The 213,885-nt window shown below is 44.8% G+C and overlaps 6 protein-coding genes and 2 long non-coding RNA genes across 20 annotated transcripts; 5 read left to right on the forward strand and 3 right to left on the reverse strand.

The window, feature by feature from the left end:
- Positions 1-13,109: 13,109 nt before the first annotated feature.
- Positions 13,110-148,573, reverse strand: SYT16 (synaptotagmin 16). 8 transcript variants are annotated; one of them, XM_090141812.1, is made up of 13 exons: positions 147,183-148,573; positions 146,424-146,550; positions 100,788-100,967; positions 68,395-69,009; positions 49,552-49,805; positions 45,370-45,813; positions 44,191-44,380; positions 19,443-32,466; positions 18,255-18,373; positions 17,904-17,999; positions 14,452-17,664; positions 13,590-13,706; positions 13,110-13,502 (listed from the first exon to the last, which is right to left on the reverse strand). In XM_090141812.1, the coding sequence occupies exons 4-8, from the start codon at positions 68,936-68,938 to the stop codon at positions 32,153-32,155; spliced, it is 1,746 nt and encodes a 581-aa protein (XP_089997938.1). In that variant the 5' UTR covers positions 68,939-69,009; positions 100,788-100,967; positions 146,424-146,550; positions 147,183-148,573; the 3' UTR covers positions 13,110-13,502; positions 13,590-13,706; positions 14,452-17,664; positions 17,904-17,999; positions 18,255-18,373; positions 19,443-32,152. The 8 variants fall into 8 exon arrangements, with proteins under 8 accessions (XP_089997938.1, XP_089997937.1, XP_089997939.1 ...); XM_090141811.1 differs by having other exon boundaries at positions 17,904-18,031; XM_090141813.1 differs by lacking the exon at positions 17,904-17,999.
- LOC116236802 (inositol 1,4,5-trisphosphate receptor-interacting protein-like 1) lies at positions 73,357-74,810 on the forward strand. The gene is made up of 2 exons (XM_090142056.1): positions 73,357-73,506; positions 73,560-74,810. The coding sequence occupies exons 1-2, from the start codon at positions 73,357-73,359 to the stop codon at positions 74,568-74,570; spliced, it is 1,161 nt and encodes a 386-aa protein (XP_089998182.1). The 3' UTR covers positions 74,571-74,810.
- Positions 83,560-85,013, forward strand: LOC149917940 (inositol 1,4,5-trisphosphate receptor-interacting protein-like 1). The gene is made up of 2 exons (XM_090142057.1): positions 83,560-83,709; positions 83,763-85,013. Exons 1-2 carry the CDS (start codon positions 83,560-83,562, stop codon positions 84,771-84,773), a joined length of 1,161 nt encoding a protein of 386 aa, XP_089998183.1. The 3' UTR covers positions 84,774-85,013.
- LOC149917941 (uncharacterized) lies at positions 86,034-86,587 on the forward strand. Its single transcript, XR_016467148.1, has 3 exons — positions 86,034-86,121; positions 86,260-86,367; positions 86,502-86,587. It is a non-coding gene; the product is annotated as an uncharacterized LOC149917941 (long non-coding RNA).
- Positions 94,287-96,585, forward strand: LOC149917942 (inositol 1,4,5-trisphosphate receptor-interacting protein-like 1). Its single transcript, XM_090142058.1, has one exon. It carries the CDS (start codon positions 94,287-94,289, stop codon positions 94,971-94,973), a length of 687 nt encoding a protein of 228 aa, XP_089998184.1. The 3' UTR covers positions 94,974-96,585.
- A 519-nt stretch (positions 148,574-149,092) lies between the features above and the next one.
- Positions 149,093-157,097, reverse strand: SNAPC1 (small nuclear RNA activating complex polypeptide 1). Its single transcript, XM_031605316.2, has 10 exons — positions 156,877-157,097; positions 156,465-156,624; positions 155,197-155,337; positions 154,627-154,731; positions 153,562-153,720; positions 153,118-153,192; positions 152,433-152,495; positions 151,660-151,783; positions 150,597-150,680; positions 149,093-149,530 (listed from the first exon to the last, which is right to left on the reverse strand). The coding sequence occupies exons 1-10, from the start codon at positions 157,002-157,004 to the stop codon at positions 149,496-149,498; spliced, it is 1,074 nt and encodes a 357-aa protein (XP_031461176.2). The 5' UTR covers positions 157,005-157,097; the 3' UTR covers positions 149,093-149,495.
- On the forward strand, positions 157,073-182,517 carry LOC149917943 (uncharacterized). 2 transcript variants are annotated; one of them, XR_016467147.1, is made up of 3 exons: positions 157,073-157,359; positions 178,096-178,175; positions 180,821-182,517. It is a non-coding gene; the product is annotated as an uncharacterized LOC149917943 (long non-coding RNA). The 2 variants fall into 2 exon arrangements; XR_016467146.1 differs by lacking the exon at positions 157,073-157,359 and adding an exon at positions 167,386-167,473.
- On the reverse strand, positions 158,958-189,650 carry HIF1A (hypoxia inducible factor 1 subunit alpha). Of its 5 annotated transcripts, none has more exons than XM_031605315.2 (15): positions 189,423-189,650; positions 176,540-176,730; positions 176,038-176,183; positions 175,857-175,941; positions 172,816-172,928; positions 171,521-171,723; positions 170,104-170,210; positions 169,768-169,915; positions 168,785-169,005; positions 168,317-168,597; positions 167,679-167,801; positions 167,063-167,457; positions 166,128-166,236; positions 163,346-163,472; positions 158,958-163,196 (listed from the first exon to the last, which is right to left on the reverse strand). In XM_031605315.2, the coding sequence occupies exons 1-15, from the start codon at positions 189,455-189,457 to the stop codon at positions 163,045-163,047; spliced, it is 2,436 nt and encodes an 811-aa protein (XP_031461175.1). In that variant the 5' UTR covers positions 189,458-189,650; the 3' UTR covers positions 158,958-163,044. The 5 variants fall into 5 exon arrangements, 4 of the variants coding, with proteins under 4 accessions (XP_031461175.1, XP_089997932.1, XP_089997934.1 ...); XM_090141806.1 differs by lacking the exon at positions 189,423-189,650 and adding an exon at positions 188,867-189,175; XM_090141808.1 differs by lacking the exon at positions 189,423-189,650 and adding an exon at positions 177,178-178,015.
- Positions 189,651-213,885: the final 24,235 nt, after the last annotated feature.

Below are 213,885 nucleotides of genomic sequence, written 5' to 3' on the forward strand. Positions count from 1 at the left end.
CAGAAATCTCTTTTTTTTTTTTTTTCTAATAAACCCTGTTGGGAGCACATACACAAAAACTGAAGAGTTCCATCTGATGGCTGAAAAGAATTTGTGAGACATTGTTTGGAAAAGCAGGAAACCAGAGGATACAGTGACTGAGTAGGAATGAAAGATTAGACCAATAAATTCTCTCATCACATGCAGCCCTACCCAGCATAAAAACATTAAAAAAAAAAAAAAGAACAAAGAAAAAGTAAGGCCTGTGGGTAGCGAATGCTGTTCTCGGTCTTTGCATTTCTTCTGTACCTCTGCCCTTTTGTTCCTGCTTTTGGGCACAGCAAGAAAAGTGTGGAAACAAATTAAGAACCAGCTGTACACAGGAGGAGCAAAATCTCAGAGAGCAGCCAACAGAAAGCAGAACATATGTTTACTGTCATCTTCCTCCCCACGTTTGAAAAGCCACCTTACTTCCAAGGGGGAGAAAAATCCTTTTGCAAGGCTTTTGGAAGAGAGGAGAGCACCTCACCAGCCGGGTGCTGGCTCAGCTCACAGCAGTGGTTCATTTCCCTTCATCTGTGCGATAATTCCCAGCTCACTGATGGAGCTCGTGATTAATTCAGCTCTTCACTCAAGTTTAATGCTGTTTCACAGTCTTTTCTCTCCAGTGGAAGAAAACAGCATAATTTGGGCCATTGTTCCAGGTGGAAGTTTTGTATTGCCACTTCTCTCTGGGATGTTCCTTCCAAGATCTGCACCTGGGTGTAGGGTAGCGGATGTGTCAGTCCCACCATACAGAAGGGCCAAGAGACCATCAGAGGGATGAAATTCCTCACCTGGGTTGGTCTCACTTCTGACACCCCTATTTAAGAACAAAGGTGTCTATTTGATGGCTTTATTCCATGATTTCACTTTCATCAGCTATTCCTCAGTTTAATCCAGGGTTGACTTCTCCCACCCAAAAGCAGATTCTGCATGTAGTTTGTTTGCATCACCAGCTCACTGGGAGACCAAAGGGTTCTTCATGCCTAGAGATGGATCCAACTATACGCATAACAGGCTTCAGGACAAGGAGGATTAAAACCATGCATGAACTACAAGCAAATGACAAATTGCAGTTGTAGGACTGTTGTGTATAACACAGCACTAGATACATAGCCCAGAGTGAGGAACACTTTTATACACATAATTCCTTCCCCAAAAAATAGTAAACAGATCCTGTGGGTTTCTGCCACCTCATTCTCTGCTTTGTTTCAATCTTCCCAAAAAGTTCACTTGGGCCCAGGCCAGTTATCTGTGGAATTCATTACCACAGTGGTTCCTCAGATTGGACAGAGCTTTGAGAAACAGAAATGGAGAGTCTTAAGTGTTCCTGAAATAGGATAGTAATAAAACAGTTAGATAGAAAAAAAAAAATCAAGCTTGTAATATTGCATATCAAGATGAGTTTCACCCTGTTGCTATCACACATTTTGGAAAGGAATTTACTCCCATGAATGAGAGAGTTCGATCTTTCCCAAATATAATCCATATGGATTTTCCTCCCTTCACTCTGGCAAGGATGAAGATTTCACTTTTCAGATGGATCGTTTTCACTTTGTGTCCTGGATCTCATTGGCTACTGGCCAGTCCCACCTACAGCCCCACAGCACAGCCCCACTGCACAACATTCTGACAAAGTTTTTTTCTACAGGCTGAGATGGAATCACAGAATGATTAATGTTGGAAAAGACCTCTAAGATCATCTGGAGTCCCACCATCTACCGCTGGGCAGGCAGGAAAAAGATTCTCAGAGAGATCAAGGCTGCAGAATTAAAAAAGTCTTGAACTGACAAATTAATGAGAATCAGACAGAAAGTGCAAAATAATACTTAATGAGTCATTAAGGACATTTTGTTTTCCAAGACAGTCATGGCTGCATGCTAACTGTGACGTTCCACAGCCAACACATTTGCTTGTTCAGAGTGTTTGGCTTCAGTTGCTCGCCAGAAAGCTGCAAGGTGCTCTCATTAGAAGAGCTATCACTAGGAAATCAAACTTGCTAATTAATAAAACTCAAGAAAGCAAAGGATGGGTTAGTAGTGATGTTTATATGTGCATTTCTGAAATGCCCTCTTTTTTCATAATTGGCATTATTTTATGATCTCTAGAAAGAAAAATCTCTATTCCATTGACCCTGTCAGAGAGGTAAAGCACAGCTGGCTTTATATTTTAAATCTGCAAACTTACAATCTTACTTTCCTCTCTAAAAGCAAGACCCACAGATCTATTTTTGGCTTCATTGCATTGTAGTCGTTGCAATTGTAGTCATTTTGTAGTCATTTGCATTTCTGGACCCTGTTCTTCAAGCCCTGGCCTCTCTTTAATTTGGACCCAGAAAAACAAGTTGGCAATGTCAGATGAATGATTTTAATCTGCCAAACATGGAAAGTCTGAGAACATATCTTTTTTTTTTTTTTGGTCAGTGAAAGGCAGAGGAGCTACTAAGAAAAAAGAGTTTTGTGAGTAATTAATAACCCAGGTCTTTCTTCTTACAATCATAGAATCCTAGGGGTTGGAAGAGGTTGGAAAAGATCATCCAGCTCAACTGCCCACCTCTCACCAGCATTGCCCACTGCCCACATCCCTCAGTGCCACATCTCCATGGTTCTTAAACACCCACCATTCCCTGGGCAGCTGTGCCACTGCATCACCACTCTTCCCTTTTCCTAATATCTGACCTGCTGCTACATTTGGTAAAAGATAAGCAGAAATATAAAGCAGCAACTAACTGGAACAGAAAGAGAACTACTGGTAATAAGAAGATATGTGATATGCTTCCTGGAACCTTCAGATGCTGTCAAGAGCAGAACTAGACATATAGCACGCACCATCATAAATCTTGCTGCACAGGGCAGTGTTTTCGTTTTGTTTCCTCTCTGCATTTCTCATTCATCCCAAGGAATGAGTCAGCCAGTAGCAAAGCCATCTGCACAAATTTACTGTGACAAGTCACCGCTACGTTAGGTTTGGTCCCAATTTGCTTCTCCATAGCCCCCAGTCATGCCCACCTCACATACCACACTGCACTGCTGGAAGTTTGCTTCGAAAGAAGGGTCCAGCAAGCTTAATGGCCACCTGAAATCATCTGAATTTTACACACAGGAGCTTTACAGCATGGGAATTTGCTATTGTAAGCATGTTCTGGACAATGTTAGAGTAAGCAGGATGTTGCAGGGAGCATATCCAGCTCTTGAAGCAGGGCTCAGGTTAGGTTTTTAGTATCAGTGTGAAGGCAGATCATCTCCTTGTCAGTTACAGCACTATAAATATTAGTCTAACCTTGATTTATCAGTCATTTATCCTGTCCTTGCTCTGCAGCAGCAGCTTCTAGCATTGACGACAGAAAGGCTCGGCGTTTCTGAAATTCATATTACAGAAGCAGGGTAAGATCTGCCAGGCTTGGGACTTCCTAATTAACACTGATCCCTAACACCTCATCTGTCTAGGAGAGCCCTGCAAAGACTGCAGTAACTGAAGCACTGGGGAGCTGCACAATGCACTGAGCTTCAGTGCTCCTGAGATGCTCAAGCAGGAGGACAGCAGCTCGAGCAATGCCCAGTGTGGGTATGTCTCCTGTCCACTTTCTTTACAGTGCTGGCCATTCTTTTATCTTTTAGTACGCAGTATTTCTCTATTCACTTGGAAAATCAGATATGTTGCCTGTGGAGAATTTCATGTCAGAGTTCAGGATAATGTTTTCTTAGAAGAGGTAAGACAATGAGAAACACTGTTATTCCCAGTGGGGAACCATTATAACCTTCTGTCTAATATCTTCTGGCCTGTAGCCATCACGCAGCTTGCAGCACACTTAGCATTAGGCTCTCCTGTGTTCAAAGCTGAACTTGCTGCCTCTGCACCCTTACCACCAGGTGTGTCTGTCTTCACCTCCTTTCTCCTGTATGAACCGAGTAGTGAGAATGGGGTTAATGTTCTGGTCTTGACTCAGAACCCTAACCCTAACCCTAACCCCCTTCCAACACACCTGTAGGGTGATACATCCAGAACCAATTTTGCATCTTAATGTCTAAAACACTGAGCCAAACTTGAAAAGGCAGGAGGTAAAGGAACTGGATAAAGGAGATTTCACTCCGTATTGGCCATGAAATCCTTAATGCTTCATGTCATGCTTTAGAAAATCACTTTAGACTAAGACTCACTCAGTGATTACAGTCCTGTTTTCAGCACCAGATGCCCAAGTGAAGCTCTGATGGAAGGTTTGGAAAATGCCTTTTAGCCACGGACAGGGAGTTCTATCTGTTTAGTCTCAAAAGGGAGAGACTGGAAGGCAACTTGATTACACTGTCTTCACGTGGGGAAGATAACAGGCACTTAAAAGGAATTCTTAATCTAGGAGAAAGGCTTAACAAAATGCTTTTGGCTAGAAGATGAGTCCAGACCAGTCCCAATTAGAAATAAGACACTTTAAAAAAGAATTTTTTTTAGAAAAGGCATCTAGCTGTTGTGATCACTGGGACAATACTCGGAAATGGCAGAGCCCCCAGGCCAAGAATCTGTGAGGTGTCCTGCCATCCTCCTTTCCTCCTTACTGGGCACAAGAGAGGGACCTGTCTGTAATTTAGCACAAATCAAACCTAGCAGCTCCTTCTGAGCTTAGCTAAACTCTCAGAATAATTGCACTAAAAAGATGAAGCATCCCTTCCTAGCAAACACACTGCAGTGCTATTTTGGTCCAAATCTACCTGGGCATTAACAGAGCTTATTCATTGAACCACCTTATCCAAGCCATACTGAAAAGGAAGGAAAGAGCCACCCAAGACAGCCAGTCCAGCCTGTTTCACCGTGTTGATACCTCACTATAGCTAGGTTGTTGTTTGCTGTCATCCTTTTCCATGTATATTTGAATGGGAACAGAAGCTGCCTCAGGTAGGAAAGCTTTCCACAATGCTCTCCTGCCCCTATCATCCCGTATGCAGAACATGCAAAAGTGGGTTGGATGGAAGCAGGTGCAACAGACAGACCTACATTTCCCCCTCACTGATGCATGTTAATTCCCAACGTCTTAAATAGAAAATACCAATAATAATAGGAAATACCTTCTTCATACCAGTGCTTGTAATTGCTTACCAACAGTTATAGGGCTATAAAAGCTCTGAATGATTCACAGGTGGTGCAACAGAAGTGAGCAGAACTGCACAGCTGCTTCTCCTGGCACAGACACACCCATCTTCTGATTGTGGAAAAGAAAATAATACCACAAGTTTCCTGAAAAATGAAGTTCCTTGCTCCTAAAGTATAAATGCCACCAAGACATGAGGCATGCAACATGATGCTTCCCTTTCTGCAAGGGTTTCAAAGGAAACACTGTGCTTGCACACTCTGTCTTTACAGCAGTGAGCATACATATATATAGGGGGAAAAAAAAATTAAAAAGCACAGTTTTCCATCTTTCCACCCCACAGAGAATCACAGAATCATTAAGGTTGGAAAGACCAGTAAGATCATCTAGTCCAGCCATCCACCCATCACCAACAATATCAGGAGAGCACCGTGGTTCTCACCCAGTCACCAACTCTGCTGTAGAGACGTAAGAGAAATAGAGGCTTCTTCCTAGAGCTGCTAAGACTAGCACTAAAGTCATATTCCCAGCAACTTGCTGCCCTCTGTAGCCCAAAGAGCTACAGAGCTCTCACTATTTATAGCAGGAACAACGCTGTTCCTCACGGGCCCTAGGAAGGATGGCACCACAAAAAGGCAGCAATGTCAGGTCCAGCTGGGCAAAGGCCATGTCACCCCACAAGTGGGTGACACCAATGGGGGAGCCCAGATTGCCCAGTGAAGCTCTGGATGGGACTTTGAGCAGCCTGGTGTAGTGGAGGTGTCCCTGCCCTTGGCTGTGGGGTTGGAAAGGGATGATCATTAAGATCCCTTCCAATCCAAACCATTCTGTGATTCTAAGTCATCCCAAGTGCTTCCTAATGCTAATGAAGCACTTCCCAGGAGTCAATTTCCAAACCTCAAGGGAACCACACTTCACTTTAAAAGGAGACAAGTGTGGCTTGGGGCAATGCCCCAAAGACCATCTTTAAAGCATCTGCAGAGATGACATTTCTTTTGTCAAGCTGGAGCTGCTTGTTTCTCTCTGCTGAATTACCCAGAGCAAAGCCCAGCCAATGGAAGCCTCTCATGTACATGGAACCAAGGGGGGCTAAGATTTGGGATCCCACCATCCAGCATAGAAATACATGTCTGGTAGGATGTTCCAGAGACTCAGCACCTCTTGGCCTCTGATACACATGGCCCCAGTATGTGGGTTATTTGTGACAGAGGGAACACAGCCCCAAACAAACTAAAGTTCCTGTTCTCCTGTTATCCTTACAATTATAAGGAATTTTCCCCTCCCTACTTGCTGCCTTTATGAAAACTAACCACAAATCTTCCAGCAGGGACAAAAGCTCTTTCACTGCAAACCGACAAAGCTCACAGCCCGGTTTTTCCCCAAAGAAAACATTTCTGCCTTCTGGCCCTGCCCAATTTCCTCCACACAACACATCCCTCAAGGCGACAGGTGCTCTGGGTTGGGTGTAACCTAACTACAGTCTGCGGGTGGATGTAGCCCCCCAGCGGTGAAAATAGACACAAACAACGAAGTGTTTTTTTCTGTTCATGCGTAGAATTGTCCTGACGGACAACTACTGCTTCTGCTGTGTGCATTTGGGGCTGCAGATGCACAGACATCCTGAAATCCAGCCCCAGCAAATAGCAGGCACACAGGATCATCCCACGGTGACCACAGCTCATGGGCTGCGGACAGGACTGACACTTTCTTGCCTCCTTGTGGCTCCAGGGTTAGGGTTAGGGTGCTTTATGTCACACGAACACTGAGGGAGAGTCTCAAAACGTACTTGGAACATGTTCTCATTCACTCTTCTACCACCAGCACATGGAAGGACAAGAGGGAATGGCCTTAAGTTGAACGAGGGAAGGTTGGGTTTTAGGAAACATTTCTTCTCAGGAAAAGTGGTGATGCAGTGGCAGGGGATGCAGATAGAGGGAGCGGTGAGGTCACCATTCCAGAACCACGGAGATGTGGCACTGAGGGATGTGGGCATGGTGGGGGTGGGCTGGGGATCTCAGAGGTCTTTTCCAACCTCAGTGATTCTGTGATTCTATGAATAAATCGGAGCAGCTCCTTGTGTTTTGTTACACGCTTGTCACAGCCCCACAGCGTTCAGCAACCCGCACACATTGTGTTTCATAGGAGAGCAAGGAGAAAGGGTTTTAATCAAAATAGCAAACCTTGGGCACTGTCTGGGTCCAAATGATGAGGAAATACTCCAGAAGAGGCTGAAAAATGGGTACAGAAGGAATCTCATTTGGGGACTGCGCGGAAGACGAGGTCCTTCGAACCCCTCCAGCACTCCTGGTCGCATCCCCGAACTGTCACAGCCGTTCCCCAGCCGTCCTTCGATCCAGCAGTGCCATCTTCAGGCAAAGCGTCCGCCCTGCACTGCATCCCGGACACATTTTGCTGTCCCTACGCCCGATGTTGCGACCCTCTCTGCCGTCACATGTCCCCAGCAGGTCAGTGCCATACACAGTTGGACACAGCTCCGGCCAAGTTTCCTAGTCCTTCAAACCCCAAGCTGCGTTTAGGATATACATAGATTTTTTATTTTATTTTATTTTATTTTTTGGCTCAGAGGGCAGTGAAGCCCTGGCACTGCTGCCCAAAACTGTGGATACCCCATCCCTGGAGGTGCCCAAGGCCATGGATGGAGTCCTGGGCAGCCTGAGCTGGGGGGGAGAAGTCAGCCCATGGCATGGGGTGGGGCTGGGGGCCTTTAGGGTCCCTTCCAACTCAACCAGCCTGCGATTCTATTTTCCTCACCTGTCTGGGCAGGAGCACATCACCATGGCCTGGTTGCAGCTGGAACATCTCCTTCAGCAGTCTCAACACTGGTGTGGACTGTCCCTCTGAGATGATGTGACTTTCCACCTGTGTGCACTGAGAATGCTGCACCTTACAGGGAGAGACAGACCTTTACCTTCCAGCCATCCTTCTTCTTCCTTGCCAGAAGGTGACACACACAGCCCTCCTTGCTGTAAAATGACAACAATTTCCATGAAGCAGTTTGCTTCAGCAGCAGTCACCTTGCCCTGGGAAGAGCTGCAGTTTGGCAGCACTCAGCCCAGCTGGGTATAATTTGCCATCAGCAGCACATCAGCCTGTGGGCAGCACAGTTTTACCCACTGAGCTCAAACAGCCAAAGGATGCTCTTGAGGATGCCTGAGCCAGGGGTGCCCAGCATCATCCAGCCTGACAAACAGCGTTGTTTATCTGAGGGTCTGAAGTAATTAAATCCTGCATGTGGCATGGGATGTAATGCTGAATTACAGCTGTTGCTGCTCTTCCCTGGCACAGCATAGAGGTGAGTGATTTGCTGCACCTGAGGCAGTTGATGGCAATGCTCAGATCTGGGACACATGTGAGCCCCCAGATGGGACCTGAGCCCTGGCTGGAGGTGGGCACTGAAGTACCTGGCCCTGGCTGCACTAAGAGGCTCTTCACAGGCTCCCATCCTGCATAAGAGGAAAGCTCACCTTTTTATAAACATTCATAGAATCATTAAGGTTGGAAAAACCTCTGAGATCGCAAGGTTCAATTGTCAACCCATCCCTACCATGCTCACTTACCCACGTCCCTCAGTGCTACATCTCCACGGTTCTTGAACACCTCCGTGGATGGTGACCCCATCACTGCCAGGGCAGCTGTGCCACTGCATCACCACTCTTTTGGAGAAGAAATTTTTCCTAATATGTGTTGGGGACAGGATAAGAGAGTGCCAGGGTTTGCATGGCACCCGAAGGAACAGCTCCAACGTATCACATGGGCCTGGATTCACCCCTGGGAAGCACTCTCTCCAGGAATAGGTGGGGTTTTCATTCTTCAGAGTGTTAATGTTGTTAGAAAACTTTCCTGAATAGCTTTGCATGTTAACTCATAAAGAAAACAGCATATATTCAACAAGACTCCATCTGATTCAATAGAAATAGACCTTTATTAATAACATGCACGTTATATGTATATTTAAAATACATATACATTTTTCTACTATTCACTTTAGAAAACAGTTTCATAAAAACCTTTCCATCAGGTCCCGAGTAGTTTTAAACATTAAAAAGCCATTTACCAACGTAGAATCAGTAGGCATGGTCCCAATGAGTTGGTGTACAGTCACCGTGTAACGCAGCGCAGGCTCATGCATTCCAGCAGAAGCGAGCGTTCCCCTTTCTGCAGAGTTACGCACGTCAAACATCGGATGAAATACTTGACGGCACCTGCAGCAGTCATTATGTGCCGTTGTGATTCCCTGCTGAGAGCACAATATGGCATTTAAAAGCTGGAGACGGCTTTTGTACAACGGTTGGAGCTCACATGAAGGCATGGCGGGTAGTGCGGAACCCGGAGATGGCAGAAACTGGAAAAAGAGAAATTCAGGGACCGACCGCGGGGAGGAAAGCAGTGTAGAAAAGAGGAGAAGAGGGAATTGCCAAAGTGTGAGGTGGGGCTGGTGCTTCCCAAGGCCCCGTGGGCACAGAGCCGGAGCTGCATGGCGTGCATGGGGCTGTCAGCTAAAGGTGGGCTGCAGGTTTGCATGTACAAAGGCTGTATGAGGATGGGACTTTAAGGCACCATAGTCCATATACTCAACACATTCATCGAAAACAATAGTTCCATTTACAGTGCAATATCAATGTATGCCAGAAGCCAAGCGGCAGCTCTGCCATCACTTCTCTCTGGTAATTCAGCAATGGAGGAGCACAATAGGGCAGGGCAGCCCCCATGCTGCACATGCTGAGCATGGAGCACATAAGGAGCCTCACACGGATGTGCACAGAGAGGCACGGGCAATAACCAAGGTGTATGGTGGAGCAGAGCCCTACAGTTTGGAGATGTCAGGTTGCAAAGCTGATTCCATGCAGAGCCTCCTGTTGCTGCTCAGTGCCACCAGCTCAAGTCCAGCATTCACAGTCAGGTGAGAGAGTGGCACAGAGGGAACTAAACTCTTTTAAACACTAATTACAGTCACATGTGCTGTTTCAAAATGACCACGCATTGTCCTAAGCCAGCCCTATTGGGAATGACCAGCTACCTGTGAGCAGGTCTGTCCGTGCCACCCAGCATCGCCTCGTGAATGCTATCTCCAAGGCAACAGAGTCAGAGGGAAGGAAGGACCTTCCTTGCATCCAGTGCAAACATAGCCAATGTGTGGGAGTTCCTACCACAGTCATAATGGAACATATATATATATATATATGTATATATATATACTTATCGCCGAAATCTGACCACCTACACATTCACACATCAGAGCCAGAAGAGCTGAATTGCAGCTATAAGCTCTAAAACAGAACAATCACTGCATGAAGCTGTATTAAAGGGCTGGTGCCCAGGAGCTTGGAAAATAAGCGATAGAAGCAGTACGTCGTTCAAAAAGTGTCAAACATTTCTGGAGCAACTTGTGATGCTACGGCACCTCTGTACTGCTCTATCACTGAAGATTATGGCTATCAAGCGCTAAGGTTGAATGGTTGAATGTTGATCCACTTTTCACTGGCAAAAATCACTGTGCGAAGCATAAGGCAGCAAAAACTTGAGCAGATTCAATGTTTAGAGTTGAGGACCTGTAACTCAATTTCAAATCAAAGCCAGCCGTAACATTCTAGAAAGAAAGAGTTGTAACATCTCCTGGAGCAAGTAGAAATTTAAGAAATAATAAAATCAGACAACATTTTTTTGTTCAAGAGGAAAAAACGTGAGTAAAGTGTTACCCTCTTTCTCAGGTACTCAAGTGGTTTTGTTGTCTGATCCCTGTTTTTGCCTGTGCTGCCTGTGAGCACACAGTGCTGCCAGAGGAGCTCACAGTAGGCAGAAATGTGCCTGCCCTGTTCAGCAGAGGAAAGAATCATCATTTGCGAGATGGTGGGATAATGCTTTTTTTCAGGTGAAATTAAAGGCCTTAATCCTACCGAGCATTCATGCCAATGCAGCAATTTTTATTTGATATAAGAATTTTCATTGTTCAGGCCAGGACCATCCTCTGAGTGTAACAGAGCAGACTGGAGGGGAAAAGCGCCCTAGCATTCAGTGTAGCTTCTGCATTGCTGTGAGTTCAGGCAAAAACAGACAAAAAGAGCAAAAAAAGTGCATCAGCCAGGTCAGTTCAGAGCAGAATCACACTGACTGAACAGCCACACCACACACTGTGCCCCCAATGCCCTCCTGGGCACAGGCACTGCCTCTCGCTCTGCCTGCAGTGCCCCATCCCCAGCCTTCCCACAATACTTGTGCTGCTCACACTCCCCACTTTGCAGGTTGTCCTTCTCTTGAAATAAACTGTTGTTTTGCACTAATAAGCTGCGCCTTGCTGCTGCTTTCTGTCCCCTAAAGCTGTACTGCTGGGGCAGGAGTTCACGTTGCTCCTTGCATCTCCTGCTCCTCTCCTTTGTCCCGTGCTGTGAACGCGTGCCCAGCAGCTGCAGTGTCACAGCTGAGATGCTCTGAGGTTCCTCCTCTAACTCTGCACTGAGCACATCCTGGTCAAGCAATGGTATTTTTTGTACTTCAGAAATAGCATCAGCCACATCTGCATGAGAAAAGACTTCCAAAACTAAAAACAAATTCTGTTCTTCAACATGAACCTGCCTCCAGGTGGGAGTGCTCTTCTATTTGCTTTGCTCTAAAGATGTAGGGCTGACAGCCTGCCAGGCAAGGCCAGACTCCCCACAATAACTCTGCAGCTCTGTAGGACAGGTTTGGACCATTGGTGTTTTAGTTCAGCAGTCCTAGGTATCAGTCACTGATACATCACAGCTCGTTCATCACATTTCCCCAGGTTATAGTGCAATCATTGCTTTTGCTGGAGCATCATCTCTTCCCTTATATTACTCTTTGGTATTTTCATGATATAGCTTTGGCAGCTATAAAACCTCCCACTCGTAGTCACCAGTTTGCTGAACAGCTCTCATGTCAATCCACAGCTCATGAGATATATATTTACATAACCTAAGGTTAATACCCAGGTCGAAATCAGACATTTTGGTTAGATGGGGCCCTGTGCAATCTGATCTAGTACTTAACCTAGCAGCTGGCAGTCCTGCCCAAGATGGGGGTTGAAACTTGATGATCGTTGAGGTCTCTTCCAACCCAAGCCATTCTATGGCTCTATGATTTCACTTCACCTGAAACACCATTACCATCACTGAGTAGCTTCATCAGGAGTACCTCTGAACTTCTACTAGCATCTGTCACATACGTTAATTCTCTATCCAGAGAAGTTACCACTGTTTTTCTGCCTTTCCACGTCAAAATCACTGTTTACCTATTGATTCCTAGCACCAGTGTGAACCCCTTGCTAAACAGCAGGTCAGCATGCAGGAAGGTATGGGGGAAACAGCCCGAATGAAGCTAAGGGAACACGGCCACGGGACAAAGAAACAATCTGTCCTGTGAGCCGTTCTGCTCTGTACTAGAATAGCAAAGTAGATACCAGCTGAGAGATAATGTAAGTAAAAAGGTGAATGCAATTATTCTAAAAATAATAGTAACAACCTTGCAAATCTCATAGTAGTTTAAGTAGCAAGCGAGTTAGTCTCTGACCGTCCTAAGCAAAGGCCATTCCTTCGGCACTGACTCCTTCACGTACAAAGCATTTCCTCAGAGAAACTTCCTACCTGTCCCTTTGCAGTCAGTAACTGGCACCTGGCCCCTCGCTGCCGGGCTGCTCTGCTACCTGGGGCTCCCCTTCTGCTAAGGGTGGCACAACTGAACGGCAAAGTGATTCCCAGCGTCTGTATCTACACACAGAGAACTGCAACCGTGGCTTTGCTTCCACACAACACATTGCACGTGGGTGAGGCCCTCAGCATCACACCTGCCCTGTGTGTGCACGGTGCTTCGTGGCCAATTGGTTAATAGTGGGGCTGCGGAGCGGTGCCCGAAGCACCCAACTCACCCCAAGCTGTTGAGTCCAAGCTCCTCTCCCACCTCACCACGGGCATCTCTGCAATCAGTGCCTCATCCTAACGCCTCAGCAAGCAGTTCAAGCATTCAGAAACAAACATCGGTGGGTCTAACAGCTACTTTAATTCATTTTATAAATAAGCAATTGAGAATTCTGCTCCAGGTGGCTGCTTGTGTAGCCCATCCCATAAACGGCATTCTCTGCAGAATAAGGCACAATGCGATACGAATGCAGCTCTTCATAATAGAGTGACTGAGAACAGCACTCGTGTACCATAAACTTCAGCCGTTTTCGTGAGTCAGAGTAAGCAGTCCTATAGCACGGAGCCTCCTTAAAGTATTCATAGCTCTCCCTCTCTGTCTCTAGGTGAATCTTCCTCAACAGATTGTTAATTAACACCGACCTACGGAGATAGGCTTCGGGATCTTCCAGGAATCGGAGTTTCTGGAGAGAAAGTTTTAGAATACAAGTCCGGTCCTCAGGGAGTATCAGGTGCTGGGGAGCAAAGAGCATCACACGGGTCTTTAGTAGGGAGGGATGGAACCGAGGGAGGATGGGAGCTGGAAGGAGAAAGCTACTCACTTTTGGACAATACTCATGGTAATCTTGATGTAGATGTTCTTCTTCTGCATATTTTCTCTTAAAGTAGGCTACTTTCGACGTCGTTAATGGATTTGGTAGGCCCCAGTCAGATCAGCTCTGTGCAAGATTAAGAGAGGATTTAAGTTAGATTTAGGTTAGACGTTAGGAGGAAGCTCCTTACTGTGTGTGCCCCATCCCTGCAGGTGCCCGAGACCACGGAGGGGCCCTGGGCAGGCTGAGCTTTTGGCTGGCAACCAGCCCTCAGCAAGGGTTGGAGCTGGGTGAGCTGTAAAGTCCCTTCCAACCCAAAGCACGCTCCGGAGCAGTGACCACCCGCACTGGAGCTGCTGCCATCAGTACCCCGGCTGGTGACAGCCCTCCGGACCAAGGTAGGCGATGACCCGAGCCCAGCTCCGAATGCTGCTGGCCAGCTTTGCGGCGAGCTCTCGCTAGGTGGTAGTGTGGTCCCATGGCAGCCCGGCTCGGTGTGCTGCTGCTGCTGCTCCCTTGGTAGCTCTGAGCGCACGCAGCCTGCTTGGTGCTCAGCCCTTCAGCGAAGGGAAGGGAGCGCAGAGCCCTGGGGGGTCCCACAGGCTGCTCCCAGCTGCTTCTCTCTAGCAGAGGTGTCACAGTGCTACATCACTGCAGTGGGACCATAACTTTCCTTCTGGTGAACGCCAGACAGAACGCAGGCTGGGTTTTAGTTTCCAGATCATTAGACAGGAGGCACGTGTGTTTGAGGTTGACATCATCATGGACAAAACTCTCTCTGTTAAAAGCAGTTTCTGAGGTTTGCTTTCAAATGTGCTATTTCTCAGAAGGTTATTAATGGTGAATTTTAAAGTTCACAGAAAGTCACCACCTGGAGCCACTCGCAGTCAGGTCTTGGAGCTCACGCTTCCTTCTCCAAACTGAGATGCCCTTACAGAGGTGTGTAAAACCTTGGCTATTGGGGTAATAAAGGTCTTGGTTCTGGAGTGCAGAATCTCTCCTATGGTAACAGAACCAAATACACCACACATCTAAGAGAGAGCTCATGGTGCTGGATGTACCCCACCATGCTCTCTGAGCTGCAGGTGGGAGTGAAAGGACATTAACACCGATCCTGCAGGGGCTGGGGGCATCTCTCCATCCCTGGTAGGAGGGAGTGATGTACTCTGCCTTCCTCCTTCCACACCAAAACCCACAGGAGGTGCCCAAAGAGGACAAATCCTCATAGAAGACTCTTCCTGCATTTTCTTGCTGAACTTCAGGTTAGTGAGGATGGAGGTTTGCCATAAAGGACATTACAAAACTGGGTGGAAATACCTTGGCTGGTGGATTAATGGCCTGCCTGGAGCCAAGTGTCCCAGCCCTGCTTTGGGACCCAGCACTGCTCTCACAAAAGAGGACTCAGAAAGGGACTGTCCCTCCTTGTAATAGGACAATGCCATGTTTCTGTCAACCTGGATGGACCACTGCACACAGCTCTCGGGAGCCAGGGCACAGCTATGGCCTTCACAGCACTGCCAGCCCTGGGCAGCTGCAAAAAGTGATCCAAATGCACAGCCTTCACTGTTGGCAGGTTTTATCCTACATTTGAATTACACTGGAGACAGGGCACCCTGGGCATTTAACTACTCTGACACTGCTTCTCCTAGGTTAAAACCTCCCTGCTGTGTTGTCTGAACATAGGCAGAAAAGCATTTATGCTCTCGAAGCTGTAGGTTAAGAGAACATCACAAGGACTCGGGGGAGACCTTGTAGCTCTCTACAATGACCTGAAAGGAGATTGTGGTGAGGTGGGGGTTGGCCTCTTCTGCGTAACTAGCAATAGAGTGAGAACCAGCCTCAAGCTGTGCTGGTGTGGGGCGGGTTCAAGTTGGATATTAGAAAAAATTTCTTCTCTGAAAGAGTGGCCAAGCACTAGAACAGGCTGTTTAGGGAGATGATAGAGTCAGCGTCCCTGGAGGTGTTCAAGAAATGTGTCAATGTGGTACTAAGGAACGTGGTTTAGTGGGGAAGTACTGGTGGTAGGTGCTTGGCTGGACTGGGTGATCTTGGAAGTCTTTTCCAACCGTAATGGTGATTACAGTTTTCCTCAGTTTTTCTCTGAAGTGGACAAAGGTATGAAAGATGAAGTGTTGTTCTCATGGCCCCATCAGGGAAGGGAATAAAGCCAAACCCAGGGGCAGGCTGAGCCAACAAGCTTCGAAGTTATAAAACTCACTCTCTGGTGATTTCCACTGAAAAGGCTGAAAGCACAGCCTGTGTACTCTGCATGCAGAACATGAGCAGAGGCAGGACAGAAACCCAGGGCATGCAGAGCATCACCTCTCAACCCTCCATCTCTTCTCCATCTCCCTTGAGATGGAGGATGACAACTGAAACATCACTGGCCCTAAGGACAAACGGTCCTGAAGAAGGACCAGCAAACTGCTTGGAATAGCCATGCCAGATGGACAGGAGGAGGCTGTGTCTGAGAACATGGAGATGTGGCAGAGGGACACGGTCAGTGGGCATAGTGCAGATGGATTGAGGTTGGACTTGGGGAGGTCTTTTTCAACTTCAGTTTTTCTGTGATTTCATGAAGCTTCCTACAGCTGGCCCCATCCCACTGCCCTGTTCCCAACATTGGGCTGCAAGGCTGATTTTAAAAGGACACATTCCCACCTGCAAGCACAAAGCTCCTCAAAGACCAAGAGCAGAGCAGACGCAAGCTGCTCGGTGCTGGCTGTCAGCAAAGCCCAGCAGTTCCAGCCCTGCAGGACTCCTGAAAGTCAGTGCGGACTGCCTGGCCGGGCTGCAGGCACGCACGGCGGTAGTAATGCGGCAGTGAATCAGACCCTTCGTGTTTTGTTTAAATATAAACATATTGAATCAGTGCTTTTTTGTGAGGAAGGCTATTCTCGCCAGCCAAGTGTTTTGACAGCTACAGCAAGGTGGTATGAGTCACTGCCTCCGCCTCAGCCAGCCTTGGAGACAGATACATCTTAATCACATTACATTTTTTCAGTGCCGCACCACAATCCCAGGCACGGGGCCAACCATCCCCCCAGGGATGGAGTGGTGGATCCTGAGTGCGAAGTTTGCCCTCCCTGCCCAGCCGAGCCCGGCTGCTCGGAATGCACACAGCAGCGCAGCGGCTCCCGCTGCCATTAGCGCTAATGGAAGTTGGGAGCATAAATCCCATGCGTGGCACTGAGGGGATGGAGGCTGCTGCCTCCCGGATCTCCCCAGAGCAGCTTCATGAGGTCTTTAACTGTACTTTCAAATACGTGCCCGTTCCTACTCCTTGCCCTGGGAATAATTACAGCGCTGCTTGGACCCACAGAGTTATTAGGCATGTTTGGGCAGAGGGTTATCTTATCTAAATTGAAATGGAAATTGATTTATAGCATGGCAACTTCATGATCAAGCTGCAAATGGCACAAGATAGTCTTCACCTGCCCCAGGGTCCCCCATCACACAGAGATAGAGCCTCCGTGCAGCATGAATTAGTGCTGCTGGTCCCAGGAGGGCTGCAGGTCATCTCACAGAGGAGGTTTAGCAAATGACTGAGCAGCTGAGAGAAAGGAAAGATTGTGCTTTTCCACTTCAGGCAAATGGAAAGGGGACTGCCAGCCCTGGGTCTGCAGGCTGTACAGAGAGCAGTTCTGGCTGCCTCTATTTTTCCCACCTTTCCTGAGGAAGAGAACCCATCCCTGCAGCGTGGTGCTGCAGTGCTGGGGCTTGAGCAGCTGCTGCTCTCAGTGCATCACTGCAGACGGCTGCAGGGGAAACTCAGGGGCTCACTGGGTGAGCCTGAGCCAACAGCACCGCACACCTGAAATGTGCTGGTGCCCCATGGGGCTTCCTATCACAGCATGAGGGGATGGAAGTGCAAGAGAGCTGGCTGAGATGGAGAGCATCTCTGAGCATCTCCTGCTTGCACAAATAGAAAACCCAATGCTTCTGAGCATGCAGAGATGGGTGTTTATTATCAGCAGGAGATGTGACTTTGACATGGCTGCAGATACTGCCTTGTCCTTGCTGCTGCCGTCAAGCTGCAGTGATGAATTCCCCTGCGATGAACCTGTGATGAACCTCAGCCACGCTGCAATTACAAAGTGCTCAGCTGAAACCCTGCTCTGATTTCATGTTAGACTGCCGCATTTCTCAGGACAAGCAGCCTCAGGTCCCGCCGAGGCATTCCCAGCTCCAAAACACAGGCAGAGAAAATGTGAATGGGGAACACTGCCAGATCATGGGTTTCATATGGAATGACAATTGCAGAGCATAGGGATGGATCTCCCACTCCCCACCCGGGCACAGAAATCCCCCTTGATTGATTACCTGAGGGAAGGTAGCAGCCTTCCTACTGGCTGGAGCTGTGGCTTTGCACTTTAAAACTGCCTTCTTTGGGGGCTTCTAGTTGCTTTACAGATCTCCCTAGTTCATCAGGCACAGGCATCAGGATAGCTCTCATGAATGTATGAAAACAGAGACATAATGATGGGATGATTGCTCCGCTTCATTCCCTGCAGCCCCACTGCCTCCATCCCTCTGACCAAGAAAACAGGTACAGCTCAGCCAAATGCAGCAAAAAAATAGAATAACACCCTACTTCCATCTCAGTCCCCCTTTAGCAGTCATTTCCCTCGCTCCAAAGCCCAGTCAGCAGTAGTTGGCAAACGTGGCAGTTACCTGAGGATGTGGAGTCAGTCTGCAAAGGGTTTCTCTGGGATGACGCCAGCAGTCCCGGTGAGATCTCCTCGCACGGGCTCAGCAAGCATTGCTGGCAGCACGGCCCCGCAGAACGTCACCTGTGGGGGGACCAAAGGGGGACATGGCTCAGGTGGCAGCAGTGGGATGAGCACAAGAGAAAACAGGAAAAACAGAGTCCTGGTGTCACATCCAACTCATAGAATCGTTAAGGTTGGAGAGCCCACTAAGACTGTCTATTCCAAACTCCCAGATTTTGTCCTCGCTTCCCGGACAGCCTTTCAGACATAAACCAGAACATGAGGAAAAACCACGTCAGCCTCTCAGTGGTACAGCTGTAATGCTCCCAGAGCAAATGCTGCACACACAGCTCCTCGGAATACCCGGAAGTTTGCTGAGCCAAAACATGACTGCAGCCTGAGCACAACCTCATGAAACCATGTACTGTTTTCCCCATCAGCTCTTGTCAGCCTCACAGGAAAGCTGAAGGAATACAACTGAAACCACAGCATCATTTGGAGCAGCAGCATCCATTTCCCACCACACAGCCCCCCTAACCGCCCCGCACCGCCTGCAAAGTAACACAGCTCTGGGGAAAGTCAGATTACGGGTTCTGTGTCACAGGATTACTGCACTGTGCGTGTTTCTATGTTTGCCTTCTCAAGGGTCCCCAGGGCGCCGTGCAGAGAAACATCAACAGATCCATGTGTGCAGACCCAGCTCTGCACTTCTATGTGCAGAGATGCTCATACTGCCTATGTCAACATGTGAAGAAAAAGCAGATCCAAACACTGAAAGATAGAGGAAAACAGAGCTTGTGTGCGTGTGTGTGTGTGTGTGTGTGTGTGTGTCTCGCAGCTAGAACACGTCTATGTTTAGGCGGCTGTCTCATCCCCGAGGATGGCACATAGCAAGCAGGCAACAAAAAGTAGCTCTGCTTACTTTGCAGAGTTTGCCCATAGGAAGACAGCAGACAGAGCAGCACCTCGGTGCACAACCCGTAGCCCTGCAGGACCAACGCTGCTCCCTGCTCGGCTCCATGCCCTCTTCCACAGCGCTGCAAAGCCGGCAGCTCACACATACAAAACTCCCTCTGTGCCAGCAGCCTCCCGCAGCCCGGCCAGTAAATGCCACACTGTCCTCAAGCACCCTCAGCCCTGCGGCACTCACCCGGCGATCCCCGGCTGTGGAGGGAGAGCTGCTCCCGTCCTTCGTCCTTCCCCGGTCGCTCCGAGCTGCTGGCTGCCGCTGGAAGTGGTGGCACTGGTGGCAGCTTCTGCGGGTCCCTGCAGCCACTGAGGAGCGCATCACAGCCCGGCTGCAGCCCGCGGAGGTGGGCGCCCAGATGTGCCCGGCACGGATTGGTCCAGCGGGAGCAGATGTTGCCCGGTTGCTAGGAGCGTTGCTAGGCGCGTTGCTAGGAGACGGTGACGCTCTCCCCATCACTGGCGCGACTCGAGGCTGCGGGGAGGGAGGGGAGGTCCCGGCAGGAGAACCCACCACCTCCGTGGTGGGATGGGAAAGGCTGGAAGGAACGGGACAGGACAAGATAGGATGGGATGGGATGGACAGGGCGGGACAGGATGGGAGAATAGGGCGGAGAGGATGGGACAGGACAAGATAGGATGGAATGGGATGAGATGGAGTGGAACAGGATGGAATGGGTTGGTGTGGGATGAGGTGGGGTGGAATGGGATGGAATGAGTTGGGATGGGGTGGAATAGGATGGGATTGGACACGATGGGATGGGGAGGATGAGACACATGCACTGTGGCTTGCTAGGCTGCAGTGTGCCACAGCTCAGAGCTGGAAAGGGGATGAGTTGCTGCCACGGGCGTTGCAGCAGGGTGAAGGATGGGGAAGTGAAATGCAGGAGCTAGAAGGGGGCAGCTCTGCTTCGTGTCTTGCAGGTGGAGAGGACAGGTTATGTCCTATATGGACAAGTTGAAGGGGGTACAGAGTGGAGCAGCATCTGCAGGGGAAAGGATGCCAGGTAGCTGCCCCAGCATGGAGAGATCGAGACTGGGATAAACCAGTGCCCAGAAGGCAGGGAGTGGTCGGTCTGACTGGGGACTGCTGGTAATGCATACTCACAGTCTGCTCTCCCACCAGGTCACATTCATCTGCCCTCTCACCCCACGCCTACGTCTGGGCACACTGACCGTTCGCTGAGCACTTTCCATGCCCTATCAGAGTGCCCTGGCCAGGACACATATAGCCCTAGTCCCAAAGAGGCATTGTACCACTCTGAAATCCCATGGGCAGAAATAGGAATTACTTCCTGAAGAGATACCACATGGAAAAACAGTCCAAACAGAAGCTCAATGAGGCATGGGGCAACTTAGGCATTTCTGCTTAGATAGGACATCAAGCTCACCAAGAGTCCAGCCAGCAAGGCCCAGGAAAAGTTTTAAAAGAGTAAGTAAAATCTTACATGCACAAGGCAGTGTGTGCATAGAAGGGCAATTCCTTTTCCAAAGACCCCAACTCTATATGCAGATAATGGCAAAGAGGAGATTACTATATACATATATATATATATACACACATACATATATATATTTGTAATAGATGTATATAAATGTATAGTTTCTCCCATCCAGCAGTATGTAGGGCTTTTCCCTGCAAGATGTGAGCCACCTCTGACATGGGAAAAGGTTTTTGGAAAGACACATCAGTATCAGTAGCTACACTGATATTAATGGAACACTGATTTTCATCAGCTCAGCAGCTTGGGCTTTGTGCAGCATCTTTCCCCAAGAGAAAACCTCCTCATACAGTACATACAGCTGCCATGGATGCCACCATTGTTCCAAGAGCTCATGCCACAGCAGCCCTGTCTGGGAGGCAGTTCCCTCCATCTCATTCTCCATCTCTACTATGGAAGGTTTGCCTGTACCAAATCAAGGCAAGATGTTATGGCAACACATCCATTCTGGCCACAAGCTGAAGATCCTGGACGACTCCCTGTCTCCGGTGATCTGGAAGATAGGGGTCCTGGGCACATGGTACCTGGGGGTGTTACTGCTGGTGGGATACATGCAGATCCCCTCCTTCTTGTTGCTCCAAGGTCTGCAGGAAGGTCCCTGTAGAGCAGAATGTAGCAGGCTTGGTCCTCCTCCCTCTTACATGATGGAAACTCTTCATTTGGCACTTACCTGATCAATACCTCATCCGAATTTTACAGCACTGGCTCTTGGTAGGCCCAAGTCCCAGTTTTCAAACATCAACACAGCAGCCTTAGACCAGTTACTCCTTGTCACAGAATCATAGAATGACAAAGGTAGAAAAGACCTCTGAGATTACCAAGCCCAACCCCAGCCCACCCTCACCATGCTCACTGCCCACATCCCTCAGTGCCTCATCTCCATCGTTCTTTAATGTTTCCCCACTCCCCAGGTAGCTGTGCCACTGCATCATGACTCTTTCTGAGGATTTTTTTCTAATACCCAACCAGAGCATCTGGCTGTACTGAGTCCTAAGCATGAACCACCATGCATGTGCCTGCACACATCTCCTCTGGTCTGTGCAGCTGAAGAAAAGACCCAGCCACGTACCTATTTCAAACTGCCTCAGAAGTTCCACTTCTTTTATTGAAAAGTCAAATGAACTCAAACTAATCTCAGATTTGAATTTTCTAGGACAATAGGAAGGCACTGGAATTTAATTGATTTTGATTACCTGCCTTATTATTATTCTGCCAGTAGCGATAGTTCAGGTTGGTGTAATTTTAAATTTACTGTGAGATGAATCTGACATTTTTCCGCTGTTGAACAGAGGACTTGGGCAATGCTTCAGCTCTTCACAAAGATGTCATAATTAATACAGTAATCTCTCTTCTGGATATGGAGATAGAAAAGGAAGATGCAGTGGCACGTACTCTGCACCTAGGAGCTGAATGAACGACGGATGCACTACTCCAGTGTTCCTCAGATTTATTGTTTTTTTTTCTAACATTCAACACAATTTCTGCTGCAAAGACACCTCTTCCCCTCTCCTGTCAGCACACAAATGGGAATTATTAGCTGGCAATAACTTACTACAGCCAAAAGGTCATCTAATCTTCCCCCAGCTGGCTACAGGAAACATTTCCATCCCCTGAGAAGCCTGGAGCAAATTCTTCCAAAATCCAAGGCTTGCTGCTTTCTTCAAGGCAGTTTGAGCCTTTCTGTCTCATTCCTTTCCCACCAGGTGTGCATACAGCCCCCCAGCTAAAGACAGGGTTTGTTTGAAGCTGGGCTATCCAAATGCTTGGGATAAGTGTTCCAGCTTGGGAGCTCCAGTCTGGGAGCCCCGTTTCGAGCCATAGGAGCTGCAGCAGGAGAAGCAGACCTGAGCAGTCACAATGATGTGCTGGGAAGCATACAGTGCAGCTAGCAGGCTCACTGCTCTGACACGGGGGCATCAAATCCCTGCATGTCAGCGTGTGCAGACCTGAATTCTGCTTTCCACAGCAGTAAGTGATCTGAACACTTGGTCATGCAAACTGAAGGAAGATGTGCAGCAGATGCTCCATCCCACCCCCAACTTATCCCACCCCACTCCATCACACTGCATCCCATTGCATTGCATTGCATTGCATCCCATCCCATCCCAGCTATTGTCATGGAGACATGAGCCATGCCCTCCCCTCCCATGGGAAGAGTTTTCCCATCTGCTAGGGATGCCTGGCTGGGAGCTGCTGCCCAGCTGAAGCACATGTTGTTTTCGTGCAATGGAAATTAAACAGAACAGTGAACTGGGACCAAAGTCTCTATTGACAGTGATATTATTTGAAAAGATAAGACTTTAAATGCATAGTGCACAAGATAAAACCTGGACAGGCAGGCAATAGAAGAGTAGGGTGTTGGGTTTTTTTGTTTTTTTCTTTTTTCTTTTAAGAATTTGGAAAGCAGGATTGCCTAGCATCGTTAGTGCTATGATAATAAACATGTATTTTAAAATGGTTGTGAGTAACTGGGAATATGAAAAAAAAAGAAAAACCCAGAACATTACCACTTACTTTAACTGCCAAGTAGAATTAGAAAAAAAATCAGTTCCTTCATCTCACAACAGTTACATCTCCTCAAGCCAATCATTAAAGACAAATGAATTAAATTAATGTGCCCTTCTGAATTGAAGCACCAAACATTCAAAAGATGTGTGCATAGGAACACCAGTGCTCCCAGGCAGCACAGACCTCCACGAGGGCTCTATTTCTCAACACAGCCAAAGGGACCCACTGACATAATGACTTCCAGGTGGGCAGAAGGCACTGTAAGGATGAGATGCACTTGAAATGCACATTTATACCTGGAACTCGGAGCAGTTGGAGATGTGAGGAGTTGTGTCCTGGACCAATTTCCATCCCTGGCCTGGCCCATTTAGCTGAGGTGTTCCCAGATACTGGCCCATCACTGCCCACCTTGGTGAGCAGCTCCCATGATGTCCTAGAACTGTTTTCCTCCTGAATCTTGCAGTGCATCATACCAGAAAACTTGTTGGTATGTGAGAACGTGTTAAGGGTTTGTTTTGTTCTGTTGACCTGTTTACACTTAAAAAGATCGATAGTGAGACTTCAGCAGGCAGCTGGGAAGCAGCATAACAAACACAGCCTGTTTTCCTATCCATTTGTGCTCTTTTTTCCAACCAAGCACCCCAACACCAACACCCAAATTCCACTGCGTCCCCAGGAGGCAGCTCACCATCGACTGGCTGACCTCGAGCTGTCAAACTCGTTCCTTTCTGCCTCTCTGCGAGTGCTCCTCTGCCAGGTAACACAATTTCTAGAAGCATAATTGTCTTTGAGCCATCTACCCTTCTTTCAAATGTGATTGAAATTGGCCAAACTGCTCAAAAACGGCGATGGTGGGGGAGAGACTGGCGAGGAGACAGATGGCAGACAGCTCAGCTCCTCCAGCCTAAATTGGGCTGATTGAGACGTGGGAATGCTTTCACCCTCTCATGAAAAATTCTATCACTCTTTCGTTGAAATTCAAAACTTAGTTTTGCGACATTCAAAATGTGACTTTTCCACCTGGCCAAAGCTGGGATGACATGAGGGATATCTTGGCAAAACAGCACTTGGTGCTTCGCCAAGGAGCAAAGCAGCTCTGAGCAAGGAATTAAAATGCAGCTGGAGGGAGAACAGAATAATGGGAATAAAACAAAGCAAAACAAGGCAAAACAAAATGTGGAGTTTGCTGAGGAACTGAGGATGGGAGATGCCAGCATGAATTTTAAATGCATTTTAGGAAAAAAATGGACAGGGAACGCAGTGAGCCCAATCACCTCACCAACATCAGTCCTCAGCAAAACAATAAAACTCCGTTTGTCTCAAAGATTTGTACCAGTGAGGTCCTGGAGAGCCAGCCTTGCAGACCCCAGAAGGGGATTCAGAAATCCTTGCTCCCCACATTTGTACATCACTGCTCTCTCAGTGCTCTGAACACTCACAGCTCAAAATCACCACTTTTGAATTATTTTGGGGGGCTTTTGTCTTTTCCTGTCTCAACGTGGGCATGGGTTACAACGGCTACCTGATGGAAGTGCACTACACACCAGCACATCACGCTCAAAGGCACACACAGGCCAAGTGGCCATCAGACAGGAACATGACCCTCACTGCTGCTGGGATGTGCTTGGCCTTGCATTAGCCCAATGTCAGCTCCCCAACCCAAGGGACCAAGCACACATTGATGACACAACACTCACTGATGAGACAGATAACCAAGAGCAGCCCTCGTGGGAGAGGCAACGTGCAGACAGAGGAGGATGGGGAGGGGGGGATAATTCCCATTCCCCCCAGTTATGCATTATGCACTGACCACCTGCATCTTTGTTCTGGACAAAACACGTCCACCTCTCCTAGATGCATATTCACTCGATTCTGCCACAATAAGAACACAAAGGAAGATACGCTGGTTTTGCATGTCTACATGAGCCATCTGCTTCTATTTTATTGATAAAAACCTGCTCACTGAAACAAAATAAGACTGTTTCTAAGGTGTGGATGGTTGTATGTGTGTGTGTGCGGGTAATTTCAGCCCAGAATTCTACAGAAGCTGGGTTTAATGCTTTTTTTCTTTTTTTCCCAGTCAGATATCATCGAGACATTAGCATTCCTAACACAGCATATAATTAGCGAGAGGCAATATATTGTATGATCATGCACGTTAACACTTAAGTAGAATAAAAATGTTTCATTGTCAAGTACATGAAAAGCTAAGAATAAACCCGTATCACTCTTCCTGTTGAATATCCAAACATCTTTTCATCGTATTTTTCATCCTTTTTTAAAATCAGTTTTGCACTTCAGCTCCTCTCTTTCAACCACACGTAGCAAGTGAAACGATGCTGATACCATTCCAGTTGCCAAACCAGTCAGTTCCAGTCCTTTATTAGCTACATAGAAGGTACAATTTTTCAGTGCAATCTTTGAACCTTTACAGAAGTGAAAAGGGAATATGAATTTGTTTTGTATCATCTTCAGAGTATGAACAATTCTTCTTCTATAGACATATTTATAACTGAACAAGAAATTCAAGCCCCACAAGCTTTGCTGTGGACATGAAGTGCTATACCATGTCCTGGGATGTGTGGGAGAATGTGCCCAGCTGGAAATGCAACAGCAAGACATAAAAACTGACCATGCCAGAAATGGTGCATTGTTCCAGAAGGGAAAGAAGCCAACGTGCACTAAAGAACAACTAATTTAGTATGGTATGCTTAAATCAACAGTCAGATATACATTGAACCGTGCTGCATGCAAAGGCCTTGGGGGCACAATACCTAATAACATTTTTATATACACATGTATAGATGCTAAGTCTACCAAGTGAATACTTCATTTACTCTTCATAAGAAACACAAGGCCAAACTCTGCTGGGAAAGTGTCACAGAAAAGAACAGAGCCCAGCAAGATAAAACCCACAGCTGTGCCGATCAGAAGGAGGTGAGACTGGTTTAATTGGAAACCCTGTGCTTGAGATGCCACACAGTGACAGCAAGACACCAGAGAACAGGTTTTGTCCTGAGCACCATGAACAGAAGATATTGCTGCCAGGCATGGCCCTGACTTGGAGCGCATCTCTGCAGATATTAATGAAAGGATAGGAGATGGTGTGAAGCATAAGCACCTGGAAAGTGTTAACAGAACAACTGGGATGAGGAAAACAGGCAGCCTTCCTCCTGCCTCACCAGCAGCAGGACTGCGGGTGGGTACGTCCCCATGGCAGGCAGGACCCAAATTCCCCTCTGGTCCCCAGATGATGATTGACACTGCGGTACCCAACTGCTGGGTATTCCCTGATTCTTCCTCCCATGTGGGAGCATAGGGGAAATAACATGACCTTCAGCCTCCTATTCTGAAGGGGGGGAAGCATGCAGCATTCCTTCTGCACCCCAATCCAGGCAGGTGGTTTGCATGGAGAAGAGAGGGATTGGAACACTAGAAAAGATGAATGGTGCCTATCAAGTTCTTTTTCCAGGCTACAGCATTGACCTATATCTGCTTCATAAAGGTGAAAAAACATGGATAGCTGTGTGGGCTGAGCAGGAACATCTTCCTGCTGCCAGCTGGCAAACAGCTTGGGGATTACAGCATGAGGATTAATAGCCTTTGTCATTTGTAAGTGCAGATGCTAACCTTACTCACATGACGGACTGATCTTCTTTGGATTCTGTGCCTGTTTGCTGTTCCAGAAAGATGACCTTGGGCTGCCGTGAGAGACAAAATATTTACACATTCATTTCTTAAGACCTACAGTGTAGGCTGCGGGAAGGCACGAGCTCACTCTGTGCTGGGGAGAAAAAAAAAAGAAAAAAAGAAAGTGCTGTATTGCCTTCAGCAGTAATGGAACTAAGGAACTGAGGTGGAAAACAAGGAAGCAAAGCCACACCTCAGCAGCACGAGCACTCAGCCTTTCCTCTCCACCCCCATCCCGACCACCACTAAGGGCTTTCACTCCTTGCACAACCACCTGCTAAATCTGCACCAGGTTCCCAATAAAAGCCCACGTTAGTTATCCTGTATTTCTTTCCAAGCTGCAAGACCTGTCAGCTTCTGGCTGCATTTATCACTGAAGAAGATCAGCTGGATGCCAGCATCACTGCCTGAGGTACAAGAACGTTCTGCTGGGTAGCTCTCGCTGTAGGGAATATCCTGCCTCCCTCAAAGAGCAAGCTCTCCTACAAATCCTGGCTGCTTTTTCTTCCCCTCAAACCACAGTTGCAAACATCACACTCAGTACATTTTAAATGGAAAGCGGATGCTCCTGCATACTAATTTCTTCAGGCTCTGCCATTCTTTTACAGAACACAAAAAAAACCCAGGAGGAACCAAACAGAAGAGGCTGTTTCTTCCACCCTTAGCTCTGTCCACCCAGGGCTGAACAGGTGTCACAGCCTTGTAAACATTAAAGCATCACAACCCAACCAGCACCATTCGCATTCCACAGGCGTGGAGGCCTTGGGGCAAGCACCTCCAGACACAGCCACGCGGCCTCACTCAGCCTTTATGCCTCCATTTTGTGTGAAAGAGAGGTAGAGAGGTGAAGTGTGGCGATGATACAGATGAAAGATGATGACAAATACAGGAGTGAGGAAAGCTCTGTGGGCACGTGAGCTCCAAGGCCAGCGCCAGCTTTAGCTGAAGGAGAAATGAGCGGCCACCAGAGGAAAGGCCTCCTCTGCCAAGCAGCCACCTCGGGCTTTGTGCTGGAGAGATGATTGATAGCAGCTGGCGGCCTTCGGTTCTGCAAGTCTAAGAACATCTGAAGACATTCATGCTTGTAGATCAATCAATTATGTAAAGCACCAAGTAACTTCACGGGCTCTGCAGCCACTAAAAATACCACATTACCTCACACAATCCCAGAACCGTAGGGGCTGGAAGGGACCTCTGGGCATCATCCAGTCCAATCCCGTGCCAAAGCAGGCACCCTACCTCCACTTATTGCCCTCCATGCCCCATGAAGCACACAGCCACATCACCCTGTGATAGAACACAGCAGGGCCTGAGTAATTAATGCCAGTGGTAGAAAGGAAACCCAAACTAACCAAATCGTGCTGCAGACAGTCCAGAGAAAGCCTTCCCAAACAGGCACGTCAGTCAGCTATCGCTGCAGCACAGTGGGCTAAAAGAGGTACTCAGTTCTGTGGGCATCAGTTGAAAGTCGGCTTTACTGCAGAGAATACAAACGCGGTGAGATCATTCTGTTCTGTTGTCAATACACATTAAAAACAAGAAATAAAATAACAGCAGAGAGCCTAGCGGGACAGGGATGTGCTGCTGGAGAGAGACCAAGAAAGGAACAGACTGCAGCTAGCTGAGCGACGCTGCTCGAGATAGAGACGGATCCAGAGCACTTTGCCCACAGCATCCTGGGCTTAAGCCAGTGCAGTGAGTTCCTTCCCACACAACGGTTTTGTGGTTTTGGATCTTTTTTCTTTCTTCCCCCTAGAGAAGAAAATTCAAATAACCTCTTCGGGGATTCCAGACAGTGGTGTCAAAAGGAGATAAATTATCTTAGAAAACATGCATTAGGAAACCTGTGTAGTCAGGCCATGCAAGCGCCCAAGCATTCCCAGAAGCAGGTCAGCTGTTCACCCCATGGCCCTATTCTCCTCCTAGAGCCCCACAGGAGCAGGGACCCAGCACAGCACACATGGGGATGGAGGCCAGAGGGGCACAAGGCCCAGCTCCAGTGGCCATCGCCTACGGAGAGCTAAGTGCGAGGCAGGATTTCCAAGGAATGGAAGCATGCCTGGAAATTCAGACTTCCCAGCTACTTCTAAAGGAAACGAGGGGTTATAGCAGTGACTGAAAGGGCAGTGGTATTTACATGAGAAAGACCAGGAGCACAAGGTCAGCCTGTATCAATGTTAGCAATAACTAATACAATCTGTCTATGAAAAGAATTACTTGAGCTCTGAAATAAAGGAGAGCTGCAGCTAAGCCTTCTTTATTTCACAGATAGTCAATACTGTAAAGAAAAACAAACCAGAAAACCAACAAAAATCCTGAAATACAGCTAGCAAACATGAGCACCCCCAACACCATTCATCCCAAGATTCATAAATGCCTCTGTGCTTCAGTAGGAATTTAATGAACTTCACAGATGTACTGCTCAAGGCACGGATGTGCCAACAGTTTTAGCAGCAGCTCCAAACAATGCTCCCCCTCACTTCACCCCTTTCTCCTTCCCTTCAATTTTTTCTTGTAAAACATCAGGCCAAAACGCCAAAATGTTATTGCAATGATGCAGGAAGCTGCTTCCATCTGAGAGCAAAGTTTTAACATGTGCTCAGATATTGACAGACTCTATGTATGCTGTTGTCTCTTGCTTTCCTCTGCACCTTAATATTCCATAGTGGAAATATACTTTAAAATTCAATTCTGTTTGTGCTGTATCTTTAGAAAAGATCTAGATATGAAAACAGCATGCAAGCCCAAAATCAGTTCACTTCATTGCTTTTTAAAACTAGCCCTTTCAATAATTCTTTTGAATCACACGATTATAAATCTGGGTTATGTCCAGTTCACTTGTGAAACATACTACCAATTTATACTTTTCCCTTAGCTAATCATTAAATTAAGCATAAGCGACACTTTACAGGTTCAAGAAGATACTAAGAGAATCTGAATAAGTTTATTATACACATCTCAGATAATAAAATTACTTATAAACACTTGAATATACATTTCATGCAGTTCAGGAAAAAATGCAGAGATTAGAAAACAAGTGAAATCAGCAAATGCACCTTTTGATTTGGTCTGTTTTACGTACTTTTTCCAGAAGAAAAACATACGGTAAAAAAAAGCCACATTCAGACTGGTTTGCTTATTATCACTCAGATGCTTGTTATCTCTCCTATTGGCAACACAGCAGAATTAACAGTGCAGTCAAAAATGCAGTTGTATTTTGGTTAGATCCTGATTTGAGATACAAAGCCCCAGTAGTACAGAGCAGATATTGTGCCAGCTTATCTAGGCAGTGGAGGACAATCCTCCTGCATAGGACAGCCATCAGTCTCACTGGAAAATGATGCCTGGGCAAGTAAGTGTTAAGAACATACAAAGCCACAGTCTGTAGGGTTTGTCTCACCCACACCAGAAATCCTTCTTCACTAAGATTATCTTGCTGGGCTGCCATGTGAGGACAGACAAAGACTGTGTGCATTACACCAAGTGATAACCTGCATCTACCACACCACTGCCCAGTGGGTGATCACTAGCCTGAGTGTGATGCAAACCAGTACTCAGGCTCAATTTTGGTTAAACAACCAGTGCTGAAACTTGCACAGCACCACTGAATGGAAAGAGACAGCTGTGGTGCAAGAGACAGAGTCTGGTGCCAGACTAGCAAATGACAAAAACAAAACATGAGGTGATTCAGAAGAGAGAAACCTTTCCAGCAAGATATTTCCTTCCTATCATCAGAAGGAATGAAGAAACGCCAATCCTCTTCTAAAGAGCTTAGGGTATTAAAATCAGGCAGCTGATGGCATGTGAATATCTTGGCACCTTTCTGTCTACATACCATCACTGCCCAAGAGAATCCACAGCCTCTGCTATGTCACATGCAGTTTTCCAGCAGCTAGTCAGAGCTCAGTGTTCAATAGTCAAACAGATGAAGACTTCTTCCCCAGCCACTGACTCTACAACTTCAACTCATGGAGATGGGAAAAATGATTAAAATGGACAATAACAAAACAGGCTGAAAAGTAACATCACTTCATCCATCGAGCCTCCTCCCTGCAAGCTGCCCCTCTAGGAGTCCCCTGTGTCCTATTTCACCTGTTCTTGTAGGAGAAACTGTCCCAAAGATGAGGTGACTTGGTCTGGCATTCTTTACTGCTCAACATGCCAAAAACAGGTCTCTTTCCAGTCCCCAAAGATACTACAGACAGCCCATTTGAACAAGAGCCCTCAGTAAACTTGAGTTGTGCTTCAGTGAACAACAGAGAAATCATGGATCAAAAGCTTTTCTGTATAACGCTCACAGAAATGCTTTTCTGAATGAAACTCACTTTTACAGAACAAAATAACACATAATCAAAACGATGCAGAAAAGACTGATTCAGGCACAAAGGTGGACGTGCAGCTTGTTCTGGTCTTTGTTTTTTGGTATTCATGATGACAGAAGCCTTGAACTTCAAGTAAGCATCCAAACATGCATTGTATAGTCACAATATAAAACTGCTATTAGTTATCCCTCATGCAATCCCTGTAGCAATACAGGCTAACAAGTGCACAGGATGCCTAATTAATAATACTGGCAGTATTAAGTCCAAATAAACACTATCAGTTAGTATCAGAAACAGTAATAATGCCTAGGCACTTTAAAGTGACAGAGAATTCAACAGTGCTTTCCCATGCTGTCTGAAAAATCCAGTCTATAGTGGTACCAAATGTTCATTTCTGGGACTTAAAAAATAAGATAATAAAAGAGAGAAAATGTGATCTGCATGCAGTTTAGCCTATCTGTGAGCTATCTGCGTGTCAAGAATATTTGCAAACTTCATTAATATAAATAAGGGAGGGATCAGAGAATTTACTCCAGAAGAAAACAGCATCAAAATCGAACTGTGATGATTAGATATACGATAAAATGAGCAAGATGAGGAGCAAAGGGAGGATCTTGTAGGTTTGCCCTTGCTTTTCCTAGGGTTACTAATTTGGATGTGGAAAACGCAGGGCAACCTGGAAAGACAAGAACTAAACTTGCTTCCCAGGTCTTGTCACTTTTAATGCCTGACAGATGATACAGAAAAGTCAGGTTAAAAAGTACATGACCTATCAGAGCACAATGCTTGCCACGGGACAGCTGCTTCCTGCTGACCGAGAACGAGGGAAGACAGCCCATCGTCCCGAGATCTACAGGCTGCCCTGGTTACCATTAAGACTCCAGCAATGTGTGCCACCTGCAGACCTGCAGCCCCTTTGACTCCTTCATCTCCTGCCAATGACTTTGCTCTTCTTCTCCGCTGCTGTTCTGCCCCATGGAGATCCAGCCGATCATCTCTTTGCGCTTCATGCTGCGTTTGTTGTATATGGAGATCATTAGTGTGACATCGGAGAGCTGGAAGAGGGCAACCTGGAAGATGAAAGTTTCCTTGTAGACAGGGTTGGGCTGCCCTCGACGGATGGAGGTCTTGCAGCGAGACATCTCCTGGCCCACGGAGTTGAGCAGGCAAAGCTTTCCATAGGTATCTAGGACAAAACACAGGAAATAAAATGTTTGGCACAGTTAAAAGATTAAATGGAAAGCCCCAAGTAGTCAAAAATCACCCAAAAAAACTCCATGCAGAGCAGCTTTGTCTGGTTGGACCTATCTACTTCATCCATGGGATGAAGAGTAGTAGATGAGAGTAACCCTTGGACTTCCTCATGTCCAGCTGGGGAGAAGAACAGAAGGAAGTAAATGCATGTTTCAGACTGTGCTCTTGGCAAAAAAAACAAACCAGGACAACTGGTTTTCAAATCCACAAAACATAAGGCTAACTGAATCTATGAGCATCACCGCGGATTCTCTGTGCCAAACAGTGTGTCTGCACCTTTCATTCCTCTCCCTCACAACAAAGCTTTGCAGCTGTCTTACCAGGGTTGCCCTTGGCTGCATTTGCCCCTTCATCACTTTCCTTTGGAAAAAAAAAAAAAAAAAAAAAAAGCCTCTCTAATTTCATATTTGAAACAGCACACAAAAATGGTCCCAAAAAAGAGGGAGTGAAATGATTTCATCTCACATGATGGTCTCAAGACCTATTCCAAATTTTCACCTTATTTTTTTTTTTTTGTTAAGGTCAATTTTATTCATTATTTGAGTGAACACGAAAAGTAAAAATGATAAGCAGATACAGGGAAGGCGTGCACTAATTCAATATTTCCATAAATTCACCCTTAAAACTCTTGCTGCCTCGTGTGCTAATGATCCCATATCTGGTACATGTTGGCTAATGCTGTGGTCCCAGGCAAAGCCCTGTGCTCCCCCTGCTCCACAGACCCAGCTCGGTGCGATCTTTCACCTTGCTCTGCAATCAGTGGTAGCAGATCGCTTGGCAAGAAAAACTCCTCTCCTAACCTCTCTGCAAATCTGTGCCCGGGCTTCTGCAAGTGATTATTATTTCAGAGTGTGCTGAAGATAGGAAATAAATAACAAGCTACGGTCTCTTGTCTACAGCATGTCTATCCTCTTGTGTTCCCATTTGATGTGCTATTTTACGCACTTATCTGCTGAGCGACACAAGGTGTGAAATTACACTTCAGGTGTGAAAACACTTCTGTGTCTCCAAAGCAAGGCTCTCCGCTCCTCAAACTGTTCCACTGAAAAAGCTGTCAGGAGACTGACAATCGAGGAGCAAATTGTGAGCATGCACAGCTGTACAGCTATCGAGTTTCTGTGGAGAAAGTTCAGTCCAATCATTAGCTAGCGGTGCCAATTTGGCTCCCAGCATAACACTGGAGATGAGTAGATCTTGCCAACAAAGACCTACTCGTTAGACAGGAAAGCAGAGCTCTGACGTGTGATAGTTTGCTGATTGTAGCTGGGAAAGAAAGAGCTGCTTCACTGAGAGGTGCTTCACTGAGAAGGGAATTAATTCCCACAGTAATATTCAATTTCGGTGACGCTGAGGGATTGAATTCTCTAACAACTTCAGATCCATCAGAAACAAAACCTGCAAGACAGAACTCTCTGCTCTAACTCAGGGTGAAACCAAGCAAGTTAACTACCAGATGCAATGTCTTGCAGCACTTGTAGAGATGTCACTTTGCTCTGCACTGACTATTAAAGATAAATGGGGGTAGAGAGCTGTTTTCTTTTTCCTCTCTATTCTATTCACCCTTATTTGTGAGGGGGGAATTTCAAAATAGCTAAAAATTCAGCCAGACTTATTTTTCAACACAAGCAAGCAGCTAACTAGGACAATTCCCTGTTTAAATTTCAAAGTGTATTTCCTTTAAAAATTGAAATCTCACACTTACATAATTTCAGTACATTTTCCAAACCAATCCAGTGTGCAGGCAGAATGCTGAAGAGGCTCATTTCTGCTGGCATGAAAGAGAGGAGAGCACTGGGACACAGGAACTCATGGAGATGAGACCCTTTCTGCTCCCTGCCCAAAGTCTCCATTTTCCTGTAGATACATCCTTGGTGTCACACCTCCTTCCCCACCACTCTCTGAGAACTGCTTTTTTGAGGGTAAGGGAATCTCAGTAAACCTTTCTATCATCCTCCCTTCTTACTGCCAGCACTGACAGCTCAGGTGGGATTCATCACACCTAACTTCAGGCACAAACATTTCAGCAGACCCCAACAGAGTCAACCAAGTTACAGCCAATCCTGCCAAAGAGACATATGGCATAGTTCAGCAGCAATGTAGCAGACAGTGTGGCTACTAGACATGATGTACGTTTCAACACAAAAGCAAGTGCCACAGCTTAAATCTCACAGGATGCTGGTCCAGAATGTCCCAGTTAATTTGCCAGGTACAGAACACATTGGTTCCTTGCAGTTGAATTCTAGGATCCACACCCTCAACTTTTGCAAGCAGGGAATAATATAACTAGTTTTAAAGACAACTGAGCACTGTACAACTGATGACTTAAACCAAGCAAAACCAAAATCAGAAAATTAGGCTTCATACACGTCAAATTCTGCTACATAATTCTTCAGAAAGATCCTCTCTGAGCAGTACTGATGCTGCTCTTCTACGCTTATCATATGGATAAGGTGAGAACATGCAAGCTGGAAGGAGAATAAGCTCTGTGCAGAGCTAATACCAGGAGCTTTATTCATTCCCATGTAAACACAAGAGCAAAACCATTGCAAGAGACAACAGCAGGCTGCTAACTCTTCTCAGATTTATTCCTCTGGGTATATTTTACCAGCTGAAAGAATTGAGCTAGCCTGAACAGAAATAAAGGAGTAGGTGTGGATAATATATTTAGCATGTGAAATTCGCTCTGCAGAGCTGGTACATCTGAAGCAGAGCTGATATTCTGCTTCACTCACTACATTTTAAGATTGTAGCCTGCTTGCCCTCACTGCGTTGTGCTCCTTTCAGCACCTTCTTAGGTGTCTCATTAGAAAACACTTCTAGCTCTCCTTGTGGTCCACTTAGGTCCTCTGAGCTAGAAAGCTTTCCCCTTAGGTTGGTTTAGCCAAAGAAAATCCATTCCTGGACACATGGTGAGATTAGTGGAACTAGAGCAAGCATGAATCTGCCAATTTGTTGAGGAATGTGTGTGTGAGAGCATCTATTCATTATGAAGGCAAGTATTTTCCATCTAATTACATGCTCAGATTCAGTAACGGCCTCATTACTGTGGTATCTCAGCACTTTACACTCTTCTGTATATTTACTTTCACATCAGCTCTGTCATGCACAAAAGGAGAAGAGGGATCAGGCTTCCTTTAAAATACCAAAGAGCTTGCTTTCTCTTTAGGCACCTATCTCTGACAGAAAGAGCCAGACCTCTTAATAGCTGGGAGTGGATGAGATTGTAACAGAACTCTGCAAAGAAGCAGGAACAAAGCTGCGTTTTGCCAAGACCAATTTTAGTACCACGTCCACCTGAGGAAGTTCTTGCTATGGATCACTTTCACTTTCAAGTCGTCTTTCATCCCTAGGATGAGTGGAGTGAACAGTGATCACGTGCTCAAAATATCAGTGCCTCTGCATTTAATACCAGAGTGAAAAGCACTAAATTAAGGAGCACTGCAAGAAGCCAGACACATTTTGGGCTGGCGCTGAGTATTACTCCAGAGGTTTGGCCAAACATCTTCTCATGCAGACTGCTCTGTCTCCGTCAACAGTGCCCCAACCATAAAACACCTCTTGAGAGCTCATCTGCAAAGGCAATCAGTTTATCCGTGATTCTTCTAATGACCCATTTCTGTCATCATCCTTCCAAGGGAACTAACCGATAATGACAACTCAGGGGAATAATCAACTATAATTTATATGCTCCTGCTTTTGGAGCACGGAGCACAGTGCAAGCTCTGCTTTCACTTATCCTAAGCTCCACCATTATTAATAACACTGACCCGGGAACAAAAACACTGCAGTATGCAAGGGTCTGACTCCTTGCTTGAATTTATATTTAGAAAGAAAACAAACAACCAAAGCCTCCTGACCTCTCAGGCTGTGGACAGCAGGGTACACCTCATGCAGAGCAGTAAGGACTCCCAGCCTCGCTCCAGGCAAGCTAACTCATTTCCAAAACCAGTATAACCATGGCAGCGTGCTGCAATCCAGACTAACATGTAGTCACAACCTCAAGCTGTCAGAGCTCAAGGAGCATTTGGACAATGCTCTCAGGCACAGGGTTTGGATTTTGCATGGCCCTCTGTGGAGCAAGGGGTTGGACTCGATCTCCCTTCCAGCTCAGAATAGTCTTTGATTCTGTGATACTCTGTGCTGAGTAGAGAAAGCTGCACAGGTATCTCCACTAGCTCCAACTGACCTGTCAGTTCAGTAGGCTCTCTCCATTAGTGCTTAGCATTACCTCCCCATGATGTCACCCTGCGGCAGAGACCACTGAGCCTGGATCACTACAGCTGTACCAAGAAAGAGCATGGAGGAGAGTCAGACTCCAGCTTTTTTCCCCAGCCCCACACTGTGAACATCTACATTAGGCCAGAGGCAGCTTGTGGCCTACTCTATTTACTATACAAGCACTGAGATCTGCCTACTACGTTGCCGAGGAGCCAGATTTCTTTCCCCATTCCCACTGAGTCTCTGCCACTCAGGTCTGCTCTGCCGTGGCTGGCAGCTCTCCCGCACGAGGCTGGGATCTGGCAGCCTTCCTTGCAATGCGTGAGTCACTAGGGAACCAGCAACACCTTTCATGTAAAAGGCAGCAGAAAGGAGAACACTGCTCCCTGGAAGGAAATTGCCAGCATAAATGGCTTGTTTGGAGTGAGGGGAGGGGCTGCAGAAGGGCAGGAGGTAGGGCTCCCTGCAAGCAAGGTCCCTCAGGAAAGAAAGCTGCTTCCAAACAGCCTCTGAGCTCAGATCCTTGGTGATCCAAAGTGCTGACACAACCCTTGTGGCCCAGCAAAGGGGGTTCCACAGAGCCAGCCCTAAGCTAGGAAACATGTTGTCTGTGGAGCCAGCAGCCACCTCCCTGACCCTGAGAAGATGCAGCTTCTGTGCTTGTGCACCTGAAGTGCAACACAGGCACCTCTCCAGATGTTCAGGATGCTACCTCTAGTAAGGGCATTTTCAACACTTCTTACAATGCACAGTATGCTTTATGCACTGCTGCTGCCTTGGAGAGAATGGGAACTCTAAATGAGAGGGTGTCATGAATGCCCAGCTTCTCAGCAATGGGAGCAGTAGTTCTGCTGCAGCATGAGGTAAAGATGCTTAAGTTTGGCTGTTCTCACCTCCAGCAATGGAGCCCACAGGCACGGCTTTATTATACAGCTTGTCATCAGATCTGCAAATGCTGCTCTGTGGAGTTACTGTTGATTTACATTAAACATTCAGCTCCAACTGAAATTTGGAATCAACAGAATTCTACCCTGGGAGCAATTGCTTTGTCTTCTGCTTATTTTGGGAGGGGGGAAGAAAAGATTTTTCTTTTTGTTCACAGCTATGGGAGCAGGAGAAGCATCACCATACACTCAGCTTCAAATGTACTCCTCTGGTTCAGAAACATCTTCACTTTGCATATAGCAATGTAATACCATCACAGACTTTTAGAAATACAAAACCCTTCAATGTGATAGCAGATAACTGCAAGATATCATTGGATGTTTAATTATTATGGAACATCTACCTCAAAAATCTCTCTACTGTTCCTTACAAGTCCATTACTCCATGCCTTGGTTTTCAGTGCCAGGTCTCACGTGCCTCATATAGAAGAGATGTTACCAAGTCAGACCACCCAATATCACCTACCTTAGTAAGTCTACACAAAAACAGCATAAACTGATTTTCTCCCAAATACTCTCCCAAACTCCAGTGATCTGTGAGTCAAGAACTTCCTCAGTCAGAGGCAATCTTTGTATTTCTTTGCTTCTCACAGCATTTTTCTTCATGGATTTATCCTGCTGAACTCAAGCAGAGTTGTACCCACAGTACTCTGCACTGAGGCACACGGCAGTGTGAGTATGTATGGTGTGAAGAGCACTCACCTGCTCAGAGCCTGCTACCTCCTCACTTCATTTTAAGATCGTTTATTTTTTTTTAATCAGGAGAGACAATGAATATTTGTTGCCAACTTATTTTACAGACTGCCACCAAATCCTCTCCCTTCTCCCATTTGTTGTAGCACCACTGGAAGTCCAGGTTATCCAATTGCAGCTTGCTGGAAGCTGTTCCCATGCCTTTGAGTATCTCTGTCATTCATCACTGCATCTCTCCAATCCTGCCAATATTCTACTTGAATGGAGAGAGCCAGAATTGTGTATAGTATTCATTATGCAGGCACTCGGATATTTACAACCAAATACAGATTTCTCATTTTCTTTTCTATATAATACACATTTTATTGACTTTTTTTTCTCAGAAGACATTTCCTATAAGCCTAATATCTCACTCCCAAGCGGCTTTGAGTCCACCCATGTTAAATCTGAATTTCACAACATCATACCTTACATTTATCCACACTTCATCTCCCACACCACTGTCCAGCTGCTCATTACTGAGATATCCTTCTGGGACTCCACACAGCTGGCCTCATCTTTACTGCTCCAAACAAAGCTTTCTCAGTGTATCTTAAGCTGATTCAACACATACCCAAGGACAGACAATGAGAAGATGCAGAGCTTACTCTGACCAACTGGCAAGTACTTGGCACTGAATAGGTGCCCAAACACCTCTACTGGACTCTCTGGACTGAATGCATACCAGCTAACCCTGGTACAAATCCCCCTCTTATTGGTGATGAGATAGGAGCATGAATTACAAAGCTTTAGGAGCTCAAGCAAGCTCCCTGTTCAGTACCAGATACATTGGTTATTTTTTTAAATTCAGTTTCCTGGTTTTAGTGGGATCAATTAAAGAAATTAACCTGTCTTAGTCTTCTGGGATAATAACTTTCTTCACAAATAAGCTGATTAAAAAAAACCAAAACACTAATATCTTTCAAGTCCTCTGGTACCTGACCAAGAAATACCATCTAAGGACTCTAATTCTCCTACCAGAGCATCTTCTGTATTCCTTGGTGCCGTTGTCTGGAACTCAGGTGCACACAAATTTTTACTTCAAGAATTTCCCCTCTTCCCAATAGAAATTTTCATAGCTTGTTCTTTCTCCCTCCTGTCTTCCCCAGAGTTAAGTGTTATTGTACTTGCTTAATGGGGTTAATACGCTACTGATATAATAATGATCACGTATGGATGTAATTATTATGTGTGATTAATTCTGCAGTTGCCGAAAAGCTTGGAGGACTTTTCTTAGACAAGGGAATATCTTTTTACAATAGCCCTTCTCAAATCACATCACGTACAGACAAAAACCCCAAAATAAATGTGAAAGGGGAAAAAGCAAAGGCTGGATTAGAGGAAAGAGAGCTGCACCCAGAGCAGCTGATGAAGGTTAAGCACCGTGTGGGCAGAAACCATCCCTCCAGTGTGTGTTTATACACTGACTAGTGCAAATGACCCCTATGATCACTAAAATCCCAAAGTACTACTATAACATGCAAACAATCTGTAACCAGGTACAGATTTTTAAAGATGTGTCTGCCAGCACTGCACACTCTCTTGTTACTTCTTTATAATAAAGAACGCTTCTCTTGTTACTTTCTTTATAATAAACAGTCTTTAAATGAACATGCTGGGGTTTGTTCTTCTAAGACCAAAATGCAAATCTCTATGAAATGATAAAACAGGTGAACGGCTTGAACAGGAACCAAAGAGAATGAGGTGCATGATACATGTGTCACTGAGTGTTAAAATACCTGGGCTGCTCACACAACCTCTAGATGCTTTTCTGCACGAGGCTTTTTGGCAGATGCTACCAATTTACAGTGGAGTGCTGCTACCATACAGTCCAACGCTGCTACCATTCTCCTGAGTGCTTTTAAGTGCTCAGAGTGATAATGGACCTATTCACATGGTTAGGAACTGTGGACTCAGACCTGCAGCTCCACACGTTTCCCAGAACAATGCCTGAATTTTTATCCTTGACCAAGCTGTCCTTACATTTCACGTATGTGATTTGAAGAGAAGACTGCCTGGAAGATGTGTATCTGTAAGCTGCCCAGTTGTTCCCTAATCCAGCTTTTACCCATGTAAGCAGTCATGATTTTGATATCTGACTTAGTTCAACCCTTTGCATCCCATAAGATGTGCCAAGGAAAAAATGAGAGAGATGCACAATCTCCCACCACCAGCATTCCTTTCGCTCTCCAGAGCGAAAATTACTTGTCATCTCTGCAGTCTTTAACACCTTGAATCACCAGCTCCCTCTTCTGCACAGTAAAATCCCTGTGCAAGGATGCCAAGGGAGCATGCACACACACTGCAGAAAATGTTGATCTCACCTATGCGAGATCCCAGGTGGCAGAGAAGAGGGTCAAGGTGGGAAAAGAGCACAACTGGAGAATTTGCAGTAATGTAAGATGCTCCTGTCATTCCCCATAGCTGCAGCAGCAAGCAGCAGACAATGCTAAATGCACTGGGCTACAAGTGGACCACACAAGGGTACTGTACGGGCTCTGTGCATGCAGAGCTGGAAAACGGAGATGGATTCTGCCCACAGACTCTCTCAGTCTTACAATAAATAACTGCCAACCGTAGCAGCTTGAGCTTGGTATTTAAATGCCTTGAATCACTGTTACGTCTGAAATCCCCGTGATACTTTGAAGAAGTAAATCATTCTCTAGATAGGATGCGTATGAGAAAACACAAGGGCTATTTCCTCACCCTCCAGAAAAGGGAGACAGCAGTTTTAGTTTTCACCTAGTGAAGGATTTATTGAGCATCTCACTCAGGCAGCATGTTTCAGACAGAGACAATCAGACCTCACAGCACTCCTCTGCAGTGTCTGCAGGAGTTCAGTGAAATGCTACTCCAGCATGTGAGACAAGTGCTGGCTTTCTTCTTTCTTTTAAGCTTTTTTTCCATTTCTACTTCACTGAGTCTTCCTCTTCGCATTCATCATGCTACTGGGCACTTTACAGGTGCAGAAGTGCAATGCAGAATGCAGAAAAAAACACTGAGTAAAAGCAGATAGTGATAGATTCAGAACCTCTCTATAATAACTGATGAATTTCATCTAATAGCAGACCTAACACAGAGACACTGCAGGCTTGATAATGCTGTAGTTGATCTGCGCGTAGAACCGATGCAAAGGGCAAACTCAAGATGGCCTTAATATCAAAGATAGGAAAAATTTGTTATTTTTCCACTGTCAGGAATATTAGTTTGGGTGGCTGACAGAAGACTTTGGCTAGCTTATCAGACTGATTTAACAAGGCTTATCTGAAGCCCCACAGACACAGAAAGCAGAAAATTCAGACAGAATTTAAAACAGAAACTCCTGCAAAGATTGCCTTCTTTTCTCACACACTGGACCTGTTCTCTTCTTATCAATAAATACAAATAATGCTTATCAGCTTTAAAGATGCTGTCAACCAACCTACTGTTTTTCTGTGTGCCCATAAGCTGAAAAGCTGAATGGGACATCTAACCAGGGCAGGAAACTGATAGCAAACTTATGTGAACATGGCTAATCTGCCAAACCCCATCCAAGAGGCCCAGGACAGACACAACTCCCCAGCACCCAGACAATGAATTTAAGGGTTGCTCAACTTATTGCAACATGCAGTGCTATCCCATAAGCACTCAGAATGACATTCTTCAGAATAATACCAACAGATGCCAGTCACATGATCATTATATTGTAGGTAGAAAACTGGATGCCAATTATTCAAGTTCTTTGCAGAGCAAGCATTTCATTTACTGGGAGAGTGTGGGGCATTACAGCTTCCTGACTCAGCTAGATACAAGACTGGTGCAGGGCCTGATATAGAAACAGAAGTGCTGCATAATCCTGCCCTTCAGGCAGTTATGTGACAAAACTCCAAGACCACAGGCAGATGTGTGAAAATACAGCAGAAAAACCACAGCAAATTAACTTGGACCTATACTGGGACTACTTTTATTTAAGAATGAAAGTAGGCTTAGCCTTTTCTTTAAATTGGCTAGAACCACTCTGACTTGAAACTTTTAATAAAACACAAATGCAAACAGTACCATTCCTTCAAGTAAATCCCATGGAGATCTACCCATGTCGACACAGCTAATATCAAACCAACTAGGGCTACACAGACTGAGGTCAAGTGTTTCACTGTTGCACAGACTTGCCCTTAATTCTTGAAGGACTGGCTGTCCACATGGTCAGATTGCTTCTGGAATACACCGGAGAACTGATGCAGTTGAGTCAAAACTTAAGCTTTCCTGTCTGCATTCTGAAATATTACACAAATATTTGCTAGCTCTGGGACAATTGGCACAGCATCTTGCAAAAGCAATCTAAGCATTTTGCAAGATGAAGATACTACATCAAATGCAGTGAGTGCCAGAAGCTGTGAAGCTGTCAAAGGTTGTTACCTCTGACACACAGAAAACTAGATCCCAAAAAACAAACACAAAAGCAAACAAAAAATGCTACTCCAAATTGCCATTCTCTGTTGGTTTCAGCCAGCAGGCAATAGAACAATATGAGATGAACACAGAGCTGCCATTCAAACCCTGAGTGAGAGTCACAAACCAAAAAGTAGATAACACTGTAACTGCATGACCCCATCTATATCACATACACTAGCACCATCCATCTACTAACTTTGTAAAGTACTAACTACAGCTCTAGCACTAACCAAATCTACTGTAATGCAATTTTCACTTTTTCCTTTGAGTTATGGAGGAAGGGAGCTCAACTGATGAGATACAGGAGAAAAACTTCGTTTTTTCTTTCTACAAAAGACTTTTTTGTGTGGCTATGAAGAATTCAGAATGGCAAGATGCCCAAAGGGCCAAAAGAACCAGGTCACCCAGAGCCCAGCTCACAGCAAGGGGACTGAAAGTACAGCCCTTGGAAACATCAACAAGCAGGGCCTCTGCATATAACCATTATAGAATCATAGAATTGCTCAGGTTGGAAAAGACCTTCAAGATCATCATGTCCAACCACAACCTAACCATACTACCCCCTAACTCTAGTGACCCTCTGCTAAATCATGTCCCTGAGCACCACATCCAAACAGTTTTTAAACACATCCAGGGATGGTGACTCAACCACCTCTGTGGGGAGCCTATTCCAGTGCTTAATAACCCTTTATGTAAAAAAGCTTTTCCTGACATCCAACCTAAACTTACACTGTCACAACATGAGGCCACTTCCCCTTGTCCTGTCACCAGTGAGAAGAGACCAACCCCGCTCTTGCTGCAATCACCTTTCAGGTATTTGAAGAGAGCAATAAGGTTTCCGCTCAGTCTCCTTTTCCCCAGGCTAAACAGCCCCAGTTCCTTCAGTCTCTCCTTATGGGCCATATTCTCCAAGCCCTTCACAAGCCTTGTTGCCCTTCTTTGAACCTGCTCCAGCACTTCAATGTCTTTTTTGTACTGACATGCATGTCACATGGCAACCTACAATCACTTGAAAAGTGCTTCTATCTTTTTATGAATTTGTTAAGAATTACTCTGTGCTTTGGGTATTACAGCAATTCTGCCATAATCAGATGTTGTAAAGGTACATGCAATAAAAGAGGCACTATGGTATTACTGTCCTGTCAGCTGCATCTTCATATGATTGCATCCACTTACACTGCAGAGTTTACCAGCGCACGCATTTGAAATAATGCTTTTAATTTTCAATCAGACACTCTGTAAGGAAATGACATAACTGAATATCCAGGGGAAGAAAATAAAAAGCAAATTTTGACTCAATGGTGTTATTTAATAGCAGTGAAAGTACTTACCAGGTGGCCTATTAATTGCGAGGTTTCGGAAATGACTGCCTTTGATCATCTCCACTGACAGCCGCCCCGTAGTTGCATTGTATGACAAGCCCACGAGCAGCTCTGGCACCCCTCCATGAGACAGGGACTGTGTTGAAGAAGCGCTATCACTGTGAGAGATTGCTGACAGACTAAGCTGAGAGTCTGCACTCTGCAGGGAAAGAGCACTGAAAGTCTCATCAGAATGTTTACCACAACCCTCCCTTTGGTTTATATTTTGTGGCCTTGTTTAGTAAGATCACTCTTATGAAATGGCAATGACTAAGAATGAATTACGATAAGGCACAAAAAGAATTAAAGCATCACTTCTACAAAAACGTATCTCTGAACCTTCTCTTTAAAGACGAGGAACTCTGTGCAACACGTTATTACTAGGGCAAATCAAAGCCTCCGAGATAAGCATACATCCCAATGCATTAAACGCACAGTAAATCTCCTTAAAAACAGCTTTTGGATGAAATGCATTTTGCACAGTTTGGATTTCTTTTGGTCACATACTGTGTATTTTCTTAATTTCCTTCCTTGAACCACAATGTTCCCTCTATCCCCTTCTCACCCAGTGTATCATCTTTCATTTGTTTTCTGTGCATAACCTCTTACTCAGCTTCTTGTAGACAGTGAATCATGTCAGAGCTCCTCTGCACAAATTGATTGGTGTAGCCATACAACTGTTATGTGCATGGAAGGCTATGAAGCAGCACAGCCAGTTCCTCCTCCCATGACCTACCTCTCCAATCTGCCATGCAAAGGAACATCAGTAAGTATTCCTGGTAACATGGAAACTGCTCAGTGCAGAGATCCATAAGCTTGGAGTTAGTACCAAATGAGGTAGCCCTTGAATTGGCAGTAGTACAGCTCCATCAACATAATGGTGCGCAAGAATTACTGTTCTTGTTGAAATTAAGTCAATTAGTCTTGGAGATTCCAGGACTCAAGCTACAGATTCTGCATAGCATATGAATACTGCACACCTTTGTGTAGGAAAGACATGCCGCCTTCTCTCCCTTAATGCTAACTGTGGTAATGATTGCAGGACTGATCCACTATTTGCATTCTGTCAGTCCTGAATTAAAGATATTAATACAGCCATTCACCAAAGGAACAATTTTATGGACTCCAAATTTCCTTCCTCAAACTTACGGTCAAATTACTCCTTGGCTCCAAGACCAACGTCACCTTCACTTCCCCTTCCTGGCTGATGTTGCTCAGGTAGAACAATTGCTCTCCCATCATCTTCTCTCCAATCACCCTGTGCACAGCATAGAGGCGGAAACGGACAGCATGGCCACCTAACTCATGTGGCTCCAGCTTACTAAAGGTAATATTATCCTTGAACACGGGGACGGGCCCTCTCTGAACGCTTGTCTTACCCCTCTGTTTCTTGCTAGGCATCAATACTGTGTGCACTTGCCAAGTGTTCACACCACTGCGGTCTTTGTCTGGGATGTCCCTGGCCTCCAAGACGGTAACTACGAGCTTTTGACTTGAGGCTTTGTAACTGAAAATGACATCAAGATCACCGCATTTACAAACGGGCTGATGAGCACTGTGATGAGCTGGTTCACTGTTCACCTCATCAGCCTCCTGCAAAGAGAAGGAAGAAAAAAAAGACCTTCACTGGAGTTCAACTGCCTCTGTGATCCCAACCCTATTTAAAAAATGTTGATGACCTCACTTGTGCTTGCAAACATAGGCAGTTTCTCTGGAAAATAAGGATCCCACTTTTCCCTGAGAGGCCAATGCTAGTTAATTGCTTGATTCTGTGTAATATTCCCCATACAATCTAGTAAGCAACAGCACTTGTTGAAACATTTCCAACAAAGAGTTTCGTCAATATTTAAATGTTTAGCAAAAGACTGCTAATTTAGCAAAAAATTGTACACAGGGAAAAAACTAGTCCAAAAGTTGGGGTTTCTTACTTCATTTCATTCACACTTATTTTGAGGCATTAATAAAGCTTTCAGGTTTCATTTGGTTAAAAATGTTGCAACCTATTACTTGAATATACATGAATTTAATTATTTATTTTACATTACTGAAATAAAAAAAAAATTCAATCAAACCTGATAACTTCTTGGGCATTTTGTTCTGTAGGATAATCAAACCTTTAAGCACTGTGTTCACTTCAATGGAAAGGGAAATCAAAATATCCCAATTTGTTGCAGAATGGAAATTCCATTTCTAGATGCTACTCTCTCTCTCAATATTTTTCCCACAGCTAAAGTAATCATTATCAAGAGAAACTGTCTGATTAAATACATATTGATCATTTGTCCATTTTTTAAGTCTCCCAAGAGATGCATCTGTGCATTCTGTCCAGTATGGATACTAAAATGTTCAGAATAAAAATTCAAAACAAAAATGTGCAGACCAATTCACGCACAATCTTTTATCTACTTTTAAAGCAAGAATCATCTTGATAGAAGAAAATAAAAAACACAGATGCTCACCTTACCTTTTGATGAGTGGGTGTGCGCCTTTCTGTTCAAAAGTGCTTGTTATCTCAGAGCTAGAATGTGCTTCAAGTGATAAAGGGGTTGCTATAGTGATCGATGATTTGTATTTAAACATGAGTATACACTGTACTAGGGAAAGATTTCCAGTTAATAGCCTGAAGGTGAATTAAGGCCTGTCACTAGCAGTCTGAGTCACCCTCCTCCTCAAACATTTATCTTCTTTTGCATTTCAAGTAACACTTCTTCTCAACATAGGAATCTTATTGTTTAGAGTACAGCTGATGGGCCATAAGACTTCTGATGTAATTCCCTTGAGAAGTTTCTAGGGTAGGCTGTCTCAAACAAGACCTCAAACAGATCTCAAAATTGACATCTACTTCCTGTTAGTCTATATTTCAAGTGTTCAGATTCATCTGCCATGATGTGCAGAGCTTCAGCTTCTCATATTTGCATCGATGTTTGAGGGATTTGCATATCTGGATACAGAAGTCCATTTCTGTACAATGATGGAGACCTGCTGTCATACATCTTGCAATAGTAATGCCAAAGAGAGAAGTATCACCTCTTGGTCAGTACACAGAATGACTTGCTTGCCCATAAACATGCCTTTCCGTATGAGCAGCAGGTTTCAAAGACAAAAACACAAGGCAAGCCAGGTTGCCAGGAGAGAATGTGATGTTATGCAGATATAAGTGCTGCTATGTAGCTGTCAAAGTTATTTCTGTCTGTTTGTTGAAATAATATTTAAGAAGGAAATGCAATGGAATTGCACTCGATTCACTTTTCTCTTTGCAAGTTCATCCCTCCTCACTTTCATCTGTGCATGTGCTGCTAAGGAGATGGAATCAAACACAATTGAGAATTGCTACCAAAGTGTAGAGAAAACTATACTTGCAGCATGATTGCTTTCATCTACATTTCTGAGCTGAAGAACTTGAATTCCCATGCATCATCATAAACCCACAGGTACAAAAAGCCAGGAGATACTTTCCTGTCCCAACTGGGCTGAGTGTCTCATCTTTGGCTGCCTGAAAAGCAGACTGTAGGTCAGGTATTCAGTCTTACACAGAATGGTTAAAAAGGATCTGGATATCAAGGGAGTTCAGATTGCATACCAGAAGGTGACTGGGCATGGCACAGGCTTCCCAGAGCAAAGGTCTCAAGCTGCTGGAGCTCAAGAAGCATTTGGACAACACTCTCAGACACAGGGTTTGAATTTGAGGTGGTCCTGCTGCATGGAGCCAGGAGTTGGACTTGATGGCCTTTATGGGTCCCTTCCAACTCAGGATACTCTATGATTCTATGAAATCTCAAATCTGTTACAATAGCTGTGGCCATATCCACTGCAAAGAAAACTGCTTACATTGGAGGAAGGTAGGAAAAGAGAAATGCCAGACTGTGGCACTTGGGCTGATGCCTTCAGAGAGATCTGTGCTATCTGGCATCCCCTGTGGGTTTTCAGCCCACAAAGCTTTCAGATGCTTAATCTTTCTGCATAAGTCTTAACAAAACAGCCACTGGCTTCTGGAACTCTGCTTAGGGCCATGAGTGTTTTGTGAATGTACTGGCTATATAAATGGTTAAACTGGAATCCAAGGGGTGTAGAACCTCACCTGAATTTCTTTTTTCTTCCTCCCAGCACTGTCGTTGTGATGCCAACCCAGTTATACTATATGTGTAACCCAGTCATTCAGGACAGAGCCAACATCCTTTTCACTAAGTAAAAGAAGTCCATTTCTGCTAGGGAAACCTGTGAGAGCAGCTAATTATGGACTAGGCTTGAAATGGTACTTGTGGTTCCACTGTAGGGGCATAAAATTATCATTTTTGTCTCTAAAGAGAGGTGCTTTGAATGGAGCATAATAGCACTTGAACATTTCTGGCATGTCAGAACATTCAGTTCCTGCAATAAAAAGTCTTTCATTAATCCACACAATACCTTTGGATGAGAAGCTGCTCACAGAAGATAAACTGGGACTTGGGGATATGTGCCCCCTGATGCTATAATCACTGTTTGCATTTTTAAAATCTACATACCAGGAGTAAAACAAGAGATGTATTCCAAAGAAATTCAAGTGGAGGACATTTGAGACACTGCAACAGACATGTACCAAGGGAACATACGTCAAATGCAGAGAAGGAGAAACGAGCCTCAGATGAGCAGACAAACACAGCGTGTCAGGAGCACAGCAAAGAGAGGGCAAAGCTGCCACTGCTCAGAGTTTCTGTGTGTGTTTTAGTAAGTACTCTGTGGGACTGGTTGTGCAGCAAACCAAAATGGTATTCAAAACGTCCTTTAAGGCTGGAGCTTGGGTGCTGAGGAGTGGCTCTCCATCTCTTTAACCAGTTGCATGCTCTGAGGAAAGGAACCCTTTTCTTAAAGCCTTGTTGCTCCAAGTATGGAGGCACTAATTTCCACAGCTGAAGAGTAGTCTCCTTTAACTCGGGAAGAAGACATGACCTTTGTGCTGTTCTTTCAATGTGCCTGATGCAGGCTGATATTTTTTCAGAAATTTAATCTTGTGGTAAAATAATAAGAAAATCAAACACATCACGCAGAAAGAATATGAGAGAAAAGGAGGTTGCTAAGTCATCAGGCATTCACAATGTCTTAAATTCTAATGTTTTCCTGAGGCTTCAAAACAAAGGAGTAGAACTACGGGAAAGCCAGAGCTCTCTACCCTTGTGCCCCCTCTTACATTGGAAAGATGCCCAGTATCAATGGGGACCACAATGATGGTCACTTTGAAAAGTCCCAGACACCCCACCAGTTGCCTCCAGCTTTCCAGATGCTGTCCAAATTATAGAAACCACCAGTACCCTTCAAAATCTTACATCATATGTAATAAATGACAGTTCACTGTACCTCAGGGCTCCAAGCTGATGAGCTGTCGGTAGCATCATTTCCTTCAAATCCCTGGTTGGTAAATGCTGCCTCCAATTCCAAACATCCTTCTGCAGTTTGCTGGCTGAAGCCATCAGCAGTGCTGGACTCCATCCTGGGCCCTGTATGCTGCCCAGCACTCCTGCACTCTGTAGTTCTTGAATCAACAGATATATGGTCATTTCCATGACAGGATAGGTTGTCTTGGTAACTCAGTTGGCTTAGTCCATCCAGATCTAACAATTTTCAGTAAGAAAACAATTTCAGAGGGATTAGAATGAATTCCTCCCCCTCTCCCTCCCAAAATGTCTCTTTTTTTTTTTTCTGCCCATGCCACTGTATGGAAGAGGCAGCTTCTCTTAGGAGCACTGCAGCACTGGACTAGCAATAAATATTGTTATGTATCAACTTTGATGGAGTGGACATGGCTGTTCCTCACTCTCCACATTCTGAACAGAGAAACCAGCTTCTTTTTCTTGAAGAGGTTAACCACAAAATGCGGTCAAAGGACTGCTTCAGGTGTTCTAGAGCCTTGGTGCTGCTTTGTGGCCCCCAAGCAATCACTTACATAAAAACACAGATTGGACAAACGACAGCACAGGATAGACAGGAAAAGGTATCAGCAACATCCTTTCACTCAGGAGAAAGAGGAAAAGTCAGCATGGCCAAGGGGATGCTGCTCATAAGAAAAAGAGTTTTGCAGAGGTAAAAGTACCACCAAAACCTCATTACTCATCCCTGAGAGCTTAGGAGATGCATTCCCTAACTCCCTTGCCTACTTTTGTTAGTTTTAATTCATCTGGTCCTTAACATTTACTCTATGGTCTAAAAGAAAGTTCATAAATGAGAACAAAATGATCTCATTTTGATCACAACAGGTTCCTCCTCTGTGCCATCAAAACCTCTGTTTTGAACACAGAGCACTTTACTCCTAGGCATCAAGGAGAGCACTCTGTGTGCAGTGACACAGGTAATTACACGGGCAGGAACACAGATGAAAATAACATTGTGATTTGGCCTTGGATGTGTTCTGCAAACGCTTGCAGAAGAAAAACCTTTCTCCTTCCAATGAATGCGATGCCAAGCCTTGCTTTAGGAACACGAAGAGCCAGGTTCTGCCTCTATCGCTTTCAAGTAAGCTAGGAGCAGTTACAGTGAATGGGAAAAAGCTGCACTTCCAGACAGATGATGAAAGTAATTGGAACAGATTCAAAAATACTTGGGATTTAAATGTTTGTTCTCATGAACAATATTTTTTTCAAATTTGTCCTCCAGCTCAAATCTTTAAATAATAGTAATAACTACCGCACTAAATAGAAAACAATTACTCTGTTTTGGTTTAGATTAACCAACATTTTCATTCTTTCCACATCCCACTGTCTGGAACAAAAAGTCCAAACCCTTATGAGTAGAAATTCAATGCTTGGCCCTTGGAACAAATATACTGTTAGTGATTCATATCAGCCCCACAAAAACAAAACAAACAAACAGAATGGAGAATAATGACTCAGGAACCATTTCTTGGAGGAGGGCAGAAGCCCTTGTCTCCCTTCTTGGCTGCTCTTTCCACTAATAACTAGGAGAACTTGTTCCCTTCCATCTGCCCATGAAGGGTCTCCTCTGCTCCCTCCCAGCAAAATGCCTCAAGCATGAGCACTTCAACAGAGCAGTCCGAGAGCACCTCACAGTTTTAGAATTACGGTGCAGCTCTGAGATGTAGGAGATGGTCCTTCAGGAGAAGAGGGATCTGAATTCCGATCTCTCAATGTCAGGTGAGTGCTCTTCTCACTCCCTGCTACAATGCACGCTCCGCCTCTTCTTCTCCTCATCCCCCATCTGGCAGACCTAGTCCTGAAACCAAGAGCTCTCATCCTCTCCCCTCTGCCCCAAGCTGAAGCTCAAGTGAAAGTAGAAAGCCATTTTTTTGCCATTACTCCCATTCTTCTCTTTGGTGTCGGAAAACAGTAAACAGAGCAATGCAAGAAATGAGACAATGGAAATTCCACATATACAAATTTACTGAGAGTGAATGGGTACAGGCGCTCCTTAAGGCATTTAATTAGCAAGCCAACGTCTAATACACATTTTAAACAGTGGGTCATCCATCAAAGCACACACCACACAGCAGGCTTTCAGAATAAAATGCTACTGTAGTAAGAAATCATCCTCACACAATTGTCTTGTGGTTTTGACTCCTGCTGGGATAATATCTAGATCAATAATGGAGGAATTTTCAAAAACTACATTAAAGCCATAAAAGGCTATTCATAACAGGAAAACTCCAGAAATGTATTAATAGAGCAAGCCATTTCCCTGGGACTCAGACACAAAATGAATGTGTTAGGAAAGCAAATGTAGTATTCAGGGAGAGAAAGGGAAAAGGTGATTCACCGCAACCATTTAGTGAAACAGTCTGGCTTTTTTCTTTAAATTTAAAGTAGTTTGGTAAGCGATAATCACTTACAAATACCAGTATTAGAGAATTGTTACAAGTAATAGCCCAGCTATACAGAAGAGAAAAACTGTATGTCTCCAATTACATCGGTTTTAGCATTATATTCACACAAAAAAATGGTCAAAACAGAAGTTGTTCATGTAAGGGAAAAGGTCATAGCAGTAAAACGCCCGTAATTTACTTGAGAGAACTTTAAGGAAGAAAATGTCAACTGTCTTATGAATACCTGACATGAATAAACAGCACAGTATCAGGGATATATGCCGAGACAGATTTATCAAACTATTTCAGTTTTAATTAGCCAGGAGTCCCCACAGAGCAATAGAGGCCTATTCTACAATTAAGGGCAGATAGCACCGTATACTAAAAGAGTGTGGGTTTTTCAGTTCTGTTCCACCACTTTTCCCTGCTGTGTCACATACCACAAGTCCTAACAGAGACCAGGAGCATACCAGGGAACATCCATCACCACAGGTTTGGGGAGGGCTCTGTTCAGGGTTGGAGAACTGACTAAGAAGAAACAAGGAACTTGGCCAGATGAAAGGATGAGCCTCACCCATAAGAGCAGGGAACAGATCCCTAATAGGTACTGGGATATGGAAGCATCCTTCTTATGATATATGGAAAGTTCAGCATGTGCAATACTGAAATACTGCAAATATTCAAATTAGCAGATAAATTGTTAGTTGAAGCTAAAATACCTTCTTTTTCAACAATGCACAATCTCTCAGTTCTATGAACTACAATATGCTAAAGAAACATCCTGAGAGACCTCAATGGTTCCTAAAGTGCACTGTCAGAGTTAGATGATGAAGCCCAGCAGACCTTGCTAAATGAATACCAAATAATTTATTAACCAGAAGGAAAGACTGAGGTGAAAAGTTTAATGTGTGGCTGTTACTTGCATTGACCAAGGCGATGTTTGCTCTGTGGACTGCAGCAAATTGCTGTGATTTTACCAAAAAAAAAAAAAAGCCTGTCTTTTCTCTGTGATTTTCAAAAATGAGAGAAACTTGATCCCTGATTCTAGACTGAACATAAGCAAGCAAGGGAACGTGCAGGCTTGTTTAAGTCAAGTACAGTCAAGACAAGGAAAAGAGCAAAAGATTTCAGGATAGAACTTGGTACTTCTGGACTAGAAATTCCATAAGCGATGATTTTCATAGAATCATCTGAGTTGGAAGGGACCTAAAAAGGCCATCTGGTCCAACCCGCCTGCAATGAACAGGGACACCCACAGCTCCACCAGGTGCTCAGAGCCCATCCAGCCTGACCTTGGCTGTCTCCAGGCACAGGGCACCACCAGCTCTCTGTGCAACCTTCCAGTACCTCTGCTCCTCAAGAGCAGACGTGAGTCAGTGGGATTGGAACACATTTACCCTCACACTAAACTTCTCTTGACTGACCTTTGCTAGAGCCCTCTGCCAAGCCACTTCTTGGTACCTCAGCACCACAGTCTCCCTTGCATTGAGCCACACCAGACACAGGGAGACTGAGAGGAGCCCTTTGCTTATTTTGAGATTAATCATCAAGGTGCTAAAAAAACCTTCCCAGAAGAGCCTCAAAGAAGCAGAACTATTATCTAATTACAATTAATCTAAACAAAAATGGCCTGTAAATTTTAGGGCTCAAAGAGAAAAAGGATCTTAAATTTCAAGTTACATTATGCAATCAGGCCAAGACTGTTTAATTTACCACATGCTGGGTAATAGCACAAGAAGACTCCATGATTCCAGAACTAAAGCAGGCTCTTTATTAATAGGGTGATTTGCAGAGAAGCTGTGGGCAGAGCTGGCATTCAAGCCATTCAGCTCCCCAGAGCATCCTCCAAATCCATCCTCCCTACAGTTCATGCTCCTCTTCTCAAGCTCTATCCAGATTACTACAAAGATTTTTAATGGTTGAAAAGATCAGGCTAAACAAGTTCAAAGTGCAGATCATGACAACGTTTGTAACAAAAACAGAGGTTCAAGGGAAATTTTGTTTAAGAACATGATCTGAGAAGACTTTGCATGCCAAGGCTGAGTGGGAGAAAAGCTTTTAAAGGCTCCCCAGGACGCTCAGTTTCTCCTTCTGTCTAAGTCTGTGGTAGGTTTCTGATTCCATAAAAACAAAATTATCAATTTGAAGAGACTTGACATACCCAAGGACATCAGTATATAGGCATTAGTTCATAATGAAAAGTCTAATTTTGAATTGAATGTCCTCAGTGAAAGCAGGTCTCAACATGTGGCTGAATCTAATTTCTGAACAGCTATTTAAATAGCATTAATATTACCCCTGAAAATAAGAGTACCTCTGCACCATGTAGTGCCAGAAGAATTCAGTGGAGGGCTGTATCTTGAAATGTTCAGAGGGTGTACTAAAATCAAGCAATTGTATTTCAGAAGTAAGGCATTCTATGGAACTAAAAACAGAGGGCACTTTCACAGCTCTTCCCTCTAATGAATTTATCCATGTGTTCGGGCCAATTTTCTAAGTAGCTACATTTTTAAATGCATTCCATCTTTGTTTGTATAGAAGAGTCATTACATTAGTCCATAGAAGATCATAAAATTCTTCCCTTCTGTGCCATAAATTTTCAGTTTCTGTCATTGCCTGACATTTGGCGTATGTGCTGGCAAATGATATAGCATAATTCATTCACTGTTCACCTTGTGTTTGCAAAGCTGTTGTAAAAGGCTTTTGCTAAAAGGCACAGATTAAAACAGATTATTAGAATAAAGTCCTGCAGTCGTTATCTTGGCAAAATAAAATCCAAGAAAATCCTGTGGGTTATGAGACAGAATTCAAAACCAATAGACTTTCATTGGAAAGATCTTCATGAACGTCAGCACGGCTTGGATCCAGACTCTACTCTCTCCAACTATTTCAGAATTGAGCTGCAAGTAACCAATCAGGAAAACAAGTTTAGTAAGAAAGAAAGCAAAATCACATCGGATACCTCTCTATCATGTAAAGGCTGTATCATATAAAGGCTGGAGAGCAAGTGGTTGAATGTGGGACTATGCTTCATGCCCGCTTGTCTTGCTTTTTCAGATATTCCTGATCAAAAACTTTGTGAGCATGACACACACGTTTCAAGCTGCTAAATCACCTCATCATCGCCATCTGAGGATGTTGTCAGTTCTTTGTCCACCCCGTAACTGTTACTGAGAATGAATGACAATTTGGGATTGAGATAGTCTTGCTCTAAGCCAAGAAGCTGGATGATATGGCACACTCCTAGCTCCCAGACAGCCTGCTGGGGACAAAAAGGGGAGCAATGGTTTGGGGAAGATGAGGAATGAACTTGATGTGGAACTGCTTCTTCAAACCTCAGGAAAACCTCTGGATGTCATATTGTATCTGCAACAGTTATGAGCTGTTAAACCTTGATCCATTCTGCGTGTCATTATTTTTTTAAATGCAAGCATTTAACAGAGCGGAACAGAGTAGGACACAAAATGTACACACAGAACCACTTATAAAATCATTAGCAAATGCAATGACAAAGTAGTCAGCAAAGGGCTTGAAAACTTTCTTACTCTTCCACTCCCTTTCATCTCCCCCTCAGGTGGAGAGGGAACTTCTTTTGTGCAGAGAAAGCAACTCAGACATGACCTGCTCTCTGGGTAAGGCCACAAGCACACAGATAGAGCACATGGCTAACAGGCACTGCTGACTCCATCTGCCAGCAGCAGAGGAACTCAGGAGACCAATGTAAATTGTAACCTTTAAAAGTGAAGATACGCATTTGAGCACATCGCCATGAACGCCCTTCCCCTCCTACTACCAACACGTGTTTGGAATACAAGATGACTGCACCCTCATTAGTGTCAAAATAGCTGCCAGATGGGAAAGGAGGGTTCGGAACACACTAAATATACTTGGCCTTGCTTTGTCAGGGTGAGATGCAGAGGCATTTTGCTGATCCCCCCCACCATCCGCAGGGAGGGAGCCCAGCAGCAGAATGTTCTGACCTACTGGCACACAGTGGTGTAATGGGGGCAGTGGGGACAGAGAGTGGTGTGTGTGTGTGTGTGTGTGTTTGTGCATGTGTGTGTGAACAAGCCAGATGTCCAGTGGTCGATTTGCTGCTGCTCTTCAGCATGAAGTGTACAATAATGGTTGCCAAGACTCACTTTGATAATCACCATGGCAAATCCAAGCAGCTGAACAAATGAGCATTGCAGTGACACGGGCTGGTTTGGGACAAAAAGCAACTTTTTCACCTTCTATCTCATGACAACCACGTGGCTTCCAGCAGAGAAGCAGGACCCTGCCTTCAGGTGTTAGGTCTATTAAATCCTGAAATGTAAACTTGGTGACAATGGTATCCACCACTCCATAAACCCTCCTGCTGCCACTCTGAGGTCAGCACACAGCTCCTTGGGCAGAAATGAGCAAGGCAGTACCAGAGCAAACTGCACCCAGCCACAGCCAAGCAGAATCACACAATCATTAAGACTGGAAAAGACCACTAAGATCACCCAGTCCAACCACCAACCCATCCCACCATGCCCACTGCCCACGTCCCTCAGTGCCACATCTCCTATATTCTTAAACATCTACAGCCACGGTGACCCCACCACCTCCTTGGGTAGCTGTGCCACTGCATTACCACTAAAGTTAAACATTCCTATTCTGATTTAAAAAAAAAAAATGCTTTTAGCACATTAGTTTGTAAATGGTTGGTGACCAGTTATTATAAAAATTATTTTTTATATAAGCTATTAAAAATGAGTTTCTTTGAAATTGCTTTAAATAAAAAATATTTCAAGTTGTAGCAACCCTATGGCCCAAATCTACCCAAATAATCAGGAGACATAAAACTACATGTTCTTTTTCAGCCAACTGTGCAGTCAATTCACTGCCTCTGCAAAATTAATTTAAATGCTCAGGAAAAGCTGGTAACCTCTACTTACACATGACTATCTTCTGAGCACTTAAGGCACAAAATAAAATTTTAAACAAAAGTCTACTTTACACTCAGTTTGCCAAAAATCCTAGGTAAATCTTCTTTAATTAATACACCATGTCTTTCCCCATTTTCTAGAAAACACTGACCATGAAGATCCTGGATGCACAAGCACTGTGGCAGCCTTATTTCAGAAATGGGATAAATTCAGACCAAAACTTAAAAGTTTGAGCTGTCTGCAAAAAATACTACTAATTTTCTCTCTTCTGGAAAGCATGAGGGCATTGGGAGCTCTTCTTGTTTTGGAGCCATGGATCAAATGTGGTACAGCTGCTGCTGAAATGTGACCATGGCAAACACAGCAAGAATGAATCAGGAGCTCCCTGAAGAAAAAGAATTACAAATACTGCAGTTCCTGAAGAAAAACTGTAACGCACTTGCATGCTCTGCAGCACAGGGATGGATATACAACCTGTACTCATCACTGTGCTCCCTTTGAACTTCCAGACTGTTTGAAAATTCAGTGCTACTTCTTAGGATTCCTAGCTGAGGAGTATTTTAGCCATTTAACACTGAGCAGTACAAGAGAGAAAAGAGATACCAATGCTCTACAACAGTACTAGGGAGATTCCTTTGTAAATCAGTAGCAAAACTCTAAAGTTAGCTATTCAAACTGCAGCTTTAATTGGGCTGTGACAACCACTGCTTCATTGATTGTTTCCATGGAGCTCAGAAACATTATTTTTAAAAGAAAATTTTTTTGTTTTGTTTTGTTTTAATATGTAGAAGATTGTATTGAGCCAAACTAAGTGCCAAGTTACCATCCACCGAATTCATCTACTGTATCTTGCTTGAGCAAAGGGAGGAATTTGGCTAGATTTTATAGACTACTAGCCTCTTAACTTTGACTCCAACTTTACAAATCCCCGAAGTGTGACTGCATCACTTTTTACGACACTAGATGCTGTTTCTTACTTGCATTTGGAAGCATACAGGCTAATTAAACATCCGGCACTGGGGAATCTGTAGCAAATGCTTCATACGTCTGCTGTTGAATCTGTGCCTGAGCAGCAGACAGCTTCATGTCAGCTTAATATCTCTATATTAATAAAACTAACTTCACCCAGGGGAGAGAAAAATGTTCACCATTCAAATATACAAATGTCCTGATTAGGAAAGGACAAGGGGGAAACATTTTCTATATCACCATGGAAACTTAAATAAAGGACCCATAATTACAATCTAGATTCTGGAAAGATAATGAATACATCTTGAGATCTGCAGATGTTGTGTAGCATATACATATTTCTAGCAACGTCAACTCAATTACTTCTATGCAGTATCTGTTTTATAAATCAACTTCCCACCACTTTTAAGGATGCATGTGAGTTGGTTTTGGTTTTTTCCCCAAAGATGACAGTGGGGGAGGAAAAAGGGTGACCTTTTTTTCTAGCAAGGTATTTCAAACTACCAGTATTTATCCAGAAATTTCACACACCCTATCAGTTACAAAGTTAGCTTACAGGCATCCAGACACACTAAGCTAAACTGCATGAAATAAATAATTCAAGAATTCTCTGCAGCATCACCAAGTATAAACAATAGCTTACCATTCGCTCAAAGCTGATCCAAGAAAATAAGTTGCCAAATAAAAAACATAGTGTAGGTGTAAAACATAGATGTACCACATGCATCCTGTCCGCCTGACTGTTAAAAAACAAAAAACAAAACAAAAATACAGTGATTTTGGATAAGCAATGAAAACAAATTTCTGCTTTCCTACACATTTAATGCCACCCTTTGTGCATTCACTTTTTTTTTCCTAAAGTTTTTGATTCGGTTTTACTGAAGGCAATTAAAACTTTAATGGGAGAACCACCAAACCCTGAAGGAAGCAGAAGTGCTATACAAAAAAAAAAAAGTATTTGATCACATAACCGAGACAATATCAGCACATCTATGCATATTGCATTCACTTGGAGGATCCCAGGAGCTCTCTGTACTGTGTTCTCTGCTATTACAGAAGCAGTCATAGAAGCCTGGTCCTAAAATTTTCATGATAAGGATGACAGAGAAACAGCAATCTGCACTGGTTTCTAACTCAGCAAAGCCTGGAGCTGCACACAGAGTAATGAAAAGGCCTTTTCTGGAAAACTGGAAGGCCTGCTTCAAACAATGGGTTTGTTGAAGGTTGTAAGATCAGAGGGGGAACCTTTTACCAAGGAACATGTGGTGCATATGGAGCTCCCACTACCAATTTCTGTCTAACTACAGCTCTGATTTGCACAGCATCTTCATTCTTGATATCAACCAGCTGACCTTGGGCTTCAAATCAGAGCACAGAGCAATGCAACTGCCTGATCTATGGATTTGACTAGGGACTAGGGCACCCTTATCTTCATTTATGTTCGAAACTATTTGGAGGTGCAGTCCAGTCACCAAAAAGTCGCCTGTTTATACAGCAGAAACATCCACCTCATCCTCACACGGTACACACACATGGAGAACCAGCATTTGGCAGCTTTCAGACCAGGAGAAATTTCCAATAGAAAACAGAAAGCAAACAGAAAAGTCAAGGGGTAATCAGAAAAAAGACCAATTGCAGTAATTGGTTCTGACCATCAAGCACTTCCATAGCCAAACAATACAGCAGTCAGAGCAATAAACTCCAATTCTACATGCTGCTGTGCAAAGAAATAGAGAGCTGCCCACAGAAAACAGCATGAAAATCACCATCTTTCCCTATTGCCTTTTTCCTACTCCAAAATTTGGTTTTAAAAATAGGAGCATGAGATTCAGCTTCAAGCTCTCACTTTGTTGCCTAAGGTTCTTCCATAGCAAAAGGAAATGGCAGCCAAGAAGCACCTACTTTATGTTCCACATGTGGAGCAAGCATGAGTCAGGCTTCATTTGTGTCACTGGGATTTATTAGCACAGGCCCAGGACTTGCGGAGAGGTGGAAGACAAAAGACTGCATGCTGTCGAAGATGCTGCCACGCCAGAAATCCCTGTGGTGCAGCCACAGCTGCACCCACGAGTCAACGCACACCCCTTGGTCAGGCTGCTTGAAAATCATTTGTGGCTGCAAAGGCAGGAAAGTCCCTTTCAACTGCAGATGCTTTGCTTACACCAGAATGGAGTTGTTAAAGGAGATCCAGAGAAGGGACACAAAGATGGTCAGAGAGCTACAGCACCTCCCCTGCAAGGACAGGCTGAGAGAGCTGGGGCTTTTCAGCCTGGCAAAGAGAAGGCACCGGGGGGACCTTATAGTGGCCTTCCAGTACCTGAAGGGAACATACAGGAAGGCTGGGGAGGGACTTTTTATCAGGGCAGGTAGTGACAGGAAGAGGGGAAATGGTTTTAAACTGGAAAAGAATAGATTTAAAGTAGAAATTCTTTACTGTGAGGGTGGTGAGACACTGGAACAGGTTGCCCATTGAGGCTGTGAATGCCCCCTCCCTGGAAGCATTCAAGGCCAGGCTGCATGGGGCTGTGAGCAACCTGCTCTAGAGGGATGCGCTCCTGCCTATAGCAAGGGGTTGGAACTGGATGATCTTAAGAGCAAGAAACTATAAGTGCAGGGTCCCCGTGACCAATGTTTTAGGAAACACTGTGCTTTCTTTCTAAAAAAAAAAGTAACCTTCTCTTTTTATAAGCATTATTTCCATGATGTCTTTCCTAGTAGTCTTCGTACTCCAACAGGTGGAATTCCTTCAGCTTCCCCATCACTCATCTCTTTTATTTGGCTTGGCACTAATTCTAATGCAAGAGCCACTTTGTCTCTGTACAAACTATAAGGACATTCATCTGAAGTGGCACTGGCTCCTTCCAGAAAATGGCCTGCCTCCTCACGGAAATCAAGCTGGCCAAGGGGGTGCCCAGGAGAGCCAAGACTGCTCAGTTTCTCTGTGCCACACTCAGAAGCAGTTAGATCCAGCACATGCATGCTGATTACAGGCCATTCGTTGCACTCAATGCGTAACCATCAGCTTCACACCCACAAGTCTTTGTTTGCTGATTAACAGGGTGGAAATCAACTCCTTCGCAAAGAGATTTGTTTGGGGTTGCTACGGATAACTACTGCATTGCAACAAGGCAGACATTTATTTTCCCACTGTTTTTCCTAATTGAAACTTTCTGTTTGCTACCACAGGGTTGATTTACCACAGCCCCCCTGTATCACTGTTGTAACACCTTCATTTTCCTGGGAAAAATCACAACCTTGGGTAGCAGCAGCGGGCGAGGATGTGGTGTAACAAAATTCTCATGCGTTTGCAACCAACGCTGTCACCCAAAGCAGATAATCTTGTCCTCCTTCTTTATCCCTGTTTCTCCTTGCTTCAGCTTTAGTGGTCGTGTGGAATCATAGAATGGCTTGGCTTGGAAGAGACCCCAAGGTGCATCGACTTCCAACCTCCCTGCTGCAGGCTGGGTTGCTGGCTGCTAGATCAAGCACTAGGACAGATTGCCCAGGGTTCCATCTAACCTGGCCTTGCATATCTCCAGGGGTGAGACATCCATAATCTCTCTGGGCAATCTGTGGAAGGCTCATCTGATTTAAAAGCAATAAGGAAGGGACACATAACAATGAAGTGAAGCAAGCCAATTCAAGGCACCATACAGCAGCCTGCCTGTGAAGCCAGGCATGGGAAGTAGCATAACTTGTGACCCAGGAAAGACAGCACATCTCAGCCACAGCTTTATATCTGACAATTACAAAATAGGTAGCTACTGACAACTGCAAAATGACAATGGCTTTATAGCTACAGTGTATTACCTACACTAAGAGGTCTAGACCCCAAAATCGACCCTGTGACACAGAGCTTCAGCAAATCTCAGCGCTCTCATTAATCCAAACTCAGGGGATTTCTCTCCAGCACCATAACTCTCAAACTACTTGCTGGAGAACGCTCCCACATGGATTAAGCTGCTATGTATATACTGTATGGGCTCCCCTGAGCCTGAGGAACGCTGATGATGCTTCATCATGCACCAGTGCCAAGTTCCAGATAGAGAACGCTTGCCTGAGCGTCAGGGAACTTTTTGGTGGAGTGCGAAAGGCATGAGAGCATCACTGATTAAAAATCAGTTACTTCAAAGGATTTACTACAGGCTTTGCTGTGGACTGGTTGGAGATTCAACCTAAGTCTTTCATGATTGTTCTACAAATTGGTGTTGACAAAACATCCCTAAAGCAGAGGACGCATTTACTGTATGAGAACTGCATGAGAACCATACAAACACCATCTGCAGAGGTACAGATCAACCACATCTTCCTCATTACCCAGAAGATCCCCACTGGCACAATACACCCATTTGCCACTTATAGAACTGCACATTTTTTCCTCCAGACTTCAAACTGCCCCCTGTACTTTCATTTCAGTCTTTTCCCTTGGTTACTATGGTTGTATTTCAGGAGACTACTAGGCCACTCAAGATGATGCTTGCTACCAACAGGCAAGAGCCTAAAATTAACTGGGAAAAAGATATTCATACCCAAACCCCTGGCAAAAGACGAGGGCCACTATCAGCTCAGCTCACCTTTTGGAAGGGTGAACTTACCTCATATAACTTTATATGAGTGCAATATAGAGAGGCTAGGAAGAAACAGAGAAGAATTATCCATGCTTTCAGCAGTCCTAACAGTCATTCACTTCTGCAAGCATTTGCCTGCAGTCCTGCGTTTGCATGAGCAGCCTTGTATGAAGCAGGCTAAGCTAGCAATGACTGCAAACGTAAAAAGACAAAAAGTACTACTGTTTGCATCAGCTCACAGAAATACTATGCTTGAGCTCTGCACAGAGTGCTGCTAGTATGCCTGCATGTAACCTCCAGCACAGCATAGTGAGATCATTCACACCTGCCTCACCCGTAGTAGGAGATGGAAGGTGAGGAGGCAGGGTATCTAGGAGAGGCAGCACTTCCCAGATGCTGCCAAGATCCTGTTTATTGGCAAATGAAGCCTCCTAAGCCCTAAACAACCTTCCCAGAGGAAGACAGAGTCGCAACTGCCATATGGGGAGTGGGAAGAGGATGCCACTTAGCAAAAGTGGATTAGAAAATACATGCACAAACACACACGCTCACACACAATTTGTTCTGCAACTGTGCTGAATGGCGACATCTATTTCTTCCTTTTTAAATAAACCTTTCTCCATACAGCTTATGCAACCTTCTAGATGGCAAGCACAGACGACAGATAATCCTAAAGAGAGTAACACCCCTCATGCTCCTTAGGAAACTGGGCAGGAGGAAGCCTTGCCTGCTAGACAAGGAACTTGGTGAAAATCCAAGCCACCAAAACTTGAACCTTTAAAAGACACAACTGCAAATTAGTAATTTAAATACAGAAAGGACCGTGGTGCCAGCTTCACAAGGACAAAAGTTTGCGCACAAGTACTTTCTAAGCAATTCTGAGTTTTACATAGAAAAAGCATTTGATGCAAACTCATGTCTGCACTTCACTTTAGAAAGCTGTGGATTCCTATCATATCCTTCAGATCCCAGATGCATATCCTCAGCCACGTTATGCTTTCTCCCACTTGAGCAACCAGGAGTATTTTCTGTGAAGTGCTTTTGCCCACTATGTGTCTTTGCTTTCCTTCACTCAGCACTAGTGCTGCTGTCAATTTAGTGTAGCCTCTTTAAATGTCCTGCTTGCACTGATTTTATAGGGATACATTCTGGCTGGAGCACTGGCTGGCTCCATAGCCAGACAGATAATAAAATACATCAGCACTTAGAATCTTCAAATGGAAAGAGGCCATCTATCTATTTTAGCTTCAGGTTCACACTGAAGTTTGATTTATCACACAAGCAACATATTTTTCTTATGGGTCTATTTTGCTACATAGGACTACAGGACCTAATGAAAACTCACTTCTTGCCTAGGAATTCCTGGCTGTATGAAGGGTCGTTTACTGAGGTCAGAAGCATTCACATACAGCAGAAAGAATAATTTCTTCCACTACAGCAATTACTGGCAAAAATCAATGACCCCTGTTAAGCTGGAGGCCAAGGTAAGTAAATGCAATAGTGCTCTCTAGTTTTAAAATTCCCAGAGCCTCAGAGGTGTGCCTCCCTTTACATGTATTGAAGAGAGATATCTAGCCATCTAGACAAGATTCCTATTAGAACATCAAACCTCCTAGCATTCAAAGGTCAAAAAATTTACTTTAGCTAGCTTTGAGATTGCCTAATTGATGGAAAAATCCTCCACGGATTTCATGCAATTCAAGTATAGTGCTCACCTATATATTACGCTAGTGTTATGAACACAGTGTCAGACAGCTTGGGAGACTCTTCAATCACAAAACTCACTGTGCAAAAATAGATCCGTTTGATTCAGAAGACTCAGCTCTGCTGGCATGTCTCTCCCCATGCCTTTTCAGAGCAGTAGTTGCTGAAACCACTACCTTAGTGGTCACTGACTTTTTTTTGTAAAGGACATGGGCCCTGAGGAAGAAGCAGATTAAGATCGCTGTATTTATGGCATGCTTATTGCTATTCCTCACTTCTTTCATTATTACTGGTTTTCTATAATAGAACTAGGCTGAGAAACAGACCTGTTCTACCCCTTCGTTAGCAGTGTACTACTTTTAGAAGTGCCTCATTGCTCTGCTGGGTTTTTTTCCAACTCTTAAGCCAAATGTGCAGTGATAGATTTGGCAGCCACACTCTCAGCAGCCACCCCCAGTCAGCTGATAGCAGCATCTCAGCCATAGGAGGATGCAAAAGCTGTTCCCTACCTGTTCTGAGACAGACGACACCGAGGTTAGACAACAGGGGAGGGTCTCAAGGAAGCTGCAAGAGCAAGTTCATCTGTATTTGCAACAAACTGTAAATCTGCAATTTACAATTACATGCTCTGTGAATGGCAGCAGGAATCTGCACGCATGGAAGGGACTGCATTCCCATCACTAACCTCTTACACCAAGCAGCTTGCGCTACTGAGCAACTTCATTCATTTTTAAATTGTGGCTCAAAAGGATCTGAAGTGAAAAGCCTCTCCCTGCATTTGTTTTTTTAACTTGGCACAACATTACTAGCATCACTGAAGTACAGACTGGGACTCAGCAGTAGCCAAACCAGCACCCTGCTGATTAGCATGCCTCAGTGTCTCAGTACTGTGTTCAAGAAAGGTTTAGATGTTGTACAGAGGGACACAGTTTAGTGGGAAATATTGGTGATAGATGGACAGTTAGAATGGATGGTCTTTTCCAACCTTGGTGATACTATGATCTAACAGACATTTGATTTACAAACCCAGAACCTCACTGCTCGAATTCTGTATTAGATACCTAAGCCCCAAAATGATTTTCAGTAATGTATTTGCTGCTTTGAGGCCTCAGGAAAGCTACTCAGGGAGCTAGAACACTTTTTTTTTTTTAGGAGGCAAAAATGCAATCAAAAACATATTTGATAAAAAGAAGATGGGGTAATGATGGTTTTTAACTGCAATTTTATTTCGTCTCAGAAGCACACTATAAGTTTAAGAGTAGTGAACAACTGGATTTTGTTTTGATTTTTCTTTTTCTTTTTTTTTTAAAGAAAAGAAAATTATTTTCCTCTGGGGAGGGGCTTTCTCTTAAACCTAACAAGCTATATATTGGAATGACCTTGTAACAGGTTTCTGTGGCTCTTTAATCACCAGTGGCTGCTAAATGAAGCATATCTATTTTCTCTGTTACATTACTATTGGCAACCAGGTCGTCAGTAAATGCCCAAGAATATTTCCATGGCAACAAAAAGCATTCAGCATTGCAACTGTTTTGTGCCAATTTAGCTTTAAAATATTCTATTGTGAAGAGAAATATGGTACATTAAGTGAAATAAAGTCAAGATGCAATGTTCTGAAAGAATATAAGGATAAACAGGAAACACGTATTTTGTAGAAATGATGAAAATATGCCAAATGCAAGGAAAAATGCTCAAAGCTAATACTGATGCTACTGAATGCCTTTGCTGAATGTCAGCAAGTCCATATGCTCACTTACATTGTCACTTAGGGTTAGATAACAAAGCTAACAGAAATAAGGATACCTCAAATATCTCTCGATCATTTTAATCCACGACTGAAATTTTAAGTTCTCAGGGTATTACAGGCTCTCTGCATGTCTAGGTTACCATCACAAGAGTTCATACTCTTGATGTTAGAGAATGAATCTAAAGGGAAAAAAAGGAAATAAAAAGAAATACATGAAATACAAAGAGCATATATGTGCTGTGGATGATATTTTCAAATCACAGTTCGGCACCTTCTCTCCTATTATACAACGTGGATAATTTTGAGGAAAAAAAGGCACCAGGTCCCAGCCCTCAAGCAGTCAACTTCATGACTGTCATGTCTTGAAGGCACCGGATGGCCCTCTGTAAGTGCAGTGCAGAGATAAAGAGATAAAGGACCACTTTTGAGCATTTACAGTGACATTCCCTGTGGCGTAAAAAGCTATGTAATGCCTTCTGAAGTGCTTCATGTGGAAGCAGAGAGCTCCAGGCTGCACCAACGTAGGTGCTGGCAAGCTCCATAAAGACAGCCTCCTAGTCCACAACAGCTCCAGACAGCATTATAAGAAGGAAAGCTAATAGGTAATAAACAAGAGCCCAGCAACAACAACTTGGCCATCAGCACCCGCTTTTGTCTGGGAAAAGGTTCACAGCAGTTCTCTTCAGCTGCAGTGACAGGTCACTCCAGTACCTCTGAGTCTCTCTACTGTGAGCCCATCTCATCCATCCGTGTGCTTTCAAGAACCCTGCTTTTCAGATGTCCCTGCAGATAAGACAGCAGGTGAAAAAACTGCTTTGACAGGGACAGCAGCCCATTCTTGGCCCTCAGCTCTATGAGAGCTCATGACCTTTTCTCCCATCCTCTGTGAACATAGGGATGGGTCCAGAGATAGGACAAAAACCTAGTGGTCACCACCAGAACACATCTGGCACGTACTGCTCCCCTACCTGCTCTGAATAGCTCTGAATGGCTTTGGCAGCCCCTGCTGGGGTACTTCCCTGACAGATCCTGCAGGAATCAGGGTTGTGCATGCTCAGCCTGCTCCAGTGTATCTGTGCTCTGAACACTAGATCCAAAACACTCCCTAAACTTATCCCTTTGGCTTTGACTTGGTGTTTGTGAACAAATCTCCAGGGAAGGATATTGCACAGACAGTGTATAGGAAAAGCCTGGAGATCCTTTACCCTCTGTTTCCCCAAGGTGCTTTACCAAATAAACTGTGCTCATTTGTTTGAAACATGCTTGTCCTGGCACTCAATGCCTCCGACAAGAGACTGGCTCCATACCTTCCTTTCCAGTATTTACAGATATTGATGAGATCCCCCTGAGCCTCCTCATTCCATCTGAACAGTCTCAGATCTCAGTCTCTCCTTCTAGGAAAGCTAGTCCAGTCCCTTCATCATCTTATTATACCCTGGCCACGGCAGTGTGAAGAACAGTAATAAAGAAAGGAACTAATTTTAACATCCAAAGAATACAATCAAAGTTTATACCTTTAGCCTGATATTCTATCAAAAGCAAAACCAGAAAGCCTAAACTTCGACAGCCTACACCGAAAAGGCTAAATATATAACACTTCCCTAGATGTAGAAAGGTTCTTGGGTGGAAGAACTCCTGATGAATAACTCTTGGCCATTTTAAAGCAAACATTTTAATAGCTTCAACTTCTTATTTCAAACATTTGGTTGGAACACACATCTCCATTCGTTTTCTGTGAACCAGGGAACCTCTACCCACATCTACAGTGGTATCTAGTGAATGAAAGCCCAGTAGCTGAGATTCAGCCCTGAACAAGAGTACCTGAGAAGCTGTTCGGTCACTTGATCAGAAGTCATAGTTAGGTCTATTTAAAATTGAAAACACCAAATTCATTTATCTATCCTATAATCTCCTGACTGCTGTCCTTTTCATTTTAAATCAAAAAGTCTGTGGTGGTGGTGGGAGAGAGGGAAAGTGATTTGGGAGCCTTTCATCCGTAAGATCATGAGATATGACTGGCTTTTTAGTAGAGTATTTCACAGCACATGGCACAGTAACATCTTGAGATTCCTGGCACAAAGAAACAAGGTTTGAGATTAAATATGTATCTTTAATAGCAATGATGAAAAGGCAGATGGTTCTCAACGCAAAGGCTTAAGGCTAAACACTCCCTTCAAAAGATCCTGTTACCTGAAACAAAACACGGTGGGCATAGAAAAATGCTCTGTGCTGCTGCAAGAGGCTCTGACTGGTATCTAATATACAGCATTTAATTCTGAAAATTTCCACTAATTTCAATTAGATCAGTTTCATGAATAAGAAAAGAATTGGAAAGAAGGGAAAGGTTAGATTTTTCTCTGGGATTTTCAGTGAGTTTTATTTAACAGTGAGAAACAAAGACTACACTGAACAAAATGAGCAGATATGCTACTATATCAAATCAATACCAGAGATGAGAAATCTAGGTGTTTGCTGGATGCTTACCTGCAAAACTTGCCTTGTCTTTATTAATTTCTAAAGAGCTATCCATGCTGATGCTGTAATCATTGCCTCTCATTCTCACAGAGGGCTCACTTTCATCTTCAGAAATAGTAGGAAGAGGCTGCACATTTTCGTTCATCCAATGTGATCCATTGGCAGCCAAAGGCCTGGTCCTTTCAGTACACTGCCGGGGTAAGCTGGTGGTATTTTTAACACATTTTTGCCTCTGCAGACTCATGTCAGAACCACACGGGACGGCCTGCGAAGCAAGATCACGACTTGCAATGTGACCATCTTCTCTAGAGTACGTGTATTCCTCATCCCACAGGTCTATGTGTCTTTCATCTTCTGATTCCACAGAATAATCCTCATAAGCTACTCCATTGCCCTCCAAGCCTCGGTTTCTATCTTCTGACTCACGACCAACTCCACTCAAATTCAGCAGTGAAGCAGATATAGAGTCTCCTGCTTGTTGGATAGCTTCATATATTTGAGACAACCAAGAAGAGAGTGGCTGAAGAAAACTCTGAACAGCCTCAGATGCCATGGTTAATACTATGACAGTATCTGCAGATCAGCTGTTCAGTTTCACCAGCATGTCACTTATGATTCAGAAAGCTATAAAAAAAAAAGTGTCATAAGAGGTTACTGTAAATTGCTTGTCCATCAACATCAATGTATTATCCACCTCAGATGCATAGAGAAAGGCATAAAGGACTTCATTGAGAATGCTGCTGAAAATCCAGAAACAATGGACAAACTGCATATTCCTGGAGAGTTCTGAAAAGTTTCTGTTCAGTTAATAAATGCACCATAAATACACAAACATAGAACATGGGAGAAAAGTACATTTTCTGAAGCAGAAAAATTCTTCTTGCAGTTCTCAAGTGACCGGGAAAAGAACAAAGTACAGTACAAGCTTCAGACAAAAAACCTAAGTCTCCCAGTCCTGACACCCACCACAACCTCAGCAAGTTCAGGGAAAATAAAGCACGGAAAATCTGGGGACAATTATGCTTTCACTGATTAAAACAACAGGTCACAAGTTTCCAGAACAAGCCCATTTCAGAAAGTCTCCTCACAGCTTGCATACTGTTTTAGTAAAGTACAATCCCTTTTTTTATTATTATTATTATTTTTAAAACAAGAATCAGCATCAGCTTCCCAGAAACTCAAACAAGACATTCCAAAGTATTCTCACTGAAAAAGCATCAAATAAGCTACCTTCTTCTGCCAGTCTGTCCCTAGAAAGGTAGACACATTCCTAGGCCTTCATGGAATTCTTCAGGTCAATCATGATAGATCAGAATTATACAAATCATATATTTTAACTGTTGATTAAGCACTGTCATACCTAGCACAACCGCAGTGCTGTAGAACTGTAAATGTCAAGCTTTTGAACTGAGATGCACTCAGAGCCAGAAGTTTTCTGGAACTGGGGGTGGAGGCAGGCTGTGCATATTGTGTGGCCTTATTGGCTGTCATAACCTGCAGAAAGCTAAGGTGCCACTTTTGCCCAGCAAAATTGCCCAGTACATTTTCCCACATTATCACAGGACAGACACTCCTTCAGGAAATCAGAGAAGAAAGAACCTAGACAAGGCTCAAAACCTAGACAAGGCTCAAGATGGATAGGTACATTTGATTATTTACTGTACAGATAGGCTGAAACACACTTGTCCAGGAGACCCCTCTTCTGTGGTAAGAGGTGGACTAAGAGATTTAAGATGGACCATACCAGGTTTAGTACAGTTACACCTGCACCAAATAAGGAGAAAATTATATCCCCACAAATTGAAGAAATACGACCAAACAATCAGAAACACAGGCCCACAGGTGTTACTTCATCCATCAAGGTCTCTTAAAGGAATAAATTAACCAAAGCAAAATAATATCACTGAAATAAAACAAACATGTTCACCATACCTGAGGAGGTCCTATGCAGCATGGTTAATGGTTACTCAGATGAAACCACAATTCACCAAGACAAAGGAGAAGAGATGCAACCGATATGACTGGGACATAAAGGAACGCCAGTAACCCAGTATACCTAGAAACTCTTGCAGCTGCTTTGATGTTGTAGGGACTGGGAAAGCCTGAACCTTATCTATGACAGAACTGAGTAGTACTTTGGTCTTTCCCGACCAAACCATCCCCAGGAATTTTACGGACAGGCCTGGACCTTGCACCTTTTGGGGATTTGCAGCCCATCCTCTCTGTTGCAAATAGGCGGTTAATGAATCTGCCGCCTGCCCTACCACCTCCAGTGAGTCGGATGACAACAGGACATCATCAATATAACGATATAAGTTAACATCATCAGGTCTTTTCAAATCAGTCAGGTCACGCACCACTGGATTGTGACAATACGTTGGTGAATGCAGGTACCCCTGTGGCAGGACCTGAAAGGTCCACTGCCTGCCTCCCCATGTAAATGCAAACTGATCTTGCGATTCTTCAGCAATTGGGACACTAAAGAACGCATTTGCTCAATCAAGGACACAATGACAGGTTTTTACCTCCCTACTCAATGTGTCCATTAGGGAGGCAATATTGGGTACGGCCACATGAATAGGCGGCGTGACCTTATTTAATTCCCTGTGATCTACTGTCATTCTCCACGCGCCATCTGACTTTTGCACTGGCCATATGGGAGAATTATATGGGCTGGTCTTATAATACCCACTTTTTCCAATCCCTGCACCATTCTCGATATTTCATCTTGCCCACCCGGGAGTCTACACTGCCTTACATTAGTAATCCGGCGTGGATTCAACAAGCAAATAGGCCCATATCTCGCATGGCCTCTTAATATTGCCTGCACCGCCCGGATACTGATACATCTCTGTCAAAGTCTGAACTCTCCCACAGTTGTCTGGAGAGACAGACCCCATACAATATCTATGCCCAAGATGTATTTGTGGGCTGGGGCAATATAAGACACCTTATACACCTAGGGTGGGAGACGCCCAACCCCCAGTTTCAACCATGTTTGGGTGACAGGAGTAGTCTGTCCCCCACAACCACCAATCATCACTCTGTCTCCATCAAAGTTGGTCAGATCTCCATACATAATTGATGTTTGTGCTCCAGTGTCCACTAATGCCATAACTCTCTGAATATTTTTTCGTGACCAATAAACCATTAATTCTACATAGTGCCTCCAGTCCCGTCAGGAGGCCTTAGGGGGACTAACATCCCTCGTCACAGCCATGAATTGTGCCATGGCCAATTCTTTTGGCTCCTGTGGCACAAACATCGTGGCCCGAGACACCTGAGGACCCTTTTTTTTTTCCTATTGGGACTATAGAGTCACTAAATTCCATGTTGTAGTATGCAGCCTATTTATAAGTCTTACCCTAGCTTTCTTACTGTAGTTCTGAAATTTCTGATTGTCCTTTAGTTGTTTCCAAAGCTGGAGGAGGACACGATTGGGCTGGCGGTCAATCTTAGCAAATGGGACCCCAGCCCAAATTAAATCATTAAGCATTTGTTTTTGTGAGATCCTTATGGTTCCCGATTGAGGAGCTCCCTCACCCCCACTCCTACCGGACCCCAGGGGCTGTGGCTCCTGGCCCCGCTCCTGGCCATGCCACTACGGAGGCCGCTAATGGTCGTTCTTTCGTGACTAGTCCATCTTTGCTAACTCCCAAAAAGTAGTCTGCCATGCGATACAGGGAGATATTTCCCATAACATGTAGGGGACCCCATTTTTCAACGATAACCACTAGTTCATAATAGGGAGATCCCACAAATATTGGGATCGGTCCTGGAATCATTTTATCTAGTGGGTTAACGTTCTCCCTCCAACCCATTTATAAGAATTCCATAGAAAGGATACTAAAATGTACATTTTAGTAAATTTTGCCTGCTGGCTCGCCGAGTGCACGATCAATGAATATACGGATGTTATAATTCAGAAATACACAAGAAAGTTAGCCTAAACAGGTTATCCGCTAAAGAATGGATGGGAAGCTTACACTTGTCCTGGGCTCGCTGAGAAGACTCCAAGAGGAGCAATCGCCAAAAGAGATCCTTACGCCTGAGTGCCCAGGGCTGACTCATTGCTCGTCTCAGGCGGTCAACCAGAGCTACAGGCGCTGATTCAGCAGATCCAATACAGTGGTCAAACACAGGAATAAATCATCTACAGAGGCCAGACCCTATGCAGCTGAAGAGGCTGCTACACACTTGGGCTTCCTAATCTTCACTGTCAGACCTGCTGCTTCCAGCCTGGCTCCGTCCAGGGACCCTTTAGCAGAGCGCACTTCAGACCAGCAGAGGTTGAGGGAGCTGTGAGCCAGAAGCAGCTTGATATCAGCTGTCCCGGACCTGAGGCCTGCTCCCTGCGTGGCATTCCAGTACTAAGAAGTGTTTTGCGAGCTTTTTGTCATTGCTAACTTAACTTGTTTAAAAAAAAAAAAAAACGTGTTTAAAAAAAATAGCACATTAGCCACTGTTAGCCTTTCCTACTCAAATTTTACTTCAGCTCCTCGTTATCGGCCTGGCGTAATTTCAGAGATTAATTTTGGGTCATTTGCAGGTATGTCTCTCATTCGCTGTCTCGTTTTTCCAGGTATCATCTTCGGGAATCAGTATTTCACCAGTTCATCCAGTTCCAAATTGAGTTTCCAGGGATTACATATTTGGAGCTTAAGTTGGGATGACACAGGACGAGCACAGCACCCACAGGCCGGGTCCGGCCACGTGCCTCAGAACAGGGCCGATGCCAGGGCCATGGCAGCCCAGGGCAGCTGAGAGGGGCCACAATGGGCGGGGCCAAAGGGTGGGGCTGGGGCGTCTGTGACATCACAGTGCGTCACAATGCGGGGCTGCTGTTGAGGCTGTCAGCAGGCAGCACCGCTCCACTTTGGCCTGGGCCAGCGGTGAGTGCAGCAGCAGGGGGAGGGCTGTGCTGGGCCGGGCGCAAACACCGGCCCGCGAGGGGTTTGGGAGCCCGCAGTGATGGCAGCGAGCGCTCAGGGAGCCTGTGAGAGGCTCTCCGGGCAGTCACCACCAGCGCTGGGCTCGGCCCCTGCTGCCTCCCAGCTCCCTCGCCCCTACTCCTACCTGACGACCCCAGGGGCTGTGGCTCCTGGCCCCGCTCCCCCAGCCGTGCGCGAGCTCCCACCCAGCCCCGCTGACCTCCCCTCTCTCACCTCTTCCAGATCATGGCTTTGGCGTTTGTCTTCGCCTTGTTGGCGCAGAGAGTACCTTCTGTTGGTGATGATTTGGATGCAGACACGCTCGAACGCATGCACCAGTATGAGGTGTACATGCAAGAGAAGATGGCAAAGCTGCTGCTGGAGATGGACAAGAAGTTTGCTGAGGAGAGCAGGATGCAGGCGCAACGCTTGCACTTCTCCGCACTGCAGTCCTGGAAAATTTGGGCCTTGGCTGTACTGCTGCTTGTCCTTCTCTTCTGCCACATCTGGTACAGGAAAAGGCAAGCTCGACTACTGGCTGAGCTACGGAACGAATGCAACTGGGAGATCAGGGCGCCGGTGTGCCATGGAGAGCCTGGTGACGTCACCTACATGAGCAGGTTTTACTCCGAGTTCTCCATTTGGCCGCTGAAGACCCGGGCAGACAAGTGCAAGGTGGTCGAGGAGCTGATTGATGAACTTCTGAGCGCCTGTCAGACAGTTCCCCAGAGCTACTTCATGCCACGCCTGCAGCCAGCCATCGGGGTGGGCGTCGGCTTTGAAGGTAGGGGTCCCGAAGGCTGCTACACCGTCTACCGCATGCTCGTGCCCCTGAAGGCACCCCCGGGACACGTCTTCCACTTGGAGGTGGGCCCCAGTGCGAGGATAGGGGTGAGGAACGCCTGCCTCCGCGTGGAGCTCCAGTGCATGTGCGCAAGGGAGCGGCACATGCCGCACATGACCTGCTTCCTCCACCACCCTGAGGACCAGCTGAGGAGAGAGCAGATGCCCAGCCTCCTACAAACCCTCTGCGTCGACTCCTACCTGGAAATGGAGAAAACCGCAACCTGGTTCCAGGAACTGGTGATGGAAGCCTGGGTGGCTATGCCTCAGTCAGCCACAATGAACCTCGAGTTGCTGCCCTCCAGCCGACACTGCAAGCTCAAGCTGACCACCGCCACCAGCAAAACCCTCTGGATTGAGCTCATTCTCGGCATACAGCAAGACTCGCAAACGTTCCTGACCTTTGAGTAGGCAGGGGCTGTTGTTACCAGCAGCACGAGGTGGCCGCAGAGACCCATTTCTTCAGGAAGCAGCCACTACAGCAGCTTACATCTGAGGGATTTCAAAAGAAACTGCTTACCTAAGGCAGTGGTTGCAGTACAGCAAGACCATAAAGACCCCTTTCTGAGCAGCCAGGAGACACTGACAGCTACACCCATATCCTAGTGGCCTCCAACATTTCTACATATGCCACGGGAATCCAGCCTTTTAGATGCCTGGCCCACATGGGGTGAACAGGAATTGCCTTCAGCCACACAGAAAACATAGTTAACGTAAATCAGTACAAACCATTATTTCATCCATGCATATGTTTTATTAAAATGTAATAACCATTAAAAACCAAACAACAACAACAACAACAACAAAAAACAGTGGTATGTGTGACCTTCTTTTGGTGAAACTAATGCACCAGCTTCTGGATCAACAGCAGCGGTGCAATTCTTAGTTCTCAAGGGGTTTGGCAGAGATCAAACAAAAAGAGTTTGCTCACTCCAGAGTCCTCTGAATTGGGCTCTTTCTTGGGATACAGCAAGACCCGCAAACGTTCCTGACCTTTGAGTAGGCAGGGGCTGTCATTATCAGCGGCACGAGGCGGCCGCAGAGACGCGCTGCTGCAGAGATGCACTCCTTCACAAAACAGCCAGGCAGGCTGGGCACAACAGATTCCATCGCAAACATCTGCAGCTCCGCGTCCCTGTCCTGGAAGGTGGCTACAGAACGAGTGACGCCCTACTTGCCACCTGCCGCAGAGCTGAGCAGGCTGAACATGGAGAAAACACTGCTCAGCAAGCAGGTGGAAGCTCGCTCCAAAGGAAAACCACACCCCATGCAGTTGAAGAGGCCACTGCATGGACATTTGAAGCAGAGACTCTCGTTTACAGCTGGGCAGGGACCAGCCCGCCTCTCCGTGAGGGTCCATTTGTTCTGCAAGCCTCGGCCTCTACAAACGTGGGAGAAACGCTCTGTCCCTGAGCGTCCTGCTCAAGGAGATGCCCCCAGAGCCAGCTCCCAGTGCTGTGGTGAGACGGCTTTAGAATCACAGAAGCACCAAGGCTGGAAAAGACCTCAAGATCATCCAGTCCAACCATCCACCTACCACCACTATTTCCCACTATTCCCGCCGACCGTCATTCACTACACCTCTGGCAAAGGACATACCATGTTGTGACACAAGCTCCCAGGGGAGCTGAACCCTTCACTGACTCTCCTTACCCAGTCCCGCCCTTGGTGAAGCCTCTCTGCAACTCATTCTCCTGCACGCCCGATCCAAACACACACTCCAAACCATTCATTTTCAGCATACACAGCAATGCAGGTTTGCACTGATAAGTCGCGGCACCACAGAAGCCACTAGGCAGAGATGGTGCTTTAGACAGCGACATTCTTCCACCTTCTGCAGGAGGTAAACCTGGGTGAGAGAGGATACATGTTTAACCTGTCTTTTCTTCACAAGGAACAGTGACTGAGTCCCTGATTGCTGACGAAAAGAGGACTACAATGAAGCTCTGCCTCCGTCTCAGCAGGAAGAAGCACCACAGCAGCAGCCCTCAGTGGGATGCAGGTATCCAGGAACGGTAGCTAACCAGTGCAGATAAAACACACGGCTGCGGAAACAAAGCTCTGATCTAAAAAAACCCAGCAGAACATAGACTTGTGTTATTTTCATAGGCAATAATTAGCTCCCCGTGTTACTAGATTTCAGAGCTAGCACTCCCTGATGCCAGGGCTGGCTGTCCCATACCTCAGGCACTGCCCAGCAGGCCACAGGAGGGAGGCTGCACCCCAAATGAGCTCCACTGGAAAAATCCAAATTGCTTTGCAACCACATCAGCAACACACGTGTAGGACCACAACGCAGCCAGTGCCTGTACAACACCTGCAAGCAGAAGCAGGGCACATGGAGAGCACCCAGACCCGCTCAGCCTGCCCTCAGCTCCTCTTCCCATCCTCTTACTGAAGGCTCCGCCCCCTGTGTGCGATACGTTGAACCACTGGAGTTTGAGTGAATTACAACTTGCTGATTTTTGGCCTTGTGGCAGATGGATAAATGTAACAAGCTGCAAACAGGTTTAGGTGGGTAAGGTTTTTACAAACTCTACACGGGATCAAAGGCAGCTGATCTCTGTTATCAGCTTGCTGTTTCCCAGAAGCTCTGTCCCTTAATTAGCAGGCACTGTTCTAATGGAATGTTCATGATACATTTCACAACACAGCCTTTTCGGCATTACAGATTTTTACTTTTCAATTCTCTAACAATTTTGACTTGCATTAGGAAAAAATAAAACAACTGAGAAGAGTAGCTGAAATGTGTGGGAAAGAAAAATTCATTTCCTTTTAAAAGCACTCAGCAGCAGAGAGAAACAGTTTAGCAAATTCACTTCAAGGTCCATCTTCCAAAAAGTAGCCACAAGTATTTTCACACTGAATCTCCTGCTTAACTCAGTTATTGGGCTTTTTTTTTTTCCCCTCTCTTGGAAAATCCAGTATCTAAAGGGATCACTGTTAAGCCTTTCACAGAAACCATCACAAGCTTTACCCTTTACTACAATATCTATTCTCTTGCTCAACAGGATCATTAGTCCTGAGCAGTTCACATTGAGAGGTGCAGTTACTGGACAAAGACTGTTAGCAGAACTTCAACTACTACCACAGTGCACAGGTTTGCAATATTAGCAAAGAGTCTTTCCATCTTCTTGATATGCATCGTATGTCTATTTCTTGCAATGTCTATTTCTCTTCTAATCATGTATCTATTTCTCTTCGGCCCTTATTCAGACTGCTGAAGAACGTAGGCATAAGCCTCCTCTTCTCTGCCTGTCGTGTAGATGTTGCAGAAGTTCTCCACCAAACTCCTCCCTACAAGGGAGGCTTATACACCAAAGGCTGAAAACAGTGTCCCAGCGTACAACAACCAAACGAGTTTCCATCCATTTTTCTGAAACACCAGATGAGAAGGAAATCCACAGCCTCATCTGCCTGTAAGAATGCCGTCCCATGCTGTGGGAATACAAGGAGGACTATTCAGAGCAGAAGCTGCAGAGCAAGATAAAGAGCATGAGAAGGCAAGGCTCAGAACCCAGGACATCTCCAGAATACACAGGAGAAAGAAGCTACAATGTGACTGTGAACTCCTCCTCTACACATGCAGCTTTGGGGTACAGAGAACAGTGGAAAATACGCCTGGGACAGGACTGGGAGTCTTAGCTAGCATAGATGCTATATAGTCAATGAATATAAAGAGGTTGTAATTATGAAATAAACAAGAGAGTTTGGCAAAGCAGATTATAACAACAAAAGGAGAATAGATAGAAAGCTTACCCGCACCCTGGGCTCGCTGCAAAACTTCAAAGGAGGGATCTCCAGAAGAGATCCTTCCCCACTGGTAGTCAGCTCTTAAATGGGTCTTGGAGAGGCGGAGCCAGGCTCCACACCTTCTGGCAGCACAGGTGAATTGCCTTCACCTGTGCTTCCAGGGCTGACTCATTGCTCGCCTCAGGTGATCAATCAGAGGTTCAGGCCATGATTCAGCAGTTCCCATACACTCCACCCCTTCACGGCGTGAACAATGATCAGGTTGACTAAAAGGTAAGCTTTTCCTAATACAGAGATTGGCTATATCGTGACACACAATGTCCATCGTGACACATGTTGGTACAATTCAAGACGAGCGACGATTGGTGAATGTCCATATTCTTTTATGGGCTCGATGATGTTACTGGAGGCATGCGGTCGTGAGGTGCATGTCTGTCCTATGTTCCATCAGTCCCATGTAGACCATCATCAGGCGTTGCACGTGATCTGACAGTAATACTGGAATGCTTCGATGGCATTTCGTTCCTTCCAGTGATCCTCAAAGACTCATGGGGAGTAACACAGATGTTTCAAAGGTACCAGGAGGGGAAGGTCTGCCCTCCAGGGCAAGATACAAGCTGTATTTCTATCCTGGGTCAACGCTTTGGCTTGTACTGGGGCACGTCCCAGCCACCTGTAGCACACCTTCTGGCCAGATGTCTGCGGCTGCATAACTATATCAGGCACCAAAGGGGATGTCCTGATCTGCCACAGGGACATGATGGGGGTCCCTTTAGCAATGAAGATCGGAGTGTTGACCACAATATCAGTAGGCCATGTATCTATTACTGGAGGGACTACTGAGCCTCCCACCTCCAATAATCTCCCCCAAGGTGCAAGTAGGCCACACCAGTTCAGGCCTACCTGCACCTTCCAAGCCATTTTCTTCTACGGGTACCTGAATCTAAATTCTCAGGGGCAGGGAGCAGAAGATTATTTTCATTACCAATCTGGGGTCTTACCTGATGATCAGCGCCCGTAATTTGGATCCTAAGCGGGGTGGCCCATGTTGTCTGCAGCATTCTCATGGCACTGGGTCTGCCATCTCAGGGTCTTTCATTCAGGTCCCGCAAGGTTTCATACAGTCTTTTCGTCCACCCCTGCAGGGACTGGGAGTCTGTCTTCAGGGCAGCCTTAAGAATGCCGTTATAACTTTCAATGAGGCCTGCCCCTGACGGATTATGTGGCAGGTCAGGAATCGCCATTTGATGTTATTTTCTTCTCCCAGCGCTGTATCGTTGCACCAGTAAAATGAGTCCCTTGATCGCTCTCATTGACTTTAGGCGTCCCGTAGGCAAACATCAGTTTAGCAAGTGCCTTGATGGTATATGCCTGGTTTACTTTTGGCACTGGATAGGCCTGCAGTAGCCCACTTGCAGTGTCGACGCAGATCAGGGCGTATCTTTCCCCCTCGGAGTGAGGAAGAAGCCCACTGTAATCAACCTGCCATCGCTGGAGAGGACTGTGTCCTCTAGCAAGATGGGCTGTTGTTTCGGGCAACGATCTCAGTCTCATCTTAGAGCAAGTGTCGCAATCCCAGCCTGGACGATGTCACGTAGCTGTATGGCAGTCCCCATGCTTTAGCAGCTGCCCACATTGTCTTTTGTCCCACATGCCGTGGCTTCTGATGTAACCAACAGGCAATGTTCTCAGATGGTGAATTCTCAATCTATCGAACTCGGGCCAGTGTGTCGGCTTCATCATTTCCTGGTGACTGTAGGGGCTGATGACCAGAAACATGGTAGACACATACATTCCTGTGTTTGACTGTATTCCATATGTCTAACCACATATCCTTGCCCCAGATTGGTTGGGGATGGATAGTCCATTCTTGGGTGGCCCACTGTGCAATCCAAAGAACGAGCCCCTGGTACACAGCCCAACTATCTGTACAGATATTCGGAATACCATCACCGGGTTCCTTGGTTATAACCATCCACACGGCTCGCAGTTCTGCCCATTGGCTGCTCTGATCATCCCCCTTGTCAAACCAGATTGTCTCGCTGGAAGGATGGTATGCTATTGCTCTCCACTTGCTCGGGTTGCCCTTGCTGGACCCATCTGTGTACCAGGCATCTTCAGGGATAGGATATTTTCCCTCCTGAACAGCACTCTTCTCTGGTGGAGCGACCAATGTTTCTTTTGGAACATCACTGTGATACATCACTGGGCCGAGGATCTTCTGAAGTTCTTCTTTCAAGGGTGATGAAGACAGACTACTCCTTTGGCTGAGGTAGGTGGCCCATCGTGCCACTGTTTGTGCTTGGGCCACCCCTGTCTTAGGAAGGTGTGTCAGATCTCTCACCCACCCCTGAATCGGCAGAGTGGTCTTGACTATAACTTCAGCCGTTTGAGTTATCGACTCTACTGCCTGTAATGCAGCGTAGGCAGCCAATAACTGTTTTTCAATCATACTGTATCCTTCTTCTGCTCCATGCCAGACCTGAGACCAAAAACCAATGGGGGTCCGAACAGGCCCCAACCCAAGCCATCTTGAGTAACGTGAACATACAACTCGGCTGGGAGGGTAGGATCAAATATACCCAATGCCTGGGCTTGTTTAACTGCAAGTTTTGCTTGTTGGAAAGTGTTCTGTTCTGTTTTCCCCCAGTCCCACAGCTGCCCCTTTTTTGTGAGTCTGTACAGTGGCCTTAGCAGCTGCACTAGGTGAGGTATCAAGGAACGCCAGTATACCTAGAAACTCTTGCAGCTGCTTTGATGTTGTAGGGACTGGGAAAGCCTGAACCTTATCTATGACAGAACTGAGTAGTACTTTGGTCTTTCCCGACCAAACCATCCCCAGGAATTTTACGGACAGGCCTGGACCTTGCACCTTCTGGGGATTTGCAGCCCATCCTCTCTGTTGCAAATAGGCGGTTAATGAATCTGCCGCCTGCCCTACCACCTCCAGTGAGTCGGATGACAACAGGACATCATCAATATAACGATATAAGTTAACATCATCAGGTCTTTTCAAATCAGTCAGGTCACACACCACTGGATTGTGACAATACGTTGGTGAATGCAGGTACCCCTGTGGCAGGACCTGAAAGGTCCACTGCCTGCCTCCCCATGTAAATGCAAACTGATCTTGCGATTCTTCAGCAATTGGGACACTAAAGAACGCATTTGCTCAATCAAGGACACAATGACAGGTTTTTACCTCCCTACTCAATGTGTCCATTAGGGAGGCAATATTGGGTACGGCCACATGAATAGGCGGCGTGACCTTATTTAATTCCCTGTGATCTACTGTCATTCTCCACGAGCCATCTGACTTTTGCACTGGCCATATGGGAGAATTATATGGGCTGGTCTTATAATACCCACTTTTTCCAATCCCTGCACCATTCTCGATATTTCATCTTGCCCACCCGGGAGTCTACACTGCCTTACATTAGTAATCCGGCGTGGATTCAACAAGCAAATAGGCCCATATCTCGCATGGCCTCTTAATATTGCCTGCACCGCCCGGATACTGATACATCTCTGTCAAAGTCTGAACTCTCCCACAGTTGTTCGGAGAGACAGACCCCATAGAATATCTATGCCCAAGATGTATTTGTGGGCTGGGGCAATATAAGACACCTTATACACCTAGGGTGGGAGACGCCCAACCCCCAGTTTCAACCATGTTTGGGTGACAGGAGTAGTCTGTCCCCCACAACCACCAATCATCACTCTGTCTCCATCAAAGTTGGTCAGATCTCCATACATAATTGATGTTTGTGCTCCAGTGTCCACTAATGCCATAACTCTCTGAATATTTTTTCGTGACCAATAAACCATTAATTCTACATAGCGCCTCCAGTCCCGTCAGGAGGCCTTAGGAGGACTAACATCCCTCGTCACAGCCATGAATTGTGCCATGGCCAATTCTTTTGGCTCCTGTGGCACAAACATCGTGGCCCGAGACACCTGAGGACCCTTTTTTTTTCCTATTGGGACTACAGAGTCACTAAATTCCATGTTGTAGTATGCAGCCTATTTATAAGTCTTACCCTAGCTTTCTTACTGTAGTTCTGAAATTTCTGATTGTCCTTTAGTTGTTTCCAAAGCTGGAGGAGGACACGATTGGGCTGGCGGTCAATCTTAGCAAATGGGACCCCAGCCCAAATTAAATCATTAAGCATTTGTTTTTGTGAGATCCTTATGGTTCCCGATTGAGGAGCTCCCTCACCCCCACTCCTACCGGACCCCAGGGGCTGTGGCTCCTGGCCCCGCTCCTGGCCATGCCACTACGGAGGCCGCTAATGGTCGTTCTTTCGTGACTAGTCCATCTTTGCTAACTCCCAAAAAGTAGTCTGCCATGCGATACAGGGAGATATTTCCCATAACATGTAGGGGACCCCATTTTTCAACGATAACCACTAGTTCATAATAGGGAGATCCCACAAATATTGGGATCGGTCCTGGAATCATTTTATCTAGTGGGTTAACGTTCTCCCTCCAACCCATTTATAAGAATTCCATAGAAAGGATACTAAAATGTACATTTTAGTAAATTTTGCCTGCTGGCTCGCCGAGTGCACGATCAATGAATATACGGATGTTATAATTCAGAAATACACAAGAAAGTTAGCCTAAACAGGTTATCCGCTAAAGAATGGATGGGAAGCTTACACTTGTCCTGGGCTCGCTGAGAAGACTCCAAGAGGAGCAATCGCCAAAAGAGATCCTTACGCCTGAGTGCCCAGGGCTGACTCATTGCTCGTCTCAGGCGGTCAACCAGAGCTACAGGCGCTGATTCAGCAGATCCAATACAGTGGTCAAACACAGGAATAAATCATCTACAGAGGCCAGACCCTATGCAGCTGAAGAGGCTGCTACACACTTGGGCTTCCTAATCTTCACTGTCAGACCTGCTGCTTCCAGCCTGGCTCCGTCCAGGGACCCTTTAGCAGAGCGCACTTCAGACCAGCAGAGGTTGAGGGAGCTGTGAGCCAGAAGCAGCTTGATATCAGCTGTCCCGGACCTGAGGCCTGCTCCCTGCGTGGCATTCCAGTACTAAGAAGTGTTTTGCGAGCTTTTTGTCATTGCTAACTTAACTTGTTTAAAAAAAAAAAAAAACGTGTTTAAAAAAAATAGCACATTAGCCACTGTTAGCCTTTCCTACTCAAATTTTACTTCAGCTCCTCGTTATTTGTCCGGCGTAATTTCAGAGATTAATTTTGGGTCATTTGCAGGTATGTCTCTCATTCGCTGTCTCGTTTTTCCAGGTATCATCTTCGGGAATCAGTATTTCAACAGTTCATCCAGTTCCAAATTGAGTTTCCAGGGATTACATATTTGGAGCTTAAGTTGGGATGACACAGGACGAGCACAGCACCCACAGGCCGGGTCCAGCCACGTGCCTCAGAACAGGGCCGATGCCAGGGCCATGGCAGCCCAGGGCAGCTGAGAGGGGCCACAATGGGCGGGGCCAAAGGGTGGGGCTGGGGCGTCTGTGACATCACAGTGCGTCACAATGCGGGGCTGCTGTTGAGGCTGTCAGCAGGCAGCACCGCTCCACTTTGGCCTGGGCCAGCGGTGAGTGCAGCAGCAGGGGGAGGGCTGTGCTGGGCCGGGCGCAAACACCGGCCCGCGAGGGGTTTGGGAGCCCGCAGTGATGGCAGCGAGCGCTCAGGGAGCCTGTGAGAGGCTCTCCGGGCAGTCACCACCAGCGCTGGGCTCGGCCCCTGCTGCCTCCCAGCTCCCTCGCCCCTACTCCTACCTGACGACCCCAGGGGCTGTGGCTCCTGGCCCCGCTCCCCCAGCCGTGCGCGAGCTCCCACCCAGCCCCGCTGACCTCCCCTCTCTCACCTCTTCCAGATCATGGCTTTGGCGTTTGTCTTCGCCTTGTTGGCGCAGAGAGTACCTTCTGTTGGTGATGATTTGGATGCAGACACGCTCGAACGCATGCACCAGTATGAGGTGTACATGCAAGAGAAGATGGCAAAGCTGCTGCTGGAGATGGACAAGAAGTTTGCTGAGGAGAGCAGGATGCAGGCGCAACGCTTGCACTTCTCCGCACTGCAGTCCTGGAAAATTTGGGCCTTGGCTGTACTGCTGCTTGTCCTTCTCTTCTGCCACATCTGGTACAGGAAAAGGCAAGCTCGACTACTGGCTGAGCTACGGAACGAATGCAACTGGGAGATGAGGGCGCCGGTGTGCCATGGAGAGCCTGGTGACGTCACCTACATGAGCAGGTTTTACTCCGAGTTCTCCATTTGGCCGCTGAAGACCCGGGCAGACAAGTGCAAGGTGGTCGAGGAGCTGATTGATGAACTTCTGAGCGCCTGTCAGACAGTTCCCCAGAGCTACTTCATGCCACGCCTGCAGCCAGCCATCGGGGTGGGCGTCGGCTTTGAAGGCAGGGGTCCCGAAGGCTGCTACACCGTCTACCGCATGCTCGTGCCCCTGAAGGCACCCCCGGGACACGTCTTCCACTTGGAGGTGGGCCCCAGTGCGAGGATAGGGGTGAGGAACGCCTGCCTCCGCGTGGAGCTCCAGTGCATGTGCGCAAGGGAGCGGCACATGCCGCACATGACCTGCTTCCTCCACCACCCTGAGGACCAGCTGAGGAGAGAGCAGATGCCCAGCCTCCTACAAACCCTCTGCGTCGACTCCTACCTGGAAATGGAGAAAACCGCAACCTGGTTCCAGGAACTGGTGATGGAAGCCTGGGTGGCTATGCCTCAGTCAGCCACAATGAACCTCGAGTTGCTGCCCTCCAGCCGACACTGCAAGCTCAAGCTGACCACCGCCACCAGCAAAACCCTCTGGATTGAGCTCATTCTCGGCATACAGCAAGACTCGCAAACGTTCCTGACCTTTGAGTAAGCAGGGGCTGTTGTTACCAGCAGCACGAGGTGGCCGCAGAGACCCATTTCTTCAGGAAGCAGCCACTACAGCAGCTTACATCTGAGGGATTTCAAAAGAAACTGCTTACCTAAGGCAGTGGTTGCAGTACAGCAAGACCATAAAGACCCCTTTCTGAGCAGCCAGGAGACACTGACAGCTACACCCATATCCTAGTGGCCTCCAACATTTCTACATATGCCACGGGAATCCAGCCTTTTAGATGCCTGGCCCACATGGGGTGAACAGGAATTGCCTTCAGCCACACAGAAAACATAGTTAACGTAAATCAGTACAAACCATTATTTCATCCATGCATATGTTTTATTAAAATGTAATAACCATTAAAAACCAAACAACAACAACAACAACAACAAAAAAAAACAGTGGTATGTGTGACCTTCTTTTGGTGAAACTAATGCACCAGCTTCTGGATCAACAGCAGCGGTGCAATTCTTAGTTCTCAAGGGGTTTGGCAGAGATCAAACAAAAAGAGTTTGCTCACTCCAGAGTCCTCTGAATTGGGCTCTTTCTTGGGATACAGCAAGACCCGCAAACGTTCCTGACCTTTGAGTAGGCAGGGGCTGTCATTATCAGCGGCACGAGGCGGCCGCAGAGACGCGCTGCTGCAGAGATGCACTCCTTCACAAAACAGCCAGGCAGGCTGGGCACAACAGATTCCATCGCAAACATCTGCAGCTCCGCGTCCCTGTCCTGGAAGGTGGCTACAGAACGAGTGACGCCCTACTTGCCACCTGCCGCAGAGCTGAGCAGGCTGAACATGGAGAAAACACTGCTCAGCAAGCAGGTGGAAGCTCGCTCCAAAGGAAAACCACACCCCATGCAGTTGAAGAGGCCACTGCATGGACATTTGAAGCAGAGACTCTCGTTTACAGCTGGGCAGGGACCAGCCCGCCTCTCTGTGAGGGTCCATTTGTTCTGCAAGCCTCGGCCTCTACAAACGTGGGAGAAACGCTCTGTCCCTGAGCGTCCTGCTCAAGGAGATGCCCCCAGAGCCAGCTCCCAGTGCTGTGGTGAGACGGCTTTAGAATCACAGAAGCACCAAGGCTGGAAAAGACCTCAAGATCATCCAGTCCAACCATCCACCTACCACCACTATTTCCCACTATTCCCGCCGACCGTCATTCACTACACCTCTGGCAAAGGACATACCATGTTGTGACACAAGCTCCCAGGGGAGCTGAACCCTTCACTGACTCTCCTTACCCAGTCCCGCCCTTGGTGAAGCCTCTCTGCAACTCATTCTCCTGCACGCCCGATCCAAACACACACTCCAAACCATTCATTTTCAGCATACACAGCAATGCAGGTTTGCACTGATAAGTCGCGGCACCACAGAAGCCACTAGGCAGAGATGGTGCTTTAGACAGCGACATTCTTCCACCTTCTGCAGGAGGTAAACCTGGGTGAGAGAGGATACATGTTTAACCTGTCTTTTCTTCACAAGGAACAGCGACTGAGTCCCTGATTGCTGACGAAAAGAGGACTACAATGAAGCTCTGCCTCCGTCTCAGCAGGAAGAAGCACCACAGCAGCAGCCCTCAGTGGGATGCAGGTATCCAGGAACGGTAGCTAACCAGTGCAGATAAAACACACGGCTGCGGAAACAAAGCTCTGATCTAAAAAAACCCAGCAGAACATAGACTTGTGTTATTTTCATAGGCAATAATTAGCTCCCCGTGTTACTAGATTTCAGAGCTAGCACTCCCTGATGCCAGGGCTGGCTGTCCCATACCTCAGGCACTGCCCAGCAGGCCACAGGAGGGAGGCTGCACCCCAAATGAGCTCCACTGGAAAAATCCAAATTGCTTTGCAACCACATCAGCAACACACGTGTAGGACCACAACGCAGCCAGTGCCTGTACAACACCTGCAAGCAGAAGCAGGGCACATGGAGAGCACCCAGACCCGCTCAGCCTGCCCTCAGCTCCTCTTCCCATCCTCTTACTGAAGGCTCCGCCCCCTGTGTGCGATACGTTGAACCACTGGAGTTTGAGTGAATTACAACTTGCTGATTTTTGGCCTTGTGGCAGATGGATAAATGTAACAAGCTGCAAACAGGTTTAGGTGGGTAAGGTTTTTACAAACTCTACACGGGATCAAAGGCAGCTGATCTCTGTTATCAGCTTGCTGTTTCCCAGAAGCTCTGTCCCTTAATTAGCAGGCACTGTTCTAATGGAATGTTCATGATACATTTCACAACACAGCCTTTTCGGCATTACAGATTTTTACTTTTCAATTCTCTAACAATTTTGACTTGCATTAGGAAAAAATAAAACAACTGAGAAGAGTAGCTGAAATGTGTGGGAAAGAAAAATTCATTTCCTTTTAAAAGCACTCAGCAGCAGAGAGAAACAGTTTAGCAAATTCACTTCAAGGTCCATCTTCCAAAAAGTAGCCACAAGTATTTTCACACTGAATCTCCTGCTTAACTCAGTTATTGGGCTTTTTTTTTTTCCCCTCTCTTGGAAAATCCAGTATCTAAAGGGATCACTGTTAAGCCTTTCACAGAAACCATCACAAGCTTTACCCTTTACTACAATATCTATTCTCTTGCTCGACAGGATCATTAGTCCTGAGCAGTTCACATTGAGAGGTGCAGTTACTGGACAAAGACTGTTAGCAGAACTTCAACTACTACCACAGTGCACAGGTTTGCAATATTAGCAAAGAGTCTTTCCATCTTCTTGATATGCATCGTATGTCTATTTCTTGCAATGTCTATTTCTCTTCTAATCATGTATCTATTTCTCTTCGGCCCTTATTCAGACTGCTGAAGAACGTAGGCATAAGCCTCCTCTTCTCTGCCTGTCGTGTAGATGTTGCAGAAGTTCTCCACCAAACTCCTCCCTACAAGGGAGGCTTATACACCAAAGGCTGAAAACAGTGTCCCAGCGTACAACAACCAAACGAGTTTCCATCCATTTTTCTGAAACACCAGATGAGAAGGAAATCCACAGCCTCATCTGCCTGTAAGAACGCCGTCCCATGCTGTGGGAATACAAGGAGGACTATTCAGAGCAGAAGCTGCAGAGCAAGATAAAGAGCATGAGAAGGCAAGGCTCAGAACCCAGGACATCTCCAGAATACACAGGAGAAAGAAGCTACAATGTGACTGTGAACTCCTCCTCTACACATGCAGCTTTGGGGTACAGAGAACAGTGGAAAATACGCCTGGGACAGGACTGGGAGTCTTAGCTAGCATAGATGCTATATAGTCAATGAATATAAAGAGGTTGTAATTATGAAATAAACAAGAGAGTTTGGCAAAGCAGATTATAACAACAAAAGGAGAATAGATAGAAAGCTTACCCGCACCCTGGGCTCGCTGCAAAACTTCAAAGGAGGGATCTCCAGAAGAGATCCTTCCCCACTGGTAGTCAGCTCTTAAATGGGTCTTGGAGAGGCGGAGCCAGGCTCCACACCTTCTGGCAGCACAGGTGAATTGCCTTCACCTGTGCTTCCAGGGCTGACTCATTGCTCGCCTCAGGTGATCAATCAGAGGTTCAGGCCATGATTCAGCAGTTCCCATACACTCCACCCCTTCACGGCGTGAACAATGATCAGGTTGACTAAAAGGTAAGCTTTTCCTAATACAGAGATTGGCTATATCGTGACACACAATGTCCATCGTGACACATGTTGGTACAATTCAAGACGAGCGACGATTGGTGAATGTCCATATTCATTTATGGGCTCGATGATGTTACTGGAGGCATGCGGTCGTGAGGTGCATGTCTGTCCTATGTTCCATCAGTCCCATGTAGACCATCATCAGGCGTTGCACGTGATCTGACAGTAATACTGGAATGCTTCGATGGCATTTCGTTCCTTCCAGTGATCCTCAAAGACTCATGGGGAGTAACACAGATGTTTCAAAGGTACCAGGAGGGGAAGGTCTGCCCTCCAGGGCAAGATACAAGCTGTATTTCTATCCTGGGTCAACGCTTTGGCTTGTACTGGGGCACGTCCCAGCCACCTGTAGCACACCTTCTGGCCAGATGTCTGCGGCTGCATAACTATATCAGGCACCAAAGGGGATGTCCTGATCTGCCACAGGGACATGATGGGGGTCCCTTTAGCAATGAAGATCGGAGTGTTGACCACAATATCAGTAGGCCATGTATCTATTACTGGAGGGACTACTGAGCCTCCCACCTCCAATAATCTCCCCCAAGGTGCAAGTAGGCCACACCAGTTCAGGCCTACCTGCACCTTCCAAGCCATTTTATTCTACGGGTACCTGAATCTAAATTCTCAGGGGCAGGGAGCAGAAGATTATTTTCATTACCAATCTGGGGTCTTACCTGATGATCAGCGCCCGTAATTTGGATCCTAAGCGGGGTGGCCCATGTTGTCTGCAGCATTCTCATGGCACTGGGTCTGCCATCTCAGGGTCTTTCATTCAGGTCCCGCAAGGTTTCATACAGTCTTTTCATCCACCCCTGCAGGGACTGCCCCTTCAGGGCAGCCTTAAGAATGCCGTTATAACTTTCAATGAGGCCTGCCCCTGATGGATTATGCGGCAGGTCAGGAATCGCCATTTGATGTTATTTTCTTCTCCCAGCGCTGTATCGTTGCACCAGTAAAATGAGTCCCTTGATCGCTCTCATTGACTTTAGGCGTCCCGTAGGCAAACATCAGTTTAGCAAGTGCCTTGATGGTATATGCCTGGTTTACTTTTGGCACTGGATAGGCCTGCAGTAGCCCACTTGCAGTGTCGACGCAGATCAGGGCGTATCTTTCCCCCTCGGAGTGAGGAAGAAGCCCACTGTAATCAACCTGCCATCGCTGGAGAGGACTGTGTCCTCTAGCAAGATGGGCTGTTGTTTCGGGCAACGATCTCAGTCTCATCTTAGAGCAAGTGTCGCAATCCCAGCCTGGACGATGTCACGTAGCTGTATGGCAGTCCCCATGCTTTAGCAGCTGCCCACATTGTCTTTTGTCCCACATGCCGTGGCTTCTGATGTAACCAACAGGCAATGTTCTCAGATGGTGAATTCTCAATCTATCGAACTCGGGCCAGTGTGTCGGCTTCATCATTTCCTGGTGACTGTAGGGGCTGATGACCAGAAACATGGTAGACACATACATTCCTGTGTTTGACTGTATTCCATATGTCTAACCACATATCCTTGCCCCAGATTGGTTGGGGATGGATAGTCCATTCTTGGGTGGCCCACTGTGCAATCCAAAGAACGAGCCCCTGGTACACAGCCCAACTATCTGTACAGATATTCGGAATACCATCACCGGGTTCCTTGGTTATAACCATCCACACGGCTCGCAGTTCTGCCCATTGGCTGCTCTGATCATCCCCCTTGTCAAACCAGATTGTCTCGCTGGAAGGATGGTATGCTATTGCTCTCCACTTGCTCGGGTTGCCCTTGCTGGACCCATCTGTGTACCAGGCATCTTCAGGGATAGGATATTTTCCCTCCTGAACAGCACTCTTCTCTGGTGGAGCGACCAATGTTTCTTTTGGAACATCACTGTGATACATCACTGGGCCGAGGATCTTCTGAAGTTCTTCTTTCAAGGGTGATGAAGACAGACTACTCCTTTGGCTGAGGTAGGTGGCCCATCGTGCCACTGTTTGTGCTTGGGCCACCCCTGTCTTAGGAAGGTGTGTCAGATCTCTCACCCACCCCTGAATCGGCAGAGTGGTCTTGACTATAACTTCAGCCGTTTGAGTTATCGACTCTACTGCCTGTAATGCAGCGTAGGCAGCCAATAACTGTTTTTCAATCATACTGTATCCTTCTTCTGCTCCATGCCAGACCTGAGACCAAAAACCAATGGGGGTCCGAACAGGCCCCAACCCAAGCCATCTTGAGTAACGTGAACATACAACTCGGCTGGGAGGGTAGGATCAAATATACCCAATGCCTGGGCTTGTTTAACTGCAAGTTTTGCTTGTTGGAAAGTGTTCTGTTCTGTTTTCCCCCAGTCCCACAGCTGCCCCTTTTTTGTGAGTCTGTACAGTGGCCTTAGCAGCTGCACTAGGTGAGGTATCAAGGAACGCCAGTATACCTAGAAACTCTTGCAGCTGCTTTGATGTTGTAGGGACTGGGAAAGCCTGAACCTTATCTATGACAGAACTGAGTAGTACTTTGGTCTTTCCCGACCAAACCATCCCCAGGAATTTTACGGACAGGCCTGGACCTTGCACCTTCTGGGGATTTGCAGCCCATCCTCTCTGTTGCAAATAGGCGGTTAATGAATCTGCCGCCTGCCCTACCACCTCCAGTGAGTCGGATGACAACAGGACATCATCAATATAACGATATAAGTTAACATCATCAGGTCTTTTCAAATCAGTCAGGTCACGCACCACTGGATTGTGACAATACGTTGGTGAATGCAGGTACCCCTGTGGCAGGACCTGAAAGGTCCACTGCCTGCCTCCCCATGTAAATGCAAACTGATCTTGCGATTCTTCAGCAATTGGGACACTAAAGAACGCATTTGCTCAATCAAGGACACAATGACAGGTTTTTACCTCCCTACTCAATGTGTCCATTAGGGAGGCAATATTGGGTACGGCCACATGAATAGGCGGCGTGACCTTATTTAATTCCCTGTGATCTACTGTCATTCTCCACGCGCCATCTGACTTTTGCACTGGCCATATGGGAGAATTATATGGGCTGGTCTTATAATACCCACTTTTTCCAATCCCTGCACCATTCTCGATATTTCATCTTGCCCACCCGGGAGTCTACACTGCCTTACATTAGTAATCCGGCGTGGATTCAACAAGCAAATAGGCCCATATCTCGCATGGCCTCTTAATATTGCCTGCACCGCCCGGATACTGATACATCTCTGTCAAAGTCTGAACTCTCCCACAGTTGTTCGGAGAGACAGACCCCATAGAATATCTATGCCCAAGATGTATTTGTGGGCTGGGGCAATATAAGACACCTTATACACCTAGGGTGGGAGACGCCCAACCCCCAGTTTCAACCATGTTTGGGTGACAGGAGTAGTCTGTCCCCCACAACCACCAATCATCACTCTGTCTCCATCAAAGTTGGTCAGATCTCCATACATAATTGATGTTTGTGCTCCAGTGTCCACTAATGCCATAACTCTCTGAATATTTTTTCGTGACCAATAAACCATTAATTCTACATAGCGCCTCCAGTCCCGTCAGGAGGCCTTAGGAGGACTAACATCCCTCGTCACAGCCATGAATTGTGCCATGGCCAATTCTTTTGGCTCCTGTGGCACAAACATCGTGGCCCGAGACACCTGAGGACCCTTTTTTTTTCCTATTGGGACTACAGAGTCACTAAATTCCATGTTGTAGTATGCAGCCTATTTATAAGTCTTACCCTAGCTTTCTTACTGTAGTTCTGAAATTTCTGATTGTCCTTTAGTTGTTTCCAAAGCTGGAGGAGGACACGATTGGGCTGGCGGTCAATCTTAGCAAATGGGACCCCAGCCCAAATTAAATCATTAAGCATTTGTTTTTGTGAGATCCTTATGGTTCCCGATTGAGGAGCTCCCTCACCCCCACTCCTACCGGACCCCAGGGGCTGTGGCTCCTGGCCCCGCTCCTGGCCATGCCACTACGGAGGCCGCTAATGGTCGTTCTTTCGTGACTAGTCCATCTTTGCTAACTCCCAAAAAGTAGTCTGCCATGCGATACAGGGAGATATTTCCCATAACATGTAGGGGACCCCATTTTTCAATGATAACCACTAGTTCATAATAGGGAGATCCCACAAATATTGGGATCGGTCCTGGAATCATTTTATCTAGTGGGTTAACGTTCTCCCTCCAACCCATTTATAAGAATTCCATAGAAAGGATACTAAAATGTACATTTTAGTAAATTTTGCCTGCTGGCTCGCCGAGTGCACGATCAATGAATATACGGATGTTATAATTCAGAAATACACAAGAAAGTTAGCCTAAACAGGTTATCCGCTAAAGAATGGATGGGAAGCTTACACTTGTCCTGGGCTCGCTGAGAAGACTCCAAGAGGAGCAATCGCCAAAAGAGATCCTTACGCCTGAGTGCCCAGGGCTGACTCATTGCTCGTCTCAGGCGGTCAACCAGAGCTACAGGCGCTGATTCAGCAGATCCAATACAGTGGTCAAACACAGGAATAAATCATCTACAGAGGCCAGACCCTATGCAGCTGAAGAGGCTGCTACACACTTGGGCTTCCTAATCTTCACTGTCAGACCTGCTGCTTCCAGCCTGGCTCCGTCCAGGGACCCTTTAGCAGAGCGCACTTCAGACCAGCAGAGGTTGAGGGAGCTGTGAGCCAGAAGCAGCTTGATATCAGCTGTCCCGGACCTGAGGCCTGCTCCCTGCGTGGCATTCCAGTACTAAGAAGTGTTTTGCGAGCTTTTTGTCATTGCTAACTTAACTTGTTTAAAAAAAAAAAAAAACGTGTTTAAAAAAAATAGCACATTAGCCACTGTTAGCCTTTCCTACTCAAATTTTACTTCAGCTCCTCGTTATTTGTCCGGCGTAATTTCAGAGATTAATTTTGGGTCATTTGCAGGTATGTCTCTCATTCGCTGTCTCGTTTTTCCAGGTATCATCTTCGGGAATCAGTATTTCAACAGTTCATCCAGTTCCAAATTGAGTTTCCAGGGATTACATATTTGGAGCTTAAGTTGGGATGACACAGGACGAGCACAGCACCCACAGGCCGGGTCCGGCCACGTGCCTCAGAACAGGGCCGATGCCAGGGCCATGGCAGCCCAGGGCAGCTGAGAGGGGCCACAATGGGCGGGGCCAAAGGGTGGGGCTGGGGCGTCTGTGACATCACAGTGCGTCACAATGCGGGGCTGCTGTTGAGGCTGTCAGCAGGCAGCACCGCTCCACTTTGGCCTGGGCCAGCGGTGAGTGCAGCAGCAGGGGGAGGGCTGTGCTGGGCCGGGCGCAAACACCGGCCCGCGAGGGGTTTGGGAGCCCGCAGTGATGGCAGCGAGCGCTCAGGGAGCCTGTGAGAGGCTCTCCGGGCAGTCACCACCAGCGCTGGGCTCGGCCCCTGCTGCCTCCCAGCTCCCTCGCCCCTACTCCTACCTGACGACCCCAGGGGCTGTGGCTCCTGGCCCCACTCCCCCAGCCGTGCGCGAGCTCCCACCCAGCCCCGCTGACCTCCCCTCTCTCACCTCTTCCAGATCATGGCTTTGGCGTTTGTCTTCGCCTTGTTGGCGCAGAGAGTACCTTCTGTTGGTGATGATTTGGATGCAGACACGCTCGAACGCATGCACCAGTATGAGGTGTACATGCAAGAGAAGATGGCAAAGCTGCTGCTGGAGATGGACAAGAAGTTTGCTGAGGAGAGCAGGATGCAGGCGCAACGCTTGCACTTCTCCGCACTGCAGTCCTGGAAAATTTGGGCCTTGGCTGTACTGCTGCTTGTCCTTCTCTTCTGCCACATCTGGTACAGGAAAAGGCAAGCTCGACTACTGGCTGAGCTACGGAACGAATGCAACTGGGAGATGAGGGCGCCGGTGTGCCATGGAGAGCCTGGTGACGTCACCTACATGAGCAGGTTTTACTCCGAGTTCTCCATTTGGCCGCTGAAGACCCGGGCAGACAAGTGCAAGGTGGTCGAGGAGCTGATTGATGAACTTCTGAGCGCCTGTCAGACAGTTCCCCAGAGCTACTTCATGCCACGCCTGCAGCCAGCCATCGGGGTGGGCGTCGGCTTTGAAGGCAGGGGTCCCGAAGGCTGCTACACCGTCTACCGCATGCTCGTGCCCCTGAAGGCACCCCCGGGACACGTCTTCCACTTGGAGGTGGGCCCCAGTGCGAGGATAGGGGTGAGGAACGCCTGCCTCCGCGTGGAGCTCCAGTGCATGTGCGCAAGGGAGCGGCACATGCCGCACATGACCTGCTTCCTCCACCACCCTGAGGACCAGCTGAGGAGAGAGCAGATGCCCAGCCTCCTACAAACCCTCTGCGTCGACTCCTACCTGGAAATGGAGAAAACCGCAACCTGGTTCCAGGAACTGGTGATGGAAGCCTGGGTGGCTATGCCTCAGTCGGCCACAATGAACCTCGAGTTGCTGCCCTCCAGCCGACACTGCAAGCTCAAGCTGACCACCGCCACCAGCAAAACCCTCTGGATTGAGCTCATTCTCGGCATACAGCAAGACTCGCAAACGTTCCTGACCTTTGAGTAAGCAGGGGCTGTTGTTACCAGCAGCACGAGGTGGCCGCAGAGACCCATTTCTTCAGGAAGCAGCCACTACAGCAGCTTACATCTGAGGGATTTCAAAAGAAACTGCTTACCTAAGGCAGTGGTTGCGGTACAGCAAGACCATAAAGACCCCTTTCTGAGCAGCCAGGAGAAACTGACAGCTACACCCATATCCTAGTGGCCTCCAACATTTCTACATATGCCACGGGAATCCAGCCTTTTAGATGCCTGGCCCACATGGGGTGAACAGGAATTGCCTTCAGCCACACAGAAAACATAGTTAACGTAAATCAGTACAAACCATTATTTCATCCATGCATATGTTTTATTAAAATGTAATAACCATTAAAAACCAAACAACAACAACAACAACAAAAAACAGTGGTATGTGTGACCTTCTTTTGGTGAAACTAATGCACCAGCTTCTGGATCAACAGCAGCGGTGCAATTCTTAGTTCCCAAGGGCTTTGCCACATGACTGTTTTACAAGGATGCACCTTCTTTGCTACTGCTAAGTAAACTGCACCAACAACTTCTTCCACAGTTTGGACACGTTGCTGAATCCAGCCTTCCACAAATGTCTTTGCTCAGACTGTGAGCTCAGACTGTGAGACCTCCTGAAGTCAAAGGTCTGTCTGGTTCATTAAATCCAATATTTTCCAAAATAGGATCTTTGTGACTGCATGTACAGATACTATTGCCATCAAAACATTATTACTTTGTACATTAGTACTGTGTGAATTTTCAGGAGGTACAAATGAAAATATTTTCCTACTCTGTAACGTTTGCCCTGGATATACCAAAGAGCCAAATTCAAAGGTGTAACCTCAGAGACTCCACTGAAGCCAGTCATGTCCTCCTCGTCAAAATATACATGCAAAATGCTTTCCATGTCAACAGCCATTTGTCACCATAGGTACAAAAACCAAACAGTTCTGTGCTAAACAGCAGTACAAGAAAGCAACAATATTCCATTATCTTTATTTCTCAAACTGAGTGCTATAAGAAGGGCATAAAGGAAACTGCAGATCTGGAGCAACACTGGAGTATTAGAAAAGTCATATTAGTAGTGGCAACTGTGTTCTTTCAATGTAAAGAAGTGAGAAACATCTGTAATTACTGGATTAGGGGAATGAAAGTAGAAACCTGCAAGCAGAAATTACAGAACATTCTGTAATTGAGCTGTTGTCATTCACTGGCTTGCATGAAGACAGAAAAGCCAAAAGGAAATAACAAGTTCAAAAAGCTGGAGAAACACCAGCTTACACTACACTGGAACCCACCCACTTGTGCTGTCAAGCTGCTCTTTTAAAGCAGTCCCAATAGACTGAGTTCCATCCCGCCTGCAGTCATGCTACCCAACCTGCAGGAACTGAACAAGCTGGGGTCAATCAGGACAATTACTTGCTTGGAAATTAGCAGTGGGAGAGCAAAGAGCAAGTCTAGCTGCCTAACACAATTAAGTTATTTTAGAGAAATTTTGAGAAGTCACCCAGTTACTGTTACACCTTCTTCCCCCACACACATGCTCCATTGCAACACAGCTTATGGAAATTTCTGTACTGATGGTATTGGCCACCATCACATCAAGAAGCACAGGCAGTGCTGATGGAGGACCACAGCTGGCAAATGCAGTGGATGAGAAACCAACTCCTTGTTATCTACCTTCGTACACACCCATAGCTACTGAGCCCTGAACCACTTTTAGTTTGCAACTCGCCAAGGACAATGCAGCCCCAAAGCAACTGGTCCCTTACCGTCAGGGTTACAAACCTCAACCACAATTTTATTCATTCTGTGGTATGCTGTCTTTCACAACTTAACACACCATGGAGGAAGCCAGTTTATGTGCATACCAGACTGGTACCATCACACAGCACCCACACTGCTTGTTTTTAAACATCAAGCCATGCCTCAGCAAACATATAACTGTCTCACACATTACTCGTGACTGGTTTCAAGCTCCTGGCTGGGCTCAGGCTCTGCTGGCAAAGTAAGGTCAACAGGCAGTACTGCCAGCCTTCCTGCTTTTGACTTTTATAGGTCTTGATTCTCCGAAGCCTCAGCTACTGCAGATGAGTGGTTTACATCATAACTGCATCTTCATTTATTTATTTTAAGTATGCCAACAACACCAGAGGCTAGAGCAGGGGCTGTGTAGAGCAGCTTGAGAACATGAATTGGAAAAGCTCTCAAGGCTGATGAACCAGAAAGGAAAATGGGGGGGAAAAAAAAAGAAAAAAAAGTTTCTTCAAATCTCCTGATGATTAAGGTGACTTCACATACCAGGAGAACAGGATTAACATTGTGGTAAGTGGTCAAGGCAAGGTGTAACTGGAATAGTTTTGTATAAAGCACTGTAAGAAAACCACAATTTCTTTCCTGGTCTCAGGTCACACCACTATATAAAAGAGTACAGTACAGAACAAAACAGGCATTTTTCTTTTTTGAGTCATAGCACTGAAGCACACAGTCTGACACAGCTCTTTACACAAGGGTTTGTCCAGCAATGCCAAATGTTTCTGTGAAGTTCATTTCATTTGTGAACTTCTGAAGCAAAGGGCTCAGCAACACAGTAAATACCATCTGTAAGAACAATACCTCCACCTCTTAGTCATGCAATTCACACTTCAAGACAGGTACCAAACCATCAGAACAGCAAAAGAGGTCTCACACGAGAGACCAGTGATATGTCAGGCCTCTGTTTGAGGAAAGGGCCTTCTTCCTTGTGCAGGTAGCCATTCCAAGGGGAGATTTCATCCCCCACGTACATTCCCTCATCACCTTTAAGAACACTGATGCTGGGAGGAACAACTCCAGCTGACTCTGCACGTGGCCGACATCCTGGATCTGTATTACAGCAGTCAGCTCAGCAATGCCATCATACACATGCTTGGGTACAGCCAAGCAAGCCCAATATGTGTGAAGTTAACTATGCTAGACTTCTCTCACTGAAGCATTAACCAGATTCTTCATCCAGCTCTGCAGCCTGCTCTAAGCTCACCCTTACGTGCCAAGTCTGTCCAAAATCCAAACTGACAATGTCCAGACAAGTTCCAACCCCAGCAGCAAAGGGTTTCCTGCTGCTAAGGAGTAACATCAGTGGCAGCACATCCTTGTGCAAGAGATTACTAAGGTCAATGAGGCAATCAAGAGCAGGATCCACAAAGGCCTCAAGCATCAGAAACATTATCCATTGTGTCCCAGCAATTAAGAGCCTTTGTCTTGGAGTCTCCTAAAAGGTTTACAATTATGGCATCATTTTCACCAACATCTTTCCCTTATCTTGTTCCTCTCATAAGGACACAAACTGTGCGATTATAATTAAATTAGGAACAAATCAGACAGATGCATCACAGAGCCATGATGATGGAAACGTCTATTTCATTGTCACTTAACCTGATCTAAGGTCAGGCTCTTTACAGAAAAGACAAAACAAAACAAAGACTTTGGCAGTTTACAGTACATCTTCTGAATGTCAGTACATGCACCTGCAGAGTGCAAAGCAGGCAGAACTACTTATGTTTCAATACCAACTGTCTTTTTTATTGGCAGGTAAGTTAAAACTCAGTTTGATCCAAGGACAGGAGAAAAACATGCATCAAACCCAGAAAAATCTGTGCAGGCCACCACTGTAAAGTTGGGTTTATCCTATTGTAGAATTTATGGTCATGTCACATGCAAAATGCATTTGTATAGACAGTTATAAAACCAACAGTCATAGCAGAGCAATATGTTCTAACCACTGCTAATTCCAAATGTGGAGCAGTGATTTCCCCAGTTAGAGAACAGCAACACCTGTAGAATTAGGATCTCCTTGTAATAAACACAGTTCGCCAGAAAAAGAACTGGAGAACAGAAAAAGTTATTTTTTATATTCACTTACATTTTTAAATTACTAACCAGTAAGATACATGATAAAACATCCCATCCTGCTCCTTTCTATCCAGCAAAGTCAGACTGAATTTGAAACCAACTCTTGCTTGTCAGCACTCCTGTTGGGAGAGCTCCCTCACCAGGAACTACTGTGCCAGAAATTGGCTTTCATGGCTTCCCAGCCCAAGCTCAGGCTCCAACTTTCTGCACTCGCCATATGACATGCTATGTTAGCACTGTTCTTTTTAATCTGTCCTCTCATACTGCTGTCTTTTAAAAAGTATCAGCATTTCCTACATGTATATTCTGTATTGGCCTTACAACTATCCAAACAGCATTGTGAAATTTTAACTAAAAATAGATACCCGATATTTTTAGATAACTCTTAGCTACAACTCACCAAGCTGATTTTGTTTGAACGGAAAAAGCAGGCTCCAACTTTAAGTTTCCATTGTAATTAATGATTACAACACATTCCTCTGCCGTATCAGATTTAGCACCTCATTAATGTGTGTGGTATTTTGCTTGTGCGGCACAGCTGTAGTTTAAGTTGAATTAGTGTTTCCATTATAAACCCATGTTTTCAAAGGTTTATTACTCAGACACACAAGATTTAGTCTGAAATGAAAACTGCCATTGAGCATGTCAGCTGGGAAGCAATTTTTTGTCTTTCAAAATTTGTAAGGAACAAAACACCAAAAAAAAAAAAAAGCCACCCTGTTTAGTAATAATTCACATTTTAAAAGGCACTGCAAATACATGTTTACATGATAGCCTATGACAGCTCTATAGAATGTCAACGCCTACATATTCCTGCAAGATGTGCCATCTCAAAAACTGAAATAAAAGCCACATTTTTACACTACTTGATGGGAGGGGAAGAGAAGGGATAAAAGACTTAAATATAATCTTGATGAAGAAAACATAGTTTAAAAAAACGAAACAACAAAAATACTCACCATGATCTTTGCATAGAAACATTAAAGTCAGAACTTCAAACACCATTTGCTTTTTAAATTTGTTGGTATCATCAGCGTGACCTTCGCTCACTAACAGATTTAGCAAGAAATCAGTGAGTACCACTGATTTCACATTTGCTTGTTCAAAAAACATAGACTCTTCAGGTATGACAAGATCTTACCCCTTGCAATAGTCAAGTGAAACTCACAATGCAAGGCAAAATGTGCACCAAAAAAGCTCCAAGGGCTCCAAGCTTTGCAATTCTACAATTAGCTTTATGAGTGAACCACTAGGAAGCAGACCTTTTAATTGCAAGGCTTCTGAAGTCACTTCTTGGCTGATTGTTTTGATGACTCTATACTTACAACATGCAAATTCACCAACAAATATACGATGAAATCACCAAATTCCCATTTACCACCATTAACAGGATGGATGCATCTTCTGACAGCTAAGAAAAATTAAAATGTTATTTTTATAACAGAGTCAAATTCCCTAATGGGCTCTCTCACAGTTATTTTGTCCCTAGGACTCATGGACATAATGTTTCCAGACAACAACAAATGCATGAAAGAGCATGTAATAGGTACTGCAAGAAAACCAGGGCAGGCATATCCTTCAGGAGCAGAAAGGCAGTGCCATTACTCAAAATTATTCACATTTTGTTCTTAATTGAATTAACAAAACACTCCCATAACAGAGAGAGTGGTGAGTGCACTTTTTTCTAGTGTTGCCCTCCATTTCTCAAGAGAGTACTCCAAACAACAAAGATATTGGAAGCCTGGCAGCAATTGTATATCCATTTGATCAAGTTCTGGAAGTTGCTATGGTCTATCCAAATCCCTGCTGTTATCCACACAAACAACCTGAGACAAAGTAAATATCTCTATTCTCTCCGCACTCTGAAAAAGTCTGAAAAAGATTCTGTACATCAAAGGTGGATTAGTATTGTGATACTCACCCAGGCCATGATGAACTCTAGACTTCTCTTTGTAATGCTTTCTTCTCCCTTCTTATTCCAGGCATGAGAACCCACCTCTCTTTTCAAAGTAGAGCTTCCTGTTGATGGAGAAAAGGAGGTCTGGAAGGAGGACAACGAAGACTCCAACCACAGGCAAAGACCCAATGGCCTCAGAAGTATCTAGAGACAGAAATTTACATAGAAAATATCAGCATAAATGGGATTAATTACCTAGAAAAAGATATGCTTAATGACATCTTGGACTTGTGTTAAGTGGTTAGGAAGATCCACATTGAGCCAGTCTTTTGAGGACATCAACAGCAAGTTATATTGCACACCAAGCCAGATTCCGATGGAGGTCTTCATGTTCACCACATTGTGAACACCACCAAGGGAGACTCTTACCAACTCTAAAAAACTTTCATATTGGTGCAGAAGTCCACTGGTTTCAGGAGAGAGGCTGTCAATCTATACTAGCAATGAAGATCCAGCCAAGATAGCACCATTGGCCTTAAAGCATTTCTGTACAGCTTGCAGTAAGTACTCAGGGCAGGCTGTGGGGAGGATTAGCTCCAGGTGAGAAGGTCTCAATACCTCCTTTTCAGTTTGGACATTTTTCTGTAAAATTATCTGACTACGCTGTAATGGCACTCATTAACTGCATTACTTCTACTAAGAACAGGCTAATGTCTCGTCTATGAACCTTGTTAATCTGTTACCTTACCCTTCAGTAGGAAGTATATTACAGTACCACATAATTCCCAGTCTTTGTTGCAAAGGACCAGCCTCCAGCTGAGGTAATTCAGGTTAGCTCCCCTGGTGTCAGTTTTGGCCACGTATGGCAAGCAGAGTGGATATGCATCAGCTGACAACCTAGTCCTACACCTCAACATCCCTATGTCAAATTGTAGAGAAACAGCCTCATTTCAATTTATCAGATTCAGCTGTGCCAGTAGGTCTGCTAAAAACCGCAGGCGCCAGCAAAAAGCTTTTAAAGCTATTTCACCTCTCTCACACATATCAAAATGCCAAAACAAGGGACAAACACTACATAGATCACCCACTGTGGATAGCAAGGGCACATGTCAAAAAATGTAAGTACCGTCTGCAAAAGAAAAAAAAATAAAATTGGCTTGTTATTGTGATAATTACTTCACCCAAGAAGGGGTAAAGTTCAGTTGTCTGATTCAAATCAAAGATTCCATAAAAATGAAACATCAGCAGCACCAGTGGCACACCAGGGATGTCTGTGATTGCAAAGCTACAGCTCATAGATGAGATGAGCAGGAGGAAAGGATGTAAACAGAGCCAGCCCTGCCTGTAAAACATCCCATTGGGAGCTTACAAAAGTTGACTCAGCAAAAGGCTCAGGCTAGAAGAGCTGAACCATCTCCAGTTACAGCCCTGAGAGCTCACCAGGACTATAATCAAGGGGTTTAAAAAACTGATTTCCTACAAGTCGATGCGCCTTAACTGGAAACAAAAATCACAAATGCTTAGCAGCAGCCCACATACAAAGCAGATGAGAGCTGGATGCCAAATCCAGCACGATATGGGCTACACAAACTCAGGAGCTGGCTCTGATCTTGCTCACTCCAGCCTGTGGAGGGAACGTTAACACACACTGAATTATGTAAACTTAAATGACAACACAATCAAGTCCGCATTTGCCTTGCTCTCTTCTGCACAGTGCAGTTACTTCTCTAGCGAGTGCATCTACATTCCCCTTGTGTCTCCCCACCCCAAAGCACGGCCCAAGAAGACAGGGAGTCTGGTCTCCCTTTTGAGGCTGAAATTTGCCCATCTCCTCCCCCACATCCCAACCCAAGGAGCAATGCTGGGGATGTGAGAGCAGCTGAGTGATACACCCACTCCTGCTATTTTCAGCTGCTGAAGTCACCACTAAGAGCCTGCAGAGCCAAGTATAAATCAAAGGAGCTGAGCAGAAATCAAAGTCGCCAGAACTCCAGAATATATACAACAGCCCAGCTGGGTCCCATCTCCGACTCTTCCTTTTCTCAAGCATAGCTTTGGCAGAAAGGAGGATTATCATCTCTACCTTACCACACAAATACAATACAGTACATCTGGGATCATCACATCTCAACAGAAACACTTATGTGCCTCCGTATGAATGTATGCATTGTGTGAAGCTGAGCTTAAAATCTGCAGATTTAAACTGGATTCATAGCAAACTGACAATCATGTTATGAAGGCTCTCTGTGAGTGATTTCATTGCAGAGAGAGTGATGTGGAGGGGTGCAAGAACACTGCTGTTCCTATTTATTAAGCCCTTTCAACAAATCTCAGCTCTAAGCCCGATGAAATGTCATAGTTTGCCCTTCTCAGACAAGAAAGAAGCAAGCTACCAATATTTTTGAACACCAGTTGCCCACCACAAGCTCTGTAATGCTACATGACCCCCAGCCACAGAAGTTTCCCTAGGTACCCCTTTCTCCAACCGTCCTGTATCATCCCTTGCAAAATCCCAGAGGAAAGGGCCGGCATCCTGTAAGAAAGTTCAGAGACCTATTACCATCTGCTGCCCACACGGATGCAGTAGTACAGTAGTGTAGGACTTGAGGCAACCCTTGAGGCTTCCCCTACTCTACGGGGACAGGGTATAAGGCATCTCCTGTGCAGACCACTGATACAGCATCACTCACCTAAGGAGTGCATGCTCTACTGCAAGAAGGTGGCTGGGCCTTCTGCAGCATAGGAGCTCATGCATCCAGTCACACAGCTGTAAGCAGAAGTTTTCTCTCCCTCATATTATCTGTGCCAGTTACTGAAGGCTTGTGCCAGGTATCTCTGAGCGAGAGCTGCAAGATTTACATCTGAGCACCGTCTCACATACGTGGGTTGAAACATTACAGTCTGAGCACCTGGCTCCTGCTGGAAGCATAGATTCCTCTGTGTTGGAGCCACGCTGGCTCTCTGCTCCTCTGCGATCAGGAAGAAATGAGCTGCACCTGCATGTGGTCCCAATGACATGTCCCAGCTCTCCTCTCTGCCTGCAGCTGAAGGGATTGTTCTGCGAGATTGAATCTCCAGGCTAAGACTATGCCTGGGAAATTATTTCAAGACTGATTTGGGCTAGAGCTCTGCTCTGGCTTGCAGGAGGATGTCTGGGCCTGGGAGGGCGCTGAGAGGGAAGAAGAGCAGAAACACACACGTGACTTGCATTACAGCATTGCTGGAGTGTGTCAGAGCTTCTTGCGTAAGTGAAACAATCAGCCTCACAGTACCAGATGGAAAAGAAAAAGCAGTGTGGTATTGAATTCCTGGTTCACGCTCTGGGCAACCAAGGCTAGGGAAGGAGCTGGCCACCATGCACTTTGAGACATGTACAGTCCATTCAGCCAGTACTCTCTTCCACTCGTTCATGCATTTTTAAGCTAAGTAATTAATGCCTAATTAATGCATGAAGATACCTTCATGCAGTGCCACAGTGAGCCCATGTGTTCTGCAGCCCCAGGTGAGATTGGAAGCCAGAAAATGGTGTTGACACACCCAGCAGGTTAAGGGCAAGCATAACTGCATGCAATCCTCTGTGTGCTCTGCTGAAGTACAAAGCAGAGGCACAATGGGAAGGGCCCTAAGCCAGGAAAGAGGAGATCAGAGACAAAAGGGAGGTAAACATGAGGCATCTGGCAGAGGACACAGGGGGCACAAGATATTACAACACAAGATATTACAATGCTGTTCCTGCTGTAACAGCATCCTCAAAGTCACTTCCATGCTAAAAGATGACCACAAGGCAGGGTCTGCCTGAAAGAGCAGTAGAGAAGTATTGGCCACACTGTGACAGTCATCGTATTCTGTGATCATATCCAGCTGGTACTTGCTTTTCAGCAGGTTTCACAGCAATTCATCTAGGATGCTGGGCACCTCCAAAGAGTCCATGCAAATGATTAGAAGTACATCACAGATGCACTTGAGAGTCTGCTATTAACAAAGCCTTAATCAATTCAGCTTTGCAAGGGTTAATTTTTTGCATAAAATCCTATTCCAGGCAATAGCTCTTTAATTCCAATTGATACCAAGCTTCCTGCAATAGGAATGTTTACTGGTACTTTTTAATTACGAAAAAAACCATAAATTGTCTGTTTTACTGTCTACACTAATTACATTTCATTATATATTTGGAGTAAGCTATGATTTTCCTGCTGGTTCCCATGACATTTTTCATTATCAACCACTAATTGTCTAGCATGCACACTGCATTGTGAACCAAGTAGGCTGATGTGTGGGCAGAAGTTCTAGCAAAAGCTGCAAGGCAATAGAAGTGCACGTTATTATTATTGCTATTATGATGTATTAGAAAGTTTCCACCTACATGCATACCTACGTATCCTCTTCCCTATCAGCAATGTCACAGCATAGCAAAGCACAGGAGTCCATCTGTAATAAGTCTCAACCTTTGCAATAATCAGCAGCTACTGAAGGAAAGTTATCTGGGATGAAATGATGACAGCAGTCCTACTGCAAGGGCAAATTCCCTTCTGGGTGCACTGGAAACACCAAGAAGGTTTCTCAATCACTTCTACTCATTGCTCAAAGCACATGAGCATCAGAATCTCACCCTCCCCACTCACAAGGTCAGGGCTACAAAGGAAAATAGTGCCATATGCAGATTCCTAGTGGAAGAGGATATATGGCTAATGGGATCTTTTCTGAGGGTGCATGAAAATAAAAAGCTAAAGGGTCTTAATGAGACACAGATAACACTGATTGGAGAACAGCAAAATCCATAATGAATCCATATCTATGCAAACTGAGAAAGTGCCACAAAGGACAAAGCAACTCATCGCATGCAGCATTTCCTAAGTTCCAATTGAGGTAAGTTGTAAGAGCAAATTCTGCATATAGGAAAGTGCTAGAATAAGGAGTGCATGATCACTGCTCCCAGGATCATCCTTATCAGTCTTGGACAGGTGGCAATTCTATTCATGTGCACCGCACACACAATACACAAACACTTCAGAAATAAATGTGTGTTTTCACAGGATTGCAGCTCTTTCCTGATATCTATATCAAAGGAGACAAAGCCTGACCCTTCCTAACAGCACTGTGAGGGAACAGTTGTGCAACTTTTCCTCTTCTCCTCAAGGTGATCCACAAATACATTATCAGAAAGGCAATCAGATTTCATGGAGCACTGTAGCAGGAGGGTAAAATTCCCACCCAAGGCAGGAGGACTTGCCCTGCATCAAAGTTCAAGTTTCACACACTTTATTTTTATGTACTGGTTTACAGATAGCAAGAAATGAAAGTTCTTCTGGTTTTTATATAAGGAATATGAAAGACTGAAAGATACTTTTGACCTGACTGCATTTATTAAATTTGTCTGCAAAATTGGATTGAATGAAGTGTGAAAAAGTGCAGCCATCTATAGCTCCATCTATAGCTGTTGCTCGTGTGTTTGCAGGTCACCTTTAGAGATTTAAGCAGCCTTACGGCATAAGACAGAAACATGCAATTTCAAAGGTTTTGGAGACAGTACAGCACCTTCCCTTCCCTTTCTTCTACAACCCACGCAACTGCAGCATCCAAATAACTTGCAGGCCTCAATGTGTTTATGCCCCCAGCAACTCTGTGTACCAATGAAACACTGACACTACTCCACAGAATGGGAGCCACAGCACAGAGTGAACAAAAAGCAGTAGAGTTTAGGTCCAAAAGAACAACCAAGAAAAGTCCTGTTGATCTACACAGACCCTTCAGTGTCTAGACCCAACAGATGACATAAAGGTCTCATTGTGGCCTTCCAATACTTGAAGGGAGCGTATAAACAGGAGGGGGAACGGCTGTTTGTGAGGGTGGATAGTGATAGGACAATGGGGAATGATTTTAAACTAAGACGGGAGATTTAGGTTGGATATTAGGAGGAAGTTTTTCCACACAGAGGGTGGTGAGGCACTGGAACAGGTTGCCCAAGGAGGCTGTGGATGCCCCATCCCTGCAGGCATTCAAGGCCAGGCTGGATGTGGCTCTGGGCAGCCTGGGCTGCTGGTTGGTGACCTGCACATAGCAGGGGGTTGGAACTGGATGAGCATTGTGGGCCTTTGCAACCCAGACCATTCTATGACTCTATTAATTTCTCCCATAGACTCACATTTTACTTTTCCCAATACAATGTCTCACATTCTCGTCAGAGAGCACCCATCACCCTTTTTTCCAAGCCAGGCTCACTGTTTTCAGGCCAGTAAATCTCAAAATTTGTGAGATCTCCCACCTCATAAAGTCTACTGTAGAGCTTACTACATAATACTCTGCAGCCACACGACTTTCTCTGCAGCAGAAATGCCACCCTAGTCTTGAGCAATGCTCCTGTCAATTGTTGAGACCAAGCAAACTGTTCTGTGAAATATTCTGCCTTCAACAGAAGGCATTTTCTCATTAGAAAGGATGAAGTATTAGTTTTGCTGGATGTGTTTCAAACAACTCCAGGTCAGCAACAGCAAGTACATTGTGTTTGCATATGATGATGCCTGATGTTCTGCATTTAGAAGAGTCCTGGCTCTCACTCATATCTCAGCACACACACAGAACAGATACAAATGAAAAAAAGGAAACAGAAGCATGTCATAATGTACAGGGGAGTACTCATGTCATCTAATGGAGGTGACTCAACTAACTGCCAAGGTCTCAAAAGGATGATTCGGGGAATAATTGTTAATCTTATTAATAACCTTAGAAAATTCAACGTGGCTTTTAAAATACACTGAAGTTAACAAGACCAGGGAGACTGAAAACTGGAGCAGCACAGCACTTGAGTTGCCATTCACAGACTTGAAGTTGGTCCCCCTACGTATCAGGGCTGAGAAAGTTCAGCAGAGACAGCACAAGGAACATGGTGGTACCAACCAGGCCCCAGTTCTCCTGCACAACCACTAGTCCCTGCCTCAAACTACAAACTACTACAACAGAGAGGCTTTGAGACCCGCACAGAGTGAGCCCCTTTCCTTGGGACACTGGGAGCATTCAGCTCAGTCTGACCCCAAACCATCCTTCTGACCAGATTCCTCATATATATATAGATATCCTTCCTCAGACCTGTATTGGCTGTGGGAACGCCAGGCAAACTGTGATAGGAAAGCAGGGCACAAACTTTTAGCAAGAAACAGTCTTACTGTGCTCAAGAGTCAGAGATGGAATCAACCATAACACCTAGATAATCCCTCCTCCTCTCTTTAAGGCTTTTACCAGGCCAACGTTCATGAGCATTTCAGGCTGGGCAGAGTAGCTGGAATCTTTCTGCATGCCCCACTGTCTACAGTGGTCACACTGCCTCCCTCCCATTGAACAGCTGTCTTAAACTCTTTTCTTCGTGATCTTTTGTGCTAAAACCCCTCAAACACTTTTACCCTCTAATTTTTGCCCCAAATGAAGAATTCCTGTAAGGAAAAAAACAAGTTTTTTCTCAGAGTTGAACCAATGTCAGAGATAACCAGAGTGAGCTGCAGCCTTCACAACTTTGCGTCAATGCTTCTCCAGACCAGCAACGAAAAACTAGAAGCAGACAGCAAGTCCCCTTCCTAGACTCCCAGTAGTTTGAGATCAGCGTTAGGGAAAAGACAACATCTTTAGAAAACTGTTAACAGACTGAGTGTGTAGGCGAGTGCTCTACCTGCTATGAGAAAACCCTTACGCCCAAGCCTGTGCTCTGTCGTTTCCCTTCTATCCCAATTCTCACCCTTACTTACAAGCCAGTCTCAAACTCTGTTTCACACACTGCAACAATTTTCCATGGTAAAAACAGCTATCAGAGCAGTGAGGGGACTCACCTGGTGGTGGAAACTTTCAACTAAGATGTAGAAAAGCAAGAAAAAGACTGCAGTGATAAGTACTCATATAATTTGGATTAAATCAACTGTGAGAAGAAAGTGAGTCCCTAAAAGACAATCTTCTGCTTTCATGTTAGAGATGAGACCCATGTTCAAATTCAAGTCTGAACCAAGTAGGGCAGAGGCTTAAACTGGCAGCTTCCATGTGTCCTTTGCCCTACCACCAGAAAACCTACTGCTGTGGCAAGAGACATCTGGCTTCTCCTGCTGCCTCCATACCCTGCCCAGAGAGGAATACCATCCTGAATAAGAACACAATCTGTATTTAGCAAAGGTTTTTCAAGATCCTTTTCTTAGAAGTTACAAATTTTAACAAAATATTCTTGTCTGCGTGACAAGAATATGTTGTCTCAGAAATTCCCGACCAGCTTACTACAGTAGGTTTGCCTTTGATCGTGTCCCAGGCTTGTTTTCAGTCACAGTACAACTCAGAGTTCATAATCATATACATTTTGTCACAGCTGACACCACTGCCTTTCTGGTAGAAAGGGAAGGCTTGGGCTGTCAGTCTGCCACCTTTCTTGAGTGCTGAAGTCATGCTTGCTTTTTTTTTTTTTTTTTCTTTTCCTTTAAAGACAACTTCTTTGTTGCCATGGTATCACTAATGCAGTATTTTGAGACAGAGAAAGAATATAACCGTGCAACACCACAGTGACACATCTATCAAATGCCACCCTCTCAAAAAAGGATAAATAAATGTAGACTTCTAAAGGCTCCTCTACCCTTTTTAATTTCTTCCTCTCATCTACAAATTGCAGTCTACAAAGGCCATGCACTAGTTTTGTGACAGAGAAGGTCAGAACGTGCATCTCAGCAAGCAGTGCCTAGGCTTATTTTAATTCTCTCTTTTCTCCCCATGCTATATGACACCAGCTCAAGTACACACAACAGAATCAGAGCACCTGCACTTTCAGAGAATGCCAGCCTGGCTCCCTGTGTTAAACCATGCAGTGAGTGCTTCCTAATTCTAGCTCGCACACTTATTTTCTTCTGAACTAATAAGGTATCTACTGCTGAGCACAACCCACATTTATCTCAACTGTAAGAAAGACCAAAAAGGGCACTCTGATGTTGTTTCTCATATACCACCTTCAACTCACCAGGTGTGTTCTTGTTAGCCCTGTAGCATGTCTTCCCTATCAACTCCAGAATTACTTTAAAGGGATCTTTATTAGCACATGAAGTCCTTACACACTCAGCACGATAGCACTGCTCTCCTTGATTGTGCAAGCATTGCACTCAGTCCCTTCCAAAATTTCAGAGAAAACTCAGCACAGCACTGGCACAACACTGCTGTCTCAACAAAACCAGGAATCAGCCACAGCAAACTCCTGACTTGGAGTCCAGATCAATGATCCAACAGCAGACAGGAGTGACTCTGAGCACACCGCCCACTCCGCACACACACCTCAACTGCAGCCTCGCGGCGGTGGTCACGGTGGTGACACACTGAGCATTTCATCTCGTAGATCGGGCAAAAAGGAGAATAACAGAAGGTAAACTTAATACAAGCTGACTTCATCGAGGCTTCTGCAACAAAAGAGGGAGTGGAGAACAGCAAGCAAAGCACTGACAGAAAGTTAAAATGTAAAGATATACCGCATGAGTTGAGAATTCAACAGTAAGCACAGTTATCTAGCAAATGGAAATGCGTATTTTACATTTGGGAGACAGAGAAACAGGGGGAGGAGGAAGGAGAAAGGAGGATCTTTGTTAATGCTTCCCTTTTGTTTGGGGAGAAAAAGAATAAGTTGTTTCCACTTAGAACTGAAGTGCTCTCACCGCTTCAGAGAGGAATCTAATTGGGATCTTTATGTTGTCATGTACTTATTTTTCTCACCCACAAAACCTCGTTCTTAGTTCCACTGGTGACCCAAGGCAGAATGACTCACCACAGTAAAAGGCTGGACAATAGCTTTTTTTTTTTTTTTTCCCTCAAAGACCTAAATAAGCTCTACTCCATCAATTGACCAAGGACGATGCAGAAGTAAACCTCTCACTGAAGGCTGTGCGTTGCCTTGGCAACCCGTCTGATCTCCATTGCTCCAGGGACTGGAAATGTGCTGCCAACAGAAGATTTCAGCTAATCAAACCAAATCTCTTAATACTTACACAATTTCCCATCTGCAGAGAGCAGGCCATGTGCCCACAGAAAACAGAGCACCCTCTCACCACCTTCCTGGCTCCTCCTTGACCTCCTTGTTAGCTCCTGGTAGGCCATGGACACCTCCCAATTGCTGCTGAAGGGGATGAGGGAACAGCAAGAGGCCACAATATGCTGGATACTCACACGGCAGTTACAGATCTGCACACAGCATATGCCTGGAGAGCCTCCTGGGAAGCCATGAGGAGACCATCTGCTCACTGAGAGCAGTTAATAGACAGCAGGACCCTAACAAGGTCCATGACTTCTCTGTGGCTCAATTCTCTCTTGAAAGGAAGATTATTTTCAAAGATAGGTAACACTCACCCCCAACAAGCCTGGAGCCATTTGTTACAAGCGTGGCCTTCTCAATCTAGCTCATCTCTTTTTCAGCTCCCTTTAAACACATCCAGGCAATACCAGCAGTGGCAATCTGCTGATCAGAAAGAAAACATGGGACAGGCATGCATCACCAGCTCCTGACCTTCCTAGACCAGGACCAGTCGTTAAACTGCAGTGCTGAACATCTGCATTATTACAAAACATCTAATGGGAAATGCTAAAAGGGCAGCTTAGGTGCCTAATTTTGCCTTGAAAGCACAACCAGTACTTGATTATTATTTTTTTTTAAGTAGAAACAAGAGCATACCCTCTGCTATTCACCTAAATGCTTCTGTCTCATGTATTTAAGCCCAGCCACAAAGACAGACAGTTAGTCTGGCATTTAGGACAACCAAAGGGCCATGAAAAAGAGGCACAAATGGCACACAGAAGGGAATTTGTCACAGTCACTCAGCTGCTGAGACAAGAAAGTTCACTTGGTAGTGAAGAGACTCGTGTCTGTGAAAACCCACCAATTACCATCTAACAACCCTCAGCCCTACATCACCTAACATGGCTCCATCACCATTCCACGCAATTGCAAAAGTGAAATTTGAGAGTTCGAGCAGCACAGACAACCTTGGCACTCAGGCTCTCCTTTCCTCTGAGGTCATTCTATACTGCCTTGCAGAAGACACACCATTCCTGGAAACTCCTACACTGAGATTTGTTCCATACACGTTGCTTGCAGCCAGACTGACTCACTGTGTTGCCACACTTGGTGTGAGGGACCCTTAGGTGTTTTTTTTGTCCCACCTCCATGCACACTCTGCACAGCCAGTTACTGAGCTGAGGCAGCAGCTGCTGAGGAACAGGATGGAAGAATTGCTGGCATTTAAAGGGAGCTATGAAGCGGAAGAATACAGACAGGGTGTGGTTTCAAAGAAAGATTTTATTATGGATGATTTCTAGCCCTCTAGTATTGACCAAGTGACCTACACCCTGGGAAAATATGTTTTAACAATAACAAAAGCCATTAAAATAACTGATTGGGGAAAAATGTCAGTAGTTTCTAGATTCACGAATTTATCAGAGTTAAGAGCTTAGCAAGTACTGCCACCTTCTACCACACCACTGTGAAATTTTCTCTATATGCATTAGTATAACAAACTAATTAACTCATTACTAGGGCTGAAAGGAGAAGGGCATGAACTGATTCAGCTAACCACAAGCCCTGTAGCAAAGGAGAGGAAATCAGGTCCAACAGGCAGGATAAGGTAGGAATCAGCTCGTTTTAATGGTCAGGATACATAGATGTCTACATGTGTACAGCGGTGACATCGTAGAAGGCAACCAGATTCATTAAGCATGATTCCCTTCAATGAATCCATGCTGAGTCCTCCTGATCACCTTCGTGACTTCCATATGATTAGAGATGGCCTGAGCTGTTCCATCACCTTTTCAGGGACTGAGGTGAGGCTGACTAGCCTGCAGCTCCCCAGATCTTCCTTCTTCATAGAATCCTTAGAGTTGGAAGAAAGCTCCAAAGGCCATCTAGTCCAACTGCCCGGCAATGCACAGGGATATCCACAGCTAGACCAGGCTGGCCAGGGCCCGATCCAGCCTTATCCTGAAAGTCTCCAGGGATGGGGCATCAATCTCATCACTGTGCAACCTGTTCCAGTGCCTCACCACCCTGACTTTAAGAGATTTTTTCCTTCTATCTATATATTCTTGCCACTTTTGAAGACTGGAGCAATATTTGTTTTCTTCCAGTCCTCTATGGCACCTCTCTTAATTACCATCACCTTTCAAAAACAATCAAGAATGGCCTAGCAAGATGCCCATCAGATCCCATTCTCAAGACTAGAATGGAGAGCTATGCCACTTGAGAGTCAGAAGGACAGTGAGAAGGGGGGAGGCAGAGGTGACTATTAACCAAAATAGATGCAATGGAGATTAACTAAAATAGATTCCACATATTTTGTGGGCTTTTGCAGTTCTGACACTTCAGCCCACGTGAACAACCATTCCTGCACACATTCTGCAAAACACTTGACATAGCAGACCCCAAGAATAAAGTGCAGCATGATTCCTTAGATGTATTCAGACACATGCAGCCAAGGCTGCTTACTATTTTATTTCAGATCTCTTCAGCTATATTCTCCCACAACTATCATGCTACATTTAGACCCTTTTCTTAACCTATCCCAGCCACAAGTATCTGCAAGTATTGACGGCTTCCCTTGCACAGGGATCAGATGTATCCTCTGCACATGAATGTAAATTCTCTGCACTCACATTACTCACTGTGGGCCTATAATTATGGTCTAACTACTGTTCTACAGTAAAATCTTAAGTGCCAGTAGGAAACAGCACAAAGTCAAAGCAGAGAACAGATGAAAAGGCTAACTCCTATTTCATTATTTGCAATTTCCAAGACCTCTGTATTACTGCTTTAAGAAAACCCAAGAAGCATGCAAATTCACAGTAGCAAGAATTGCTGTAACTCAGGATTTACCTTTAAAAAACTGTAATTGTCACAGAAGCAACAAAATAGGAAAGCTATCTTCTCACCAAGAAATAGCCACAAATTATTCAAAACGCCAGGCTTACCTAATTGTCCTTACATAAAGCTGCAAAACATGTCAAGCAAGCAGCGAAAATTCCCAAGAATACTCTTCTCACAAAGAATACACTGCAAAGCTTTCTTCCTGGGACAGGTTGCTAAATCCTCTGGACCTGTGGTGCTCACACAAGCAGGGCAAAGCAGGACAAAAGGGAACAGACCTGAATTTCAGGGACTGGAGTGGTGCTCTTTCTTTTTCTCTGTTACGTACTTGTTGACTTTATGACCCAAGGAACGAGGAAGGCTGCTGGTTGGTAAACATGTGACAGCCACCAAAGGAATGTTAGCCTGAGAAACAAGAGATAAAACAGCCAATACCACTTAACAGGGTTTTTTAAAAACTACCTTACATGTAGCTTTCCTGACCATCCTGCAGCCTATGAGTGCTAGCTCTTTATTTGGAAAAAAAAAAAAGCCATTCAGTTATCATGAAATTGAAGCTGTAAGTAATTATTCTCTCCTGTTCAGATACACATTCACTTCGCTGCTTAAATTCACATTCCAGTGATAAACACTTGGGATTTTCTTAACCTTTAAGGTACGTTAAAGAAAGCTCTGTGATACTTGATGTGAGATCACGTCCTGTTCTCACTATCCATGAAACTTCTGCTTTGAACACAGATTTTGGATGTAGATTTGATTCCCCGAAGAAAAGTTACATCATTCAGGCCAAATCCATCCCATTGTCTCTGCTGTAAAAGTTCTCCCTGCAGAGAAATCGAACCTATTCCCTGCACTTTATTAATTACAGCAAAATTCTGTTTCTGGCATCCGTAATATCCCATTCTCAGCAACAGCATGGAAAGGCTGCAAAATAAAAGTCATGCCATCTGAACACAGCTGCTTTCAGCACTGAAAGCAGGAGAGTGCACAGGGAAGCAGATAGAAAACGTGAGGAAGGAAAGGGAATAAATTCTCTACTCAGGAGGGGCTTGCAGACCTGGCTCCAGACACCAAGCCCTTTGACTTCCATGAGTCAACCTAGAGTTGCCACGCACGGAGCAAGCGATAAGCTGCCACCCAGCCCAGGGAAGCAGACAACTGCAGGCAGTATGCTTGCATTCACATCAGAGAAGCTGCTTGCTCCCAGCTTCCTCCTACTGATCATCCTGCCATTCCCTTACTTCTGAACTCTACCTTGAAACTTCTGCTGGGGCCCTTACCATCTTTTCTGTGGTAATCCACTTTAATTCATATTTCTCCAAAGTCCACCAGACTGCCATATTTATGAAGGAAAATGGAAGACATGTCGAGCCTTTCATTCCAATTCCCGTGCTCTCAGCTTCTTTCTTTGCTCTCCCACATTAATTTCTTACTCTTAACTTTACTCCTGGGTACATCCTTTGTACATTACAATGGAAAAAGTAATGCAGAAATACCGCTACAATTATGCTAGGAGAACAAAGCTCCCATCCTTGTCTACTCAACACTTTCCTTTCACCTCCCACTTCATTCTTTCTCCCCCAAACAATTGTGCTGGGAGAGCTTTAGCAGAACCAACATTCAAACCCCTCTTCAAACGGACCCAGTTTTTATTAGTATTTGTCAACCACCAGCTAAACTGCAGCAATATTCCTTTCATACCCCGCTAAATGTCAAGTGGTTATTTTTAAAACCCGGACGGTGCGCGTCTCAAAAACCTTTACACCATTATTTCAAAGACCAAGCATCCTCTGGCCGGGAATCACAGGCAGCCTGTTTCCCTGGCGACACGGATCGCTTCCAGTTCAATGGCAGCTCCACACAGCCGCCTCCTTCAAAGCCCCACCAACCCTCTGCTGCCTTTGTAGCTCTGAAACAAGCCCCTCTCAATCCACTTCCTAATTCTCCTTATTACAGGAGCACTAGGCTTACATCACTCTGATTTATCTATTGCTGAGGCGAGAGCTCAGCCAGCCCTGGTGTGACCAGGTTACAGCAGGAACAAATGGCTTCCAACAGGCCCAGCTGAATGCATCTCTTCACGCAGACACCTGCACAGTGCTCCTCTGCCCTGCAGAGCCCTGCAGAGCAAACAGCCCAATCTCCTGCCAGCCACCAGGGCAGGAGAAATGTCTGGACCTGAGGAGTCAGAGGAGGGCAGAGCCCACTCCTTACACAGGCTGTGTCTCACATTGTACTGATGCTCTCTTCCCAGGACTTTTGATGTTATCATTAGCACTAATATCTGCTTCTGCTCTTTCTGACCCACTTTATGTGCCAAACCTTTTTGTCCAAAGCTCTCCAGAGTCTCTATCATTAACACAGCACAGCACTGCCATTTTAGTTTCCTCGTGAAACAATTATCATTGAACACAGCATTCACTGGAGGGGAACTGGGCTGACTGTAATTCATATGCAGGGGAAGGAGGATTGCAGTATATTCGCACACAGACAGCAACATCTTACGCTTTCATTTTGTCCCCTACAGAAAACCTTCCTCAAAGTCCTCCAAAGTTTGCAACAACAAATGCATCTCCTGCTTTTTAGGTTCAAAGCAATACTGCTCTTCTCCCTCTGGCGCAAACCTCATTCAAAAGAAATATGAGACAAAGGGAATTGATGAAACAGCCAGGCCTCTGAGGGTGCACCAGGACACAGGGAGTCAGCGAGCTGGAAATCCACATGGAATGGACTGCGGGTCAGTGCAGTTCTCTTACACAGGTATGAACACAGCAGTGAAGAATACCAAATGAGCCTTGCTGAACTCTCCTGTATCCGCCCAGCACTCTCCTCCTCTGGGATAATAGCATACAGGAGGTGCCCACACTGGAAGGAAGGTGCCTGCAATAATTGTGAACTCAGAAATATTCACACAACGCGTTTCTGTCCAAGTTGCGTTCACTCACTGCTTGCTAACAGCTATAGGTGATAAGTCCTAGACTCAAAGAAGAAACTGCCTTAGCAGAACCAGTGTACACATCGTACAAGTGCCTGAACTGCACTGCATTTCCTCAGCAAATAGCCATGAAGTGCCACAGCACAAAGCACAGCCTGTATACCTGAAACCACACCTGAAAACTATTTGAAATGAGCTCATAAATCATTAATCACAAACAAAAAGATTAGTTTCACCTATATCAACAAAAAGTATCAACAAAATCCATGTGCCTGCTAAGGCTATGGTAGAGAAATCTGACCTGGTCTGCTAAAGTACACAAAGAAATTGTACCCATTCAGGTTGTTACATCAGCTGTAATTTGACTAAGCAGTTTCCCTGTAGCTACTCCATGTGCTGCCCAATGGCCAGGCTCACTACAATCCTGAGTACCTTCCGCCACAAGTGTGGACTTTGGGGTTCACTTATTCCAGTCAAGGTCTCCCACTATAATTCAACCATTTTTTATGTGGATTTGAGCAGTCCAGCTCACAGATATTTGCTAAGATTCATAGAATCACTGAGTTGGAAAGGGGCCTTTAAAGACCATCTGGTCCAATTCCCCTGCAGTGAACAGGGACACCCACAGCTCCATCAGGTGCTCAGAGCCCCATCCAGCCTGACCTTGGGTGTCTGCAGTGACAGGGCATCTACCATCTCTCTGGGCAACCCGTGCCAGTGCCTCAGTAGAGCCAATGGTCTCTGTGCTTCCTTGCCTGTGAGACACTTCATGCTGTGTCAGTGAAGGCGGGAGGAAGGAAAGCCTGGAGCAGCACTCGGCCCATGGGGGCACTGAGCAAAGAAACTGGTGGACAAATGAACCCCTAAGAACAAAGCGTGCAGACAGGCCAACTTAAACTCCCCAAGAGGTAGATTTCCAAATAAAGACTCTATGTACACAAGAATGGAAGAAAGAACCAAACCCATTTACAGACCTGAAAATCAATATTAAGGACTTTATTTTTCCAATTAAAGGTGAACGTTTTTTCTTTTTAGTAATATTCCAGCATGAAGAAAGGATGAGCACTGAAAGAGAGCATTGCCAGAAACGTAACCAAAAACATAACAACTGCAGATGAAATGAAGAGAGGCTGGGATTCCCCAGAAAAATGGCATTTTTTCATCAGAAATCAAGGAACAGTTGACAGTGCTCTTCACCTTGCAACTGAGTCCAGAAAGCACTCTGGAAACAGCAGACTAATTAGAGAGCTTGGGAGTTACCCAAGCCCAGTATGCATGTGAGCACATGGAGAAGAGCAGAGCTGGACCTCCAAAAACGCCAACAGAAAGCATGCTGGGCAGAGGGAAACTAAAATGAGAACACAAAGTCAGCACATGGGCTCCTACTGAAACAACACAGCAGGGCAGACGAGCCAAACGGACCAGGAATATAGGCAGTAACAACCAGTGTACCATGGAAAGTGATACAAGAGGCAGAGAAGAAAACAGCCACTCTATCAGCAATCTCAACAAGGATGAGGATGGCCAAGACAGGACCAAATAGTCAAGGAGGGGAAAAAAAACAAATCAACAGCAACACGTGCACTGATTGGGAATACTGCTAAAGAATAAAGATGCATGCAGAGTGGCTTTAACTAATTCAAACACTTGCCATGTACAAACACTGCAATCTAATCTCAGTGACACTGATAAGCAGCCGTATCAGACTGAAGGAAAGGGACCAGCTGCTCGTGATGCACAGTAAAACCATTTAGAGATGCATGAGCAAATGCAGATGGCCAATAAGGAGCCAAAACCACCAGAAATGTTATCACAAAGCCTTCACAGCACTTGACACACACAAGCACTGTCAGCTGCCCATGCTCAGTGCATGTCAGTGCCAGCCCAGGGACCTGTCAGGAGCACATCACCATAAGCAGAAAGGAGGATGCTAGGGCTATGCCCAGCCCCAGACAGGCTCCTAAACAAGGATTTGTCATCTTCCTGTTGAATGGAGAGGGGAAAAATGGAACCCTTCAGCAGCAGGTGTCTGTGGTCCTCAAAATCTTTCAGTGTCTCTGAAGAAAAGTTTAAAAGGACTAAGGAAATACTTCAATCCCAATATGTGCAGGAATGACCCACTTTGAATGGGTCAGCTATGGTTCCAGGTGCTTCTGTGCAACTCCACTTGAGTGTAATACAGTTACCTACCAGCATCAAAAAGAAAATTAAACAGGGAAAAGACAGCCAGCAGACAAACAGCGCAGGCAAAACGTGCAGAGGACATTCTCCTATCAGTAACACAGCTGCAAGGGTAGCCCAGCTCAGAATATGACTGGAGGGCAAAAAATGAACATGTTTTCACTGACAATTTTAGGCCACATGAAGGACACAAAAGTCATTATGAGAAAACCAAGCAAAGCAGGAAGCTTCTATAACACAGGCACCAAGGAGCATAACGCACACAGCCAGCAGAGGAGAATGCAACTGGGCTCCACTTGTCTAGCAGTCATGGGAAGCAATGAAAAAGCTCATGGAGGTCCTCCACAGTTCAGGGCAGTGAAAAGGTGAACCAGAGGAAAGATAAAAATGAAGACATTTGAATAAAACTACCTTTAAACCTTAAATAATACTTGTACACTCTGATACTCGGTTTTCAGGGTATTTACATTTAGATAGATATGACAGATTTGAGCTAAATGTTAACAGCGTGGTAGAACTACTGAGTGCAATCACTTAAAGCATCTACAGAACTTAGTTTTTAAATATCCACCTCGGTTAGCTAAGCAAAGTAACTTCCATTACATTTCAGAGCTTATAATAATTAAAGTTTACAGTAAATCCACTGAATCCAATAGAATTAGCTGACTATAAATCCTGAAGCATAAAACTGGTGAGTGGAAGTAGTGTGTGATTCTCAGCCTTTCTGCAAGGTGCCAGCCATTGAGAAAGCTGATTAGTCAGTCTATGATTAATTGCTTACTGTGTACGAGCCAGGGTCAATCTACTCAATTAGGTGAAGGTCTGGTGGAGATCAGAGATGTAAATCAAAATCTACTCCAAGAGCTTCAGCACAAGATGAGGACACAGTTGCAGCCATCCCTCCCCACAAGGACCCGTCTCCCCAGGCAGCCTGCCCTCCATCCCACTGCCCTACGTGGGAGCCTTAGGAAAGAGCTGGAGCAGGACACCCACACATGCCCTCCACTCCTCTGTAACCCTCCCATCTTCAGTCATCTCTGAGGATCTCTTGAGCCTGACATGGCTTGCCTTCTCCAGCCTCTCTGTGAACCCAAAGAACTGCTGTGAACCCAGAAAACCTCCAGCAGAGATGCCTGCAGGCTGACCACCTGCTGCATGAAGGTTCCCCTCCTTCTGTTCCTTCTGAACCTGCTCCTTATGACATCCCCAGACCTCATGAGGCCATGAAGGGGACTCCCTACAAATCCCTCTGCTGCTAGTCTGCAAATCTCTGTCCGACCCCAAAGAGCTAACTGCTTTTCCTTTATTTCAAAGCACGGTGAGGCCCTCGCACTGCTGCCCAGAACTGTGGGTGCCTCATCCCTGCAGGTGCCCAAGGCCATGGATGGGGCCCTGGGCAGCCTGGGCTGGTAGGGAGCAGCCAGCCTAAGGCAGGGGCTTGGAAGTAGATGATCTTTAAGGTCTCTTCCAACCTAAACCATTTATGAGTCTTTGCAAATCAGACCTGTCCTGTGCCAGGAGCCCCAGTCCAGCCACCAGGAACCCTTCCAGTTCTGCTGGAAGTGAGGGGATAAAAGCATGTGCACTACTCAAAGTAAACTCTAGGCTTACACAACAACTTAGCAACAGAGGTTTGCTTATAAGTGAATTTCAGCTGCAATACTGCACATTCCTATCACTTGGAAAAGCATTTATCTGAAAACAACACATAACTATAAGTACTTTGTAAATAAGATGCTTGGAAAGAATGAGCAGCTTCCACTGTCACTCCCCAGTTCCATGTTAAGACAGCTCCTGATCTGTGAACCATGGAGGCAGCAGGGAAGGTTCAGAGGCAAACAAAACCCACAGGACCCTGAAAATCCCCAAATGTGGAGAGCAGAGGAGCAGCACAGCAAGTAAAGCCAGTGGGGAAGCGGTGCAATGGGATAAAAAGGAACAGATTAGCAAAAGCAGCCGACTTGGGACACTGGCTGCAGGGCTAAGGGAGACTGGGGTATGCAAACAGCAAGCAGCAATGATGTGAAACCACACGCAGACACTGAAAATATTGTGACACAGTTAAGCAAGCACTATTTAGATGTTGTAAATAACGAGTTAAAAACTTGTGTCAGAGAAGCAGCTGGTCTTCAGATGCACAAGAAAGGCAACTCTTCAGCAGCCCTACAGAAGAGAAAAAGCCCACAGAAATCCAAGCCATAAATTCTAAAAAAGAACTATGTAAAAATCTGTGTAGTAATAACACGAAATAGCTGAAAAGCTGGAAATACTTCCAAGAGAGCTTGTACAGGTATCACAGGAAAGCACCAGGCTACCTGTATCACCAAGTTAAAACGCTCTAAATGAACAGCAACAACAAAAGCTAAATTTCAGTTTGTTGATGGGGTTACATGGCAGATTAAGATGACTGCTGACAGTAAAGAAAAAAGGAGAAAAAATGTCCTTCAGAACGCAAATATCATCTTCAAAGGAGGAAAATAAAAATAAAAGACTGTGAACTTCTAGCAAGTTAAATGTAGAATCATAAGAGGGCAGACCAAGAAACAACTGTGGTAAGCAATTTCCTGCCGGCATAAAAGTTTAATTACAATTCTTTTTCAAGTGTTGCAGAAATAAGATGCCTTCCAGAGAGCTGCCGGGGTCAAAGATGATGAAGGTGTAGAAGGAACACTCATGACCACAGGCCTAGAGCAAGGAAGCTGAATGTTGCATCAGTGTTACCTGCAGAGAACCTGAAGGACCTAATTCAGCTATTTTCACTCAGAAAAGGGATCTCAACGACTCTCCAAATAATTCTTTGAAAATAGATTGGTGCCTCAGTAACAAGGCAAATAAAGCAATGTGAAAAGCAGTAAGAGCACAAAAGCAGTACTGCTGCTACAAAACCATGCCGCACTTCTTACTTCTCAATGCAAGGTAGAAATTCTGAAAAGGTTTCAAGCCAGCTACACTAAAGCGGTTAGGAGAAGCAGAGGTATGCAACAGCTTCTGCTCAAGGAAGAAATCTGACTTTTTCAGAGGGAGAAAGAGGTGACAATGAAATCAGGGTAATAAAAAATCAAGTGGTATGGAGGTGGTGAATAAGCAAGGAGGTGTCGCTGCTCCTGAGCAGCTGGGGGGCATGCAAAAAAACAGGCAGGTATCAGGTATAGAATGCAGTGCCCAGAAATAGGGCTTCATGCAGCACAAGGCTTGGGAACTCCCTGCTGCAGGATGCTGCAAGGGATAGAAACACCGATGGTGTCAAAAAGCAAATGGATAAATGGAGATGAGCTCCTCATGGGTTACCAAACACAAATGTCATACTGACACTTCTGGCTTAAAGAGACCCCAACCTGTTGGCTGTCAGAAGTTGGGAATGCACAGTCAAACTCTGCTTCTTAAAGCCTCCCCCCAGCACTTGTTGGCAGCCAGGGCCAGTGCTCTCTGCCCTGACACAGCACAGCCATGCTTCTGTCACTGCACCATGGATTGCCTTTATTGGTTCAACTTTCAAAAATATTTTTTAAATTAATCTGAACACACATGATGGCAAACTACAGCAGAAGATGAAAAAATAATTGCTTGGTTTGCAGCTTTCAGTCAGCCAATCAAACAAACTGCTCCACTAGCTTCACCTGCCAAACGCACCTTTCTGATCTCACTCTGCCTTACAGGCTCTTTTTGCCCTGATAAGGATGGGAAATGAGAGGAACCTCAAGGCATCAGAGGCAGGAAACAGTCCAAGAAGAGCCACTACCTTCACAATAGTTTAGATCCCCCTCAACCTTCCTGACAGGTTTTACATAGCCAAACAGAGGGGCAAAAAAACACAACTGAGATGAGGAGGAGGAACAAAGGTGGAAGAAAGAAGAGGGAGAAGGTGAAGTAGAAAGTGGAAAAGCAATAGGAAAGGTTCAGTTTCTAACTCTGAAAATATTCCAGAATTATTCCAGAATTTCTTTCAGCAAAATGACAGTATCTTTTCATGCACCTTTTTATGAGATGATGCCAAACTTGTCAGCCAGGAAAATAAGTTTGGAATAAAATGTTTTGACCTGCTTTGCCTGAAACACTCAATTGGCAGATGAGGGGCAGAACTGGGAAGCAGGAAGGGGAGCACACAGCAAGCCTAGCAAGCAGCTCCCACAGCTGTGCTCAGGCCAATGTGTGCAGCCCTTTCTCTCATGCACGGCTCATCCTCTGAAGATCCCAATGGCCCCCACCATTGTCCTCAAGGAACCCCACCAGCTCAGGTACCTCATGCCCAGCCAGGTCTGCAGGGAGAACCAACACTTAAAGTGAATCAGAAGGCTCTTTAGGAACCCATGGCTGCATGATGACAGTCAACAAGCTGGGTTAATACGACTCCAATCACACTCCACGCACTGGAGTAACTGCTCAAATACGGCTGCTAAGCCAGTCTCCTTTCAGTGCTCAGATTCGTGTTCTTCCTTTCCTTTCCTATCCTCTCTTTTATTAACATAGCACATCTCTTTGGCGTCTCTTTAACTTAATGCTCCATTTGCTGGCTGGCTGACAGGTCTCAAAAAAGCACGTCTTTCTCCTGCCAGCAAGATGAATTTTGTTTCATCTTGTTACTTAAGTGATACACCTTCTCCATACTTCTTCTCCCCCTCCTTTTCTGTAAGAAAAGGAAAGAAGTTTGAAAAAAGAATGACAGCAAGCTAGTTTTTAACCTAAACAGGAGCAATTTGCATACGAAATCAGATTTTTCAGGTGCCACGGAAGATGTGGGTGCTCTGACAATCTGGAGGAAGGCAGGGTGAGTTTGACACAAACACTGCCAAGAGGTGAACTCGCAATTTACAGCTCTTCCCTAAGGCAAAGCGTCCTGGAGTCTGTTCTATACTGCATGTATTTGCAGTCTTATTGACACTGTCATCATAGACAAAGATCCTGTTTTTTCTTTTATTTACACTCCCCCTCAAAGCCCCTTGCATGCAACCCCTACAAAATGCAGTCAATATGAGTAGGAGCTGCAGGATGTAAACTCAGGTGGGAAGTGGCTTCCTTACCAAACCTGATGAGAAAATGAGTTACCCGATCAATACAGCAGCACCAGACCGTGGATAAAGAGAGCCCTACGATGCACTAAGCAGCACACAACATTCTCACCAATACATCAGTGCACTTGGGAAGCTAGCAGGGCACACCGGGCTGCTGGAGCAGCTCAGGAAGCAGCAGCCTGACAGCAGCACTTCAGCTCGAGCTGTTCTCCCAGCAGTGCTTTGCCAACACTGGAGCATAGGAAGTTCCGCACCAATGTGCGCAAGAACTTCTTTACGGTGAGGGTGACGGAGCACTGGAACAGGCTGCCCAGGGAGGTTGTGGAGTCTCCTTCTCTGGAGATATTCAAGACCCGCCTGGACGCCTACCTGTGCGACCTGGTGTAGGGAACCTGCTTTGGCAGGGGGGTTGGACTCGATGATCTCTGGAGGTCCCTTCCAACCCCTACGATTCTGTGATTCTGTGAACACGTAGCTTTGCTGCACGTGGGAAAAAAGCTGGCACTCCTTGTCACGAGTGGGGTTATTTGCACCTCACAGAGCAATCCTTTTTAGATAATGATTCCTGCAGGCATTTCTGTGCTTTGGGTGGCACCGGAATGATCTTTTGGGGAACTAAGGGCTCTTAGCCCTCTGGCAGTGATGCCACAGTCCTGCATGCTCAGGGCTCTGGCACAGCACGACAAAGAGGCAACGGAGCCATTCAGACCAAACAGGACTAGATGATCTTTGGTTGGGTTAGACAGATGATCACAGTGGCCTTTTCCAACCCTAATGATTCTTAACGATTCTAAATATACAGTAAAACACAGGCAGACAACACTTCAAGAACCTCGGATTAATCAGCTTTATCTTATGCTCAATAAGGCAGAGAGAGCAACTGGAGCAGAAATCTGCCTTTGTCTTCCCGTGGATTCTGCAAAACAGAATGTCCCACCAGAAGAGAGTCTCCAGCAGCCATGGTAGCAAATAAGCTACAGCTGCTGTTTACTAACACAACTGTGCACCTGAGCCAGCAAGCCAGCACTGAGCACAAGTTTCACAAGTACTCACTTCTCTGCTTTCTCCTCCAGCACTCCCAGCAGGCTGAGATAATTTACCACAATCGTTCTTACAAAAGCATTACACCCTTTCTAAAATAAAACAGGGCTACACGACAGATCTAAACCAGCAAATGCATCAGAGCAATTAGCAGTTCTGCTGCTTTTATGGCTCTGATTGGAATTCTGAGCTAAGGGGAAAAACAAGCTCTCCAACGAGAAGAGTAGTGGCTTTGCATACGGGCTCCATCTGCTGGCACACTGCTCCCCAGCTCCATTTAGCATATAGTAAACTGAAACAAAACCTACACAGCCATCAATTACATTTTTCCTGCTCGCAGCCTAAGAATTTCAATAAATACGCCATCTGTTCATCTTCTGTGTGGGAAGTTCAGTCATCTTCTTGGCAGCAATATTATTCTAGAGCAATTACCTGTGTCTTTATCACCTATCATTGTGCTTCATCATCTTTTCATCATGTGTAAAAACCAACCACTTTATTACTACAATTTCTGTAGGCAGCCCGGTCCTGTTAGTTACCATGGTGATGATCTGTCAAAAGAAGGCTACATTTTAAGAAGTAAAAGCTGAGAAAAGGAGGAGGAGAGAAACACAAAGAGCCGGGAATGAACTTGTTTCTCAAGTCAGAGTTTAAGCACAAAAGGCACATCTCAGGCAGCAACACTGAGATGCCACCAACAAGCTGCCAGGGGATCCATCAGCCTGCCAGTACAGAGGATGAGCCGATGACTCACCGGCATCGCAGCACGCTCAGAGGTCAGCGGCGCGGCTCTAATCCCTCGGCTGAGCCCCATGATCTGCTCTTAGGAAGGACAGTTTCTTATTACTATAAATCAAAAGATGAACTGGGGGGAGGGAGGGCAGGCAGCAGCAATCTCTCCTCCCTAGTGGTCACAAGCAAGACAGTAAATTTTCCATCAGCTACACGGTAGTTTTACATCCCTTCCCGAAAACAGCTTCACACTGACCTCTTTCTTCCCCAGCTTCGCCCCATTAAGGCTCCACTTCCTCTCACCCCTTCCATGACTCCCGTCCAGCTTTCCTTCTCTGCTCCTTTCCTCAACCTGCATGCACACTGCTCTCCTCTTTCTGTAAAACAAGCGCATTTACAAGTGCTTCACCTGTATCTTTCCAAATTCCTGTACATTCCTAAAGCAGCTTTCAGCATGAACTATTTATAAGTACTGCTCCCCACTCACCCACATACACCCCCTGACTCTGCATCATGAAATCCTTTTTTCGGATTTCTCCTCCAGCCTTCCAGCTCCCATCTTTCCAAGCTATAATTGCACTCATGTTACTGCAGGGGAAATATTAGCAAGGTACAAAGGACTTGCTGATGCTCTGTGTTTCTAGGATGCGTCATTAGCAGCCTTCAGCTGAAACACATCAGGCTGCAAGCTGCTTTGGTTCAATTCAGCCTTATCTCTCTGGAATAAATAAGCAATCTCAGAGCTATCCGATTTGTTTAATATCAAGTACACACGGGCAGAGTTTTAATGAGGTGGGCTGTCATTCTGAATCGCTGCAGTGCAGGAGGTGACCACTGATGAGAAGGAAAATTAATTCACCATCTTCACTACTATCTTCCAAGACTGAATTATTCCAACCTCGCAGATCATAAAATGTTGGTTAGGGAGGGAAGAAGCATTTTCCAAAAGTTTTCTAGACTTTTAGATACTTTAATTTCTGTTTGTTCACCACGAGACACAAGGTAATCAATTTACTAGATGGCCGCATAATCCATTAGTTTCTGGCTGCAAAGAACCTTAGGAGACTGGATCTAAAGGGCATCATATACTGATACTGTGAATGAGATAGAAGACTGGCACAAAGCAACTACTGGGTATTAATAAAATAACAATTAAAAGAAGGTATTGTAGCAGTGAAAAAATCCAGTGCTAACGTTTCAAGAAAAAGAGGAGGGTACATCAAGGGTATTGGAAGGCAATTATGAACACAATCTGCAAAATATCAAAAACACACTGCCATCAGAGTTCAAAGCAGAAATCCCATCAACACATTCAGAAGTACCAAATCTGAAAAATTCAGCGCTTGCTGAGGAAATACAAATTAAACGAGATTCTGATCTGAAATCTCATCTCCTCTGAAAGTTTATAATGGAGCAAAAGTTCTTCCCAAGCATCCCCTTAAGATGAGCACTGTGAGATAGAAACCCCAGCTTGATCTGAAACTGCAACAGCTTCAGCTGCTGAGGAAGTGGCACCCACACAGCCTCTTTTATGTTAAGAGGTGCAGGCCCTGGCTTTCCTCTCTGCCTCCCAAGACACCTCATGCAGTCACACTGTGCCATCAGCTCCCATATGGTGATTTACCTTCTACAAGACAGGCCCTGGGAGTCACTTCCCTGCTCTTCTGTGGGGCTGGATGCTGCACAGACTGGATGGAGATGGAGACATGCCCCAGCTAAAAACTGCTTTCCAGCACCATGGGCCAAATGAAGCCACCACTTGGTAGGCATGCGGTAGGAATTTTTGCTTCTACTAACCTTCTTTCTTCCAGCCAAGCGTTCCAAGCAGGCAGGGTGTGCAAGGAGAGCTGCCCCAGTAGGGAATACTGCCTGCCCTGCATGGGCTCTGCCTGGGCCAGGACACCCCACACACCTCATCACTGGGGACTGGACAGCAAAGTTCTTACTCATCACTTCAACTTCCCCAAACTCCCAGCAGCTTTGCAAAATTGCTGTTTCTGCTTATTCTTTGGCTTGAGCAGATGTTCCCAGTCACTGCTGTGTGCTCACACAATGATCCTCTCTCTTTCGAGCTCTTACAAGGGCACGCAGGAGGGGGAGAAGGGGCAGCACCACAGGCTTTGTGGTTGTCCTAGCATGGCACAAGGAGAGAACAGCAGGTGGTGATAGCTGGGCAACAAAACAAGCATGGCCTTCTTCCCAGAGCATCCCATCACAGCTCTGCAGTCAGGCCTGTGCTCCTGCTGAGCACCTTGCCTGAAGGGCAGGCCAGGACAGCTCTGCTCACCCATGTGAAGTGACACCAGGCAATGCTAACCTTGTGCTGGGTGAGCCAACAGCAACCACATGGCCAGGTACCTAGACTGCTTTAAACCACCATAAATTCATTCTGCTCGGCACCCCCCCCCCCATCAAACCACAAACTGGGGCAGTGGGAAAAGCACAGGAAGCAGAGATGCGCTAAAAAGAAAGAAAGATCTACTTAATCACATAACAAAAAGCATAACTGACTCTTTGTTCAGATCTACGTTATTCCAAAGAACCAAACAAATGGCAGTCTTGCATCCCTCGTGGCTTTGCAGGTATAAGCAAATCAGCACAGCTAACCAGTCATCCAGAAACCAGGTTGGTTTCCCATAAGGAACCCAGAAAGCAGGACGCCCTGCAACAGTGCACACAGCCCTTGGTGAGAAACCTGCAGCATTGAGCAAGCAGCCTTCTTGCTCACTGACAGACCCTCTTCATTCATCTGCAGCTCTGTATGCATTAATAAACAACAGCAGACAACTGCATCTGTATGCATTAATAAACCCCATTTTGGTACACTGAAACTTGCTCTGCATTATCACTTTGCAGATGTCAACCATGACTGGGACACCACAGTGCGAGGTGTTACGCAGCCACGCTGTGAAAGAGCAGGCACAGCAAGGAAGGGGTGGAATACAGATCATGCATCACTTTGCTGGCAGGGAGAGAAAAAAGGACCTAATCCTCAAAACACCCATCTGAAGGATTAGGTTAATGAGGAGGTATCATTAACACCTTTCACTCTTTTCCTTTAAACTCTGTAGTACTCATACTGCACTCACAAAGCAATCCAGCTCTCGCTGATGGAAGCGCTGTTGATTATTTCAGCTCACAGCACTCTCCTCGGTTCAGCAGTAATCTTCGCTTCTGCAAAATCCCAACAATAAAAGTCCCTGTGGCCTCACTCTGGGCAGAGCTCCCTGGTAGTGCTGGATGATGCACAGTCAGCACACACAGCTCTGCCCAGAGGGCAGCTGGGCTAAGGCAAGGGAAGGGACAGACAGAGCTTCCTCTGAGCTTCTGAGGGGGAAAAAAGGTGGAAAGACCTCAGAAAATCACACCCCCAGCTGTTCTCGTGCCATTTGGGGAACGCATGCGCTTCTTGATTTTTCCATACGTATTACTGACTTACTGGCTGCTCCACAGGCTTTTTATAGCTTTTCCATTAAACAGCAATTAAAGCAAGCAGCCAAAGCCAAACTTGACCTGTGCATCGATGAGACAAAGTCTTGAGTGAACGGTTTTTCTTTCCCCAGTATAGATTCAAGGAAGACAGAGAGACACAGCAGATCTATGCCACCTTTTACCTCGCGTCTGCAGGTAGCAGCACACAAATTCTTGACAGTATCAAGGAGAATCTCCTTCAGGTAACTGCCTACCCTTGCTACTTACAGATGTCTGATGAACAGAGTAAAGCCTTATGCTGCCATTTGCTCATGTAGATGAGTTTTAAGAACATCCCGCATTGTATGCCCTTCACATAGAATGCAGCATCTAACCTTCAGTAAAACAGACCAGCAGTCCACTTAGAGGTCACATGGACTCGTGCTCCTCTACCAGTGCAATCTGGGATCCTTCATCCCTATGGTGACATTTTCCTTTTGGTTTAAAACCCAAAATCAAGTTGAGATTCTAAGACAAGCAGTTGCAAGAAGCCCAGAGCTCCTCCTTTATCCTCTCCAAGGAACAGCTACTAATGGCAGCTGCTGTCAGCAAGGAAAGGCAGTTAGCATTTTCCTGCTTAACACAACACCAAAATACAAATATTTTCAAAACAAGCCAATACTGCATTCCCCTTCTCCATTCTCTCATTCTGCAGCCCTGGAGGAATCAAACTCTTATATGAATTAATCTTGCCAACAAATCATTTATAGGACAGAAACAGAAAAGCCTGTAAGCTTCTCCGCAATTAAACCCTCTCACCTGTGAAAAGTCTTCTATAACTACAGAGCACCTACAGCCAAGAGATGTCAGCTCCATCTGCACCTGGCACTGCTGAGTTGCACATTCCTCCTCCTGCCTTCACACTGCATCTCTCTTATGACAGGAGATGTTTGTATTTAGTAGTACGGAGCTGTGACCATTCTTGCATGAAGCATGAGAAGCAATCCTTCCTCCCGTATTTCTCAGGACTTCTCCATACTCCTCCTAGGGTATGGGAGCACACTGGGGATAAAGAAAGGTGTAAATGCTCACTGAAAGAATAAAACGAAGAAAGGTGAAGGAAAACCTCAATGCACAAGGATAGGGCAAAGAAAGGGGCTCAATTTAGGCTGAAAAAGGGAGGAAAACAAACAAAAATTACTATGTATAGAAAAGGAATGTTAAAATCTTCATGTTTACTAGATATGATGCAGCAGAAAGATCTGTTAGGAGTGATTTAGATAAGCTCATCTATACACAGAACAAGGGAATGGACCTGTGGTCCTTCTACAGTTACTCTGTATGATTATCTGTGCTCTTAAGAACCCATGGTTCAAGACACCCTCTTGCTGATCAGCACATAAAGCCAGTCAAAATAGGGTTTGGTTCCCATTTCATTCAAACTACAGTTTCCTCACAAAACAAAGTCTCCCGTTAGCCTTAGGTCCTAAGCATCCAAATAACAACAACCAAAAAAAAAAGCCAGTAAAAAAATAACCACAGCTAAATATCAAAAATGAGAGTAAATCTACAAAAGGATTGTCAGTATTAAAACCCATTAGGTGGAGAAAGACAGACTCTTTGAAATTTATTGCTTGATTTCAGGACTTGGGAAGAGCTTCTTCATTTCCTGTACCTCCTGAGTATTTACTATGTCTCCTATGAGCTAAGACTTCCAGAGTCATTTTAATGTCATGTTCTAAGCACTTCTGCATTGTAAATCATCGATTTTTATCTCCTTCTCCCAATCAATACAAAGATATTTATGCTGAACACATAAAAGCTCTTGACACTATAGAAAAAACAATTACACCCTGCAAGACGTTTGCTTTTGGTCGTTGACATCATGGAATTATCCATTACACTTTGCACATGCCTGCCATTTACAGGAAAGCAGAGTGACCTTGCCTTCCTGCAGTTCACATCTGTGCAGCTCGGGGAAGCAAAGCAGCTGATAGCCATCTCTGCTTGAGGACTGCAAATCGTGGAAGCTGAAAGAAGCCATGCAAGCAGAAGCAGCTCTCATGTCTGCCTTGCTTCAGTGTTCGTCCCGGACATCGCTTGCTGTCACAGACAGGATACTGGCTAGACACATCTTTCTTCCAACCACGACAGTTATGCTGCCCTTCACAGCCCTGGGGCAGACCAGAAAACTTCATTTCCTCTCATTGTCTGCCAGCACTCCAAGGTCTCTGCCAGCTTGGCCCTTCTGCCTCTTACCACCACTACCCAGGAGGTGTGCAAAGACTATTTAAACCACAGGGCAGAGATGCTGAAGCACCTGCAAGCTCCTGCTGTACTGACTTAATAGAGCACACCAGAATCCCATTTGTCTTAGCAGTCCCAGTCTTGATTAACACTGCACCCTTCCTGGATGCAGGCAGGGCACTGGGTACAAAAGCACAGCACACCTGAATGGTTCCAACACCCCATGTCACTACTGAGAGGGTCATCAGAGGTGGCAGACACCAGCCCTTGTACCTTGGCAAAGCTGCAACAAACCTGTCAAGTCTGAGCAGCTTACATTCATGACTCGCCCACCAGTCTTGCACTTTCTTCTTCCAGCAGCAGCAATTCACACCTTTCTAGCAAAGCACTCACCGTCTGCGCTCCCTGGAAGGGACCCAATGCCAAAGGGCCCTGGGAGGTGCAGTCTCCCCAGCCCCAGAAAGCTCACCCAGCACCGCAGCAGACAGCAGCACCTGAGGAACGAGCATGCTGCACAGTAACACACAGCAGAGCGGTGCATCTTCTCCAGCACTGCTCACCCACTCTGCCATTTCACTTCAGGCGATGGTCCAGATTTCCTCTGAGGTTGCCACATGCCTGCAGCCCAGCAGATGAGGACAGCCTTCACTAACAGCTAAACACAACTGCATTTTGTTTTAAAACCTCAGCCAGATCTTGGAGGGTAGCGGAGTAATTTCAGCAAAGCTAGGGAGCTGTGATGACTGCATCAGCTCCATCCCAGTAAGCCAGGAACACACCTATAAAGGGAGAATTAAAAACCCAGTAGTCATCATTCAAGAGCAAGAATTATGAACAGCAGTAACACCAGTATATAAGCTTTAGGGCCCAGAGTCATCCTGCTTAATTCTGCCTGATCCCCACTGGCCCAGCTGACAGAGGTATCTGTCACTAGGACAACAATTAACTTTTCTCTGTAGCTGGTAGATAGAAGTTCCAAGCACAGCAAGGGAAATCTACACATTCACAGCCTGCTTATACTGAATCTGTTACTGTACTTTTAAACTATTAGAGAGATGTATTTTGTGTGTGTTGGTTTTGTTGTTTTTTTTTTTTAATCTTTTGTTGTCAAAACAGGCAGAACTCAGCCAAGTTCAACACCTAATGGCAGATCTGTCCCCATTAATGGAGAACCAAATCACCTGGAGGAAAACAGCAAGAAAAAGCTTTCCTGTGCTTAAAAACCTCACAGTTTTTAAGCCTCACTTGGACTCTCAAATTGCAGGAAAAAAGTATATTGATTGTTTTCCTCTGTTATTCCTCAGCTTCTGAACAGCTGGAGCACCAGCAGTCAAAGGAACAGAATGAGAATGCCAAGCAGACAATGAGGGCAGCAGTGGGAGCAGGGAAGGGGCCTCTCACTTTACAAGGGCTGGCAGAGATGCACACAGAAGAAATGCTAAAGGCAAGAACTCACAGCATATCAGCTCAACAGCAGTAAGGCCTTCTGCAATATCTCTTCTTCAAAAGCCAAAGCAGCCTTAAATCACAACAATTTGTGATTTCATACTCTAATTTAAATCTAGTAAGATAGCACATGCAGATCAGTTTTAAGCCATAGAGAAATAACAACCTTCATTTGCAGGGAAAGTGTGTACACAGAGCTTTATCATCATTCTGTTAATCCACTTTAAAGTCACACCTTAACTAATTAGAAAACAGTGAAATTAATTGGCACAAACATAAATTAACTGTCATTTCTACGCAACACCTATGCAACACATCGCACAGCAGTCAACAGGATTCAGAAAGACTTACTGATAGGGTAACATACTTAAGAACAAATGTTTGAAAAGCAGGCTTGTCCAACAGGCAGCATCCATTTACCTGGCCAGCTGAACACACCAACACCACCACCAGCCCTGAAGAAATACCCCACAGACCCCAGGGTGCAATGGACCAGGCTGATGTTACCTGCTGCATCCCTACAGAGCTCCATGATGCTGCAGCTGGGCTGCTCTGTGTAACACCCATGCCAGCTCACAGAATCACTGCACAGTGTAGGCTGGAAGGGACCTTAAATATCATCCATCTCCAACCCCTGTCATGGGCAGGGCCACCCTGCACCAGAACAGGCTGCCCAGAGCACCACCTGACCTGGCCTTGAGCTGTCAGGGATGGTTGAAACCAGAGAATGTTGTGTCTTATTTTTCAGCCCTATAATGTAAAGCCCTGTGTGTTTTATCTCCTGCTTACCTTTACCTATCAATTCTAATTTGCACCAACTGACACGGTGCTCCCCAGTTAGAAAACAAACAGATATTTCAGAAGTACCCAAGAGAAGTGAAAACACTTTGCCCAGGGATGCTGGTTTTGTAATTTGCATAACATACAAGGCAGTAGCTGTATGTCATGTCATTAATGGAATGCCCCTAAATAGAAGCGATGCATGGCAAAGGACAGTCATCACTTCTGTAATGCTGAATTCACTCAGAGATTCTTGCAAGCACCCAGAGCAACTCTTTGGGATGATCCTCTTTTTCTGTGCACCGGTATGAGCAGTGTGCAGGTGCTGCCCAAGGGAGGGGCAGCCCCATGGCACCTCTAGGAGGATGTGAGCACAGCAGTGAGCCTTGCTGATGCTGTACAACAGCAGGTGGTACTGCGTGCACCTCTTCTCTGCTGTCAGGGAAAGAGGGTCACGCATGCCAAGCATGACCTCCAAAGCATCCTTCTAGATAATTATGTCCACGTGCACACACACACACTTCCAAGAAGAACTGCAGGCATCCAAGTGTGGCTCCTGCAAGAGCTCACAGCAAGCAAACGCTCAGAGGACAACAAGCTCCAAAGCCTTCCTGCACTGCCAGACCTGGGCTTCGGTTCACTCTGCAGAGACACAAAAGGTCACAAAGCAGAAGTCCACATTAAATGCCCATTAGGTAATCAGCCAGCTGCATACACGAACTCTGTACTGAGTAGAAAGGAGCTACCGACCTCTTCTGACAGCTAAAGCAGCTCAATATCCTTACGAGCAGCAGCTTGCCATCCTGAATCACCACCTTATCATTTTGAATGCAGCCTCATAAGGTTATCTGCAGACATGCATATGGCACATTTGAGCTCCCATCCAAATTTAATTTGAAACCAACCAGCACAGGGAAGTTTCTTTTCAAGCTGTGCTCTGCTGACATGATGATGTATTGATTTTTCTCTACACAAGGAAAGCACACGGCACCTCCACTGAAAGGATACGCTGCTGGAGGCAGAGGAAAGCAATGTGAAAACAAATAGCTCAGATGTGGACACTGCTAGATGCACAGAAATGCTGAGGTTAGGCTGGTTGCTTGCTTAAATCCTGCATGAGTATCCTACAAGTGCTTAACAGCTTTTAAAAATCTGCACAGCCAGTGTAATGTTCGGAGTTGTTTGACAGAGAGCAGGTCTTCTTTGCACAAAACTTTTCAGCAGCCAAAACTTTCTCTAAAATAAAGCCTAAACTACTTCTAAATATTTTAAGCAATCATCATAATGAGTAAGATTGTTACGAAAAACAAAAAACAAAAACTAGAGCACCTCATATTACAAGGATGCTGCACTGCCCTCTAGAGTCCCCATCACTTTATCATCCCAGAATCTAGATGCAGAGATTCTTATAAAATTAGCTCTAAAAACATCACTGAGAGGAGTGCTGTCTCCTGCATATAAAACAAAGCTAATAATTAAAATGAGAGTTCAATCCTCAGCAGTGGTTCTCAGCACTACTTGGACAACACATGCTTTCCTGGCCTCTCTGCAGACAGGTGCATCTATAAAATAAGGCACAGCATTTTAAGAAGGACTTCCAATATCACTATCTTTATATCCTGCAAAAATAAATATGTAAATATTGTATTTTCTAATCCCTTGGCCCCTTCCCAAAAGCCACAAGTAGTCCTGTGAACTGCATCACAGGATGGAGGATCTAACTGGTCCCTTCCAACACAGGCAATTGCTGCACTCAGATCTGCTGCATTCAACCTCAGTGCAGGGCTACAGAGAGATGGATGCTGCCCCTATTAGTGGGAGCACAGCAGGCTGCATTTTGTGTGTTCCATTTCCAGACATGGTGGATAGGGGCACAGAGTAACCCTCAGAGCACAACCATAAGCCAAAGTCTGGAGGAGGACAGAGTTCCCCAGGAGACATTATGAATCCATACTCTCCAGCATACATCACAAAATGGGCAAGAATTGGTACTTCAGGGTTATTTCCTGTACTGTCCTTCCAAACTCCAGACTCTGCTGTACCCTATTCTACAAGGCATGAATTTGCATGGAAAATACAGCTTATCAATCTCACGTCACGGCTTACAGAAGCATCTTGCTTGACAACTGGGCCTCCCTGGAGGATCCCCAGACTTTAGTATAAAAGCTGATAGACAAGATGACTGGGCTGCTACAAGGTACACCGTCATGGATATCACAAACACAAACTCTCCTCCAGGGTGGGTCCCTGTGACCACTGCTATCTCTCTGGGTTTGGATTTGAACTCAGCTGGTTCTTCTGAAGCCTTCACAGACAGAAACGGGAAAGAACTTGCTGTTCAGTGACGACAAATGGATGAGAGTGGACAAATATATTCTAGTGCTGAAATGCTTCCCAGTCCTCCTGAAAGCGATGCGTTCTTCTGTTTTGCTGTCTTCACGTGCACCTTTCTGCTGTTGGAGTTTTCTTACAAAAGAATTGAGATTCCCTCTGCTAATTCAGTAGTGCCCCCTCAGTGGTTCGCTATTCCTATGGCCATGTTTTTAGAAGCTACTGAGCAATGCTGCAAACACTGAGATACTGTTACCTCCACCCAAGACAAAGTTGGAAAGCTTTCAAGTTGGCCAAACGTACATCACACTGAATCACATTCAATTAACCTAATCAAGTATTTCTCTAATGAAAATATATATTTCTGTTCTGTCAGCTTCCAACTCGACCACAATTCATTCAATGTTAGAGAGAAAAAAGACAACATTAAAAACCATCTGTTCTCCTTAAATAGAGAAGCTGTTTTAACCTACAGGCTGAGCCCGAGTAATTATAAAAGAAGCAGAGTGGATGTCAGAAAGAAAATGAAGAGAGGGCAAGGCAGCCCTTGTGATTATCGTAGCACAAACCTTTTAGTAAACATGTGGTTTTGCCTTACACTCCTCACCTTGCTACGCAGCACATAACCTGCTGTCAGCCCATTAGCTGAAGCTACGCAGCGTATGCCACGAGGGTTACAGCACAGCCAAGACATCTGGTGAATGAATCTTTACATACTATCATATGAATAGAATCACAGAATTCTAGAATGGCCTGAGTTGAAAAGGACCACAATAATCATCTACTTTCAACCCCCTGCTATGTGCAAGGTCACCAACTACCAGACCAGGCTGCCCAGAGCCACATCCAGCCTGGCGGCCTTAACTATAAATGAATGCCAACAGAATGCCAAAGTTAAAGGTCTTAGAAAAGGGTTACGTTCTGAAGGAAATAAATGACAATAAGTGCCAAATTCAAAACTGCAGCTCCCAAGGGAGCTGACATTTCTTGCCTTACAATTCCCCAGCAACCCACCTGCTCACAGAAACCATGACAGCATCAACCAAATCAGGAGAACTCACTGCAGCCTTTCAGTACCTAAAGAGAGCCTATAAACAGGAGGGGAGTCAACTCCTTGAAAGGGTTGATAACTGCAGGACAAGGGGAAATGGTTTTAAGTTGAGGGAGGGGAGATTTAGGTTGGATGTCAGGGGGAAGTTCTTCACACAGAGAGTGGTGAGGTGCTGGAACAGCTGCCCAGAGAGGCTGTGGATGCTCCATCCCTGGAGGTGTTCAAGGCCAGGTTGGATGGGGCCCTGGGCAGCCTGGTCTAGCATTAAATGAGGAGGTTGGTGGCCCTGCATGTGGCAGGGGGTTGGAGATTCATGATCCTTGAGGTCCCTTCCAACCCTGGCCGTTCTGTGATTGTGTGATTCTTAGCTTGTTCTTAGCTTCCTGTAACACAGAACTCAATCACCTGCCAATGCTTCCTAAAGAGCTGCTCCACTTTAACAGACCTAAGGGAGAAATGCCAAAGGAGAGTGACTCCACGGCGCAACAGTGAAAGGGTTGTCTGGCTCAAGGCAGTCCTGACTTCTTGTTCAACATTCCAGTGATTCCAGGCAAGCAAAGGCTGCTAAGCAACACCATATGCAGAAGTATTCCTCCTCCCTGTCTCTCCTTTCCCTGGTCTAAAGAAGAACAAAATACAAACTGAGGTGAGAGCAGAAGCTGTGACTGCATCCCACTGCCAGGCAGGAAGCAGAAGTTCACAGAGTAAGGCACTGAACAGGGAAGAGGCAACAGAGCAATAGGAAAGCAAATGAGGAGCAGAGGAGCATCTCTGGAGGTCCGTCCCTGTGCCTTCAGCCAGGTAAATACATGATGACGTGTCATGCACGCTTCTTGCTGAGGAATACTGAAAACAATATGCTTATAAAAGTCATTTCTCCCTTACTAGGCTATTCAGGAGCCTTTTATCCACTTCTTTTCCCTGAAAAAGGGGTACTCTGCAGCTGTTATCAGAGTTGCTTTTGAGCCGAAGTTACTTCGTGATTTACTGATTTATTGATGTAATTACAAGTGAGAAACTCAGCTTTGTTTTATGCTTTTGTTTCTAGCTCTCGTATTTGCAGAAACACCTGAAAATCAGCAGCACACAGACTAAAAGTTGAAGAACCAGAGTGTGTGCTCTTTCTGAGGCTTGGAACTGCTGATTTTCAATGTCAGGTTGGAAGCTTGGTGGCCTGAGTCATTGCTTCTGAGCACATGGCAGAACTGTCGCGTCAACAAAAGGCCTAAACTTTATCATTTGGACACTCCTAAACCAATCTGCAGAGAAAACAAAGCTGTCAAAGAGAACAGCACATCTCCTGTCTCCTTGTCGTTGCAGCACATACTATAGCGAGACCCAGTGATAAAGAGGACATCAGCAGCATCAAACTGGGACATGTTGAGCTGTATCAGCACAGCCAGTGAAACCAACAGCTCAAGGACCCCATCCTCAGGATAGCACTTTCCATTCGCTTCTGCTAAATTACAACTCTATTGCCATTTTGGAGCATTTCAGACTAAGTGATGCAACAAGGCTCAGAGCTCCTGGGTAGTCAAAAAGGTGAGTTTGCCAGAACTGGGGCAAAAATGAGAGCATTGTTGGATACAGACTCCTCTGTAACCAAGGAGAGAGATCTCAGAGAATTCACTGTACTTTCCAGGCGATGAAGTGCCCCATACTAAGGCCCTCCATGACACTGGGTGCACATCATAGAGTTCTCCACTGCATGGAAATGTTGGCAGGTGGCTCTTGGAGCCAAGCAAGCTGACTACCTTGACATATAGCATCACAGAAGGGATGTAGGATCCCTGCCTTGAAAAACATAGGCAGCCTAAGTTTTGGCAGCAGGAACATGCCTTAATTTGCTTCTGAGCTGTCTTTCACTTCTCCATCATGACATGCACCACTGTGGGGTCTGAGAGGTACAAAACTTCTAAAGTGATTTTTGTAATTGAAAATTAAACTAACTTGTAACTACACTGTAGTTTCATGCAACAGGTATGTTTGTTCAAAAAACAAATGTTTTTTGAATCTCGAATCTCAAACAAATTGAATGCAACCATCATAACTTCACCAACTAAAATGTAATCCTTCACTGAACAATAATAGCTGTTGTGGAGGTGAGTGTGGAGCAATCAAGTGAAAATCTCAGCTATTACAGCAAATAACTTTCTAGTCCTTGTGGCAATGAAAAAAAAAATCCCTTCTTTCCTTTCATCTGTTCCCTTGAAAAGAAGCAGCTCAGAGGATTTAAATTGCTGCAAAACAAGAAAGAGGACAAAAACCTCCCACACGTTAAACATTGTGTATGTGATTGTTACGGTGACTGCATTGTTCTTCAGGGTTGACTCAAAGTTTTTAAGCACAAAGCGTAACCATAGCACGTTATGCAAAATGGGCTTCAAAGTGCAAAGCTTCATAAGAATTTTTAACAAAGTTGTTGTTATAAAACATTGGTTCCAAAGAGTCGTTGGGTAACAAGAGAGAGGAAGAAGAAATATCCATCCTGGAACAGACAGCAGTTCAGTCCCCCCCGCCTTTGTCTGATAAAAAGTTTTAGGCTCATTTTGTACAGTTACCTAAGAATGAAAATGTAAAATCCCCACAATATATAATAAACACACATTCTTGTCAGAAACTCACTCAAAACACCCAAAGTCCAGATTTGCTACAGCTCTGATAGGTGTCAAAATATTTCAGCTTATCATCAAAAGACACCTCCCTCCAGCTGGAATCCTGCACTACCATCCCCCAGATCAACTGGAGCACTGGCTTTGCTAATGCATTAGTATTTTTCAGCTTTATGCTATCAGACAATCTCACCTACCAGTGTTATGGCTTGCCCTATCCCTGGGGATGCAGAGCATCATGACTGTGCATCCTCCAATATAATCTTCAGAAACTGGGTCCATTTATTTTCTGTAACCAAAACATTTAATGACGATTACACGGTTTGGTTTGGTCATCCAGATCAAAAGATGCTATGGCGCAGCCTGCAGGTGAGACACTCACCCTGTTCCCCATGAAGATCCTTGCTGTCAGAAGTCACTGTTTTTCCTTCTCCTCTCCAAAGATCTCTGTTCAGCTCAGTGCCTGTCTTCACTCCCTCACACTTCTTCCAATGCTTTTCTCTAGTTTGTGACCTCAGGACTTCAGAAACCACACTGCAATACTTTTCCCAAAGAGGAACTCACTGTCTGCACTTTATTAATACTTGTGTTTCTCAAGCATGATTCACTGGAGCCTCCTATTGATGACTGTCCTGGCTGTTAGTTTCTGATAGCTTGCTAACCCACTGGGAAAGTAAACCCTCTCCTCTTCACTCGTCATGCCAGAAGTCCACTCCTGAGATGTACCCTCTGCTGAAAGCCATGCTTCCTTGTCTCTCTCAGAGCAGATCAAATACCGAAAGGAGAAAAGTCTACTGCAAGTTGTTTGCTGCAGATGACAATCCAAGATCCTGATAATCACCTTTTCAAAGTGGCTCAAATACTGATCCTCTGATTAAATTCACAGCAATACCAACAGGAACTAGCCATGTGCAGAGGCCTTCTATCTGCAGAATCCCCTTGAAGAGTTAACGGTTAGGAAAAGAGAAAGTACCAACCAAGGAGCAATAAACCCTTTTAGAAAGCTCTTTTCTTTCAATCCCTGTGAGATGCAGAAGATTGAATAGATGTATATGAAAATTACTGGGTTCAGTCACCAAACTCCTTTCTTTTTTTTCCAACTATACACGCATTTGCTTCTCAGGAGGAAGTGCTGGGAGAGGTTTGATGGATTTTTTACTTTTTTTAAACAATACACTATCTGCATATGCTGTCTAGACACTTGTGAGATGTAAATCACATTCTGATTTTCCACATTTTCATAAGAAGTGCTTAAGTGTCTCAAAAATATTTTTTGACCAAGCTAAGTAGTTTGGCTACCCACAAAATTGTACTTGAAAAAAATATAACTAGCATCTAAAACCATGTCAGCCAGCTGTAGAAGCAAGCATGAGATCCCAGGTGCTTTCAGACCCTGCTAAAGCCAATGAAGGCTAATTATGGCACCCAGTATGGCATACATGTGAGCCATGAAGACATCGTAACACTGCCTCCCTCAGGAAGTGAGCAGTAGAACAAGGACTGAAGCCCTGACACAAGGCAACCCTATATGGAGCCAAAGCTTGGACTCAATGACCCAGATGAGTCCCTTTCAACTTGTGATATTCTATGATCCCATGAGTCTCAGCCATGCCTTCTGCGCAGGGCCCAGAGAAACACCAAAGGCATGTGCAAAAAGGACAGGTCAGAACTGTTGAAGTTTCTCTATGCCATTTTTCTTGTAGTTGCAGATGTTGATGAAGAGGTACCATAAGGAACGAAATAAACCAGCCTCATCCCATTTCTGCCCTTCTCCAGAGCAGCTTGGCCCCATGCTCTCCTCTCTGAAGGAGCTTTCATCAGGGAGCACAGTAGGTCTGTTCTCTGTAATCCACACACCCCCCTTCATTTCAATGTCTATCCACTCATTTAAGCCTTCACCACCAAACTGGTCTGTCTTGCATCTGAAAAGGAAGAAGTTTGTTCTGGAAACCACAACTAACATTAACAAAATGTAAAAGATATAAGAAGAGCAGGTCGAGGAAAGTGATCCTTCCTCTCTACTCTGCCCTCGTGAGGCCACATTTAGAATACTGTGTTCAGTTCTGGGCTCCCCAGTTTGAAAAGGACAGGGACCTCCTAGAAGGAGTTCAGCAGAGGGCCACAAAGATGCTAAGGGGCCTGGAGCATCTCCCAGATGAGGAAAGGCTGAGAAACATGGGACTGTTCAGCCTAGGGAAAAGAAGAATGAGAGAGGATCTGCTAAATGTTTATAAATATCTAAAGGGATGTGGGAGGCAAATGGATGAGGCCAGGCTCTTTTCTGTGGTGTGTAGCAATAAGACAAGGAACAATGGCCCACAAACTTGAACACAGGAAGTTCTGTACTAACATGTAGAAGAGCTTCTTTACAATATGGGTGATGGAGCACTGGAACAGGTTGCCCAGAAAGGTGGTAGAGTCTCCTTCTATGGAGATATTCAAGACCTGGCTGGACACCTACCTGTGTGACCTATTGCAGGGAACCTGCTTTGGCCATGGGGGTTGGACTCGATGTTCTTTTGACATCCCTTCCAACCCACCCCTGTGATTCTGTGACATCAATGGCTGATTAAGACATGCCTAATTGGATTTATTTACAGTCACTGTAATAAGTTCAGCACATACTTATCAGATAAACAGACGATAGCTGTATCCTCTTCTAAGCAGGAATTCATCTCCTAAAGCTACACAAAGAACAGCCAGCACAGGTCTGTGTGCTTAAAGAGCAGCTCAAAGAATGAGCTTATAGAGCTCATGCCTCCCCATCCCCTACATAGATTCGTCAAAAGCCCTTGCTGGATAATTGATCGAGCTTTCCCAGAGCACAGGAGTAATAAGCAATAGATCATACAGTGGGAAGTGAACACAAGGTCTCCTTAATGACTACTTAACCCCACCAATCATGACGTCAACCCATCTGAAGCATGTAAGAGGCTGCTTTTGAAAGCAAAGCTGCCTGATGTCTTTAGATAACCTCTACTGATAATTGGGACAACTCCTATTTCGCTAAGAGTCAGCTCAGCAGCTGAGCAGTCCCATGGAAGGACTTAACCAGACCAGATGGTACACGCTTGTTTTCCACATGCATGGGAACCAAAGGAACACTTCAAGAGAGTAGCATGCGCAATAAATGTTATGGACTGCTGCAGATGGGACCCCAAGGCAAAGCTGGCATCATTTCTTAGAGGGAAGACAAGCCACAGACCTTTGTTTTACAATCCTTTATGCAGCCCACAGTCCTCTTGCTGCTGCAGCACTTGCAGTGCAGGGCACAGCGCATCCGCAGATCCAGCACCACGCTCACAGGACTTCCTCCTTAATGGCCTGTCTGCACCAAAAGGATCTATTTCACCATGACCTAAGCATACTAAATTAGTGCTACAACCATTACAAGCAAGGCTCTGGGGCCAGATTTGATTTGAGATGTCCTACATGCCTGAAAAAACTTGGTTTGCTACCACATTCGTCTCTTCAAACCTCTAAAAATACCTTCAGAAACCTGGTTCCAGGGCCCACAGGCCCTTTAGTTTACCTGTCCTCAGAGCAATAACGCTGCCTACACCTTGCCACTGCATCCAGCTCTCAGCTGAATCCCTCCCCACTCTCTCCCAGAGCAATTGCCTGCCTTCAGGAACAATAATGCTCAAAGCAAGCTCTCCTCAGAGGCAGTTTCCCTGGAGAATGCTCATCAAAACAGGAAGGGAACAGATTTTAAATGTTCTCCAATCTATTTTGCAAGCCATTCTGAAGCCTGAGTGTGTGTTTCGCTTTGAACATTTTCTCATGGGGACAGCATGTAAGCACAAACTTAGCCTCTTTATAAAATTAACTGTGCTTCAAGTATTTAGAAAAGAACACACAATGGCAATCAATATTCTGCACAAAGCAGGCATTTTTCAAGATTTGCTCTCTACACAACCAGATGTGACGCAGGTCTATTATTAGCAGGAATTTAAGCAATGTTATGTCAAAATGAAGCAACATCAAAGCATCTAACAATTCAAATTATTCTCAAACAGAAGGTTTTTCAAGCACACTGGTGCAGCAGGACTCAGAAAGCCCCCCATGGTTACATGCAATTTTACAGCCAGCCACCTGGCATACAAGCATACCAGTAGTTACAACCATACAAAAAGGGGGAGATTTAGGTTAGAAGCTGGGCAGAAACCCTTTGCTCAAAGGCAGTGCAGTCCTGGCAGTGCTGCCCAGAGAGCTGTAGGTGCTCCATCCCTGGAGATGCCCAAAGCCCTGGATGGGGCCCTGGGCAGCCTGAGCTGAGGGAGGGCAACCAGTCCATGGCAGGGAGTTGGAACTGGATGGGCTTTTAGGTCCCCTCCAATCCAACCATTTTGTGAGTCTGACATTTCCTAGGGCAAGCAATCCATGATGGCAGACAGTCACAGTGAGGGACCCTCGATGGAAGAGCTGAAGGCCATGCTAAGTCCTTCATTTCCCATCCTTCCACAGAAGGATGCAATCATCCCAGCAGGGTGAATGCTTGCCCAGTCCAACAAGAGGACCACACATTAGAGGAGGCAGAGCTTGCTCTATGATGCCCCAAATTCCTGAGGGAAGGGAGGAGACTGAGGGATTCTCCTCGCCACAACACTGAGTTTCATCCGCTCCCGGTAAACACTGAGCTGCAATATGCACCTATCTTCTAATTCCTAACAGCACCATAAAAACTCAAGACACACATCGACATGCCACCCAGACAAAGCAAACTGATCAACCAGTCCCTGAATTGTTGTTACAAGTTAATCCATCTATTTCTTCAAAGAACCATGAAATACATGCCTGTATTTTCTAAGCATGTTAACAAAGATCTTGAAAGCCATGCGAATGGGAGTGCCCTCCTCTAGAATGTTATACCAAACCTACACCTAGTAGTAAGCAGTAGTAAGATCCCAGGCAGAGTAACTGAATCCCATATACATGAAGTGGCACAAACACACAGTGTTTAATTAAAAGCTTTAACAGAGTGAAGTTGCCTTCAGGTGGATTATAGACAACCTGCACAGGTTAAGCGTGGTTAAGTCCCAGTATTACCGACTCACAGCAGAAAACACAGACATCCCCATAATACTGTTAGTTTCTCTATACATCACAGGTCCCCAGTCAGGAAAAACAAGATCCACCTGCAGTGAAACCAACTTTCAAACTGGAGTCACTGTCCCTGGAGGTGTTCAAAGAAACGTGCAGATGTGGCACTGCAGGATGTGGTTTAAGTGAGCATGGTGGTGATGGGTTGGTGGTTGGTGATCTTAAATATCTTTTCCAACTTCAATGATTCTGTGATTCTACTCTGAAAAGTGACCTGTGTGTCCATTTAACTCATCTTTTCAGTATATTTTCTTGGTAAAATTTTCATTTAGAAACACCTGATGCACACTTACTACTGTGAGGAGACAATATTTATTACCATTAAAGTGTATTTAAGTGATATGCAGCATTTGGCTCACTCCAACACTGACCTGAACTATGTCTAAGCTGCACTCATTTCAAATTGGGTTGAAGCCAAAGCTTCTGGAAACCAAATTTGCTTCTTTTCTGATCCCTCAGCCAGTAGGAACAATGAATTATTTAACAATAAAAATCAGAGCAGACTGCTCAGACACATAACTCCAGATCACCACAAGTCATCACCGCCACCTCTTCTGGCTGCCCAGAATCACGAGGGAAGAGAGGCACTCTGGCTATTATGCCTTTCTCTGAAGAACAGCTCTGATTCAAGGGCAGAAACTGACACCACCTAAGCTACAGGATATCCCTACTCCTCCCCAGGTTCCCTGAACAACACAAACCCTGTGATCCACCAACGGTACCATTGCTCCATGCAAGTACAGGCAGGGTTGGCATCTGTCAGATGACAGAAAGCTGAACAGAACAATGCACCTTTGACCACACACACACACAAAAAATCATAGTTTATATCCAGATGGAATTTAATACAAGTACACCATCTCACCAAGTCCAGGAAATGTACCCTAACATCAAACACTCCTCAGGTCTTTTGTGCTCAAGGTATTATTCCTCAATCAAAACGTTTACTAACTGTCACGGAGATAAGGAATTAACTGCTAGATATGCTTACCAAGATTAAATATTGCAAACCACCAAGAAACCTAATGAACACAAAGCACATGGAGAGCTTTGAAAGCAGTACAGCTCAGAGCATAGCTCCACAGGAGGGACCACTAAGGCTGAGATACGAACTGGTGAGAAATAAAGGCACTTCTGCCAGGTCTGACCTGGCACACAAAACAAGCAGAAAACGGCAAGCAGTGCAAAATATTCCAGTTGTTCCGGACCAAATCAGATGAGTTTAGCAGGGCTTCTTAGTTTGGTCTTGCTGCAGCACCAGTGAGAGGAAAAGCAGCCACAAGACAGCAGTGCACAGCAGGAACTACAAGGAACACAGAATCACAGAACAGCCAGGGTTGGAAGGGACCTCAAGGATCATGAATCTCCAACTCCCCTGCCACACGCAGGGCCACCAACCTCCCCATTTAATACCAGACCAGGCTGTCCAATCAGGCCTTGAACACTTCCAGAGATGGGGCATCCACAACCTCTCTGGGCAGCTGTTCCAGCACCTCACCATTCTCAAAGCAAAGAACTTCCCCCTGACATCCAGCCTAAATCTCCCCTCCCTCAACTTAAAACCATTTCCCCTCGTCCTGCAGTTATCAACCCTTTCAAAGAGTTGATTCCTCTCCTGTTTGTAGGCTCCCTTTAGGTACAGAAAGGCTGCAATGAGGTCACCCTGCAGCCTTTTTTTCTCCAGGCTAAACAAGCATCCAGCAGAGCATAAATGCTTCCTACTCTGCAAAGCAAACCTCTGCTAAAAGAAGGTTGAAAATGATGATCAACACCAAACCCTCAGCAGCTGAACCAAAAGGCAACACACCTGTCTTCAGGCTAACAATGCTTGAACTCCACCTCTGGTGTTAGTCAGGCTTGTGAGGAGGTCACGTACAGCACCACAAGCAACTGTTTCACTCTCTGCGGGCCTCTTAGTTCCATCTACTCACGTTCACAGGAGGAGAACTCCAAAGGCCTCGTCCACATCATGTCGGTCTGGGCCTTGTCCAAGGTCACCTCCCCTTTGGGGCACAGTTTTGAAAGACAGTGTGGTACAGCAAACACAGGTGAGCATCACTGTATGACAAAAGGAAGAGAGAAATTATTCTCCCCCACTAAGCCCAATCCTTATGAAGAGCTCAAGCTTGGGATTTTGTTATTTCAAGCTTATGAACCGTGGCGTGCCATCCTGACATCTTTCAAGGCTACCGGGTCTATCTGTCCTCCAACAAGCTGGGGAAAGATACAGAGAGATCCCCGGGCGCTCGGTAACAGCGCGGAGCCGGGCTGTAAGCGGGGGGAGCTGCGCAACGAGGTGTGAGCGGCAACGCCTGCCCTCCTGCAGCCGGGCTGTACCGCAGCCCGGGTTCACGCCGGGCGGGGACGGAGCGGAGGAATCGATCGTGGCACGGCAGGCGATTACCTTCGCATCAGCGCGGCCAGAACGCCAGCAGCCCCGCCGTGCCTGGAAGCGCACGGACGCAGCCAAGCCTCCCGTAACCACAAGGCCACCGCTCTTTGTCCGTGCTTGTCAAAGCGCGCGTCGTTACGCGGCTTCTCTCCCTCCACACCCGTATCCCCGCGCTCCTACCTGCCCGCCCCGCCCCGCGGCAGAGACCGCACCGACCCCCCCCGCCTTCGGTCAAGTCCCCGGCCGGGGTTGGGGACCAACCGCCGCCCCGCTCCGGGCGCCGCCGGCTCGCACTCACCGTCCGTCGCCACGGCCGCAGCGGCGCGGCCCGACTTCCCGACGGCGGCGGCCGGGGACTCGGAGCTCGGCCCGGGGAGGGGACGCGCTGACCGACCCGCACGGCACCTCCCCGCCGCCCGCCTCGCCGCGGGGGGAGCCCCCGGGCCGCGCGGAGGGGGTCCCGGCCCCGCCGCCTTCTCGGCGCACGGAGCCGTGAGGGCTGGAGGCGGCGCGGCGTTCCGCAGGAGCGGGGCTCTGTACCAGCCCGGCCCCATCACCGCCGCCCGCAGCCCCGGGCCGCGCAACGGAACTCAGACAACGGCAGTTGGGGACGGTTGTCAGTTTCAACCCGTCTCTCCCAAAATGCTGCGCGACTCCCAACGCCTCGAGGTGCCCCGGGACCTCCCGACACGGCGGAGGTGCGTGGAGAACGCAGCAGGCTGTGCGCAGCAGGTTGGAGCTTTTCCAACCTTAGCGCTCCTTTCTTCACACTGCTGTGACCTGGAAGGCTCTACGTACACATTACAGAGCTATGAAGATTCTTGCAATCACTCTCAAATCTTTGCCACGCTAAACTTGCATAGAGTCCAATTGTTTTGTTTTTTTTTACTTTGTTGTTGTTGTTAGGATTCTTCTACAGATGATGTTCGCATACTCCCCACGCTGCACGCAATACCTTTTGCACCTACCTTCACTTGGTTGGGCCTTGCTGATTTTTCCACTGCAATTAAAATTATAGTGTGAAATGTCTTTCACTTAAAGTGCTTCTAAACTGACGGCACCTGAGCATTTCAAAGTACAGCCTGCTTCTTGTCACAGAATCACAGAATCACAGAATTGCCAGGGTTGGAAGGGACCTCAAGGATCATGAATCTCCAACCCCCCTGCCACACGCAGGGCCACCAACCATTCCACCTAATGCTAATTGTCACCCCCATTACACTTGCAAACCACGTTCAAATGCCCACACAGAGGATCCTTTAGCTTTGCTATACAAATGGTGATTCTACGGTATGAATACCATTCTTCAGTCAATTACATTTTTGGCTTTTTAATAAAGCGCTTCCTTGTTATCCGTAAATGAGGGTTTGAGTGCAATACTGGTGCTTAATTATTAATTTTTCCAGTGTCCAACGTTTGTCTCTTAGGCCTGCTCCTCCTTACCAACTAATGCATTCAATACCTGCCCTTTTTATATTCCAACCCTTTATCTTTTCACTTAAGAGTTCCTTCATCTAGGTAAAGGCACTTTCATTCCTTTGGGCTCTGAAATACCTTCCACGCTAATTCACTCAGTTTAGGCCCCTTTTATGCCAAAAAAAACCTTTTGTACCCTATTTATTCCTGCAGAAAAGGACAGCTCAAACTCTTTGGCCTTTCTTGACAGGTTGTGGTTTTTTTGCAGCTGTGTTCAACTGGAGAAAATACCAAAGAGAATAATTACCCACTTTGTTTTTTTTTTTTTTTAATAATCAGTGGTCATAAGAGAGTATTTAAGCCTGTGGCCTTACAGGCCTGAATGGTGACACAAATACTAGAGGATGTTACTGTTTACAGAAAATACTCCAGCTTATGATTCTCAGTCTTTTTGCTTTTCCTGCAGTACTGTTGCCTAGCAATTGTTTCCCCACTCTGTACCTTTTCCTAGTGCTAAGCTTCATGTTTATTTCCATTCCTACTTCTTTCCACATCACTGCTCCAATTGATAAAGATCATTTAGAATTCTACTCCTGCCCTCGTACAGCTTGGTGTCACCTGCAATAAAAAAATCAGTAAACACACACTGTATTTCCTCATTCAAATATACAACAAAGCCAGATCTGTTGGAGACTGAATACAGTAAAAGGCTGATCACCTAGTTCATTTCCCACACCTATAGGAACCTTGATAAATATTGCTGAATTTGCATGCTATAAAACGTAGCAAGTAAACAGTGAGAAATAATTTATTGCACAAATACAGGCAAGTATTTTGTGAGCTGTTCTTTCAAGATGTCTGCTAAAAAGTCATTGCAAGTCAACATGAGTTCCAACTCATTACTTGGAACAAACTAAATACAAGAAGGAACCATCTTCTCTCTCTTCTCATCTCACACAGTGCATAGCAACTTCTTCCTCACAGGAATCATCAGCCAGGTGAATAAAGGCACCAGGTGCCATACCATGAGACTGCTAAAGTACAGCAGTCAGCACCAGTATTCCAGTGTCACCTGTAGCTCTGGTCCCAGCCAGTTCCTGTTGAACATCCAAAGGAATCCAGACAAGCACTCTGTGTTACATCTGACATTTACACTTTGTCATTACAATTCACATCAGTGTTCTCCAACTGGATCCTAACGTCGTCTTCTCCTCTTGGAGAGAGGTACTTCTGAAAGGAAATGAAGAGATTTTTCTGACAAACTTTTCAATCTATCTTCCCTCCTGGGAATAATTAAAGTAGAATTAATTCTGCCTAACAACAAATGATCTAGATGAGTTCCTGAGATTCCCTCAGGAATCCCTCTCTTCATGACTTTAAATATGAAAAAAAATCTTTCTAGATTCTATGGCATATTATCATCCAAAATATTAAATAAAATCCCATCGATTAACAAAGTACTGTCCTTTCAAACATAGTCAACTTTGAGAGCTTTCTGCTCCTCATAAACATCTTTAATATGGAACACTTGCAAAGTTACACATAAGTTTGCTTATGGGTATTTTCTAATGCTTCAAATCTTACTTGTAAAACTATTCAAAGAACTGAAGAACATCCCTGACTTAGAGACAAAACATCATGACAACTTGGAGGAGGAACAAATAACATCAAGTACAACATTAAATAAACCACTGTGCCTTCAACCTGTCTAAAAGTTAAATGAATTCAAATTGTCTACAGCTAACTGTGATAATCAGAGGATGTACTACTTTGCAATTAATGTATTTTGTTATTATTCTCTCTTGTATGAAAATAATCTTTTGTTACATACAGTTTTTGATTAAGTTAACTCCAAAATATGTTTTCCTCACAGTCATCTATGCTGTCAGACCTTTACAGAAGTTGCACTTATTCCCTTGTGTCCCTTTAAAAAATCTAATTAAATCCCATTCTTTCAGGCTAACAGCAAGTATCTCTGGTCGAGCTCTTAAGTCTGCCTTCCTCTTTGTAAGCAGGATCCATCAGACTATCAATGAACTGCCAATGGAAATAATTTTATGTACAATAAACATGACTCCCAGGATTTTGCCATCATGTTTGCTTGCAACAAACTATCAGAGCAAAGCTTCGGTTTTGATGTAACAATTTACAGGACGAAAACTAACCCAGTTTTTGCAAGAAAGCAAAGCAAAGCTTTTGGTCTGAGACACCAACTTTAGTTTTAAAAAAAATACAGCATAGTACATAGCAATTAACAAAACAAGTTTACAGTCTCTTAGAATTTCAATCATGGTACCTTCTGTATCTGAGCTATCTTCTTCTGTGATTACAGGCATCCTGATATGGCGAGTAACAGTGTCCTTTTCTGCTTGCATCTGACCTGCAGACAGATTTTTTAGGAGAAAAAGTCAGCTTTGGGTTTTGTTTTTTTTCTTTTATTATTATTAGTTTGTTTTTTTCACTTCTGTATCTTAGCTTCAGTACTTAGAAGACTGTTCTCTTGTATCTGTATTGACTTTCCAGTCAAAGGTTGTGGAGAAACACCTGTTTCCCAGTATCTTCATATGGCTCACTAGAAAAACGCTCCGTAACAAGTAACTAACAATATGAATCACCAGCTCAGTTCAGAGATTATTCAAAATTCCTCTCCTTATTCTCTCTCCAATACTACATCTACTGTTCCGAAGTGAAGCAAAGCCAACATAGCCTAATGCCCACCTCTGAAGTGGGCTGAACTATCTCAGAAGCTAAGCACATCATAAGACAGACTTTGGAACTTTGAAATCATTGTCTTCAAGATGGTTTTTTTCAGATCTACTTCACTGCTCAATTTTAGTTAACCTTTAACAAACAGTAAGTCAAATGAAAGACTGAAATGGCTGAGCAACTTTCATCAGTTAGAAGTTGGACATCAGAAAGCTGACTTCCTTCAGAAAACAAAAGCCATTTCCCACGCCTTCAGAACTGGCAGATAGAGATGAAAGTAATATCTTTCAAGTCCAAAGGAAAAAAAAAAAAAGATGCTCGAGCAGGGATGTGCAAATAATTGGGATGTAAGTAAGTGCAAAAAAACTATACCAACCCAATTTCTTGAGATCCATAAATGAATCATAGAATCACAGAATGGTTTGGGTTGGAAGGGACCTTTAAGATCATCCAGTTCCAGCCCCTTGCTATAGGCAGGGACACCTCCCTCTAGACCAGGTATCTCACACCCCCATCCAGCCTGGCCTTGAATGCTTCCAGGCAGGGGGTATCCACAACATCTCTGTGCAACCTGTTCCAATATCTCACCATCCTTACAGTAAAGAATTTCTTCTTAAATGCAATGGAAAAAAAAACTCTGATTTCTAGAGAACCTCTTTTCTCTGCTGGCTGTGGTCTCCTACTGCTTTTTTTACTTCGTTTTGGAGATTTCCCATAATCCAATCCTGATTCAGAAGATTCTAGTATTACTTGACGATGTCTTCTGGATTTGGAGGCCTAGAAGGTAAGTATATGTAAAAATTATGAAAAAAAAAGTTAAACTGCTGTAGCTGTGTGCTACTGTGTGTCACTTAGTGCTTCATTCATAAGTCTGAACTGCTGTACATTCCAGAGCTCAGTTTCATTTCATAATGAATTCTCCACTAAACAATTTAAATAAACAAAGAATGATGCAATGTTTATCATAGGTCTGCCATAAGAAAGATAGTTCAATAATATTTTTCAAGTACTACTTAGAGAAACAATGTTCCAAAAATTTCCAAGCTTTAAACCCCCAGGTTCCATTTTCACAAGGATCTTCACAGCTTCACACATCTGAGCCTCAAGGAACCATTAAACTCAAGTGCTTCTTAATTCCATTTACTTAAAATTCCATCTATTAAAAAAAGAGTACTGACATGAAAAGATACCTTGTAAATGAAAACCTCCAGGCACAGACCATACTGGCATTGCTTCCATAAATCTAACAAGAATAATAAGAGCCTCACATTTTCCCTATGTGTTAGATATGGAAACCAGAACATTCAAAAGCTGAATTACAGAGTGCAATTTTAACTCCTTCCTTTCTGATCAATTGTTTACATTGTTAGTACTTTAAATTATCATTTAAAATAACTACATCCCTACCATCAAATTTTATACCTACCTCAACAACTGCAGAATAAGACTTGTGTTTGATTCTAGCCAAAGCATCTGCTCTTTCAGAACCCTGCAAAGAAACAAAAGGATTACTCAGGAATAGGTTTCATTTTCTATTACAGTAACATTAAAATGAACTCTTAAACTAGACTTCAGCAGTATTTCATTATTGCTGTAATTCCATAATAAATGGTGACAAATTGTTTCTTAAATGAAGTTCAAGTTCCATTCAGAATGTAAAGTTTAATTTGGTTGCCTTCGGTTCCACAGCTCAGGAAAGAAAATAAAATTTGAAACTTCACTTCTTAATCAAATTCACAGTTGAAACAAGCAGGCAAGTACAATACAAGAGAATTTCATAGCATTAAAAAGTGGTTATTGCATTTAGGTGAAACTCTGGGAGGAATCACAAAGGTGTTTGGCCAAGAAAATACAGCTCTTTCCCTTCCTTACCCAAAAGGGGCTGTATCTTTTTACTACAAGCATCCCAGAACTGTCACAGCAATGACTGCTCAAAGGTTAACAGAAAACAATGCAATTTAAAATAAAAAACCCAACTCTGCTAATTATTCCTGGAACTTACTTTGACTCTGTCAAGCCCTGGAATGACAGGAAAAACCCACCTCGCCTATGATATAAAGTTAAGAAATTAACAAATTTTGCAATGTAGCAAACAAGTCTATTTTTCTTACTTCTGATCTTAGCGAAGTTCCTTCTTCCACTCTGTTTGGCATTTCATCAGCTTCTTTAGCTTTTAGTAACAATTTCTGAAAAACACACAAAACAGAATATTTTTTAAATGTCAGTCATTCACAAAGCAGTAACCACATATGCCCATTTTCTTCACTAATCTTACATTACAGCCTTTCCTTGACCACAAACTGCTACAGAGGTATTTTGCACTGTTATTCTAATACCATCCACAAATCACACATTCCAGGGCAAACATTTCTGTTATCATACAGCCAGTATCACATACAAGTCACCATCCTTTCCCCCACACCATAACTCTGAGTTTTACTCACTCCATGTCTTCAGTGTTCCAGTTCTTAGACTGAGATTCCCACTCTATGCCAGTTCTTACACTCTCACATAATCTGTTAAATTGCCACAGCATAGTGGTTGGTATTACCTACCAATCTTTTTTGCTGCCATTCCTGATGTTCCAAAGCCATGTCCTTAAGAGAAACTACAAATTCATCTTTTATCAAGCTCAGGGCCTTGTCTGGCTGGGATTTGTCAGCTGATATGGCACATTTCATTTTCTGATAGTGCTCATGAATATTCATCAGTTCCTAAATCAGGAAAAGAGAGACTTTTCAGGAAAAAGATTACAGCAGTAAAGTGATATGAGTTCTCACTGAAGAAAACCAAGATTATGTAACCTAAGGACACCGCTGAATTAGCAGAAGTGTTAGATTATTTATATCAGTTCCATTTCAGAGAGCCTAGCAGTAATATTACCTAGCACTTCCCCATCAGCACACCAAATAAGCAAAAGAAGAGTATCTTTTGTTGTTTAAACTAAGAAGGAAGTCTCAGTAATACCAAGGATCAGATCTCAAAGAGGTCTCCTTTTTTCATCTCTTCAGAGGAATCACTTCACACCCTTCTCATGCCAACATTTCAGAGATAACTGGATTTTTTTAAGCAAGGATCTACTGAGTTACAATGTACTGCTTGAATCACTGTCTTGTTTTGGCTTTTTTTTTACATAAATATTTTATACGTTTAAGAAAACCAAGTTTTAAAAGGAAAAATAGAGGTTAGATAAGGCTATAACCTTGTAAATGATTAAGGTCTTATTATCCATACCCAGCCTCCAGCTGCAATCTACAGACACAACAGAAGAAACCTGCTTTTCCCAACTCATCATTTTCCTTTTTTTTCTTCCCCCCCCAAGTGTCACTTGGTCATTTTTCCCTTTACCATTTACATCATATTGAGGCAAAGCCAGAAAACATAGGAACATGTGGTAAGGTACCACACAGTAACAGCAGGTACAAAAGTTCCTCCCAGTTAAATACTGTGTTTCTGAATATTCAAAAAAATTGCTACAACAGACTATCACCTTAGGATGCATTCCACAAGAAATGCATAAAGAACTATCTTGAACTAATTTGAGAATGTATGGCTTTTTCAATAACAGAAAAAAACAAACAAACAAACAGAAGTTTAATCATAGTCTAAAGTTACTGTACCTCCAGTACATCATTCGTGATGAGGCTGCTTACTCTGTTACTTGGATCTTTAAATTCTTCTTTACATTCATTTTCCTGGATCTTCTTCTTAGTTCTGTAGTTTAGCTAAAGCAGGAGACAAGGTTTTGTAACTTAAATGGTCAACCTAAACCACCCCTACTCTTGAAAGTTTTAGCTGCATATCTAACAATCAAGAGATGATGAAAGGCATAAAACTATCTCATCAACAACAGCATGCATCTTTACAGCCAAGTGCTCAACCAGCACTTTAAAAAAAATTATTCCCTACTCAAGAATTTAAACCAGCCCTCTAACTTGGGAACTCAACATTTCCACAAGTTACATGACATCTCAAATTGTAAGAAGATTAGATACTGAAAAAAGATTTTCAGGTGAGAAGCATGGTACATTCAAACATCCTCTAAGCTTTATGTTGTGTATCCAGTTACATAAAGCAAGGCACAGTACATCTTAACACAGTGTCAAGCACACCAGTGCTGTTGGACTGCCAGCCATTAAACGCTGAAGATATTTTATTAAAAATGGTAGGTTGTTAATAAAATAACTCACTAGCTTTGGCATTGCTGTGAAATGGAATGCTCTGGCACGACGCAGTGTCCTAAAGATGTATGCTGCATCATAATGCTGGGAATCTATCAGATCCCGTTGAAAGCTCTGGACTTCAGGCCAATCCTTGAGTGCAATCCTGATCTGCAACAAATCAGTTGTGTACTGTTACACTGCCCTGTTCAAGAAAGACTTTCTCATTTCTTGCTTTCCCTCCTCCCATTTGCTCAGCCCACTTCATTTTCACTCTACCTAAGACACCTTCCTGGATGATTCCTGCAGTCTCCAACATCTGCTGTACAGCAGTGGCTTTACAATTGCCTAAATTCATCTCTGTAAAATGACTCCTCTATAATTAAGATTGAGATGTAACAACATCACTGTAGAATACTTTGTTTCATGTGTAAGGAATTTGGATTGAGTTGTGCATATGCACACAACATACACAACTATTTCTGCACAAACTATTTGCACTGATTTTCTAACTCATTTCTATACCAATCTTCTCTCCTAAAGGCAATAAGAAGGCACATATTGTTCAGACGTTCAAACTTTCCACCTATTTACAAATTCCACTTCTAGTTAACAGGAATTGGAAATAATTTAACCAGTCTTCATTTTGTTGAAATTCTAATAAACAACTGTCATGGAGTTCTCTCCACATTTGATGAGAATATTCTAGCTTCCCACTGACTGTGGAGAAAGACCTTGGTGTCCTGGTGGACAATAGGATGTTCCATGATCTAACAGCGTGCCCTTGTGGCCAACAAGGCCAACGGTGTCATGCGGTGCATTAAAAAGAGTGTGGCCAGCAGGTCAAGGGAGGTTATCCTTCTCCTTCTGCTCTGCTTAGGTAGAGCACTGTGTCCAATTCTGGGCTCCTCAGTTCATGAAAGACAGGGAACTTTTGGAGAGAGTACAGCAAAGGGCCACAGAGATGAATGGGGGATGGAACATCTGTATGAGGAAAGACTGAGAGACCTGGGACTGTTCAGCCTGGAGAAGAGAAGACTGAGAGGTGATTTCATCACCGTTCATAAATGTCTAAAGTATGAGAGTCAACCAGATGGCTGCAGGCTCTCTTCAGTGCTGCCCAGCGACAGAACAAGCGGCAACGGGCACAAACTAGAACGCAGGAACTTCCATACAAACATAAGGAAGAACTTCTTTACTATAACAGTGACAAATAATCTCAGCAACCCTTTCCAACCTTAGTACTGCCATGAAAACATCTCACGTCCCACACCTTCCGAGCAGGCTCAGTAAGGTACCTTTATTTTCGGCTGGCAGAGCTGCGTGTTGTAGAGCCCGTACAGAAGGTACAGAGCACCGACTCGGATCTGGAAGGCATACGGCGGCAAGAAGTACTGCTGTGCCAGCTCTAACGTCTTCTTGGTGATCTTATTCCTCTCCAGAGCTCTCATTCGACCACTACAGCAAACAGAAAGGAGCACACTGCAGCAAGCGACTGTAAAAGCATTGGTGTCACAGCAGCAAGCTTTGGGAACTTTAAAACGTTACTTCAGACAACTCCACAGAGGGCTGTGCTCTATGCTCTACGCTCTTAAGCAGCACTGCGTGTAGCAAATCAGATCTGGAGTGAAAAAGGCAACAGTCTATACTGTTTTACTGTTCTGCTGTTTAACGCCAACCCACAAGGGCAGGGCAGGGCCGATCACTCACTGGAAGACGGTGTGGAAGCGGCGCTCCCGCCACAGCTCAGCAAAGCGCTCGAAGCGGACGGTGTCGGCTTCCTGGAAGGCACCGAGCAGCGCCTCGCAGTCCTCCTGCAGCCCGGGCACGGCACTCATCGCTACAGCCCGCAGCTCACAACTCACCCCTCAGCCCGCCGCCATTACCGCGCCCCGCGTCCCGCCAGGGCGCCTGCGCAGCTCCCGGGCACGCGCGCTGCTCCGCGCACGGGCTCTCCGTGAGGGAGGGCGGCGGGGTTTGGCCGGGGCGCTTCGCGGCGGGCGCTCCCCGCATGCACGGCCACACGTAGGCGGGCGGGGAGCGGGGGGCCGCGGCTGCCGGGCTGCACGTAGAGTGGGTGGGCGCGGCCTCGGCGCGGAGCGGCGCGGGCTCTGGCGGCTCTCCGGCCCCTCGCTCCCCGGCGCACGTAGGCGCGGGCGGCAGCCGAGGCGGCGGAGAGCGGCCGGAGCGCAGGTCTGTGAGGGAGAGCGGGAACGGCGGGGAGCGGGGCTGTGCGCGCCAGCCGGGAGTGGGAGCGAGCGGCGCGGCCGGGTGGTTGCTTGGTTGGTTTGTTTGTTTCTGAAAATACATTTGGTTCATGCGGTGTTTAAAGACGTAGGGCTGTGACCCCGTTCATCCCCTGCGTGACCCTGGCTTCGCTATCGGCACTGGACGCTGACGCTGTGGGGAGAGCAGTCAGCGCTCCTGCCCCACACGTGCAGACCCCGATGGCCGCAGGGTGGGAGGCAGGGCCGGACCCACGTCTGAGTTACGGCGGTTATCCCTTTTCTAACGGCAGCGGTGCGGTTGGTCAGGTGTGTTTTCCTAGCTTTGGTTTCTCAGGGACGCTGTGTGAAGAAGCACCAGGCGGAGCGGTGCTTCTGTAAGGCAGGCAGGGCTGCGGTCACCGCAGTGAGAGAGGATGCAGCGGGACGAGGCTCGTGTGTGTGTGTGTGTGCAAAACAAACGGGATCTTATTGCAGAATTCTCACTCTGTTGCTTTTACACTCAAATAGTGTTGTTTTTCTTGGCTAATTAATCCTCCACGTTTCTTGATGAATTGTTTTCGTTCAGTGCTCCTTCGTATTCTTAGTATGTTTTAACTGTCCACTGGCTGCTTTCCGTGCTAGTTACTGTATCTGCCTCATATGCTAAACAAAGGGATACGAGTTCCCGCTTGTCCTGCCCTGTAAGATGTAAGTTAATCTTCTTATCCTGCATAGACATAGCTATAAATAACAGGTTTCTCGGGTTGCATATGGCACAGGGTAACTCGTTTATTTTTGAGTGTCTTATGTGTTCAGAATACATTTTCAAATTGAGAACATGGAAATAAATCTTGTTTTCACGAGCGTAAGTCACATACGTGGAAGCTTTAATATGCTGTTTAACAAAATACATACAAACATCACTAGTACTAAATAATGGGATCGTACTCTACTGAGTTGATGGCATTTGAGTGTGCTTTCTGCTTCCAGACTTCATCGCAAGAAAACAAAAACATTGCAGGAAATTTCTGATTTGTGCAATAGGAAGCGGTGTTCGCTTAACAAGATTTTGGGACTCTTACTGTTTAACTATTTGCATGTGTTGAGAGCAACTGAAATCACCTGGAAAATCATCTTGGATTTGAAATTGCTTCTGTTTTGTTACTAAGGCTGTCCTTGATTACTCAGAGGTTTCTTTTAAAACTTTGTCCCCCTGGCTCCATACCCATCGCTCTGTTCTCTGTGTTTTCCTGCAGCAGCACCTGCTGTAATGTTAGACTGGAACTGTATGCTTATCCTCTTCTGTTCATGGGTGTAGTGCACTTAATTTAGATGGGATAACCACAGTGAGTGGTTTTGGCTGTAAGGGTGAAAACAATTTATAAATGCTTTTGGAAAACAGGCCATGTGTATGTTTAGTGACTGAGGCTCTTGACTTCAGCATGAGGTGGGTTGCACCTCAAACACGCAAGTTTCAGTTGTGCTGCACAGTGTGTACTTACTTTCTTTTTTGAAGTGTTTTTGCCATGTCCATCTTTCAGAATTGGGCTAATTGATGAACAGAAAGATCACAGATGCCACAAATTAGAAACAAACCCTCTCTTTTATTGAATTTTATACCGTTACACAATCAAAAAGAAGTACAATCACAAGTATGTCAAAGTGTTTCAAGAGAAATACAATTGCAATAGGTTGTACTTGGTTCCAGAAAAGAATTCCATCAAAATATACCACTTTTTCATGAGAGAATACTGCAGTTATTCACAAAATCTACCATACTGTATAAATCCAGTAGCAAACTCTTAACTTTTTGGTAACTTGGCAAGCTTTGCTCAAGGTAAGCAGGGAAGCAGAAAGAAAATGACACCTCAGTTTTAGAACATGGATCAAAATCGCAGTTCTCAAGATTGGCGCTTTCCAGGGAGTCAAGCGTATGATTGCTAATGAAAGCTGGGTATTCAGCTCATGAGTTCCTATGACAATACTGGCCTTCCTACAGAGTATTCCTGGCCTGTGAAATGTTTATTTTCATGCTGGATAATTGCAATCTGAACAATATCCATAAGTGCAGTGACATTTGGGTGAATTGTGCGTGCTGTTCAGTAGCAGCTAATCAGAGGGGATGGAGAACAGATGATTGACCTCAGGCCTATCCTCTAGTGCTTGCCTCCTGGATTTATGGAAGGAAATGATTCATTCAGCAGTTTAACAACAGAGAAAGCCTGCCACCAGCTACCAGTGGAACAGCCCACGTTTCTGTCTTCAGCTACCTTTATTTAGCTGTTTAAATAATGAACGTTACTTCTAAATATGCAGTTATTAAACTTGTAATGATTTTTGATCCCTATACCTTTATTTCATTGCAAGCACATAGAGCTTTAATTGTTCTTTCTGGCATCTGTCTCTCTAAAGTGATTCATAATTACTGTCAGGGAATTTGTGCGTACAACAGGAATGGAAACTATTAATAGTAAAATGTTTCTATTATACCCAAAGGTTTTTCAAGACCAACATACAGTCTAAATCCATCTTACTGCATGGCAGAAGGTGCAGTAGGAAGCATGCACTCTGGACTCCAGGCAACTTTAAGTATATTACACCTAAGCTGCTGGACAACCACTCAGTGATGTGCATGGTTTGATTACTGCTGCAGTTCCGATGAGCTGCTGAAAGCAGCACTGTTCCTCTTATTTTGTGAAACTCATAATTTAGTATGTTTCATATGCAAAAGCAAATACCACATCCAGCTGCAGTTCCTTCTTTACTACTGGTAAAGAGTAAGTGCTATAAGATAATGCTTCAACACTTTAAAAAAAAATTTATTCAAAATTATGAAGCAAATGTGTAAAAATGAATGTATACAAAAAATCTTGTCCTCCAAAGGAAGATTTGCATGAGGCTGGAGAGTCCTAAAATCTACGAAAAGAAATGAAAGCAGCTACAAGGACTGCTTCCAGGTTTAGTGAACACGCAGCAGTATTTAGCACAGCTTAGAGCAGCCCAGAGCAGTTACTGTTACTTTTCCATGCTTTCTTCAGCATCTCTGAGAGCTGAAGAACCATTCTCAGTAACTACAGCACATCAGTCTTAGTTGTAAAAATATAGGGAAGCTGTAACTTCCAGAATACAGTCACAGGGAGCAGGTTCTGATAATTACTGTTACAATAATTAGAGGTCAGTGGGAGCGGAAAAAAAGGGAACACTTGAAATCTTATGTCTAATTTTAAAAGTTAAGTTTTCAGGCTGAGGCCTTTTCTTTTTTTTCCAGTTGCCCAGAGTGCAAACTGTTGCACGTACTGCAGTTCAGTCTTATTTCATTCACTTCTACAAGCATAATAAACAACATGCTGTGCCTCATTAGTATGTATGACAGAAAATGTGTATGAATGGGGAAGATCCTTAGGTGAAATAGTGCTCATTTAAACCCACGTCTGCTGGTGCCTTTCCTAAGCCTTTACCAGCTTCATTATCACAACTTCTGCTGCTGGAGAAAGCGGTGCCATGGGAAGCGCACCACCCACATATAAGGGCTTCTGTACAAACCCTTAATATTTATTAGGTCTGTATATTCAAGATGTTCATTCTGCACAAGTCCTGAAGTTCATGCTTAGTGCTTTTCTCTCTCTATGCAACTTCTACTCACACAACCATATTCCGCTACCAGTGCCTTATCTTTTAACGTTGGTTCCATTTAGTTTCATTAGCACACTTGTGTCAGTTTGGAAAGTGCTCTTGCTTCAGTAGAACTGTAACAGTATTTTTAAAAAGCACATTAAGCTTATACACCATTACAGTGATTTTAAAGTACTCTAAAGGAGGTCAATGAAACAAAGGATTCCAAAATAAATCGTGACATCCACACTTCATTTCTTACAGTGAAATAAGTTTCCTAAAATAGTTTGTGAAGAATGCACAGAATATCTTGACCCTATTTACACATTACAAGGTTGTATCAATAGTATCAGGTTTTAGGACAGCAAAGTTACCGAGTCAACAGCACAACAACACAGAACAACTTTTCTCTATCACAGAGTACCAGCTTCATTTCTCACTGCAATTTTAAGTTCATCTTTAATTGATCCCTCTTGAATTTTACTTTTTCCTGCTTTCCAGTGTTACCTTGATAATGCTTCCAGAGACGAGCCTCTAAGCTGGTCTTAAGGAAAAAAAGTCCTTTTGCTCTGACGTAACAGATATGCTGTCTTCTCCCTTTCAAGTTTGCTAACTGGTGTGATAACAGGTTAAAAAATTTAACATCTTTGGCCGGCGGTACAACACTGTGTATTTAGTACTGAATAGGCTCAAATAATTAAATTGGAGATGGTACAATCGAAGTAAGGAAGCTGTGATTTCCAATCAAGTCTAAGTTAAAAAGGGAACACGGATGAACAATAACCACTAACAAAAATATAAATTATCTCATTTTTCTCAGATAACACACTCCCCGAGGGGGCCTGGTCCACATATAGTTTATTGATGTAAGAAAACAATACAGTTAGTGTTAGATCCAACCACAAAGAGCAAAAGAACGAGTGAATGAAGGTTTTGTACAGTACATATAGGAAAATAAGATGTTTGTGACAACTATATATTTCTAAATAAAAAGGCTTCTAAATATATTCAAGTTATTGAAATCTACACGAAAATATACGGATGTTAATAGCAACAAGGTGCTTAAAACCAAAACATTAAAATATTGAGCAACTCAATGATGTACTAGATAAAACTGCTAACAATGCAAGATGGTTTACAATCTGCTTGAAATATCACCTATACCACACAGGGTAAGCTGAACATTTAAGATCATACACAATATTAGCATTAACTTCAACAACTACAGGCAGGGATTTCTTTTAAGCTGGCAAAGTGACTACTTTAAGAACAAACTCTCTCTCTAAATTGAGAATGTACCCAAATAAAATGCTGCTAGCCCTTCCCAGATAAATCCTTTCCCTTCGACTAATCACACTCTTAAGTCAAAAGCATAAGACAGCATTTAAGAACAATTTATATTACAATGTGACTAAAATAATGACGTAATCCAGGTTTAAACATGATTTCATAGGCAAACAAAAGATTCTTCTTAAAAACTAGTTTTTATAAATGCAGATATATTGCATGAGGAACTGCTGGTATTTTTTAAGAAAATATATTGTGCGATTGTGGCTACAATGCACTGCTGCAAAGCATTGTTGTTTCTTATAAAAAAATATTAAAATTAAAAAAAAAAACTTACTTGAACATAAAGAGTAAGAGAGCACAAGTCTTCCAGCTACCTACGAAGAGCAGGATGGAAGTATTGCCAGTTTTTCACGTGCTGACATTTTACTAATGATAGATTTTGGTGACCAACTCCCCAGCCAAAAAATAAATATTTTTTTAAAATCAGGTGCATATTTCTAAGCTGCTATTGCAAGTGTGTTTTAAATGTAATGGACTTTAAGGTGTATGTACCAAAGAATTATAAAAACGCACTACGGTTTGAGTTATTGTTACATAAAGAATGTATTAAAAAGACTGTCAAAATAAGTAGAAAGGGGATCAAAACTGAACTAACTGAATTAGTGCAGTACTGTAGCCAGGCTTCTAAAATCAGATATAGAAAATATAAATAGACTGCTTTAGGTGATGATTCACCAGTGTCCAAAAAAGGAACAACTACTGTGAAAGCTCAGTTAACTTGATCCAGAGCTCTGAGCAGTTCTTCACCCTGTAGCAGGTTTCTGTTGCCTTGTATGGGAGCATTTACTTCACAATCGTAACTCGTGAGTTGGGGTAGTCCACTCTCATCCATCGACTGCCCTAGAAGTTTACTCGCTATGTCTATAGAGGGAGGGGAAGGAAAAAAGTGCACTTTATTCACTTTCCTCCCAGATTTTTTCAGGAATGAGATGAGCTTGGGTATGTTTGCATCAGTTTTCTTTCACAGCCCCTGCCCCCCTCTACATACATTTTGTTTTAAAGATACTAACCAGTTGATAGTAGAATGATTGTCTTTTGCTCCACTCCATTGTGACCGTTCGTTTTGCACGCCTTTACACGTTTCCAAGCAAGCGATGCGTTTCCTCCACGGTCACCTGTCTGCTGGAATAAAGACCCCTAGGAGAAAGTAAAACAAAAACTTCTTTATTGAATAGTGCATCTTTCTGGCCGTCTGCATCCTTTTGCCAAACTAGGGTTCCCTATCACTGATGTTGGCTTTATTACAATTTACAGTGGACTTCACTCAGAACTGAGATCAAATATTTTCAATATAGTAGGCTTAAAAATTACTTTTAAAAAATGGGATCAGATTTCAAGAGGTTACCTCCCTTACACAAAATAATTACTGAATCCTTGTTATCACCAGATACCAGGCTCAAGATTAGCACAGGTACACATACACACCCATTTGATTACCACTGCTCTCATGTGAGTAACTATCAGGTTTCCACTGGAGTCTAATGGTTTTCTGCACTGGCATTAGTAGTGTAAACAGGAGAGTCAGGCACCTCACTCAGTGGATTTTATCTACGTTTAAGTTGTAAATTCTGCTTGTGCACCAGTTGTTGCCACCAAGCCATCCAATCTAAGGCTTAAGGGAATGCAGTTCTGAGCCATTCTATTGCAGAACAGCTCCTTAACTTATTCTTTTGATGGCAGCCTCCAAGTTGTGGGGGATCGGAAAGCCTTTAAAAGCTCCATATAATTAGGATAAGAAAAGGCCACCACTGAAACAAAGATGGGATGGAAGGAAAAAACACCATCTGAGTGACAAGGGGTTGAATCTGCAAAATTTTGCCTTGTTAGTAACACTGACTGTTGCGAAAGAGGAAAAAGTGTTTAAGAATGCTGCCATTACAGGACACATTTTCAGGTTATTAAACATGCATGCAAGTCAAAAAGACAGTTGTATAACAGGAGTTAAACAACTCAGAAGCTGCATTTCATAGCAAGATAAGTCACCTGTATTGTTCCTGTTCTGGCTTTTGTTTTGTTTTCCTACCGTGAATGCATTACAGCCCTCCACATGAAGAAAGATAACTCACTTTTTTCTGCTTTAATTATTTGGATCATTATTTCATAATCTTACTGTAGCACACCTTGTCCTTATCTAATTCTCTCATTTTCCAGAAAAGCTAAAGCTGTGTTTTGTCTTCAATTATTTTCACTCTTCACAGTAATTAATACTGCTTCCATATAGCCAGGAAGACATGGCAAGTTTTTGCACAATCCCAAATCACTGTATGATACAAGGCTGGATTTAATATAATTTTTCTTCTGTGAATCTGCAAGGCCTGGTTTGTACACTGAGAAATTCATTTTGGAGAGAGAAACCAGATGACAAAAGTATTTGCTTGTAATAATGCAACTAAGACCCCCACTACGTGGAAAATTCAGCTTCTGACTGTGCAGGAACCGTCAAGATATTTATAATGCTCATCAGATACAGAAAGGAGGCTTAGCAAAGGGTGAAATACGAACTTACAAGCTTTAAAATAAATCTCTCAACATAGAAGTCCGTGTTCATTACAGTAGCTAGTACAGAACTGCTTGTGTTCAGCTACTTTGAAATACGTATCAACAACACTATAGCACAGCCGTAGCACCACTGCATGAGAAAGAGGCAACCAAAGGCAACAAAACTTGTAGCAGAGCTGTGAATTCACAAGAGCTACTGAAAGCAACAGAACAACGTGCATGAAAGTGCAAAGCATTTAGCAAATAAGATCGATAGCATAAGTATGTTTGTTGTTTTGTTTTGTTTTTTTTTTTAAATCTGCTAACCCCATAGCAAAAATAAAAAAAAGTATTAATGCTTTCTCAGCTGTCACAGAGGACAGCAGTGCTAAGGCTGCATACAGTGACTTCTCGCATGAGTGAACCATTCAGAGGAAAAGTAACCCTGCACTGTAAGACATGATGGATGACTACATCTAGGAGATGTATAGACTGCTAGAGAAACAAAACGTTGAAGGCTACCATGCAGTAGAAAAAGACAAGAATTAACCATGTAGAAACTTAAGAGAAGTGGGAATTTGCAATGAAATCAAGAAGAGAGATGCAAATCATTGCAAAGCCCAAGATTTCAAACTACTAAAAAAAAAATGACATTAAGAATCAAAGATCATAGAGACAAAATACCCTTACAGAAGATAACAAGTTGAATAGTACCAGTGAAGTGACAGAAGTCTTAGAATACCTACAGATTTCCTTTTGAATAGCTTAGATGGACAACGATGCGGTACTCACAATCATAAATGAGAGAGAGAACTCATGTGGAAGCAATGCAAGTTGTCTAGATTATGTGAATTCACAGTTTGTAGTTCAGATGTTCTTGTTATCTGACCAAATTTAAAAAAGAAACCTCAGCCTCAAGGAGAAATGAAAGAATAAGAAGTGTAAGAACACTGTCCGGTGCTCGTGAATATGAAAACTGAGTTTGAAAGCAGAATTGAAATAAATACGACATTTTTGCCTTACATTTGCGCATTATTCTGCTAATGAAGCACGCCTCCTCACATGTATGTTCACAAATACCTTCTATCTAATCCAGAAATGCACTTAGGTACAGAGGGCACTTTGAAACAACCAACAGTAAAAGAACTAAAACAGTATTTGCATATAGGAGGGAATTTCAAGCCCAAACAGTTATTTTTGATCCCAAGATTCCATTGCACACCAACAGCTAAACTCTGGAGTCTGCACTGAAGCCTCATGTCAGAAATTGCAAGGTTAAAAGTGAATATTTTAAAATGGTAAAACAAAACTCACAATTCCAACTGCCTGAAAAAGTGAACCATCATGCTCCATTTTTCGTTTTCTCTGAGCATTATGCAAAGCTAGCATCTTTGGATTTAGTTCTTCATCCATTGCAGTAGATCTAAGAAAAATTGATTCAGGCTGTTAAGACGTTTCTACTGTTCTCAAGCCATTCTTCTTTTGTGGACAAATACAACATGACAGAACTGAATTTAAGAACTATACTAGTATTCTTTAGTAACTGACTAATTTAAACAATTATTGCCTAGTAGCACAGAAAGTGTTAGCATTTAATCTTTCTATAAAGCTCAGAATGAGTTCTAGGGGAAAAAAAAGTACATAAAAAACCACCAAAAAAAACAAAGCATAAAGTTCAGTAATTCATTTTCTACAGAAAGGAGGGGGGGAAGATTGAGGAAAAGTCTTCTGAGTATTTGTGTATAAATTTTGTGTTAAAGGTCCGATGTTCTGATTTTGTAGAATTTTGTCATCATAAATATGTGCTACATATACCATAGTCCATCATCATGAATTATAGCCAATTTTAAAAGCAGTACGTGTAGCACAGACTGTAGATGCCTCTCACCTCAATGAAGTAGACAAGAAAAGCATCAGAAATGCTGTGTAGTTATAACTACCTGTTTAGTGCCTGCTGCAGTCTTTTTAAGTGGCTATACATCACATACAAGAGCAGAACAAAATAATGAACACAGCTGGCATGTAGTAGCTGCCTATTGCATGAGATGTTTATGTAAGGGCTACTGCAAAAAAGCTGCTGAGAAATTAGAGAAGCTTACTATATAAAAAAAAGTGGTCTGGATTTAAATTTTAATTTCTACTTTGATGTAGAATGTTGAAGATAATGTACATCAGTCGCAGTATTTCAAAGTGTATCACATCTAATTTCTTGAATAAATACTAGGGCTTGAGCTTCACTTTTGAAATACCTTTTGTTCAGTGTGACTGTTATCAAACTGGGTGCTCCTGGACAAGATTTTTCTGTCTGTTCCAATGTTCCTTTTCCTGCTCTGATTGGAGATGCAGTTCGACTCCTGTTCCCGCTGTAAGGTGATGCTGGGGCACTACTTGTGTCATTTATTACATGGACAGGAGATGATGGAACAATTAGTGCCTTCACATCATCCACACGTTCTGCCACTGGTTTTATTTCATCAGCAGCAGTTGATGGTGTCTGAGTCTGCTGAAGTATGGTAATGGTGGCTGCATTTTGAGAGCCAGAAGAATTGCTTTCCAGTGGAGATAGCTGATCAAAGGAGCGTAGCTGGAAGTCATCATCCATTGGGATGTAAGGAGCCAACATTTCCAAGTCTAAATCAGTCTCCTGGAGAACATAAGAGGTAAAATTTATATCAGAACATCTCAGTTATGACTTCATGGCTCTGCTAAGCCTCTTCCTTTTACCAAATCCTTAAAGTAAGTTTGCGCAATTTATTTTTAATAAAGCGCTGTGTAAAAGAAAAAGGTTGCTGGATGCATTTAACAAAATGAGAAGCACGCTGAGAGCACTAAGATGATACTGAATTTCAAGTTTATGTACATTACCTGAGTGGAGAATGGATTTTTTGCTTCTGTATCTATTGCAAAGAGCTTCTCCACTAATTCCAGTTTGAATTCATTAGCCATGTCATTATCCACATCAAAGCAATAGTCATTGGGGCTACTGGGCTGTGAAAACATTTTGAGTGCAGTTTTAACTTTCTATCGTTACGTTATTTTGCATTGTATCTACAGACTCTCTGAAAAACGTGTGAATGCCAAAACTAATTCTAATCTATGGCTGCATAAAACTAAAATGGGAAAGGAAAACATATACGTTTATTTACCCATTTGGGAAGCACTTGATTAGTTAGAACCCAGAAGTAGCCTATGCAGTAATTTCCTGTAACTAATTTGCTGTTTACAGAAGCCAACTCTGAATCATCCTTTTCTAGAAAGACCTATCTTAAGCACTTCTTTTCTATCACATGTACTGTTCTACATATTTGCAAGACTCACTTCTATGAAAAGTTAATTCTCCCTGTGAAAATGTATTTTTCCTTAGAGTATGAGCATAACTAGTTCACAACCTAGAAATAATTTTAAATTCATGCCTTGGGTGCATCTTTAACTAGATATGCTCTACAAGCCTCAACACAAGCACATACATTTTAATGACGGTGTATCCAAATTACATAACTAACCTCAGGTGAACTTTGGCTGGTACTTGCATCAGAAGGGCTGGTTGGTTGCTCTTGCACCTGAGGCATGGTAAAAGAAAGTTCGAGCGTCTCTGTGTTTGGCTCCAGCTTTGATACAACTTCTCTATTGAGTGCAGGATCAGCATTGCTACGAAGTGGCTTTGTAGTTTCAGAGGCAGGTAGTGGGGACATTGCCATATTTATATTCTGCAATTTCTCACTGGATGAGGGGAGCATTACATCGTTATACAAAGGAACTTCATCACATTGTTGTTCATCAGACTCTATAAAAATTAAAAGAGACCATCAATCTAAGTAACAAATACTGAGTGTGTCTACGGACCTCATTAAATTTTAACAGTGGCTGAAAGATCACTAGGCAAGTGAAAGTGGGAAGTTTTTTTCCAGAGTTTACTGTAAAATACTAAACTTTACTGATTAGCATGCTCTCCAATTTAAACACACACCCACCATTGCTGCTGAAATCTAGGGAGATAATTGTGTCCCCAGCAGCTGGAGCCAGTACAGTTAAAGCATCTGGTTCCTGCTTAAGTTTTTCAAAAAGGCTGTTGGTATCATCCAGGTCATCTTTGCTGAATATTTTGGTCGTTTTCATTTCAGGAGACTCCACCGGTTTCAGCATACACTCAGTTTGTCCAAGGGAAAATATCAAGTCCTTCTGAACAATTCCACTGCCAGACAGAAAGGAAGATTATTAAAAACCAGTTAACATTTGGCCTTCCCAATTTTCTAAGTTGCAAGTGTTTACAAACAAAAATTGTTTCCTCAACTGTAACAGGCTAAATCTGGTGTCACAAAAAGGTAACAGACAGACATACTACTTCCATGAAAGCATCAAGAGAGTAAAAAATAGCAAGTAGAACAAACTTTGGTGATTTCCTTAAAAGTCTTCTACTTCTTTTAAATGGATGTACTATATCTTGATGGATTGATACTGGTACATTCACTAAAACTGTGAAAAACTAACATAGGATTATTCCACAGTTGCAGAAAAATCCCTAAGTTGAACCTTTCAGTAAAAACAATTCTAAGGAAGAAAAAGATTAATAGGAAACCACTATAGCTGCTCTCACTCCATCACTAAGAATTACAAATGAATGTAACTGTTCCAGACTGTGGACAAAAATTAGATAAATGTCTGCAGTGCACAAATTCTGAAATGCTTCTATCATGATAATCCAAAACACTTTGGTCCTGTACTTGTTTGCCTGCAGAGATCTCCCCACTGATATCACTACATCAAAGAAGTGGTTGTCTTTTTTTAAATCCTAGTCCTACGACTAGCAGTATTCTAAGCAAAAATCTAATTGGTAGGAAAAACAGTTAGCAGTGTAGCATAGTGAATAGGGATCAAATTCACAGCAAGTCAAAGATGTAATCAGAATCTGACTCAAAAAAATCATGACAAAAATAGCAATTCTTACTCAACTTACCTCAACACATAGTTTACACATACTATGCACTGTGGCTGAGAATTCTTAGTGTTGTATATAACAGTTGCTTGAGTTTCAACCCAGACGTAGCCGCCTTGTTTAGCAAGCATTCTGTATTGTCCCGTTGTCACCTGGCCTTTTGTGAACACTAAAAACAGAATGGTCATCAGCTTTAATTACAGGCAGGAAAAAAAAAAAAAACAGTTTTCAAGCTAAGTATTCTCTGCAGATTCATATCTGCAATTAAAAGGAAAACCCCTGTTATTCTATGGCTTTCCTCTAGCACTCTCTCATTTCTTGTGCTTCAAGAGCTTTAAATACATCTTTTTCACTTACTATCATGGTGTGTTTTGGTCAGATGATCAGAATCCAGCGCATGATAGTACTCATAGATTGAACGACCCAGGAGTTCTTCTGGCTCGTATCCCATCAGCTCTGTAATTCTTTAAAACAAGAGAATATTTGCTAAGCAGCCGTTGAGCAGCACATGGATGCCTGTAGATCCACAGAGCACTTAAGAGTCTCTTCCACAAACTTTACCAGCAGTGCTGGTTTACTGTGAGTTTGCTTTTTTTTTCCTCATGCTTCTTTAATAAGATACAAGACATTTCAGCAGCCATGGGATTTTACTTCTCACTGAATATTTATAAAGCATGTCCCGTGATGGACAGGATTAAGTAAATCCCTGCTTTTTAGACATTATTGCTTAAAAGTAGACAAGCTGCTTACAGACTAGAATATCCAGCTTACACAAATAAGAATACAATAAAATAAAGACATGCTTTAACAGTTTTAACCATGCAACTAAGACAAATTATTAATCAGATTTATTCTTCTCAGTGTTGGCCTTCAAAGAAAACAGTATTTTCTTCAGCCCCTAGAGGGCAGGGCTAACTAGGAAAAAGCATTCAACCAGCCCTGCTCTACGCACATCCCCACCAAATAATACATTTTATGTACCACCACCAGCTTTAGAAAGGTAAAGTTATTGCACAGAGTAGAAAGTAACCTGCATTAACATACCTTTGTATCTAACTGCAGTAACTGATTAGAAATTTGTTTTTATATTAAAAAAAAAAAAAGTCTTAGCAGGCAGTAACAAATAGAACCCAATTAAAAAAAAATAGACCAGTGATTTCCTTCACATCTGTTTTTTCAAATTTATCAAGCATGAGCTTCCAAAGGATAGTAAGATGAGTATTAGACTACATGACTACATCACTGACATATATATGTATTATCATACAAAAATCTCATTTTGAACTGCAGATGCGTTGCATTAAAAGTAGAACAAAGCCCTTTTTTTTTTTCCTGACTGGAAAAAGCAGGTGCTGATCTGACAAAAGAATGAGAAAGCAGCAAAATGTGCCTTGACAGATATTATATATGTACTCTTTTTGGGCCATAAACTGCACCATCATCTCCACCAATCCTCAAATCCTTTTCATTTTCTCAGCATCCAGAAAAATCTTCTCATTTCAATGGAATTGTTGCCACAACACTAAAGGCCAGTTTGAACAGGCAGTTAACTGAAGAATTACTCACAAGTTATAACCCTACACCCTCCTTAGACTTAAGAGTTTGGCTCAGTCAGTATAAAAGCCACAGCATCTCACTGACAACTCCGTTTTGCAGATAATCACATTACCCAGTAAGCCTGTAAAAGCATGAGGCCCACGTTAGCCAACACACACAGCCCCTGCAAATCATTCATTTGTGTGAATGCAGCTGTTAAGAACAGAATATATTTTACCTTTCATCACAGTAGGAAAACTTCATATCAAGACTGTGACGACTGAGGAACGTTTTACTGTCCAAGGGGACCTCAATGTTTGATGGGTGAGGAATTGGTTCACATATCAACACCAAGCACGTCATGGGAGGCTTCTTGTAGCCACAGTGAGTTTGATTATTGCACGTGTCATATACACGTATGTGTCCAGTGCAGTGCAGTACCTGTGGGACAGTTACACTTAAAAAGAGACCAGATTGCTTTCTGTCAGACAACACAGACGCACTTTTCATTAGTGCACACAGAGTGAAGTACCCCCCTCCCCACCTCTCTATGCTTAGTGTTATCAACAGCAGGAACACAATAGTGCTCTCAAACCGATTGTTAAAATACAGCCAGTTCTCCTCATCTTACACAGGCTGTTAGTACACTTGCTGCCAGATTCTTCCTCTCTTGTGTCTGCAGAAGCAATGCCAGAAGTTTCTGCTTTCCTGTCAATTTCTTTCAAAGTTAAATTCATTACACTGTAAACAATTGTCTCAGCAACAGGCATCCTACTATGTCAACCTGAGAGTTATGCTAATAGTGTCAGCCTCCATTTTAGATCTTCTGCAGAAGCGATGTTAGAAGAAGAAATCAAATACGTTCTTCAAAAGATGGGAAGGTTTGCATTTTTTATTTTCCCCTTTTAAAAAAAGAAATCTGAAGTAGAAATTGTTCGCGTACAGCAAAGAAGAAAGAAATTATTTGATCAAGAGTAACTAAGCTTCAGTTAAAAAGAATATTTTTAACTGTAATGACACTTCATACAATAAAAGGCTGCCTGAAGGAAAAAATAAAAATGCATTCATCTCAGACACTTATCAGACTGGGTTCCTTTAGTTATTACAAAAGGGATAGCCAGCAACTTCAGAAAGAACAACACATGAGTCCTTCAGAGGAACCTCAAACGTCGGATTTACAAAGCTGAATCAAAAGGAGTGGAGTATCAGTATAAATGGCGTCAGGTATTTTTCCCTCAGAGGAGGCGGCTTTACGCAAGCATTTAGTAATTATAATTTCCAACAAATGAATAACCTCTAATTTAAAATGGAGAATTAAAGAGTTTTGAAAAACTAATTTTAAACATTGTTTCAGTTACCTCCCCTGCTGTATTCTGCATTAAAATTCAGCATATTGAAGCACAGTCGTTAAATTAAATACTTACTGAAACTCAACCTCAAGTTACATGAAGTGAAAAGTGTTGAAATACAGTAAGTTATGACATCTGAAGAGGAAGCTGCCAACCCATGCAAGTAGCCCTTTGCATTCATTACCTTCCATGTAGCAGACTTTATATTCACTGTTCTTCCCCTGCTGGTCAGTGTACACTTCATTCTGAGAAAGAAGCTGCGCTCCGTGTTTTGCTCTTTGCCCTTTTTCACAGGACCTAGCAAAAGGAAATAGTTACCAGTTCTTGAGCTCATGGATCATCTTCTGAATGCATTAAAATAAAACCACAACTCAACTACCTGTGTAGTAGAGCTAAAGAAAACTAAAGACTGAAAACCATCAGTGCTTATGATTAATAAAGCTTTTCAGGAAGGGTTTTGCTGTGAAATAAAGAAAAAAAAAGAAGTTTCAATGTTTTAATGTCACTGTTATATTTGTAGTCAACTTGACAATTCCAGGAAAAAGACAACTGGTGTAAAATGTAATATATTTTAAAACTGTGATAGGAGTCAAGAAAAGCATATACAGTATGAGAAGCACTTCAGGCTGGTTTGCATTAAAACAGAACTCATGGGTGCTTGGGGCCCAAATCTCTTCAGGACTACAGTATTTTAAGTCTTTAAATTGTGAATTAATAGCTCAACTATTTAAACACATCTGAGTATTTCCATGGTGATTTGCATTCTCAGAGTAAGCAGGCACCAGGTTTTTAAACATGCTATTTGCATTCTTGAAAAAAGTCGAGAAATTCTGATACAAATTAATATTAGCAGTATTAACTTTTTTAGTCTTGCTTGCTAGCAGCAGGCTCTAGATTTTTTTTTATTATTATTATTTTTTAAAAAATTTTTTGCCTTTACAGGGGACAACCTTCCAAAGTCAATTACTAGTTCGGCTATTCAAAAACCAAACAGCCTAATTTGGGCACAGAAAACATACTGATCCTCTCAGGAATGCTGCAAGCAGCTCAGCTGTGCACAGACAAAGGCAATAAAGCACCTAGGACAAGGAGGTGTGGAACAAAGCAATCTCGCAGAGGGATGCTTAGAGTGGGGACCAAATTAAGATACAGCATAGAAGTTCAGAACATGTGAGCTTGCTTCTGATCTGAGCTTATATAATGGTTTGATTGTCCCACATGGACAGCAACTGCAATGAAATTAGTCTTGGTAGTCTGAACTACGAGCCTGGCAGAAATCATCAGAAAAAAAGTGCACTACAGATAACAGCCACTACACTGCTTTGTCTATTGCTTGCAGATGCAAAAACTAATGGGGACGAGCCTACTCTACGCTGCATTAGAACATCCTTAAAAGAAGGGGGAAAAAGTAATGCAGAGTTCAGAGAAATAACCATAGCTTATTTCATGATATATTTTAAAAACCAATCTAGACATTCATAGCTGAAGATCAAAATGTCGTTGTTATTAAATGCCGATGCTTAGGGCTCTGCTTTAAGAAGCAGCTGTAAAAGATGGAGGAATTTTCTGAAGTCTTGGTCAGCACTGGACATTATTTTTATAACAGCCAGCTTGGAAAGTTAAAATGCAGCCTCCCAAAACATCAGAATGTAGTTCAGTTTCTGCCAATCAGAGCTGTATTCATTTGCACCTGCACAATCCCCAAGAGGATTTTTTAATACTCAAATCAAAATAATTCCACTGATGTAAGAGGTGCAGTAAAATGCAACTTGGGAATACTATTAAATATAAAAATGTATTATTAGCGCAATGTAGACTTTTGTCTGCTAGCTTCATTTGCAAAACAGATTTTGTAATAATGCTTTCCAGACACCGTATTCCAGTCTGGTCAATTTAGACAGCTACACATCACCTGCATGAAACTCACTACGTTTAAGAATATGCTTTTGCACCAGACCAGCTTTTACACTGCTTTAGTGTAATAATGCATCCCTCCAGATGCATTATTTTATTACAAAGGCAGGGAAGATGTCTGATATAGCTTTACAACTGTGCTTCAGTATTAGGGGCTGAGAAGTTTAGAGAATGCTTAAAAAGTCAAAGCCAGGGCCTTAACACAACAATACAGTACCTAGTCACTTCTGTTAAACTAAACAGTGATAAAAGAAAATAGAGGTCAGTCCTGCAGTGTGGTAATTAATCACTATCTAGATTCAAAGTTCATATAACCCTCTTGTTTGAGGGAACAGGAATTAGAGAGGTCCAATTTTAGATTTATTACGACCAAGTAAAGAAGATTTGTTTGGAGGCATGCATGTTGCCAAGTCTTTATAGTCATTAACAAACCTTCAGAAGATTTAAAGGCAGTAATTCATTGGGCATTTGTTAAATCCCAAAGTGTACAGCATATGTGAATACAGTGTTCTATTCCCTTACATGGAGAAATAAAAAGTCTGAAATCTGAAAAGATACCAATTTCATGCACCAATTAAAAGGTGCAGTGAAGCATAAATCCCAAGCCCAGAATTAACAGTTGCTTTATGGGGCTTTCCAAGTGTTCTTCTCTATTCTTATCCAAGGAAAGAGCATTGGACGAGGCTCTGGGCAACCTGATCTAGTAAAGGTGTATGTTTGGTGGCCCTGCTAGGCAGGGGGGTTGGAACTACATGATCCTTGAGGTCCCCTCCAACCCAGGTCATTCTGTGATTCTGTGATTCTGTGAAAGAGCATTTGATATCTGTAAGACCACTACCCAATTAGTTTTTTCTGTGTTCCCATCATCTCTACATACTGAATCTTGCACCACAAGTTTCTGAAAGAAACCATTTGCTTTTAAGTAGTCCTGTACGGGCTATCTGAGATCAAGACAGACATCAACTCAATGTCTTTGTATTTTTCTATAGCAATCATTCCATATCATTCTCACCCAACTTTCATCTAAACTCATTTCATTCCTGTATGCATGCTAATTCTTTCAACCCTCAACAATTTCAGTCATTAATTTTTAGATTAAAGAGTGCTAATGAAGTCTCGTGTCACCTGCAATTACAATATTTCCAAAACATTCCAGCTATATCTGTTAGTATCTCTGGAAGACTAACTTTGTGGTCTAAGCAGAAAAACATACCAATTTGTTCTCTATGCCTTTATCTGGCAGATATCCATCTATTCTAGTGCCAAGAGGAACTATCCATAAGTAAATTAGAGATTGTTTTTTCTTCTCACCATTTCTGTGTGTAAGCATTTCTCTCAGCTCTTCATGGTCACATGGATGAGTGAAATCAAATACACTGTGCCCCGTCAAATCGAACTGCAAAATAAGAGGTATACGGGTGTCTAACTTCATATATACACAAGTGTAACAACTTTTTACAGAAGTGAAACAGTCTTAGGAAATGTATTTCACCTGAGTGAGTCCCATACACTTGTTCACATTTTCAGACATGTAAATCATGTCCCCATCCTCAGAAAGCACCATAACAAATCCATCAAGAGCTTTTAAGTAGAAACAGTTCAGCTCCTTCTCCATTTTGGCTTCTGTCTCTAGCTCACCTACGAGAGACCATAAATTTTTATTAAAGTAAATATTAGTCATTTTTCACTTGTCATCAGAAATGACTTCTGGCACCAGTCTGCAAGGAACCAGTCTTGCAGGGCTGTTCAAAAGCAGTTATCATTTACTTATCTAAGTGATCAATTAAATTCAAGGTCTAGTAATGGTATCATAAATCTCAGAAAATCAGAGTGAGATTGCTTTCATACGTCCACCAGTAAGCTTTCTACCTTAAGGAAAGTCTAACTGACAAAAATACTATTAATTCCTTTTAAACTGCTGACTGGTTTCAGAAATTCTCCCTCAGTATACATCCAGCCCCTTTCCAGGTTGTGCTGACAAGTTCTGCACTTACCAGCATCCAGCAGCTTCCTCATGCGCAGGTAGCTGATGGTCAGCCTCATAATGGAGGCCTTGTCAAGGTGGGCACTCACAGTGTGCGGAAGGGGCAGCTGATGAGCAAGTTCATAGAACACTTCTGATTCCTTGCTTCTTCGGCATCTAGCTGCATCTCTTGACTTCTCTTTCCTGCGTTCAGAACTAATCCTGTATTAAAAAGGTTTGGGATCAATATAAAAAGCTACAAAATTCTCTTAAGTTAAATGTCGAACAGTCTAAGCTGCCCTGTAGCCAATTAATCAGTTCCTGAAGTTGAATCAACTTCAGACTTCAGTTTACATGTTTAAATGCAATTCTGTGTATATAGTTCTGCTGCCAAAATCAGATGCAGAACCACGAAAAGTCAGTTCTTCAAAACAGCTCTTTCAGTCCTTATCTTGAACACTGACTTCCGCCTCTCTAGCCTCCAAAACCTGTTTACCCCCAACCCCTAAATTCCCCCCAAAATGCTACAGTTCACATTATCTCCAGCGTGATGCTCTAGTAATACCATTTACACTCTCCAAGCTCTTCCCTTTGTACCACCTCATTCCTTACATGCTAAAGCCATCATCCTTACAAAGCCTGCCAAACAGGTCAGATAAGCAAATTTACCATGAGGTGTCCTGCTTTTCAAGTGTTTGGAAAAGTCCCTTTCCCACTTCTCTTTTCCCACTGAATCCTCTTCCATTGCCTCCCCCAGAACACATCAAGTAGAGGACAGCTCACTGGCAGCAGACATAAAAACAACCATCATCCTCAGCCATTCGATAATGCCAATAATTGTCCCTTCTTCCTGTATCCACATCAGTGGAAATTGGGTCACTGCAGTTAAATGTGCTTTTATTTTTAAATGGACTATGGAAAGTAATACATTATGCTTTTGCGTTGTAGATCCTCTTTTTTCCCCCATTTACTTGCATGAAAGATAAATGTATCTCTATAAATACTGTTGTTATAATTCAAAGCATGTGCCTTTGAACGTAATCATGAAGAGACCAAGTGTTACTAGTTGAAGATGGCAGAAAATAGACCCTTGTTATATTGTATTATATTTGCTACCAACAGTTTAGGAATGACACATTTCTAATTTCCGTAGACCATTACCAAATCATCTTTGCTATGTCTGTGGACCTGTGCAAAAATAATATAACTTTTTAATTAGCACATCATCTTATGAGAGGTACTGTGAGTGACAGAAGAAAGTGACTCACAAGCTGATATTACCAGGGAAATGAGGAACCAGATTCAATGGAAGCAGTTAAATATATACATAAATCATGTGCTACTTGCAACAGCCAGAGAACCTGCTTAGTTTGTGCAGAAATATCCAAGTGATCGTGCTTTCAGGGCTGACCCTGCAAGTGTGAATGTCTTGTAAAATTAACTTGATTTCTTCCAACAAATTGAGGCCTTCTGATAATTAACTTGTGATTATCTTAGTACAGATTCCTGACATGCACAAAGTCTATCAGTTTCTGTGACTATCAGAAGTGCAGCATGGAGTAACCGGTGATCTCTCTTATCTTGCAGATATCTCTGCACTCGGTGTCAACCTGAAGACTGAGAAATGGATGTCTTGGCCTAAGAATCCTGAGGCCCTGGACATACAGGTATATCCTGAAAGTCACTACGAGAAGCCTGAGCTTTAATGGTACTGAAAAAATACTTTAGCTATTTAAAACTGAATGGATTAAACATTTCTTACTGAAGTCAGGCCTCAAGTATCTTTTCTCTCAGTGGAAAACTAAAGGTGGAGGTGAAAAACCACTCCCAATTCTGTCCTTTTTCTATGACCACGGGTTCTGCCTCTGACAAAAGTAATACAGGTAATTATGCTTACTTAAACAGTTTAACCTTTATACCTCCTATTTTTCTTTGTCAGCTACTCATTCAAGATCCCTTCACTTGCAAACAGTTCCTTCTACTATAGAATTATTTGAAGTAATTGGTTCCCATTGGCATGAATGCCAGAGCTTTACTTTAGCTTCCCTTCTAACTGCAGACAGCACTTTTTACCTAAAGTTGTGCTGTAGCAATAACGCTATGTACTCGAGTCTGAGCACTTGTCAGGATCAAAAGTAACCAAGAAAAGTCGGGAAGGGCAGCGCAGGAGATGGAGATAGTCCTTTTCATGCATTTGTTTTCTCTCTGAAAGCTCCATGTTCTTGAAAACATTTCAGCTGGATTCTAGATGTTTGGTTTTAGGACACTCAGCACAGATTTCAACAAAGAAGTCAGAACCCTTCACAGCCCTTAAATTACTGATTACTGACTTGAATATTGCTCAAATCAAGCTCACAGTGCTGCTGTTAAAAATGAAAGCCAGAGCAAGTGAACCAAGTACTGCCTGTGTTACAGTAGGTAAAATTTAAGGAAAGCCCAAACGTTTGGAACGGTGATGTCCCAGCAGCAGACCCAGGTCTCCCTCTTACTATATATTTCCTTACGAGAAAGGCTACTTCTATAGATAGATATTTAAACTGTACAGCAGAACGCTTTACTATTTTTAGCTGTTGTTGAAAACTAAGCTGTAACTAATCTGGGTAAAACCCAGCAATTTAAATGGGAAGATTAACCTCCAGCTTCAAAGAGCATTTCTTTAATGGATCAAATTAATGGGAAAAAGGTCTTTCATAAATGAAGTTTAATTACCAAGTGAAGTCAGAGTTGCCTCAACATGGGATGTCACCAAATATGAGAAAGCAAAAAATAAAACAAAACCCTATGCTATTGCAAATCTAAGCTTTGTTACTTCCAGTTGCACAAAATAAATTAAAAAGCACACTGTGTAGCTGCCAGAAAATGTCAGCGTAGTCAATTAAAGGACGTTTAACTCCTATAAAGAAAATACATTTCTGAAGTGCACTCTCTCAGCTAGAATAAAAGGGAGCTCAGGGAAGAGGACTCCTAACAGTACAATGTGAACCAGTTCAAAATAGGTTTGAATAAATTATATAAGAGATTTTCAAGAGTGCCTATGTTTAAAAATCTTCATCTTAGCAACAGAAATACAACCCTGTAAGTGCAACAGGAACCTGAGTTCTTATTAAGAAAGATCAACATCAAAAACTTAAGATATTTATCACAACCTTTGGTCTGTTGCACATGAAAGCACCTAAAGATTCAGAAGATCATCACAGTGGAAGAGGGGATTATGCATGCAATGAAAATATCAGAAATGCCCATGCTAGGCAGGAAATTGCCTGCATTTTCAGGTATGATGTTTCCTGCCCAATTTCACTACCAGGCATTCAGTTCCATTTTGTGTTTCTAGCCATGGAATACAGTAGCAGAAAGCAATCTAATGCAGGTTATACACAGAAAACAGTGCTTCAGTGACAATTTTGGAACCGATTCTTTGCACACCTATGTAAAAGATGTTTGCATGTAATAGCTGAACAAACAACTCAGTTCCAGAAAATACCAGAGCTACACACACAAAGCAAAACTGTATTTCACCACCAGGTTTCACTGCAGCTGAAGGACATTAATTACTCAGGTTTCCACTCACTGCCCCCAGATGAGAAAGGCTTTAAAATACAGCAGCATGAATATAACAAAGTTCTACAGCAGCAAGCAAAATCTGGGCCAGCAATTGTCACATGCACCAGATACACCTTAGTGCAGCCTCTGCACCTGAATGTGCAGTTCCTTTAAGTATGGCCATGCAGACTGCTTGGGCCAGAGCATCTTTCTTATAAATCCTTATATATTGCCATATATTGCTCACCAAATCATCTCAAAGACCCCACCACTGCACATTTCTGTGAGTGACTCCTCACTCTTCTAAAGTAGCTCCCAGCTTTCCCCTCCTTAAATATAAAACTAATTCACAGCCACATTTACATCTGCCATATTCCTCCTCACGTAAGACCAGTATCCAAGATCTAGAAGAAACCTGGAAAATGCCATTAGTAACCAATAAATTTAAATTTAAAAATTAGTATCAAGATTAAAAATCGGTCAATGGACAGGTCTTAAAACACGTGCCACGTGAACTTTGTCTTCTGGTTTCTTAAATCATCACCATAGGTAAAATTTCACCTTGTATACACAGTATTACACATTTTTTTCTATTTTTCCTGTAAGTTGCTTTACTGCTGCTATTTATTTTCTATCCTTTCTAGCTGCACATTCATTCATACTAACTTACTGATTCTCTACTCAGATTTTTACTCTATAGCTGTTTTCAATTCCCATGTAAAATAGTCATTATGCACGTGTTAATTAATCCACCTCCTCTTTCCTGATTCAGGTCCTGGCCGGTCTCTCCTCACAGCCACCCAAACCCCACCACAACCAGCTCTGTTCATGGGGGCTCAGCCACACCAACAGCTCTCACCGCACAGCTGCACACCAGATACAGGCCCACGAGAAAGGCACAGGCTGCCAAGAGCATCTTACAGCCCTGCTATACTCAGTGCGCTCAACATGCAGTTATTTGTTTTTCTTCACTGTTTGCTAGTTTGATTTTGCTCAGGGCTGCTAGCCACAGCGCTTACTGAATTCTTCTACCATGAGAAGAAGTCCCAGAGAAGCCCAGTGCTTACCAGAGAAATTAAAGCAGCATGATTCTACTTCCCTAAACAGGCTTTCCTAGGAAAAACAATTCAAAGTGTAAGCAAAGCACACCACTCAAATCCAGTTAGTTAAACATACGGCGCGTTCATGATGTAAGTATTGACTAAAACAAAACACAGCACACAAAAAACACCTGTTCATCTCCCACCCAGCACACACAGGCAACGTCCCTGCTTTTCCCCCTTTTCCCCTCAGAAATCCCTGTCCCCTGAAGGTGCCCAGGCACAGGGCAGCCTTGAGAGGGAGCTGCCATCTCTGCTGTTTAACTGGAGGAAAGGCAGGCAGCGGGGCAGAGAGCAAACTGGTCGGAGGACAGCGTTCACCACACGCCTGCCTGAGGAGCGCTCATTGCCGGCATCCAAACCTCCTGGTAGTAAGGGGAAGGAATTTCAGCCTGTGCTCACCAACGTGAGGCCAAGTCTGAATTTTCAGTTGAAAAGAGCAAGGGACAAGCTTTCCAGGAACTGTATTTGAATGCAGATTTCCCAGAATTTTTTTTCCAGTTGGTTTGGAAGGGTGCTCCTTCCTCCTCGGGCTGCGCTCCGCAACTCCTACAATCTCTCGGTTCACGAGGAGTTCTGTGGTGCAGCTTCAGCTCTTCTTGCTTTTATGTAACTTGATTTTTAAAGATCATTGCTTTTGCCATTATGGCCCATTTTATTTACCCATTAACTTATTTTGTAATCCACATAGAGTTCTTGTGAGAGCAATCCAGCACCTTAATCTCGTCTGTAGTCACAAGCATGTGACCTTCTAGATAAAAGTCTTACTTATTATGAATTAATGAACTTACAAGCCAGTAGTCTAACAAAGAAAATATATATTATTTAAATACGGTAACTTAGATTAAAAAAAAAAAAAATTAACTGCAAAAAAAATATTAAAGCTCAGAGACAATGTTTCTATGTGCAAGCTATCAGTTAAATTTCATTCCTTTGTACATTTCCTTCTGACAAAGCAATTTGAACTGTTTTCTTGCCATTCGGATGTTTACAAGCATTACCATAATTTGAACACCATCAAAACCCTGACTAAAAGGTACCCTGACAGAGTCAGAGAGCAGGCAGACAGTTGGAGCTGAATTAGCTCCAGCAGCACAAGCTTTCTGAATGAGCGCTGCCTTCAAAATCTACTGCTATTTGCAAAGTGACAGTGGGGACTGGTTCTCATTGACAACAGACCGAACTACATGATGAACTACACACTAGGAGGTCTTACTCCCAAGACCACAAAATAATAGAATCACAGAATTGTTTGTGTCGGAAGGGATCCTTAAAAGTCATCTAGTCCAACTCCTACGCTATGAGCAGGGACCTCTGCAGCTCGTTCTACAAACAGGCAAATTGTGGTGTCTGACAGCCAGCAGCAGAGCCTGGCACTCCTGAACCCAGCACATCGCACTTCCAAGATTATCCATCACCTGAGCTTGGCCTCAAACTGACCTGAAAACCTTCCCACCTCCCTGCTTAGAAAGTGCAAGAAGGTAAAAGCTTCCAAAATTAGTATTTCTAATTAAGAGCATGGTGAAGTGATTCTGCTGTGTCTTACTACACTGAGTAATACGCTGATATTTTCACTCTGCACAGTACTTTACTGTATAAAAATAACCATATGGCACAGAAGGGTTATTTGTGAGAAAATTATGATTTTTTCAACTAAGTTATTCAACTTTTTTTTAGAAGACAGCCTTTTTTTTTCTTCAATAAGTGCTGTGCCTTATCCTTCAGGATGGAAGATGCATAGTAGTTACCCTGTGCTTATTATTAAAGAAAAAACACAAGTACTGTAAGAAGATGACTGGACACGGGCTGGACAGAACTCCCTCTGAGTGCTTTCCTTCCTTCAGCACTCTTGCTGTTAATGTCTTTTGCCTCCCCAAGGCGCACAAAGCAGCAGAACACATCCCTGAGAAGGGTTCGTCACTTGAGCACGCTCTCAGCTACCAATATTTTAACTATGGACTGCTCTATCTTCAGACAGGTGTAGACTCAGGATAAAATACCTAATTTCAGTCTAAATCGTGGCTTTTCAAAATACATTTTGTGATGCTGTATTCAAGCTTTTCAGACCAGAGGCCAAAGGACTTTCCTCATTGCTTTAACACAAACCCTTCTCTTCACTTTACATTCCTCATCTGCTTTCACTTAACAGGGTATTTCATTATCAGAGGTTTCAAAACCAAATTAAAATAAGTAGAAATAAGGATATTTTATTTTTCCTATATGAATAAAGAACCTGCAGTCAAGAAAAATGCAAGGATAAAAATCCTATGGTGGTATCAGCTGCACAGTCAGCAAGAGAAAATTCCCTTCTGAAGAACCAAGCACTGAACACACTCATCATCAGCTAAATCACTTCCATTTAGAGTGTCCTGTTTGTAGCTTTCATATTCGACACTGATTGCTTCATGTCTTCAGCTCCTTGCAGTATTTTCTCTTCTCTTGCAGTGGGTGTAAGCATGGGGAAAATGTGAGGAAGCCAACCTCTAACTCCCCTCCAGCATAACAGTGCAGTTATTATTCTCAGTCGTGAGCAGCACAAAATAATCTCACAAACAAGATTCTTGGCCTCGGTGTTCTTTTCCTTTTCGAAACGTAAGAATTGTCGTAACACCATCAGTCTGTTTTTGGTTTAGTGTTGCATTCTGGTAAACAAAGTGGGTCATCTTTTTCAGGCAACACTTCCAGGATTATTACAAACTGAATTGAAAGGGATACTTTGTAAATTACAAAGTTGTTCAGTAAAACCTTTCACTGTTGCAAATGTAGGAGCACAGATTTCTTCACACAAGCTCTGATTCTCTTGTCAGTTCTTTACTAGAAATTCAGGCTCTACTTTTGTGTAGCAAGTAACATTTTTCCTCTGAATGCTTCACAAGAATTCATTCATACCACACTGAATTAAACAGAATTTACAGTTTCTCTACACAGCCTATGATGTACACATCTATTATGTGTTAGCTATCTTAAAGGAACCACTAATGCATCTTCTCGAAGCACCAGTTCTTCAGCTTCAGATGGTGCATTTCAAATGTCTGGGTAATAAAAAAAAAACTCAACATTTTAAAACACTACATTGTTGTACAGGTCCTAATGCCATCAGGCTCCAACAGAAAGAAGTGACACGTTATGGATGTGACAAGACTTATCTTTATCAATGCACTTACTCTGATATCTTGCATCAAATCCCCAGGCTGGTACAAACAGGCATAGCTTCAATGAACCTGTGCTAATTTACACCAACTGAGGCTATGGCTCCACATCAAAGAACCCTGAAGTATTCGTCACCTACATAAACTGTATTTAAATATATGCATGTATATGCCGGCATGTATTCACTTGATTTCATGTTTCCAATCATTTCAGAACTTACTTGACTTAAAACATAACTCTATGCAAGTTGACATCTCAGTACAGGAAGCCCCTACTAGCCTTCATAGCCAATTGTAATTTGGAAACCTGCATCTTTCCTGAATTTTCTGTCACTAAAGTGCAAAGGCTCCTCTCTTCTCCTTGGCCATTTCTATACATCTCAAGGCCACAGAACCACCTGAAGCATCTCCCATCTCAGAGCAACGCTCAGCGGAAAATAGATTCTCCTGCACATTCACCTGCCTGCCCTAATATGAAAGAAGGTTCTTGAGAGAGGCTCCAAAAATTTCTCAAATGCGAAAGACAAAGGGCTGTTATGACATGAAAAGATGATTAAGGTCTAAGCTCTTTCCATGCATTGCCTAGGATTTTTGGAGGCATGTAAACACCTGCCTATATACCATTGTAGGTTAAGATAAAAGCAGCACTTGAGCTGATGACTCGTCATCTGGAACATTCCTCTTTCCTTTTGGGCACCAGTGAACAACACTGAAGTTCTTGCAAGATTTGTTTTTGTTTTGAAGTAGTTTGTTTTTAAAGAACACGCTGTAATCTGATCTGCATTTACATCTCCTTAAAAGAGTGGTATCAGGAAAATCTCAGTACTCCCTCCTGCCACCACTGAGCCGTGCCATACCTCCCACCTGGCATTACTGAACAATGCCTGAGAATTATTTTGTTAGCATATCATAACACCAAGCTCTCAATGAGACAACACTGACCATTTTTCCCCTGCAGTGCAAAACTGAGTACACAAAAACAGTGGTTTCTTTGATGCAAAGTTCCCTCTCATTCTGAAAAAGTCATGAGAACCCAGCTGAAACCCAGCCTAAGACACAGCAGTGCAGCGTGATTCCTGTGCAGTGTGAACACACAAGAACATAACCTATTTTACTACACAGACTCAGTAATAGCCTTCAAGGCTTTGAGGTAAGAAACACACCAAGGAGAACACGCACACTCTTAAGAGCTTCAGAAGTTTTTGTGTTTACTCCAAAACACTGCCAACATTAAGTAGCATTGTGAACGGTTCAATTTCTTTTCCCCAGCTTCACCATCAGCAATCATTTTCCTGGGAACAGCTTTATGAACTCCAGGCACATAATTCAAGGATATGAAGGAACAAAGGTCTATCAAGTCATTTCCACTCCACGCAGAGGAGGAACAAGCAGCTCTAGCTGCACCCACGCTGTTATCGCAGTAGCATTACATTGGTAACAGCATGGTCTTCTCGGACCTCTGGTCTGGTGGCAGCAGGCACAGAATCACTTTTCTCAGGGCTTGTAAATGCCATATTTTAACATAACTTTAGCTTAAACTAAAGAAGCCCTGGACAGACATTTTTTCAGGAAAGATAAAGCAAACAGAGAATGGAGATGGCAGTTAGAGGAGGAAATAAGATATTTTTCTACATGAGACCCCAACCTATAAATCAGTAGCTCACCAATTGCCAGGCTTCAGGTGCCAGCATCAGCATATAGCCCCTTCCCACCCCAGCCCCCCAACAGCCACAAGCACCCCAGACACCCACCCCAGAGCTTTCCACTCGGTGCAGAGCACTGTAAGTGAGCTACCAGAGGGGCTGGGGAGATTGTTTTAAAAGGACAGAGCAAACATCCCTAAACAAAATCCAGAAACCCCCTCCTGCTGCTCCCACCAACACACTACCAGATGCCCAACCTTCACCAACAAAAGTGAACCAAACTACCAACAGTGCAAAACTAAGAAACCACAGCAGGCAAATCCTCCGCAGCTGTTCCTTGCTTATTTTCTGTGCCTTGAAAAGCAGAAGCAGTGCCACAGCACTACACTGCTGCCTTCATTTTAGTGGGCACTGAAAAGTGCCCACTTCAAGTTTGAGGAAACAGTAAAGAACAGACAACTCTGGCAATGCCATTTAAGTCCTAAGGGAAGCCAAACAATCCAGAAAAATCCTGAAAGCTGTAAAAACAGCCACTTTATGTAATCCATGAACTGCTCTGCCCTCCCATAGAACCTCCCTGCAGGTATGGGAAGACTGAAAAAGTTTTCTCCTCTTCATCCAGCACAGAAAGGCACAGTTATCATACATACAAAAGGGTTTTGTATTAGCTTTCAACCCCATTAACGGTGGCTCAGTTCCACTGGCACTGAAAGAAATGCAGAGACAGAAAGCAGCAGCACACAAATCCTCACAACCCCACGCAGGTTTAAGGATCAGAGCCAGCAGCACCAAAGTGGGCACCTTGGTAAAGTGGGCTCTGACCTCAGTGGCAGAGACAAAACAGAAAAACTTTGCTTTTTCCTATCAATCCCTGAGATGCCAGATGATACAAGTCCCAACTACAAGAAACTGAAAAGCTTGATCAGCTTTTCAGACGCTCACCTCACTACCCTACATCACGCCCTTCTATACCACCCGAAGACCCAGAGCTCTCAAGAGAATACTGTTCAAAAACCTGCTTGTGACCAAGATTGTTTTTAAGTAACTAGTAGCTCTAAGTGGTGCATGTACTTAAAAGCTTGCGAGACACACTCTCCTAATAACAAAGTGTCACATTGCAGAATGGAGGGAAAGCTTGTCCCAGCTTGAGCCACCTGAACAAGGGTTTGCTTAAAGAACACAGAATCATAGAATTGCTCAGGTTGGAAAAGACCTTAAAGATCATCAAGTCCAACCACGACCTAACCATGCTACCCTAACAACCCTCTGCTAAATCACGTCCCTGAAAGTCACTATGCTTCTAAACCTGAATAAAATGGCAGATACAAGCAAACAAAGCTCAAGAGAACGCAGTTACACTCATTCCATACGCTGAGACAAACTGAGCCCTTGCAACAAGAAGGGGAAAACTATGATAAGCACATAAAAATGCTCCAATTACTGAAGAATTGCTAAAATCCAAGTAACTGTCAATACATAATGGCTTGGGGGGGGAGTTCAAGATTCCTTGAGAAATCATATGAGACCAAAGTTTGGAACTACACAAAGGAATGCATGCCACAAAGCCATAAGTGAATCTGCTTCCAGTTACTGTGATGACTGAATTTCACTTATGTAAGAATGAGGGACACACAGGGTCAAAATTCCTGACTTTTGCATCTCACAGCACATCTTTAGCAAACAGCAAGCTTCACTAACTACTGAGAGATAACACCCAAATGCAAGCACGGCAAGAAACTACCCTAACTCATGCTGAAAGAACGTGTGCTACATCTGCAATCCAAGCCTTCCCATCGAAGGACAGGACAGAGGGGGCTCTCCTCACAGGTACTCAAAACAAGGACACTGCCAAACCTAAACCCTTCTACACCAACCCAGGCTCTTGAGCAACGCTTGAGATTTACAGCAAGTTCTCTGCTGAGCTCACATCCTTCCTTTCTCACTTTGCCATCTTTGCTCAACAGCAGGCTCACAGCCCCAGGATGAGCATAGCACAGCCCTGGCTTTATGTTTTAAATTAAAGCATACCCTGCAACAGAGGTAACCTCAGTACTCCTCATTACTTGATAAGAAACATTCTCAACCTTGAACTCCGTCTGTGGGAAGCACGAGACAACGAATGCTCCTTCTTTAAGCCCTCCCTTTAAGGAAGGGTAGGATAAGCCACGCATACTGATTCTTGCATTCTGAAGAAAGCAGATTACTTCCAGGATAAGGAGATTGCAATAAATAAATAAATAAATTAAAAGTACCAAAGAGAGACAGAATAGTAAGTGAAAAATAACAAATGCTCGAGGACAAAGAAAAACAGCAACAGAGAAAACCTTAACGTCTCAAAGCCCCTCTCTAGAGCTGGCTCCAAACGAGGCCAAAGCACAGAACAATCCCCGCTGCCACGATTTTCTGAGGCTTCTCAATAGCACGGAGTAGGAAAAAAAAAAAAAGTGTGGTGCCTCGCTGTAGCTATTTCACTGGGCTGAAAGGCTCAGCTCGTCCATCCCGGTGACATTAGCACGGAGACGGCACAGCCCTGGAGGTACGGCACAGAAGCAGAGCCTTCCCAGCCCCGCGCTCCGCAGCTCAGCACAAAGCTCCACCATCCATTTTAGCGGCCAGCCAACTCCTCCCCAGCCCCACTTCCATACCGCCCGCTTATCCCGGCCGACCCTCGAAGCCCAGCGCGGAGGCAGCCCGTCTCAAAAAAGGCCCCACATCAGCGCGGCCAAGCGCTGCCTCCTCGCAGGCGGCATCGCAGCACCCGCTGCTCCGCACGGCGCATCGCCCCATCGGAACATCCCAGCACCTGCGCGCCCCGACTCCAGAACTTCGCCGCGCAACAAAAGCTCCGCGGCCTTTATTTCCCTCCCTCCCTCTCTCTAATTTGAGCTCGCGATCCTCGGTGAATTATTCATCCTCCCCAACTCACATTGTTCGGCGGCCGCCTCCCCCACCGCCACGCTTCTCTCAAGCTCCCGACGCCGAACTCGGCCCTTTCCGAACAAAACCGGAGCACAATAGGAGACGAAAGGCCGGCCGAACGCCTCCCGCGAGGCGCAACGCATCCCTCCCACCTCCTCTGGGAAACAGCCGCAGCTCCGGGGGCAAACCGGCACCAGCACACCGCACGCATCCTCGGGGAAAACGCGAGCGGCGCGCTCGGTGCTTTCTCCCTCTCGGCGCCTCCTTCCCCCCCCGTGATTCCCCCCGCCGCCCTACAGACACCGCGTTCCCCATCCCCTCCCGGCACACGGGAACCCACGGCATCGCGGGGCCGCGGGGCCGGCCCGCTCCCCCCGCCGACAAAATGGCGACGTGGACGGCGGGCGGGAGGAGGAGGAGGAGGAGGAGGAGGAATGAAAGAGCGGAGCGCGCTGCGGGGCGGCGGGCTGGAGGCGCGGGGAGAGGAAGGGCAAGGGACAGGAGAGCGGAGCGGAGTCCGGCGCGGGGTGCCGGGGTGGCGGGCGGAGCGCCCGGCTCCGTACCTCTTCTTGTCGCTGACGCCGCCGGGGCTGTCCATGGCGCCGGCCCGGCTGCTGCTCGCTCGATCCGAGGCGGAGCGGCTCCAATGGCCGCCGAGGGGCGCGGAGATGGCGGCGAGGGGCCGGGTTTGGGGCCGCGCGGCCTCGCCTCACAGCATCGGGGCAGGCGCCGTGGGCCTGCGCCGGACGGGGAGGTGCGGACGGCGGCGGCGGCTGTGGGCGGGCGGGCGGCGCGGGGCTCGCCGGGGCTGGGCGCGGAGGCGGCGGCGGCGGCGGTGGGCGGGCTCGGCCGGCCCGGGCCCGGCGCTGCGCCAGTGAGGAGCGGCGGCGCGGCCCGGCCCCCTCGGCCGGCGGGGTCAGCTGAGCAAACAGCTGGGAGGAGGTGGGGGGGGCGGCCCTTCACGTGGAGCGCCGTGTGCGGGGCGGGACGCGGCGCCGCCGGCTCCCCGCGCCCCGGGCTGGACGGGGTGCCGGGCGGGCGGCGTTAGGACCCGCGCGGCCCCGCGGCGCTGCCCCCGGCTGCCCCTGCGCGGCCCCGCGCCCGCAGGGGGGCGCCGAAGCGCCCGCGGGGCAGCGGCCGGCCGGGGCCGGGTGGCCGCGGCGGGGCTGAGCGGGAAGGGCCGGGCCGCCTCGTGGCCCCGCTGCGGGCGTTCGCGTGGAACCGCTGCGATGGAGAAGCGGAGCCGCGGCTGTGCGGGCGTAGAGAGAGGAAATCTACAGCCGGGATCCACGCGCTGAAAATTAAGGGCCCCGCAGTGACCTTAGCTGCGTTCCTTGAGCCACATGCGTTTTCAGCTGTGTGGAGATGTGGGAAAAGGGACTCCGCGGCGCTCCCCGCTCCTTCACTGGAGGCTGAGGGGAGGCCACACGGCAGCGTGCAGCTCCTCACAGGGAGCAGGGGGGCAACACTCAGCTCTGCTGTCTGTGACAGAGACGGGGCCTGAGGGAAAGGCATGGGCAGCTGGGGGTCGGGGAAAAGCTGTGGAACAGCCTTGGAACAGCCTGGAACAGCCTGCCCAGGGCTGTGGGCACAGCCCAAAGCTGCCGGAGATCAGGGAGCATTGGAACACCGCTGTCAGACATCGGGTTGGGTTTGGGTGGTGCTGTGTGGAGCCAAGGCTTGGTCCCAATGGTCCTTATGGGTCCCTTCCAATGCAGGACGTTTTGTGATTTTACAATCTTGTTGCTTTCCTCCAACAAGAATTTTAAGTGCTCATACAGACCTCAGCCATACGACACCACTCAGTTCACAGCTCTGAGGTAATGATACCTTTTCAGAAGCAGCAGCTTTGACAGGCATAAGTAACATCCCTGCACTGCCCTGTGCACATGTAGCATCGTAGGAAACACCTGCAGGGAAAAATGATTTTGTTACAGTACCGAATCTTTCTAACATTTCTGCAGTGTGTTCTGAGCTCCCGTGTAACCAGCAGTCATTTTGCATGTGATGACCATGACATTTAATAGAAATCACAGGAAGTTTCTGTACGAAATGAATTGCCTCTGCCCGCAGCAGTCTGATGTACAGAAGAGACACAGGTGCTACAGATTCCCTTTTAATCCTTCAAGGTTTTTCATCCACACGCTGACAAAGCCCAGCTTTCCCTGGCTTATGAGATGTGACGATAGCCCATGGCAGTGTGGCTGTGCTATATTCGTTGTGCTGTGCTCCCTGGCATCTCAGGAAGAGAAATCATCAAACCCAGGTCCCTTGCTTAAGTCCCAAGAAGTCCCACACAGAAGTTCAAAGACAACTCATCTTTCCAAACGAGATATAACCAGTTTATGCACAGGGATAAAATCACTCCAGCATGGAGACAGTGCACCGTTTAATGCACTCACAGAATCACCATAACAGTCTCTAAGGAATTTCCCTGCTCAGAGGGGGATGCCCTGGCAGGTGCAGAAATGTCATACCCTACGCAGTGCCCTCTTCTTCACCCGGGCCACTGCCACTGGGACACATCAGAGGGGTTTCTGTAGCGAAGTGTTGCCAACAGAGGTACTTCCCATGCCTTAGAGGAGGCTGTGAGCAACTGTTTCAGCTTCTCTAATCTGGGTGTGAGGATGAAGCCGTTTCTGATGAGCTGTGACACAGAAGTGAAAGTGTGCTTTGCCCTTCAGCTGCTCCGTGCTCAACAAAGATGATTGGGCTCCCTTACAAGCCAAATCAGCAACAATGCAGTCCAGAGACTGCCTGGCTGTAACATTACTGAACCCTCCTGGTCCCACCCAGTAGTCTCTTATTTTCAGTCCTACAACTGACACTCCTTTGAACGATGATTAATTTTGATACCAATAAGCATTGGCATTTCAGGATTCACTTGTGCAATTTCATGAACATCATCTAGATTTACATACGATGCAATGCATTGAAACAGTTCTTCACTCATGCTGGGTTCCTATCATTTTAAATAATTGAGTCACCAAGGCTCTCGATGCATTAACAGTCCCTGAGTAAAACACACTGCAGAAAATCTCAGTATACACATTACTCGCCTTGCTCAATTTAATTGTTTGAAGATGTCAGACTTCCCAGCATGAACCAGCTGAGGAGCTGTGAATAAGTGCTGTGGTCTCCTTACTAGACACATTTCTCTCATGCCAGACTTGCTTTCTCCAAACCCATAATAAAGAACTCTGCATCGAAAACTAATTGTGTTTCAGGGTGATGTTGGTGGAAACTTGTTTAGCAGTTGAACAGAACATTTCATGCTATAGCAGCTCCAGAGGGATGTTAAGCAAACATTCTCCTCCCCATCTTCCTACTTATTAAACTTTTGAGTCACACCACTCAAACTCTGCTATGCCTTTTCCGCTTTGCCAGTGCCGATAACAGAACCTTATTACAGAGGAGCATAGTCACTTTTCCTGAACGTTACTGCTGTGTTAAGGTCACACTCCAACTTACGTTAAAAGAACTTCCGGAAAAAAAAATAAAGTTTGCATATGAGTAATTAGGGCAAATGCACAGAAGGCAAGCTGGTGAGTCAGCAGGTGGCTCAGTGAGGACAGTGACAGGGATTCGGCAGCAGAACAAATCAACACAAAGATGCGAGATAGGCTCTGTTTGTGGCTTCACATTGCTCTCTGCTGATGGGTCAAATATCACCATGCTGGTCACTGTGTACATTTGTTCTCAGGACCCTGTCACACCTCCGTGTTACTGGTTGGCACAACTTCTGTCGACTTCAGTGAGAAAAGATCAGGGTCTGAGCTTTCTCAGATATCTTTCTTCCAAAGAACACATACAGTTTGAGTAGGGGCTTACAGATGAAGGATGAGAACTGAGAGACTAAGGAGTCCCTCCACCAACTTGAATCGGTGACTCATATGGCATGGGATGCCACTGCAACATCCCATACCACCAGCACTGGCCTTCCCGGCCTTTTACTTGGCAGTACAGCCCGTTACATTCAAGGAGTAATGTTCATTGAGTCAGTAAATGAGAACCATGTTACAGTGAAGGGAGCATATTAGTCTACCAGTATTTGACAGAAAACCTGCCATGCCTGTACATTTACTTTACAGGGAAGTGCTGCAGGGTCTCTAAGGCTGTGCAGTCCCTCGGCTCTGCTGTATGCTATCAGCAGTCCAGTGTCTGTTGCTATGACTTCTGATGCTTAACAATGCTAGAACCTGAGATCTCCAACCAGCATCTCCTTTCCCAATAGAAATATGAATTGAAATATGAATTGCATTCAAACCCCAGCATAATAGCTAATGCTGCTGTTACTCACATACAAAATATTTGATGAAATGGGAGTATGTGATGGCAGCCAGAATTTCTCTTTGGCAACTGTGATTTCCACTGGTCTTTTCTTACTTTATCTTCTCTCCCTCTTATGTCTGGATCTTATTCTTCTTTTGGCATTTGCACAGTACAATTTTTTTTTTAAAATATGACCACCTCTTAAGGGCTGCTCGCCTCACTGAACATTAGGCTATTGGGAAATACTCCTCTGACTTTGATTTCTGCACAGAGAAGTACACCATCGTGGATAAAAAAGTATAATAAAAGCACTATGTGCAATTCAGTGTAATTAGATTTGAGGGAAGGATTTTTTCCCCTTGAAAGGGATCTACCAGACAAAAGCAGAAGGCAAGCAGAAGCTCAGCAGGCTTCACCACACAGCTTCACCAGTCGCCTACATCCTGCCAACCCCAGGCCACTTCTGAGCAGATATTGCCAATTGTATGGTGGTTTTCCTGAGGTGGACAAAAAGAGGATGGAATTTTTAAAATTATCCTTCCAGAAAATAATGGTTTTGTGGTTGAAGCCCTGAATGAAAGCCTGGGGGGCGTGGGGGGGGCGGGGGGGGAGCAGATTTGGTTACAAGCTTCTTGTGGGACACTGTACAAATTACTTCAAGAAAGATTTTGGATCTCAGCACTGCAGTCTCTTGCTCCACACCAAGCAGAAGTGTTCACAGATATATCCCACTGCTCAGGATACTCAGCTGTTGGCTCTCGCCTACATTTGGCATGGTGATGGGACTGGGAAAGTGTAGACAAGTCTGAGGCCGGGCTGCCTACACTTCAGGTTCTGCTCAAAGAATCATGGAATTATAGAATCATATCTTAGGTTAGAATGGTTAGAATGGTTTGGGTTAGACGGGACCTTTAAGATCATCCAGTTCCAACTCCCTGCTACAGGCAGGGACACCTCCTTCTAGCCCAGGTTGCTCACAGCCCCATCCAGCCTGGCCTTGGATGCTTCTAGGGAGGGGGCATCTACAACCTCTCTGGGCAACCATTCCAGTGTCTCACCACTTTCACAGTAAAGAATATCTTCCTAATATCTAGTCAAAATATACCCTTTTCCAGTTTAAAACCATTTGCCCTTGCCCTGTTGCTATCTGCCCTTATAAAAAATTCTTCCCCAGCCTTTCTTTATGCCCCCTTCAGGTACTGGAAGGCTGTTATAACGTCCCCTCAGAGCCTTCTCTTCTCCAGGCTGAAAAGCCCCAGCTCTCTCCTTTTAGGACATCTTCATGGCCCTCCACTCCAACAGCTTGATGTGCTCCTGTGCTCTTGTGCTGGGGGCTCCAGATCTGGACGCAGTACTCCAGGTGGGATCAGAGTAGAGGGGCAGAATCACCTCTCTCAACCTGCTGGTCACACTTCTCTTGATGTAAGCCAGGGCATGGTTGGCCTTCTGGGCTGCAAGTGCACACTGCTGGCTCATCCTGACTCTTTCTTCAGCCAACACCCCCAAATCCTTCTCCTCAGGGCTGCTCTCAAGCCATTCTCTACCCAAACTGTATCTGTGTTTGTGATTGCCAATTACCAATTCATCTTGGTCCTGAGTCCCTCTGAGCACACCAGGCATGTTCCCATGGCCATCTCTTCTGCTTTGTGGCATGGGGACACAAACATGTCCATCTGCTCTTCCTCACCCTGCTCACACACCCACAGTGCGACTTTCTCACGAGGCTGCTGTGAGCAGTGCAGCACCAGCTGTCATCACACAAACGAGCTGTATTTACTTGTGACCAACGAAGTGCTTTTAACCTACATCCCCGAAGCCAGCAGGACACTCCCAGTCTGTCAATCAGACCATAATACCTCATACCTACCAGGCTTGTTTTACTTTCGTCTTTGCCCGGCTTCCTTTTTGATGGTATGGTAAACACAAGCGAAATGCCTTGAGAGCAACAGTCGGCAGAGACAGCAAGAACTGCAGTCTGCACATAAGTTATAGCACAGAGCAGAGGGAAAATGCATGTCTCAGAAGTGGTTTCAATTTCATGCACATATCCGACTCCTACAGCCAGTTCTGATCAGTAGCAACATTTTAAGAGAGGTTTCTTATTCCATTTTTTTTTTATTCTTTCTGTCCCTCCTGTTGAGTCCTTTGTTATTTTACAGGTTGGACCACAAGTTTCTCACATGAGACTGAAAAGACTGAAATAAATGCAAAGATGAACATGAATAGGCTTCACTTGGAATTAAAATGCAAAAGGGAACAAGTTATTTTGCCTGATCAAATACTGGGAACTATTTCAAATTCTGTTTTCTTCCTGTTTTGGCATTACAACATGCTTTTGAGTGATACATGTTTGTTAGATGTTTCTCCTTAACATCTCCCCAACTTGGATCGAGCTGAAACAGACAGGAGCTGAGGTTTTGCTTGTTTGTTTGTTTGTTTTCCTGCAGCACATCAAAAATGCAGTGCAAGCTTTAATGACTGTCTGTTATAACATGCCTTTTGAAGGACGGCAGGCTTTTATAGGGGAATGAGGCAATTAATACGTTACTTAGGCATGCAAAGACAAGTTAGAGGCAGATGTCTTTCTTCCCTTGATACAGCAACACAGCATTAAAACAAAGACTTCTTAAATCTTTTTTTTTTTTGGTCTATCTCTGTTCACAGGTTGCTTGTTTAAGTCGAAGCTTCAAAAGATCACCATATTTTCAGGACCAGTAATTTCTGTCTCAAGCTCACTGTCCTGTCAATTATTTCAGCTAACAAAATGAAAATCAGTATCTCAATCCCTGTAAGGGAATGCTAGTAGTAAACTCAAGAGCTCCCGTGTCTCAGCCTCTAAAGAATGGCTTTTATAGAACATCCATTTCTCCTTCAGACTCGGGTACTGCAGAGCCTGGGGTCCCAAACTGCATGTCTCACTGCACCTTGCTTTGCCCCTAACCAGGTGGGTGGGTGAGGAGAGATGCGTAATGCTTTCTAAATCACAGGGTCAAGGAGCTGCTTGTTGCTCTAGGCAAAAATCAGCACTTTGCCAGCCTGATAACAAGAGAGCTGAGACACAGCAGATTACAGTTCCTTTAATTTTCTTCCAGTTAATTAAATGATCAATGGCAGCATTGGCTTTCAGCCATGGCAGTGCCAGCTGAAGTGAGCTCTCCAGTTTATGAGAGGCTAATCAATAGGCTTCATTTATAGCAGTGATACAGGTTTTTATTTTAAAGCCAAATATCAAAATGCAGAGGCAAAATACTGCTGTTTTCACAGCAAATGGGGATCTGCCCCCAAAATATCCTAAGGAAGGTAAGGATGGCACTGTGGTTACAGCTTTAGCTTGGAATGCTTTTTCACTTCTCTGCTTACCATAGACTTCCCTCGTGACCACAGACAAAACCCCTAAGTCCAGATATGCGAAGACATTCAGGCAACTGAGATAAAAATCAGCTGGACTTGGGTACATAAATAGCTTGTGGATCTGGGCCTGTGGAAGATAGGCTAAGCTCCCTGTTTATTAAGGGGTAATAGGTACTTCCCACTGCCACAGCAGGACGGTAGCAACTCAAGTCACATTGGCTAAATTAGAGCAAAGAGAAGGCAGTGATTGAATGCCTGCAAAGGTGTTTCACCACAAGCAGCACCTGAGCATTTTGCTCAGTGCCTTCTCCAGCAGTATTAAGTGCTATCAAGGGCTACCCACCTCCATCAGGGATAGCAGAAACCAGTTTAATCTTTGCTTGCTTCCAGCTCTTCCTTGGTTCAAATTCTGTTCCCAGGGACTGTAGGCAGACACTACAGACATGGAGCAACAAAAGCAGGACTACCAGCACTGGGCTGTCAGTGCGCTTCAGCAGCTGGGAAAATTAGAGGAAAACTAGTTGAGGCATAGAATGGACAGGGGCTATTCCTGTGTTGTTAATGAGGAATTCAGCAGTACTGTCAGGTTATGGTAGGTTGGAGCTAAAAAGCACGGAGGACAGGAAAGCCCTGGGTTCATATGTCAAAAGATGTCATGACAAGATAGAAAGTGTCTGCCAAGGAACTGAGTAAGCAAGATGCAGCACCATAATGATTAAGCTCGTGCATCAAATCTCTCGTTGCTATCTGAGATCAAATGTTAAGTAATGAAACTGTTTACCAATAAGAGGTAACTTATGAGCGTGGGAAACAAAGATCTCATAGCAGATGGATCTAGATAGGAATGACCACAGACCTCACCATTTTCAGAACCAAATGAAGATGTGTTTATGCTGCCAGCTTTTGCTCAGGATGAGTCTTCAGTGCATGTATGTATTAATGCTCTCAACAGAGAAAATTATATGCAAACTAATGAAGTTTTCTTTTTCCTGTCTTGGAAAGAAGGAAAAAGATTAGTTCATGGATGTGATTTTCAGTTAAGGCATTGAAGCCATCAGTTCATTGTGAGCAAAATGTCACACCAAAATCTAGACAGCAGAGTCAGAAACCAGTTTCATTTTATCACTGCTTCCTGTCTGCTGCCATTATTTTAAAAAATACGCAGTGGAGTATACACAGTAGCATCTCTACCACTCATTTAAGTTACTAAAACTGCTACACAAAGCTGAGAGGAGCTACTGCCAGCAATCTCCCCCAGGTAAAAGCAATCACTGGCTAAGTACAACAGCTTGTGGATTATTGATAGGACTGGCAGCTGAACATTAAGCCATCTTCTCCCAGAGCAGCAACAGAAGGAATCTAATGGACATAGCAGGGCATGCTTTCTGGAGAAGGAGGAATCCATTCTGCTGGAGCAGGAACATTTTTGCAGATTGTTGAATTGAAAACAAACAAACCAAATCAACCCATTAGGTACTGAGATCCATAGAAGAGATCACCGACACAGACAGGGCCAGAGATTCACATGCCAGAGTCTTAGCAGCTCCTGGAAACGTCTGTTTAAGTGGTTTGTTGGGCAGGACCATTTGCTTTCCAGGCTCCTCTGAAGCTCTCAAGCCCACATGAGGTGCCCCCAGGCCTGTGCTTCATGCAGTGCTGCAAAAGGACCAGCACAGCCACACTGCTCTGTTTGTGGGGCTTCTCAGTGAAAAACTGGAAACAGCCACAATAACAAAACCCAGGAGAAAACACTCCCTCTTCCACCAAATTGCAGATAAGCAGGCTTGGCTCAGTCAAAAGGTCAGCTCATTGACTTCTTCAAGGTCATGTACATAGCCAGCAACATTCTCAGGAATACAACCCAGCTTTCCAAATTATCTATAACAGATCTGTGCAGTAACCACTAATCTTCCTGGCAGGGATTTTTATGGGCAAAAAGTTCATCACTTTTTTTTTTTCTCCATCAAGAATGGACAAGACATATGATATGCATCATATGACTTAAAGACTTTTCCCTTTAAAGCAAACTTGTCTTAAAAAATGGGCTGAAAGTTATTTAAACAAGCTGAAAAGTACCAAGGAGCATTGTTTACTTTGCAAAACATAGTTATCTCATGTCCAGGAACCCTCACTAATTTGAAAAATTTCCACATGACCTCAGAGTTTCTGAAGCATGTGTGAGCCTTCTGCAGCATCTGCTGCATCGGATGGTAAAGGAATTGCTGCCATAGGCCCACGGAAATGGGGATGAAGTTCTGTCTGACAAGTCTGAGATGGCACAGCTGAGCAAGTTGTTCAAAATAAGTATGCATGTAATTCATGCCCAGAGAGCTGTGGGTGTCCCATCCCTGGAGGTGCCCAAGGCCAGACTGGATGGGGCTCTGTACAGCCTGATCTGGTGGGGGGCAACCAGCCCACAGCAGGGGTTGGGGCTGGGTGGGCTTTAAGGTCCCCTCCAGCATAAACCTTTGTGTGGTTCTGTGATTCTATAATATGCATTCTTACTTGAAAAACTCTGCTCCACACACACAGCCCAGCTGCTGGTCTCAGGGCTGTGGCCTGTGCTAGACACAGGGAGGTGTCCTGGCACTGGATGCGTCCAGAAGTGCTGGTTGTCAGAGAAATCAGGCCGTGCTTCTGCAGGCTCATAGGAGGGGAATGAGGAAAATGGCGTTTCCTGGAGTTAGCCAACACCCCTGACCAGAGAAAGTCAATCTCATCGATTATTATCTCTCCTTCTGGTGGCCCTCTCTAATCTTTTCTGCTGGGGAAACTCCTCCCAAATGTCTCATTGCTAAACAGCAATTAAAGCATGAGGACATGAGCAACCCTGTGTTACAAAATGGCTCACTGGCAGCAGAGGACTGCCAGGCCTGGCTATGATAGTGCACTCTGCCTTTTCTGACTGCTTTCAGGAGCCAAGAACATCCACCACTCATCAGAGACCCCGTGAGAGCTCATGGACCCTTGTAACACCATCCCATGCCTTTATGCAGTGCCTGAGCTCTCTGTGTGAGGCTGGGTGATGGAGACCAGGAGGCTGGTTCAGCCCTGTGGTGGGTGACAGCATCAGCCTTCAGATACCAACATGGGACCATTCTTCAAAACATTTTGTGTTTGGCTGAGTGTGTGAACTTCCAGGCGAAAGCTTCTCCTCTGCTGCTCTGTTTCTTGTACATATCAACATGGACAGCTTCATTTTCTCTGTGGTGAAATAAGCTAAAATTCCAGAAAATAGGAGCAGGGTTGGGGCCTGGTCTCCCAACTTGTTTTGGTAGAAAAACTTCTTTGGTTAGGAAAATCATCTTCTCCAAGAGAATGGTGATGCAGTGGCACAGCTGCACAGGGAGTAGTAGGGTCACCATCCCTGGAGGTGTTCAAGAACCATGGAGATGTGGCACTGAGGGACATGGGCAGTGGGCACGGCGGGGGTGGGCTGGGGTTGGGCTTGGGGATCTCGGAGGTCTTTTCCAACCTGAATAATTCTACGATTCTGTGAAAAGCAATAGATGAGCTTGGGAGGAAGGAGCCTTCCACTGGGCATCCTGCTGAGCTGTCCCAGGGAAGTCCCCACAGGCACAAGGGATGGGGAAAATGATGGAGGTGACAGTGAGCAGAGATGGTGAACACATGGTGCAAGGACAAAGTGGCTTCAGAAGAGGGATGGAAGTGTACAAGCAATAAAATGGGAGCTACCAACACAGTGTTTTCTGTTAATCACAGCAGACTGCTCTGCTTCCCAGTGAGAAGACACCACAGAGAGGTGAGAGAATCTGCTGAGGAGCCATGGCACAGCCTGTACCATAACATCACACTGGATGCAAAAGGTGAGCAACTCCCATAGCAACCCAGAGGGGAGCACCTCACGTTTGGTGAGGCATTGGCACAGGCTGCCCAGGGAGTGGTGGAGTCACCATCCATGGAGGTGTTCAAGGGAAGGACAGATGTCACACTGAGTGACATGGTCTGGGGCGGTCACAGACACGGCTTGACAGTTGGACTAGAAGATGTTCTTGATCTTTTCAACCTTAATGATTCCATGATACCCAGAGCAGAGTGCAGGGCGAGGTAAATGTGCGACCTGCAGCTGGAAAGAGCAAATAAACAGGAGAAAAGGAGTAATGCTGCGGGCTGGGAAGGGGCTGGTGGTGCTGGGAGTTTGCAGCTGCCCCATCGAGGGCAGAAGCACGCTAAAACCATGAATTCTTCTGCAGAGACCCATCAGAGGAAAGCTCTGCTCCCTGTCACTCACAGCATGATGTGCTGCCAGCTGCCCCAGAAGCTGCACGCCTCTGCTCACGCTCACAAAATGCATCCAGCGCTGTTCTGCGCAGGAATTTACTGACGTCAGCAGTTCAGGGAAAGCCACCGGATATTAAAAAAAAAGGCACTGGGATTAAAAAAAAAAAAAAAAAAAACACGTAAAAAACGTAAAATATTAATAGCGGCACTGACTTTTAAAAGCCTTGACATAAGTAGAAAATAGAGCTAGCCGCATTTCATAAATGTTTAAAGGATGGATGGTATTCCGTAGCAAAATGCTGTCCTCTGTGACAAGCGTGGAGGGAGCATCTAGGGGCAGAGGGACTCAATGACATACATTTGTCTTCCTGTGTGTTTTGGAACATGATTTATTCGTGTTCATTGAAATGACAGCTTTTCTGGTAATTTCTTCCTTTCCCAGAAAGAAGCCTTAATCTCCTTACTGGAAATTGTACTATTTATGCAGCAAATCCTGCCTCTGAAATTGCTTGAGATCACAAGTTATGTAACGTAAACAGATGGAGTTGGACCTTTTTTTTTGGTATGTCAATTCATATTATAATCTGAGCAGACTGTGATCGTTTATCAGCTCATTTGCAGTGCAGAGAAATAGATGGAGGAGCTTAAATATGCAGTTAATATATGCTTGCATAGGAATGCTTATGCCCGCAACAAGGCCATCACTAAAAAGCAATAATAACAACGCTTATTAAGGACTTTCTTCATTCTTATGAACAGGAAAGCTCTGTGTGCCACAAAGTGCATCATATCATGACCATCATCCCACAGAGACATACACATGGCTTTACTTACACAGCAGATAGATGCAGTTATCTGCAGCTCTGGTGCGAAGTTACATCTCTGAGAGTGTCAGTGAGATTGAACAGATGAATGAGGGGCAGGAGGAGCTGGAGAGAAGCAGGCAGAGTGAGAGCCCTGATGGATGCTGCCCGCTTCGATCCTTCAGCAGCATTAAGCATTAAGTGATGGATCGTCCATCCAGCTCCCACTGACCACGTGCATTCCCTGTAGAAGTCAACATACAACATACAATACCCAGTTTTAAAATTCACATTAGCTTAACAGTTCTTCTGCTAACGCTCATGAGCAGGCAGATAAAATCCTGAAGGGCTCAATTACACTTGTGTAGATTTTATCTTTTTTGTTGTTCCTCGTGTGGATTTTTTTTGTTTCATGTGACTTTAAGCTAAAGTGAATCAAGGCTACAGAGAATTAAATGGAAAAAGAGGATGAAAAGGAATGGAAGGGAAAGCTGGTAAACAGAGGTTTTTCCAAAATAAGACAACAATGCACGGTCTCTCTAAGTGTACTTAAAACTGGGGGCTCAGTCAGACACATTTGGGAAAGGGAAGAAAAAAGAAAACTTTGAGCACAAATCTGATTTTCTAACAACCCAAAGTTCAACCAGGGCTAAAAAGCCACCAAGTCTAAATATAGTTTCAGTCCAACCACATTTTATACTTTCATTCCATTCTGTGGGAATTCCCTATATGACACACTTGCACATTTGGGACCAAACTGCAATCTAAGTCTCAACCCACAGTGAGCAGTTTGCAAGAGGAGAGCTTTCTTGAAAATCTCAGAAAACAGAAGAAGAACTCCTGCCATGATACAGCATTTTCTGCAAAAGCAAAACCATAACACAGCTGTGGGTGCAGTTTTTCTTCTGGGGCAACCACTGTGCTTGCCAATGGGGCAGAGGATTCCAAGATGCCCTATGGATGTGCTGGGATGATGGCAGCTCAGGTTTCATTGCAAAGCAAAACCTTCCATTTTGATCCCATTATGGCTTCTAAATTCCTTCATCTCCTCAAACTTGAATTTTTCCAAATGCATTTAAGACTTCAGAGAGAACAAATTTTAATGAAGCATCAAGTGATGTAAGTTGTCACAAAGACGAACTGATGGTAGAAGGAGTAAAACATTTCAAAGTCAGCCTCAGTTTTAGTAAGGAAACAGTTTCTTGTCCACAATGCTATACAGCATCTCAGAGTCACAGAATCACTTAATCATAGAATCACAGAACGATTGGGTTGGGATGGACCTTAAAGCTCCCCCCCAGCTCCACTCCCTGCCATGATCTGGGTGCCCCCCACCAGCTCAGGTTGCCCAGAGACCCATCCAACCCAGCCATTGGGCATCTCCAAGGATGGGGCACCCACAGCTCTGGGCAGCAGTGCCAGGGCCTCCTTTCTTCTGGATCAGAAACTTCACATACCTGGTACTGCTAATGTGAGAAAAATTATAAGGGGTTTATAATTAATTCTGGATGTTGGCTGGTGATTAATTGAGCCCAGTGCTTTTCCGTTAGAAACAACTTCAGATAGCCCTTTTCTTTTTTCACAAGGAAAGAAACAAGCCTATGCTCCTGCTTGTAAATCCATTGAAATGTTCAGCTGAACATTTAAGCTCAAGCTTATAATGTGTGCTTTCTTTAGAATAGCTTGTCCCTGGATGATGTAATTTGCTTGACCGGGTATTTTCTACTCTTGCACAACTGTGTTAGTCGACCTAAGCAGATTAATCTGAGCACCAGCCTGGCACATAGTTTGCCAAATGGTTATTCAGTGCCCTGCAAAAAAGGCTTTTTATTTCAGGGAGGATTGTTTCCCTGTGCCCAAGATGACTCTCAGATGGATGTCAGTCTGTTTGTGTGTAAGTAGGTCTCACAGCCCCGAGCACTCGCTGACTGGGCTGAGCCAGATGCGGTACGAGCAATTACCTAACAGAAGCAGTGCTAGGAAGAAAAAAACACTGCTTTCCTCTGTTTCTCCCTTAGGGGAGCACTGCAGCCCTGGCTGTGCTGACAAGTCACTGCCCAAAACTCCAGCTCACCAAATCTCTTTATTTTAGCATTTGTGGAGGACTGGGGGGTGGGAGGGAAAAGCAGAGGAGAAAAAAAGGAGGTTTATCTTTACTGGAAACAATTCTCAGCCATGGGAAATGAGACAGACTGATCACCTTCAGAAAACATATTTTGCTTTAACCTAAAGCCCAGGCTGCAGAAGGCAGCGCCTGTTTGTAAGGCGCTCCAAAACGCTTCAGCATTGCTCCATCCGCCTGCCCTCGGGGGAGAGATAATTAAGGCTGTGCTGTCTGAATAATTGATTTTTTGGTTCACTGATCAAAAACTTGTTTAAAATCAATTTGAAATGAAAATTTCACTCTTCATTTGTTGGGGTTTGGGGGAAGCAGACATTTTCCTTTCTTTCGCTCAGAATTATTAATGTAATTCAGACAATAATATTTGCAGGAAAAAAACCTTTTGTCATTGGGACTAAGGTTGTTTCAGGAAAAAATGGTCACTGTGCTGTAGGAGTTTGCCCACAGTAAAAGTACTTCCTAAATTCAGCACAGGTGACTCTGAAACTGAGGTCCTACAGTGACATTTCTGCCTGGATTTCTGATGATCTCAGTGTGCAACTCCTTGATATTTCTTCATATCGAAGGCTTTGATCTGGCTCATCCAATCACATCTCCCTCTTGTGGCTATTTCCAAGGATTAAAACAACCTGTCGTTAATTCACCATTGTATGGGATTATTTGGATTGCTTTTTTGGCTCACACCACAGTTTTCAAGCTCAAAGACAGCTGATGACAGTAAGGGGACATTGGAAGGGCCACAACACAATTTTTTGCACTGTGCTTCCCAACGAGATGCCATCAACTGCGCAGGGAACATAAATCCAAAGAGAGCAAGATGAAAAGCACCAAGTTCCATAGTACGGACCTCTGGGCTTGGGGGCACCAATGTCCACCAGCAGGGCAAGAACTGGAGGGCCCCAATAGCCCCATGCCAACCCAGTCTGCTCACATGCTAGATGAGCCACAGACCATGTTAGCAGTGGAAAAATGTCTGTATCTGCATGGTGCATCCACAGACATGCTCAGAAAAAGGAAACCAGCAAATAGAAAATCCCAAGGAAACTTGGTCTCTATGGGAAGTTTTGCCCCCCAGGGCTCTAGCAGAGTTTTCTCCTCTAAATAATGGCATTTTGCAGCAGATCGCTGCTACCCGGTTGGGTTTTACAAATATCTGCTTTTGTAACTACATTCATCCTCCTACTAGCGGTTTCACAGCAAAGGATATTTCATTTTGATGAGGAAGCTCTTGAGCAGAAGCCAAGTTGCCCCAGGCAAAGCAGATTTTGTTTTCCTGCAGTTTAATCAGTAGGAAATTAAAAGGCCAATACTGAGCTGTGAAGGCGAGCGGCTGCCTTTGCTCAGATGTGCTTTCTCTTTCCCCTGCGCCCAGTGACATAAATGGGAGACAGGAATCACACTGCCCAACATAAATCCAACCATCCCAGCCCTTAGCTTGTATAAATCAGCACTGCCCCGTTGGGTTAATGGCAATGCTGCTTATTTACAGCTCTTGACCATTGGCGGGCGTGTGGCACTGATCGCAGAACTGCCCGTGATCAGCCAACCTCTACTTTGCTAAAAAGTCAGTTCTACCTTCCAAGAGGAAGCAGAGGACATAGTTCAAACTCCCGTTTGTGTCCTTGCCCCAAGAGGCAGCAGCTCCGAGGCGGCTCCTGGCAGCCGTTCAGACAGCACGAACAGCCTCTGAAATTATATGGATGTATTTTTATAGCTCGGCTGTCTGAAAGGGTCAAGGCTGGCTACTGTGAGGGAAGGTGTTTCTAGACAAACATTAATGTGATGCTCTGTTTGCAAGAGGTGACTCAGCTACAAAAATATGTGCCTTTTATTACACATTTCTAATGCTTACCTACAGACGGAAGTGGCACAGCTCTGCTTTTCCAGTGGTGGGATTCAGCTCAGCTTCTCTGTAAGAGAATCAGAATCATAGAATCGCTGGAGTTGGAAAGGGCCCTGAAGGCCATCTGATCCAACCGAGTGCAATGAGCAGGGACCCCCACAGCTCCATCAGGTGCTCAGAGCCCCATCCAGCCTGACCTTGGATGTCTGCAGGGATGGGGCACCACCACCTCTCTGGGCAACCTGTGCCAGTGCCTCACCACCCTTGTTGTAAAAAGTTTTATCTAAATCTTCCCTCTTTTAGTTTGAAACTATTTCCCCTTGTCCTATCACAACTGACCCTGCTAACGAGTCCACCCTCTTCCTTCCCACATCCCCCCTTAGGAGCTTTGTTACAGCGAAGGAACTTGGCTGTGAGGTTAGCAGACCACACGGGGCTGCCTCTGGTCCCCACCGCTCAGCCCCACGTGGATGCACTCCCTGCTCTCCCCAGCCCCCTTTGCATCGCTGTGAGGCAGACAATCACTGCAGCCGACAGGGAAGGAGCATTTTCCAGCACAGTCTCAGCACTTGGTGACTTTCCTAGGGAGGTGGCTGCCAATAGCTGTTCATAGGGCAGGAGATGTGACGTGGCACAGCTCCCCTGTCACCTTTTTCCAGGTTTCCCCATTTCAAGCTCTTATCATATCGCTGGCGGAAACTATTTAAAGGCTCCTTAATTAGTCTGTGGTCTCTGGCAGTTCCTGTGCTGACTGACAGATGGATCTGGTTCCTATTGTCAGATGGAAAAAGTTTTCATCTAAAACACAGCAGAACTGTGTGTTTGGCTGGCTGCTGGGTAGGCTGGAGCTGGGGACAAGGCAATGGTGGAAGATAGGGTTTGTTTGTGTGAAGCCCTGATAGGCAGCGATGGGCTCTGGACGAGCTGGATTTCAGCAGGTCTCAATTTAATGTGCTTCCTGCTGCAGTAAGGGCAGTGCTGTATTTTTGTAAGACCTGAAGTCTTGCAAAAGCCTTTTTGCAGGACCCGACCAGCACCACAAACCGTGCCTCAGGTTACCCAGCTCTGCAGCATCCCCCACAGTACCAAGGCTCCCAGGCACAGCCTCAGTGAATGGGACAGAGAAGGACTTTTCATCCTGCTGAGGCTCGTGGCAGAGGTTGAGTTAAAGCTTTAAATCAGTTCCTGAAGCTGCTGTTAAATTCAGTTGTTAAATCAGGCTTAGAAACCTGCTTTTCAGCTGGGACACCTAGCTGGTTTCCCCAGTGCTTGGGCCAAACCCCAAGCAAATCAAAACCACAGTTCCTGAGTTAGATGGGAATCTAAAACCAGAGGCTTGAGGACTTCTCCTCTCTTCCCTGGTCTTGAAAGACGTGCTCCCCATTACTTACTCAAGCCCCACCTGTTGCTCACATCCCCATTAACGGAACAAGGCAAGAGCTGATCCTGCCTGGATCACCTTTACCATCCCCTTTGTAGCCCCCATTACAGCTCCCTCCCACGCCCATAAATCCTCCAGCTGCCAGGAATACATATCCTACAGCTCAGGGCTTTTCCCTGTACACAGGGGTGCCCCTGCACACACCTCTGCACCTGCTGTTATGGATCAAATAGCACTGGTATGACTATGCATGCACACATGTGAATATTGTTGTATGTTAAAGGCAAAAGTTTCTTCTCCAAGCATCCAGAAAGGAGCAACCTGGTACCACAGAGGTTTTCACAGGCGATAACAACTGGAAATAGATTTCTGAAGAAGTTTAAATTAAGAATATTTTCCTCTGCTTAGGCAGGCATTTGACAGCGTAATTCTTAAATATGCTCTATTGCTATTGAATTTAATTCCTGCCAAGGATTACGTATCTGCTTCATTGCAAGTCTGGCAGGGTTAGGAGCACTGTGTCTGCTTAGTGTTTTAGAAACATCAAATACTAACACAGCCCTGAGCAAGAAACCTTTCCTGAGGGCTGCAAAATGCCAAGAGCCTGGGGAACTGCCCTGCAGCAGGACCTCTGTGGCGTGCCCTGTGTGGGGTACGTACTGCAGCTGCCAAAGGACAGGGAGAAGCAGACATGGCTGGAGCAGGATCCATTGCCACCACTGCCTCGTGCGAATGCTCCAAATTCTGCTCTCTGGGACGATGCTGGCTTCAGCACTGCTGAATCCTACCTTTCTCCTTAGGGGTGAGAATTCTAGGATTTGAGATTTAAGTATTACTCGCGATGTGAATATTGCAAGTTTTTGTCCGTGGCTGCATTGCTCATAATTACCTCCATCACAGCACATGGATCCGTGGAAATGCCTGAGTACTCTCTCCACAGTGTCCCATGGACAGGGGCAGCAGCAGGGCAATTACAGGAGTGCACACTGCAACACTGCAGTGGGATGTGTAGCCATGGGATGGCATGGCATGGCATGAGCAGGCTGCCCGTGCTCACTTACCCCCTTGAGAGTCATCTCTCTCTTTAAAAAGGATACACAGCTTCTAAAAGAGGCTGAAACTCCATATTGTCAGTGCTAATTAATGGCCTCACCAGCCTTAGGCAAATCACCCCCAAAATGCCTTGGACTAAACACAATCACCCTGATGCATGGGCATGTGGGCAAGGCACAGCTGTGGGCCCTGTGCTTGCTCTGCAGGGACCTGACATTACCCAGCCCCTCTAAGCATCACACATAGGTAATACACAGCAGGAGGGGTGTGCTTTGGATTTAGCTGCAATTACAGCAGCTCTGGAAGAAGAGATCAGAGAACAAAAACGATTCTAAGAATTGCCCTTAAAACTCAAAGCAGCAGATTTAAATGTAATCTCCAATTACTTCTGCACCTCCACAGCTAAGCTGAAATTCCTCCTAACTGCTTCTTTTACATCAAAGACAAAGAAACCTGAAAAAAATATATATCAAAGCAGCAAACAAATCATAAAGCAACTTCTCAAAGCAGCGAGCCAGGTGGGTCTCTGCTCATTTGCCTACGGAGAGCCCAAACACGGAGACACACAGCAGCTTCCAGAGCTCAGCTCACACGGGAAGGCTGTTTGATGAATCCTCCTCAGCAAAACAAAGGTGAGTCTGTCATAAAGCTGCACTCTCAAAAATCAGTTGTCTGTGTGGGAGAAGAGCTGAGTGCACAGAATGAGCTCTGGGCCTGACCTCAGTGGAGCTGCCTGAAGATCCAAGTCACCCCAGGTTCCCTATGCCCAGGTCTCACCAATTACCCATCCCAGTTAGCCTTATGTGAAGCAAACACTTCCTGATGAGCAAAGCCTGGGGTAGGGGGGTCACCATACCACAGTGATACCAGCTGGAATAAGCAGCTCCAAACAAGATAATCAAGAATAAGTGTTTTCAGCTCGGGTTCTGTGCCATCACATGCCGCTGGCCCAACAAGGGGCAAAGCAGATTCTATGCAGATGGCCTGGCTGGAAGTAGACCTTTGAATGACGCTCCAAATTTGTGGTTAATTCATTATCCATCCCTCTGTAGTAAATGCCACTCAGCTCATACTCTCCATGCAGAAGACTGATTGCTCTGGCAGCGAATGGTGCTCTCCTGGGAAGCTTCCCTTGCAGTAAGTGCTTTTGACACTAATGTTGGTGCCTAAGCAAACACATTAGGATGACTAAAATGGTAGGACTGCCCAGAATCACCGCATGCACGCACTGGGAGCGGCGTCTGTCACAGGGCAGAACAAGAGGAAAGCACCATGCTTTTGTCTTCACAGAGAGCAAGGGAAAAGGCCAAACCTTGCTCTCCTGCTGCTCTGGTTGCTCCTGGCTTCGCACAGGTTTAGCTTTAGTATTGCAATACACCAACCAGGTGAGCAGGGACTTCCTTCCAGCACTTCAGCTCAGTGCCAGTTAAGAAGCAAGGCTAAATATTCTGCATGAAGAACTGGTGTGCGTGGATTATGCTCGGGTGAAGAGTAATTGGGTTTGACTGTGCTCCTCACAGGCACAGCCCACACTCAGCACAACTGTGTTGTAAGAACAGATGAAATCAGGAGAAAACCAAGCTCGTATTTGGCACAGCACAAGGCTGAGCGTTCGGGTGCACAGATCTGCAGCCCAGATCCTCCCATTTGCAACAACCTGAGATTCAGGGGATTATGAAGGATCAGTGGGAGTATTAGGCAGTTCTCCATGCGGGAGATGAAAAAGACGCTGATAGAAATACTTAATGGCTTTTGAAACAAGAATAAAGCACACGGGATATTTTTAGCAGCCCGTCTGCACTTGCCAACACCTGCATCTGCCCATGGCAGAGGCCGCCGAGTGCAGACACCGTGCTGAGATCTGTGCAGGGCTATCTATCTGCTGCAGCCCCAAGGGAAGGGCAGTGCAGAATGCATCATGAGGCTGAGGCAGGGTGCTATGGTAACCCTGAGGTCACCTCTGAATGTCTTTAGGGACTTTGGTTCCCCTTTTGCACACTGAGAACGTGGTTCTGCTTGGAAGATGCCACTGTTGCATGGTGGGATCATCCCATGGTGTGTGAGAAGGTCGAAGGCAGGACTTTGATGGCTCCTTCCTTTGCCTGTGCCTTCTCTTAGGTAAGGACGCAGTATCTCCAACCAGTTGTCTGTTCTGGGCTTCTTTCTGGAGAGCTGGGTGGTGGCTGCCATCCAAGGACACTTTCACCAGTCAGTTATGGAAATGCTGAAGTGCTGCAAGTTAACATTTCTTTGGAACTCACACTTCAAAGCAGCCTAAAAACACAGCGTGGTTTGGTGTTTTGCATGTTTACCTACCACTCCAAAGAATGGTTAGGAGCAGGTTGATAAGCGGGTTCTGTAATTATCCTCCGTGTCTTTCCTTTTACCCCATTTGCCATTAGTTTCCTTAAAAACACATATAGGCACTGAAACTGAAGCATTTTCCCAAGAAGGACTACCACTGCCAGATTGTGGTGTAAATTCTCAGGAAATTACTTGTTATTACTTGTTTGGGTTTTGATATTAAAACTTCGTGCAGTCTGAATTTTCCAGCAAGAGAAATTTAATCTTATTCAATTATTGTATAAGAATTCTCCCAGGCCAGTAATAACATTTCTGAAGGAACCAGTCATGGAAAATGAGTTTCTCAGAATGGTTCTCAGGAAAAAAAATTTTCTAGGAAGATCTAAAAGTTGAAACAAAATGAAGTTAAAACCCATGGGCTTGGGACTGAGCTGGAACTGCACTGCACAAGTGGTACAACATGTTGCTGCTGACATTAGGAGGACTTTCCTCCTTCACCAGGATGGCCAACTGTTGTGCCTCGGATCAAACGGGTCACCTCATGTGGGAATGGCAGTGAGTGGATAGGGGCTGATCTTTGAATGATAGGATAGAAAGCACCACCATCCATCACCCTTGGGATTGGTGTAAAAGCCTGGGATGATTTTCTCCTTGCATGGTCTCCTTTTTGGTCCTGATTAGGGTCCTAGAGGAGGACAAAAGAAGTTGTATCTCCTCTGCAGCATCTTCTGCTCCCACCAACCAGTGGTGCAGACACCTCTCCGGAGTGGGATCTGTCTTCAGCTCAGCCTTTGGTGCTCCGTGCTGGGGGACACACCAGCATCTCCATCCCTGTGGGCTTAGTCTTAGCAGTGGGCTCCTCACCCAGAGCAGTCCATGGGGAACATTATGCTGACAGTGTCCTATCTGTCAGCTCTCCCATTCAAGACGAGACGTGAGTTCTGTCTCAGCGGAGGCTTGTGTGTGCAGTAGAACAACAGAGGCACCAAGGAAACAAGCTGGCTGAAAAAGCAGCTGAACTGTAACAGATCCCATCTATCATCTCACTGGATTGCTGCCATGCTTTGCTCTCGCCAGGCTCCTTCTCCAGGCCAGGCTGGGAGATGCATCCTCACCCACACCCTGGAGAAGGTTGGGAAAGGGCTAGACAGGGAGGAAAAAAATCCCAAAGATGTTTCAGCCCTACCAGACTGTAACATCAGTGTGATAAACGCGATTCACCAGCAGCAGTAATTATTTGCTTGGGAAACAGATTAATTTGGAGTCAGTCTGACACAGACCTTTTTTTCCCCAGTATTTATTGTTGCTTCTCGGAGCCTTTCACTGTGGTCTAAGGGCACACTGCAGAGCTGAGCGCGCTGCTCTCGCATTATTCACATCCCAGGCCAACGGGGAGGATCTTTGTAACAGGAGGCCAAGGGCAATTTCAATCTCCTTCTGAAAAGCCGCATTTCACTCAGGCACCCTTTGAGGATCAGAGTTTCTCCGTCATCTGAAGCTATTTCGTTAATCTAAATTGTTGGTTCAATTGCTTACAATGAATTTAGCACTTAAAGGAGTGAGGGTGAGAAGAGCTCTAATTTTCCTTCTGACCTTTTTACATCACCAAATGAAAGCTAAGACGCCAGCAGAGGTATTTTCTTAAGTCAATAATGGTTTTGTAGTGACTGTACGCTTGGGAGCCAAAGGGTGCCCGGCGCCCATCGCTGCTCCGCGCGTGGAACAGTCATCTGCCATTGGCTTTGGGATTTGGCTTTGCGTTGGCCTCGCCAACAGGACAGGACTTGCAAACAAGGTGAGAGAGCAGCAATTCAAATCCAAATCACAGCAGCGAGGCCTTTCCGCTCGAGCCCCAGCGAGTTCTCCAAATGGGATCGTGCTGAAACCCTGACCTTACTCGCTCTTGGGCTGCCGAAGCTGCTGCTTACACCGTTGCCAAAGTTAATTAATTTTTGTATTGATGTGTCAGGCAACCGCCATGAAATCATAAAATAAGCAGAAAGCTGCTGGCATCGTGCAGCAGTTAAGGAGGAGAGAAGGAACCAGCAGTAGGACTCCCAGTGCAATGCGCACAGCCTGAAGAGAGGCAGCTTCGGGGACTCATTTGTATGACTCTGGGCAGAAGCGAATGGATTTGCACGGGAATAAAGCATGTGAAAATGAAGGGAGAATAACCAAGCAGGCCTGATTTTGAAGTTCCATGTCTAAAAGCTGTGCTGGGAGGCCTGCTTTGCTCTGCAGCTTGGCACTCACCCCACGTCCCTCTCGCTCCTTGCAGGTCTTCCTCTGCCTGGGAGGGAGCCGTCCCTTGCAACATCAGTGTGGTTTCCAGCACAATGAGACCCTGTCAGGAGTCTTAACTCAATCCAGGACCGAAGTACGAGGGAACCACAAACAAGAGCTGTAGTGTTGCAACACCGTTACGCTGTCACAAGCCATCTCTGCTAAAAATAAACCGCTGGAATAAGCTGGCAGCCTGAACAGACTTCAGACTTTCTTTCACCAGATGTGGTAAAACAAGACATCCATCAAGAGCATTAACTCAGAAAGGGCACAAACAGCTTCAGATACTGGGACGAGTTTCCTTTTTTGCCTCTCTTCTAAGTGTAATTTCCCCCCAGCCCTCTCCTGCTCCTCTGTCCCAATCAAGATCTTCAATTAAAAGATTTTTTCCACACTCTCATCACACCGGGATATTTTGGGTAGCCCCTGGGAGGGTAAACTCTTGTGCAGGGAAAGGAACCACCAGCCTGGAGACTGAACCAACACTTGTGCCTTTGCTGCAGCAGTGCAGCAGCGGGGCTCTCCTCGGGGCTGTTTGCTGGAGGCACTGCTCCCAACCCAGCATGCACAACAGAGCCAGTGTTACACAACGAGCTCTGATCAGGCCTAGTGAATGGTGAGCATGAGGTCCACTCGCCTCTTTGAAACACGACATTGTGGATTTAACCCCGTGGAAAGGTTTGCTCTTGCGGAAGCTGCTCAAAAAAGCGAGGCGCAGTCATTTCTGCGAAGTTCCATCCCTGATGCTTCCAGTATCATTTCTTTACGTTACTGGAAGACGTAATGGCAATATCAAAACCCCCTCTGTCCTGTGGAAAACGTGCGATTGAAAACGTACCCTGTCTGCATCAGACACTGAGAACCACAGAGGCGGTGAGTGTGCAGGAGCAGCTCCTCTTTCTCTGTGCATGGCAGCAGAGCTGTGTGAGCCTGGAAGGCAAAGCAGAGAACTCCAGAGCATCGCACAGCTTTTAATGCCCTTCCATTGCCTTCATTTGCTAATGGCAAGGCTGGGCAGGAGGCAGGCAGGTGGTGCAGTTAACGAGCTAAAGAATGTTGTCAGAGATGCAAGGCATGTTGTAGTTCCCTGCTTCACCCCAACTCAGTGATCGCAGCCCTCTTGCTTTGACCTTCAGAGTGTGTATTGTATATACATACATATGCTCAGGTCCTCTCAGACCTCCTCGGCCACAGTGCCTGCTGAAAGCCACAGCCTGGTGGTACTGCACAGCATCCAGCCCTTGGCTCCTAGGAGATGCCTTGTGCATGGATGCTGGGAGAAAACAAAGCTGGAGCAGGAGCTGCAGCCCCCTAAGAATCACGTTGTGAAGGCACAGCCCAATTTGCAACAGGTTAACCCCCAGGTGTTGGG

Source organism: Phasianus colchicus, chromosome 5 (assembly GCF_987193195.1).
Source record: "Phasianus colchicus chromosome 5, bPhaCol1.hap1.1, whole genome shotgun sequence".
In the NCBI taxonomy this organism is placed as follows: Eukaryota; Metazoa; Chordata; class Aves; order Galliformes; family Phasianidae; genus Phasianus; species Phasianus colchicus.

Coding starts and splice junctions, on each gene's coding strand:
- SYT16 (XM_090141815.1), bottom strand. CDS start 68,938: ATGGCATCTGAGGCTGTTCAGAGTTTTCTTCAGCCACTCTCTTCTTGG. Junction 45,814..49,551: donor CATCAGCTTGGAGCCCTGAG/GTACAGTGAACT, acceptor TTCTCTTTGCAG/GAGGCTGATGAGGTGAACAG. Junction 32,467..44,190: donor CGCAATTAATAGGCCACCTG/GTAAGTACTTTC, acceptor GTTTTGTCCTAG/ATACCTATGGAAAGCTTTGC.
- LOC116236802 (XM_090142056.1), top strand. CDS start 73,357: ATGGCAGCGAGCGCTCAGGGAGCCTGTGAGAGGCTCTCCGGGCAGTCA. Junction 73,507..73,559: donor CTGGCCCCGCTCCCCCAGCC/GTGCGCGAGCTC, acceptor CACCTCTTCCAG/ATCATGGCTTTGGCGTTTGT.
- HIF1A (XM_090141808.1), bottom strand. CDS start 177,272: ATGTGTTCTGGGGGAGGCAATGGAAGAGGATTCAGTGGGAAAAGAGAA. Junction 172,929..175,856: donor AATGCTTACACACAGAAATG/GTGAGAAGAAAA, acceptor TCCTTTTGCTAG/GTCCTGTGAAAAAGGGCAAA. Junction 167,802..168,316: donor CCAGCCAAAGTTCACCTGAG/GTTAGTTATGTA, acceptor ATGTTTTCACAG/CCCAGTAGCCCCAATGACTA.
- LOC149917940 (XM_090142057.1), top strand. CDS start 83,560: ATGGCAGCGAGCGCTCAGGGAGCCTGTGAGAGGCTCTCCGGGCAGTCA. Junction 83,710..83,762: donor CTGGCCCCGCTCCCCCAGCC/GTGCGCGAGCTC, acceptor CACCTCTTCCAG/ATCATGGCTTTGGCGTTTGT.
- LOC149917942 (XM_090142058.1), top strand. CDS start 94,287: ATGAGGGCGCCGGTGTGCCATGGAGAGCCTGGTGACGTCACCTACATG.
- SNAPC1 (XM_031605316.2), bottom strand. CDS start 157,004: ATGAGTGCCGTGCCCGGGCTGCAGGAGGACTGCGAGGCGCTGCTCGGT. Junction 156,625..156,876: donor CGCTTCCACACCGTCTTCCA/GTGAGTGATCGG, acceptor TGTTTGCTGTAG/TGGTCGAATGAGAGCTCTGG. Junction 150,681..151,659: donor ACAGCCAGCAGAGAAAAGAG/GTTCTCTAGAAA, acceptor ATCTGTCTGCAG/GTCAGATGCAAGCAGAAAAG.